The sequence below is a fragment of the Malaclemys terrapin genome, chromosome 2, assembly GCF_027887155.1.
Source record: "Malaclemys terrapin pileata isolate rMalTer1 chromosome 2, rMalTer1.hap1, whole genome shotgun sequence".
In the NCBI taxonomy this organism is placed as follows: domain Eukaryota; kingdom Metazoa; phylum Chordata; order Testudines; family Emydidae; genus Malaclemys; species Malaclemys terrapin.
In genome coordinates this window covers 17,487,933-17,776,290 of record NC_071506.1, presented here as the reverse complement: position 1 = coordinate 17,776,290, position 288,358 = coordinate 17,487,933, and the positions used below count along the sequence as shown (strand labels likewise).

At 44.3% G+C, this 288,358-nt stretch overlaps 1 protein-coding gene across 3 annotated transcripts; it reads right to left on the bottom strand.

Annotated features, from left to right (window-relative positions):
• Positions 1-109,539: 109,539 nt before the first annotated feature.
• On the bottom strand, positions 109,540-284,536 carry ADCY8 (adenylate cyclase 8). Of its 3 annotated transcripts, XM_054021076.1 has the most exons (18): positions 283,336-284,536; positions 243,578-243,727; positions 211,703-211,833; positions 206,177-206,288; positions 193,180-193,307; positions 182,568-182,726; positions 176,377-176,647; positions 167,391-167,588; positions 160,158-160,258; positions 148,592-148,793; positions 144,310-144,399; positions 142,111-142,283; positions 135,259-135,340; positions 127,830-127,988; positions 124,496-124,642; positions 114,554-114,646; positions 113,829-113,943; positions 109,540-110,081 (listed from the first exon to the last, which is right to left on the bottom strand). In XM_054021076.1, exons 1-18 carry the CDS (start codon positions 284,227-284,229, stop codon positions 109,594-109,596), a joined length of 3,693 nt encoding a protein of 1,230 aa, XP_053877051.1. In that variant the 5' UTR covers positions 284,230-284,536; the 3' UTR covers positions 109,540-109,593. The 3 variants fall into 3 exon arrangements, with proteins under 3 accessions (XP_053877051.1, XP_053877053.1, XP_053877052.1); XM_054021078.1 differs by lacking the exon at positions 167,391-167,588 and having other exon boundaries at positions 283,336-284,535; XM_054021077.1 differs by lacking the exon at positions 243,578-243,727 and having other exon boundaries at positions 283,336-284,535.
• Between the last annotated feature and the right edge of the window lie 3,822 nt (positions 284,537-288,358).

Here is a 288,358-nt window from a genome sequence, read left to right as displayed (position 1 = left end):
ACTGCCAATCACCATCTAGCCCCCATACCCTAGGGCAGACTGCAGTCTATCAGCCAGTCATCACAGGCAACAAGGGGTTTGGACTGGCTACCTTTACCCACCCTCAGGCTGCCCCTTTGCAACCCCAATACCTGTATGGGCCTAGGACCAGGCCCTGTAGCCTGGGGAGTTGCTGGCCTAGGGCTTCCCAGCCCCCAAGGCCTTTTCCTAGCCCTGTCTCATTCTAAGTTCCCAGGTTTGCTCCCTGCAGCCAGGCCTATCTCTCTCTCCTGTCAGAGGGAGACTCCTGAGTCTCTAGCTACCCTGGCCTTCTTATAAGGCCTAGTTGCTCTGTTTGGGGCGTGGCCCCAGCTGCAGCCACTTCCCCAATCAGCCAGGGTTTTACTCATTTTTACAGCCCCAGCTCTCTGCAGGGCTTTTTCAACCCCTCAGGGCAGGAACGGGTATCCACCCCTTTACAGAGCGTGCTCAGTATCCTCTGTAGCTGCCCTCTTGGCTGGAGCTCTCCCTCCTTCTCCTTCTTCTCTCCACCTGCCTTGCTAGTTGGAGCTCTCCCTTACTCCCTGGGCTGCTGCTGCTGGCTAGAGCTCCCTCCCTAGACTGCTGTTGCTGCTGCTACCACTGCTCCTGAGTCAGGGGTGGGGGGGCCTTGCTGGCCTGCCCCCCCTCCCCACCATCTTTGGAGGGAGAAGCTGAGACCCCCCCACCTTCACCATCAGCACTACCACCTGTGGGGAGGTCCTTCCTGCCTGGCTGCCAGGGTTGCCGGAGCTACTACTGCTGCTGCCGCCGGTGCTGTGCGTGTCCTGGGGAGCTGCTGGAGCCTGGAGGTGGAGGAAGAGGACTGCGCGGTCCATCTGCTGCTGGGGGAGCCCATGAGACTGTGGAGACCACTGTGGAGGGGGCTGTTTTGGACTGAGTAATTTTCGAACTGTGCTCTAGTGGTGGGGGTCTAGACTGTGTTTGTGGGGACACAGGGGGTGTGGCGTGGAGCCTGCCCCCGGTCCATCTGTGTGGGTCCCCCCCCCAAACCCCCACCACCACCGTTGCCCCCTCCACCACCAACCCCACAGCCCATTTTCCATCTGCCTCCGCTCCTGCCTCTGGGACTCTGCTGCTTTCCTGGCCTGCCACGCCCTATTGACAGCGTTTGGGCCTGCAGCGGCGGGCAGGCGGCCTGCACATTGACTTTTTGCAAGCGCTCGTGGGCGCACCTACCCCCCCCTGGACTGACCCCTTCCCCTTTTGCAACAGGCCCCCCAGCTTTGCCCTTTGCTGCCTACCCCCTTTGCCCTCTGTAGCCTTTTGCCCTTCCCCAGCTTCAGTTTGTTTGCCTGCCCCGCCCCTTTCCCTCTGTAGTTTGGTTTCGTTGTCCCACCCCAGCCCTGCGGTTAGCCCTTTGGTTCCTCTGCCCCATTCCCAGCCTCGTTGCTCCCTTGCGCCCCCCTTGCCCTGATTGACCTTTCCCCTCGTGTGCCCATGCCCCCTCCCGTGCGCTTGTGCCCCCCATCACATTTTGGTTATTCACTGCACCCCCTTCTGTTATTGTGACCTTCCCTCCCTTAGTGTAACTAGAGGAGCCGGTGTCGGTGACTGTCCCCCCTCAGCCCTTAATACTCCCGCATCTCCCTGCGTTTCGGTGCCCTCCTCCCCTGCCTGCAGCCTAGCGAGGAGGAGTGGTTGACCTGCCTTTCCTTTAGCCGCCCCCCCCCCCTTTTTTTTTTCTCCAGTGTGTTTTTCCCTCCCTCCCTGCTTAATATGGAGGGGAACAAGGCGGGCGAGCCCCCCCAAGTAGGCCCCGCCACCCCTCCCCCGCCTGTCCCCTTAGCCTCTACCTCAACTTCCGCTGCCGAGCCACCTGCCACCGCTGCGGCATTGGCAGCGGCAGGCGACGGGGTGACCTCCGCTGCTGCCACGTCCCTAGCTCCCTCCAATTATGGGGGAGCTGCCCCAGCCGGCAGGAAAGGCCAGGGCAAGAAAAAGGGAAAGAGCCCCGCTAAAAAGACTGGGCCCTCCATGGCAGGGGCTGCCTCCACTGCTGCGGCCCTGCCACCGGCCGCAACAATCCTTCCCGCTGCTCCCTCCACCAGCTCTGCGGGTGCCCCTCCCCCAGCCCCTAGGGCGTATGCCCAGGTGGCAGCGGCCACCGGTATGCCATCTCGCCCATCCACCGCCTCCGCTTCCAACTATAGTGGCCTGGGCCCCTTCCCCACCTTGACTAGGAGGCATGGCATCCGTTGCCTCCAGGTGCCCGCCTCGCCACACGTGGAGACCTACGTGCGGGCGTTGGTGAGGGTGGTGGGGCCCACGGCCATCGTGGCGGCCTCCAAAATGTATGGCAAGGTTGTCTTTTTCCTTGCCTCGGAGGCCGCCGTCCAAGAGGCGGTGGAGAAGGGCCTGGCGGTGGGGGGCGTATTCGTCCCCCTGGAGCCGCTAGAGGACCTGGGTGTCCGTGTGGTCCTTACCTCTGTTCCTCCTTACCTTCCCAATGTCGCCCTGCTGCCCGCCCTTTCCACCCTGGGGAAACCTATTTCCATCGTTCGCCCTCTCTCGCTAGGCTGCAAGGACCCCGCCCTCCGTCACGTCCTCTCGTTCCGCCGGCACGTGCAGCTCCAACTGCCGCCGGCGGCACGTGCTGGAGAGGCGCTTGAGGGGTCTTTCTTGGTCCCCTATCGGGGGACCCATTGCCGGGTGTACTATTCTACGGGGGAGGCCCGGTGCTACCTCTGCCGGGCGATAGGGCACGTCCGGAGGGACTGCCCCTTGGCCCGGCACGGAGGAGCGTCCGGGACCCCCGAGTCCCGGCAGAGTGCCAGCCCCACCATTGCTGGCGCTCCTAGTTGCCCGGCACCCGGAGCCGCCCCTCCTCCTTCTCGGACCACCACTGCTCCCACTCAGGCTCAAGGGGTATCTCCCCCACCATGCCCAGATGAGCGAGAGAGCCCCGTCTCTGCTATGTGCACTGTGGCGGGGCCTGTAGAGGAGGGTGCGGTGGGGGTATTGCCGGGCGCGAGAGAGGGCCCTCCCCAGGGGGATTCTGCCCCCCCTCCTACTGGCCCATTGTTACCTCCTCAGGTCCTCAAGCCGTCATCTCTGCCCCCCGACCCAATCCCTGTCACCCAGCCCGCAGACGATGCCATGGAGGGCTGGACCCTAGTACAGGGAAAGCGGGGCAAGCGGAAGGCTCGAGCTCCACTCCTGCCATCCGGTGCGGAGGCCCCCCGGAAAACCAGGAAGGGGGGCTCCGCTGCTGAGCCTTCCGCTTTGCCCGCGGGTGCATTACATCTACCGTTGCCGGTTGGGGAAGCTGTGGCAGCACCGGAGGATGCCGCCATCCATTCTCCGTGGTCCTTCCTCGCGGAGGCCCACGTTGCGGCCCCTCCTACCCCCTTACCACCTATACCCTCTGCGATGCTCGAGGCAAGCGTCGCTTCGGGTGTTAGCGGGGATGATCCCGGGGTGGTGGGAGGTGAGTTGCCCTCTATCTATGAGGAGATCGAGGCCCTGGGTCTGACCCCGGTCACCCAGGGGGAGGACGACCCTCTGCCAGCGGGCCTTGATCTAGCCGCTCTCACCTCAACCCCCCCTTCTGCGTCTCCTGTTCCCCTGACCGCTGCTCCTGCCTTCGAGGAACCCCTGGACTCCTTGCCCTGCCCGGCTGCGGGTGACACATCGCTGACGGCCGCCGAGCCTCTTCAGGCGACGGCCGGTGCCTCGCGGCCGGGACTCGAGATACCAGGGGTATCCCTTGTTGGTGTGGGGCAACCGAGTTCCTTCCTGAGTGGGGGCCCCATTGCAGATTGTTCACCACCTGCTGCCGTGGCTGTTCCATCTGCCGTAGAGCCTGAGCCCGGCATCCCTGGGGACCCCCTCCCTAAACCTCAGACCCCTGGGCCCGACCGAGAGGAGCTACCTTCCAGCTGTCCAGCTCCTGGGGCCCAGGATCCCGCCTCTGTCCCTCTTCCCGACCCTACTCCTGCCCCCGGCCCTACCCCTACTCCTGACCCCAGCCCTGTCCCCTCCACCTCCCACGATGCCATTGCCGCCTCTGGGGATGTGTCTTTCTCTTTCCCAGAGGGTGACCCCCAGGGAGCGGCCTTTGTGTTCCCCAGTCCCGACCCACTAGGGGCTGCTCTTCTCCCTCCACCGCCGCCCCCCATTAAGCCGGGGTCTGAGGCGGACCGTGTGGCGCCGGTCCATCGGGCACCACGTCGAGGGTCCGCCCCTTGCCTGCCCGTCTCAGTGGGCCACGGGGCCGAGCCAGGGGCCCCAACGGGGGATGATCTGCAGCCAGTGACCCCACCCCCCCATATGCTGCGAGAAGAGCTGCGGGAGTTTTTAGAAGATGTGCGTGGCTCCCGCAATAAGGTGCCACTCGCTCTCCAGCGATGGGGGGATTTCCACCAGATCCTCCGGGCCGCGAGGGCCCTCATGGGGGAGGGTAAAAGGACCGGGAAGCAGGGTGCTGCGGCTTACCAGCGGGTCCGCAGCTTCCGTGACTCCTTGCTCACCTTCGGGGTGGGTCACGGTTTGCTGCGCGGCCCAATGGGGGCCGCGAGCGTCCCTGCCAGCGAGGATCCCCCCCAGCCCTCCTCATGCCACCTATCTCTTTTGCAACATTGAACACCCGGGGCTGTAGGGTGGGTCTCCGCAGGTGCCAGGTGCTCTCCTTCCTTCGGGAAGGGGGGTACTCTGTGGTTTTCCTGCAGGAGACCCACACGGATCCGGCCGCCGAAGACAGCTGGCGGCTGGAGTGGGGAGACAGGGTCTATTTTAGCCATCTCACAGCTCGTACGGCTGGAGTGGCTACCCTGTTCTCTCCCGACCTACGGCCCGAGGTGCTGGGGGTTGCCGAGGTTGTGCCGGGCCGCCTGCTGCACCTCCGGGTCCGTATGGAGGGGCTTGTGGTCAATCTTGTCAACGTCTATGCCCCAACATCGGGCCCGGAGCGGCTGCCTTTCTATCAGCGGGCATCCGCCTTCCTCGGCTCCTTGGATCCTCGTGAGTGCCTGGTCCTGGGCGGGGACTTCAACGCTACCCTCGAGGAGCGGGACCGCTCGGGGACCGAGCAGTGCCCGGCCGCCGCGGACGTCCTCCGGGAGATTGTAGAACGTCATTCCCTGGTGGACGTCTGGCGCGACCACCACCCGGACGACGTCTCCACGTTCACCTACGTCCGGGTGGAAGCCCATCGGTCGTGCCACTCCCGGTTGGACCGCATTTACTTGTCACGTCTCCATCTCTCACGGGCCCACTCCTCCGATGTGCGGCCGGCCCCCTTTTCCGATCACCATTTAGTCACCGTGATGGCCTCTCTATGTGGGGAGAGGCCGGGGCCGGCCTATTGGCACTTTAACAATAGCTTGTTGGAGGATGTGGGCTTCGTGGCGTCCTTCCGGGAGTTCTGGCTGGTCTGGCGAGGGCAGCGGCGTGCCTTTCCCTCGGCGCGGCGATGGTGGGACCTAGGAAAGGTGCGCGCCCGGCTCTTCTGCCGTGATTACACCCGGGGCACCAGCCGACGGAGGGATGTGGCGATAGAGCAGTTGGAACGGGAGGTCTTGGAGCTAGAGAGGCGTCTGGCCGCCAGCCCTGAGGATCCATCCCTTTGCGGAGCGTGCCGGGAGAAGCGGGAGGAGCTCCGGGCCCTCGACGATCATCGGGCCCGGGGTGCTTTTGTTCGATCCCGCATCCGCCTCCTTCGGGAGATGGATCGCAGCTCCCGCTTCTTCTATGCCCTGGAGAAAAGGAGGGGGGCCAAGAAGCACGTCACCTGCCTCCTAGCGGAAGACGGCACCCCTCTTACGGATCCGGTGGAGATGTGCCAGAGGGCCAGGGCCTTCTACGCACACCTTTTCTCCCCGGATCCGACCGACCCTACCGCTTGCAGAGTGCTCTGGGACGGACTCCCAAGGGTCAGCGCGGGCGACCGGGACTGGCTGGAGTCTCCTCTCTCTCTGGCCGAGTTCTCGGAAGCCCTCCGCCGCATGCCCACCAATAAATCTCCGGGCATGGACGGGCTGACCGTGGAGTTCTACCGCGTGTTCTGGGACGTCCTCGGCCCGGACCTAGTCACCGTCTGGGCCGAGGCCTTGCGGAGCGGGGTCCTCCCTCTTTCGTGCAGGCGAGCCGTGCTCACCTTATTGCCGAAGAAGGGGGACCTCCGTGACTTACGGAATTGGCGTCCCGTCTCGCTCCTCAGCACGGACTACAAAATCATAGCCAAGGCCATCTCGCTGCGGCTGGGGTCCGTGCTGGAGGACGTGATCCACCCAGACCAGACCTACACCGTCCCGGGCCGTAGCATTTTTGATAACCTCTACCTGGTCCGGGATCTTCTGGAACTTGGGTGTAGGGATGGTCTGTCGTTCGCCCTCCTGTCCCTGGATCAGGAGAAGGCGTTCGACAGGGTGGACCACGGGTATCTCCTGGGCACTCTGCAGGCGTTAGGCTTCGGACCCCAGTTTGTGGGTTTTCTCCAGGTGCTGTACGCCTCCGCAGAGTGTCTGGTCAAGCTCAACTGGACCCTGACCGAGCCGGTCAGCTTCGGGCGGGGAGTGCGGCAGGGGTGCCCCCTCTCGGGCCAGCTGTACGCTCTGGCGATTGAGCCCTTCCTCTGTCTCCTCCGCAAGAGGTTGACGGGGTTGGTGCTTCGGGAACCGGAGCTGCGGCTGGTCCTGTCGGCGTATGCCGACGATGTGCTCCTCGTGGTCCAGGACCCGGGCGACTTGGTGCGGGTGGAGGCTTGCCAGACCGTGTACTCGGTGGCCTCCTCCACCCGGGTCAACTGGGTCAAGAGCTCTGGCCTGGTGGTAGGGGCCGGGTGGCAGGCGAGCTCCCTCCCACCCGCACTTCAGGCCATCCGGTGGAGCGCAGGTCCGCTGCTCTATCTCGGCGTTTACCTTTCTGCCACGCATCCGTCTCCGCCAGAGAACTGGCAAGGTTTACAGGGCAGGGTGACGGAGCGGCTCCGGAAATGGACAGGACTACTCCGGTGCCTCTCCCTTCGTGGGAGGGCACTGGTACTCAATCAACTAGTCCTGTCCATGCTCTGTCACCGTCTCAACACCCTGATCCCGGCCCCGGGCTTCCTGGCCGACCTCCGGAGGGTGATTCTGGAGTTCTTTTGGCCAGGACTGCACTGGGTCTCTGCAGGGGTCCTCCATCTGCCCCTGGAGGAGGGAGGGCAGGGCCTGAAGTGCCTCCACACTCAGGTCCATGTCTTCCGCCTCCAGGCCCTGCAGAGGCTCCTTTATGGTGCAGGTAGTCCGGCGTGGAGCGTATTGGCGCACGCCTTCCTGCGCCGCTTCCGAGGGCTCCGATACGACCGGCAGCTCTTTTATCTCGATCCGAGAGGTCTTCCGCGAGACCTCTCCGGGCTGCCGGTATTCTACCAGGACCACCTCCGAACCTGGAAACTGTTCTCAGCGACCAGGTCCGTGGCGGCCACCGAGGGGGCAGATCTCCTCGTGGAGCCCCTGCTACACAATCCCCAGCTTCGTGTGCAGGTGGCGGAGTCCCCCGCGGTGCGCCAGAGGTTGGTCCTGGCAGAAGTCACTAGAGTCGGAGACCTCCTGGACTACGACCGGGGAGACTGGCTGGATCCCCTGATGCTCGCTCGGCGCATGGGGCTCTCCAGGCCTTGTACTCTCCAGCGCGTACTTCAGGAGGTGAGGGCCGCTTTGCCGCCCGCTGCTCGGGTTTGCCTCGACCGGATCCTGCACGAGGGCACGCCCCGCCCACCCTCCACCCCTGGCCCTCCGGACCTTTTCATTGAGCTCCTGCCCCGTGGACCCAACCGGCCCCCCCGCCCCTTCTCCGTGAGCCGGCTGCACGACTTGCAGCCGGTTCGTTTCCTGACCGCGCCAAGGAAACATCTATACACGCTCGTGCTGCACGCTCTTCACTTCCTCACCCTCGTGTCCCGCCCCGATACAAAGTGGCGGGACCTCCTGCCACCTGTCGAGGGTGAGAAGCCCCAGTGGGCCAGCCTCTATTCCACTCTGGTCCCGAGGCCCGCCGGGGATCTCAGCTGGTGGCTCCTTCATGGGGCCGTGAGCACGGGCGTGTACTTGGCGCGGTTTACCCCTGTCCCGGACACCTGTCCTTTCTGCGGCGTGAGGGAGACCCTGGCTCACATTTATTTAGAGTGTGCCAGGTTGCAGCCCCTACACCGGCTCCTCACCGACATTGTTACGTTTTTGGTTACACTTTTCCCCTCACCTTCTCATTTATGCACTCCCTATCCGTGGCCCCACAAAGTCGCGGGACCTCCTGGTCAACTTCCTCTTGGCACTGGCTAAACAGGCCATCTATAAAACCAGGGAGAGGAGGTTGGCCGATGGAGGTGCCTGTGACTGTGGGGCCTGTTTCCGATCCTCTGTCTGTTCACGTATCTGGGCAGAGTTCCTCTGGGCGGCGTCCACTGGCTCCCTTGACACCTTTGAGGAGCAGTGGGCGCTGTCCGGGGTTCTCTGCTCGGTGTCCCCGTCTGGTTCTCTTCTTTTGACCCTTTGACCACACTCCTGTCCCTGTTTTTACATTAGTTGTCCCCCGTAATTATTTGCGTTCCAGGTCCTGTGGATCCTCCCCTTAGGCTGGGGGGAGATCCTTTAGCAGTGGGCGGGCTTACGCCCGCCCACTTCCCGGAACCCAATAGATACACCTACATTTAACCTAGTGAAATTCCACTAAGAACAAATTCTCATTTACAGTTAATGCTTGAGTAATAGAGTGCATGCCAGCTCATAAACAATATTAAGAATCATGCAGGAGGCACTAGATGAACATTGATACACTTTTCTCCCCCTCTCTTCTGTTTAAACACCTACAAATTAAATTTATCTAATCTGATTTTTTTAGTTTTTTTTTTTCTTTAAAAATTGTGTGTGACATTTATTCCTTTTAGGGTGGTTACTAAATCGATAGGCCCTGGAGACGGAAGCTTTCTATTTATTACTCTACAGAACAGATGCAGTAGCACTCAAGACTTCCTGCTAATGTGACTCAACCCTGGTGGAGGGACCACCCTCCTGGTTTCAACGGGTAGCCCTGTGTTAATGCAAATTCATTGCCCTCTCTGCCATGACTGCTGGTTATAGTGATTCTTTTTGCTGTGAGGACTCACTTGGAAAGTGGATTAGTCTATTTAGGTTGTTAAATTACACCCATCACTGTAGTGTTAGGACATCCCACAGAGCAGAAAATAAATCAGGGTGAGTCATCCTTGGTCTTTTTTCCCTCCTCACTTGTGAGGAGTAGTTTTGGATTATATTTGTTAATTGCTACGATTATTTTAAGTTCTCTATTGCTGTGTGGGGAAAATAAGGCGGAAGAGGGGAGATATACACTGGGACCAGAAGGCAGTCAGATTTGTGGTCAGTCTCATCACAGCTCCTGTGCCTTTAAGTTTCAGAGCCATGGTCCAGCCAATGAGAAAGCCCTGACTCTGGTGCAGGTGGACAGCTCCATTGTTCTTGTGGAGTGGAGCTGTTCAGGGACATGGAGATCCTAGGGGTGGAGGTGGTCTTGTAGGAATCCTGGGCACATTCCATTAAGGCAGTAAGGATAAATGCTGTGAACTTAAACGTGGCTTGATATTCAATAGGAAGCCAAATAAGTGAGCACAGCTTGATGTGTTCTCAGTGACCTGCACTGCTGAGGAGGCAGGCTGCTGTGCTCTGCATCAAATGAAGATTTTTTTAAGAGTTTGTGCTTTCCCATGAAGTTACTGAGCATTGCAGTAGGCTAGGCTAGAGGTCACAAAAGATGTCTATGGCTGGAGTTTGGGTGATGCATAAAACACAAGAAAGGTTGGGGTGTATGGGGATTCCCTAGGTGAGGGCTACGGAGGAACAGTCTTCTATGTCCACTTTCTGCACAAAATCCCAACCATGTGAGTGTGGACTAAGAACACCCCCTCCTCTGAGGCCAGTAACTGTTAACAACATTGAGTCACGATATCTCAGAGTGAACTTGAACCTGAAATGTAGGTCTCTGTCTCTCCTATTAGTAATATTGCTTATTTTAAAAGCTCACCCTGAGTAAAAATCAAATGTACTTTTTTTTTTTGGCTGGGAAGAGGGATGGGAGTCCTTTGGTTACCTGTTCAAGCCCCAAGTATTCCAACTCAATAGCTATTTTTTCTCCAAGGCACCATGTCTTTTAGGTTGAGGAGGGATGGATAGGGTTTCCTTGGAAGCCAACCTTAGCTAGAAGGTTGAAAATGTGCTAGCATAAAATTAAAGGCTTTTCAGCTCAAGGCCTAGTTCCAAGCAACTGTGAGAGAAGTACACCCTATGTATATAAATATCAACGAGACTTCTATATTGTGCCTTGATACTCAGTTATGCACCATCTATCAAAGGTGTTAAAGAGACAAAGAGAGCGAGAGGAAAAAATCCTCCAATCGAATAAAACAAAAAGTCACTGATCAAACCTGAATAACTCCTGTCACTTACGACACCCACATCAGAGGAAGAAATTAACACCACCTGACAGAAATCCCACATGTACAAAAAGCGAGTAATGTGGGAGAAGAGGCACAAAAAAGGGATGAATATTAAAGTAATCAGTCAGAGTTATCAGTCATCTCCCGCTTCTAACTATGCATGGAATGAAAAATAAAATGCTACAGAGAAATTTTTATAGGCTGAAAAGCAGCTGGGATACTCTAGAGAGATGAGTCAAAGCTTGGGAAACTGTGAACAGCACATGAAGAAGAGCTCAGCTTTATCAAACATGGATGGATAAATATCAGTAAACGGAGAAATAATGGATGAATAGATGAGTAATGGGAATAAACAGTGATTTAAAAGAAAAAGCTTGGGTAATAAGAAAATCAGTGCTTGCTAGGGAGCAACAAAAAGAGGCTGAAGCCAGAATACTGACAAATATTTCTGCTGACTGAAAGTCTGGAATTGTATTTGTCATTTTCTAAATGACTTGAGACAATTAACAACTATGTGCAAGAGGTGTATAGATTTCCTCTGCTCCTGGGTCCAGCCAAAAGTGGGAGAATTAGAAAAGGCCACTTATCTTGAAGAAAAATGAAAAGTCCAGAGAAAAGCAGAAGAAAAGAGAAGAGGTCCGTTACCAAATTATGGAGAAGTGAGAAAGCACAGCAATTGTGGACCACAAAGTAATATTTCAGATTATTGAATGTCCCTGTAACTAACCGCTATATGTTTCGGTGTCTGTCCTCCCTTGATGGTCTGGGTGTATAAATTGTATCACTTCCCTCTACAGGTTGGAATGAGGCCAACATGCTCAAGTGTGTGTGAGATCATGTTGCCCTCTAAGGGCTCTATACTACTTGCAAATGGCTAACTACTAGGGACAGGGAGCAAGTGTATTCTTACTAATAAATACTACATAGGCTACAATACTATCATCTCCGTCATGTTGTCTTCTATGGGCTGCAGCCTACAGAGGCTATAAGCCTTAATACTTTTACATAAAAGTAAATATTTCACTAGTTACTACTAGTCTCAAAGTCTGCCCTAAATCACAGACAACTCACGAGGCAGATGAGGTTTAAGGCACATCCGTTTCTATAGCTCACAGTATTCAAGCAAGTGATGCAGCTAGTATCATGTCCAACCATCTTCGGATCATGTACCCATTTTACAGTTAAGTGATCTGGAAGCAGCCTGTCAGTGTGAGATCAAGTGAGACCCAGGCCCACCTTGACCACTCAGCCACTGCTCTTCTATGAACTAGCGGTGTAATATGTTTTATGTATATATCACATATAAAAACTCTGCTCAAAGAATGTTATTTAGATTACAAAATCAATCACCTGAAAGTTAGCAAATGCTAGATTTATGGTTGCTCTTGTGCATCGAACCTGTGCACTGAATGAGGCAAGCATGGACAAAATAGTATGTGATCATGTAACTACAGACCATATCCTAATAATGCATATGTGCAAGCAGGGGAATTATGGTTGCATGGGCAATCTTAATTCCAGCATTTCCTAACTTTGGAGTGCCTGACTTTGCAACCTAAATGCACCTAGTGTTTTTGTTTGAGTGTTTGCTTGCTTGTTTGAAGGACAAAGATAAAAGCCATTATGTGTAACTGTAACAGTCTCCCTCCTATGCATCATCAACAGGGTTTATACCCTGAGCCTTCAGAATTGTAGCATAGACTACTAGTATTGAACTACAGGACTAACTATAACAGGTGGCACCAGGAGAAGGCCATTTGGATCCAGAGAGTGGCCTGGGGGACCCTGACCTGGCTTTCTTACCTATTTTGGGAAATGAGAGCACCGGCTCCATGGGGTGCCTCCAAGGGGCAGGGAAATGCGTTGCTGAGGCCATGTGCTGGGGGTTTACTAGCGGAGCTTGGCTCCTCTGTCTCTCCTTTACCCTGGGAGGCTGGGTAGCTCCTGCCCCATGTGTTGCCCCTTATGTATTTGAGTATGTGTATTTGTGGTGTGTGTCGGGGAACCTGGGACCATACTCTGGGCCCAGCTGGGTTAAGGGGACAGCCTCGCTTGGAGCACTTTCTTACCCCAGCGCGAGTTGGAGTAGCTCCTGGAACTGCTCTAACCCATGCCAGCTAGCAGCAGTACTAAAGGGATGGCCAGCTGAGAACTGCTGGGACATAGCAACACAACAACCGTGTCTTGTTATACCCTCAGCACAGCCCCTAAACCAGGACAAGGTGGGACGAGAGGAGCCTTTTCACACCATCTGAGAACTCCCCACATGGGGAGAATTCTCAGCTGGCCAGATATAGCCTGTATGTGAGCAACGCTGGGGCTGGATTCGGGGAGAGAATTGGGCACAGAGCTTTCAAACTAAGAATAGCTTCTGCAGAACCTATAAACAATGTGAATCATTTAGAATGGGGACTACCTGCTATTAAAAATTAAAACAAACAAGTAAACAGAAAAGCAATATAGTCTGCCCCTGCCCTACTATTAAAAACACTTTATGACCTGAAAAATCATACACTGGTTAATTTTGGCTACACTCCCTCTACTGAATTACTTTGCACATACTGGCATCTGTCTTGTTACTCACTGCATTAGTTGTCACCAGGGGATTCTGTCTTTATTTTCTTCAACAGCTTTTGAGTGGGTTCTTCAACTGAAGTAATATACAAACTTCCCTGCAATACTTGTCTCTTAAACCCCCAGGTGCTGATAGGGTGAACTTTAATATCTAGCAGCTTGGAAGGAACTGCCACTATTTGGCATTATCTGAGTGAAAGCCCATTAAATTACCATGAAGATAAAGAGAACTTGCAGCTTATTTCAACATAGCCAACAGAAAATGTAGGGTCCAATCCTGTAAATACTTTCACATGTGATATTTAGGCTGTGAGTTCTTTGGGAAAAGGACTCTTTTCATTTTATGCGTGGACAGTGCCAAGCACAATGGGACACCAGTGCCTGACTGGGCCGCTAGGCACTGTCGTAATACAAATAAATAATAACTAATAGAATTGAGCTCTTTGAGTCTATCACTACAATGCATATTTTCTAATCCTTTAATCATTCTCGTGGCTCTTCTCTGAACGCTCTCCAATTTATCAACATCCTTCTTGAATTGTAGGCACCAGAACTGGGCACAGTATTCCAACAGTGGTTGCACCAGTGCCAAATACAGAGGTAAAATAACTTCTCTACTCCTACTTGAGATTCCCCTGTTTATGCATTCCAGGGTTGCATTAGCTCTTTGGCCACAGCATCACATTGGAAGCTCATGTTCAGCTGATTATCCGCCATCTCCCTCAGATCTTTTTCAGAGTCACTAATTCCCAGGATAGAGTCCCACAGCTGGTAAGTATGGCCTAGCTATTCTTTGTTCCTAGAAGCATAATAAAATAAATAAATAAATATTATTAATATAATTTGAGTGACTTTACTCAGTTCAGTGTGACTATTCATATAAAGAATGTTACTTCTTGGTGTAAGTGTTCGTAGGATCGGGATCTTGGTATATTTGGTCTGGACGGCTTCAGGCCTTAGGAGTAGACAAGGGAGCCTTTTATCTCTAGCTCATGCATTCAAACCCAACCTATGGCTGGGATGACCAAAATTTGTTAATATGTGGTGGCGGGGAGGTGGCCTATGAAGACTCAACCGACTTCTATCAGGCACATCCCTGGGTGGTGGATAGGGGACCATCCTGCCAATGCAGGACAGCTGCAAATACCCAATTAGCAGTTGCAAATCATGTGGTGGCATCTCTCAGCAGGGGTGGGGTGGGGGGTAGATGGTGACGTGGCTACCTCTATAAATACCCTATGATGAAGACATCCAGATGGGACAAAGCTGCTTTAAAGTATGACTTGCTGGGGTAGGTCTGGTTCATTAGCCTCCGTAGGCAGCCTAGGAGAAGGGAAACTCCAATTTTAAACCAAGGGTGTCAGGCTTGGACAGCCAATCTGTAAAGCTCATCCGATAAAAATGCTCATGTGAACTCAGGGGTACTCAGTGGACCTTAGGGAGACCAGCTTGAACCACAGCCAGATGTACAATAATGAATTTTGGAAGAAGGCTGTAAAAGTCACTGACCTGGTATAGGGAAGTGGCAAGGAAGAAGAAGAGAGAGGTGGCCTACGTGAAACGTGCTAGGTAGTTTCAGCAGGTACAGTGTCCATCTCCCAAATCACCACCACAATTGGCACTGCTTGGCCTCATTGTGTCAGTCCCAGAGCAAAGGTCCAAGACAGAATGCACCATAGAAACTGACCTATCCCTTTCTTATAGAGATGGTCTCTCCAGATCGGTGCTGAGGCAGGTTAGTATGGCAAAGATAAGAAGCTTACTCAGTGGCTGCTCATGCTGTAAATCTTTAGAGGATCCTGCTCTTGGGCTGTTGATCTGCTACAGTTCATCTGTGCTCAATTACTTATGCAATAAAAAAAAAAAAAAAAAAGGGAAAACCAAACTCGCAGCAGGCTAATTTCACTGATCATTTTAGAATGCCAAACCCATATGGTCTTGATTATTTATATAGATGTGTGTGTGTGTATAGTTTTTTTTAATCTAAAAATAACAGTACTCAGGACAGGAAGACATATTTGTGCAGATTATTTTAAAATGTAAAAGCTGCTAATCTGTGAGATAAACTTCAGCTGTATAGCACACCGCACAGGGAACCCCTGGAGAATATGGCTGTGTGCCAGTCTCTGGGTCCTAGGGACTGGTAGCTCCCTCTTGTGGTGAGTGAACATGGAATTTGTATAATGGGGTGGATGATGTGCAGTTTGCGTACCAAAGGTAGCCCATGGAAATCTACAATGTGGTTGCCCTCTTCTTGAGCATGGAGGTGAGTCCTACACAGAGGTACTAGAACTAGGGGTGCTGGGGGTGATGCCACACCCCCTGGCTTGAAAGAGGTTCCATTATATATAGGGGGTATATAAAGGGTTATATCTATATCTATATATATATATATAGGGTTTACAGTTTGGTTTAATGGCTCTCAACACCCCCACCTTACAAATTGTTCCAGCATCCCTGGCCCCACATCTCATTCTGCTATGTTCTGCCTTGATCCTAGAGGAAGGATGCTTAGATGAAGATGGTACCGTTCATGCTAAGATCTATATTGCCCCAGGGATGAACCTCTGTGTTAAAGATGAGGCCTGTTGCAATTTGCTCCAATTTTGTATGTGTCTCTAAGAGCCCTTGCAAATCTTCATTGTGCCCCCTGACCTCAGAGGAGTCGGACACCTCCAACCTACACACAGCTACTAGAACTGTCTCTTGGATTATGTATCCATGACTGCAGTACAACATCCACCCTTAGCCTCAGGGCCCCCAGGCTGCTACAACTTCACACTGGAAATAGAAGGTGAATAATCCCATGTGCCATCTTGCTGTGATATCCTAATCCATAAAAAATCTCAGTTCACCAAGCCAAGAAACAGTCATCTTGAAAATTAAATGCTGGCTTAGGGGATGCCTGTACTGCTGCAGATCTGTGGACAATGAGAAGGAGAGTCTAAATGAATAAGTAAAACAAAGTAAGTATGGAGCTTTCCACCTAAAACCCGTGGTATGATGTGGCCCAAGGATCGTTACGCTGTCTTTAATGCAGGCATGAAGTGTACAGAGGGGAGCTTTCAAGAGGACACCATCAGATCGGTTTAGAATCTAATTTCAGCAAGTTTCAGATGAGTCAAAATGTTTATTTTTTAAACATTCCAATGAAAACATTTTTGATTTGAGTTATTCCTCTGCAATGTTTACAAGCATTGTATCATTTTGCCAGCACCTTGGAGCCCCATTGTGAAATTGACTAGTTTATTTTTATCCTCAATGTGGAGTAAAATATAAAAAGTAAACAGAGAGCATAAAAGAGGAAAGGTAAATTATGTTCTTGAAATTGTTTCCATTTTTTACGCTGTGGTGCTCTTAGGAGCACAGAAAGGAAAATTATATTTTAAAATCAATGATCATTAGCCTAACAATCTCTCCCTTGCCGCTAAAAATCGGAGAAGTACTTATGTACTTTCAAACTGCATCATGTGAAAGATGACTGCAATGTTCTCCCATAAAAGGTGAATAATACAATGGTGTGTTAATTACTCAATGATGTGTACACACATTTGAGGAGAATGGGAAATAAGCAAGATGAGCTAAAAGCCATAGTAACTGATGCAGAGTATAACCCAATGCCAATAATGAAATTTGATGGGATGAGCCCCAGAACTTGAAAGTTACCATAGAAACACTATGGAGAAGACAGGATGATACAGTGGGACTGATTGCCCCCCTCCCACAGAAATAACTATGGGACGGGGCTCTGAGAGGAAAATAGGTTCCACCGTGGATCTTTGCAGAGATTTCCTGGGTTCCCTGACCTAGGCATTTGGGTTTTTTTCCCCAGCCCTCTAGGAGATGCCTGGATCAAGCACACAGACTCTTGCTCCTTGCCAGGGCCTGCTTCTCGAATCCCTATATAAGGGTGGGATTGCCTCAGTATGGAAAGCCACATTCTTACCCTCTTCATCAGCCCTAAGGAATGAACTGCCTGGAGGACTCCATTCATACGTAGAACTCTAAAGCCGAGTCTTTGAATAATATCATACTCCCCTATGATAATGAGCTAATTTTCATTTAAAGCAACCCCAAGGCCTGCTCCTGCTCCTCCTGAAATCAACAGGAGCTGGGCCATTGAGTTAAGTGGGAGCAGTGTTGGACCCTCATTTCCTTCATACATGCTGTATCCCCAAAGGCCTTCAGAGGATTAAATAATTCACATACAGAGTTAATAAATAATAACCGATGGAGAGAGGAACTGCGGGAGTAGGCGAGGGAGGACATCATCATTTATGTATAAAGCTCCCCTTGCATCCAGACTCTCCGCCCTGGGGCTTGGCGCTGTACACATAATAAAGCCTGTGAAGCCATAATTAAACATTGCCCCATTGAAGTTCAGACAGGGAAAGTGAATGAGAAGAGTATGATGCACACAGTGATGGGAGGGGAAAGGGCTAGCAGGAGTCATTCTGAAAAGCTCCTTGGGGAGTGCGGGGCCTGTAACACACTAATTGTATGGTAGGGAGGGGGGAATTCCAGAGGGAAATGAATTCCCCATCCTCAGGCCTGACCCAGCAAAGGAACAGTCACCAGCAGATTACGGCTTAATCCAGCAGATGCTCGGCACTTGGAATATTCCTGTAGACTTCTGAGTGAACAGGGCTGGATTCATTGTTGCTCTACAGCTCCTTTGCTAGGCTGGTGCACAGGGACGACACACAAGGCAGACAGAAAGCCGCCCCGGGACAGCGCACTTGTAGGACAGCCACAGAGGGGGCTCCACCAGTTCTGCACCAGGGTCTTCAGAGCTTCCAGTGCAAAGGGGTGTTCTGTTGAGTGCATGTCAGTGCAGACAGCAGGTGGAACAAGGGGGATGGGGTAGTTGCTAGTAGAAGCCATTTGAACACAGGGGCAACTTAGAGCAGCTCCCCTCCCCCGCATGCCACCCCCCCCGCATCAACTTCTGAACAGGAGAGGCGCAAGCCATCTCCAGTCTACCTGTGTGCCAGCGCTCACATGAGAACAGGGATGGATCTGAGCTTGCAGGATCAATGGGCTAAGATGCGATAGTGGGATTCCTGACATCAGATGGCAGGGGAGTGCAGATGCAAGGAGGCCTCACACATAGCAAGCGCCAGGTAGCTGGATATTTTCAGATGAAGTTTGAAAAGAGATGGTGAGTCAATCAGCCAGACAGATAGAAAAAAAAAGAGACTCATTACTGTTCATTTCTGCATCTCTCTCCAGCATTTCATAAACTGCTGAGTGAAAATCAATGTGTGTGAATTACAACATTTTAAAAACTGTACGGAAAGAGAAAAAAATGGTATGCAGCCGATAATGGCTGAAAAGACTATTTTACGGCCACGGCCTCAGGGCTTTGGAACAAAGGAAAAGGTTTTATTTGTGGTGTTCAATAGAGCTGAATATTTTAATCACCCCAGAAAACTAAGATTTGTTGACATTTGCAAGCTTTGCAATTGCATGGCTAAGATTCTGCATCTCCCACGTTGCTTTTTGAGTGTCCAGATTTGAGAAACAGCTCCGTGTTCATGAAGTTTTAATGCAATGCAATGTACACAATGGGAACAGGAGACTCATTAGTCAGCTGTGGGCATTCCATTTCTCTTACTGTATGCACCCCTATTATTAATCTTGCATCCTTGTTCAGGGAACACTTGAAATTTTGCAAGAACAACAGGATGGAACCCAAACACAAGCCTGCCCAACCCCTTGGGTCACTAGTCTGCGACACCGCCCATGCCACAGTGTCCACACTACTATTTTTAGTGCACTAGGTCTAACACAGTGGTTCCCAAACTTGGTTCGCGGCTTGTTCAGGGTAAGCTCCTGGTGGACCGTGAGATGCTTTGTTTACCTGATTGTCCGCAGGTACGGCCGCTCGCAGCTCCCAGTGGCCGCAGTTGTTTGTATCATAAAGCTCTACATAAAAAAACCAATAATAATTAACTTTTTTTGTTCTACAAATAAAAGCACATGACTCATATTTTAATATCAGTAGTCTGACCTTTCTAATGTGATGGATGTGCCCTCTCTCCCCCGCTGCGGCAGCCCCCGAGCTGGGGCTGGGAAGGAGGGGTGTCTCCCTCTCTCCCCCACTGCGGCAGCCTCCGAGCTGTGGCTGGGAAGGAGGGGTATCTCTCCCTGGCAGCCACAGCCCTGGAACTGGGGAAAGTCGCCTCTTTCTCTGGCCACGCAGCCCTGCACGTCCCAAATTCCTCCCACCCCCTCTTCTCACTCCACTGCCCCCTCCCAGCTACCCTCTATTCCCTCCCAAGGACACCACCTCACCTTACATGTGCGTCTTCTCCAGGGTCCAGGTACCTAATTAGTGGAGCACGTCTGCACGGCTCCACTAATTAGGTGGGTGGCCATTCATTCTCTTGCGTGCGGCCGACCAGGCGCGCACCTTTGAGGGAACTATCCGTGGACCACCTGAATAAAGCTCGGTCTGCGGACCACAGTTTGAGAACTTTTGCCTTAGAGGATTCATCAGTACATTGTAGCCTTGGGATACAAGGCCTCATCTCCTTCATCTCATTTATAGACTGTGCCTCACTTGAACTGAGGTAAACATTTAGCAATTTGCCTCTCTGTATGCCATAAATGTCTGAGTTTTGTAGAGAAGCAAACACAGCACATATTCAACTCAGTCCCTGACATAGACATTTTGCAGTAAGTCCAAAATTTCAACAGTTTGATTTTCCATTTGTCTCTGTTCAATCGGCATGACCCTCTTTGAAGAGAATGTTAATATTTTGGAACCAAACCCTTAGCCTGCTGAAATGAATGGGAGTTTGGCCACTGACATCACTGGGACTAGCACGTGGCTGTTGATTCATGATACAGAACTATTTCAGTCTATCTTTGGTGCTTACATAGCCCCCCGTTATGGTAGCATCTGAGTGCCTTGCACTCTTTAATGGATTTATCCTCACAGCAAGATTCTGCTGTGCCTCTTAAAGACGTCACAGAACACGCACAACACAGTGGGAGGAGGAGCTAAAGTGTCTTCAAAGTTACTTTTGTGCCTTCCTGATCCTGGGTTGCTCCAGGGTCTGGAGTTGCCCTGCCATAACTCAGACAGCACGAGGGGCCTATGTTACAGCAGCCTCCCCAAGCTGCTTCATTGTGCGTACCGTGGCCTGCAGAATCAATGCAATGTGTCTCCCAGGGCCCTATCCTTGAAACAGCCCTGCTGCTCCCAGCCCTGCCACCCCTATGTCAGGGCTTGTGGAGGGTCTTCAGCAGGCAGCATTATGGCCCTCCTGCACAGTGCCTATGTGAGGGGCATCTTCCTCCAGGCAAACCTGTGCTCATGGAGCCTGTTTATGCCACACTGGATCTTGTACTTGGTCTAAAGGAGCCAAAGGAGGGGGGATGAGGGTCCAATCCCCATTGTTTACTTGAGAAAAAGATAGCCCTAATGGGTAACACCAGTTCCAAAGCCTTTGGGATAGTTAGGATACAAATCTAGGTCTCAGTCCTGTTTTCAGTGAAGTCAATGGCAGAGCTCTCATTTGTTTCACTGAGGCTGGCTTGAGCCCAGGGTTACAGATAGGTGCCTTGAAGCCTATCATAACATTACAAAAGGATACTGAAAATGACTAGTCCCATCTTTGGTAACTTTGGATTTGGATCCAATTCGCAATCAGTATCCTGCAGCTTGGGTTCATCTCTGATTTCAACACAAGAATTTGAAAAGCTGTTTTCACTGGGAAAACTCCAAAATACCGTGTGCTGAATGAAAAGCATGTTGCCCATGCAAAAAGCAACATTTCTTCTCTGTGAGCCTCAGTCATGTAGATTTTTGACACACATTTGCTTTCTCAGTGATAGTTCACCACTTTAATTATGTAAAAAGCATAAGTGCTTTTCATTAACTTGCAGAGTTCAGTGATCATGAATATTTTTAACATAATCTAATTCCAAGCAAATAATTACATGATTCAAACGCTTTCTAAAGAAATCAAATAATACTTTACTAGATAATTTCTTGTATATCAGGTTTTTTTTGCTAATGGTTTATCTGCTTCAGTGATATCCCAAACAATGCCACCTTGAGATGGTTTAGAGATATGACAAAGGTAACAGTAGCACTAAGGGAAGATATACAGTTATTTGGTATTGTAGCCGGATCTATAGGTTATGAATAAAAATTCCCAGTTATCACTTTGAGGGTTGACAGGTTCTTGGCCCAAGATCAGGCCCAGTGTTATTAAAATTATTATATAGTTGGAAACCCCGATGTGCACAGGTGCAACACTCACACTCTAGGAACTCTTTTATATTTACAAATAAATAATTTATTGATACATTTAGCAAAGTCACACACACTCTAACTCAGTAAGGTAGATAGAGATAATACAGAAAGTACATCTGAACATCCATACTCACATCATCCCTTGCAGAACAACCTGAAATGTTAGCTAGTATCTTCCTCATCACTGTCACCTTCCTCATCTTCACCAGTGGTCATTATTCTGGCCCCTCCCAAGGGCTACATCTCTCTATCTCCTGCCCACAGACTGGGATGCCACTTTTATAATATGTGATGCTGATGTTACCATGTCTAATGCATATTCAAGAGCATATGCTCTTCTTTATTTGTATTTACTCTCCTTACCAATGTTAATGTGTCCTTCTTCTGTAGGTTAGTGTATTTATGATTTCACCCCATTATCGTATATGTCAATTCGTTGCTGTGGCACTCTTGCGATCGGAAGTTCTATCCAAAACCTTCCAGAAGCGGTGTCAGTTCATGTTTCTGTGGTTGGCTGATGTCATTATGGACAAAATTCTCCCCTACACTCTACTTCCAGTTCCTCAAACTTATGAGTTACCTAAATTTATCTATGCCAAAGTTCATTGGCCTCAAGCCCCATGCTAACTGCTGAAGCCAATGTCTTACAGGATACAAACCTGTAGGTTCCTTGCATTACTGCTGACTATAATAAAGCAGAATATAATGCAAAGCAGTGAATAGACTAGAGGTAAGGAAACCCACTGGGCTACAGTATCATGGGTGAGGATAGTGCCAGGGACTGTAGCCTGAACCACAAGATTATCCTCCTTCCCTTTAAAGAGAGCTTTACAAGATCCTATGGCTATGGTATAGACCACAGCTGAGAGCTCCTGAGGCCGAAATGTAATTGTGAGCACCCATCGTGACCCATCACAGAGAATTCTTTCCAGGCATCTGGCTGGTGGGTCTCATCCACATCCTCACGGTCTAACTGATCTCCATATATAGGGTCGGGAAGGAATTTCCCCCAAGTCAGATCAGCAGAGACCCTGGGGCAGGGGGCAGTTCACCTTCTTCTGTAGCGTGGGACACAAATCACTTGCTGATTTGAACAAGAGTAAACGATGGCTTGTTTGTAACTTGACGTCTTTAAATCTAGAGCTGAGGACTTCAGTAACTCAGCCAGAGGTTCTGGACCTGTTGGAGGGTAAGTGAAGTTCTGTGGCCTGCGATGGGCAACAGGTCCCACTAGATGAGCATGATGATCCCTTCTGGCCTTGAAGTCTATGAGACCCAGTGCGATGGGAAGGTTCATACCCCATTCAGTTCTGTTCCACTCACAAGACAGCATTTTTTTGTGATTAGCAATGTCTTGCATTGCTCCTCCCTACTATTGTATCATGCCTTTCTGTACAGCACAAAAACCAAATTCTGGAATGCTCAGTTTATTGAAAATCTGGCAATTACTTGCAAACAAGCTTTCATAAAAATTATGTTTGCTGTGAAACCTCCATGCAGTACTCATTTTGTTTTCTAAATTCATAAATTGGTCTCTAAAGACAGCCACTGATTAATCTCCCCAGGGATGATAATTATTACTATTCAGGCTACTGGTAGCTGTACATGGTTAAGTGACAATGTTTCCATTGCGGACACCTTAAGGAGAGGTTATAACTCAGTCTATTGAATTTACATTCACCCCCAAATTAAAAATCATGATGTCAGGCAAGGCACAAGTTTTAAATAATGGTTTCTGGTTTCACAATCTTGTATGTGATCCTCTAACTAAGTGCTAAACTAAACCAGCTCCAGGCTCTATCCCAAAGTTAATGAAGCTTCACAGCAGCTTGCAGAGGTTAGTAAGCGTTATTATATTCAAATCGCTATGTAGATAAACTGAGGCACAGAGAGGTTAAATGACTTGCTCAAGTGAGATGTAGAGATGTGAGTGAAACCCAGGAGTCCCTTTCCCCTAGACCTCTGTTCTAACCTTGAGGTGCCATGTTATGTTCCATACGTTTGGGGTACTGAGGCTCATGGAATGCTCAGCAATGCAAATGGAGGTCTTTGCCTGTGATGGGGCTTAACCCCATCATGTGTAAGGAAAGGGAAATGACCTAATTAGTTATGCTGGGAGGTGATTAATTGCCTCCTGGCCGGAGGAGGCAGACCTAGACTGTATAAGGAGCGGTGGGAGTTCTGCTGACGTGACAGACCCAGAAGGGAGGAGGTAGGGAGAGTTCACTCTGCATGGGAAAGACCAGAAGGAAGTTCTGATAGTCTGGAATTGGTTATGGTCAGGAGGCAGAACTACAGGAGTAGGGGTAAGTCCTGTGGTGGGGCCCTAGAGTGAAGAGAAGACCTGGGTTAGGATCTGTGAGGGTAGACACCCATGAGGGGTGGAAAGCCAGATTAAGAGGTATTTAGAGTCCCAGCAGGGAAACACCTGGGGGGGGGGGAGGAGGAGGGGTGTCAGTATCCTGATAAGGGGGAAGAATTGAAGTTGAGCCCAGGAGAGGCAAAGGACTTATTGTATGGAGTCCAGGCCAGGAGGGGCAAAGTTCCTTCTGTTTAGAGCTGAACCTTGGAAGGGGATTGAACTGTTGTGTGACTTGGCCGGAGGGCTGAGGTATAGAAGACCCAGAGAAGAGGTTGGCAGGGACTGGTGGACATAGTGAAGAAAGCACCTACCAGAGGGGGTGTTGGAATCAAAGTCCCTGCAAAACCACATCTGGGCAGGAGTGGGTGGTCTAGGGGGAAGAATGCACACTTACATTGCCCTGTTTTAAGAGACTTGTAACGTTCTGCAAAGTGTTGTTGCAGGAAGTGGGACAAGTAAATGAAAAATGAAGATGAAGCTAGTTCTTTCACACTGGGTGGCAACAATGACAAGTGGACTGGCCATCTTTTTGAGGCTGTTTATTATTTTAGACCCTGATCTGCATCCTACAGAAACCTGGTGTTTTCTATCACTATTTATTACTGTAAGTTACTGACATGAGCGATGCTGATTCTGGAGTCTGAGGTTATAGAAAACTTCATGTGTGTCAAAACAGCACATTGTGCACCATCACAAAAGCCCTGGTCTGCTATTTTTAAGTGTGTCCTTTTAGGAACACATTCCACTTTGGCCAGGTTGACATGGTATATCTAGGTTCATTGTATCAGATTGAGAACTGGGTCTGTGTTCTGAGAAGAGATGCTGTTTATGTCCCAATGTGTTCAGTGTAGTTGGTGAAATCTCATTGATTCCACTGAACTTAGGAGAGGTTAGATTTTCATAATGGCAGGTCCCTCAGGGCCATTCGCATGTCAACCCCTTTGCTGATTTGCATCTGTCATCTAAGCATCTCAAAGTGCTTTACACAACAGGGTAAAGTTCTGCTATTCCCACTATTTTACAGATGGGAAGATCGAGGCACAGAGAGATGAGTGTTACAGGGCCCTTCTTTAATTAAAATGCATTTGTATAAGCTAGTGGTTGTATGCAGCTTTTGTAGTGTTTGCTGTATAGCCCATTAGCATGCATCACTGGCTAGACAACCTCATTCTGTGCACTTGATATTTATCTTTTCATCCTACAATTCAAGCAGTGCTCCCCAGAGTCTGAAGTTGGCCTTCAGTAATGATTGCAGACTTAATTCTTCAGGATTCATTGCAGGAAAGATTTATGTGATTGACAGATTCACAGCAGGTCATATGGACAATCACACAATTTATGACTATGAACAAGGTTCCTGCTCATTTGAATTATCCTCAAACTAATTGACTGTATTATTATTTGTTTTCAAATGGTACCTAGAAGTCCGAACTGAAATCAGGGCCCTACTGTGCTAGATGCTGTACATACACATAGTAAGAGACAATCCCTGCTGAAAAGAGCTTAGAATTTAAATACACGAGATAGTCAAAAGAAAGGAAATGTTAGTATCCTCATTTTGAGGCACAGAGAGATTAAATAACTTGGCTAAAGTCACACATAGTTTATGGCCCAGCTGGGAGTTGTATTCAGGTTTCCTCATTCCCTGTCCAATGTCATTCCCACAAGACCCATCTTTCTTCCCAAAAGATTCAATTTATTCCGCTACTCTGTCTTTTGCTTTTATTTCTTATAAGATGTTGATTTTCACTATGGATATAGTGCAATTCTTAAATAGAATGGAAGATTTGTGAACACCAGTGACGACAGAAGAATAATACAAAGGAACCTGGACAGGTTAGACTTATGAGACAAAAGTGAGAAAATGGGATTCACCTTGGAAAACCGCAAGCCATCATAATGCATTGGGTGGAAAATAATCCTGAACACAGACATTATGGTGATGGTGGACAGCAAGTTTAGGACATGTCTACACTAGAAACGCAAGTTGACCTGTTAGGTCAACTTACAACCACTGCAGTAATTACTGCATTGGTTCATGTCCACACTGCCCTTCTTTTATTGGTAGTGCATGTCCTCATCAGGACACTTTCACTGACTTAAGAGGGAAAAGGCGGAGGGCTGAGAGCCTGGATTCTCAGCTCCCTGCTGGGACCTCAGCTGCTCCCTGGGCTCTTGGCTCCCCGCTCCTCACCACTGGGAGCCTGGCTGCCCCCTGGGCTCTCAGCTCCTCTCTTCCAGCCAGGCTGCACCCTGGACTCCCCACTCCCCATGGGGAGCACGGCGGCTGCCCCAAGGCTCCTGTCTTCCTTCCAGGAGTCCAGCTGTGGGCGGGATCAGGGAGATGAGAGTCTGGGGGAGGAGGCAGCTGGGCTTTCAGTGGTGGTGAGCGCGGAGCCGAGAGACGGAGAGGCAGCTGGCCTCCCAGAGGCGGAGAGCCAGGAGCCTTTGGGCAGTACCAGAGCTCCCTGTCCAAGCTGGTAACATAAGCATCCGATTAAGAAGAGAAACAAAGAACTTCATTAGCCTCTGATGGCCTCTTCTACCAACTCAACAATACAGAAGAACTGGTTACATGGCCACAAACACTAGGGGTGGAAAAACCTTTGATTCACCCTAACCACCTTCTCTGGCCCATGCACATACAGACTTTCACTTGTGATGAAAAAAGAACCCATGAAAAAAGATGCTTTAAAAGTCTTTGCATGACACTGGCACAAATGGCTATTTTTTTCTTCCATGGTCATAACCTTTGGGCCCACTTCCCATGGGTCTCAACGGAAACTCAGTGCAAGGAATGAAGTAAAAATATAGTCCCAGGTGTGGACCCTTTTTCCACAGACCCAAAAGGACTCCTGAAATTCCTCACTGTATCATGATGAGGCTTAATTGGCACCAGAAGTGTTTGCCCAGCAATAAAAGTCAAATAATTCATCTGTAAACATTTCTTCAGTGCCCAGGGCAAGAGCCATTAAAAATACACAATGGAGGAGAAAGTGGTCAGCCTGGGTGTCATGAAATCCACGTCTGGAAATGCCTTTAATCCAACGAAGGTATCTCCTGTGGACTGTATTTTTTTGAGCACTGACCAATAGAGGATGAGTCACATAGAATGAACAACATAAGACTAAAAGCTGTCATCATGCCTATTCTGCCCCAGGACTCCAGAAAAGTGCATAGATAAACAATAAATTATTTTTCCTGAAGGGCAGGCAGAGGAGGAACAGAAACGTCAGCTATGAACTCTTTGAAGCGGGAATTATTATTCACAATACCGAGCTGTTATAAATAAACCAAAACCACATAAAAGCGGCTGAGGTTATGTAAGGATCCAAGTCTAGTCCAGCTGTGTAGAAGCTGCAGAATCTGGATCAAATGCCCTGAGCTGAAATCAGAAATGTGAATTGCCAAGTGTATCTGACACAGACCAGCAATTACGCTAAATGATAATACTGCACTTAATGGTGGAGCATAAGGAAATACAGATAAAGGCCCTAGTTCTCAAAGACTGTAAGCACTTACTTAACTCCATCTGCATTCAGCAAAGCACTTCAGCATGTGGGGCTGTCTCCAGGCACCAGCGAAGAAAGCAGGTGCTTAGGGTGGCGAATGGAGAGGGGCGGCATGTCCGGGTCTTCGGCGGCAATTCGGCGGCGGGTCCCTCAGTGCCTCTCGAAGCGAAGGACCTGCCGCTGAATTGACGCCGAAGAATGAAGCAGCGTGGTAGAGCTGCCGCCGAAGTGCCCCTGATCGCGTGGGATGGCAAAAAAGCTGGAGCCAGCCCTGTGCCCCACGGACGTTAATGGGATTTATGCATGTGCCTAAAGCTAAGCATGTGCTTAAGCGCAGCCCTGAATAGAGATACCTTCCTGAATCAGGGCTGAAATTAGTAAATTCATAGGTTTATAGATTTTTTAAGACCAGCCTAGATCATTATAATCATGTAGTCTAACCTCCTGCATAACACAGGCCAGAGAATTTCACCCAGTGATTCCTGCATCAAACCCACAACTTTTGGGGGAGCTAGAGCATACCTTTTAGAAAGACTTGCTTTAAAGACTTCAAGTGATGGAGAATCTACCGCAGCCCTAGGTAAGTTGTTCCAATGGTTAATTATACTCTGTGTGTGTGTGTGAGAAACTGCCTTATTTCAAGCTTGGAATTTGCCTTATGTGATAACATCACCATGGTCCTAAAAAACATATAGACCATATGTATCTACCTGATGTTAGAGGGTAGATTATAGCCATGTGACATCATTACTATGATCTCCCTGTGACCGGGGCTCTGTGTGCTGAGCCGGGATGCCCCCATTGGCCCAGTGTGGAGTTGATATACACCGTTGCCCAGTTGTCGGGATTTCCTGCTAATTCAGGGAGTTGCAGCCAGGTGGGCTCCAGTTCTCTGGTGGGGCCACGTAAACAAACAGTCCATAGCCCGTGAACCTCCGGGCTGGGACCAACAACCACAACTGGAGTTCTGGCCCCTGGGACAGGGCAGAACAACAAACAGTCTGTAGCCCCCGGGCAGGGCAAAACAAACAAGAAGTCTGTGGTGGGGTGGCCAAATGTACTGATTTTCTGAGCCGCAGAGGACAATCTTCAGAAATTCGAGAGCTGGGGTGCACCTGGGGCTTAGGGCTTCAGCCCCACTCCTGCTGAAGTCCTGAGCCCTGGCAGGTGTGCCCCGTGACCCCTCCCACAGGGCAAAAGCCCCGAGACTGCCCATCCCTGCCGGGCAGAAGCCCCTACCCCACCATCCCGCTGCAAGGCAGAAGTCCTGAGCTCCCTCCTCCTAGCCTGGTAGGTGGAGAATGGGAGGCTTGGGGGCCATGAGCTGCACTTTAATGGTAAAAAAGCCGCATGTAGCTTGCAAGCCACAGTTTGGTCACCCCTGGCCTATAGCCGCTAAGCCTCTGGGCTGGGACGTAGAGCAGACAGCAACCATGCCTGATCGTAGGGGAACTTGGCCCTCCCCCTCCAATGTGTTCCTACCCAGGGTCCTATGAAGCCAGGGAACTAGCCATTACGGGTTCAGGCATCGGCTTCTAGTACCTTCCCTGGGTCACTTCCTACCACAAGTTGCGTTCTGGGCATCTCCTCAGCTGGCGGCGGCTTGGTTTCCCTGCCAGTCTCCACAGTCAGCGAGTTGTCCGCAGCGTAGTCCGGGTCCTCGGGCTCTACTGCCTGGAGTGTCACCGGTGCCTTTACAGGAACCTGCTGTCCACATCCTTCCTCCTCCACAGCCAGCCTCGACTGAGCTGGGCTGCCTCCTTTGATCTGGCTCTTCCAAATGGAGCACCCACAGCAGGGGAAAGGCGGCGTGGCCTCCTGGGCCCTCAGTGATTGGTCTGTCCCCGTTGGCCCAGTGTGGGATTGGTACACCCTGTCACACTCCCCTTAGGGCATTTTTAGGGACCGAAATGTTATCAGCTTGTGTACTAAAGGCTTTATAGGCCACAAGGCCTATTAACCAGTCCCCACCCCATCTCATCTCTGCTGATATTTAAGCTGTAAGCTTCTCAGAGCAGGGGCCTTGCCTCCTCCATATGTAAAGCATCTAACACACATTGTTAATTATAATAATTAATAACAGCCTTAATTGTGCCTGTGATCCAGCATGCTGTAGCCCTAAATCAGGGTAGCATTCACAGAGAGACACAAAGCAAATACATACACTGTATTACACTGGGAGCTGCGTGGGGCCAATGGGGACGGTCAATGTAAACAAACTGTCCCATGGCCCGCTGGCGGATTACCCTGATGGGCCATAATTTGCCCACCACTGCCATAAAGACTCACATTTTCCTCAGCCCATACTCTTGCAATAAGCAAAGTATGAGCTACAGGATTGCTTCTACTGAGTTAAAATTCAACAATATGTTACAGACACCAGCTATCAAGCCTGATCAAAGAGTCTAAAGCCATTGGAAAAGAGGTTGCATATCTTGCATATGAAGTGTCTGCTGGGTTCCACAAAGGTCATGGGGGTCTAGTCTATCAGTGCCATGGGGGTCTAGTCTATCAGTGAGCATAGACAACCTCTCATTAATGCTAAGGAGGAGGAAAACATGCATGTGGCTGGAGACTATACTCCACAGTTGCATTTTGCAGGGACAACTAGTTTGCAGGTAATATCAAGTGATCTGTTCTCCTCTACATTGCACAGTGCCAAGTACCCTTGATAGCACTCAAGAAACAATAGATCATCATAGACCAGGAGCCTTGACATTCTATCTACCCTGCAAGGCAAATGCCAATTAATTAAGACTGAGCTTCTGTGGGGGAAAAAACCACCCTGGTGAGATTGTAACCCCTGCTCTGGTCCCGGTATACTGCATACACCCTATTGGACTGTCCCCTCCTTCAACAGACTGAAGAAGGGATTCCCCCACCCCCCACTCCATTTTCTTGTCTCCTTCCTCTGAAGATGGCCACGGCTGGAGATGGGACTTTCGGCAGTGTGGGCCAGGGCTCTGAGGTGGCACTGAATATTCTCTCTCAACTTGGCTGGCTGGTTCTTGCTCACATGCTCAGGTCTAACTGATTGCCAAATGTGGGGTCAGGAAAGAATTTTCCCTCAGGTCAGATTTGCAATGTCCTTGGGGTATTTTCACCTTTCCCTGAAGCAGGTGACCTGGAGTGCAGGTCACTTGCTAGGTTCATCTGAGTGTATCTCACTAAAACTTTCCCCTGCTATTGTCGTAGCCTTGGGGATTACAGTGCCTTGGTCCCTCCTATTCTCTGCCTCTAGCACATCATAGTTTAGTCTACTGAGGTCTGTAACTAATTTTGGTCATTGGGTTTAGTGTGCAGGTGCTGGTTGGTGTTGGTAGCCTCTGATATTCGGACAGTTGGACTGACTGATCTGATGGTCCCTTAAACTCTGACTCTATAGACTATAACAGGTGCAGAAGAGTCTCATTTTCTCTCTCCCTTGCGAGACAAATGGGATGAAATCTGGCCCCGCTGAAGGGAATGGGAATGTAGCCAGGATTTCACAGGACAAATGTTATGGCCGTGGGACTTTAAGAAACAAACCATTCCACAGCTGGCGCTGCTGGCTCTGTGAAACGCATCTCAGAAACAAATCTACTAAACAAATGTAGCAGGTTTGAGAGGGTCACTGCCAGCCTCAGACATGTTTTGAAAGAGACCCCTGCTTCAGTATGGGATGATGGAGCCGTACTGGAGATGGGCGAACCTCGTGGGCTTTGTTCTTTTTGCAGACTGCTGGAATGAATTTTTTAGGTCGACAAAAACAGATCAAGGTCACAGATCTTTCCTCCACTAAAGGTTGAAACAATTTCAAAACAATCAGCTGTTTTTCTAGCTGAACAGAAGCCTTTAAAACTAGTCGTAGGAGAATCTCCCTGGAACAAGGGTGCTCTGTGTACTAATACTGCATTTCTAGTTGTTTTATTAGACTTTCTCCCTTCCAGCTTCACGGCTCCTTCCCTTGCTCTGTCCACTTTCTGCTCCATTTTTTCATTGGAAATCTCCCTCCTTCCCCTCCCTGCTCCTTTTTAAATGTCTCTCCTGAGTACAGCATGGTTGCAAGAATATCAAGTTTGAGTGAAATTTTTAAAACCACCCTGTTCGAAATTAAGCACAATGAGTTTGCTCATCCCAGGCCAGTGCATGACTTTACAGATTAAGGCAGGATGTCATGATGCAGGAAAGAATAGGGTGTGGATGTTATGTGGTTGTTATATTTGGGAAGGAAGTAACTGCTCTCTGGCCTACAGAGATAATAAATAGCTGCAAAAAGAAGAACAGGAGATGCATCCACGAAAGCTTATGCTCTAATAAATTTGTTAGTCTCTAAGGTGCCACAAGTACTCCTGTTCTTCTTTTTGCGGATACAGACTAACACGGCTGCTACTCTGAAACCAATAAATAGCTGGAGAGTCCTGCATCTTGAGTCTTCATAATAGGTATAATAGGTGGGATATGCATGGTGCAACTGTATCAGTTCTCTGTAGAAATCCTGTTTATTTAAAAACTAACAAAGCTGCAAAGCAGGGAATAAAATATGTGGGTTGGAAGGGGTGAGACTGAACGAGAAAGCTGATACAAAGCCCACTGGATCAGGCCCTGAAGGAAGGGAAGGTTATTCTTTGGGATTAGAGAATAAAGATTAAACAGAGTGGCCCTATGCTGATGAGTTTGCCTGTGGATGGGCCCAGGAGAAGGCCCACTGTGTTTTACACAGCACCCAGGATGCTGCCGAATGGAACAGTGATTTGATCCTCTCATTGTTTTTTGTGCTACTTCTCCCCCGTGGTCAATTGCCCATGGAAGTTAAGACTGAGGATGAAAATAAGTCATTTTTTTTCAGATAAAATAAAACCTGGCCCAGAACCTCTTCTTGCAGCACCTTTTACCACTTGCCTATTGCTATTGAAACTGGTAATTGCTAAGTGCTAATTATTATTTACGGGGACAGATCCAAACCCTGCTTAGTAAATTGTTGGCGAGATCCATTTAGATTTAGTTGGACCCAACCCCTGGCTCTGAACACCAGAGAAGGTAGAGAGGTATTTTAGAATCTAAGCCCAGATCTGGAACTGGAAGACATGGCTGGGCACTATTTACCTAGGGCTAGACTGCAACTGTACGGTCAGCTCTACTCTGAGTAGCTGCACTGCCTCAGGAACAGACCTGAGACCAAATTGTGACTCAGAGACAACCCTTCCTCCTGAGCTCGCCACTTGTTCCAAGGGTAGTGATATCCTATCTCCTAGAACTGGAAGGGACCTTGAAAGGTCATCGAGTCCAGCCCCCTGCCTTCACTAGCAGGACCAAGTACTGATTTTGCCCCAGATCCCTAAGTGGCCCCCTCAAGGATTGAACTCACAACCGTGGGTTTAGCAGGCCAAGGCTCAAACCACTGAGCTATCCCTCAGTGATGGAGGAATCACTTCACACCTTTTTATTGAAGAGCTTCCTTCCTACATTGCATCCGGCCAGCGAGCTGGAGTGGCGGAGCTTGGGTTCCTCCAAGTCTCCCTCCCCGCACTGCTTCCCTACCTACTTACTCACAATGGCATGTATCAGGCAGGTAGACCTGCTCCCCCCTGGCTGTAGTAACAATCTAAACTGGGCTAAACAGGGAGAAAGGAACACCTTCTCTCTCCCCTGCCCCCCCCCCCGCCCTCAAAATCCCAGAGCCAAACACCTTAGGACTGCAGGTTAGAAACCCAGGGCTGAATTTTGCATCTCGGACCCACCTCTTTGTAATTTAACGGATCTGTATTTGCAGAGTGAGTTTTATTTTATTTTGCATGTGTATTTATTTCTCTTTTGCTAATAGCCTGCCTTCCCCTCCCTTATACATCATATGTGATGGCTAAATCTTAGCTCTGTTTTTTAAGAGACTAGAGCGTGAGCTGGCTTTGCAGTGCATTTGTTCCCAGATCTCTCAGGCCACCCTCTTTCACCAGCACTAACATTCATTATACAAAATATCAAGAGTTAAAGAGACCAGAATAACAGTTGTTTTCCCAAATGGCCTAAGTCCCCTTTGAAGAAAGCACCTGGTATTAGCACAGTAATACATTTAGAGCTAATGAAATATAAAATGCACTGAAACTTATTTAGCTCCATATTGCTTCAGCAGAAGGGAGATTTAATTCATCCTGCACCAGGCTACGAGCTATAAAAATAATTATGGGAGTTATAAAAATCCTCATGCTCTGCCTCTGAATGGATCAAAAATATAAAGCAAAAGATGCTGTGTGCATAAAACTGGGAGCAAGGTGATCTTAGTTCTGTCCTAGCTTCCCAGTTGATCTTTGGCAAGTCACTTAAAATCTCCACACATCAGTTTGCCAATTTGTAAGAGGGGGAATCAGGATAATAATACTTCTGTACCTCTCGTGTAGTATTGCAAAGCTCAGTTCATTGATGTATGTGAAGGGCTCTGAGATCCTTGGGGAGAAGGTGGTGATAAATATGGACTATTATTAATATTATGAAATAATAGACCAAAACATTTTCCTAGATGCATTTCAGTCGAGCTCAATGTTCAGAAGCTATGCCCATTGAAATCACTGACTGGCCAGCTGGTGTGCTGTGACTGCTAATTATTACGCTGTTATAACTGTCAGTTACCAGGCAAAATGATTAGGATAAGCTTTGATAAATGCCTGAATTCTTGGATGTTTGTCTAACCCCAGAGGTTCGGTGTGAGGTCTGACCCACTTCAATAATGAAGGTTTATTAATAAATATGGAGAGGCAATATATCAGATACACAAATCTCATCAGAGCAGTCATGCCCAATCTTTTCAGCATCAGGGATGACAGATTATTTCATAAAGGTCAAGGGGCTACAATCAAACTTGGGGGGGGGGGGGGGGGAAGAGTTTCTTTCTGTTTTCCTTCCTTTGCACTGCTCAGTGTCAAATCACACCTGCCTAGGGAGCAGCAGTGGGAGACAAAGCCCCACCCTGTAATGGGGTGAGTCAGACACTTCTGTTTAAAAATTGCCGTGCATGGTTCAGAGAGGACAGTTGTCTTTCATCTTCCAATTACAGGGTTGTTCTGAACACAGTTGCCCTTGAGGGTCACAGTTTAGAGACTACAGGGCCACATGTTAGGTGCAATAGCATATTGCTGGTTGAAATTCAGAATTCCCCTTTCTTGGAAAAATGCATTAAAATCAATGCAGCTCTTTCTGACATAAAACTGTTTTGATGAAAATTTTCTGACCAGCTCTACTTAGACCCTTAAGGAAATTTTTTGCTTGGTCATATATATTATCCCATTGCTCTCCCCATATTATACCTAAGAACCTCATCCTTCCAGAGCATGGAGTACTTAGAAGATACATTCAGCTGATACTTTACATCCAGAAGATATAGTCTACAAAAAGGGTTTGAAATGTCAGCTTTAATCTGGCACAGTGATTATTCTATCTTGGTAAAGTAACAACGAGGAAAGAGAGAGAGAGAGCAAGGAAGGAAACCATTAGAAATAATAATGGAACAAATCAGCTTTTCTTTATATAGAGAAAAATGGGCCACAGCTTGACAACGTGCTGTTTATTAAATACAGTTTTACTTTCATTCTGTTATTTGGTTGAAATGTTTCAGAGGCTCTAATGAATTGGCCAGCTGTGAATTGAACTTGTCTGGTAGGCAATGCCAAATGCTTCAGAAAGAATCATTGTCATTGGCCCAGATAAAATGCATTCCCCTTTTCACTGTGTATAGTTTTTCTCTCTTGTGGCTTTTATTTTTCTTTCCTCTGCCCATTGAAATTAGAGATGATGAGATGATGACTTAAACACCGAGTTAAACATTTTACACAATATGAATATTTTGACCTATTTCAGCAACGATGGCTTCTCCAGAACTGATCCTGGGCTTTGTACAATGTGCCCTGTCTAGAAGGTAGTTCAGGGTCATAATAATACTTAGTTCTTATAAAGCACTTTTCATATTTGGGTCTGAAAGCATTTTGCAAAGGAGGGTGTGTGTTATTAAATCCATTTTAAAGATGGGGAAACTGAGGCACAAAACAGTGAAGTGACTTGCTTAGGGTCATGCAGTAGGTTAGTGGCAGAACCAGGAACAGAACCCAGGTCTTATCAATCCTACTTCAGTGTGCTAAGGCTTACAATTAGAGGGATCCAAAATGAAACCTGGCTAGAAGGGCCACCAGGCTGTTTTCAGTGAAGCTGTCCTGATTTACAGTAGCTGAGGGTCTGGTCATTCAGTACATAGCAGCATTGCCTTTGTGCAGCATTGTGAAGGCCAGTTAAGCATGATTCCGCTCTCCTGGTTGTGTCCAGTCGTTTTGTGGTTTTTAAGGTTTATGCCTCCTGGACTAACAAAAGTATTAAATATTTTTCCACAACAGAGCAGGTAAATGATCTAGAGTTGCTCACGTGGGAAGTAAGATGGGTATGGATGTCCTAAGGTCAGGAGACCCTTGGCTGCTTCAATAAGTTGAGAACATTACTGTATTCCCTACCTATACTGCCTGTGTTTATTTTCAGGCATGTAATGCCAACGTTAGGGAATATCTTCTGCAGTAAGGTGTGTGTGCACATGTTTATCAAGCAGTATCTCCCATGTTACAAGTGAACTCAGTGATGTGCTGAGCTCCAGTGAGCTTCCAGTGGGCCGGGGTGGGTTAAGAAGTTAGTTTTGAGCTATGAAATCCTGAATGGGTTGTGTCCTGGCTTCCAGATCAGCTCTCTCCCTGTGTGAAGATATGGCACTTTGTGATCATCAAGGGCACTTGAGCTCACAGGCTTCTGTTTGAAGGGAGGGGAGCTGTGCGCAGGCTGTCATCAACGAGGGTCCCTCTGCTCTGGAAATGGCTCCCCCTAAAGACTGACAGAGCTTGGAACTGTTGGTGGAATAGGGCCTGCCTTCAAGGGAATCTCTTCTCTAAAGGCCAGATTCATAGCCCTGCTGGTATGAAGTTCCTATTGAAGTGCGCCACCTGGGTCCACGGGGACTCCCCAGCAGGCACTGAGTCAGGACAATTGGCTGAATACCGACCTCTGTGAGAGCTTTCAGAAGAGGAAGCAAGTCAGGGATGTTGCTGGGATTGGGAGAGGGAGGCGTGGCTGGGGTGTTTTTGAGCCTTAGCTATTTCCAGATGCCCTAATGTCCCATTGATCATTGGCAGCTGAGCCAAGTGTGCTCAAAGCTTCTGAAAATCAAGCCCTGAATAAATTAATATCATTTCTACCCCTTTGCAAGCCAGTTAGATCTGGGGAACAAATCGTGGATGATTTGAATTCTGCCTCCAGGAGGCAGGCTTACAGTGCAGGGTCCCCGGGGTCTACACTGGACAGAAAGCAGAATCTGGCTCATCCAGTCAGTAGCTCGGCTGAGATTAGAAGCCCAGGTGCCCGCTGACCCAGCACTTTACTCACTCCTCTTGGCCACATAGGGTTTAATGTCTCTTTTAAAACATATTTGTTATTATAGAAAATAAGAATTGCCAGACTGGATCAGACCTGAGGGCCAACTAGTTCACGATCCTGTTTCCAATATTGGCCACCATCAGATGCTCCAAAGGAAGGTCTAAGACCCCTACAGTAGACAGCTTTGGGATAATCTATCTTCCACATTACATCTCCTGATCTCTACTAGTCAGAGATTGGCTTTCTGTCTGAAGTATGAGGTTTTCTAGCCCTTCTACATTTTTTGCTAGCATTATCTATGACCCCACTAGATATTCTTGATAATCATAAAAATGTCCAATCCGTTTATGAATCTTGCTAAATTCCTAGCCACAACTTCCTCTGGCAAGGAGTTCCACAGTCTAATTATGCATCATGTGAACAAGTATTTCCTTTTATCAGTTTTGAATTTGACACCTTTACCTTCATTGAATGTCCCCATGTTCTTGTGTTATGAGACAAGGAGAACAGAAGGTCCCAGTCCAGCTTTTCTAGACCATTCATTATTTTATATACTTTTTATGATGTCTCCTCTATTTCATCTCCTTTCTAAAGTAAACAATCCCTGTCTTTTCAATCTCTCTATTCCTATGAGAGTTTGTTCATTCTCTTGATCATTTTCATCATCTTCTACCAAAGCAGCGAGTTTGGTATATGGACATGTTTTATTTCCAAAAGGACAGGGAGGATACATCAAAATACAGCTGCTGGTTAATAATTGTATCGGCTAATGGGAGAGTTCACAGAGGCATATTTGCCCTCCATGTACATATTTGTGCTGGCCTTGTCTTTTTGCTCAACTGCACTGGCTCTGAGCTGAAATTAATGATACTTTCCATGGGCTGCATGTCTGCAGCAGCCCTGAGAAAGCAGAAGTGATTTATTTAGAAAAATCCTTTCAAGAAACAGGGGAAAGAAAAAGGTGAACCAGTGGTTCAGAATGTCCTTGTCTTTTCTAAGGGGAAGAGAAAAAAACAATCTTGTATAGCAGAGACTTGGGTGGCCCGAGTCAATTCTCTATTTAATAACAACGAGTGTATGTTTGTCTCTGTGCAGTTCTTGGGAATGCAGGCTGATTGTCACCAGAGAGGCTCTAAAAATATCAGATCAGCTCTTCAGGCTAATGTCTTTTGAAAGACAGCAAGCTTCTCTGTGGGACCCAAGAGAATAAAATCAGATCATAGGAGAGCCCAGCTCAAAGCTACAGAGCGTTACCGCTCTGTATAGCTTGCTGAATGCTAGCAATTTAGACATGGAAACAAATCAAAAACATGAAGCCGTAAGTTTTCCTTCTGGTAGGTGGGTGTAGATGAAAGGAACAAACAAGATTCACAGTCCCTGTTTCCTCTTTCATTTATGCAAACTTTGATCTCACATCTCTCTTTCAAAAACTGCCCAAGTGACCTGTTTTTCTTTCCCTTTTCTTGGCTTTGGCGAGAAGCCTGCTTTTTAATGCACACTGTAGATATAAAAAATGAACTGGTGCTAAAAGGGACACACTGTCAGCTTATGCGTCCATGTTTTGGGCCCTTTGGTTTTGTATCGATTTACACTGGCTGAGGATTTGGCCCCTTGTTGTACCAATTAACATCTATCAATGAAGGCAGTTTATTCAAACACACATTTTTCTCTCGTTTTAATATAGTTTATTTCTTTGGAGCCTTTCATGTTGCTTTGCATATCATTGATGTCACTGTTTTCCCTCCAATCACCACACAGCGGCCCCTATTTATGTGCGTTTTTTGAACAACAGGATGGGAGAAAAGAGCATTTTAAATTCATGAGGGAAATGATTGTAAAACCAGAAAAATTGGAAGGGGACTGGAAATTTCTTTAAAATCATTAAAGATAAATTATTTTTAAATTGAGAGGTCCCTCTAATAACCTTTAACCGTTTACTCCAGTGCCCTGAATGAAAGGTATCAAGTTATACATATGGGTGTGACTATTTTAATCCCCAGGTTAAACCTCAGAGCATGCCCAGTGTGAACTAGAAGCCTCAGTAGACTCACACTGACCAGAATGATTGTACAATTAATCCAAGTGCTGGGCCTTTGCTCCATCCAGTGTGGCTGCTTTTATAACAACCTCCTGCATTGGTAGCCAGTGGGGTTTGAAGCTGGAACCTTCAGCACTGCTACATAGACTGCTACCCCTTGAGCTAAAGGACTAACTCTCTTTGGGTGATACCAGTCAGCTCTGTGTTCTTGGGGAACCAGGGAGCAGTATCCAGCCTGTCTGTCTCATGAAGGACACCTCCCCCCCAACCCCCATAACCAGGGCCGGCTCCAGGGTTTTTGCCGCCCCAAGCAGCGCCCCCCCCCCCCAAAAGCCGCAGTCGCGATCAGCTCTACCGCCGCTGCTTCAGTCTTTGGCGGCAATTCGGCGGCTGGTCCTTCGCTCTGAGAGGGAGTGAGGGACCCACCGCCGAATTGCTGCTGAAGAGCCGGACGTGCCGCCCCTCACTGTTGGCCGCTCCAAGTAGCTGCTTTCTGGGCTGGTGCCTGGAGCTGGCCCTGCCCATAACCTCTTCTTGAACCAAAACCGATCAGAAGAAAGACTTACAGAAAGCCATGAAAAGGTGGTGGGAGACACACCTAAACCCCTCCTGACAAGGGTGACAAGATTAAGGCAACTCTCCTAGCCTCATCTGCATCAAAGATGGGACAGGAAGGCATCTCCATTAGCATACTGAATGGAGAACAGAGATTCCAAGGCAAGAACCGCACTGAACTCTGGGACCAGAAAAGCAGGGAAGCACGGCATCACGGGGGATCTCTGCTCCAGATGTTAATGAACCTACACCTGCACACACCCAGCTCAGTAGTTATCAGACCAATTCTAGTAATGAATCCTTGATTGATATCCAAAATACTGAAGCTGTCTAATTGCATGGTGAGCTGCCTTGAAGGAACACCACCCATAGCCAGGAATAATCAGTTCCTATTGTCTAGCTTAAAGAAAACCATTGAGTTTACCCATAAACAAATCTAGTGTTCTCCCCTGAATCATTGTATTTCCCTACAAAATCCCCTACTCACACTCAAGTAAGTGTTCTGATGCCTGATCCAAACTCTGCATCAGTTCCATCGGGACTTAATCTTCTCCTGACTGATCGTGCTGGGGGCTCTGCCTGTCTCCAGTACTCAGGACCCTGAGCTACCACCATCACCTGGGAACCCCGACCGGTTCAAGCTTCATGGAGTGGTGAGACCCCACCTCTCTCTCTCTCTTCTACCTCAGGTATAACTTTTTAACCCTGACTTGTTTGATCAGTTTTGTAATCTTTAATAATGTAACTATGTAATGTCTGTTTAGGTTCTCCTTGTGTAGCTATCACTATTATTCAATACATTACTTTTATGGTTAAGCTGGTTGCTTCCCTCCCTCTCTCTCTGAACTTTACTCTTTTGTGTTTTGGCTTCCCCATTTACTCTGCAGCAACACTCCTCTTACCTAAGCTAAAGATCCCTGTAGCACCCAAACTACTGTGGAGTTTACTCATCAAGTGGGTTACTACCAGAACAATTGTAACGTGAAAGTGGGGATAGGGGCATGCTGAACCTATGACATACGAGGGTCGCAGCTTGAAAGTGCTGCTTGACCCAGTTTGCTGAGTCCAGGGGCATATAAGGAGTCAGCTTGAGACTGCTGACTGACCCGGTCCATTCAAACTTGCTCTGTTAGTGTGTGTGTGTGTGTGTTCATCTGATTCTGGGGCTGGAGGAACCTAGCCCTGGGGAACCTAGGTCCTGCAGGATAGCTCCATTGGGAGGGGACTTGCAGAAGGGAGGAGTAGAGCTCCATATGAACACACAAGTGACACAAGCAGTACAATGATAGAATTACAGACTTCCTCCCACCCCCGAAGAGTAACCCTAATAAATGAGCATAAAGTAACAGGCACATCTGGTAACATGAGGTTTGCAGCAGTAGGCTGTTTTCCTCTCCTGGACCAGCTACAAGGAGGGGATGTAACACACACTTTACCTGTGTGTTACACTTATCAAATGTTATGTCCCCCAGCTAGCAATCACACCTGTGCTCAATTATTTCCGTAGGCAGAATTCAAGGATCAGAGATGGCCTTGAAGAAACAGTGCATTCCGCATTTGGGCTTATGACTAGCTTTGCTTCAGATAGGTTATTTTCTTTTCTGTGTACTAATGAGTACCTTGTCATTGTGCAGTAGAGTAGAAAACAGGAGATTTTGTTGAAGGGAACAGCAGTGCTTGTATATTTAGTAAGAGGGCAGCCTGATATATGGTCCTAACCAAAAGTGACTAACGTATTCCATTAACGGAACAGGAGATTTTTGCACCGGTGGTTATCTAAGCACTGCAGTTCCCAGAATTGTGCTGACAGCAATGAATGGTGCTGCTACAGCACAGACAGCGATGTAAACAAAAAGGTGGCATGTTAATTTCACCTCCATTAAAAACAGGGGAAAAGCAAACCATCAGAAAGCAATGTTGGCATACATGAGGTGCCATTGCTAAGCTTCTAGGAGGGGATGACAAACAGTGCAGAGCAATGAATTAAAGGGACACTGTACCTATAAACGGTGCCTTTAATGCAAGGATTTCCAAGCACTTTACCAATATTAATTACGTCTCCCACATCTCTATGAAACAGGAAAGTATTATCACACTCACTTGACAGATGGGAAAGGCAACAAGGGTCTATGCCTCCTTGTGTCAGTTAGTTGACTCCACAGATCACTTAATCTGCTGGGAACTTGGGGTGGGGGCAAATCCCTTGGAATAGGGAATACCTTCATGGTGCTTTCCTCCACAGCGCTGCACAGCTCCTTATGATGGAGCCATGCCACCTGCGGCTTCCCTGACTGCTGCCCACCCCTGGAAACCCCCCTTCACACTCAGTCTGCTTTACCCTGCAGGTTTTGAGGGGAGAATCTGACACCGCTCAGACAGCTCCTCAACCAGTCCATGTCCCTTCCCCCATGTCCCACCCCTTCTCAACCTGCCCGGCTAGGAGGAGTGGGAAGCAGGGTTGGCATCCCCCCTGGTGTGGAATCCTCTAGCCAAGATCCACAAATGCTGCTCATGGAAACAAAAGGGAGCATTTGGCCAAGAGGGATGTCCAGAGTTACCCTAAGGCATGCATGGAGCCAGTGGCAGAGTCAGAAACGGAGCCAAAGTGTCCTGACTCCTAGTCGTCTGCTTTAGCCCCTAGATTGCAGCATTGATAGCATCCTTTAAAATACTGCAATGCAGTCCGAGATGATTCTTGCGCAGAGAAAGCCTGATCGAAAGACTAAATGAGCCAATGAGAATCTTTCCATGGACTTCAATGGGTTTGGATCAGGCCTACAGTATGTTATTCTTTGTCACATTATCACAGTGTTTTAGAGAGGTCCGGACTCAAACACTGTTCCCAGGGCCCATCAACCGGTCTGATAAAAAGCCACACATACTGGGGTTGAATTTCAAAGATGCCGAGCACTTGTACCTCCAGATGAAGTGCAGAGATTAAATTAAGGGAGGGAGAAGGTAAAGGTCAGAGCACCTCCCCATCCTCTTATCATGGTACACTGAGATCTCTCCGTCCTCTCTGGTTGGTGGTGTGATAACTCCCCCTCCTGATTCAACCTACTTTACCCACAGACGAAGACAATGGAGAACTGCAGGGATCTCTGAAAATCAGGTCAGCTATATCTCAGTGAAAGGTCTGCAGTGACTGATGCAAGCATAGATTTTAGGAAGAGACTGGTGTGTCACAATAATTTCATCAAGTCATCCATCCCCTGCAGAAACATCACAGGCACAAACAGCTATGAACATGCTTTTGAACTGCTGGCAGTAGCATTGCCCTCCCCAGGGAAACAAGAATAGGAATCTGGGGGTAAGAAGACAGGGTAAAATTCTGGACCCAGAGCCGATGCTTTGTTCACACTTAATTCATAGGAATCGGTGCAACCAGCTAAGCAAGGAGAAGACGCACAATTCAATATGAAATGCTCACAGGTAGTTTTACTGTAAGAGGTTTGTTCTGGTGTTACAACACAACAGCTGTCAAGATATAGTTTTTCTCACGCCTCTGTCATTTACACGAAATTGGGATAAAGCTAAAAAGCTGTTTGCCTGGTAGGCAGTATGAGTTCAGGTCTAGCATCACAATGCAAGCAGTATGCAGGCAGCTAGGATGAATGCAGGATCAAATCCCACTTTATCAGAGGGCCTTGCAAGAGCCTGCCTGCACTTCCTGAGTCTGGCTCCTTCCCGTGCTCAGCCACCATGTTGTGTAGGAAGCTGCCTCCTGAGATTTTTTTTTAGCAGGATGCCACAAGTAGCTGCATTACAGCTAGGTAAAGGCCAGGAGCCTAGGTCCACAAAGGAGTGCACAGTTCAGCAATGTGCTGAACCAGACTTGAACAGCTCTCTGGCTCCCCCTAGTGAAGTTGAGTGGGACTACATCTTCAAACATACCCAGTAGCGCAGAACTGGACACACGATTGAAGTTACAGATGCAGTCGTTGACTATTTTTAATAGATGGCATTCAACAGGAAAGAAAGAGAAATGTCTCATACTAACATGTTTTCCATAACCCTATCCTAATTAAATCAAAGAAAGAGCCTCTTTCACTACTGAGTAACTTTTGATTAGGGCTGTCAAGCAATTAAAAAAATAATCATGATTAATCGCACTGTTAAACAATAATAGACTACCATGTATTGAAATACTTTTTGATATTCTGTACATTTTCAAATATACTGATTTCAATTACAACACAGAATACAAAGTGTTCAATGCTGATTTTATATTTATTTTTTATTACAAATATTTGCACTGTAAAAAACAAAAGAAATAGTATTTTTCAATTCACCTAATACAAATATTGTAACGCAATCTCTTTATCATGAAAGCTCAACTTACAAGTGTAGAATTATGTACAAAAATACCTGCATTCAAAAATAAAACAATGTAAAACTTCAGAGCCTACTAGTCCACTCAGTCCTACTTCTTGTTCAGCCAATTGCTCAGACAAACAAGTTTGTTTACATTTGCAGGAGATAATGCTTCCCACTTCTTGTTTACAATATCACCTGAAAGAGAGAACAGGCATTCACGTGGCACTGTTGTAGCCGTCATTGAAAGATATTTATGTGCCAGATGCACTAAAGATTCAAATATTCCCTCATGCTTCAACCATCGTTCCAGAGGACATGTGTCGCTGCTGCTGATGGGTTCTTTTCAATAACGATCTAAAGCAGTGCAGACCAACACATGTTCATTTTCATCATCTGAGTCAGATGCCACCAGCAGAAGGTTCATTTTCTTTTTTGGTGGTTCAGGTTCTGTAGTTTCCACATTGGAGTGTTGCTCTTTTAAGACTTCTGAAAGCATGCTCCAAACGTCATTTCCTCTCAGATTTTGGAAGGCACTTCAGATTCTAATACCTTGGGTCGAGTGCTGTAGCTATCTTGAGAAATCTCACATTGGTATCTTCTTTGTGTTTTGTCAAATCTGCAGGGAAAGTGTTCTTAAAATGAACAACATGTTCATCATACAAGACTGCTATAACATGAAATATATGGCAGAATGTGGGTAAAACAGAGCAGGAGACATACAATTCTCCCCCAAGGAGTTCAGTCACAAATTTAATTAATGCATTATTTTTTTAATGAACATCATCAGCATGGAAGCCTGTCCTCTGGAATGATGGCCAAAGCATGAAGGGGCATATGAATGCTTAGCATATCTGGCAGGTAAATACCTTGCAATACCGGCTACATAAGTGCCATGCGACCACCTGTTCTCACTTTCTTATTGTAAATAAGAAGCTGGCAGCATTATCTCCCATAAATGTAAACAAACTTGTTTGTCTTAGCGATTGGCTGCATAAGAAGTAGGACTGAGTGGACTTGTAGGCTCTAAAGTTTTACATTGTTTTGTTTTTGAGTGCAGTTATGGAACAAAAATAAAAATCTACATTTGTAAGTTGCACTTACATGATAAAGAGATTGCACTATAGTACTTGTATGAGGTGAATTGAAAAATACTATTTCTTTTGTTTGACATTTTTACAGTGCAAATATTTATAATAAAAATAATATAAACTGAGCACCGTCAACTTCGTATACTGTGTTGTAATTGAAATCAATATATTTAAAAATGTAGAAAAACATCCAAAATATTTAATACATTTCAATTGGTATTCTATTGTATAACAGTGTGATTAAATTGCAATTAATCGCGATTAATTTTTTTAATCATGATTTATTTTTTTGAGTTAATCACATGAGTTAACTGTGATTAATCAACAGACCTACTTTTGACCACATCACCCAAGATCTGATCCAACTTCTGTACAGGTCAATGGAAAAAATTCCCATTGACTGAATGTCAGCTGGATTGGGCCCCAAGAGAGCAAGAAAAAAGAAAAAAGAGATTCAGAAAGAATCCTTCAAATGAAGCTACTTTAAATTAAAAAAAAAATGTTTTCAATATATTTCTTTTTTTCTTCTTTCATCCAAGATCACATGAAATTTGAGTTCGTGTAAGAGCGTGTCAAAGAGCCTCGAGATAGAGCACATCAGCCCTAATGCAGTGAAGCACTAAGCATGCACTTAAGTCTCATTGGTAAATGCTCTGCTGAATAAGGATGCACTTAAGCACATGTTTAGATGTTTTTCTGAGCTGGGACTGAGACCCTCAGCCATACCTCCAACTTCCTCAAATGTACCTCAGAACACAAGAAGACCCACATTCATGCAGTTGTTATTGTGCAGGAAGCCTTTGTCACCTTTCTATTGTGTATTCACTACAGCACTTCAGAAATTGGGCCAGTGAGTTTCAGCATGCATGCAAGTTTCTTTCCCAGCTGGAGCTCTTAACCCAGCAGTTTCCCTTCACTGGCAAATCTGCTCAAATTGAGAACCAAATGTCCAGTGCCTAGTTTACATTCATCAGGTGAACTGTTAAGCAGAGGGGGATTTATAAATGTGTCCCTGGACTCAGGAAACATCTAATTTAGCGCTGCATGAATACCACAGAATTCTCTCTTAAACCTCAAAGTCAGAACTAGCAAACGGCAGGGTCACAGAGCCATGTTTTTGAACTAAAGTCCCCAAGAAAAACCCTTCTGCTTGTTCTCTTTTGAATGCATCTGTGTTCTAAACAAATCATCTCAAAAGCTATTGTATACCACTGCTTCAAATCCAGCACCACTGTCTCCTCAAATGAAGTGATGAGAGCTGGCAGGACACTGCTATTGTGGTAGCATTTGTCTTCTATGACATCTGATGAAGGCAGACTAAATGTGTCTGATTCGGATCTTACATATGCTGGTGTAACTTCCTTGGCTTAGATAGTTACTCCAGTGTAACAGCAGAAACCAGCCCCAGGTTTCTGAATTTATGTGCAAGTGCTGGTATTTATTCACTCCAGTTATTTTGAATCTCTCTCTTTTACGTTGGTGACAAGAGTGATGTGTTTTTAAATGTAAATTTGCAAGCAATGGGCCAGATTCTGATTTCACATATACCATGTTATTTCAATGGGCTGACTCCAGATTTACACAGGTGTAACTGAGAGCAGAATTTGGCTAAAGATGTACTACGGAAATAAGAAGGAGCAAATTGTGCTGTCACTGAAATCAAGGGCAAATTTCCCATTTAGCAGAACTGGGTCCAGTATTGGCATTGGGCCAAATATGATGCAGGAAAATACACAGTTTGTCTTACATTTCTTATCTGTAATCTCTGCAAGAGGGGAAAGTGCTGATACTAAGTATAAACTTATTTAAAACAACCACAGAAAGTAGTCAAGGAAAAGGTGGTGTACTGTTTATAAGAGGGTTTGTTGCGATAGGTTTACTGTAAAAGATTTTTTAAACCCAAGGCACTGCATGGCTAAGGCAATGTGTGTAGTGGGTAGAGCAAGGTAGGATCCCTGAATTTTAGTTCTGGCTCTGTCACTGACCTAGAAGAAGCCACTTAACTGCCTTGTGCCTCAGTTTCCCTATCTGTAGCATGGGCATAATACTTACCTCACATTGATGTTGACATTGTGAGGCCTAATTAATATAAAATGCTTTGAGATCCGCCATTGAAAGGTGTTGGAGTAGCACAAAGTATTGTAACAAATTTATGGCCATCTAGAAAATTCTTGGTCGTCACTATGCTGCTAGCATTGGCCACCTAGAATACCAAAGCAAAATCAGGGATAGACCTCAGATTATCCTGCTCCAAAAGCACAAGCTTCTACCATTTGAACCAAAGGAGACAATTCTGATTCCATCTCAGAGAGGGCAGTGGTACACACACACACACACACACACACACACACTAACTACCCGGTTCATGATTTTAGCCCCAAAAGTGTTTAGCAGCAATGAAAACATAAAGTGTGTCCAGAGAAATTCAGAGTGCCTTAGCAAGACACCTGTGGAAATGACACTCTCTCTTAGGCCTGGTCTACACTACGGGTTTAGGTCGACTTTAGCAGCGTTAAACCGAATTAAGCCTGGACACGTCCACACAACGAAGCCCTTTCTTTCGATTTAAAGGGTCCTTTAAACCGGTTTCTTTACACCACCTCCGACGAGGGGATTAGCGATAAAACCGGCCTTTGCGGGTCGGAATTGGGGTAGTGTGGACGGAATTCGACGTTATTGGCCTCTGGGAGCTATCCCACAGTGCTTCATTGTGACCGCTCTGGACAGCACTCTCAACTCAGATGCACTGACCAGGTAGACAGGAAAAGACCCGCGAAGGTTTGAATTTCATTTCCTGTTTGCCCAGCGTGGAGAGCACAGGTGACCACGCAGAGCTCATCAGTACAGGTAACCGTGATGGAGTCCTCCCAGGATCGCAAAAGAGCTCCAGCATGGACCGAACGGGAGGTACGAGATCTGCTCGCCATATGGGGAGATGAAGCAGTGATAGCTGAACTCCGTAGCAGTAAAAGAAATGGAAAAGTATTAGAAAAAATCTCCAAGGCCATGAAGGACCGAGGCCATAACAGGGACACACAGCAGTGCCGCGTGAAAATTAAGGAGCTACGGCAAGCTTACCACAAAGCCAGAGAAGCAAACGGAAGGTCCGGGGCAGAGCCGCAAACTTGCCGCTACTACGCGGAGCTGCATGCGATCCTAGGGGGTGCAGCCACCACTACCCCAACCGTGTGCTATGACTCTCTCACTGGAGAAACACACAGGGAAGACGGTTCGGGGAACGAGGAAGATGACGATGGAGGTACTGTAGGTAGCTCACAGCAGCAAGGAAGCGGAGAAACCGGTTTCCCCAACAGCCAGGATATGTTTGTGACCCTGGACCTGGAACCAGTAACCCCCGAACTCACCCAAGACCCTCAGGGCACACAGGAGACCTCTGGTGAGTGTAACTTTGTAAATATTTGTAAACATTACAAAAAAAAAGCAAGCGTGTTTAATGATTACTTTGCCCTGGCAATCGCGGCCAGTACATCTACTGGAAAAGTCTGTTAACGTGTATGGGGATGGAGCGGAAATCCTCCAGGGACATCTCCAGAAAGCTCTTCTGGTTGAAATGGGGTGATTTTATTAAGGGGACATTCAGAGGCGCCCGTTCCTGCTCTTCTGACCAGAAATGTTCCCCGCTGTTAACCACGCAGTGGGGGGAGGGGTGAAGTGATCATCCCAGAGAATCGTGTGTGTGTGTGTGTGTGTGTGGGGGGGTGGTTTACTTGTGTTTGTGCCGCATGTTAACCGGGAAACCGCAGCCCCCTCCTTTTACATTGAAACCCCATTTTAAATTGACAACCCAATTCATCCTTGATATGGGAAATGCGCTGCTGTTTGCAACCTTTCCCGCATGTTAAGAAGGTTAAAAAAGCCAAAACACTGTGGCCTACGATGGCTGCCTGCAAGCCGAAATATGCGACCTTGTAATGAAAGAGTGTACCCATTGTTCTCTAAAATGTGTCTTTTTTAACCACCTCTCCCTTCTCCTCCACCAGCTGCAAATGTTTCTCCTTCGCAGAGGCTCGTGAACATTAGAAAGAGAAAACGTAGGACGAGGGACGATATGTTCACGGAGCTGCAGATGTCCTCCCACGCTGATAGAGCACAGCAGAATGCGTGGAGGCAGTCAATGTCGGAGATGAGAAAAGCCCAATATGAACGAGAGGAGAGGTGGCGGGCTGAATCGCGGGATGAACAGAGCAAGTGGCGGGCTGAAGACGATAGGTGGCGTCAGCTTGCAGACAGACGGCAAGAGGCAATGCTCCGTCTGCTGGAGCATCAAACTGATATGCTCGAGCGTATGGTTGAGTTGCAGGAAAGGCAGCAGGAGCAGAGACCGCCGCTACAGCCCCTGTGTAACCAACAGCCCTCCTCCCCAAGTTCCATAGCCTCCTCACCAAGACGCCCAAGAACACAGTGGGGGGGCCTCCGTCCACCCAGTCACTCCACCTCAGATGATCGCCCAAGCATCAGAAGGCTGGCCTTCAATAAGACTTAAAGTTTTAAAATGCAGTGTGTCCTTTTCCATCCCTCCTCCCCCACCCATCCCAGGCTACCTTGGCAATTATCCCCCTACTTCTGTGAGGAACTAATAAAGAATGAATGAATGTGAAAAAACAATGACTTTATTGCCTCTGCAAGCGGGAGGGGAGGGAGAGTGGGGTGGGGTGGGGTGGTTGGTTTACAGGGAAGTAGAGTGAACTGGGTCGGGGGGGGGGTGTTTGGAGGGTTCATCAAGGAGAAACAAACAGAAGTTTCACACAGTAGCCTGGCCAGTCACAAAACTCGTTTTCAAAGCTTCTCTGATGCGCACCGTGCCCTGCTGTGCTCCTCTAATCGCCCTGGTGTCTGGCTGCACGTAATCAGCGGCCAGGCGAGTTGCCTCAACCTCCCACCCCGCCATAAAGGTCTCCCCCTTACTCTCACAGATATTGTGGAGCGCACAGCAAGCAGCAATAACAATGGGGATATTCTTTTCGCTGAGGTCTGAGCGAGTCAGTAAGCTGCGCCAGCGCGCTTTTAAACGTCCAAATGCACATTCCACCACCATTCGGCACTTGCTCAGCCTGTAGTTGAACAGGTCCTGACTCCTGTCCAGGCTGCCTATGTACGGCTTCATGAGCCATGGCATTAAGGGGTAGGCTGGGTCCCCAAGGATCACGATAGGCATTTCAACATCACCAATGGTCACTTTCTGGTCCGGGAAGAAAGTCCCTTCCTCCAGCTTTCGAAACAGAGCAGAGTTCCTGAAGACGCGAGCATCATGTACCTTTCCCGGCCATCCCACGTTGATGTTGGTGAAACGTCCCTTGTGATCCACCAGGGCTTGCAGCAGCATTGAAAAGTACCCCTTGCGGTTTACGTAGTCGGTGGCTTGGTGCTTCGGTGACAAGATAGGGATATGGGTTCCGTCTATGGCCCCGCCACAGTTTGGGAATCCCATTTCAGCAAAACCATCCACTATTGACTGCACGTTGCCCAGAGTCACTACCCTTGCTATCACCAGGTCTTTCATTGCCCTGGCAAATTGGATCACAGCAGCCCCCACCGTAGATTTGCCCACTCCAAATTGATTCCCGACTGACCAGTAGCTGTCTGGCGTTGCAAGCTTCCACAGGGCTATCGCCACTCGCTTCTCAACTGTGAGGGCTGCTCTCATCTTGGTATCCTGGCGTTTCAGGGCAGGGGAAAGCAAGTCACAAAGTTCCATGAAAGTGCCCTTACGCATGCGAAAGTTTCGCAGCCACTGGGAATCATCCCATACCTGCAGCACGATGCGGTCCCACCAGTCTGTGCTTGTTTCCCGGGCCCAGAATCGGCGTTCCACGGCATGAACCTGCCCCAGTGACACCATGATTTCCACATTGCTGGGGCCTGTACCTTGTGAGAGGTCTATGTCCATGTCAATTTCCTCATCACTCTCGTCGCCGCGCTGCAATCGCCTCCTCGCCTGGTCCGGGTTTCGCCTTGGCATGTCCTGGCTCTGCATATACTCCAGGACAATGCGCGTGGTGTTCATAGTGCTCATAATTGCCGCGGTGATCTGAGCGGGCTCCATGATCCCAGTGCTAGCTATGGCGCCTGGTCAGAAAAAAGGCGCGAAAGTAGTATCTGATGGACCAGGAGAAGGAGGGAGGGCGGGAGGGAGGGAGGGCCGAGTGACGACATGGCGTACAGGTACAGGAACAGGGAGAAACACAAACAACTGTCACACAGAATGGTCCCCCCAAAGATTAAACTGAAAACCCTGGGCTTAGCAGGACATTGATTTCACGGAGGAAGGGGAAGCAAATGAATACAGAACAAATCTATTTTTTACATCTTAAGGTGGCAGCCGACGGTGCAGCATGAGTGATAGCCTCTCCAGTACGATGATGACGGTTACCAATCATAAAATACCATCATCTGCAAAAAAGCAAGGGGCTGCTGCTGTGTAGCAATGCAGCCCCACGTCTGCCAGCCCCACGTCCGCCAGCACCCAGCATCGCCCTCGGCCTCTTCTGGGTGCTTAGCAGACAATACTGGGCAATTGGCAGAAAATAGTATATTACGACTGGTAACCATCATCATCAAAACAGTAGCATGTCTGCCCAGGTGGCCATGATTGACAGCCATACCAGTATGACGACGATGGGTACCAGTCATAATATACCATCGCCTGCAAGGGGCTGGTGCAATGCAGCCCTACGGCTGCCAGCCCCACGACTATCACTCATGCTACACCGTCTACCGCCAAAAGGCAGTTAGCAGTTGCTGCTGTGTAGCAATGCAGTCCCACGTCTGCCGGCACCCAGAGGACATATGGTGACGGTGAGCTCAGCTGAGCTGAGCTGAGCGGGCTCCATGCTTGCCGTGGTATGTTGTCTGCACAGGTAACCCAGGTAAAAAGGCGCGAATCTATTGTCTGCGTTGCTGTGATGAGGGGGGAGGGGCCTGACGACATGTACCCAGAACCGCCCGCGACACTGTTTTGCATCATCCGGGCATTGGGATCTCAACCCAGAATTCAAAGAAAAGGCGCGAACCGCTTCTCGGCTCTCTGAGCTGTGTCGCAAACGTAGTATCTGACGGACTAGGGGAAGGAGGGTGGGCGGGCCGAGTGACGACATGGCGTACAGGCACAGGGAATTAAAATCAAGAATGGTGGCTGTGCATCAGGGAGAGACACAAACAACTGTCACACAGAATGGTCCCCACCAAAGATTAAACTGAAAACCCTGGGTTTAGCAGGCTGTTGATTTGACGGAGGGAGGGGGAAGCAAATGAATACAGAGCAAATCTATTTTTTACATCTTAAGACGACGGTGCAGCGTGACTGATAGCCCTCGGCATCTTTCTGGGTGCTTGGCAGCAAATACGGGGCTCTTTCTGGGTGCTTGGCAGCAAATACGGGGCGGTGTATGATGATGGTCTTCAGGTCTATTGCACAATCGGCTGCTCAGGAAAGACTCTGCTAACGTACGATGACCCGACTTGTAATAGGACGGCTAACAGTCGTAATACACCATTTACTGCCAAAAGGCAAGCCCCACGGCTGCCAGCACCGAGATCGCCGATGAAGGCTACCAGTCTACTGCACCGTCTACCGCCAAAAGGCAGTTAGCAGCTGCTGCTGTGTAGCAATGCAGTCCCACGTCTGCCGGCACCCAGAGGACATATGGTGACGGTGAGCTCAGCTGAGCTGAGCGGGCTCCATGTTGTCTGCACAGGTAACCCAGGTAACCCAGGTAAAAAGGCACGAATCTATTGTCTGCCGTTGCTGTGACGGGGGAGGGAGGGGCCTGACGACATGTACCCAGAACCGCCCGCGACACTGTTTTGCATCATCCGGGCATTGGGATCTCAACCCAGAATTCAAAGGGGCGGCGGAGACTGCGGGAACTGTGGGATAGCTGTGGGATAGCTACCCATAGTGCAATGCTCCGGAAGTCGACGCTAGCCTCGTACTGTGGATGCGGTCCACCGACTAGAGCACCTAGAGCATTTTATTGTGTGGACACACACAATCGGCTGTATACAACCGATTTCAATAAAACCGGCTTCTATAAATTCGAACTAATTTCGTAGTGTAGACATACCCTTAGAGAATAGGTAGGTCATTGTAAGGAAGCAGCAATAACTGCAGTCTGCCTGAAAACAAAGACTAACCTAATTGCCTTCTATGACGAGATAACTGGCTCTGTGGATGAGGGGAAAGCAGTGGACGTGTTATTTCTTGACTTTAGCAAAGCTTTTGATACGGTCTCCCACAGTATTCTTGACAGCAAGTTAAAGAAGTATGGACTGGATGAATGGACTATAAGGTGGATAGAAAGCTGGCTAGATCATTGGGCTCCATGTCTAGTTGGCAGCCAGTATCAAGCAGAGTGCCCCAAGGGTTGGTCATGGGGCCGGTTTTGTTCAATATCTTCATTAATGATCTGGAGGACGGCATGGTTTGCACCCTCAGCAAGTTTGCAGATGACACTAAACTGGGAGGAGCGGTAGATACGCTTGAGGGTAGAGATAGGATACAGATTGATCTAGACAAATTAGAGGATTGGGCCAAAAGAAATCTGATGAGGTTCAACAAGGACAAGTGCAGAGTCCTGCACTTAGGAAGGAAGAATCCCATGCACTGCTACAGACAAGGGACCAAGTGGCTAAGCAGCAATTCTGCAGAAAAGGACCTAGGGGTTAGAGTGGATGAGAAGCTAGATATGAGTCAACAAGTGTGCCCTTGTTGCCAAGAAGGCTAACGGCATTTTGGGCTGTATAAGTAGGGGCATTGCCAGCAGATCGAGGGACGTGATCATTCCCCTCTATTCAACATTGGTGAGGCCTCATCTGGAGTCCGGTTTTGGGCCCCACACTACAAGAAGGATGTGGAAAAATTGGAAAGAGTCCAGTGGAGGGCAACAAAAATGATTAGGGAGCACATGATTTATGAGGAGAAGCTGAAGGAACTGGGATTATTTAATCTGCAGAAGAGAAAAATGAGGTGGGATTTGATAGCTGCTTTCAACTACCTGAAAGGGGGTTCCAAAGAGGATGGATCTAGACTGTTCTCAGTGGTACCAGATGACAGAACAAGGAGTAACGGTCTCAAGTTGCAGTGGGGGAGGTTTAGGTTGGATATTAGGAAAAACTTTTTCACTAGGAGGGTGGTGAAGCACTGGAATGGATTACCTAGGGAGGTGGTGGAATCTTCTTCCTTAGAGGTTTTTAAGGTCAGGCTTGACAAAGCCCTGGCTGGGATGATTTAGTTGGGGATTGGTCCTGCTTTGAGCAGGGGGTTGGACTAGATGACCTTTCTGCCTTTCCCTTCACTCAGCTCTCCTCTGATGGAGCTGCAGGTAGCAGGTCTGCTCTCTTCCCTGGTCTGCCACAAAATGAGCCACTCCCCTGCCTTTTAACTCCTCCTCCAGTTGGAACATTTCCTACAGGTGTGGTAGGGCCGGGCTGGCTGAGCCCGCAGCAGTTCCTTAACCCCTGTGTGGGGTACGGATACTCCGTCGCAAAGCCTGAGGGTGAACATTTTCAAAAGCGGCCACTAATTTTGGGTCCCCCAAAACACAGACAGCACCGAAAGCAAGTGGCTACTTTGGAAAATGTGACTTGTTAGGAAGCTTTACAATGTTTGTTATTGTAGTAAGGATACATCTGTCCAATGAGGTTCACTGCAGGTTTAAGGTTAACGAGGCAGGAAACATGAGGTAAGGAAAGGAGGGGTCTAGGATCTGGGGTTTGGTATCAGGAGAGCTATTTCCATCTTGCTCTGGTTAACAGGGCCGGCTCTGGCTTTTTTGCCGCCCTAGGCAAAAAAGCCACCTGCTGCCCCCCCACCCCAGTGTAGCAGGGGAGGGCGCCGAGCCCGGCCGCGGGCCCGCAATCCCTGACCAGCCGGAGCGCCGGGAGGAGGGCGGAGAGCCTGGGCCGGGGCTCTCTGCTCTCCCTGGCAGCCAGAGAGCTGGGGGGGAGGGCGGAGAGCCTCTGGCGGCCAGAGCGCCGGGAGCAGGGCGGAGAGCCCGGGCCGGGGCTCTCAGCTCTCCCCGGCGGCCAGAACACCGGGGGGAGGGTGGAGAGCCTCTGGCAGCCAGAGCGCCGGGAGCAGGGCGGAGAGCCCAGCCAGAGCGCCGGGAGGAGGGCAGAGAGCCTGGCTGGGGCTCTCTGCTCTCCCTGGCGGCGAGCACGCCATGGCTCTCCGCTCTCCCCGACCGGCCGGAGCGCCGGGAGGAAGGCGGCGAGCCCAGCCGGGGCCCCGCCGCGCCGCCCCCCTCCAGGCACATGCTTAGTGGGCTGGTGCCTGGAGCCGGCCCTGCTGGTTAAAACACGTTTATGAAATGCTAAACAGAGGAGGATGGAAACAGCTCGTCTGATGCTCGACCACATTTAGAACCCAGCCAAAGCCTCTGAAGTGTAAATAATAATACAAATAATATTTGGCACTTATATCGTGCTTTAATGCACTTTCCTAACATCCACCCATTAATCCTCATACATAAGTATTTTACAGATGAGAACGCTCAAGCAAAGGTGTATAGGGGTTTGTAGCTAAGCTTATAAGGAGCTTTCTGGCTCGTTCAGCAGAACATTCAAACTCTGCTGTAGCAAGCACTTGAATTATACCCTAATGCAAAAAAAAAAAAAAAAGGTTTTCTGTGTGTGCACTCAGACATGCATATACTGACCTACATAAATACACATACGCACTCACACACAGAAAACAGCCTGAGACTTAGCGCCACTTTACTCTCCCAGCTGTTGCCTAGTATGTGACAGATTAGAAGGTGAGAACTGCAAATGCATGTGCTGTTTCCGTTGTGCTGCACAGAACCCAGTAGCCTCTTGTCACACTGTGAAATAACATTAAAATGGCCATCAGCAGGGGGAAAGCAAAGACTGGTAAATGCCCATGTGAAGAAAACCAGTAGGTAGTTTAAAATGGATTCATTGTCTCAGTGAAATAAATTAGAGTCTGACACATGAGTTGGGGTGGTAACAGTCTCACCTGGTTAATTGTTATTTAATATAACAGTCTTAATTTTTGTTTTAAGATATGAAACAGTAGGTCACTTTGTATTTTCTATACAGGGGCACCAGATTGGCTGGTAGATGTGCACAGCCTGAGCCCATGGCAGAAGAAGAAAGAGACTGTATTTGGGGGAGAAGGGTGTTTCTTTGAGTAGTGAGGGAATACCATCACCACATGTAAGCAGGGCCAGCTGGAGAGGGAGCAGGCATGAGGTCCTCTGCTTAGCCTGAAACTTTGACAAGCCCTGGACCTACTGAAGGGGTGAGATCAGAGTAGGGGTGAGATGCATCCTGGCCTGCGGGCACTTTTTTTATTTGTCAAAGATCTGTAACTGTCTAGTGCTGTTAAGATTAACGCGACTGTGATTAAGAAATTCCTGTGCTAAGCTTGTGTTTCCTTGCTTTCCTGTCACATGGTCCCTGAGGGGATTGAGCAAGAAGCCCAGAGTGATCACACTCTGAGGCAGCATGAGCAAGCAATTGCTGGGTGGGGTAGCTTACAAAGTCCGAGGCACCAGTTTCAGGGTCTAATGGGCTGGTCTGTGGAGTCCCAAGAAAGTACTTAGACCTGGGAGTGCAGCCTAAAAACCCAGAGCTAGAAACAGCGACTAGGCTCTTCCCAGACCCACTGGGCTTAGAAGCATGTGGAACCCAGTGCTTGGGTCCATTTGCAACAGACTGGTGTCCATATAGTGCTGTACTGGGTCAAGCTGTGACAACATGCTTAAATACCTTGCTCAATCAGAGCCTTAATGCTGACTGCTGCATGAACTGACAGCATCCCTTTAATATGATAATGCAAAAGAATCGGGCTAGACCCTGAACAGTGATGAACACCCTTTTGTGGGCATTGACAGCTTCTCCTGAACATTGTTTCAAATTAGCAGACTGTCAGCTATGCTGCAGGATCTCCTTCCTTGGATATGCTTAGCATATTGTTTTCTCTGACATGTGTTGCAATGTAACAATTAAAGTGCTAACCTCTGAGAGCAGCATCCTATTGTTTTCTATACAGTAAATTTCCTCACCCTCAGTTCTGCTGTCACTTAGCAACCGGGAAGATAACTGGTGAAATTCTAAATATTAACTTGTCAGAGAGATCAAAACAGAAAATACACACTGAAAATATTGGGGAAACAACTTCATTCATTTTTCTGATTTCAGCATCTTTGAGTGGCAGATGCATAGGAAGCTGCTAACCACAGCACAGCTCAGTGCAGTCTAAGGATCATAGAATATCAGGGTTAGAAGGGACCTCGGGAGGTCATCTAGTCTAACCCCCTGCTCAAAGCAAGACCAATCCCCAGACAGATTTGTGCCCTAGATGGCCCCCTCAAGGATTGAACTCCCAATCCTGGGTTTAGCAGGCCGATGGTCAAACCACTGAGCTATCCCTCCCCCCTACATGAGTTCTGCGCAGGTGGATCTCTACACCACATGGAGTCCATTCATAGCCACTGGGGTTCAGCACAGACTCTGGGGACTGTCTGTGCAAGGCTCATTGCAGGACTAGGTCTAATTTGCTCAGCACAGTACCAGCAACAATGCAAACTAAGGTCCTGAAACTACAATTTGATCTGCACAAGCAGACCTTTTTGCTCACATGTAGCCCCACAGAAGTCAATGGTGCTCCACCTGGGTGCAGGCATCTGCCCACATAGATCAGATTGCAGAATCAGGACCTAAAACAGAGAGGCATTGTGGACTAGTGGGTAGTGGCCCTGGACTGGGACTCAGGAAAATTGGGTTCTCATGGATTTTTAAGGCAAGAAAGGACCATTATGATAATTTAGTTTGACAACCTCTGTAATACAGGCCATAGGATTTCCAAGTAGTTTCTGCATCAAGCCTTCTGGTTGAGCTAGAACATACATTTTAGAGAGACAGCTAACCCATATTTATAGTCTTGGAGTGATGGAGAATCCACCATGACTGAAGGCAAAATATTCCAATGACTAACTACCTCCACTAAAAATGCACACCTTATTTCTAATCTGAATGTTTCTAACTTCAGACTGGGTCATATTAAGCCTTTGTCTGCTAGATTAAAGAACCCTCTCCTCTCAGAGATCTTTTTCTCATGTGGGTAGTTATAGACTATGAGCAAGTCTCCTCTTAACCTTTTATTTGTTAAGCCAAATATGTTGAGTTTCTTCAGAGTCTCGATGTAGTAATGACCTATCATCATTCCTGTAGCTCTTTTCTGAACACTTTCCAGCTTGTGGAACCCATTATTTTTTAAGTGTCAACACCACAACTGGACGTGGTATTCTAGGAACAGTCTCACTAGTGCCACACATGGTGGTAATGTCAATTTCCTGCTTCTACTTTTGCATTTGCTCTGTTAGCATCTCAGTGTGAATTCATGAGTAGTTGGTTACCCACAGTGACTCCTAAATCCTAAACCCTTTTCTGAGTCACAGCTTTCCAAAACATAGTCCCCCATCCTAAAAGTACATTTTTGGTTCCTATGACCTTGCATTTAGCTGTATTAAAATGCATGTTGTTCAAGTGAGCTGAGTTTCCCATGCAACACCATTTCACCAATTTTTGTGTCATCTAAAATCTTTATCAATAATGATGGTATATTTTCTTCCAGATCATTGATGAAGATATAAGAACAGATCCCGTGGAACCCTACTAGAAAAACTCCCATTGGATGATGATTTCCTGTTTACAGTTTCTTTTTGAGATCTACCAGTTAGCCATTTTTAAATCCCAGGGCTACCACTAACCTACTGTGTGACCTTGGGCAAATCACTTCCTTCTCTGTGCCTCTGTTTCTAATCCTACCCTTTGCCTGTCTTGTGTATTTAGACTGTAAACTCGTTGAGGCAGGGCTATCTCTCATCATGTGTACATACAGCACTTAGTATAATGGGGCCCCATTCTCAGTTGGGGCCTTTATGCATTCCCATAATATAAATAATAAGGAAGTTACTTACTTACATGTTTTACAATTATTTTCTTTTGCACTTTTTCATAGATGAAAAGTTTGGATTTTCCCATCACACTTCCCCAAATAGCACACCCATTTGCCATATTCAGCCCTCCTCAGATGTCAAACTAAGAATCTTTGGCTATATTGACAGGTGAGTGGCAAAATATAGAAATACTCCGCTCTACATATAACTCAGAATACTAAAAAAGCAACATGTTTCTTTAGCAAGTAGCCAGATTTCCTCCCTCTCCTGCAACAGCCCCATTCTCATGAATTTTTGTGCAGAACTCCCAATGACATCCACGGGTAACATGAAAGAAGAATCTGGCCCTGAGTTTGTGGAGATGTAAGAAATCTGAGTGTGTCTACTTTAGAAAGCAGGAGTTTATATGGGTAGGAAGGATGATGTATCTCGGCTGAGAGACACCTCTGTTGCTGCAATCTTGGAGGAAGGTGGGGTGCAAAGCTACCGAGTTTTGTTTTAAGAACATGTGCAAACTGACGTTTTCTGCACATTTAAGATTGCGATCCAGCTGAAAAATGGCCATTTCCTCTGGCAAGCAAATCTTTTCTGGGTAAAATTCCACTGTCCAATCCACAATCCAGGATGAAATGTGAATTTACAACAGTTTAGGGCAGGCAATGAAGCAAAATACGTCAGTCACTTGAACTGCAGGCAGAATTCAGATAGGCATTTAACTACTCTAGAATTCAGCCAGGACCCTGGTGTTAAACATCTGTGCTCATGTAAAAAGTGCCAACCGAAGCAATGGTGAAGGAGGGGGCCTGTGTTATAGGATATTAGAGGGACACATTGTTGCTGCCTATAGATCTGGCACTCCTTCCAATTGTTGCTGGAGTCTGGACACTATTTGCTGGATTTGTTCAGGGTACTGGAGTTCAGAGGAAAGGTAGAAAAGTTTGCACTGAACATCAGACTAATAATAATAAGTGTACTTGAAATTCCCAGCATTTAACAATAATCAAGTGGCCTGCTTGCTATGTAAATTGCTAATTATTATAAATGCCCTGTGGTCATTTTGGTGTTACTCTGGGTACAACAACATCTTTTGTGCTTTTCAGTTTGTGGGTTTTACAACCCCAACCTACAAGTGCTCTCTAGCAGATTTGGTGGTACTCAGATTCAGTAGTGCAATATGTGTGACTAGTTAAGATTGCAAATGCAAAAACCTTAATGCACAGATGTGGAATTCCCACAATTGGAAAGGGTTTAAGAACAGGCAAGTCAAACACCTGTAAGAGAAGGTCTAGATCCTGCCTCAGCACAAAGGGCTGAACTAGATGACCTCTTAATGAGCCTTCCAGCCCTACTTCTCTGTGATCACTCAGGTCAAAATTAATCTTTCATTTTGATGAGGTTTCATTGGTAAATAAGGTGACATCTATGAACAAAGAGAACCTTAACTAACCCAAAAGGAAACTATTCATATCAATTAGTAATAAATTATGTTAGTTGGTACACAGCTCATTTGGGAAGCAGTGGAGTCCTCTTCCACGCCTTATGCCACAGGACTCACTTGAAGAGAGGCAGAATTTAGGCCAGGCAATAGACATCTTCAAAATGTGGCTGTTGGTTATTAGTAACCCACCTCCTGTCTACACTCTAAGACAGGGCTCATACTCAGGTTCCTATGACCCTATAGGGTGGAGGGTCTGAGCCTGAGTCAAGCTGGGATCCAGGGTTCAAGGCCTATTGCTTTTCAATATAAACATAGCCCCACTGGACGTCTGCTCTGGGAGTCCATTAAAAGTATCCCACAATCCCATGGGCCAACTTTCTTTGTCCTCTGGACAGTCAAGTTTGGTGGACAATCAACTTTTCCCACACTGCACCATGAACAAAGGGATAGAGCAGCCACATTTTGGGAGGACGCTAGGAAGTCTGGGATATGGGTGGTTGGACTTAGGCCCCTATAATGCAGCATAGACAATGGAGCCCCAGGTTGGGACCCAGGGTTCAACAATTCCTAACCTGGGGTTTCAAATAAGTGTAGCCTCTCAAGCCCTAGGTTAAAAAACCCAGGCTCTGCTAACTTGAGTTTTATTAACACTGGGCTTACATTTCTGTGTAGACATATCCTTAGGAGGCCAAGGAACATGGCAAGAAAGTTTGACCACTGTCAGAGGTGTTCAAGAGGACCTGCAGCACAAATTCCCTGTCCATTGGGCTGGATGAGAGCTCAACACCAGTAGCAATGGCTATAAAGTGATAAGAACTGCTTCCATGGAAGACTGACCTGACACTATTATATAATGTCAGGTTTGGAAGGGACCTCAGGAGGTCATCTAGTCCAACCTTCTCCTCAAAGCAGGACCAATCCCCAGACAGATTTTTGCCCCAAATTGCTCCCTCAAGGATTGGACTCACAACCCTGGGTTTAGCAGGGCAATGCTCAAACCACTGAGCTATGCCTCCCACCCAAGACACTAGATTAAAGGCTCCCTCTATAGGGGAATCTGTATGATTTCTGGAAGGGGCTGAGGCTGCCCAACTGATGTCAGCGAGAGCTTGAACATTCACTGCTGAAGTCAGTACTTGTAACGCCGACAGACCCCGGTTGTGGGCAGGCGGGATCGAACCTGGGATCTCTGAAGCTTAATGGCCTTTCAGGGTCCCTTCCCGTTCTCTGAGATAGGTATATCTCCATATATTAATGCATGAGCCTCTACTACAGGGGTGGGCAAACTTTTTGGCCCGAGGGCCACATTGGGGTTGCAAAACTGGATGAAGGGTCGGGTAGGGAAGGCTGTGACTCCCCAAACAGCCTGCACAGGTTAATTACAGGATCAGGGCCAGACTCACCCACTTCCAACAGTGGCTAGCTTGTCTCACTAAATGATGGGAAGGGGCCCTTGGCAGTGGGGGCCAAAATAGGCCATATCACTGTGAAAATAAACAAAAAGACTAAAAATAGCATACTGCACCTCATGGCTCTACATAGCTAAAAAGTCAGGGGAGTTGTCAGAGCACCGTTTGAGGCCCCACACCCCTGTGAGGTAGATATTATTATTCCCATTTTGCAGACAGGGAAACACAAGGCACAGAGGATTAAGCTGACTTGGGAAAGGTCATGCAATGTATCAGTGGCAGAGCTCAGAATGAAACCCTGATCTCCTGTCTCCCAGTTCTGCACTCTAATTAATCGATCACACTTCTGTCCATGCAGGAAATATGCAAGCTCACTTGCTATCTGGGCACCTGATGAACTTCAGCTTTCAAACCATTGCATCAGAGGTGAAAAAAAGAATACAGCCCTTGTCGTGGCTGATTTTTATCCAGTAGACAAGAAAAAAGAGACTACTCACTACATATGGGACCACAAGGCAATGTGAAGTAGTCAAAGTCTGATCAAGTTACAAAGGAAAACAGGTCCACTGTCAACTTTCTTGATTACCTTCCATCAGAGACCAGTATGAGCTCTATGTGCTTGAACTGTACTGACTAGATCAGACACTTTTGGCAGTGCAAAGCGCTGTGTTGATAACTTTCCAGGAGCCCCAAGGGTGCAGCTAAATTGCACATATGTTTTCATAAATTTACATTCATTTTAGTGTCAATTTGTATTCTCCCCACGATGCAATTTGCATAAAAGAGACATATAGCAATAGATAAAGCACAGCTCATTACCCTCTGAGCTGGGCATTTTGCTTGCTTTTTCCTCTCTCTCTCTATCATCCTCTTCCTTATTCTCATAATTAAGGTTAAGATTTTGTCACGGTTATTTTTAGTAAATGTAACAGACAGGTCGCGGGCAACAAACAAAAATTCACGGAAGCCAGGACCTGTCTGTGATTTTTACTAAAAATAATGTTTTGGGTGGGGGGTATTGCCAGGGGGATGACTACAGCCAGAGCTGGGACGGGGACAGAGAACCAGAGTCCTGTTGTGGTGGGGCGGGGGGAGAAGCATCCAGCACCCACATCTGAGCGACTGACAGCTCGTGGCCCCCACCGCAGCCTGAGTGGCTCAGACCTCCAGAGTCCCCATTGCCTGCGCCCGTGGTGGCTAATGGCTCCTGGGTCCCTGCTGCTCGTGGTAGATGAGAGCTCCATGGTCTCCCCCACTGCCTGCAGTGGATGAGAGCTCCATGGTCCCCCCATGCTGCTGGGAGCTCTGGGGCCCCCCTGCTGTCCACTGTGGCTTGGGGCTCCAGGGTCCCTGCCCCGCTGCCTGTATCACCTCAGAGCTCCGGGGTTCCCCCACCATCTGTAGTGCCTTGGAACGCTGGGGGTCCCCCCCCCCCCACCGCCTGCAGCACCTCAGAGCTCCAGCGTCACCCGCTGCGCCTCAGGACTGGGAGATCCAGGGCCCCCGCCGGCTAACAGCTCTGGCCCGGCTGACCCAGGGCTGAAGCGGAAAATGTCACGGAGGTCTCTGAAAGTCACAGAATCCGTGACTTCTGTGACATAATCTTATCCTTGCTCATAATATTTTTCTCCCCTTTTCCTTCTTTGTTAGATTTCTCCCTTCCCTCAGGTTCTCTCCTCTCCCTCTGTTTTACCATCACTTTTTTCCCCTCTCCATCCTGCCTCCCCATCTCTTTCCTTTCCTTTCATTTTCTTTTCTGTCTTTCTACTCCACTCATTATCTTTCTCCCCCCTCCCCCCAAGCAGAGTGGGAACCGGGTTGTGAGTCACAATCTGGTTTCTGGGCTGCGCACAACTATGCATTGCTCTTTACTCAGGATACCCCACAGCCCCTCAGTTCTCCATCTCCGTTAGCAACCTCTGGCTGTGTCTGACTGACCCATAGCAGCTGCACAGTCGGAAGAGAGACCAGGCTCCAGTCTAGGCCCATGGCTGCTGACCTGTGCTGGGCTCTGTTTTTGTACATTCCAGCTATGCAGGAAGGAGTGGAACCCACTCCTGTTCCCCTGAGATCAGTGGCTGTGGCAGGCAAGGTGCTGGTACAAGTGGCCACCTATGAAGTGGGGGCTGGGAGGCAGCAGCTGGGGAGGGACATGGTTGGCAGGGGACTTACTGAGCAGCACTGCTTGTGAAACACAGCAGCCCCTCTTGACACCTTGGGAATTAGTGTGGCAGCCCCAGGCTGGTAAGCAGCCTCCATCGCTCAGCCCATCATTCTTCATGAAGATCAACAGTAAAGAAAATCTTATCTGGTGGCAGTCTTCCCCTTGATGCCATGCTGGGCTTGAGTCATGACAGGGGGACAGAGTACTCCTATCATGCTGTGGTAATGGAACCAGACACTCCACAGTTGTCATGGCAGCCTTGTCTCCACTTCCTCCTGCAAGCTCCCCCTAGCATGCTTTCCTGGGCCTGCTGGTATCATAGCCTCTCTATGCTGTAGTTCTGCACTGCACCCTCCATGGCTGTGGAAGTGATGGACTAGGGTTAGACCTATGGGACAGAGTACATATGTTGTCACCTGGAGGGACAGATCCTGTAACACTTACTCAGGCAAAGCTCCCATTGACTGCATGATTTGACCCAGATGATGCAACAGACAACAAAAGCCCATCCGTTTCACTACACTACACATATTTAAGCATATTAAAACATAATAGTGGCGTTCTAAAGCACTGCAAGTAAATGTCACCTGTTTATTTGTTTGACAATAAGTGATAAGAAGGATCCACATACAGAAAAGATCAATATTCCAATTGTGTAGATGGCATTTTCCAGAGTGTCCCAGATTTCTGGCAACCAGTGATCACTGGCCCTCAGAAGAATATAGAGGCTTCCTCCGTGAGCTGCTACTTTGATTTGAGCTGCAAGCACAAGGAATTTAAAAGTGCCTTTGTCTTGTTCAGTAGCCTCTTGTGATGCTCAGAGCTGGCCGAGGAATTTTAATATTTCCAGGATGTGCGTTCTTGAACTGTAACGTAATTAAAATAGACATTTCTGTGCCCTTTGCTGTGGGCTGCCCTTTGGTTGAATAGTGGCTTCATTTGTAACACCATCAGTATAGGAACCCAATGTCAGAGTTTGGAAATCTGCTCTCTCCTGATTTGATGCTGGTTTAACATTAAAGGAAGAACATCTGATGTTCACACACTAAACTTTTTCTTTAAATATTGAACATCAAGGGCTAAATTTGTAACACAATCCACTAAATCTCAGCTGCTTGACTCCCATTAAAGTTAATTGGAGTGGTGGAGCTAAACCCTAGCACACCTTATTCATATTTACCCCTAAAGGCCTTCTTCCTCGGCTGAAAAGATCTGAACACGTTGCACTCAGTAAGGCTCTAGCGGGCATTCTAACATCCCATGCCAGATAACTGACTGTGCCTTTTGCAATTTGCATATTAACTTTATGTCGTGCAGTGCATATGAAAAAAGACAATTGTGCCACGCTGCAGGCACTGGGAGGCGATTGCAGGAATTAAAAGATAGGGTTTTTTAGTTAATTAATCCAACATAACTAACAGAATATGGTAATCTAATATAATTAATATGAAAAATAACTGATCTGATACTTTGAGGATCCAATGTATTCAGATCTTTGCTACAGTGCATGTTTTATATGTATTTTATGTTTTATCTAAGATAGGGGACAGGATCTGCTCTCCTTTATGCCTGAGTAATCTATGGGATCAATTGTGACCTTGCCACAAACTGTGAGTAAAAGGCAGTGCATAGTTCTCCTGTCCCAGGAATTAGATTGCATGACTCAGGATAACAATCTGGTTCCCATCCTGCTCAGGGATTCTATAGCGGGTGCACTATAAGTCTCCATCCATGCCTAGTCAGCTATGCTAGCCTGAATACTGTGTGTGGGAGGAGACAAGACTCCACACCCACTAACCCGCATGGGAGGGAAAACAATGGCCATCCATAGGCCATTCTACATCCCACTCTGCCACTTGTGATAGGGATAGCCAGATTAGAAAAACAGAGAGACACTTTATGCCTCTTTACTCCTGTGCTTGGACACTCAAGACAAGTTGCAACATTACTCTCAGCAATTTTCAAGGGGGCAGAACTCAGTTCAAGGGAGGCTTATGAGCCAAATTCTGCTTTCAGTTACACCAGCGCAACCTAACTGATTTTAGTGGGGATGACTAGGTATAACTGAAGGCAGACTTTCACTTTACATGGCAGAGATCTTGTGTTTAGACACCTCAACAAAACTTTTCCTCTGAGTAGGAAGAATATAACTCAGCTTGCTAAAGTTACTTTAATAACAATAATTTTTGCTACAGCTCTTTGAAAAATTACTGATGACACCGGAGCCAATAAGCAAACAGATAAAATATAGATCTTCTTACTAAAATGGTCCTATGAATATTTCTAACCAATTAATTTATTATTTATATATTAAAATAGGATTGATTACTGGTCCTGGGTTCAAGTAGAGATGGGCAGACAGGTTCAGAAAAAGCGAGAAATCCCATCTGAATCACAGTCTATTTGTAAAATCAACCTTGAACTTGTAGTATTATAGGTTGTCACTAAATTATATTGGTACCAATAATACAATTTTTGTTTTATCTTACTATGTAGGAGCTGTATCTTAGAGAAATGCTTATTCTTAGCTGTGATGCAGTTCTTTGGCTATTGAACATATTACCAATGGATTCTGTTGTCATAGCCTGAATCTTTTGGCCTAAATATCTTTTCTTCTGCCTGTGGCTTATACTAATTCAAGCAAACCAAACCAAACCTTTATTAAGGTTCTGACATTTATTTATTTATTTTAACGTTCAGGAAATCCCATAAGAGTCAAATCTTTCACGTATTCTTGGCCAGTTTTGCAAATTCAATGGTTGGAGAGTTTGGTAGAGTTTCAAGTAAGCCCCCCAACTTCTGCTTACTTAGCTGAACCCAACCCAAACGATTAACCTTCAGAAATTGTCCTGCCATCTCTAGTTTCAGGTGTATTGTCCTTGTGCTGTTAATTCTTGCATTTATAGTGATTGGTTAGAGGAAACACATTTGAAGATGGATTAGAAGAATGATCAGTTACTGCTTGTGGTGGCCTAATGCAGATGTGTTATGGATTATTTTCTGACATCTTGCAGCTAATTGAACGACAGATTTATGACTTAATAGACTACAGGAGTTGTGATCTTATATTACCTGGTTAGGGTTGTCTCATCAGGATTATGTTAATATAAACCATATAAGGAAATGACTCTGATTGATCCTGAAACAGGTAGATATGCAGTGTTGGCTATCAGCCACTTTACTTCCAAATAAAATTGTTCAAAAACTACAGATGTGTTGAGGTGTGTGATGTGAAGCTCGTGTCTTCTACACACCACCTATAGTGGGTGGTATTGAATATGCACATCCTATTTGCTTTACTCATGCAAGAGGTCCCATTGACATTGATGGATACAGTTCCCAGTTCTGCCACTGGCAGGATGGGTGACCTTGAGCAAGTCACTTCTCTTCTAGGTGAGAGGACCAAAACCGCTCCCCCACGCCCCTCTTGCTCTGAGTAGGAAGTAAGTTACACCATCCCTTTAGAGTGTGCATCTTCTTTCCCCCACTGTCAGCTCCGCTGTGATGGCTGAAGGATGTGGGGAGCAGAGCCATGGATCCACCCACATAGCCTCTGGATAGAAAGCAAAACACAGACACTGGCCAGTTTAGGTAGTCTGGATTGATGGGAATATCACAGGTAACCAGGAAACTATGCAGTCTGAAAAACTCCTGTCCAGGATGGAGAGAGACAGATAGTGTCTGCCCAATAGCAGTGACAGCGGAGGAGTTTGGAGCATAGAGGGGTGCACTTTGTGCACGAAATGGAAATACAGGTGCAGTTGTCCTGAACCCTAGCCATTTTTATACCTTTCTCTGATACACTGACAAGCCCATTATAAAATATTTGTTCCCCCAGGGACGTATAGATTGTAATCAAGTCACCCCTTAACCTTCTCTTTGTTAAGCTAAATAGATTAAGCTCCGTGAGTCTATCACTATAAGGCATGTTTTCTAATCCTTTAATCATTATTATGGCACCTCTCTGAATTCTATCCAATTTATCAACATCCATCTTGAATTGTGGACACCAGAACTGAACACAATGGTTTCACCAGTGCTAAATACAGAGGTAAAATAACTTCTTTAGTCCTACTTGAGATTCCCCTGTTTATGTATCCAAGGATCACATTAGCACTTTTGGCCACAAAGTCATACCATGAGCTCATGTTCAGCTCATTATCTACTATGATCCCCAAACCTTTCTTCAGAGTCACTGATTCCAGGATAGAGTCCCTCATTGTGTGATTATGGCAACACATATTGTTTGCTTGCCTCAGTTTACTAACTGATCCAGATTGCTCTGTATCAGTGACACCCTCTTCATTATTTACCACTCTCCCAATGTTTGTGTCATCTGCATACTTTATCAGTGATGATTTTATGTGTTCTTCCAGGTCATTGATAAAAATGTTAAATAGCATAAGGCCAAGAAAAGATCCCTCTCTGACCCTATTAGAAACTCACCTGCTTGATGATGATTCCCTGTTTGCAATTACATTTTGAGACTGATCATTCAGCAGCTTTTAATCAATTTAATGTGTGCCATGTCAATTTTATATATATTTTCGTAATCAAAATGTCTTGCATCAACTCAAATGCTTTACAGCAGCGTAAATATATTACGTCAACACAATTACCTTTAGCAACCCAACTTGTAATCTCATCAAAAAAGATAAAGTTAGTTTGAGAGGATCTATTTTCTGTAAGCACATGGTGGGTGTCTTATTCTCTTCCACTTCCTGGTGCATCTGTATTTGGGATAGTCACAAGTGAGCTCTATATTTGTGACTCAGATATATAAAGATGGCACACTAAATATATATAAAATAGGTTAGATTAGATAAATAAATGGATAGATAGCTAGATTAAAAAATGCGCTACTGTAGCCTTGCTGTAGCCATGTTGGTCCCAGGATATGAGAGACAAGGTAGGTGAAATAATATTTTTTATTGGATCAACTTTTGTTGGTGGAAATGTCAGGGACTAGACCAGCTAGGAAAGGCTGCTGGCCTTATCCTTGACTAACTGTGCTGCTAGGCAGCCAATGAGCCAGCTGCACTGCCTTAGAAATCTCAGAGTGGCCACCACCCCCGACCTCCGTTTCTGGCATTTTGCTTCTACCCGTCCGTTACTGACCCTCAGCTCATTTCCTGGTGCCCATGCACACTTGACCCAGCTCTAACCGGTAGGCTGAACTCTCACCTTTACCTCTAGGCCTGACTGCTCATGGTCTGGGTGGTACAAGTTTTTGAGCTACACAGAGCTCTTCTTCAGGTTTCCTTCCACCAACAGAAGTTGGTCCAATAAAAATATTACCTCTCCCACCTTGTCTCCTTCATACTGTAGTCTGTTATTTTTTAATATTATAATATTAGACAGCATCTGTCTGAAGAACCTCAACCATTGGATAGACCACAGGTCAGAGCCACTTCTCTAGAAATACAAACCCTTCTCCCATTTTAATTAGTATTTCCCATTCCTTCCTGTTGCTCAGCCTATGTTAAATTGTTTGGCTCAGTAACTGCATTAATTGTACTCACTCTTTTATCAGATTACAGACCTTATCATTAGCCTATCCATAGTGAGTAAAATTGCTTCCAAAATTGGTCCTTCCAATTCTCCATTCTCTGCATAAAATATTATGTTCCATTGGATTTCTAAGGTGTTCACCTAAAACCAACCTTTCTTTTTCAAGGACATTTGACAAAGCAAATGGCAGATGCTTTCCTACCTGTGATGTATGGGGAGGGGTCCTGCAGTGAGGTTGAGTAAGGCATTACCTCGTCAGCAATTAACATGAGAGGGAAATGGAATCTATTCCGTCTAAAGCAGCAGCAGAGTCAATCCCAGTTGATTAGATGGGAAGGAGTATAATTGCCATTCAAGTGAGATATCTCTGCTGATTGCTGACTACACAAATGTTGGTGGTGGAGGTAACGACCTGGGGTTTAACACTTTGTGGATCTTGTGTACTTTAAGTGAGGTATAGATGTTACATTAATAATGACAACCTATGTTATTTTTTTTCATACTGTACCTATAACAATGTGTGTAATGCAATTAAAGTGTGTTGTTAAGTTGCCCTGTGTTGCCATGCAGGAGAACCGGGCTTAGTTCGCAAACACTAGCAGTAGGGGAACACTCAGCCTTTAGGAGCCAGAATGGGGAAGCAACCACTCCAGCTGATCTAGAAGGGACTGGGGGGCTCACCAGCCAGCTCTCCTTGACCAAGTCCAGATTGCTGTAGTAGGAAATCAATGGGAGTTTTCCTTAAATAAGGCCTGAGAAGAAAAATGGTTCTGTCGTTAAAACACTGGCCTAGGACTCAGGAGGCTGGGTTCACTCCCTGCTTCTGCCATAGCCATCATGTGTGACCTTGCAAGGGTCACTGAACCTCTCTATGCCTTAGATCACCAACTGTAACCGTGGGATGTAATACTCTTTCTCCCACCCTGCATCTTGTCTATTTCAAAAGTAAGCTCTCTGGGACCATCTCTTACTATAAGGGTACGTCTTCACTTACCGGAGGGTCTGGCGGCAGGCAATCGATGTTCTGGGATCGATTTATCATGTCTGGTTAAGACGCGATAAATCGATCCCAGATCGATACCGGAAGTGCTCGCCGTTGACGCTGGTACTCCAGCTCGGCAAGAGGAGTATGCGGCATCGACGGGGGAGCTACGTTATTAACGTAGCTGAATTTGCGTACCTTAGTCCGAAGTGGGGACTTAGTGGGGACCAGGCCAAAGTGTGTACAGCACCTAACACAATAGGGCCCCACTCCCAGCTTTGGCTTCCAGATGTCACTGTCATAGACACAACAGTGAACCCATCTGTAAGGTGAAGTTTCCTTTTCCAGTATATTCGTACAGGTTTTGTTCTTTACAGAGAGTTTGCTGAATAAAATGAAACTCAAATCCCCCCTTTGGGATATTTTTAAACCTGATTTTGCACCTCTTCTTATCAAGGGTGGAAAATTATGATGTGAGTGTAGGATAATGGGAGATGAACTTTTTGCAGGAGCCAGAATTCAATGTATTGCATGACGTTCTGCTGACGGACCCACATAACTGGCTCTTGTTTGACTCAGAAACAGAGTGTTAATAAAACCAAAAAGAGGTGACAATTTTAATAAAGGAAATGCATTAACGCTAACTCTGAAATTAAACAAATGCTGCAGGAGGGAAAAGGCAAAGCAGGAAGATAATACGACTATATCTTATGGACAGTTATAATATGGGGCTTGAATGTGCCATTTAAGCCCTGCCCTGCACAGAGGTCAATGCAGAACTGCCATGGCCCAAGAGGAGCAGAATGGGCATAGACACCATGCACCCACTGCCACACCCCCTTGGAGGTTGCAACCTGCTTTCCTGTCTGTGCAGACTGGTTCTGCTAGCCAGCGTGTAGGGGGGTGGATCCATGCCTCAGCATGGCCCTGCAAAGGAAGCAGGGAGGCAACAGCTGGTGCACTCTCCAGAGCTCAGGAGTTGCAATTGTGTCTGAGTCTTTCACGAGCCATGCATGGGGTTGCGGGAAGGCTCCTTATGGGGTCCTTCCCCCTCTGTGCACCTGAGTAACTGTCAGCAAGGTTTTTAGCCCATATAGAAGCAAATAGATACATATTGGGTTAACTTCTGTTCTCACTTACCCCAGTGAGAATTGGGTGTAACTCCACTGAAATCAGTGAAGCTTCACCAGTGTGAACCTGGAGTAGCACAACACTGTAGCGAATCAGGCCCACAGAATTCAAAGTGGGATTTGTTAATCTTCTTAGCGGTGTATGCATGTGGTTTCATATGAGATGTTTAGACACAATAACTACAAATGTTAAGCCTTAACCTCAATCTGTTTATAGCTATTCATCTAGGACCCAATCAAGCTGTGGAAAGAGTCATTTTTGATTTTAATGGGACTGGAATTGGGCACTTATTTAGTCCTTAAGTGAAAGATTGTTATTTACTGAGTGCTGGCAGTATGTGCAGGGCTGTAGAAACTGGGAGGAAATCATGATCCCTGCCCTGAAGTGCTTTCCACCTCAATACTGAAATGTCTTCAGGGATAGGCTCTTAATGCTGCATCTCAGTAATGTGGCTCTTCCCATCTGTTGGATTAGCAATACAAAATGCACATCGTTAAAAGAGCTGTTGTGGTTCAGATCCAGTCGAGTGCGTTCACCTGGTCAGTTTTGATTGGGGACCACCATCCTGTTCAGCGGTGTCATCATCTTTGGCTTAGCGACAGCAACAAAAGACTCTCCCAGTGTGCCATCAGTGCCTGAAGCATATGCTGCGGCATGTGATCTGCTGAGTATCTCGGTGATGACTTCGCCAGTCATTCAAGAAATATCTTGCCTTGTACTGATGGACACTTGTGTGGATTTGCTGGCAACCAGAGTTCAGCCCTGAGTACTGTGGGCACCTCTGGACACTGTAGTACCCTCTTGTGTTGTGCTATCAAGAGCCAAGGTGGCTATGACTTCCCCAATGCCATCTTCTTCAGACTCCCATCACCACTCCCCAGCACTGAGATGCACTGCATCTCCCTGGCAGGATGACTCGAGTTTGTTTTCTAAGTTGGAAGTGGGATCTTATGTGTCACAGCCACGTCATGTAAGCCATCACTTTCCTCTGAGGGGTTTTTATCCCTGGTATTCAGTGGCGTCTCCACATTGGTCAGCTAGCAGGGAGCCACAGTTGGGCTCCTGTGCCATATCAATGGCTGTACTGAAATCTGTGGGGGTTTCCTCTTGCCTCTAGATTCTCTCCACACCCTCCCCTCTCTACCTTCTCCAGTAGATGTTTCAAAAATGTGCAGCAAGAGCTGTGGGCAGCTGCTCCCAGTACCGAGCTCAGTGAATCCCCCTTTGCACCCTTTCTAGCTCAAGTGTTTTTACTGGACATTTGTAGAGCTGTGACTTGGTCTTCAGTACATATTTTTGCATCTCATTTATGACAGCTCTCAACAGTCTAGAGATGATGCCACATTTGGAGGTACAGTCCTTCAATCATTATTTAGGTAGACTCTAATCCCACCTAGTGAGTCACCTGAAGTAGAATGGGCATGTGCAATCACCTGAAGAAAAATGGTTACTAACCTGTTCTGCAACTGTCATTCTTCGAGATATGTTGCACATGTCCATTCCATGAGCTATCCTCCCTACCAGACGGATTCTAATATAGAGGGGAAGAAGGAATTGAGGGGGGCCTGGGCTGGCTCTGCCCTTTATTTCATGGCCAATTGTGCAGCACCATGAGGCAGTAGAGGGTGCATGCACCACCCTGCCAGGTAATGCTAAGGGAAACATTTCTGCTTCTAGTGCACTGGGCATGTACATATCTGAAGTGGAATGGACATGTGCAGCACATCTCGAAGAACAAAAGTTACAGAACAGGTTAGTAACTGTTTTAGCCAGCTAAAAACTTATGTGTGAATCTTTCTTCACAGCAATTTCTCAGCAGATGGCACTGTCTGGCTGAGGAATTTTAAAGGATGGTATTTTTTCCTAATGTTTTCTGTTTATTACAGCTAGCAACAAAATTAACTAGAATTGGCTGGGAGGTGCAGGAGGGAATTGTAAGCAATTCAGAAACTATTTCCTGGCCTTTTATATACCAGTTTAAACATTTTTTACTTTCTCCTTTGACCAGTGAGCAAAGAATCCATGAATCATTCTTTGTATAAACCTGTATCCCAGGGCAGTGTTTGTGTTGTTAATTATACTCTTGCCTAATTAGAGTAGGTGGCTGAATTAGGCATCTTCTCTTATGGATGGCTATAACACAGACCATTTCCTCTTCTGAAAGTGGTAGATGTGTAATTATGTAGCGTTTCTTCAGGGTATGGAATGTTTTCTCATCACAGAGCTGGAAAGTAATTCCATGCAACTTTCTACGTGGGTAGTGATTGTGTATAAATGATCTTTCTCTCATTTGACAAACTATTTCTCCCCGCTTTAGTTTCCAAAAGCATGAAATCAGGTAGTCCATAGAACAGCACCCCTGAGAAATAGCTATTATATCTGAGTTGAATTTTTAAACCAGCTAAAGCTCTATAGGCCCTAACATCCAGTGGGTCCCCATACCCACTCCTTTAACTGCCTTCAATGATATGCTCTGCCTAGAGACTGAGATACCTTGCTTCTGTGACCCAACCAACCTCCCAAATGCCACGTAATTTTCTCCAGTTGGTCATCTATAACCCTTCCCATCTGGAGAAGGAGAACAGCAGATTTGCCCCCATCAGCCTTCTACTACTGCTCAGCAGATTCACCACAGTTTAGAACCAGTGATGCTGAGCCACTCTCCACCCACCTGGGAGCAAACAGATGAGTAACAGCACTCAATCCCATGAGCCTGGACCCAAGGTCCAAGTACCCCATCTATGGATCTATGCATCTCTTACTTCCCCTGTTCAGGTACGTGCTCTGATTCAGAATCTAACCCTAGGAGAATTAGCTAACACATTACTAGACCCATGATAGCTTCTTCTGAAAAATCATGGACAGCTAGGATTGCTCTGAAAAGCTAGAGAAAAGTTTTCAAATAAGGAAAGAAGAACGATCCTGGCAATTAGCATCCCTTCCATTGAACTTCTATTGCTAATAAAATAATGAAACAGTACTGCAAGAAAGAGAAAAGCGGGTAATGGTACCATGAACAATCAGCAGCCAAATGCATTTTCTTGATTGCTTTTTGCTAGAATGATAAAGGTCTGCCACCCACAGCACCCACTGAAGTCAAATATGTCTCAGGATGTAAGTGGATGAAGGGAACACAGTCACTGTAATGGATTTGGATTTTAGGGAAGCATATTGTGCTGTCTCTCAGGAAATCTTACTCAAAAAGTTAATTCAAAATGTCTTAATGGGACCACTGGCATGTGGATTGAAAACTGGCTGGAAGTAATAAAACGGTAATATTTTGAGGGGGTTGGCTAATGGGGTACCATTAGAGTCAATCTTGTTTAATGCCCTCATTAATGGTCTGGGAGAGTGAGTAGGCAGCATGTTAATGGAATTCTCAGTGACTATTAAATTGGAAGGAAATGTGAACACCAGGCAGGAGAAAGAACTAACACAAAAGGACAAGGAGTTGTTAGCAGGCTGGGTGGGCAGAAAATAAAATGAGATTCAATTTACAGAAAAGCAAGCTAACTGATCTGGGGGGAAATAACCTGAAACACATACTGATCTACTCAATGAGTAGGGGACACTTGGGAATCATTAATGCTGAGAGAGACCTAGATGAAACTGGACAGCAAATTAGATACAACTTTGCAGTATATACAAAATAATTAGACCACTGAGCACAGAGGTTCTGGTTTCTGGTGTTACCATAATTGGGATGTTGGGTTCAGTTCTGGGCACCATGTTACTAAAAATAGATTTTCAAATTGAGGGGGTTTGGAGGAAAGAAACTAAAATGAGCAGGAGATTGCAGGAATTGATCTATGAGGAAAATTTAAAAGAGCTATACTGGCTAAGGGATGACTAAAGGGATACGTAAGAATGGCTACAAATAGCTGAAAATTGCAAGACCTTTGAACCTACCCTCTTCCTCTTCGTCTTTCTTGTTTATTTAGACTGTGAACACCTCAGGGAAGTGTATACTGCCTTTTGCTGTGTGTCTGTACAGTGTCCGGGCCCAACTGAAATTTGGGCTTTTAGGTGCTGCTGTAATACCAATAATTCATCACCATCACCATCACCATCACCATCACCATCACCACCACCATCACCATCACCATCACCACCACCACCACCATCACCATCACCACCACCACCACCACCACCATCACCACCACCACCACCACCATCATCACCACCACCACCACCATCACCATCACCACCACCACCACCATCACCATCACCATCACCACCACCACCACCATCACCATCACCACCACCACCACCACCACCATCACCACCACCACCACCACCATCACCACCACCACCACCATCACCATCACCACCACCACCACCACCACCACCACCATCACCATCACCACCACCACCACCACCACCACCACCACCACCACCACCACCATCACCACCACCATCACCATCACCACCACCACCACCACCACCATCACCACCACCACCACCATCACCACCACCACCACCACCACCACCACCATCACCATCACCACCATCACCATCACCATCACCATCACCACCACCATCACCATCACCACCACCACCACCATCACCATCACCATCACCATCACCATCACCATCACCACCACCACCACCATCACCACCACCATCACCATCACCACCACCACCACCATCACCATCACCACCACCACCATCACCATCACCATCACCATCACCACCACCATCACCATCACCATCACCATCACCACCACCACCATCACCATCACCACCACCATCACCATCACCACCACCACCACCATCACCATCACCATCACCATCACCACCATCACCATCACCACCACCATCACCATCACCATCACCACCACCATCACCACCACCACCACCATCACCATCACCATCACCACCACCATCACCATCACCATCACCACCACAAAAAAGTATCTACTTTCCTATTGGGGCATGTATTATTGACACTTCAATTCGTGAAGGAATTTTCCTCCAGGGCAGATTGGCAGAGGCCCTGGGGGGTTTTCACCTTCCTCTGCAGCGTGGGGCACGGGTCACTTGCTGGAAGATTCTCTGCACCTTGAAGTCTTTAACCCATGATTTGAGGACTTCAATGGGTCAGACACTGGTTTGATACAGGAGTGGGTGGGTGAGATTCTGTGGCCTGCGTTGTGCAGGAGATCAGACTAGATGATCATAATGGTCCCTTCTGACCTTAAAGTCTTTGATTCTATGATTATAAAATTGTAACAGCCTACTACATTCATGGACTATTAATACACTGGTGGTGTATCTCCAAATTCTCTTTCCAGATCTCAGGAGCAGACACAGAAACAGCACTATGTGGTGAGTACAAAAGATGGGGCCCAGCTGTGGCCAGCCCTGCACCCTAGTACCCAGAGGCATGCAGTGGTGTCCTCTGTTCTCTAGGGGCATTAAGATTCATACAGTTCCATCTTTTCCCCTAAGCCATATGGTCTTAGTGAATCAAAACTCTGGGGAGGAGCCAACCCAGGCAGTGAGAGAGATTTTCACCAGCAGAGCAGACACAGAAGCAGCCTCGGTAGGGACTCTTGGATACTGATATCATAAGGCTGTTTCCTATAGTTTTCCCTCTGGACATTCTCTCCCCTGCTCTGATTGGCTGTGTGCTCAACTCCACCTGCCTCTTCTCATGCAATCTCTTCACCTCAGGCTCACTTTAGCTGATCTCCATTCCCCCACCTTCCTTCCTTCCCTCTTTTCCTTCCCTTGTCCTCCGAGCCCTCCTCCTCTTTCTGTCCCCCATTCCCTTCTTTTGTTGTCTCTCCACTTAGCAATCATCTCCCAACAAAACCCCACCCTAAAAAGTTAACAAACAAATATCGCCGCTCTAGTGTGACAATTGCAAACTATCACTGTTCTCTTCAATTGTACGTTCTGTGCCTTTCCCCAATCCTGTGTGTGTCTTGATAAACAGTAAACTCTTTGAAGTAGGGTCTGGCCATCACTCTAGTCCAGTGACGCCTTGTTTTCTGTTGCCTCTTAGGCACTATTGTAATAAACATAACTAAATAAAACAAAACGAGTTTGTTGTTTTTTGTGAGCAACAAAAACGAGAGGTATTGCAAGAATGCAACTGTGAGAAGGATAATGGCTCTCCCAGCCAAAAATGATAGTACAATGCATTACATTTTGATAGTTTCTGTTGTCAAAACCTAAACCAAAGCAACCAACATAAATCAAAACAAAAAACACTCCCCTCCCCCTCGCCCAAGTCCTTTGGAGAGACGTATCTTTTTTTCATACTGATTAAGGTTATTTTAGTGTTCCAAGATGAAATAATGTGGCGAATTCACAAGGCACGAATAAAAATGGTTGTTGGTACATTTTGGCAACCAGGACCCATCTGCTGGTATCTGAATGACTAGAGATCTGAATAGGTTTGCTCATTACTAAAAAAACGTGAGGGCTTGCTTCTCCACGGTCTTGTCATTTGCTCTGTGCAGAGAGGGCTCTGTCATTTGCTCTGATGGGGCAAGTGAAGGAAAAATTCTGACACGACAACATTTGCATCCATGTTGCACAGGGGTAAGGACTACACAGTGTGCAGGGCAGTGGAGAATTGGGACCCTAGGATATTTTTCAAATTACTTTGCCCATAATAGTAAAGTGCACAGGTTGTGCCTTAAATTCGATATGAGGAAAAAATAATTAAATTAAGGGCTAGATTCTCTGTTCTTGTAAACAAGCGTAGCGCCAATGAAATCAGTGGAGCTGTGTCAGTTTACGCCAATGGGGGAGCTATGATAATTTACATCCGCTGAGAATCTGGTCCTACATCTCTTTGAATGCCCACAGTACACTTCAACACCGTAGTTAGTTTTGCTCTTCATACACAGTGTGTTTGTTAGTAAGGAAAACAACAGACCCTACCTGCATTCAGAAAAATGTTTGGAAGTGGTGGTTTATATGAAGCAATCACTGCTGTCAACAGACTATTTGCTGCTGGCATGTGCTTGGTTTTGTTGGCTAGTACCCTACTGCATTTCAGATGTGGATAAAGAGGGTCACCAAAGCTCAAAGAGACCATATAGGCTGAGAGATGTAAATGGGTTGGAAGTTTGTTATTTATGTTGCAGTAGCACATACAGTCCATAATCAGGCCTCAATGCCCCATTGTGTTAGGTGCTTCACAAATGAGTAGAACAAGGACAGTCCTGCTCCAGAAAACTCACAGACCAGAACAGACAACTTGCTATGTATGTTGAAGTACAGGCAGATTGAGGATTTAATGTTTTTTTTTGTCCCTCTGCCTCCCAGACAAGCACTCACTTGGCCAGGCTAAAATTTCCAGCATTTTCCCCCTTTGAAATACAGTGGCAGCTCATCAGCTAGTGAAGCAGTATCGCTCCAGGGAAGTCAAAGGAGCCATGCTAATCTACACAGGCAGAGGATCTGATCCACAGCATTTACCATTTTTTAAAATGTGTCTTTTGTTGTTGTTTCCTACAGAGCAGGGACTGACACTGACTCTTTCACACTGCTTCTGCCTCTTGGGTGAGCCACTTTACTGTTATCTCTGCTCACTTCCCACGCCCTCTGAAAGCCCACTCACTTCTGTCCATCTGTCCACAGGCCTTCCCACGGATTTCCTGATCCCCTTTAGCTTGTACATTGGGCAGTCAGGCCTACCTATCTCTGGGCTGAGCCCTGGGAGACTCCATTTTGAATTTTCATGAGCTCAGGATCACAATGCTCACTGGATAGCATTGAACCCCAGAGTGCATGAATATTAAAAACAGACACATGAGGAACTCAGCACAGAGGAAGCGGCTCTGATTCTATTCACTTGGAAGATAACACATGCACTAGCACCCTCTGCTGTGTAAGCACTAACACAAAAGGACACTGCTGGTGCTGTGGAAATGTCCTCTGGGCAATGCATTACTCTAACCAGCAACATCTGGTCTATTCTAATCTTGGGCTTGCTTCAGCAGAAACTGTAAATCAGGCTCAATTGTTCCCATAGTTTTTCTGGTTAGAGAAACGGCCACTGGATGATAGGGAAGTACAAGACCACCAAAATAATTTTCACATGGGACCAAAACTTGAATCTGGGCCTTCCAGGTTCATACACATCCCCCTCCCATGACCGCCACAAAAAGGAGAGCTCTAAAGTGGGTCTGAGGTAGATTATTGTGAGAGGTCATTATTAATGTATCAGAACTAGCTCTCTGAACCCTAACCTTTTTTTTTTTAAATGAACAAATGAAGTTCCATCATCGGACGGTGGTGGACTTGCCACTTCTTGCTGCAGACCCACTGTAAGCCTTGCTGACAGGCTACACAGCCAGAACCTGGGTTCTTCAGATCTGAGCCACCACTGCCCCACATGAACTGCTTCTAATAGTGTGACGCGCTACATGGGTTTTGAAAAATTCTTAACTCCGCTTCCTAAAGATTTAGGTTTTAAACATAATGTGACAGACCCAGACCAGTGGGGTACTGGAGTCTGGTAGAGGGCAAATATACTGGTCACTGGATGAGTAGTTTTCTGTTCCCTGAGTGACCAGAGCAGGGGCTGCACTAGAGTAATCAGGAACCTGCTAGAACCAGTTAAGGCAGGCAGGCTAATTAGGACACCTGGAGCCAATTAAGAAGAAGCTGCTAGAATCAATTAAGGCAGGCTAATCAGGGCACCTGGGTTTTAAAAGGAGCTCACTTCAGGTTGTGGTGCAAATGTGAGGAGCTGGGAGCAAGAGGCGCAAGGAGCTGAGAGTGAAAGTGAAAGTGTGAGTATGCTGCTGGAGGACTGAGAAGCACAAGTGTTATCAGACACCAGGAGGAAGATCCTGTGGTGAGAATAAGGAAGGTGTTTGGAGGAGGCCATGGGGAAGTAACCCAGGGAGTTGTAGCTGTCATGCAGCTGTTACAGGAGGCACTATAGACAGCTGCAGTCCACAGGGCCCTGGGCTGGAACCTGGAGTAGAAGGTGTGCCTGGGTTCCCCCCAAACCTCCCAATTGACCTGGACTGTGGGTTCTTCCAGAGGGGAAGGTCTCTGGGCTGTTTCCTAACCCACATGGTGAATGTCTGAGGCAAGAAAATCCGCCAATAAGCACAGGACCCACCAAGATAGAGGAAGGACTTTGTCACACTGGTGTCAAGAGTGGGATCTCGGGGTGCACAGTGTGGCGGAAGAAGGAGGGTGATTTAAAAAACAACAACAACAACAAAACCCCCAAAAAACAAAAAAAAAAAGGGAGAGGGTTTATTTTTTTTCACAACAATGGATGACATAGTGCGGGCACTGATACAAGCTATGGCGGCCCAGCAGGAGGCTACCCGTGTCCAGGCAGCCACCCAACAGGAGGCAGTGCGGCCGCAGCAAGAGACTAATCGCCTGCTGATGGACCAGGCTGCTCAAGACTGAGCTATGTTGCGGGAACTGGTAAGCCAGGTAAAGTCCCTTACAGAGCTGAATCGTGGCCATGATGGGACGCGGCTCATACGGGCCAGCCATTGGTTGCGGAAAATGACACGGGAGGATGATGTAGAGGCATGCCTTCTGGCCTTTGAGAGGACAGCCCTACAGGAGGCCTGACCTTGAGATCAGTGGTCTGGCATCCTTGCCCCATTCCTGTGTGGGGAGGCCCAGAAGGCCTACCATGATCTGCCTGAAGAGGCTGCGGCAGACTACACCCAGCTGAAAGCAGAGATCCTGGCCAGATCTGGAGTAACGACAGCAGTGCGGGCCCAGCAGTATCACAGTTAGAGGTACCAGGAAGACAAAACCCCACGGTCCCAATTGTATGACCTCATCCATCTCGCACGAAAGTGGTTGCAAACAGAGTTCCGGAGTCCGGAAGAGATACTAGCGGTTCTGGTCATCGACCGATACATGAGGGGACTACCACCAGACCTTCGTGCCTGGGTAAGCCAGAACGAACCCTCCACCTATGATGAGGTTGTCACCCTGGTAGAGAGGCAAAGGACAGCGAGGGAGCTGACCCGACCAGTTAAGGAAGAGGCACACCGGGTTAAACTAGCAGCACCAAGCCCTAAAGTTTGGGTGACTGGGCCACCAGGAGGGCCCAGGTGGAAAAAAGAGAGGGTGAAGGCCCATCAGAGGCCACAAAGAGTGGGAGCACTGAGGGAGAAGAGGATCGTGATGTTAGACTGCCCAAACCAAGAGACCGGGGAACGCCTAGGGCTCCATACAGATGTTATGCCTGCGGGGAGTGGGGACACATAGCTGCACAGTGTCCCAATGCTGAGGAGCCTATGCAGTGTAACCTGGGGAACTGGGCAGCTGAAAAGGAGGCCACGCAGGAGGGAGAGGCACCTGAGTCTGACCCCCACCCTAATGCTTCTGAACCAGTAGAGGCAACAGAGACTGGGCCCCTAGATCTTGAGCAGATTAGCCCCGGGAGAGGAAATTTTGGACGGGACCAGGCAGAAGACCCAAGGTATGACAACATTAGGAAGGAGGTGACTGAAATAGATGGGGTCCCCGTGGAAGGAAAAACCCAGGGACCAGGACCCTACTTCATAATGAAGAAGGATCTCTTATACCAGGTTGCACCAGTACAGGGGCAGAAGGTACAGCAGATCCTAGTACCTCAAAAACACCAGAACGCTGTATTAAGTCTTGCTCATAGTCATCTTTCTGGGGGGCATTTGTGGGTAGAGAAGACCCTGGCACGAGTCCCACGACGGTTCTTCTGGCCCGGAGTACATGAAGATGTGTGGAGGTACTGTGCATCCTGCCCGGAGTGTCAGCTGCACAGTCCCCATCCCCACTTGAGGGCATCTTTAGTACCCCTTCCCATCATAGAGGTCCCCTTCGAGCGAATAGCCATGGACCTAGTGGGACCCCTGGAGAAGACGGCTCGGGGCCACCAATATATACTTGTTGTTTTGGACTATGCTACTCGCTACCCAGAAGCCGTCCCCCTGTGGAACACGGCCTCTAAAACTATAGCCAAATAGCTGGTGGGGATCTTTGCCCGAATGGGGCTACCGAAGGAGATACTAACCGACAAGGAACCCCATTTATGTCGAAGCTAATGAAGGACCTCTGTACGCTGCTTCATATACATACCCTGAGAATTTCGGTCTACCATCCGCAGACTGATGGGTTGGTAGAAAGGTTTAACCGAACCCTCAAGGCTATGATAAGGAAGGTGGTAAGTTGGGACGGGAAGGATTGGGACACCCTACTACCCTACCTTATGTTCGCTATCCGGGAGGTACCTCAGGCCTCAAGTGGGTTTTCCCCCTTCGAGTTATTATACGGGCGTCACCCCCGTGGCATACTAGATATCGCCAAAGAGATCTGGGAAGAGGAACCCAATGAGGGGAGAAATATAATAGAGCATGTAATGCAGATGCGAGACCGGATAGCCCGGGTTACCTCTATTGTACGGGAACATTTGGAGAAGGCACAGGAGGCCCAGCGAACTCATTACAATCTCCAGACAAAAGTGCGACAGTTCCAACCAGGGGATCGGGTTATGGTGTTGGTTCCCACGGCAGAAAGCAAGCTTCTGGCCCAATGGCAGGGGCCCTATGAGGTGGTTGAACCCGTGGGGGAAGTAACCTACAAGGTGTGGCAGCCAGGACGCAGAAAACAAGAACAGATTTATCACGTTAATCTTCTGAAACCCTGGCATGCACAAGAGGCATGCACAACGGTCCAAAAAGACCTAACCCAGGAAAACAAGCCTTCCAAACAGGTGAGAGTGTCTCCTGATTTAACACCAGACCAGAAGAATGAGGTGTCTGAGATGATCTTCCGGAACCAAGATGTGTTCTTGACAAAACTGGGTCGAACAACTGAGACATATCATCACATTGTCACGAACCCTGGGGCCAGAGTAACAATGAGGCCCTATCGGGTGCCAGCGGCAAAAAGGGAGAAAATAAAAGCAGAAGTAAAAAAATGCTGGAGTTGGGGATCATCGAAGAATCCCACAGTCAGTGGTCCAGCCCAATCGTGCTGGTGCCCAAACCTGATGGCACCACAAGATTTTGCAACGACTTCCAGCGACTGAACGAAGTATCCCAGTTTGACGCGTACCCCATACCTCGCATAGATGAGCTAGTGGACCATCTGGGTAATGCCCGGTACTTGACTACCCTAGACTTGACAAAGGGGTACTGGCAGATTCCCCTTGCGGAAGACACAAAGGAAAAGACTGCGTTCTCTACACCAGAGGGTCTTTTTCAATATATTGTCCTCCCTTTTGGACTACATGGGGCCCCAGCTACCTTCCAGCACGTCATGGACAAGCTATTATGCCCGCATAACAGTTCTGCTGCTGCCTACTTGGACGATGTGGTCATTCATACCCCAGACTGGGAAACCCACCTGGAGAAGGTGGAGGCAGTCCTCGATACCTTCAGGTGAGCTGACCTTACAGCAAACCCTGCCAAGTGCACTGTAGGGTTTATGGAAGCCAAATATCTTGGCTACATTGTGGGAAAAGGTCTGGTAAAACACCAATGAACAAGTTAGAGGCCATCCAAAATTGGCCCCGACCAAGTCGCAAGAAACAAGTCCGGGCATTCCTAGGTGTGGTGGGGTATTACCGACGATTTATCCCCCACTTTGCCACAAGGGCAAGCCCCCTGAGAGACCTAGTGAAAGCCCGTGGACCTGATCTGGTGAGATGGTCTGATGCAGCAGAGGAAGCATTCACAGACCTACGGACTGCCCTCTGCAGTAACCCCGTACTGATAGCCCCTGATTTCACCAAGGAGTTTATCCTGCAGACGGATGCATTGGAAGTAGGATTGGGGGCCGTTCTATCACAGATGGTCGGGGAGGAGGAACACCCAATTCTATACCTCAGTCGGAAACTCCTTCCAAGTGGTGGAGAGAGAATGCCTCGCTGTAAAATGGGCCATGGAAAGATTGCGCTACTACCTGCTCGGGCGCAGATTTGTCCTCGCGACCGACCATGCCCCTCTTCAATGGATGCAGCGGAACAAGGAGAAGAACACAAGGGTGACCAGATGGTTCTTATCCCTCCAACCTTTCCAGTTCCGTGTGCAACACAGAGCAGGGAGCCGGCATGGCAACGCCGATGGCTTGTCACGTGTGCACTGTCTGGTGTCCCAAGCTGCCCAACCCCTTGACGTTGAGCAGGGGGGAGGGATATGTGACAGACCCAGACCAGTGGGGTACTGGAGTCTGGTAGAGGGCAAATATACTGGTCACTGGATGAGTAGTTTTCTGTTCACTGAGTGACCAGAGCAGGGGCTGCACTAGAGTAATCAGGAACCTGCTAGAACCAGTTAAGGCAGGCAGGCTAATTAGGACACCTGGAGTCAATTAAGAAGAAGCCAGGAGGAAGGTCCTGTGGTGAGAATAAGGAAGGTGTTTGGAGGAGGCCATGGGGAAGTAGCCCAGGGAGTTGTAGGTGTCATGCAGCTGTTACAGGAGGCACTATAGACTGTTGCAGTCCACAGGGCCCTGGGCTGGAACCCGGAGTAGAGGGTGTGCCTGGGTTCCCCCCAAACCTCCCAATTGATCTGGACTGTGGGTTCTTCCAGAGGGGAAGGTCTCTGGGCTGTTTCCCAACCTACATGGTGAATCTCTGAGGCAAGAAAATCCGCCAATAAGCACAGGACCCACCAAGATAGAGGAGGAACTTTGTCACAATAATGATAAAAAGGCAAGGTAACCCTCCCCCCACAAAGTACCACATCACTGAACTGACACTGTGCCCATAAAGCCCCAAAGTCCCACAAGCTTTTGTAGCACTTTGTTTTACTGAGATGATGTAAAGTCCTTCAAGCCCCACAGGTTTATTGCAGTTTATTGTATTTTCTCTGACTGTGCAAGCAGGAGGCAGCCCTGTAGCTCACCCAGTGTCGACTGCATTATTAGCTTTCTGGGCCACCCTGTATCGGGTAATAGCATTTGTTTACTTATAAACCGAGGTTACGCTGTAGCTTTCCTCAGCCGAGATCGGACCTGTTAATGGACTACAATGAAGAACCTATTACGTCTATATTGTAATACATCATTGCAATTGCTTTTTCTAATTCACCAATACAAAATTATAGTGTTTGCTTATGGTTCCACCTGGGAAACGCAGACAGGAATGAGGCTGCCCAGGGGATTGACATAATTAATCAATTAAGAGTTTTCTATTGTATCCAATATTTTAGTATCCAAGGGCCTGACCTTAACTGTATCACAGGTCAGTTAAATCTGAATAGTGCGGTTCATAGTATACTCCATGGTATTTTCTGCTCCCCTTCCCTCCTTGGGTAGGGGTGACTCTGCTTGGGGAATAATATATTATACTTTGTATTATCATCATTATATTTTGGAAATACTTTGCCAAAGGGAAGGATCTTGCAGGGAGCGCTGACAGTGGTCAAGTCTCTGTCTTTGGCTCTCATGTGTCCTATCAGCTGCATTGTCCCAGAGGAGCACAGCTGTTTTGGAGATTCATGGGTAGAAACACAGTCACTGATGATGAAATTCACCTCAGTGTACAAGACCTGTGCACCACATGAATCCCACTTACATTCTCAAAATTGATATTCTTCAAACTTGACTTGCTTTATAGGTCTCAAGGAGACTGTAATTTCAATTGGGTGACTCTCTCAAAGACAATGACATTCTATGAAGTCTCTGTTCAACTTGTTTGCCAATAATCCGGCATATATAGTCTGTATCACATATAGGAAAGGGGTTCTTAGTTTTCAGAATTTGTTTTAGTTAATGGACAATAACAATTAGTTGTTAATCCTTTGCCTTATGTATTTTTCCAAGACCTCCTCTAATTCTCTGACAGGTGTGAGATATCCTGTCTCAAGATGTGTTATTTGATACACAGGTAACTTAGGGGACCCTATTGTTATGGCTCAGGTTAGGAATAGTTCCCATGTACTTCATGGGAGTCACCTTAGTATGTCACAATGGGAATTTCATTTTGACCTGGTCCATAGAAAGTAAACTGCTTTAAAAAAATCACATAAATGATGGTCTTGTCTCATTCCAAGACACCTAGTTTTTTCTGCTGGTTTCATTCATCATTTCAGCTTTTGCCACATGGAAGCTGACACTCAAAGGGAAAACTCAATGGGTACAATCCATGTGACCCAAAACAGAAAGTCTCATGTAGCTCTACACCCATTTTTTTTCATCTCAGTAAAGATGACCAGGTTGAATGAAGCCTTTAGCTTTGTTTCACTAGGCATTTTATCAATTGTTCCACAAGATGGCAGCAAAGGAAAATTGTTGCCCAAGTCCGGGACAAAGGCACACAAGGACATGCAGCTTTCCAACTGTGATTAAGACACTGAAAATACCATTGTGATAGAACCATGAATGCTTGTGGGAAGCCACCTGGTGAGAGAGATTTATTTATTGTATGTGCTTTCCAAGCTTCCAAGTCTATGAAGAGCTAAATGAAAGTTACTTTGTATTACATTAAAGATATACCTACCATTCATGTGATACAGTGCAACAGCTAAGCTCTGACACCTGCGCTTTGAGGTCCTGATTTCAAGTGTTAATTTTTGTCCCCCCCCCCACAATACATTTAACCACAACAATAGCTTTCTAGTCCTCTATTTTTATTTGTATTGCAATAACACTTAAATGCACCAACTGAGATTTAGCCCCTTTGTGATAGGCACTGTATATGCACATACAATCACTGCCCTGAAGAATTCACAGTCAAAGTAAACAAGATAGGGAGAAGATGTGAGAGGAAATGGTGCTGCAGAGAGGTGAAGTAACTTGCCCAGGGACATACAACTTGTCAGTAACAGAGCTGGGACTAGAACCCAAAAAGCCTGATTACCAGGCTAGTGCCCTATCCACTAGACCATACTACCTCCCTGGTGGTTTACTATATCCAGCACAATGGGACCATGATCCCTGCCGGAGCTTCTGGGTGCTACCAGAATATAAATAAGGACCATATAGTGGCATATTTACTCACACTGAGTAGGACTTTATTTCATGTGAAGTTCCACTGAATTTAACGGGAGTGTTGGTGGAATGTGGCAGTACCCAATGTGAGTAAAGGTATTGTATTCTGATCCATAGTGAGGAGTCATGGTGAGTTGATGGCTTGACACAGGAAAGGAAAAGGAGCCGAGGAGCACTGGAAGGCTAAGGGGGACGTAAAGGAGGAAATGAAGATTTTTTTGCCTTTCTCTATTTATGTCTCTCTCTCGCTATAGGTCAGCCAACTGATGAAAGAAAGGTTAGATATTTCCCTATGTAGGAAAGGGAAGCCCTAACAAATTCTAAATAGATGCAGAATGTTATTATTTCCCTAGTGATAGATATGTCCCCCAGAGACTAGTAGAATGGACTCCTCTGTAGATCACTGTCAGGTAGATGTGATCAGTAAGAATCATTACAAACCCTCATGCCTCAACTCCCATTGTGGCCATCAGCCCTGAGTCCTGGTTGCTCTTGGCTAACCACTATGTAATTGCATAAAAGCTTTCTTGGTACATCCTCATGATACCAGCACACCCCTCCCTCCCATTTAGTCTTGCAGAAATCTAGTTGTCTGCCACATTAATGCCTACCAACGTGGTCTGCTGGAATAAAAGGAGTGACTCTGACTCTAAATGGCTGCAAATAATTTATTTAGGAGCCTCAAGACAACACTGACAAAGATCAATCCCATTTTGTAGAGATGAACACATTTTGTAAGATCAAAAGAAAAACACCTAATAAGTAAAGGCATAAGGCCAGGTTCAAATATGCAAAAAATCCTCTTATTGTTAAACTGGGTGTTTAAATAGTAACAGTACTCTATTCTGTACTACAGAGCTTTGATATGTACTGTTTGGATGGTGGAGTAGGAGTGTTTTTTAAGCAAACGACCACAAAGTGCCACTCTCCATTATTCTAAGCTTGTAGAATAATGAAAGAATCAATCAAGCAAATCTTGATAACAGTGACAGAAAATAGATCAAAATCCTCGTGAGTCTCCTGAGATTCTAAAAGGATTAGGATCCTCAGGCAGGAAGTCTTTTCTTTAAGGGTTTCTTTAAGAAACAGGTTAAGCAAAAACATATAGTCAATTCAACAAGCTGGGCGGTAAAACTACATGTCCAAGAGGTCTTGGCTTCCAAGTCTCTTCTAAAAGTCACTTGTGAGTGTTCTACCTAATGCCAGCATGGGTCTATTAGGTAGGAGTGTAGGGGAGGCGACATTGTCTAGTGGGTTGGACACTAGACTGGGAATCAGGAATCCTTACGTCTTCCCCTGGCTCTTCCACAGTCTTGCCCAAGATCACACAGCAGATCGCTTTAACTCAGTGTGCTTCTGTTTCCTTTCCCTCTGTGTCTGTCTTGTCTATTTAGTTTGTAAGCTCTTCACGGACTGTCTTACTACAGATATATTTTTCAAAAGTGCCTAAGTGACTAGGGCACCCATTGTGCTAGGTTCTGTACATACACATAGTAGAACCTTTTCAGAATCACCTACGTGACTTAGGAGCCTACCACCCAATATGTATGTACAGTGCCTAGTACGCTGGGGCCCCAAATTCATTTGGTGTCTCTAGGCACTACGGTAAAAAAATTAGTAGTAAATAACTATAACAACATGCAACCTCCGATCCAGTGGAGTATAACAGAGTTGCATATATGGGAGGAAAGCAGATTAATAGAACTTTACAGGGCAACTACTGTCAAGCAGATTAGGTCCTGAATTTAGGTTGTGAAAGGAAGAGTTTTATGACACGTAATGTAGAGGAAAATGTTTTCCTGATTTCCTAATATTGTAATTTCAGTGAAAATCGTTTTTAATATAAACTCTCTTCGGCAGTGCTGGAAACCAACGAAATCCACAAGGTGAAACTGTCTAGCTAAGTTTTATTTCCCACACTGAATGAGCATTCCAAATTATAGAAGCTTTTCGTGGTAAAATAATTTACAATGTAACACCATGTGTGTGTAAGCTTACACACTGCCTCAGAGTATTGCGGTGAAGATTGGTCCAGAGTTGTGAGAGTGCAGGCCTGATGTACAAGACGAAAACACACCTATCAGATAATTACAGTCCAATGAGTTTTAGTTCCTAATGAACCCAAAACCCCAAAGTGATACTCAGACAACCCCTCCCCCTGTATTGTTATATATTATTGTTCTTCATTATTTGTTATGTGTTGGCACCATGACTTGCTGCTATCAAGAACACAGATACCAACATGATCCTTGTCTCAGGCAGCTTGGAGTCTACAACCACAAACTGCAGACAAGACATACTGGTGATTCAGATGAAGAAGTTACTTTAGATGATTCTTTCTTCCTCTCCCCTCCCACCACTGACTTCCCTCACTCTCATTTTCCTCCCATTTCAATGTGATTTTATTTTTATTGTGATTTCACATCAAAACCACAAATTACCCAAGGTTTAGGTTTGAAACCATAAATTGTCCAAGGATAGTGTGATGGGAAGTCCACTCCACACAAGACTGAAAGGGATTCAGGTAGGCCAATTAACTGCCCAGGCTGCACCTGGAAGAGGAGCCAGGGAGCAGGGAATTGATTAGACTTGGAGCTAAGGTGGACAGGAGGGGGCCTGTATAAAGCTCAGGAGCTGAGAGCAGAAAGAGGCTGCAGGGAAGTAGTCTGCAGTCACTCCCTGAGAAGAGGGAGCTTGGCCTGGCAAACCCAGCGGGAGTCGGGGCGGGGGAGGGGGGGAGTCAGAAGGTAGAGCTATGAAGTTGAAAGGATTTCAGGGGAAGACCAACACAGACTGGGACCAAGCAAGTCACTGTTGCTAGAAATAGCATCCCTGGACTAGAATCTGGAATAGAAGGTGGGCCCCGGCTCCCCAACCAGCCACTGGAGGAGTGGCATGGTCAAAGCAGTGAAGGGAAGATGGCCATTTTGTATAGCAGTACTTTGATATTCCTGGGAGGAGAAACATGCATAGTGACCTGGCCAGAGGGCCAAATCACAAAGAAGCAACACCCTAAGTTGCAGAGGGTGCAAGAGGACGACAGGAAAGACACCACCAGAGGAGGGCGCAACGCCTGGTCAAAGCTAATCCCCAGGAGGAGGCACCACTAGTGGTGAGAGGAGTCCATGATAGATAACTTTAAACTGGGCCCCAATTTCACTAGAAAGGTTCATAGAATTTATGTAACCTTCTGGTAAACCTAAGCAGAACTATGGGCTTGCAACAAATCCTAAAGGCAGATGAGTTCTTTGGGGTTTTAGGTTGCATTGTAATCATTTTACACAGCCATTAATGCCACAGGGTTATTTTTGGACATCATCAGCCATGCTTGTTCATGAGAGAGAGAGAGTGCTAGGCTTGAAAGAACGGTGTTTGATGCTTATTGGTAAGATGTTTGTGCTACTCAAGAGCTACTTAAAAATGATGCATATACAGCACTGAAACTGCCGACCTGTGTGCACATTAGCAGCCTGTACTGATAAAAGGAAGACAAGTGCTACTTAAAAGTGTCACAGAAAGGCGAGAAATAGGGAAAGCCATTGGAAGCGACACTCTCGCTGTTCACTGAACAAATGAATCTCACAGCAAACACTGAGAGCATTACTAATGCTAGCAGTTTTCCTCTGAGAAGTATTAGGATGGATTTCTAAATGAATCTGAATGTCACAGTCAGCGGATGTGGCCATGTTTTAATGGCATTTTTTTAGTGCATGCCTGCATATTCCTTGACTTGTTTCAAGGAGCATGAGCATGTATTATTATCAGGGCTGTCAAGTGATTATAAAATATATCATGATTAATCGCGCAGTTAAACAAGAATAGAATCCCATTGATTTAAATATTTTTGGATGTTTTCTACATTTTCAAATATATTGATTTCAATTTCAACACATGCAAAGTGTACAGTTCTCACTTTATTTTTGATTACAAACATTTGCACTATAAAAAAACAAAAGAAATAGTATTTTTCAATTCACCTAATTCAAGTACTGTAGTGCAATGTCTTTATCATGAAAGTTGAACTTACAAATGTAGAATTATGTACAAAAATAACTGCATTCAAAAATAAAATAAAGTAAAACTTTGGTGCCTACTCAGTCCTACTTCTTGTTCAGCCAATCACTCAGACAAACAAGTTTGTTTACATTTGCAAGAGATAATGCTGTCCTCTTCTTGTTTATGTCACCTGAAAATGAGAATAGGCATTCGCATAGCATTTTGTAACCGACGTTGCAAGATTTTTATGTGTCAAATGTGCTAAAGTTTTATATGTCCCTTCATGCTTCAACCACCATTCCAGAGGACGTGTCCATGCTGATGACAGGTTCTGCTCAATAACGATCCAAAGCAATGTGGACCAACGCATGTTTGTTTTCATTATCTGAGTCAGATGCCACCAGCATAAGGCTGATTTTCTTTTTTGGTGGTTCAGGTTCTGTAGTTTCCGCATCGGAGTGTTGCTCTTTTAAGACTTCTGAAAGCATGCTCCATACCTCGTCCCTCTCAGATTTTGGACGCCACTTCAGATTCTTAAACCTTGGGTTGAGTACTGTATCTATCTTTAGAAATTTCACATTGGTACCTTCTTTGCGTTTTGTCAACTCTGCAGTGAAAATGTTCTTATATCGAACAACATGTGCTGGGTCATCATCTGAGACTGTTATAACATGAAATATATGGCAGCATACAGGTAAAACAGAGCAGGAGACATACAATTCTCCCCCAAGAAGTTCAGTCACAAATTTAATTAATGCATTATTTTTTTAATGAGAATCATCAGCATGGAAGCATAGTGGCCAAAGCGTGAAGGAGCATATGAATGTTTAGCATAACTGGCACGTAAATACCTTACAATGTTGACTACAAAATTGCTATGCGAACGTCTGTTCTCATTTTCAGGTGACATTGTAAATAAGAAGCGGGCAGCATTATTTCCTGTAAATGTAAACAAACTTGTTTGTCTTAACAATTGGCTGAACAAGAAGTGGGACTGAGTGGACTTGTAGGCTCTAAAGTTTTACATTGCTTTGTTTTTGAGTGCAGTGAGGCAACCAAAAAAAAATCTACATTTATAAGTTGCACTTACAAGAACTGTAGTGCAACCTCTTTATCATGAATGAGATGAATTGAAAAATACTATTTCTTTTATCATTTTTACAGTGCAAATATTTGTATTCAAAACTAATAATATAAAGTGAGCACAGTACATTTTGTATTCTGTGTTGTAATTGCAATCAATATATCTGAAAATGTAGAAAAACATCTAAAAATATTTAATAAATTTAAATTGGTATTCTATTGTTTAACAGTGTGATTAAAACTACGATTAATTGCAATTATTTTTTTTAATCGCGATGTTTTGAATTAATCATGTGAGTTAACTGCTATTAATTGACAGCCCTAATTATTATGCAATTAATGGCCCTCATTTTTCCTTCTCCAAGCATTCTAAATCTTTTCTCGCATTTAGATTTTTTGAAGCACAGCTGAGACCTACATGTGTTTGAATTCATCTCTAACAGGAGGAACTCTCTGCACCAGTTGTTTAGATCCAGGCCTCCATGTGTGTAAGCACAAGCTTGATGTATGAGTACGCATATAGTCTACTATGGCTTTTCTTCAGAGCCTCTCAACATAGTATCGAGCACTTTTGGGGTCTAATCCAATAGCCATTAAGTTGAGTGGCTGTTGATTATGCCCTTTGTATACATTTGTATACACAGGTACTGGATTTTAACACGTTTGCACACCTGTGATAGAGATGTCACAGGCTAAATCAATTTCATTAAACTCTGGCTCCACTCCAAAGGCACTCAGATATTATGCAGATGGATGCAATAGAAAAGCCCATGAAAGGTAATTTTGATGACCCTATTGCAGTTTGTGGAGACCAGCAGCTTTAACAGCCTCCCTGATGGCCTATGGACATCATATAATTCAAATTTTCACATTCCAGGGTGCTTGGATTTAGCTGGCAAACAAGGGTCCAGCATAAAGGTGGCCAGATATAGTCATCTTAGTGGCATTTTTAAAGTCAGAAAGAATCAGGAATGTGAAGGAAAGCTTCTTGCAAAGGTTTCACAGTGAGCAAGAGTTACTGGGTTCATGGAAATGTAAGCAGCCATGTTGGAAGCTTGAATTGGGAGGAATGGGAGAAAGCCTCACTTGAATTGGTGGAGACAGGCAGTAGAAGTCTGACCTGGGTCAGCTCTTATATTCAGACAATTGAAACAGGTCAGTCTGAGCATAAAGCTGAATGGAGAGGGACTGCAGTCCTCAGTGACAGTATGGGACACCTTTTCATGAATGATGGTGAGAAGTGGGATGCTAACAGCATTAGACACTGGTGTGATTAAAAATAGTATCTGCAATTCCACTAGCCGGGATAGAAGTTTCAAGAACTGTTATTCCCTCCTGTTTCTGATTGTAGATTGAAAAGTAGCTGAGGCCAGGAATGAGTTTGATTTCATGATACAGTATTGAATGATTATTTATTTCTACTATTCAGCAATGGGACTCAGTATTGCCAGGACAAGCTAAAGGCAATCTGGGGCCCTAAACACACTCTATATGGAGCCTGTCCTTGGTCACACCGCCAGACTATAGCCACACCTCCATGTACTGGGTCCCTACATCTTCTTGAGGTGGCAATGCCAGAGGCCACCTACACAAAAGTATTGTACTGGAGTACTCACTTTGAGCAGGCACCAGGGTTCCTTGTTTATAGGTAGCTTGGGGTGTGTCTATAGGTGAGAAGATTCAGACGCCCTCCACCCCTTGTGTGTGTGGGTCCCTTCTGACACCATCACATCAGAACTGAGATTGGCCCGTGACAGTGAACCCCCTCCTTTATTCCCTCATATAGACCCCTGGTAGGTGGCACAGGGTAATGTGTTTCAAGGTTACTAATCCAATAAGATGAATGGAGCCATTCACATCTCCCCGAGCTATTGTTTCAGACTGCAGACTCCAGCAGACATTGTGATGACACTTGTTTCATATTTTGAATGTTTTCTTCAGAACTGCTGCTATCAGAATCTGACCCTGGGTTTTGTAGATAAAATAACCCAGTCAGTCAGACTTAGAATCCCACTAGTCCCACCTCACCCCAAATCCTTCCTCCTCTTCTGCAAAGTAGAAAGATGGAAGCAGGGCAAGTCATAAATAAAAATGCATAGACAAGAAGGACTCATCGTGAGTTCTAAGGCTTGGTCTACACTACCCCCCCTAATTCGAACTAAGGTACGCAACTTCAGCTACGTGAATAACGTAGCTGAAGTCGAAGTACCTTAGTTCGAACTTACCTTGGTCCACACGCGGCAGGCAGGCTCCCCCGTCGACTCCGCGGTACTCCTCTCGCCGAGCTGGAGTACCGCAGTCGACGGCAAGCACTTCCGGGTTCGACTTATCGCGTCCAGACTAGACGCGATAAGTCGAACCCAGAACTTCGATTTCCAGCCGTCGAACTAGCTGGTAAGTGTAGCCAAGGCCTAAGAAAAGCCCCAGAAGAAGCCTGATACTAAGGGAGGAGAACCTTAGCTTTGGCCTGATCCAGCCTGAATCTTTAGCTGGCTGATGGGAAAAGTCACCTTGGCTGAGAGCAGTTGCTGAAGTTAGCCCAGGAGGTACCTCATTCCTAGTTCATTAAGAGTTTTTCTATGGGTAATAACACTCTATTGTGTATCTGTTGGCTTCCGATTTTGCCAATTAAGTTGGCCAAAAGTGGGGTGACACTGACACCCATGCAACCATATTAGGAATCTGGCAAAGAGCTATCCATTGCAGCCTTTTGGTCAGCTTGGAGGGAAACTAAAGGAGGACTCATTAGATTCAGTATAAAGGTTTTAATGTCTTAACCTGAAGGATCAGACAATGGGCACTGCAAGAGAGAAGTTAACAGATGAAGATCATGATAGATGGCAATTCCTAGCTTGCATCCTCTCCTGGCACTTCATGGAGCTTGGTGACATAAGAGAATGACATAAATTAATTAGTTTCAAAGGGGAGATTTCCCAAAGAGCCTGACAGATTTAGGAACACTGATCTGCTCCCTTCCACTTTTAAAAATTTCCCCCTAAAAGCTTAGTGCAAGAGTCTGATTTCAGGTGCCAAAGGAGCTTGGGAGCTGTAGTGAGACAAGGCCCATTATGGAATAGCCTGGTGAACTCAGAACATTTTTAATAGGCTTAAAGTTCTCTACAAGTATGTCACTTTTTTCCTGAGGCAAGAGAAGGAAGAGCAGTGTGATTTGGATGTGTGCTGAGCTGATATACAATTAATAATTCAAAGCAGCAGAAGCTTTTATTCTGCCTTGATGCTTCGCACTGTCACTTTCATCAATAAATACTCTAGCCTCTGTTGTTCGGCAGGAATGGCTAATCCAAGTGACATTCTATGCTTTATAAATATTATTTTTGTCTTGAGACAGATTTGGCTAACAGTGCAGTTCAGACTTTGCCGGGAGAGAAACAATAAGACAAATAATTCTCTAATTCCCCTAATTAGCCGCCGTGACAAGTACAGGAAACACATTTTTAATTATGGATTGCGGTTATGTAATGTTTTTCTTTTGGAAGGATCCTTTTGAGCATCTAAAAATAATCCCTCCCCTCCCCCCAACCCCAGGAGAAGATTTTCTCTCCACTCTTCTTTTACTGCTTTCGGTACTCTGCAGCAGCCATTTGTGGCCTTTGCGACACAGAGGATTGCATAAGCCATGGAAGACTTCATAGTTATTTATACCGCACCAGATGCACACACGCTTATTTGCAAATGATTGAGACATTTAATAGTAATGAGATATGGCACTTACCTATCACTTTTCATCCACTGAACTCAAAGCACTTTAATCATATGGGAATATATTAATACCCCCGTTTGGCCAAGGTCACATCTTGGGTCACTGTCAGAGAGCTGAGAGTAGAACTCAGATCTCTTGGTCTCGTGTCAAGAAAAGATGGATCTTGCTCTGAGGATCTTAAAATCTAATTAAAACAGATTACATGGAGAATTGTCACAATACACTATAGAGTGGGTGAAGGGAATGAGAAGCTGGGGGGTGCTGGAGGAAACGCAATTGGAAGAAACAATTTTAACTTCTCTTCTGATATTTAGTTGTTAAGGTCTTGATGTGTTCTTAAAATTAATCAGCCAGAACAGGGTGACAAGCTCCATGGGTGCTTTCCCTAGCAAGATGCACAGAGTGAGCACTGTTTGCTAGGGGGTCTGCACACATTACTTACATGGAAAATGTCCGCCATTTTAGCACTTAGTGATGTTGAACATTCCTTAGGCTGTATATTTTGCTTCTATAGGCAATGGTCGGTCAGCCCACAGGAGCCAACCATGGACTGTAGTGAAGAGATCAGGCTAGATTCATGGAGTTTAAGACCAGAAAGGACCACTATTTCATTTAGTCTGACCTCTGTATCACACAAGTTGTCATGGAGTGTGGGGGACTCAGGGCCCTGTACCCCTGGCTTCCTGCGATTCACCGTGACTCTCAGCCAGCCAGTAAAGCGGAAGGTTTATTGGATAACAGGAACACAGGCTACAGCAGAGCTTGTAGATACAACCAGGACCCCTCAATCAAGTCCTCTTGGGGAGTGCAGGGAGCTTAGACCCCAGCTTGGAGTTCCCTGCCTTGCACCTCCCAGCCCAAAACCTGAAGAACTCCCAAAACTCTCCAGCAGCTCTCTCTCCCCGCCCCCTGCTCCTCCTCTCCTTTGTTCCGTCTCTGGGGCAGAAGGTGTCACTTCTCCCATCCCCCTTCCTGGCTCAGGTAGCTCAATGTAACTCCCAGGCTCCATTCCCAGGTCAAATCCGCCCTGCTCCGTCACACAAGCACAGAATTTCCTCCAGTTATCCCTGCGTTGAATCCAATAATTTGTCTTTGACTGAAGCCTCTCTTCCAGAGAGGCATCCACAGTCTTGATTTGGAGACTTCAGAAGATGAAGAATCCATCACTTCCCTTGGTAATTTGTTCCAATGGTGAATCATCCTCACTGTGGAAAAAGTGGTATCTTATTTCTAATTTGAATTTGTCTGGCATTAGCTTCCAGCCATTCCTTCTTGTTATGCCTTTCTCTGCTAAAGTAAAGAGCTCTTTTGTATATGATATTTTCTTCCTGAGAAGGTATTTGGAAGGTAAATAATAAGACAGAAAATATCATAGTGCCTCTATATAAACCCACATCTTGAATACTGCATGCAGATGTGGCTGCCGCATCTCAAAAAAGCTATATTGGAATTGGAAAAGGTTCAGAAAAGGCAACAAAACTGATTAGGGGTATGGAGAGGCTGCCATATGAGGAGAGATTAATAAGACTGAGACTTTTCAGCTTGGAAAAGAGATGACTAAAGGGGGATGTGATAGAGTTCTATAAAATCATGACTGGTGTGGAGAAAGTAAATAAGGAAGTGTTATTTACTCCTTCTCATAATACAAGAACTAGGGGGTCACCAAATGAAATTAATAGGTAGCAGGTTTAAAACAAACAAAAGGAAGTTTTTTTTCACACAACGCATAGTCAACCTGTGGAACTCCTTGCCAGAGGATGTTGTGAAGGCCAGGACTATAACAGGTTCAAAAAAAGAACTTGATAAGTTCATGGAGGATAGGTCCATCAATGGCTATTAGCCAGGATGGACAGGGATGGTGTCCCTAGCCTCTGTTTGCCAGAAGCTGGGAATGGGCGACAGGGGATGGATCACTTGATGATTGCCTGTTCTGTTCATTCCCTCTGGGGTACCTGACATTGGCCACTGTCAGAAGACAGGATACTGGACTAGATGAACCTTTGGTCTGACCCAGTATCGCCGTTCTTATGTATTTATACACTGTAATGAATTAAACGAAATTCAATGAATCCCTTAATTTCCCATAAACCTTCCATCTGATTCAGTCAGGCTTGACATTGGCACTACGCACCAGCAGAACCTGTTTGAGAACCACACAGAAACTGAGCTGTCAGGCTGGTAGAGCACAGAAATGAGAGCTCCTAAGCAGTTATGTGACAATCTTAGACGATCCCTTTCCCTGTCGGAGTAGCTGACAGCCAGATGAGAGAAGCTGTAGGGTGGCAGTGTGCAGACTAGCCAGTAATACTTAGTGAAACCCACCTGGCATTTTCAAACTTGAATGCACAGAAAGGAGGGGGAGGCAGGATCAGTGAAAATGTTTAGAGGGGTAAAGTCCAGACAGTCTGGTTGAACTCCTAGCCAAGTGCATGAGGAAAGTTGGGTACTGATAAGAACTAGCTGTCTGAAGCTTAATTCAGATCAGATTGAGGTTATGCCGGTGGGTTGGGGAAAGAGAACGGAAGATGTGGGAGGCTGATACCTCAGTTATTTGCCTGCCACTCACTTCTTGTGTGCATTTGCAATCTGGGAGGTAGTGCTGGATCGCCATCTCCTGTTGGATGTGCACACTGCAGCAGTTGTCATCGTTTTTTACCAGCTTGTGCTTGTTCTGGAGATTGCATTCTTCCAGATGTGGACCTTGCTGCCAGGCTCAAGCCTTACCAAGACAGAACGGTTGCCACACGTAGCACTCCAAGAGCCAAAGAAACCCAAATTTGCTGACCTTCCAGGCACACTGCAAGGCCTGTCTGTTTGGGCAGGATGGCTGGGGCTTAAGGCAGGTGAGGGTGGGTGTGTCTGGGGGGAAGTGCAATTGGGGTTGTAAACTGTATTGTCACGTGCCTAGTGATCAGCTGGTGTGTGTCAGGATGGGAGGAAGCAGTGCTCTTGCTCTGACTGGGTTTTATTTGCATTTCCACTGTTCTTGTCTCTTTGAATTCAGACTGAAATCTGAATGAATAAATAAAAGGGAAGCCATGAAATGGCATTTTGCAGCCAGGACACAGGAGCCATTTAAAAAAAAAATTGGGCGATGGATTGGTTTGCATGGAAACTGAACTCCTCCTGTTATTCACACAGCAGGCACTGAACAGCATGGGAGAACTGCACCCACATCATCTCCCCGATGTCCCTCTGCCTTTATGGAGAGTGACTGCCAACAAACGGACCGGTTGTGTTGGTGATGGTGGCTTTCCTACTGCCTTTTCACACAGTGACCAAGCCTGCTACAACCAAGTCATTTCACTGAGGCCACTGAACAGCCATCATCCCGTAACAACTTGCAGTCAATGGGCTAGACTAGAATCAGCCACCTAGAAGTGCTCTCTGAGTCCAGCTCCCTGTGTACCATCCAGGAGAGGTATTCTCTCTCCGGAACCCGGATTAGCCTCAATAGCCTATGGCTAGCACTTTGGGGAGCTAGTATTTCTACTCAACATGGGTGAGGATGTGTGTCAAAGTATAGAAAATAGTTTTTTTTTTTTTTTAAAGAAATAGATAACTAATGAAACTGATCCTTAACTTACTGCTATGAAAATCTCAGTATCATTGCTGCTGTGTGAGAGCAGGTAGAACGATGAGAGCTTTGTTGCCAAAAGTTGTTACCCAAACCCCGGTAAGAGTCTTCATGTATTTTTTTTTACCGATATCCCACTGTCTCAAGGCAAAACTGTGCTGAATTGTGTTCCTCCCCCAAATCCAAAGGGAGCTCTGCTTAAAAGAGCTTCAGAGGTACATTAATTGTGAAGGAGCGAGGCCTTCGGCGCATCAATTTCAGCATGTTTATTAGGCGGTAAAAGGGGAAAATGGAAAAAAAAATGATTATGAAAAATGACTATATAAAGAAAAGGGCTTCGCCCATTAATGTGACATACCCCAAGTAAATATTACCACCAGTGTGGCTAATTAACACAAAGTGCCTTAACCCAAGTACAGCAAGCTTCAATGACAAGGGGATACTGACATGGAGTTTTAAAGCATTCTTTATGTGTGCTGTCTATTGCATTGTAATCTTTCCCCGCACTGTAGTGAAGCACGGAGCTTCAAAGACTGCAAATGCCCATCCATGTCACTCTGCCATTGGATGTCAACTGACAGGAATTCCCAGCCAGCTTTGCAACTACAAAGCTCTCCATGTACCAATGGAGAAGCTTAATGTGGCTTTTTTCTGCTCTAACCATTTCATTACACCTCTGCCAAAATCAAGTCTCGGGTAGGACTCTCTGCTTCTAAGGTGACAGCTTGACAGTGTCCATTATTAACTGCCATTGAAAACAGGGAGGCACTGCATATTTATGACATGGAAACTCCTTGGCACCCCATGCTGCATAGAAAAAGGAGGTAAATTCCTATGGATACCAAAGGGACAGATTAAATGAGACTGCCACTCAGAGGAAACTTTGCTGGCTGTTTTCAGATGGGCATGTGACAGTGAGGTAATCAGGAATGAGTGAGAAGCTGTTACATACACAACAGCCACCATTATTAAGTCAGCATTTATGCAGGTACCACGCTATGGTATCTGACAGCTTGTCTAAACAGTGTAAATTCCTGCATGCATTAGCGTGTGGTGCACTAAGGGCCCATGCTAGACCCTGCCAATACACACTAAAAGTTCCCTATTGTGCATTAATGTAGTCCTGTTTCAAAGAGTACTACATTAACTCACACTGGAGACCTTTTAGTACATGCCAGCAGGGTCCACATAGGCCACTTAGTGTGCAACACACTAGTGCAAAACTGGAATTTACATCCCCCTAGCATGTACTAATGCTCTGTGTAGAGAAGTCCTGAGATACCACAGTTCATTGCTATGCTGAGTATAGGGAAATGAAGGATTGTCTACATGGGAACATTCAGGGAAAATTAATCCAAATGAACTAAATGTGTGAATTTAAAGTGGATTCGTTAAACCACATTAAATGCTTGTGTGGATGTTCTCATTCAGAATTCAAATGGCCTTAATTTGTTTTAATTTAATTAACTTCCAAAGTGAATTACAGTGTGCACACAGGGATTAAGTGCGGTCTAACTAATCTACTTCAAAAATTAATTTGGATTAATTTTCCTGAGTGTCCTACTACTCTCAAATCTCACTTTGTGATAAATGTCTCTGTAGTGGTGAGTTGTATAGCATTTTCACCTCTTCTTGAACTTTGAAGGGACCTGAAATATTATTTTAATATGCCAAACACTGCAATTTTAGCCCCAAATTTGCCCTTTATTAAAGTGGGTGAATGCCCTTACATTGTAAATATATACACATGGAGGAGTGTAAGATCAATGGTCCAGGTAGTTCAATATCCTATTTGAGTCAGTGATCAAAACTGGATTCTTCAGAGGCTGGGAATAACTGACCATACTGCAATTCATTGTGTGTTGGTTTAGCAGATGCTAGTCTTATTCCTACCAATAGCTAATCTTTTTTAAAGACAATTTCTGAAGCTATATGAAGCAATGTATTGTTATGGGAGATGCATCCAAACCAAAACTCTGGATTCAAACATGCCTAAACTTTGGGTAAATTCAACTCCAGCTCTATATTGGGGCTTGAGCTCACCTCTGGTATTTACGAGGGTGCATATGCCTAGTCATTGCCTACACTGCTTGCATATTGGACTTATTGTTGTACTTATTGTAGGCTGCCATTGGGTAAGTCTTTGATCCAAAGACCATCACAAACCTAGTTAAAGCCAATGGGTGTGGCTAATCCTCCTTCAGTCTCAATGGAAGAAGCAATCAAGCCCCACTGTGTAGAAGAGACAGCTACAGACAATAGAAGCACTGGCCCGGGCACACAGCAAGTCAGAGCTAAACTATGTGGTCTGAGGGATTTCCCCGATTGCAAATACAGGGGTGAGGCTTTTGGTTTTGCAGCCTGTTTGTGTTAGAAGCCAGCAGAGCTTGGGAGTCACGGAAAGGTAGACTTGGGAGTTTCTGAGCAAGGAAACTGCCTGCTGCTGTTTGTTCCTATTGTGTCCAGGGAAACAGAACTTTTGGGACACTTTTTGTACAGAAAGATTTCACCAAAGAAATGCTTGACTCGCATCATCTATTTCTCAACCTACCAAAAACAACCCTATAAGGCCCCCAATATTGGCTAACCTCTTGGGCCAAAGATCTCATGACAATTTGCTTGCATAGCAACATCCTGTACTACTACTAAGCCTATATGTCCACAGAGAAAGACTTAAGTTTTGTACTGGAATGTAGAAATCAAGTATGTGGTCTGGATGGAGCCCTCCTTCTTTAGCAGTACCTGCATCAACAGACAAGAAACACTGACGATAGATATAAATGTTGTTACGGGTTGGATGTAAGATCACAAGCTACAATGCTGTTGACAAGTCAGAGTATATCTATAAAACAGTGCATAGGTAATAGCTAGTGTTTCACTTGTAGCCTTTAGGCCAGTGGTCCCCAACCGGTCGATCGTGATCGACTGGTTGATCCTAGAGGATCTTCCAGTCAATCACGATCTCCAGCGGCTCCCTGCCTGTCCCAGCCCCATGCTGCTCCCAGAAGCAGCCAGTGTGGCCCGACGACCCTGGGGCGGAGGGGGGCGGGGGTCTCCCTCTGTGCGCTGCTCCTGTCTGCAAGCACCACCCCCATTGGCCAGGAACAGGGAGCTATGGCCAATGGGAGCTGCGGGGGTGGGGCCGGGGCAGGAAGGGAGCCTGCCTTAACGGCAATGACACTAAGTCGCTGACTGGGAGTTGCTGGAGGTAAGTGCTGCCCGGCGGGAGGCCGCACCCTAACCCAAACCAGCCCTGAGCCCCCTCCCGGAGCCAGCACCCCAAACCAGCCCTGATCCCCATCCTCGAGCCAGCACCCCATACCCTCTCCTGCACCCTGAACCCCCTCCTGTACCCCAGCCCCAGCCCTGACCCCCTCCAAGAGCCAGCACCCCCACCCCTCCTGCACCCCAACACTCTGCCCCAACCCAGAGCCCCCTCCTGCACCCCAACCCCCTGCTCCAGGCTCAGCCCAGAGCCCCCTCCAACTGCAAACCCCTCAGCCCCAGCCCAGAGCCCGCACCCCCTCCCAAACCCCAACCTCCTACCCCAGCCCAGTGAAAGAGAGTGATGGTGGGAGAGAGCGAGTGACCGGGATGGAGTGAGTGGGGCGGGGCTTTGGGGAATGGGGGATGGGGGCCCGGGGAAGGGGCAGAGTTGATCCTGGGTTGCCCTCAAATTCAAAAAGCGATCTTGGGTGTAAAAAAGTTGGAGACCACTGCTTTAAGCTATCATATTTGCATAAGTCACAAGCAGTGTAATCGGTGGAATAAGTAGGATCCATCTAACATAGACAAGTAACCCCAGACTGGGATTTTTTACCTGTGACAGTCACAGTCACTAGCATATTATTCCATGAGACTGAACAAATTTAGCCAGCACTTTATCTGTGTGACACAAAGCTCAGACTTCATTAGCAAAGAATTCTGCTCGGGAATAAAGCTACGGTAAGGGGGATTTTGGAAGGACTAACAAAAAAAGCCAACCATGCCTATGCCAAGAAGCACCAGATTAAAAACGCTGTTATCCTCACATCTTCAGCATAGATTCCTGTTGTCTAGTTAACACCTTCCTCAGGCTGGAAATTGTCACGCCAAGGGTTGGCAGCATTGACAATGAGCAGGAGAAAACTCGTCCATCAGGGACATGTGTGTTTAGCAAGGATGAAATGCCAAGTGAACCACAGGAAACACTGATCCATCCACGTTGGTAGGAAAACTAGTGCCTAAGGAAAAAGACAGCTGTTTTTTAAAGCGCTGTTTAAACCTGCCAAGACTTGGTTCCCGAGTGCTGCAAACGCCGCATTCAATGTGAAATTAGTTTAACTATCTCAGGGCTTGTCTGCACAGTGCGGATTATGGGGGTGCGTGTAGCAGTGCACACTAAAATATTGCACTCCAAGATGTTCAGGCCTGGGCTACAGCCTGAGCTTTGGGATCCTCCCACCTTACAGGATCCTGGAATCTGGACTCCAGCCCAAGGCCAGATGTCTACACTACAATTAAACAGCCACTTAACCCAAGCCCCATGAACCCGTGTCAGCTGGCATGGCCCATTTGCGGATAGCTAATTGCAGTGTAGACGTACCCTAACTGCCCCTGCTAGCATGAACTAAAAGGAACCGAGTTCACATTAACATAGTGTAGCCCATACAGCAATTGTAGCAGTAATCATCAGAGAAAGGGGTAAGGACTTGGTAGCAGAAATGAGAGATTTATAGGCCTATACCTATAAGAATAGCTTATGCAGTTAGCTTACGGCCTTATAGCGTGAGTAGTTAGGATAAGTAAGTAGCCGAACAGTGACCTTGAGTCACAAGATGGCATAAGACTTTGTTTATTGTTTTTCAGTAAGCACAAGTGTTGCAAACTGATGGCAGGTAACTGCAAGAAGGCAGTTTGTACCACTTTAGAATATTTTGGAGGGACACAACAGCAGATGCCAGTGTTAGACTATAGATATTCAGGCCTGCCTGTAAAGGCCTATACCTTTAGGTGTATTTTTATCACTTAGCAAGTTACAGGGGTATAAAAACAAAGACTCAAAATCACAGTCGGCCTGTGTCTGGGCCTTCTCTCACTGTGACAGTCTGAGGCCTGGTTCTTAGGCTAAAGCCTTTGGCTAAGCAGCAGGGGCAGCCATAACCTGGGAAACGTACGTTCACATCCTCACATCCCAAACCGTCACACTGAAATAAGGGGGTATTGGGCTGTTAGGAAGACGATCCTGTCCCATCACCACCAGATAAGGAAACAGATCTTAAGATGGTTAAAGAAAACTTAGTCTGATAGCATCCTGTCAGGCAAGAAATCACTTATCAATGGTTGCGGTTGTGAACTTCTCATTTCTGTATGTTTTATCTTTATGGTTCCACTTTTCTATTGTTAATCTGTCTGGTTCTCTAATTGTTTCTGTCTGCTATATAATTAATTTTGCTAGGTGTAAGTTAATTAGGGTAGTGGGATATAATTAGTTAGAGAATATGTTTGGATTGGTTAGTTAAATTTCAGTAAAATGATTGGTTAAAGTATAGCTGAGAATATTACTATATAAACTGGGGTCAAATAGGAAGTGGGTGGGGAATGGAAATTGGAATTATGCTTGCTAAGTGGGGGGAGAACGGGAACAGGGAATAGGGAATGGGGAACAGGGATACAGGCAAGGCTCTGCGGCATCAGAGCCAGGAAGAGGACACTGGGTAAATGCTCTGCAGCGTCAGAGCCGGGAAGAGGACCCGGGGTAAAGGCTCTGCAGTGTCAGAGCCGGGAAGAGGGACACGGGTAAACGTTCTGTGGCATCAGAGCTGGGAAGGGGGACACGGGGTAAAGGCTCTGCGGCGTCAGAGCTGAGAAGGGGGAGATGGGGTAAAGGCTCTGTGGCGTCAGAGCTGGGAATGGTACACTGGGGAACAGACTCTATCAGCGTATAAAGATAAGCCCGACTGGTGTGAAGGGCTTTGGAATATGCTTGCTTGGAAACTAACCCCAATAAATATTGAATTGTTTGCACTTTGGACTTCTGGTCTTTTGCTGCTTGCTGTGTGTGTGACAAGAGCCAGGGAAGTGGGAGGGTGAAGGAAAGCCCTCTAACAGCCTAACTACAGGTAAGCATAGTAACCTAACCGACATATATATTAATGAGTTTAAGTTAACCAATATACTAATCTATGGGATAGGACAGCCCAATAGTAGGAGGGTGAGGAAGTTAAGCTATGGTACAAGAGAGAAGAGCTAGGCATACCTACGCATACACAACCAGTCACCTGGACATTACTCTACATTTCAAGCTACTCTATTTACTAATTCTACTGCTGTATACACGGGAACTGCGATTTGGTGTTTCCAGAAAGGCTGTTTCCTGCCGCTTTGCTTAGTGTGAATTTTTCACATTCACATCACAGATTGCTTTTAAAAGTGATTTTTAATGCTGGTGAAAGGTGCCAGATTGGCAGCTCTGGAGAAAAGACTCCTCTGCTTATCTTGTGGCAAATATGGATAGCAGCAGGGCAAGCTTCCCCTCTCCCCACTAAGATGTCTCAATCCTGGCACAGAGATCTACATCCAGAGGTAAGAAAGGTAGTTCAGTCTTAATTCTCCGTCTCGGGGGGCCTGGATCAGCATTCATGTCGTGCTCCCCGGCAGTACCCAGCCTCGGTGAGGCTAATGATCCAACCAGTGGACCAAATTCGGTGACGAATCCTGGGCATGTACCACCTGAGGCATGTCGTGCATAAGCTAAGAAGTACTTGGCCTCTTTACAGACTGTCAAAATGGCACAGGAGCCAGCAAAGAGAGCTGAAAACAGGGGCGTTAAGCCCTGGTTCCATAGGGGCAGTGTGAGTTCTTGAGAGTGTTTGCTGGTTTGTAGAGGATGGTAGGGGGCAGTGTGTTGTGACAGAAGGAGAGCCTTTGATCACGTCCTGATTGGGGGTGGGAATTCACTGATCAGGCTCCGATAAAGGCAGCCAAGCAGCCAGTCAATGGCACAGGAGCCAGCCAACCGAACTAGAAACGGGAATTCGAGTGGGAGTTTGTATGGGGAATCTGGGTGAGAGTGTCTGGTGTTCTGTTTTTGTTTTGTGTGTGTGTGTGTGTGTGTGTGTTTCTTAATAGTTACATAGGAGGGAAGACTATGAGAGCCATAGCGGCAGCAGTGGTAGTGACTAAGGAATGAAAGAAACAATGAAGATGACTGGATGTAGAAGCTGTGGGATGTACATTATCCTGGAGTAGGTATCTGAAAGATGCTCCATTTGTATGAAGTGCCGCCTGTTAAATCTGATAGAAGAGAAGACCTGAGGTTTGGAGATGCAACCAGAAACTATGGTTGAGTTTCAAAGGGGATTCGAGCAGATGATGGAAGGAAGGTGAGAGGAGGCTGAAGGGAAAACTCAAGGCTTTCAGATGCAGGCTGGTCTGGAAAACTGTGAGGCTAGACTACTGGCGGAGGAAAGTGGCCAGTGGAAGCATGTGACTAAGAATAGAGGCAGAAGAAAAGACTGGCTAGTGAAATAGAAATAGAGCTGAGGAACAGGTTTCTGAGTTGGAAACTGAAGGGGCATGGCAGGCAGTAACAGCAGATGGGAGGGTAATGAAGAAGAGAAAAGGGGAAGAGACCATTGAGATAGCCAGAGATCAGATCCCTGGCAGGATAGAGGATTACTCACAAAAGATTGCAAGTGAGAACGAATGACAAGAGGACTTGCAGCCTGAAAGAACGGGTTGGGGAAGGCTGGAGAATCGCACCGACACCAGGAAGAGGCAGGTCTATGTGACTGGGAACTCCCTACTAAGAAGATCAGACAGGCCTGTCACCAGAGCTGATCCAGAGAACTGAAGATTCTGGATAGTCTCACTGTATAATCTCCATTCAAGAATATTAAAGGAACTGGCACATGAAATTGCAAGCTCAACAGCAAGGATTTTTAATGAATCTGTAAACTTGGGGCTTAGACCCTGTTACTGGAGAATTGCTAATATAGTACCTATTTTTAAGAAAGGAGAAAAAAGCAATCCAGGAAACCACAGGCCTGTTGGTTTGATCTCAATTGTATGCTAGGTCTTGGAACAAATTTTGAAAGAGCAAGTAGTTAAGGACATAGAGGTCAATGGTAATTGGGATAAAACACAATATGGTTTTACAAAAGGTAGATCATTTCAGACCAACGTGATCTCTTTCTTTGAGAAGATAACTGATTTTTTAGACAAAGGAAATGAAGATGATCTAATCTACCTGGATTTCAGTAAAGCATTTGATACAGTTCTACATGGGAAATTATCAGTTGAATTGGAGAAGATGGGAATTAATATGAGAATTGAAAGGTGGGTAAGGAACTGACTAAAGGGGAAACTACAGTGGGTCAGATTGAAAGGTGAATTGGCAGGCTGGAAGGAGGTTACTTGTGGAGTTCCTCAGGGATTGGTCTTGGGATCTATCTTATTTAACATGTTCATTAATGACCTTGGCACAAAGAGTGGGAGTGTGTTAATAAAATTTGCGGATGACACAACGTTGGGAGGTATTGTCAATATGGAGGAGGACCGGAATATCATACAAGAAAATCTGGATGATCTTGAAAATAATAGGATGAAATTTAATAATGCAAGGTCATGCACTTAGGGACTAACAACAAGAATTCTTGCTATAAGATGGGGATTTATCAGTTGGAATCAACAATGGACTGTTATTACTATTATACAAGGGACTGGTTAGACCTCATCTAGATTAATGTGAGTGATTCTGGTCTCCCATGTCTAAGAAAGATGAATTCTAACTGGAACAAGTACAAAGATGGACTACTAGGATGATTAGAGGAATGGAGAACCTACCTTACAAGAGGAGACTTAAGGAGTGTGTCTTATTTAGCCTAACAAAACAAAGGCTCTCTATAACTACATCAGATGGAAAAATACGAGGGAGGGGGAGCAGTATTTAAGTTAAATGCCAATGTTGGCACAAGAACAAATAGCTATAAACTGGCCATAAATGAGTTTAGACTTGAAATTAGATGAAGATTTCTGACCATCAGACAAGCTATGTTCTGGAACAGCCTCCCAAGGACAGCAGTAGAGGAAAAAAAATCTAACTGGTTTCAAGACTGAGCTTGAAGGAGAGGATGTTATAATGAAACTGACTACAGTGGCATATGGCCCATCTGTGACTGCTAGTAGCAAATATCCCCAGTGATCACAGATGGGACATTAGATGGGGAGGGCTCTGAGTTACTACAGTGAATTCTTTCCCAGGTGTTTAGCTGGTGGGTCTGTCCAATATGCTCAGGGTCTAACTGATCACCCTGTTTGGGGTTGGGAATGAATTTTCCCCAAGGTTAGATTGGCAGAGACCCTGGGGTTTAAATTTTGCCTTTCTCTGCCATGTGAGGCATGGGTCACAGGCTGGTTTGAACTAGAGTAAATGGTGGATTCTCTGTAACTTGAAGTCTTTAAATCAAGGGTTGAGGACTTCACTAACTCAGCCGGAGGTTGGGTGGATGAGGTTCTGTGGCCTGCGACCTACATGAGGTCAGACTAGATGACCACCATAGTCCCTTCTGGCCTTCAAGTCTGCTAGTCTAAAAGGAGCAGCAGTTGAAGTGGTGAGTTTTGTGATGTGGACTAAACTGAGACTCACTCATTTCACACAGGCCAAAGAGCCATCAGATGGTAATGCTGTAGACCTGGTGTGAATTTGAAGTGATGCTCACAGAGATGAAGGACAATCTTGTGATTAAGGCAGTGGACTGGAAATCAGGACATCTGAGTGCAATTCCTGGCCATGCCACAGGCTTCCTATTTGACCTTGGGCAAGTCACATGACCCCTCTGTGCCTTAGTTCCCTCCCCATTTGGTCTATTAGTTCTCTTTAGATTCTAAACTCTTCCTGGCCGAGATTCTCTTTTATCAGGGGCTTGTGCGATGACTAGCACAATGGGACCCTGATCTTAGACTGGGCTTCTAGCTTACTATGGTAGTACAATGGATAACTAAAACTAAGTAATGACTAAAGGTCTCTCAGTCCATTTCTAATTCCTGAAACCGCTGGTGACTTACGTTTCGCACGAATGTTGTACCAAAAGGAAAAAAAATCATACTTATTCTAAAAAAAATTAAACCCTTTTTATTTGTATATTTATTTTATATATAAAAGAAATTAAAAAAAAGAACACAAACAAAATGTTTATTATGGCAATTCAGTTTTGTCAGAGCCCTCTGCTTGGGCCACTGCCTCTGGTCCACTGGAAGTTAGCAAAGTCCGCCGGTTATAATGTCCCTTTATGATGCCAGTGTTGTTGTTCTCATTAAGGATTTGCTTCTGTTTTTGCCTGTTAAGAGACTGTACAAGTCCTAATACAACAGCCGCTAAGGAATACTGTCCAGTCAGTTTTCTTGGTTGTAAGATTAAAGGGTTTGGTTGTACTCTTCCTAGAAGAAAATATGTTTTGATTTTTCCTTCCTGTTCGCTGATGCCTTTGACGTAAATCTCTCCTCGATAGTCGAAAGCAAATCCCTTGTCTTTCAGGATTAGATACGTTTCTTCAGGCACTTGTATTCTGCCGCTTACACCCGTGCTGTCCATTCGACTAGCTAAGTTAACCGTTTTGCCCCAGATATCATATTGGGGTTTCTTAGCACCGATAACTCCTGCTACAACAGAGCCATGGCTAATACCTACAAACAAGATCAAATCAAGAGGAAACATAATTAGACAATCAGGCAAGAATGTCTGAAATACCAAGTTTGCAATTATGCTTTAGACGTTTGCTTCAGACATATTCTTTGCTGAGTTTTAGGAAAAGGGTGGAAATAAAGAGAAATAAGGACATAAAACATTGGAACTTCTATCTGGATATTGATTGTATATGGTAGCTATCACTGTATGATGTGAATATCTGTGAACTATGCATCACCTTGCCACCAATAAACTTGGTACCGCACAAGGGCTCAGGACTAGCTCTTGTTCCAAATAGGTTTGCCATCTTATGGGAGTTTGTCCTGCAAGACAAACTTGTTACTATTACGCTATCAGGATGTGACAGCCTCATATTGTTACTTCCCATGAAAAGACATCACAACATCATGATGCAATTGCTTAAAAATGTCATAGTTTCTTAACAGCTTAGCATTATTTGGGAAAGCTAAAATTGTCCTGCAAGCACTCCTAGTAAATTTAAGACAAGGGGTAATGCCGTAAGATTAAAAGGGTCTATATGCCTATTTTAAAAGTAAATTCAGTACCGGTGAAAGGTGATAGATACACAGCTCTGGAGAGAAATTGCTGTAGAAAGAATAGTAAATATGGCAGGCAACCAGCTTGGCTTAACAGTGAAATCCTTGCTGATCTTAAACACAAAAAAGAAGCTTACAAGAAGTGGAAGATTGGACAAATGACCAGGGAGGAGTATAAAAATATTGCTCAGGCATGCAGGAGTGAAATCAGGAAGGCCAAATCACACTTGGAGTTGCAGCTAGCAGGAGATGTTAAGAGTAACAAGAAGGGTTTCTTCAGGTATGTTAGCAATAAGAAGAAAGTCAAGGAAAGTGCAGCCCCTTACTGAATGAGGGAGGCAACCTAGTGACAGAGGATGTGGAAAAAGCTAATGTACTCAGTGATTTTTTTTGCCTCTGTCTTCACAAATAAGGTCAGCTCCCAGACTGCTGCACTGGGCAGCACAGCATGAGGAGGAGGTGACCAGCCCTCTGTGGAGAAAGAAGTGGTTTGGGACTATTTAGAAAAACTGGACGAGCACAAGTCCATGGGGCTGGATGTGCTGCATTCGAGGGTGCAAAAGGAGTTGGTGGATGTGATTGCAAAGCCATTGGCCATTATCTTTGAAAACTCATAGTGATCGGGGGAGGTCCTAGAAAAAGGCTAATGTAGTGCCCATCTTTAAAAAAGGGAAGAGGGAGGGTCTGGGGAACTACAGGCCAGTCAGCCTCACCTCAGTCCCTGGAAAAATGATGGAGCAGGTCCTCAAGGAATCAATTCTGAAGCACTTAGAGGAGCGGAAAGTGATCAGGAACAGTCAGCATGGATTCACCAAGGGCAAGTCATGCTTGACTAACCTAATAGCCTTCTATGATGCGATAACTGGCCCTGTGGATGAGGGGAAAATAATGGACTTGCCAGCAAGTTAAAGAAGTATGGGCGGGATGAATGGACTATAAAGTGGATAGAAAGCTGGCTAAATCGTCAGGCTCAACGGGTAGTGATCAATGGTTCCATGTCTAGTTGGCAGCTGGTATCAAGCGGAGTGCCCCAGGGGCCAGTCCTGGGGCCGGTTTTGTTCAATAACTTCATTAATGATCTGGAGGATGGCGTGGACTGCATCCTCAGCAAGTTTGCAGATGACACTAAACTGGGAGGAGTGGTAAATACACTGGAGGGTACAGATAGGATACAGAGGGACCTAGACAAATTAGATGATTGGGCGAAAAGAAATCTGAGGTTCAACAAGGACAAGTGCAGAGTCCTGCACTTAGGAAGGAAGAATCCCATGCACTGCTACACACTAGGGACAGAATGGCTAGGCAGCAGTTCTGCAGAAAAGGACCTAGACGTTAGAGTGGACGAGAAGCTGGATATGAGTCAACAGTGTGCCCTTGTTGCCAAGAAGACTAATGGCATTTTGGGCTGTATAAGTTGGGGCATTGCCAGCAGATCGAGGGACGTGATCATTCCCCTCTATTCTGCATTGGTGAGGCCTCATCTGGAGTACTGTGTCCAGTTTTGGGTCCCACACTCCAAGAAGGACGTGGAAAAATTGGAAAGAATCCAGCGGAGGGCAACAAAAATGATTAGGGGACTGGAGCACATGAGTTATGGGGAGAGGCTGAGGGAACTGGGATTGTTTAGTCTGCAGAAGAGAAGAATGAGGGGGGATTTGACAGCTGCTTTCAACTACCTGAAAAGGGGTTCCAAAGAGGATGGATCTAGACTGTTCTCAGTGGTACCAGATGACAGAACAAGGAGTAATGGGCTCAAGTTGCAGTGGGGGAGGTGTAAGTTGGATATTAGGAAAAAAAATTTCACTAGGAGGGTGGTGAAGCATTGGAATGGGTTACCTAGGGAGGAGGTGGAATCTCCTTCCGTAGAGGTTTTTAAGTTCAGGCTTGATAAAGCCCTGGCTGGGAGGATTTAGTTGGAGATTGGTCCTGCTTTGAGCAGGGGGTTGGGTTAGATGACCTCCTGAGGTCCCTTCCAACCCCAATCTTCTATGATTCTATATACGGACAATGACAATGCAATCTTCCCCACATTGCCTGATCTGTATGGCTCAACCTTGATGTGGAAAGGCCACCTCTAAGGGACCACAGTTCTGCTGGGTATGTTTTTGGCTTATCCAGTAATGCAGTCTCCTATAATGACTGTCAGGTACAGGCATGTTACTGCTGTATCCAATACATACAGCCTATCACTTTTGTGTCCCATCCTAAGGGTTTCATCCAGGATGCCAGGTTCCCCATGGCAGCAATCCAAAACCACTGGTGATCCTACAGGTCTGGTCAGAACTAGAATTAGATTTTTGTGAAAAGCCAAAAAACAAGTTCCCATACTTAGAATAAACTCTCATTTCTATTTTCGAAGGAGAAGCAGCTGAGGCAAGGAGATTAAATGAAAAAAGACAAGATGAGTCAGCAGCAGATCCAAGATGAGCTGTAGTTGTTCCTGGATCCCAGTCTAGTGCTCAGACCATCACACAATGAGCCTCTCTGTCAGATTAATGCGAGAGTGCACAGAATGTTATCATCCATCAGTACAGTAGCTTGAACGAGAGATTATAAACATTATAAAAAGAGAACCAGAAGATTCTCCTTTAGGCTAAGTCATAGGAGCCTGTATTTTGGGAGCCGGAGGGTTGGATTTGTATCCCTGCTCATGACTGAAGTCAATGTGACCACAGAAGACAAAATAGCTGGTGGTACTGAAGTTCTGTACATCCACATGATCAATATACAATGTCCTTGCAGGTTATAATAGGCAGCAGGTAGGTAACAGGCAGCAGGTTTAAATCAAACATAAGGAAGCACTTCTTCACCTAGTGCACAAGCAACCTGTGGAACTCATTGCCAAAAGTATAACTGGGTTCAAAAAAGAAACAGATGAGTTCATGAAAATAGGTCCATCAATGGCTATTACCCAAGATGGTCAGGATGCAACCCCATGCTCTGGGTGTCCCTAAACCTCTGACTGCCAGAAACTGGGACTGGATGACAGGAGATGGATCACTGAATAATTCCCTTGTTCTCTGCATTCCCTCTTAAGCATCAGGCACTGGCCACTGTCAGAAGAAAGGATACTGGGCTAGATGGACCACTGGTCTGACCCAGTATGGCCATTCCTAGGTTCTTATGTATAAAGGGTGTGTGCTTGCAAAAAACAACTCACTTTATTTCAAATGCTTGCACTGTACTTACCGATGCGGAGTTCAAAGTTGTTGAACGAATGTTTGTTGATCTCCTGTATACTTTCATTCAAAGCTATGGAGAAGTCAGCCAGAGCACACAAATGTCCCCATTTGTCTTCACATTGCTAAGAGTGAATTAAAACAGAATACATTAGGTGTGTTTTGCATTTGCTATAAAACAACTATCTCCCCAGAGCTAAGTATGTGAAATCATAATTCATAAGAGCAGTCTCATAATACCCTATTAAATCTCAGTGAAGTGGTTCACTGTTAATGGAGAGGTAATACATTCCATTTATGGTGCACTCCTTACACATTTCAGTACAGAGATGCCTTGCTGTGAAATATTGTAGATGCTTTGCTTGAAATCAGGAATTTGATGGGTAATAATGGGAATAAGCAGGAGGTGGGACTTCAGGGGATAAAGTTAAAGCTGGGAGGGCATGAGGAAAGAGAAACACAACTTGGTTTAGGAGGAAAAGTAATGAGAATGGGAGTCAGGGGAATAAGGGGAGAAACAGCATTGAGAATGAAAGAAGAAAAGAGGAGAGAGAATTCTTCGAGAACAATTGTGATTTTCATTCGCTAGAAGTTCCAAATATCTATTTTCTTCTAGTAAATATCACCCTGTGATCATCTAAAAATGACACCAATATCGTTTACTTTGCAGGAATGGATGAAGATCATCACATTGACATCTCTGCTTGTTTTAAAAAGATTGAATTAGCCCCTTACCTGTTTTTCAGGTGATAATCCTGATACAGCCATGTATGTGCTGCCAATGGTTTTAATTTTTTCAATATCTTGAAATCTTTCTTCACCTAGTAACTAATGCAAATGAGACAAAAGGCTGTTACTTCTATAGTACCTGATGCCAAATGCTGTACAGTTAAATTGTACAAGTAAAAAGACCTAAACTTATAATTATTCTCACAATTCATTGTAAGGAAGATCTAATTTGGTAGAGCATCTTGGGTAATTTACAACGGCACACAGTTCGCTTGAACTTCTTCGTACAATGAGCTTAAAGCTTTCAATGTTTCCATGCTAGATACTCACAAAATACATTCAGTTAAACCCTGCTGTGCCCTGCAAGGCTGCTTGGCACATCATATTATGGATAGTACAATATACACTCAAGTCCAATTTAAATTCACGCAATTTCTGCAGTTCCATCACACACATGAACACAGATATACATACATGTACACACACAAATTGACCATAAACAAACTGAAAAAACAACAACCAACCAGCACCCAAAATGTTACAAAATCTCCTTAAATCCTAGAGGAAAGTTCTCTCTTATTAGGCAAAACATTAACACCCTTATACTATATATCACTATGCAAAGTTCTTCCAATTCATGCGTTTGAGGTTCCCATTGATTAAAAGCTAAAGGGATTACTTTATTCAAAGCAAGATGCATACCACAAGCTTATCACAGATGACGTCCCATCAAACTAACCACATTGTACGTAAGTCAAGAATCTGGGGTCTTGGAAACATTGTATCTTGTTTATGGAAATCACACCACCTGTCTCTAATGGAATGGTGCACTGCCACCTATGCAGGGAATGTAAACCCATATGCCCTTCCAACCATGGAAAGGCCAACACCTGACCTACTTTTATTTTCTTCTATCTGCTTGCAAAGCCATTTATGTGCCTTTCCCTGCCCAAAAGCCAGACGCTTCAATGCTCTTTTAAAGAAAGGAATCACTGCTTGTAACGCAGCCTTCATGAGCAATCTGATGGCAACAGATCAGTGTGAACAGGCGTTGGGGGAAAACAATTTTGGTAAAGAAACAGATTTCATTTTCAGCTTCCAGAGTGTTTTTGTAAACTGCAGTGAGCAACACAGTAATTTAAAAAGCATGACAAATATCTGAACCGTGCTCTTTTCAGGCGCAAAGAAGCCATTGGCTCTTAGATCATTTACAGAGAATCTCTCAAGCTATCTTATTTTTTTCTTCTATTATTTTAAATCCCCTTATATTTCAGCATTAGCCTTTTTATCAGCTGCTTCCATCCATGTTTAAAACAATGCTTTCTTTTTCATTTTCTGCTCTGTGGCATCTTACAAAGATGGAGTTCAATATTGTGGGAAAATATTCAAATTGACTCAGTTCTTCCCCCCCCTTTCTGTGTTCACTAATTTGCCCAGGCAATTTAGGGCACATTTTCTAACACTAAACCTACCTTGAGCCCAAAAACTAATTAAGAGCCTGACCCCACATTCTTCACATATTCAAGGTCAGAGGATGTCATTGAACATGCAGAAAATACAGAATTGGTCCTCAAGTGTACACATGCAATATTAGAATCATAGACTCATAGAATATCAGGGTTGGAAGGGACCTCAGGAGGTCATCTAGTCCAACCCCCACAGCACCAATCCCCAACTAAATCATCCCAGCCAGGGCTATGTCGAGCCTGACCTTAAAACCTCTCAGGAATGAGATTCCACCACCTCCCTAGGTAACCCATTCCAGTGCTTCACCACCCTCTTAGTGAAAAAGTTTTTCCTAATATCCAACCTAGACCTCCACATCTGCAACTTGTGACCATTGCTCCTTGTTCTGTCATCTGCCACCACTGAGAACAGTCTAGATCCATCCTCTTTGGAACCCCCTTTCAGGTAGTTGAAAGCAGCTATCAAATCCCCCCTCATTCTTCTCTTCTGCATGCACCTGGGCATATTATGCAAGTACAATTTAATCAGTGAAGTGTGAAAATGTGATTCTGCAGTTAAATCATAATTTATATTTGTGACAGCATAATAATGGCTATGGCAAAAGACTGATATCATAAACACAGCTTAAATCATTGCAGCATAAAGAGAAAGGAAAAATGGTCTGTGAAGTAGAAAGCCCTTATTAAAATACCAAAACAAGTAATATCAGCACAAAGACACCACTAAGGTGGTAAGCACCTCAGATTAAACTGATTAGATAGAAAATGAGATATCAGAAAAAATTGGCCTTAGATCTGCAATTTTCAGGGCAGTGACAGTGTCTATGTGTGCTTCTGTACAGCATACAAAACACTGAGGGCTTGGTCTTGGTTGTGGCTTCTGGGATACATTGAATAATTATAATAATATTCATCCTGGACTCCGAAAAGTGGTGCTATAAAAAGGCAGCACAGTGTCCATATAGTAAATGTGCCTGTCAGTGCCTCTGAGCATGTCTACAAACTAGAAAATCACGTACAACTGCATTCTCAAATGACATGTTGTCACAGTGAAAGACTTCTCATGCCAGTCCAGAAGTCAACACCTCTCGGCTTGCCCATCAGGGAGAAGCCTGGATAACTAGACAGGCCTTACAGCAGGTTCTGAAGGTCAACAGACTTTTGGAGTTTTGGGAAAAGCAAGTTCCAGTGTCACATGCCCCCAAATACATAAATTTGCAGCCAGACTATGGTCTGGCCTTATGTGACTGTACAAGGATATAAAAGGCAGTTAGACACCTGCCTCTACACCCATGTGAGTCCTCTTTGGACTGCTGCTCTAGGCACACAAGGAAAGCAGGGCTCCATGAGGCCACTGCTTCCCCCTCCTGTGTGGGGAGTTGGAGGAGAGGGGTAGGGAGTGGGCAGTCTTGAATTCATTCCCCACAATGTAGGTTATTTCTCCCTAGGACAAAGGGCGAAGGGGGGCGGGATTGTGACTCTCTGAGATAGCGTACAGCTTCCCAGAAGCACAGGAAGCACAAAATGGCTGAAATTCAGCCAGAGAAGTCTTCGGTTTGTTTTTCTCTCCTCAACATAGATCTACTACCATGAAGACAGAAGACCAGACCATAGCAGTCCTGTTCACCAAATTAGAAAGCAAACAACACTCATCTCAGTTTTTGAGCATAGACAGATTGGTTTCCTCAGGCTGACTACACCCAGAAAAGTTCTCCTGATGCACATCACTCCTCCTTATTTGCAGACTGCTATGGTGGTGAAAGAGGTGGTTTACATCACAGCCACAGCACATGACTTAAAAGTGTACATGCAGCAATTGGGTGAATCCGGAACAGGATTTTCACCACTAGCGCTCTAACCTCCCTTCCTTCATGCTTCTTTGGCCACGGAAGGCGTACCGAAGAGAATGATGCAGAAGGACATTTAGAAGACACTGTATCTGTGTGTCAAGGAAAGAAGATAATTATATTGTCCCATCAACGTATAAACCAAATGGTTCAGCACAGTATGTTCCTTTATGCAGCTCTCAAACCCAACTGGGTGGGGAAGGAATATCAGCAGAAAAGGTCCTCTGCCCAGGTAGGTGCAAATCTGAGCCCTGATTTTAAACTGAATAAAGAATGGTTTGTTATTATTCAGTGACTCCATAATTAATTTGTTTCCCTCCACGTGCCAGATCTGCAAACTGAATCTAGGCTCTGACAGGCAAACTGGATTTGTTCCGGCTCACATGCCATCACCAATGACAACTACATTCCAGTTGCAGAATCTTTAATAGGAAACAATCCATCTCACTCTCTCTCAGCTGACTGGGGCAAATGGGAATAATAAGCAGTCACAATGGATGTTGGTCACTGAAGTCAGCAGCTCTGACTCTGAATACACGCAGGGTGCAGAAACGTTGACTAAGATGTCACCATTTTTCATAATCGCCCTTCTCGCTCTTAACAGCTGCTGAGTAAAGCAATTGTTTTTCACAATCTTTATATATGTAATGCTGAAAAGCAGCATTTTTCCAACACTAACAGTGCTGCTCCCAAGCTGTGCATCCAGATTTGCTCACAGGTCTGCAAATAAGGAGTAGGGTGAAATATTGGCAAGGAAGTATCATGCACACCAAGGGTGGGTCCCCTCCACCTTGTCCTTAAGTCAATATTTGCAAGAAAATGCTACTAGCAGACTTTCAGCTAGGGTAGGGTTACCATTCGTCCGGATTTACCCGGACATGTCCTCCTTTTTGTGTTAAAAATAGCGTCCGGGGGGGGAATTTGTAAATCACTCAAAATGTCCGGGATTTCCCCCCCAGGCAGAGCGAGGTGCGGCTGGGAGGGCTGCAGGAAAGTCAGCCGCTTGCATGGGGCTCTGGCAGCCAGAGCCCTTCCCCCTGCAGCTTGCCGGGCTAGATTACGGAGCAGCTGTAGAGCTCCCCTCCCCCCCCCCCGCATTCTGAGCCGGCCGGCCTGCTGGGCCGTTTGCATCGGGCCTCGGCAGCTCCTCCTCCCCTGCAGCCCAGCGCCCCGCTCCGGCAGCACTGTGCAGGGCCAGGGACCGGGTTGTGTGTTGCGCTGGGGAGCGCAGCCACGTGTCTGGCTCCGCACAGAGCCCAACACCATGTTCTGAGTGGCAGGGTAAGGGGGACAGGGGGCAGGAGAAGGGGCAGGGAGGTTCTGGAGGGGGCAGTCAAGAGACGGGGGGGGTCGGGAGTTCGGGGGGGGGCTTTTTGGGGGGGTGGAGAAGGTTTTGGGCAGTCAGGGTACAGGTAGGGGGTAGGGTCCTGGGGAGCAGTTGGGGGGGTCTTAGGAGGGGGCAGTTAGGGGACAAGGAACAGGGAGGCTTAGGTAGGGGGTGGGGTTCTGGAGGGCAGTTAGGAGCAGGGGTCCCAGGAGGGGGCAGTCAGGGGACAAGGAACGGGGGGAGGGTTGGGAGTTCTGAGGGGGGCGGGAAGTGGGAGGGGCAGGGGCGGGGCTAGGGCGGGGCTCCTCCCGTCCTCTTTTTTGCTTGCTGAAATATGGTAACCCTAAGCTAGGGGATGTTGCACAGCTGAAAACGGGAAGCTTAATGACTTCTCTGACTTTTTGTAGTACATTTTGTTCATGCTTCTCAGCCTTTCCTTCTTTTCTGTGTATGATCATTAACTCTTTTCAGTTATTCTCTCTTATTTACTTCCTTTCAAACAGCTGAGCTGCAGACCAGAGTCTAGCTGGAGTAAGCAAACTGCATCTCCACACTAGAAGTAGGTTAGCAGCTAGCAAGGGATCACATTATTTCATTTAATATCCACACCAAAACCTATCTATTATACAGCTAAAGATGTCTGAGACTTAACATAGTTCCTCAATAGGCTCTTTATTAATCAGAGAGTAGGTGTTCGGGACTTGAATGTGAGATAACATTCATATTCTTGGTGAAAGAGACGTCTTTAGTGATCACAGCTACAGCAATATGATTATTCTGCCAAGATTGCACTCACATGCATGACAGGACTTCTTAAAATTAATTCATAGCATAAACTTTGCATTATCTTTGAGGCATAAAATTTGAAATCAGATCTACAAAGAAAAACAAAACCATTAATAAAGAAATATGGTGACAACTGGGTGCGAGCTTAGGTATAAAAACAGATATTTATACCTGTAAAGACAGCTATGCAGGAGCCTAGCAGGTAGCAAACCTTGTTAAGTAGCAATGATATTTCAAAGGTAATTATGTTACATAGGGACCTCAGATTGTGCCTCTTTATTCCTCCCGGACCACCTCTACCTCACCCCAGCAATTGCTGTGCCCCATCCAGTTCTGTGGACACATCCTCAATCTTCTCCTCTCATCCACCTCTTTATCCACGATGTCTATATTCAGCAAATGCCAGTGAGTCAAAATCCAAGATGTACCCACCACCAGTCTCCCTCTCTATCCTGGGAGAGGAAGGCGATGGTCCTGGTTTTGCCTCTTTGTGCCTCAGTTCCCCACCTGTAAAATTTGGATAACAACGCTTCTGGCACAGGGGCAATCTGAGGATAAATTCATTTAAAATTCTGAGGCGCTTAGACACTATAGTGCTGGGGGCCATATAAGAACCTAGTAAAATGTATCTCCCATACTCCATTCATGTTCTTATCACTCACACCCTCATCCTTTTCCTTTGGTGCCCTTTGGACTGCATTGGAGACAACTTTTTATTTCAGAAGGTTGAAAAAGCTACTAGGGGGGAAGCTGTTCTAGACTTGATTTTAACAAATAGGGAGGAACTCGTTGAGAATGTGAAAGTAGAAGGCAGCCTGGGTGAAAGTGATCATGAAATCATAGACTTTGCAATTCTAAGGAAGGGTAGAAGGGAGAACAGCAAAATAGAGACAATGGATTTCAGGAAGGCAGATTTTGGGAAGCTCAGAGAGCTGATAGGTAAGGTCCCATGGGAATCAAGACTGAGGGGAAAAACAACTGAGGAGAGTTGGCAGTTTTTCAAAGGGACACTATTAAGGGCCCAAAAGCAAGCTATTCCGCTGGTTAGGAAAGATAGAAAATGTGGCAAAAGACCACCTTGGCTTAACCACGAGATCTTGCACGATCTAAAAAATAAAAAGGAGTCATATAAAAAATGGAAACTAGGACAGATTACAAAGGATGAATATAGGCAAACAACACAGGAATGCAGGGGCAAGATTAGAAAGGCAAAGGCACAAAATGAGCTCAAACTAGCTACGGGAATAAAAGGAAACAAGAAGACTTTTTATCAATACATTAGAAGCAAGAGGAAGACCAAAGACAGGGTAGGCCCACTGCTTAGTGAAGAGGGAGAAACAGTAACAGGAAACTTGGAAATGGCAGAGATGCTTAATGACTTCTTTGTTTCGGTCTTCACCGAGAAGTCTGAAGGAATGCCTAACATAGTGAATGCTAATGGGAAGGGGGTAGGTTTAGCGGATAAAATAAAAAAAGAACAAGTTAAAAATCACTTAGAAAAGTTAGATGCCTGCAAGTCACCCGGGCCTGATGAAATGCATCCTAGAATACTCAAGGAGCTAATAGAGGAGGTATCTGAGCCTCTAGCTATTATCTTTGGAAAGTCATGGGAGACGGGAGAGATTCCAGAAGACTGGAAAAGGGCAAATATAGTGCCCATCTATAAAAAGGGAACTAAAAACAACCCAGGTAACTACAGACCAGTTAGTTTAACTTCTGTGCCAGGGAAGATAATGGAGCAAGTAATTAAGGAAATCATCTGCCAACACTTGGAAGGTGGTAAGGTGATAGGGAATAGCCAGCATGGATTTGTGAAGAACAAATCATGTCAAACCAATCTGATAGCTTTCTTTGATAGGATAACGAGCCTTGTGGATAAGGGTGAAGCGGTGGATGTGGTATACCTAGACTTTAGTAAGGCATTTGATACGGTCTCGCATGATATTCTTATCGATAAACTAGGCAAATACAAATTAGATGGGGCTACTATAAGGTGGGTGCATAACTGGCTGGATAATCGTACTCAGAGAGTTGTTATTAATGGTTCCCAATCCTGCTGGAAAGGCGTAACGAGTGGGGTACCGCAGGGGTCTGTTTTGGGACCGGCTCTGTTCAATATCTTCATCAACGACTTAGATATTGGCATAGAAAGTACGCTTATTAAGTTTGCGGATGATACCAAACTGGGAGGGATTGCAACTACTTTGGAGGACAGGGTCATAATTCAAAATGATCTGGACAAATTGGAGAAATGGTCTGAGTTAAACAGGATGAAGTTTAACAAAGACAAATGCAAAGTGCTCCACTTAGGAAGGAAAAATCAATTTCACACATACAGAATGGGAAAAGACTGTCTAGGAAGGAGTACGGCAGAAAGGGATCTAGGGGTTATAGTGGACCACAAGCTAAATATGAGTCAACAGTGTGATGCTGTTGCAAAAAAAGCAAACATGATTCTGGGATGCATTAACAGGTGTGTTGTGAGCAAGACACGAGAAGTCATTCTTCCGCTCTACTCTGCTCTGGTTAGACCTCAGCTGGAGTATTGTGTCCAGTTCTGGGCGCCGCATTTTAAAAAAGATGTGGAGAAACTGGAAAGGGTCCAAAGAAGAGCAACAAGAATGATTAAAGGTCTTGAGAACATGACCTATGAAGGAAGGCTGAAAGAATTGGGTTTGTTTAGTTTGGAAAAGAGAAGACTGACAGGGGACATGATAGCAGTTTTCAGGTATATAAAAGGGTGTCATAAGGAGGAGGGAGAGAACTTGTTCACCTTAGCCTCTAAGGATAGAACCAGAAACAATGGGTTTAAACTGCAGCAAGGGAGGTCTAGATTGGACATTAGGAAAAAGTTCCTAACTGTCAGGGTGGTTAAACACTGGAACAAATTGCCTAGGGAGGTTGTGGAATCTCCGTCGCTGGAGATATTTAAGAGTAGGTTAGATAAATGTCTATTAGGGATGGTCTAGGCAGTATTTGGTCCTGCCATGCGGGCAGGGGACTGGACTCGATGACCTCTCGAGGTCCCTTCCAGTCCTAGAATCTATGAATCTATGAATCTATGAAAATCCTTTCAGTAGAAAAGTATTGTGAGCCTTGATTGTATTCCCTCTCACTTTATCTCCTCCTGACACCTAGTTCAGTGTCACAGCAAGAGACAGCCATCCATTGTCCTTTGGTACTTTTCCCTGGTGGTCTCAAGATTGCCACTATTCCTACCCTTTCTGAAGATTCCTCCTTATTTGTGTCCATCCCCACCTTCTCTCCATCTGATCTCCAATCTTCTCTTTCTTAGCAAAATCCTGGAAATCCATTTTTTTTTCTGAGCGCTCTAATTTGCTTTTCCAAAAGCAATGCCCTGGATCCGCGGTGCTCAAGCTTTTCCACACTGAAACCAGGACCTCTCTCCCATCTAGCTGGGATCAAGAACTGCTGCCATTTAGCAATATGTGAAGGGCAGAGCGGTCGCAACCTACTGAAACTTGTTTGTATCCCCCAGGTTGACAGTCTCTATCCTTGGTAGTTTCCACTCTGGCTTCCAGCTGCTTCACAGTTCTTAAACTGTCCTTCTGCTCAAAGATCTTCTCAGGTCTAGCCCTTGTTCCTTTTCTCTTCTAATCCTTCCTGACCGCAGTACAGAATTTGACACCATCTATCTTGACATCCCTATTAATTGATTGGCAGAGTTAGCAATAGCCTTGGACAACTTGCTTCCTGCTCTCACTCTGCTATCCAACTGCTCCTCTCTTGCAACTGGCAATGGTTACTTCTCTGCCATTAAACCTTAGGGGTTTGTCCTAGGCTGGCTTCTCTCCTCTTGTTTATCTTATCCCCCTTGGCGCCTATTCTGAAATCAACCTTCGTTGTCCTTTCTGGGGAAACGATACCTAAATATAGCCCTTTACTTTAAGTCCTTTCCTCACAGATTATTAGCATAACTATGAAACTTAGTTCAGCTTAATATATCTAAACCTGTATCCTCCTTATCTGATCAGGCCAGCACCCTCAATCAAAACTCAACCATCTCTCCCACCCTCGTTTACCATCTTCTTTCAAGAATCTGGACATTTGATTTGACACTGTTCACTATTTTTTCTTTCATATTCCTTGAGTCCATAAATTCATTGGCTTTAAAACAATGCCATTACTTTCTATATCTGGACCACTCCTTTCCCAAAACTAGTGCAGATAACTTCATCCTCTTTAACCATCAATACCAAGGTATAGTCTATATCTATATTATCTAGATGTATTGGGACAGATTCTGATTGCAATCACACAGGTGTAAATCCAAGTCACTCAACTAATTTCAGTCTTAACTTCACCTTACCGGTGTAATTAATATCAGTGCTTGGCACTTTCAGTAGAAGAAAAGATACAACTTGAATAGCAATTACAGTAAAGACCAGACACAAATATTGCAGGGACTTAGTAAATATGATTAATCAAATGTCAGACCTGCTGATCTGGGTGTTCGTTATTTAAAGTCCACCAAGTCCCCTTCTCTATTAGCTGGTATTACCTCATCGAAGTCTGCAATGATTTCATTCAGCAAACGGAGACATTCCACTCCTTGGTTATTCATTTCAGTTTGAGAATAAAAATCAGCAAACCCGGGGATGGAAGCAAACATCACGCCAACAGCATCATAGGACTGAGAGTATAACTCCTAAGGGAAAAATAGGGAAGAAAAACAAGTTGGAGTGGAAATGTATCCCATAGGTGGCAAAGGGCTGCAGAAATTCATTGTCTGCACTTCACAACTCCTGTCTCTATCTTTTTAAGAACAGCTTGACATTTGTTTAATGAACAGCTCTGCACATGGCATTTCATAGGTATTATTGAGTTCCCTGGGAGGAGGTTGCCAAGAGGATTGCCAACACTTGTAATTTTAGCATGAGGCTCTTGCAATATTTGGTGCTTTTCTTAAAGCCCCATCAGCTTGAGTCATGTGATTATGTAAGAATTTCAGCTTTCATTTAAAAGAAACACATTTTCAGCCCTCATGGTTGTGAAGAAGCGTTGGAAATGTGTATCTGCAAGGCTCAAACACCAGAAAGCAAATAAAAAGAACCTTACATTAATTATTGTGAAAATTTCATGATTTTTGAGCCACTCTCAAATTTTTTTGAAAGCTTGGGATTGGCAATAGTGCTGTTGTCTAATGGTAAGAACTGGGTTCTTGAGTTCTGTTCTTGACTTTTCTACTGACTCACTCTTTAGTCATCAGCACATCTCTTCTCTCTGTGCAGCAATTTACCCAACAATAAAAATGGGAACAACAACCACCACCCAGGGGCGCTGTGAGTCTTAATTTTTTCAAATTTGTAAAGCACTTCAAGTTCTTTGGAACACAGCTGACTTTCTTAACCCAGCCCCTTCTCCATCTGTGATGGGGGTGCTTCTGCAGGGACAGGGGAACCATACCACAGAGGTCAAACTCCCCCTGTCACAGCTGCAGTACTCAGAGTGGAGCCTGGGGTCCTAATTATGGGAGAAGAGACAGTGTGAGAATGAATGAGTGTGTGTATATATATATATATATATATACATACACATATGTGCTATCTCCCCAAGTGCTATCTATAAAACCATTCAGCTGAGCCTTCCCTTGCTCAGTTGTTCTATTTTTGGTAGGAAGCAGCAAGATAGAAATAATAAGTCCATGAGAAAGTGCTTACAGTACACATCTGGGGAGTCATTTTTTGAGAGCAGGAGAATTAAGTTAATAGCCAGACATGAATTACAAGATTGATTGTACAGTAATCTTCCAGATGTTAATGCCAGCCAGCTCATTCATAAATCCTCCCCAGGTATAATCGCTCCAGGAAATTGCCTTGCAAAAAAGCAGAGGTGGCAGCTGAAATACAACTGCAAGTGTATTGAATGCATCAGCATTGACCTACCAGGCATCTGGTTTCAAGGCTTCTTTTGAAAAATATTTTAGCACTGAATATGAATGTGTGTGGATGTATATTATATCTCAATGGTTCAGTAGCATGTACTCTCCCAGCAGCCATAGTATATTCATGACAGAAGATGGCAGGGCCCAGAACTGGAGTTTATTTCATGCTAAAAAAAGTGATTTGCTTTTGCTCTCTTTCTGACATATGCATACACACCTTCAATTGTGCAGAATAACACTGTGTTTTCTTAGCAATTTAATTCTTGCAGAATAGGAAATTCTCCAAGAGGTTAAACGCTTAAGTGCCGGGACATGTAACCTTTGAAGATGATGTCATCTTTTCCTAGTTGATACTTTAAAGCATAACTTTTAGAAAAAACAATAGCTTGTCCTGTCAGACCTATTTTGGCTAGTTACATCTATTTTCAAAAAAGTACTGTCTGACAAGTGGGATTCTGAACCCATTTAATTGTACTGCAAATAGCTTATTGTTGGTATCTTGATTCTAGAACTATTTGTGAACCATTGGTTCATGATGCACAGTTCAAAGGTCATGTATATCTCCAATCCCAAGCCTGATTTCCATCGTACTTTAGAACAATGGTTCTCAAAGCTGGTCTGCCGCTTGTTCAGGGAAAGCCCCTTGTGGGCCGGGCCAGTTTGTTTACCTGCTGCGTCCGCAGGTTCACCCGATCGCAGCTCTCACTGGCCGCGGTTCGCCGCTGCAGGCCAATGGGGGCTGCGGGAAGCGGCACGGGCCGAGGGATGTGCTGGCCGCCCTTCCTGCAACCCTAATTGGCCTGGAGCAGCAAACCGTGGCCAGTGGGAGCCGCGATCGGCTGAAACTGCGGACGCGTCAGGTAAACAAACTGGCCCAGCCCACCAGGGGCTTTCCCTGAACAAGTGGCGGACTGGCTTTGAGAACCACTGTTTTAGAACACACTCAAGGCTTGTCTACACTTACTGGAGGATTGACACTGCGATGATCGATGCATTGATGGTTGATTTAGCGTGTCTAGTGAAGACCCGCTAAATCGACCGCTGATCACCGTCCTGTCGATGCCTGTACTCCGCCTGATTGAGAAGAGTAAGGGAGTCGACGGGAGACACTCTCCCGTCGACATCGCATATTATGGACCCCGTGGTAAGTAGATCTAAGCTATGTTGATTTCAGTTACGCTATTCATGTAACTCAAATTGCATAGCGTAGATCGACTTTTCCCTTTAGTTAGACAAGGGCTCAGCTTGGCCCCTACTAATGTTATTGTGAGAATTTGACTTATTTCTGGTCACTCTCCTTTCAGACACGCTTTCTCCCTTTTCTTTTTTTCTCAGATTTCCTTCATCCCTTGAGTAAACCCCTCTGAGATCTCCATCAAGGATCTCCAAAGCCTCCACTACCAGAAGCTGTTATTGTCTGTTTCCTCTGTCTCAGGGGCCTGTCCAGTGTAGCTCTGTATTCATTCTGATTATTATCATATGCTTATTAAGTTTGCCGAGGCCCATTAGGATACATTCTTTAATTACATGGTCTCTATTGGTTCTAAAAAAAACCACCTGTTTCATTCAGTGCACAGGATGGATAGTAAATGAGACAAACAGCGGTAAGAAGAGAAAGGATGTTCTCTTGGATTTAAGGGACTGGACTGACACCCAGGAAAGCTGGGTTCTGTTCCTGGCTCTGCCACAAACTTCTTGTGTGATGTTGAACATGACTAATTATTCATATGCATGAGCAGAGTGTATTAAGGTTGCACAGGTATTAGTTAATTCTGGCATTTCCTATCTTTTGAGGGCTTTGTAACATTAATGTTCTTTTAACATTATTTTCTGCATGGAATAAATAATGTCAGACAGAGGCAACAGCTTTAACATTCTCGCAGCATCCTAAAGGACACTATTTTTCTTTTGCCTGTTAGGAAAAAAGTATGAGAAACAAACGGATACGTACTTCATTATCTCGATCCTTCTCCAGGAAGTGACGGGCAACATGACTTGGCAGAATATTTCGTAGCATATTTTCATTGTGTTCCCTTAATTCCTTCATTTCATTGATTTCTTCTTTTGCTTGAACACGCCACAGAAAGTCCAGGCGGGCTGTGTATTCAAGCTATAGTTATGAGGAAAGGCAAACATTAAGTCTGATGAGATAAACGCAGACATGGGATTGTAATCATGGAAGCCTGTCGCTACTACCTAAATTTCTTCAGTGCTATAGACACCAGAACTATGACTCCTAAGTAATTTTCTTTCTCCTATGAACAAATACCAGCATTTTGTCATGTATAGTGAGAATTGCAAAGGAATCAAGGGCCCAATAACATTAGTCATATTGCTATCTTATATTCAGTGGTTGGAACATTTCAATAAGTTATTTCCCCCTAGAACACATCTGCATTACTTAAAGAATGATATTATGGAGGCAGAAATGAGATAAAGTAACAGAATAAATAGCTAGATTAACAACATATTCTTCCTGCTCCTAAATCAGAAAATATATTCATCTTTTTACGACTGTTTTCAACTGGAATGTACTTCACGAAAAACCAGAGCCAGGGTGAATAAGGATACTCTGCAGAGAGGTAATTTACCTCTCAAGGACAAGCACTCTTCTCTCATTGAAAAGAAGTATGAAAAGCCCAACGTGCTTCAAGAAGGACTTTCAAGTCTGAAACGGCTGAAGTGAGCTGTTTCTGCTGCTAGGGCAAATAGACATTTGCTTTTGGTTTCATATATGTTAGTGGAAGCATATCGATTGTCTTGTAGATACATAATATTTCCATTTAGTAATGAACCAATACCATTGTTAGGACTCTTTTTCTTCCTAATATGTTTTTAAAAATCCTTCTTATTGTTCTTAAATGGATCTCTTTTGCTTCTCTTATCAATTTTCTATAAGTTCTTCCTTCTGATTTATACTCACTACTATCAACTTCCATTTTCTTCCATTGGTTTTATTTAATTTATTTATTTATCTATTTTTATAGCTCTAAACCAGGTTGTTATTTTAACCAATACAGCCTTCTTCCTCGATTGTCAGATTGTGCTTTTGGGGACATCTAACGAAGTTTTCTTAAACAATTCCCAATTATTATTTACATTTTTACCAATTAAATTCTTCCTGCCAGCTGACTTGGCTCATAATTGTTTTCAGCTTTGTGAAATTGACCCTTTTAAAGCATCATATGTATATAAAACTGTTGTGGACTTTATGCTATTTGCATGTTATAAACATGATCTAGTCATAATCACTTGTATCTAAACTACTCCAAGCCCAATCCAGCACATCAGTGATTAGCCTTTATATCCAGGCCAAAATCCAATCTGGATAATTTAATTTTCGCTATTTAAAATTCCCTCTTATTTCAGCTGGAATAATTTTTCTATGCCTCCCTACCACAAAATGTCTGCTCTGTTCTACCCCAGAGTTGACTGTATGTAGGTTTGTGCGAGAGAGTGGTCTGTATATACAGGGTTATTAAATATCTAAAATGTAAGGTTATTTTTGTCTGTGAACAAATGGAATGGCCCCACTGTGGTGTTAATGGGAAAGGATTGTTCCAAGGACTGCATCACTGCCAATCAGTTTTTTTGGTGTTGCCATGTGATTACTAGAAATGTGGCTACCTTCATTAGTGAGTAAAGAAAATAGACCGTTGCATGGGAAGCCCAAAAGCCCCAAATCCTAGGAGTAGAGATACCCTCCAGCCTCTATGCATATATAATCACCATGCATGGTGGAAGCACAAGGTGCTAAGGGGTTCAACTCTCTGTTTTCTCAGTATTTCTAGTTTAGTTTATTTTAGTGTAGTAAGGACAACTCTTGAGGATGCTTCCCCTAAGAGCAAATAATCACATGCTGGACTAAAGAGATTCCAAGGACAGAGTGCTTGCAAATGTGCTTTCTCCCCTCTCACGACACTTGCAAGACCTTCCACTTCCCACTCAGTTCAGCGGAAAGACTCAATGGGAGATGGATCAGTCTCCAGAAGGGTTAGCCTGTACTCCAATGACAAGAGAGAGTTTTAACATTACATTGAATTTCAAAGCTTCCCTCAATTTTCCTTCTTCTCTCTTTCCCCTAAGATTCTTTTCCATTCCCCAAATTCTCTCCTGCTTTCACCTTTCCTCCCATGGAGCCCCTCTCCACATGCAGAGTTATTCAGATACTGAAGGGTCTGAGGATGGATGCTGGATTCTCCTCCATCTGCACTGATGAATCTCAAGCAGGTGGAGAGGAAGAGCTTCTAAAATAAATATAACTAAATTACAAGAAGCTCTTTACTGCAAGTATGTGGACTTAATCTCCCTTGGGATTAATTCAGTGGAGCGGAGTAGTGCCAATGGAGTAACAAGGTAGAGATGGTGAGAAGCTGAGATAATCATGTTTATTTTGTGGTTGAGAAATAGCTACTTAGGCAAATCAGTCCTACCAGCCAGAATGCAGAGCTCTGCAGAACTGAAATATTATTCCAGTGTTGTGGGTCATAAATGTATAGCTTTCCAGCACCCTGACTAGTGAAAATCCTTTCTTTTCAGTGTATTTCATAGCACCTTAAAGTACCACATGTTGTGTTAAAAGATAAGCATGCTGAGCTCTGGTCACATTTTGCACTCTGGCCATATTGCAGTGTACTTTAAGGGAGAATCAATTATTGGCTTGGAATTTCCTCTCTCTATATATATATATATATTTATATATGGAAGGCTCAATGTACTCAGGAAAAGCTACCTGGAAAGATAGGGTAAAATTAATCCACTGACAGTAAGGAATAAATCTGGCCTAAAGCAACCATCTCTGCACTAAAACAAGCAGAGAGAGTAATTGGCTCCAGTTTGATAAGGACTCTTATAGGCCTATCTGGGGTGGAGAAACAGGGGGCCTTGATTCAGCTGTGGCTTGTTTGGTCCCTGGCTGCAGTTATTAAAGCCTCCCTTTAGCTGCTTAGGCAGAGTGTTAGAGGTAAAGTTAGGTCTAATAGATGCTTTAGCTGCTATCCAGAGAGCTAGGGCCCCAGAAGCATTTCCCCATATGGATTTTGTCTACAAACATTTTTCTCTTGTAGGGGAACTTGTATGTGATGTTCTATTTTTGATGTGTTTTTAAGGTATGTTCTATAAATAAATAGTTCTATGTAATTTGGGCTACGTGATTTTTGAATGAAATAAATACTTCAATATAGAATAGCCACAAGACTGGGATTGCCTGAAGTGTCAGAACAGTTTTCCTATACAACATGGCATTTCAAAATATTGCTGTGAGTCAAATGCTTTTAGAATATAATTTTCAGGCTAAGAATGCTTGTTTTCACGTTAAATTAGGTTCCTGGTATGGAAATATTTGATTTATGTTGATACCCTGTATTGCTAAGGGAACTATTTTTAATTAGGGGTTTAGCATGACTGATTTTTCCAGACTTATTGGCTGCACCAGCGATGGATTCTTCAGGAAATTCTCTCACCGTGACAAGACAGCCTTGCTCTGTCTCGATTGTATCTAGAAAAAGCAACTTAAAAGCCTGCGTGTGCAAAATTAGGGATGGACTTGAAATGAAGTTTGTGAAGCTGCATAAAGAATGGCAGACAGTTAACAATTCTGAAATGGAAAACACTCACATTTGTTTTAACACAAATCTCCTGTTTAATTAATCTTCCTAGAACAACATGCCTCAGCCTATTCTACCATAGCTGAGTGAGGGATGAGAGACTGTTGGTGGGTAGCTTTAGCCAAAGGCATTATTTTCTCCTGCAGTCTAAACTTATGAACAGCATATGTCCTACAGGATGAAATTCTGCTGTATTTCCTACTCAGTGCTCATATGGAGATTTGCAGAATGCTTACCTTAAAAGTTGCTAATCTGTTTGCTTTATCCCTATCTTTAAAAAACTGGCATCTATTTCAGATGCTGCTGCAATGCAACAGGTTTCATGGTCCATAGGACGATATTGGATACAATGGTTTTGGCAGGAACAACCCTAGGCCAAGCAGCACACCATTATGGTGTCCCCTGGAAGTTGGTGTTCAGGGTGACCTCCCTGCTCGCCCTCCAGTAGAATCAGCCTGGGCACTGAGCAGGTACATTATTAAATGCACAAGTGGCTGCTTTTGTATAGGGCTAAATTCTCAGTGTTCCCAGTCCTTGTGCTTTGTGGTGCATTTCACAAATCTCCAGCAGGTGGATTCATGTTATTATCTGGAATCTCAGCTTTTATTTAAAAAATAGTAAGTTTCTAGCCTCATGGTTGCAGATAAAAGCTTGAAAACATGAACCTGAAAGGCTCCAAGAGCAGAGGCAAATCAAAAGAACCCAGAATTAACTACTTTTAAAATCTCATAATTTTTAAGCTTATCTCATGATTTTGGAATACATAGCTTGGCAATATGGCTTACTAAAATCCTGATCCTACATCCTTTTCATTTCCTGAACTTGTTTCCTACATTCATCTTCTCCCTTTGGACATATTAAATCAATCACTTCACAGCATTTCCCCCCGTCCCTAAAATATTCTGAGCCTGGTTCCTTCATCATATCACTCCGGTTTTACACCAATGCATGCTGAAATCAGTGTCTTTGCTGCAACATCATACTGGAGTAGCAGCATGAAGAATCAGACTGTCGTGATTTTTATTTAGCATATTTGAGGATTTTTTTCTTTTTGTTACACTTTAAAGGTTTTTTATTTTATATATAAATACGAGAATCTGTTTTATGTTCTTCTTTGAGGTGCTTTTAATGTTCTATTTCATCCACTTCTAAGACGTTCTTTCTACTCTACACCATTCAATACTATGTAATTTGAAAAACAAACAAAAAACCCAACACAAAAGCATTTACAATTATTTCAACCCCCTTTCTTGCAAACCCCCATTATCTCCATGTTTCCATAGTGATTTCCTTATTTTTATATATCTATTTCTGGAGAGCTGGGCTCTTTCTTTGACTTTTACATGCTTTCAATATATTGCTGAGGTGAGTGGAAGCTGAAATTAGGAGGCAGCAAGGAACACAAGGTGACACAGTGGCATATTATAAGCAGCATATTATTAAGGTTGCCTGATACTGCCCATTATAAGACTCTGTTTTCAGCTGCTTATAACTTTGCCAAACTATAGCTGTTTTGACTGAAATTTTTCATGCCAGGTGTCTGCATCAGGGTGTTTGGGGTTTTTTTGGAAAATTTCAGCCAGAATCAGTTTATCCATTTCTGAGAATGAGGCTAGGGAAAAATACATTTTGTCAATGTTAAAAAAAAATGTGGGCAACCATTTTTGAAAGTTTTAGTGCATGCTTATGTTTGGAGCAGGGTCTTGAAAATTGGCAGGGGGTGGCCTTTGTGTCAGCAGTGTGAATTAGGACAGGGACAGGTTGGACAGGATGGAGCAGAAGGGGTAAAAGCTTGGGGGAAATATGCAGAAGAGTCTGTGCCCATTAGAGAACACTCCTCCCACAGAGCCTGGAATGGAACCCAAGATTCCTAAATCCCACCATTTCTCAGTAAGAATTTATTAAACTACTGGCAAAGTGTGCTTCTCATCCCCTTCTAGAGCAAGTCCCCATAGAGGATGACAACCTACTAATGCTATCAGTTACTCCATTAGCTCAAGTGGCAGAGATCTCTGTGGTGGATCTAAAGGTTCCAGCCCTGCTGATATGCCACATGAGTGGAATTTCTGGTTTTTTTTTTAAACTGGGAAATTACATACAAACAAACTATATTGAAAGAACATTAAGGTTGCAAACTCAAGTACTTTAAAAGTTAGGAAATGCCAACATGAGCATTTCCCATGCAACCTTAATTCGGCCCTCTTGTGTACATACATTATGATACTGTATTTAATTACATGATCACATGCTACTTTTTCTATGAATAAACGTCAAGATCTCCAGAAATATGAAGCGATTTAAAAACATCTAGGACCGTGTTCTGCCCTGATTTACAATGTGCAATCCATTCGCTTGTTGCAATAAGGTGCAAGTCAGGGCCAAATTTACACCTTAGTGTAGTCAGTGAAAGTAACTCTACATTATTGTCCAAATCCTAGTCTGTGTAAGGGCTGGACTGAATCACAGGCCCTGCATTTGTGAGAGCACAAGGGCTGCTGCCAAGTGGTTTGTCCCTAGGAACAACTCCCTGGAAAGAGATTAAGAACATACAGAGCCATGCCTTCCCCATGCTCTCCTCTCTTCCCAGATGGCAGAGGGGAGTATGCTGCATCCCCTAAAGGGATGTAGCAAATTACCCCTCCCCCCACCAGCCCAACCAGGGAGCTCCAGGAGGCATTGCATCTTCCTGAAGCAGAATGACTCCAAATGCCACCCTCCCTCCCCGGGAGTGCTGTTCCTTCACATTGCTTGAATGCAGCACTGTGGCTCGATGCCACAAGTTAACCTTGCATGACTTGGGGTGTTCTAAGGGCTTGATCATTCAGTAATTACTCAGAAAAAAACTTCAGCTGATGGGGGGAGGGGTAGCTCAGTGGTTTGAGCATTCACTTGCTAAAGCCAGGGTTGTGAGTTCAATTCTTGAGGGAGGCCACTTAGAGACCAGGGTAAAAATCAGTACTTGGTACTGCTAGTGAAGGCAGGGGGCTGGACTCAATGACCTCTCAGGGTCCCTTCCAGCTCTATGAGATAGGAATATAACAAGCCAAAGGAGGTTTCTCCCCACTGGTCTAGGACTGCCAAGGGTTAGCTGTTAACATTCCTACTGTATAACCCTGAGGCATTTAGGCTTCATTAGAGACTGACACACCCTGGATTGGTTTTGCAACAACTTCAATGAGGTTTTACGTTTACAAATCCAGAAGCACAGATGGGTTCAGATCCTGGTCCCACCTTAACCATAACTCTCGATTTCAGAGGCATCCTAGGTAGGAAGTCTGGCCCAGTGGTTAGGGCACTCATCTGGGATGTGGGAGTTCTGCACTCAAGTCCCAGTTACTTGGCCTCTCTATGGCTCCCTTTCCTATCTGTAAATTGAGGCTAACAGCACTTCCCTGTCTCACAGGGGTGTGATGAGGATGAATACATCAAAGATGATGAGACACTTCAATACTATGGCTACGGGAGCCATATAAGTACCCAAGATACACAGATGATTGCACATTTGGCCTCTCTCCATTATGCAGTGCATGCATAGCATTGAATGTACGAGTGCATGCTGCTCTTACGAATCACTAAAACTGCACCGGGTTGGATGTGAGCCTTCTTTAATCAGTCTTTTCTATGGCTTATTTGACATTACATTATTAAAGGTCATATACTCAAGTGGATAAAAATATTTGCTTCAAATGGCAGCTGGTATTTTGAAAGTAATTATTGCTGCATCCTGCAATTCTAGTTTGTAAAGTGAGCAGTTACAGTAAATGTTTGCTTTACCTGTTGACCATGATAAAATACAGCTAAGAGGAACATTGCCATCAGTAGCAAGGACGCCTCCTTTGTGCCCAGGAAATCGGTTCTGGAAAGAAAAAAGCCCAAAGAAAAACATTATTATTGATCGATCAGTGTTTTATTTTAATCAGGGAGGGCTTTAATTTGGTAACCTACGTGCTTTTCTACAGTTTGTTGTGAAAAACCTTGGCATCTAAAAATATAACCAATAATAATTAATTCAACAGCACAAGACCGTAATTAAAATGTTCACTGTCTAATAACCAATGTGTTGAACGATTAAAGCGAGGCCTCCAATAGCAATCAGGAGATGCTAATCCTTCCCTTCCAACTGTGACAGAGAAGCCATGCATCAGTCACTCTCTTTGTGATGGTGATCCCAGTGGCAGCGGTACACAATGAACAGAATTGACATGATTAAATATATCCTTAAATGAGGTATGCACACTGCAGTCATCTCCCAATCCAGGCTTCAGAGCTATGGGCCAGGATGATCTGCAGCACCAAAACCCACTTGGCAATGAAGAAGGGGGTCTATCACAGAGTGTGTTATGGCTTTATGAGTCTCTAGTTTGCCCTGGTCCTGCTGGAGTTTAGAGCAGATGGCCCCAAAGGATCCATTACACAAGCTGGGGCGAGCACAGTACACTCCTGCTGCACCCCTAGAAACATCCTTTGGCTCCCAGCATGCCCTCTGTGCCAGGACCAGGGGACAGTACACAGGGTAGGAACCGGCTATGCAGGCTTTAGGCCAGCTGAGACCTCCTTTCACTGAAAAAATTCTCAGCTGGCCAGATACAATCAGCATCTTTTTGCAAAGGGTCTGGAAGAGTGGAGAGAATCTGACCCTGTGTCTGGGATTATGACCTACAATCCTAACTTCAGCCGTTACAATATTTTGCATGTGCCTAGCACCTTTCATTCAAGGACTTCAAAACATTTTACACACATCGACAAAGCCTCCCAACACCCTTTGAGGTAGATCAGTATTCTGTCCATTCAACAGCTGGGTAAGGAGAGGCAGAAATAAATTATGTGACTTGCCCTAGGTGTCTGGAAGTCACTTGCAAAGCCTGGAATAGAACCCTGTAGTTTGGACTTTGTCTTCTACTTCTAATGATTCTCCTGACCTGACCTGGTGAAATACTGCAAAAACATTGTTTACTAGATCCGGCTGAGAGAGTGATTTGAGTAGAAGACAAAGTCAGGACTACTGGGTTCTATTCCTGGCTTTGCAAGTGATTTCCAGACATCTGGGGCAAGTCAGATAATTTATTTGTACCTCTCATTTGAATTCCAAGTGGCTGTTTGGTTAGATTATGCTGAGGGCCTTTTTAATCACTATCGATGAATATTTACATAAATAGGCTTTGTTCACCCAAATATCTGGGAAATGTCACAGTTAAAAAGTGAAGAAAGGTATTTGTGTATGAATAAAAGCAGACACCATTAATAATTTCTTATTCTCCTGATGTTTTAAATCCTCCTGTCGAGCCTGGAAACAATATCGTTTGACTAAGATGAACAATCAGAAACCATGAATAAAAATAGCAGGACAGATAAAATGAACAGTTTATGAGCAACCCATAACTTATACAAACACATTTTGCTCTAATTGAGCAATTACAACTAGATTTGCAAAAATCAGCTGTGTTTGGAAATGATTTGTAAATAGAAAAGAGAGCTAAAATTATTGGATGTTTTGTTAACAGATAACTTAATCATATCTATCCACCTGCCTGTCAGTCTATTCTATGGTAATTTTAGAATTGCAACAGGTACCTAGATCACTCTTTCTCTTATGTCACAGTGTTATAAAACAATGGTTACATGGTTCAATATAATAGTTTTTTTTTTTTTAACCTCAACATACTATTCATCAGTTTGGCCCAAAACTCATATTATCAACAAACTGAAGTCATCCCATGAAAATCCATCTGATAATATTTCTTGATGAAAAACTAGTATATTTTTAGTATGTTTAGTAGGGTTACCATATTTCAACAAGCAAAAAAGAGGACGGGAGGAGCCCCGCCCTAGCCCCGCCCCTGCCCCTCCCACTTCCCGCCCCCCCAGAACCCCCAACCCTCCCCCCGTTCCTTGTCCCCTGACTGCCCCCTCCTGGGACCCCTGCCCCTAACTGCCCCCCGGGACTCCACTCCCTATCTAAGCCTCCTTGCCTCTTGTCCCCTGACTGCCCCAACCCTTATCCACACCCCCACCCCCAGACAGACCCCTGGGACTCCCACGCCCCATCCAACCACTCCCCACCCCCTGACAGCCCCCCCCAGAACTCCCAACCCATCTAAACCCCTCTGCTCCCTGTCCCCTGACTGCTCCGATCCCTCCCCTCTCCACACTCCTGCCCCCTGACAGCCCCCCCAGAACTCCCAACCCATCTAAACCCCTCTGCTCCCTGTCCCCTGACTGCTCCGATCCCTCTCCCCACTCCTGCCCCCTGACAGCTCCCCCCCAGAACTCCCAGCCCCCTACCCCCCGCTCCTTGTCCCCTGACTGCCCCCTCCTGGGACCCCTGCTCCTAACTGCCCTCCAGAACCCCACCCCCTACCTAAGACTCCCTGTTCCTTGTCCCCTAACTGCCCCCTCCTAAGACCCCCCCCAACTGCCCCCCAGGACCCTACCCCCTACCTGTACCCTGACTGCCCAAAACTTTCTCCACTCCCCTCCAAAAGCCCCCCCCCGTTTCTTGACTGCCCCCTCCAGAACCTCCCTGTCCCTTCTCCTGCCCCCCCTTACCCTGCTGCTCAGAACAGGGTGTTGGGCTCTGTGCCAGCCGGACACATGGCTGAGCTCCCCTGCACAACACAAAACCCGGTCCCTGGCCCTGCACAGGGCTGCCGGAGCGGGCTGCAGGAGGAGGAGCTGCCGGCCGGCTCAGAATGCAGGGAGGGCGGGGTGGGAGGAGGAAGCTGCTCCGGAGTCCAGCCCGGGACTTTCCTGCAGCCCTCCCAGCCGCTCGCTCTGCTGGGGGAGGGGGAAATCCCGGACATTGTGAGTGCTTTACAAATTCCCCCCGGACGCTATTTTTAGCACACAAAAGGAGGACATGTCCGGGTAAATCCGGACGAATGGTAACCCTATGTTTAGAATATACTGCCTTTTTGTAAGAGCAAGCATCTCCTTAAATATGCCTTTTAGCAACCACTGCCCTGTAACAATTGGTATCTTCTCTCTGTCATTCATGGTGCCTCAAGATTGTCAGGAAAACTGGTTTCTAATAGTAACACTCACTGTTAAGTCCCAATCAACCTGACCTCTTTTTTAAGTATCAGATGATTTATATTAATAATAGCATTTGTACATATTTTTCTACTAGATTTTTTTCCTAACAATCCAAGACTGGCTATGAACAAAGACAATTCTCTAATATATAACAATAAACCAACGGGCACACTGTACATGTCACTGTAGCTGAGGGTAATGTAAGCTGATAAATATCTTTGTAGTGCAAGTACATCTGTGCTAAATTGATTTGGATATATGACTATTTTCTCTGAAAACACAAAGATATCTGAAGAAAAATTAAAATGTGGAATTCTCTGGATTTGGCCCAGGACTAGTCAAAAATGTGCATCATCGCTGGCAATTCTATCACTTTATGAGTGCTCAAGTCGCACTTAGGCCAGATCTACACTATAAACTTACATCGATATAACTCTGTCGCTCAGGGGTGTGAAAAATCCACATCCGTGAGCGACGCAGTTATACTGACCTACCCCCCCGGAATAGACAACGCTATGTTGACAGGAGCACATCTCCCATTGGGATAGTGGCATTTTCACTGAAGCGCTACAGTGGCCCAGATGGGCCGCTGTAGTGTTTTAAGTGTACACCTACCCTCAAATACATAGGAACCCGAAGAAGCACTCCTTGCAATTAAGCTGCATTTCTTTTGGGAAGCAGTGGAATAAGCTTTCCAGTGAGATATACAATACTTCCTTCTAGCCCTGAAAGATCCAGAGATAAGGGTGAAATGATGGCTCAATGGGAATCGATGGGAATTCAGCTGTTTCATCTACACATTAATGTTGGGTATCAAAGATTACAGTAGATAAATTTTAGAGATGGTTCAAATGTGGGGATTTGGAAGTCCTATTCCTGAGAAAATTCTGTGTCAAAAAAATTAGAAATCCTGCAAAATTGGCTGCACAGAGGTGGGAGATACCTTCTCCCTCCCTGGGACACGGATCTCTGGGGCAGGCCCAGCCCTTGCGCTGTGTCAGGATTGAGTGCAGCCTCATGGCCAAGTCCGTGTCCTGGGGCAGAGGGACTGTAGGGTGATCTCCCACCACTGTGAAGCCAGTCACCTGTGCTCCTCACTGCCATACTGGAACCTTCTCATTTATTTATTGACAAATAAAATTTGCAGAATTTTAAAATATTGTGTGCAGAATTTTTAATTTTTTTGGCACAGAATTCCCTCGGGAATAGGAGGTGCACATCCCCTGTGTCTTAGAGGGCTGGCTGAGGAAGGGCCAGTGGGGAGACTGCAAATCCACCTGTTTTTGTCCCCATGGGGCAAGGACAGAGCAAGAATGGAGGCTTTGGCAGCTTTAAAGTTACAGTAGCAGTTGTGGAGTACTTTGAGGAGAGGTTTCCTTCCCCTCAGGGCCAAACTTGGGCTACATGGGCATGGTTCAAAGGAAATATTTTAGCTCTTGGTGCATATGAGCACACACATATACTACAGGCGGTTCATATGGCCAGAGAGTTGCACAGAATATTAGAGAATCACAATACCACTCATTTGAGATTTGAAATGGGAAGGATCTACACACCAAAACAGCTACAGCTTTATTTTTTTCCATTTATGAGACCTATATTAAGCCTGCCTTGTTCTATTCGTGCATCTTCTTCTATTGCTAGTTAATGAGATGTTTCCTGTAGCAAAGAGGTACTGACTTGTCTAGAAATGAGACGACTCAGGGTACATTTTTTGTGTTTCTAAGGCCCTTTTGTCCCTTCATGTTTAATGACATGCCATTATATTCCTGGCACAGGACAGAAAATAGCAACACATGGCATGAATGAAAGGTAACTGACTGATTAAATTAGCCATCAGCAGCAGGTAGCTCAGAGAAAGAAGATCATGCTTAAATGTATCACCATGACATTTGATGCTTGTAGCTTATTATCAGTATTATTTATATTATAGTAGCTCCTACAAGCCCCAAAGAAAATAACTGCACAGCAAGAGAAAGTCTCACCCTGAAGGGCTCTGTCGAGGCTCACAAGTCTGCTCCTACATGTGAGCTAATGGATATAGTCCATTTAGCTCAAGCAGCAGCGGCTTCAGGCTTTAGATCTACTCGTTCCCGAGTTCAGTCCTTGCAGATGATCTGACTTATGGGTATTATTACACATGATCTAACCACTCAAGAGGGCTATAAAGTCACACTTGTGTTTGTGTGATTAACACATTCCATCTGCCCTGGGAAGCTCATGTTGAGAATACTGTACACAGTCCACAACCTCTGCATGAGCCACCTCACATAACGACTGCCCCGGCCCTCAGGGATTGAACTCTGAATCTAAAAGCACACATGTCTACTGCCGGGGCCTAAAGGACCAGCTACATTAACTCACAGGCAATAGCATAAACCTCTATAAGTGGCCTGGCCACTAGAGTACAGCAAACACGCATACTGTGTTAATGTGGATTACCATTGCATTTTCTGAAGACCTCTAATGCCATAGTAACAAGTAAGCCTGACACACTGTGTCATCTGAAACCCTCAGTCATTGTGACATCACAGTTCTTATGCCTCTAACATTGTTAATTAGTCTTGTGGATGCCCTAAACGTTAACTCTTTGAACCTTAAAAAGTAGTCATACAAAAAATGCTGCGGCTTTTATCTAACAAGCATCCAAAGTACTGATAGCAAAGGATCACATTCACATCATACCTAAAGCAGCTTTGGTACATTTTAAAAAGGGTTCTGAAGAAAACACGAGCCACTTCAAAAAATGTTTAACATATGGTGTTGTCTGGAATCATTATAGCTAAGTTCAAACTACATTCAGCATTTCAAATCCATCCCTTCTTTCAAAACTCATTTCTAATACAACATTTTCAGCCCCGTTAAAATTAGATATCAGGCACAACCTTAACTATGGGGTTGCTACTCCACCATATTATCTGAGGGAAGTACGTTACGTACAATCTACATGCACAGACAGATTTTATATGTATATTGAAATTATGCTTAAGATTTTTGCATTTTCTCTTAATTGACACTTATTGCTAATTACTATTTATAACTCCTGGTGAATATCTGGCGTTTACTTTTTCTTTTTTATTGTATAACATATGGATCAGTTATTGACAGTTGAAACTATTTCCAATAAACTTGAGACTATCACTCCAACTTCAATGCCTTGTTGGTTTCTTAGCCAAGAATATATTGATTCTTTCATTAACGGTTGTGAAACGCTTTGAAATGTACGGTTGAAGAGCACCATATCAGAGCTCAGTGTTATTATTATTATTCATTCAGGGCCAGATTGTGATCCTCTTTTCCACACTGAGTAGCATATTACTCCAGAAGTTGTTCCTTTGACTCCGATGGGGCTATTAAAAGTGGAAGGTGCTATTCAGCATGAGTAAGGAGATCACAATCCAATCCTTAATTATTAATGATTATTCAGGAAATGAAAGCAAGGATACAGTGCACACAGGGCTGTGCTTACGCCTGGTGAGTAGCACCTTACCACACTAGGAATCCCTTTTGGAGCATGGCACTACTCATTGTGAGGAAAGGTGGCAAAACCCGGCCCATAGAAAGTATAACAACAATGTAACTGCTATCACTTACTCTCCATTGTGATGAAAGTTGTCGTATCGCAGGAAGAGGGAGGCATAAACGGTCTCAGTCAGCAGAGAATAGATTGCGATCATAATGAGAAGCACTGCCAACTTCAGAACAGAGTTGAGACGAAGAAACACTGCACAGGTTACCATTGCCAGGACACCGGTAAAGACAAAATACTGAAAACAGAGAGCATGAGTGGTCAGTTTCAACTTTATGAAGGCCTGAATTTTCAGTGTTCACTAAGGCTTGGTCTACACTAAACCCCCAAATCGAACTAAGGTACGCAACTTCAGCTACGTGAATAACGTAGCTGAAGTCGACGTACCTTAGTTCGAACTTACCGCGGTCCAGACCCGGCAGGCAGGCTCCCCCGTCGACTCCACGTACTCCTCGCGGCGAGCAGGATTACCGGAGTCGACGGGGAGCACTTCTGAGTTCGATTTATCGCGTCCAGACAAGACGTGATAAATCGAACCCAGAAGTTCGATTGCCTGCCGCCGAACCAGCGCGGTAAGTATAGACAAGCCCTAATTGTGATCAGAACTTTAGAAAATTCAGCCCCGTGTCCTATTTGGGCACCAAAAATTGAAGCATCCGTGCGATAATTTAGGCCTAAACATTTATGGGGTATATATAGTTAGTAATCGGTGCAAAATAACTACAGGTAGTTTGTATGGAGATGGCCAGAGGAGGAGTCCCTCTGTGCAGGAGAACTCTCGGCTTGCAGAAGTCTGGCAGAGATGGCTCTGCCACTTCCTGTGCTAGCTACGGCACCCTGGGAAGGGCATTTCTCGAGCACAGCGGGGAGAGGAGAGGGCATTACACCTAGTTGCCCATTTGCAAATGGTCTCTCAGGGCATAAATTAGGTTTGCCCCGGCAGTCCTTTCTTACACCAGGTCTGAGTGGTTCAGGATCATGGAGCCCCCACCTTGTAACATGCCCCCTCCATGCTGTTCGAGTGAAGAATCAAACCTGAAGGGGTGCTTTGGTGTTGCAAATCCAGCAAAATTTCACCGCCCTCTGACAATGTGATGCCCAGAGCCTCATTCACTTCTCATTTTCTAGTACTTTCAACGTCTCGTTTTTCTTCATGACTACGCTTTTGTCAAACCATCCTTGCACTTGACGTTGTACATAGAGGAAAACATGGACCTGGCCTCAAACTGCTTACATTTGAAATGGCAACGTCAACACTTACAATCTGAACATCTTAGTGCCAATAAACCTCCAAAATATCTCATTAGGAATATTATGCAATGGTGCCGAATTGGGTATTTTCGTGTAATTTCTCTTATGCCACCTCTTTGCCCTCTCTTCTCCAGTAACATGCTGCCACCTAGAAATTAGTCGCATACCAATGGCAACATTATGACACTGCTATGTGCCTCTTTTAGAGCAACATACTTGTTTTATCTACAACCAACCGGTTCAGTTCTGCTGATGTGTTTGCTCCCAATGGAAGGAAGAGTCCATATGCTTCAAAGGCACAGATTGGAAAGAAAGCTGCGGCAGTTGAGTCACTGAAGTTCTTTTTTGGTGTGTACGATTTATTAGCACACTCCATTGACCTCCTCTGACTTACATTTATTTTTGTATTTTATTGAACCCAGGAATAATCTCTAGGTGCATTTACAATTATTTAAAAGTCTATAATGCAAACAACAAAGAAACATTGACAAAAGTGAACTCAAACAGGAGTTTGAGCCAACAACAAGTGTCTCATTCTCACTGTCTAAGATCCCGGTTTAGCCAATCACTCAGGCATCTCCTTTATTCTCATTACCTTGAATGGAACATAAGGATGTGCATAAGCGCTTGGCTCAATAGGGATATGAGTGAGCAAACAGGCCTCACAGGTGTGCTGATTGCAAAACCAACTCTTCTTTGGCCTTCGCCATAGCATAGGACTTCAAAATGTTTTTTGTCATAGCCACCCTAGTCTCCTAACACTGCATATGTCTGCCAAAGTTCACCTGCCTATGGAAGTGATCTGTGAGAACAATGCAAAGGGAGGGGCATTCAGGAACCATTGTATCAATAATAGAGGACAAAAACTGGTTGTAATGTCCTACAAGAGCATCAGGTTGGTTGTAACTTTCCATCGTGTTTTCTACCAGCATGATCTACCAGTTTCTACCAGTTTTCTATCCAGTTGATAAACACTAAGATCTCAACAAGTTTAAATATAAACTCAGAAATACCTCAGGATAGGAGCAGATATCTGTAAAAGATTCAGAGGAATTGAAAGTCTGATTCTTAAAGGGTATTGGTTTGTCAAAATCACACCATAGCTGTGGATTAAAAAAAAACAAGTTAGGGATGTATTTAAACTGAAGTTACCCACTATACTGTTCCCTGATGACCAAAACCCCCCATTGAGTTAGGTGGACATAGAGCAGGGAACTCTTTGGTTTCCAGGTGTCCACATCACAAAACACTCCACCACCACAACCAGGGCCGTCTCTAACTTTTTTGCTGCTCCAGGCAAAAAGGAGCGCCGCCCCGCCGTAACACCCCCCCAGCGCCTTGCCGTGCTGCCGAACCCCCCGAAGTGCCTCGCCGGGCCGGCCAAACTCCTGCCCCCTGAGCGCCGCGCCACCCAAACCCCCGGAGCGCCTTGCCAGGCCAGCCAAACCCCTCCCCCCCCCCGAGCGCCAGGCTGGGCCGCCCAAACCCCCAGAGCGCCTCACCGGGCCGCCCAAACCCCCGCCCCTCCCCGGAGCACCGCGCCAGCCAAACCCCCGCCCCCCGAGCGCCACGCTGCCCAGCCCCCCACCCCCCTGAGCGCAGAGCCGCACCGCCGAAGCCCCCGTTCCCCCCCCCCCCCAGCACCGCGTCGCCGGCGCTGCCCGGCCAAAACAAACAAACAAACAAAAAACCCTCGAGCGCCGCCCCGCCAAACAAAAAAACAAACTAACTAACACCGTGAGTGCCCCCTGCCGCCCCAACATTGGCCACCCCTTCTAAGGTGCCGCCCCAAGCATGTGCTTGGTTGGCTGGTGCCTGGAGCCGGCCCTGACCACAACTGGCTCCCTCAGCAGAAAATCCCAAGGCTGAATGGGTAGAAAGATGTCTAGGAAGTCTGTGTGCAACTGTCTACCGGCATATAAAGCCCAAACTCATTTCACAAGATTAGATTAAGAGTAGATTAATTAAACATACCCACTTTACATGCATAGATAGATATTTTTGCACACACAAAAGTTATGCACCATTTTGACGGCATACACATTGCACTAAAAATGACAGTGTTGTCCTAGCAGATATGGGCCAAATTCCCATAGCTTCACTGGAAGTTTGGCTTGTGCATTCAAAAAACAGAATTTGATCCTAAGATTCCGGGAGTGATAAGGGGAATTTAGAGTGTTGTACTGGAAATAGATTTATCTGATACAAACTCAATAGATGTTTTAAATAGAGTATTTTAATTAACATATATAAATCAGCTAAAATCTAAACCAAATGGCTGTTTGAAATGCAATATATCATAATATAAAAACAGAAAAATTCTGTAATGATTTCATATCTTAAAAATGAAGTCAGAAGGAGTCACTTGTTACACCTGTTAATCCAGTCTGGATGTTTATTAGCAGGCTAATACTTACAGGCTAAATCCCCTCTCACTCCTGAAAACAGAGTTAAATAGTTTGTTTAATGAGGTCCGATTTCCTATAATTAAATTCTAATGACGTCTCAACTTGAAACTCTCCTATTTGTTCTTTTAATAACGGTGGTCTCAGCAATGCAGTACCATCCTCTAGGATATTTGTGCAATCCTCAGTGACAATTAATAGTTTATGTCTTATATAAGTTCATATGGCATTCGTCAGAGAATATCTGTTTGCACTATAGAGTCCATGAGAACCACTTTCGATAGCTAGTTAAAAATTTGCAGGCTTAGCGGTGGTATCTGAATATTCCACCAGGCATGCGTGAACCAATTTGGAGAAACATAAAACTCACTTGACCTTCTGATGAAAGCTTGAAGCAAAACCCAAATCTTTTTTGTTAGAAAGAATTTAATTATTTTTTTTAATTCAATGATCCATGCCCTTTTTAACTGGTGCTGTGAACTTAGCAGATGCATTTGGCTGCAAAGATGGAGTGATCTACGAGGTGAAATTCAATAGTAAGTACTAGGATCAATCAGACAGAATTCATGGGCATGCTGCAATACCCCTGTGAAATTTTGTATACCGTATATACTCATTCATTAGCTGAATATTTTTGGTAAAAAAGTGATGCATCAAAGAGCGGGGGTCGGCTTATAAATGCCACTTCCCGCAGCTCCCATTGGCTGGGAATGGTGAACCGCGGCCACAGGGAACTGAGGGGCTTCATGCCTGCAGAAACTCCAAGTAAACAAAATGTCCCAACCTGCCAGTGGCTTACCCTGATGGCTGGGAGCCAAAGTTTTGCAACCCCTGAAATAAAGGGTCAGCTTATGAAAGGGTCATACAGTTTTTGCTATTTTTACCTATCCATTTTGGGGGGTCGGCTTATAAATGAATGGGCTAATGAACGAGTATATAAGGTATGTTTTCTCAGGCCAAATATGAAGCAACAGCAATACACTAGCTAGAAATGTTTACCACAACCGTACTAACTATTGGTACAATGGTAACACAACTATCATCTATTTGCAAATTTTAGAAGCAGAAGTCATATAAGATTAAATTGCACCATTCTCCTGGTAATAATCTAAATACCACGCATGAAATCTTGGCCCTACTGAAGACAATGGGGACTTCATCTATAATGGTAAGAATCAGTGGTCACATTCTTCTTCCTGACACTGTCCTTCCTACCACTGGCTACATGATATCACAAAGAAATTGGAAGGAAGCCATCGCACACCAATAACCATCTGTCAGTCACAGTGGAATGACAACAGCAGAACACAGGACGGTCAAACCACAATGGTGACATGCGTAAGGATTTGTCTCTATGAAAAGTGAGCGTGTGGCAAGCTGGGGTGTGAATTTACCTTGCTGTAGCCAGCCACGCATTCACTGCCAAGTGGAATCAGCTGCTGCGCACTAAAAGTTTCATAGTGTGCTTTGATCTACCCTGCTATGAAACAGGAGTAGATTAAAGTGCACTAGGGAACTTTAAGTGCATGGCAACAGGGCCCGCATGGACAGTTAGCATGCTGCAGGCTGGATTTACATCCCAGGTTGCTATGCACTAACTGTTCATATACACAAGCCCTAAATTAAACTCTTGGTTATTCATAGTCAGAGGTTTGACTTCAGCACACAAGACTTTGTGATTTCACCTCATCGTGGCAATGTTTCCCCATCTATCAAAACAGGGGGAAATAATAACACGTGCCTATCATATGGTGGCTTAATTAATTATGTTTTTGGAAAGAGTTTCAGGTCTTTGTCTGGCAGGAGTTATAAAGATACACATAGTAAAATCAAGCAGGTAAAGCACTTCAAGATCCTTGGTCAAAAGGTACTTTAGAAGTGGAGAGAATGATGAACATATTATAATTCACATAGTGAGATTTCAGCTCACCCTAGGGTGATCAGATAGCAACTGCGAAAAAATGGGACAGGGCTGGGGAGTGATAGGTGCCTATATAAGAAAAAGTCCCCCAAAATGGGATTGTCCCTTTAAAAACGGGACATCTGGTCACCCTAGCTCACCCTGAGCGCAGACTTCAATGCTGGTTGGACTGGCTGACCTGATTATCTGACCCATTTATCTGAAGGTTGCTGGTGCCTCTGACGACCTTCAGATAATCTGCGCACACTTGTATTTTTCAGTTACACAGGGCCCTTTTCTATAGGGCTCGTCACCACACAATCAAAGCACTAACATTAGTATCTAAGCACAAATGCTTTACAAACATTGATTGCTTACTTTACAGATGGGTACACTGACAGAGAGATAAGCTAAGTGACTCACCAAAGGTCACACATTGAATAAATAGCCAAGTTAGGAACTGAAACTAGGACTCCTGACTTCTTGTCTCTTACTCTAACCACTGGACTACCCCACATTTGATCCATTCTTCCACTGGTAATGCAATGGTGTTTTCTTACGTTATCAGTCAATAACATTGCTTAGAAATCTAATTTGCAACAGAGTTGCAACAGATGAGAATCCTGTTACCTTTTATTTGTGATCATTATTTGGAATATTAGTTCTTAAGAAACCACATCATCACAGCAGTAGACCATAAATGGTTTGCAAAGCACGGGACATGTTGAGCAGAAAGCAGCAGACGGGATTTTAAAATAGATAATCCTCATAAGGGAGAAATAATTATGCATTTTAGAAAACCATATTTTAAACAACGGATTGAATTTCCTGAAGCGCTTCAGCTTTGTCTTTTATATTTAAATAATGGGTGGCTCATTACCACAGTAGTTAGCAAGAAGAATAATAGGAAGAATGGTATGATTTAATAATTCATAAAAAAGCTTTTCCGGTATACATGTACCACCTTCCCTTAGTCCCTCTGATGCTTACAATATTTATGATGGCTCCCAGAAAGTTAATCATAATGGATGCAAAAATGATCACATTCCTGGCCAAATAGGTCTCATTAATCCAGCAGCAAGTTTTCCGTAGCACTAGGGGTAAACATTTATAATCCTCTGCAGTGGTGATTAGAACAAGAGTGGAGTGCAGCATAATCAGAATGGAAAACTGAATGACCATTGGCATCATCCTGCAGGGGAAAAAAAAAGAAAACCCAACAAAATATTAAAACAATACCACTTAGTATTAAAAAAACAGACTAGTAAACTGCTAGTTAGCATTAGGAAATAAATACTAGTTAGATCACAACATATTTTCCCTTCTTTTTCCATCGTTTTTTTCTCTTAAAATCAGTTGTTCTAATGACTGGTACAATTAGCCCCAAGAAACATCATATATGCTGTGGACATCCCAATGAATACAAAGAATTGTTTATATTCCATATGGCTGACCATTACTTCACTTATTTTATTATCCCCGCTTGCTAAGCAACTGCTGTCAAGGCAACGTTCCACTGAAAATTACTACCGACATCTCTCTACGCACTGGGTGTTCGAGTGGTAGAAATATCCTTCTTTTCAGGCCTCAGTGCTTCTCTTTCAAGATGCTTTCAAAGCCAAACTACTCATGCTCTAGGATCCCAGCTCTATTCATGTATAAGCTAGTAGTTATACAACTAGGCTGGTTTAGCTGTAGACAGTTTAAAACAATGTTCTTTTGCATATAGAGCTATGCACCGGTGTCTTAAAAATCTAGCACTTATAGCGTGGTAGATTTTAAGGTGAGAAGGGACCATTGTAATCATCTAGTCTGACTTTCTGCATAACACAGGCCACAGCATTGACAGAAAGGTAAGACTTACCTTGTTCTCTGTATCTACATTTTAATATTATGCCCAAGACCATAGCAGTTAAACACCATATGGAATTTTAACAATCATAATAATCAATCACTTGTTTTCATAGAAGCTCTTCAAAATACAGAGTACATGAAACTGTGCTCAGTGATCCTTACATTGGATTTAGTAGAGCAAGGTTAACTAAAAAGTGCCCTCTGGCATATGCTCCATGTATTGCTCTCTAGTCTGGTCCTTAATCAAGTACTGCCACAGACACACCCCACCCCACAGCCTGTGATATAATAAATATTGTTATACTCACATGCAGAAAGACCTATAGCTCCTTTCCAGTTCAATTTTGGATACCTTCTTCTGAATTGTTTAGTTTCTCTGGCTTAGGTATGGGACTTGAAATGAATGGGACTGCTCATATGCTTACAGTTAAGCAGGTGCTAAAGTGTTTTGCTGAATCTGGGCCAAAATGCCAGGATCAAGTTCTTAGAGTCTATATGCCATATTAGTACCAATTTCTGTCTTCCTTTATCTTTTTCACTCTTTGGGCTAGATTGTTATCTCAATGAAACCTGTGTAAATCAGGCAAAACTGCATTGAAATCAGTGGAGTTAAACTGGTATTGATGGCCAAAAATCTTCATTAACACAGAACTAAGGTTGCCTGTTGCTGCCTCATGCCCTTTCACAACATGGAGTGTGGCTAAATATAAACCTCTGACATGCCAGTAATTCCATTAGGGGAAAGCCTCCTGTAGTAGAGAGGGCTTGGAGCCCTGGGCCTGGGGCAAAATCTGAGATCTGAAGCAAAGTCAGGCCATGTATTAAAGCAGATGCAAGTTCACTGTCCAGTATGTGAACTTGGCAAATTTGTTGCTAGTGTACTAGGCACTAGATATTTGTGTAATTATATTCCAGCTAATACCCCACCCCCATTCGCTCCTCTTTCCCGCTTCCTCACTGCTTCTCCCCTCTCCTCCCTCCCTGTGTGGGTCATGAGGGACTCTGCTGCCCCATGCAGGTAGGAGGTGGCCCTGGCTGAATAGGGGCTGGCCCAGGTGATGACTCGGCGCCTCCCCTCTTCCCCCCTGCAGTAACTGGGCTTTGGGTGTCTGCTCAGTAGATCTGACTGGACACCATCAGGTCCCCTTTTTGACTGGACTTTCCAGTCGAAAACCGGAAACTTGGCCACCCTAAGTGAAGGTAACATCCCAGAGAGAAACCTTAGGGCAAGAGTGAAGTAACACAGTCTGGGGGAATTTGTGTGGAGTAAGTGAAGTGGCCGAGTGTAGGTCAGGTGTAGTTACAGCGTGGTCGCTAAGCCTGTCCTAAATGTGACTTTTGCCTTATTGAAGAGAAGGTTGTGACAGTTTCCATTGCAGTGCTCATGAACCCTGTCCTGCTCTGTGCTCAGTATATGGAGGGGTACTATGGTTGCTACCATGTCACCAGGGTCAGGTTTGGGCATTGCTCAAAGAGGGCAGTGTTAAGGTTGCATAGAAGGGGGTCGTGTGGGAGGCAATAGCTTAACTTTACACTTGCTCTTTGTCAGCTGTTTAAGTGAAGCCACCCTCCACCTCTCATCTGCAGACTCCTTCACTTGGGGGCATTAATCCAAATCCAAAATTTCCCAGATTTGGGGGTGTTTGGATTTGGTGTTCAGATGTGGCCTATACAGAGAAAGTTCTGAACTGCAAACTCCGATTTGTGGTTTGGGTCTTTTGCAATTACAAAGTGGCTAAGGGGGAATTCACCCTAGACTAGGAGGTGGAGGATTTGCAGATAGGAGGCAGCCCAGTTGTGCTGATGTAAGAAAAGCATATGAGGAGGGCGCTGGAACAGGCCTGAAACCTAAAACTCTTCATGGGGCCCTGAAATAGCTTAGTGCTGGCCCTGCTTACAGGTGCCTCGAATAGTTAAAAATATTTTTACATAATAGCCCGTAAATAAATGGCGATATCTATGTAAGAAAAGTACGTACTTCTTAACTAGGGCCTTGGCATGTTGAGAATGAGAAGTGTCCTGGAAAACAGACTAAACTAAAATGCTTGCTGATATTCAAAAGGAAATGTATGCTGTGAAAAAACCTAAGGACATTAGACCAGGGTGAGCAAATAATCAACAGCAGAAATAGATGTAAATAATAAGCACGCTACACGTACCCAAAATGAAATAGAGCCAAGCAGAGAACCTTAATCATGTCTATTATTAATGTTAACTTATATTTACTATCCATTTACCTTTTATAAAAATATTTTCATTTTCAATGTAGTAATTTAGCTAGAGTTTGCTGATAAGGAGATATTATACACTAGTTACATTCAATTGAGTCTTAAATTTGCTATTTGTACAATTTCTGATGCAGTTTTAATCATTCTGAAAAATGGTATTTATGGGACAATTGTTTTACTTAGATAGGATGAAATAATGCACAGCTTACAACATTATTCATCCTTGTCTGACACCTTCTATTAACATTCATGCGATAATCTCTGAAGTGTAAACATGGTGTAAGACTTTGAACTGGCAGGCAACTATTTCAGAATAATTTACTTTAGTGCAGGTAGCAGTTGGGATTCTCAGAAAGAATAGGATTTCATAAAATAGAGGTGTTACGGACAATAAAAATAAAGATACTTCTGATGAAATGTGCCTAGACAGCTAACTATGCTTTGTTACAATTTAATAACTTTTGGTCAATAGTGATTATTTGCAGTGACCCTCAACATAAGCAAGCAAGAGGGTAGCTTTTGATATGGGAAAGTTATTTTACAAACTGTTTTGGATGATTGGATGATTTCAGGAAAAAAGTTCTGATCTAGTGAACTGAAATAAGACTAGCAACAGAGTTACTTTGCCTGACAGCCTTTCTGGTGGTTTTTATTATGGCATATTAGTAATTGTGATTATTATTATTATTACTTAGATCTGTGAATAATGGTCACTACTATTTTTATTCTCATGCTGGTGTTTCCATTCTAAACACCTATTTTCCCCTGCACTGGAATATTTTATGTGAACTTAGTGAAGGAGATAGGTACTAGCCTATTTGATAACTAGGAACTAGTGAGTGGAGTTCACAAAAGCAACAGCCAAGTGAGGGAAAAGCCGCAGAACCCAGAAATCAACAGATTGTGGGAGACAAAAACTGAGAAAACAGAGACGATGTACAAACTGTAGGGTCAAAATGAGGAATTCAGAGGTGGACACTGAGCAGAGAACCTGGATAATACCCACTGCTCCAAGCAGGAGTCCAAGGAATCAGTAGATGCTGCCCAGAGATACTCTGCCTGGATAGGCAAATGGCCCAAACACCAGGAAGAGAGAGAGAGATGCTCGAGATTGAAGACATCTATTTATCCACAGAGCACCAGCCGTGCAGCTTTTGCTACAGTGCCACACACATGTACTCATCCCTGACATGGGGGGACCACCACTGAGGATGGAAAGTAGTTCGGTCTCCAGGGTTCATTAAGTCCATTGTAAAGTGCATATCAGGTGAAAAAAAAGACCTTTTAAAACTAGATAAGAGTGTCTGACTAGGAGTTTACATAACAGAACATACAGGTCAGCTGAGCAAGTAACATGCATTTAGATGGTGGTCTAGGTAAATATTTGAATGGTTCAGCTTTGTGCAAAAAACGGCCAGTGACAGAGTCTCAGAGCCTGGGGGGGAAATCCTGGCAATAAAATATTGTTCTCAGGTTATCCAGGACCCAACTCCAGAGAACACTACATTAATCCCAGGCTACACCCACACTCACATGCATTATGCAGCAGTGAGATCCTTTCTGTCCAAGGGAAACTGACTGAGATCCCCTTTGGAGCTCCACCATTCCAGTCCTATATCAGCCTGAAAATGAGTAATATGTCATCTGTAGGGAAACACATGGTGTCTCTGGGGTGTACTCTATCGATTCCCCAGGGACCTAGCATGCTCCAACTCCTAATGAAGTCAATTGGAGTCTTTCCTTTAACTTTAATGGGAGTATGATCAGGCATCAAGATACCAGACCGAACATAAGGTTATGCCTACACAGCAAAAAAGACCCATGACACTGAGTCTCAGAGTCCGGGTCAACTGATTCAGACTCGTGGGGCTTGAGCTGCCAGGCTAAAAAAATCTGATTCATTCTGAGACTGAAGTTAGCCTTTTTCATGGCTGCATCACATTGGTGGCTCATAGTCATCCTGTGATCAACCAATACATCCAATTCTTTCTCCCCCATTGTTGATTCCAACTGATAAATTCCAAGCTTATAGCAAGAATTCTTATTGTTAGACCCTAAGTGCATGACCTTGCACTTCGCACTATTAACTTTCATCTCATTTCTATTACTTCAGTTTTCAAGGTCATCCATATCTTCTTGTATGATATTCCAGTCTACCTCTGTATTGGCATTTATTAACAGGCTCCCACTTTTTGTGTCATGGTCATTAATGAAAACGTTGAAAAAGATTGGTCCCAAGACCAATCCTTGAGGAACTTCACTCATAACCTCCCTCTGGACTGACAGTTCACTCTGTTTTATCCATTCCATCACTTCTAATTTCTTTATAGTCTATCTTGTCATTAATATACAATGCTACTCCACCACCTTTCCCTTTATTTCTGTCTTTTCTGAACAGCATATGCCCTTCAATATCTGTATACCAGTCATGACTACTAGTCCACCACGTTTTGGTTATCCCTATAATATCCGGTTTCACTTCCTGCACCAGTAGTTCTAGTTCCTACTTTTGTTACTCCAGCTCCTTGAATTGGTGCACAGACATCTTAGGTTTTTTTTCTGTTTGGCTTTGCGTAGATTCCTCACTAGATTAGGTACAGTCATTTTACTGCTAGTATCATCTACCTGACTGTTACTGTCAGTGGTACTGGTACTACCTTTCCACTTGTTGTCCATTCTCCTGCTCTCTTGTTCCTTTCTTTCTTACTGTATCCTCTTTTACTTGAATTTCCTCCCACTCAATTTTAGAATCAGGCATGGAGGTTACATGAGCATCTCCCAATCATCTTCCCAGAATTCCTAGTTTAAAGCTCTTTTAATTAGTTTTGCCATCCAAGAAGTCTATTACCCTTTCTACTCAGGTGGAGTCCATCTCAGTCCTCTGTCCAGGAATGCCTCCCAGTGGTCAAACCTCCCGAAAACCTCCTTATAGCACCACTGCTTGAGCCATATGTTGATCATCATAATCTTGGCTCACCTTCACTCTCCTCCTCTAGGACCCTTAGAATCCCTCTGAAGATCACCGGAGTCTCCATTTTTTTAAGTGTCTTCCCCAACCTGGCGTAGTCTTCCTTGATGTGTTCCAGTGAGAATCGAACAGTATCATTTGCTTTCACATGAAGGACAGTCAGTCGATTCCTTCCCACTCCCATGAGAATCCTCTTTGGCCTTAGGCCCACATCCTGTGTCTTAGCTCCTGGCAGACAGCACCCCCGTCTGTTCACCGGATCAGCTCTGGTAACAGACCTGTCTGTTCTTAGCAAGGAGTCCCCAGTCACGTAGAAAGTATCTCTTCCTGTTGTTGATGTGATTCTCTGGCCTTCCCCCTTCTGTTATTTTCTGGCTGCAAGTTTTCTTGTCTTTTGTTCTCACTTTCAATCTTCTGTGCATCATCCTCTAGCCTCCTGGGGCTCCAAACTCTGCATTATCTGTATTATCTCTTTCCTTCTTCTTGTAGGACTAACTGCTCTTCTCTTCTTTCTTGCCCTCCTACCTTCCTTTACTGCCTGCTGCACCCCTTCATTTTCCAACTCAGCAAACCTGTTCCTCAGGTCCCTCTATTCCTCACTTTCTTCATCCAGAAGTTGTCAGGGTCTTAATGTGCATTAGGGCCAGTGTCCTAGCAATCCAATGAGCAGAGCTGGCCCTGATAGAAGCTGTCTCATTGACTGTCCCACCTGACTGGTTGAAGGAGTCAGCAGGCTGATATTTAAGCTCAATAACAGCAGCAGTCCAGTGGCTGCTCAATGCATTCCTCGCCTGCAACTGTGCTTGGTCCTGTACCTGCCTCCACTATCTCTAGTCTTGCTTCCACTCCTGATCCAGCCTGTCCCTGCTCCTGCTCCAACCCTCAGCTCCTTCCTGACCTCTAACTCCCAGCTCAGACACTCAATTCCACCTTCTTACTGCAACTCCAGTTAACCCTTTGGTTTCGGATTTGGTTTCTGACCCCCAGCTAAAACTTCTGCTACACCTTCCAACTCTGATTCCAGTTAACCCTTCAGATTAGGCTTTTGTCTCTGACTCCCAGCTATGATACTTGACTGCATCCTCCCCATCTGGATTCAGCTCCAACTGGTAGGGTCTTGCTCCAACCACTGGACAAAACAGCCCATGACTCAGTTGCTGACAGAAGTCTACCCTCACAGTACTCTTGTCCAATTTGCATCTGCAAGTCTTGAGTTTTCTCCTCAGCCTCCTTTCTCCTTCTTCCATCATTCACTCAAATCCCCTTCTAAATTCAACCAGAATTTCTAGCTGTATCTCCAAACCTCGGGTCTTCTCTTCCATCAGATCTATCAGGCAGCACTTCATAGAAATGAAACACCTTTCAGGTATCCTCTCCAGAATATTCATCCCGCAGCTTCCACATCTGGTCATCTTCTCTACCTCTTCCATTCATTGGGTCTTTGTATCTCTCATAACCTTCCCTCTTTAACTCCTGTCAAAAAGGAAAAAAGCCACCCACACCACACCCACGTTCCCTCAAACTTCCCTGTTTTCAGCTCAGTTTGCTGGCTTCTGTGATGCTGGCTGGTGAGTTAGCTGCCTTTATAGGCCTGATGCCAGGAAGCCTTGCCCCTTAATCAAGGTTCAGCTGTAATGAAAGATTCAGCTTCTTTCACAACACACTGCCCCCTACTAGACTTTGCAAACTGAAAAACAAATGGAAAACAAGCCAGCAAACAAAAAAACACTCTCAAGAACTCACTGCCCCCAAGGTTTGTTGAGATCTCCAAGCTAAAGCGGAGGAGCTGGCCTAAATCACAAGCACAGTTCCAGAAAGTGGACTGAGGGAACTCCTGTCCAAAAGAGGGAGTTATTATCCACCTAAACCACAACCCCAACTCCAGAAAGAGAACGGGGGTTGGGGACTCCTGCTTTCAGGAGGGAAACCATAAGGATGTTCTGGAGTTTTGCCCAGTGGAATCGCTGAGAGCAGGGGCTCTCAGTAACAGACCAGGGAGAAGCCATACAGGAAATCCTCTGGAGAAGAGGACCGTAGGTTGTGAACCAGAGGAATGGTCAGTAGGAGGAGCATGGTAGGAAGCAGGACAGGGAAACTGTAAAGGGTTGGGAGAAATTGGCACCAACCACCTTATACAGAGTTCCTGGCTTGGAACCCAGAGGTTGGAAGTCTGGGTTCCCCTACTAACCCAACAGGAGAGTTCATTAAGGCCTTGAGCCAACAGGTCACATTCAAAGAGGCTAGGGACTATACTCCCTCATCTAGGGCAACTGGCCTCCTGAGATATTGGACTCTTCAGCACCTTGAAAGGAGAAAGGACTACCAATGACTCAGCCAAAGGGCTGAGGTCATGATGAAGGACCAATAAGCGGGCGAGATAGCAAGGGGTCCAGCAGAGGAGGGAAACTGAGGCAGGCTTGCTCTGTCATCCAGTTTTGCCACAAGGGGGTGCCGAAGGTGATTGCCAATGCTTCCGTACACACCAGATATGAGAATGGAACAAAGACTTTCCTTCTCTGTCATGAGTGCATACAGCATATCTGAGAGTGTTAGTAAAGATGCTGAGTAAAGTATTTCTCATTATCATTTAAATAATGCTTCCCTTCACTTATTTCCAATAATTCACCAGAGCTCCAGCTTAGCAATACCTTTACGCAGTTACTCAACTTTAAGCATGCCTGCAATCCTATTCCATATTCAACACACCACTTAAGCATGTGTCTAAATCCCGCTGAAGTCAAAAACATGAAGTGTTTTGCTGAACACGATGAGATTACTTACATGCTTAAAGTTCAGCATGGGCTGAAATGCTGTGCTAGAAATACAACGCCCAGATCTGTTTCCTCACCTAAATATTTTCCTCTCTCTTGTTCTAACAGACCTACTTGTTATTGCAGGGTTGTACATGATTATTTAGCAAATAGTACTATTATTTTGTATGCTTTGTAAAGAATGAGATTTTGTTTTCAAAACAAAATATACGGACTTTACAAATAAGAAAAAGTGGTATAAGTAAACATCCATCTTCATTAACTTTGAGAGGGATCTTTCAACTCCTGAGAGCAGAAACTTGCCCTGTAGCACAGTACTGAGTAAGAAGAGAAACCAGAGGGAAAGCAAAAAAGCTGCAGGGAAGAAGACTATGTCATATATGGCACTGGATTGGGTTGTGAGTATTAGCAGAAAGGAATCCATGCAACTAGACAGCATATCATATTTTGTTACTGTGGCAGAAGTGATTAAGGAGCAAAAATCTCCTATGAAAAGTAGGCTCCATAAACAAGCTCTGTCAATCCTATTGCATACAAGCAACCAGGAGAAAATCAAGCAGTCTAGACATGGTAGATTAATGTATTGGAAGAAGAAGGACTTTAAAAAACACAGATTTTGCAATACCATTGGCAGCAATGCAGTACATCAGAAGCACCAACAAGCTAAATATCAGAGCTGGGAAATGCCCTGTTACATTCACGGGTGCCCTGGGACTCAGTGCGTAGAACATCTCATGTTCCCAATATCCACCTCGCTTTACGATACTCAGAGTAGATTATTTCTAAAGAACTGAAGATAAGAAACTGGAGATTATAAACTGGTCAAAATGAGCGAAAGGGGGGACATTTTGCAAACCATTGGTGGTTGGGTTTGTGATTCCTGTAAAATAAAAAAATAAGGGGTGTTTTTGATCCATTAGAATTCTAAATTTTGTGGGAGTTTAGGCAAATTACTATACACATATTTATAATGTGCCCATCCCATAATATAAAGGCACGCTTAAGATCATGTATTTTTAAAATTTTTCACTGATAAATGAATTAAAAAGCACTTGTCCTAGGCTACAGGTACTTTTAATACTTATTAAAAGCACAAATCAGTTTAAGTCCTTAGCGCTTGTAAGGTTGCTATGGTTTCAAAGTTATCCTACAGGTGGTCAAGTTCATTTGTGTGGCTAGCAGCTGTCTGAGAATTACGTGCTTTGTGCATCCGGTTCTGTAGTAGCAGCACCATTCACCTCATAGGAGACTGAGCTGTGTGACTTTTGGGGAAGTTAAAATCCTAGGGTTTTTGTATTGTAGAGCAGTAGATGCTCAACCTGGCTGTGGCATGTAGATAGATAAATGGGGACAATGCTTAGAAAAATGCTGCATTCAATGGCAGGAGATGCTGGACAAAAATGAGAGTCTGACACATTTGGTTATGTTACATGAAGTTCCATCATGCAATACAGATGGCCTAGTCATTCAAGTTACTGATCATCCGCAACTCCTATTGACTTCAGCGGGAGTTAAGAGCATTCAGTGCTCCATGAAGCCCAGAAAAATCAGAACGGGAAAAGACCTACTAGGTCATTTACTCCATCATTCTTAACAGTATAAGATGGTTCCTGACAGGATAATTATACATCACATCATACCATTTATAAAGTATAATTACGCAACTTACTAAGACATACTTATGTGCTGTGATGGAATGCTGAAACAAAAGCACTTTTTAACCAGTTACTAACCTACCAATAATTATTTACTAATAAGAAATTGTACCCATTCAGCAAGAGCATTTTTAGATTATCTGTAGAAACATGAGGCCATATTATGCTAATTTTTTAAAGTCAAACTCCCCATTCATTTCAATGGTACGTTCCACTTAAAACTGATAGAATGATACAGACACAGCAGGCCTTGTGGATTTCAATTCTCTCCCTGTCATAGTGAGAAGACAGGAGTGGTGCTAGGTCTCGAAGACAGCACGTTTTAAAATTATGTTACAAGAAAAAAAAAAACATACATTAATATTTCCAAACTTTTCTTAGGAACTTTAGAATCAAGTTGCTTGATTTATGTTACATAAATGAAGGAAATTCTAGAAATAGTATCATCCTGGGTAAGGCCAGTGTTTTCCGTGAAATTGCTGCTATTACCATGTTTTCTTCTGAAATGACACTTCATTTCCAGACTTACTCTGAACTTCCAGAATCGCTGTTCAGAGGGTGGGCGGGGCACACAGGGTCACATCCCTCGCCCCTGATTTCTGCCCGGTGACACCAGACTCACCCTGAGGGCACAGGGCAGAGGCTGGCTATTGAGACTCGCTGATATCTTCTCCTCGTCTCACAGAGGCCTGAGCTCAGCAAAACTGTGGCGGAGTTTCCCCTGGGCGGGCAGAGGACTTGGTAGGGGGGTGCCGGGCTCCCTTGCCATGCTGCAGAGTGGATGGCACACGTATCTGCTCTCAAAAGCATCCACCTTGCTTCTACCCTGCTCACCTCCCCTGCATAGCTGGCTCTAGCCCTCAGTGCCCCACATTTTTGTGCTGTAAAGGATTATATATTGCTCATGTTTGTCGATACATGTATTTTTGTATTAATATCCTGCATTTCCAAAATTTCTGAAAATATACAGCTTTGAAAATCCAAACTTATTCTGTTTTCATTGTCGGAAAACACTGGCCCTAATCCTGTGCTTTCCCCGTAATGCCTTTTAGAATTGTAATGAGGTCTCTTTGTATTTACCTTGTAGAAGGAAGTAAACTTTGGATTGCGGTGATAAATACAAGGACAATGAATGCACACACCAAGTTTGATTTGAACACTTCATCCCTCATTTGAGAATACTGGAATAAAAAATAAAGAAGAATGAATTAACGTTCGGCTCACGTGTCAGTTTTGTAAAGAGTGACATTCGTTGACGTTTCTGGGAAATTAAAAAGAGGATCGGGTACATTAATCAGCATATTGTGGTGTTGTTTTTAAAAAAGAAAGAAAATCATCATGTCATGAATGAGCCAATAAATCCCTCTCACAATGGGAGCAAACCCCAACCCTTTTGCTTTATAATAAAAAGTGTTTTTACATGGTTGCCTTTTTGTCTAAATTCCGTGCATTAAAAAGCAAAAGATAGGGAGAGGACACAGGCACCAGGGGGATGAATATGATGCAAAATACCTAGGTGTAGCTAGAAAAAACATAGTACTGATAGGGCAGTCCAAGCAGTAAATTCAGATCTAGATCTCTAATTGGGGGAGGGATAGCTCAGTGGTTTGAGCATTGGCCTGCTAAACCCAGGGTTGTGAGTTCAGTTCTTGAGGGGGCCACTTGGGGATCTGGGGCAAAAAATCAGTACTTGGTTCTGCTAGTGAAGGCAGGGGGCTGGACTCGATGACCTTTCAAGGTCCCTTCCAGTTCTAGGAGATGGGATATCTCCATTATTATTATACCACACAATTCGGCAGTGTTTGGATACAAAGTTTTAATTGGGGACTCTTATTAAAAAGAAATGGAAGACGTGCACCAAAGTCAACAGGGGCTGCACACCTAGATAAAGTTACACATGTGCGTAAGTCTTTGCAGGATCAAGGTCATTCTGTTTTCCTTTTAAAATACTCAACTTTCAGCAGCAGTGAGCCCCGCCCCTCCGCTCACTGCCCTGCTTATTCTGACTTCTCCAAAACATGGCAAGAGACCACTTTGTGATGGGAAGGGATCACAGAGTGTAATGTAAAGGTCAGTCTATATGTTTATATCTAGGGCCCTACCAAATTCATGTCCAGGTTGGTCAATTTCACGGTCATGGGATTTTAAAAATCGTAAATGTCATGATTTCAGCTATTTAAATCTGAAATTCCACAGTGTTGTAATTGTAGGGATCCTGACCCAAAAAGAAGTTGTGTGTGTGTGTGGGGGGGGTCACAAGGTGATTGTGGAACTGCTATCCTTACTTCTGCGCTGCTGCTGGTGGTGGTGCTGCCTTCAGAGCTGGGCAGCTGGACAGCGGTGGCTGCTGGCTGGGATCCCAGCTCCGAAGGCAGAGCCGTAGCCAGCAGCAGTACAGAAGTAAGGAGGGCCCGGTATGATATTGCCTTTGCTTCTGCGCTGGTGCCTGCAGAGCTGAGCCCTCAGTCAACAGCCGCTGCTCTCCAGCCACCCAGCTCTGAAGGCAGCAGCGCAGAAGTAAGGGTAGCAGGGTATGGTATTGCCACCCTTACTTCTGTGCTGCTGCTGGTGGGATGCTGCCTTCAGAGCTGGGTGCCTGGCCAATAGCTGCTGCTCTCCGGTTGCCCAGCTCTGAAAGCAGCGCAGAAGTAAAGGTGGCAATACCATGACCCCCCTAAAATAACCTTGCAACCCCCTCTGCAACTCCCTTTTGGGTCAGGACCTCCAATTTGAGAAACGCCGGTCTCCCCCATGAAATCTGTTTAGTATAGGGTAAAAGCACACAAAAGACCAGATTTCATGGGAGGGGGAGAACAGATTTCACGGTCTGTGATGCGTTTTTCATGGCCGTGAATTTGGTAGGGCTCTATTCTTTAAATCTGTAATTTCCCCTTCACATGGCTCCCCCACTTCACCAAACCCATACATATCCTACTCTTAGAAGAATAAATTGTGCATGAAATTTGTGAATGGTGCTGGGTGATAATATGGACAACCATTAATGCTACTTTTGTAATGTATGTGTCACTTGGGGTAGCATTACGCCTTTTCCCAGGAGCCTAACAGAATATGGCCTGAACTCTGTATTACATTTATCCTGTTCTCCTTTCAAATAGTGATAGTCAATATTCCAAATAACACACAGGTAACATAGAAACTTCTGAACATGAGCATTCACTCTGCCTCTGCAGAAAGTGGGGATATTATTTTGCCAACAGCCCAACTTTTATACTGAAGACGCCTTGAGTTGCAAAGATGCCACATACTACCTGAGTCACTGCCACATACATTCGTTAGAGTTGTCTCCACATACTACCTGAGTCACTGAGCTATCAGCAGCAATGACATAATGGCAGTACTACAGAAAACTGGCAGGTTAAATTCAGCTGCTCTTTGTAAACACAAAACGTGTCTCCTCTCAAATATAAAGCCCCATTTTCTTTCTAGTAACATGTGAAATACCTCCTGATTCAGGTAAAACTATCCTGATTCAGGTAAAACTCCTGATTCAGGTAAAACTATCACTGGAGAAAGAAAGGGGTTTGCCTGCCTCAGCTGTATAGGACTGGGCCTATGCACTGCACAAAATTACCAAGGAAAGGTAATTTCGACTTTTTACAATTTATTATGAAATGAAAATGATTGGTTAGGGAAATTATAGAGAATTACTTTACTGCAGCACAAATACAGCATTTCCTGCTGTGTTTAAATTGATGTTGGAAGGATAAAGGCGTATGTGGCATAATTGTGTCTCGAGAAGGACCTGTTAACATTTCTAGGGCAGCACTGAGACCAATGGAAAAACATGGCACTTCAGTAGCAATTTCCATTTTCCGAGTGTTTCAAAGTCATTCGGGGCTGGACTGAGCCTCGAGGCTCATCCGTCTCCAGGAGGAATGCCAGGAAGTCACTGTGACTCAGAGAGGCACAATTCTTCCCCGGCTCCCATCCGGCACTGTGCGTACGTAGCATAACCTCCCCCCCACCCCGCCCAAACAGCTCTGCTCATTCCCCACCCCTTTCTGCCCACTTGCTCGCAACATCCAATCCCTTTCCTTCTGCATGCCTAGAGCGGTGGTCCGGGCAGGGACTGTGCAGCCACAAATGGCAGTGGGCACTCCACCATTCACGGCTGCAGAGAACCAGGGCATGAGCTGGCCTTAATTAATATTAGTGATGAGGATGTTTATTATCATTAGCTTGTAGAGGCCACAATGGAGTATCAGGCGCCACTGTGCGAGGCATTGTACAAGCATGTAATGGAAGGACAGTCCCTGCCATTAAGAGCTCACAGCCTTCTGAGACGTTTTTGTAATTAGAACAGCCCGGCTTACACATTTTCCATGGGAACACTTTAAGATTCAAGTGTTACACTTCAGGGGGAGGGATAGCTCAGTGGTTTGAGCATTGGCCTGCTAAACCCAGCGTTGTGCGTTCAGTCCTTGAGGGGGCCACTTAGGGATCTGGGGCAAAATCAGTACTTGGTCCTGCTAGTGAAGGCAGGGGTTTGGACTTGATGACTTTTCAGGGTCCCTTCCAGTTCTAGGAGATAGGATATCTCCACCCTAGGAACAACTTCCTCCTACATTCCCTTCCCAATGCAATGTAGTTCTCTGTAGGAATAACCCTTATGAAGAGAGGAATAACTCTGAGGCTAGGAATTCCCTTAGGGATACCTACATCTTTAGCAATGAGACTTTCTTGAGCACAATCTTCTCCCTGCTGAAAATTTCTCTGCAACACTCCCCTGATATATCTGCATGGGATTCATGGTAGTGGGAAGTTTCCAACTGACAAACAAGAAGTGCAGAGAAACACCTATTTAGAGGAGAATCATCCCAAGTAATAGCTGAGAACCTTTGTGAGCCATTAGAAGGCTGTCAGCATCTTCCACAGTCTGATGCTAAAACTTCAAGGATTCTCTTCTGCTTTTGCCCATTTGCCACTACCCTGCTTGTGAAAATAGCTTCTAGAGAAACTGGGAGTGAATTATAATGAAAGTCCAGTGAGATATCAAGCGCTAATAGGTGACATATGCATTAGCAATGACTGGTCCATTTGGTGAAATAATTTAAAAAACACACTATCTGGGATCTTGCACGAATCCCTCCTAACAGCAATGAATCCTGGTGGAGTTCACTGTGCATTTTATCTTTCCTTTCATGGTGATATCCTATTTTCTGACATAACTATGCTTGCCATCTCTGTGGAATCTATGTTCATGCAATAGCAGAGGAGAATAACAGAGGAACGGGGAATCTGCCACTGGAAGTAATCATAAAGGCCTAAACTGTTATAAATAGATAGGAATTATGCTACGTCACAACAAATTGTGCCACTTACACAAAGCAGGTGGATTCCTGAAATTGATGCTTTGCCTTTTGTGTCCTTTTTAACAAATCAAAGCTCCAAATTAATCCCTGCTGTGATTCCACTGACTGCAGTGATTTTATAATGGATGAGCGGAGATGCAATGTAAGTTCAATGCTCCATTTAAGACCCACTCAAACTACTGAAAATAAGCCTTCAATGGGACATAAGTGGTGCACAGTCCTATTGCCTATACAGTCGGAGTAATTTTTATATTTACTTGCTTGTCAATTGATCTGAATATAAGCCATTGACTCTCTGTCCAGAATGAACATGGCTAGCAAGTACGATGTTTTATTATTGACCCTGGGGTTAATGCTAGTGAATCTATTGTACACGTTTAATATATGTACTCTCCAGGGAGAAATGCATTGACAACAAAAGAGAGGGTTTATTAGGGAGAAGTCAGTGCTGTGTAAAAGCACGAGGCTGAATGTGAGGACACACAAGGTTTCAGAAAAAAGAAATTGGAAACATTTTGGAAAATATTTTATTTCTGAGCCGCTGCTGGCTTGTGGCAGCCACCGCACTGAACTGAAGGCAACAGGGAGCAAACTAAATCAATCAGGCATGGGGGAGCTGCAGAGTGAGAGAGGAAAGCCAATAAACTTGTGCCAGTTCATTTACTCAGAAGCACTGCGGAGAGCAACTAGAGGAGCTGATGTAGAAGGTCGTGGCAGACAGCAGAGAAGTGTTAAGACCTGGGGGGAAAGTCTGATTCTGGAGTGAAAGGCAAGGACTGGGGAGAATGAGAGCTTAGAGAGAAAATATTTTGAAATAGTCTTGTCGGACTCAAATTTTAACCTGATAAAACAAGAGGAAAACAATTAGTGTTAAATTATAGTATATCGACAATCTAGAAAATAATTAGGGGCTGCCTTTCTAGAAATGGTAGCTATTCTCTCCAGATATTATCTTGCATAATATCACTAACATCACCAGTGGTGCTAATTCTGCAATCATTGCACAGGGAAAATGGGGAGGAACAAACATTTCCTGCATGTCACTATAAGATAGTTCCACTATATTAGTAATCAAATGTACATGATGATTTGGCTTTCATGAACCTACTGGCCCCATGCATACTTACTAGATTTATTATTTTGAGTAGCACAATTGGTGTGCATGGCACTTTGCACACATGGACGACAAAGCAGTCCCAGGCCCTCAAGAACTCACTGTCTAGCTTGTGATGGCATGGTTAGATTGCATCTTAGCAAGATGAATAGCTATGAGACCTCGGTTTTCCTCAGATTATTAGCTCTGAACAAACCAGATCAGATAAAATACTATCTCTGAATCTACTTCTACCCAATACTTGAAAAAAGCTGATTCAGAAAGTTGAAACTATAGCCAGTTCACTTTTAAAAGAAGTTCTTCATTTTTTCATATTCTATGCCTGCATGGGACTCGAAATGCTGATATACAATGGTTATCATTAAAAAGTCATAATTTACCTACAGTTATGGCACTGTGCTCTCTGAGGTATCATACTGAGAGCAACAGGTGTTGCAGCCACTAACAGATGCTGACTTTTTAACAGACACCTTTCTGTCATTTAGATATCATTTAACACCTTGTTAATATTTGAAATCTGACCTATGAGATGTGACGGGTGGGTTTTTTCTTGCCCTGCTTAAACTGAATTTAAATTAGACCCCAAATTTTCCATCTGGAATTTTCCTGTCATTGCTAATTGTGGAGTCTGAGTTGGCAGGCAGGTTTAACAAAACAATGCTCCTAACATAGGACTTGATTCTGGAAAATCCCCATTTACTTTGGGCAAGATTGAGGCTTTGCTCGTATTGAGTAGTAGCTTCTTGAATAGTCCTCTTTTCTTCAGTGGGATATTTTGCAAAGTAATGTACAATTCAATGACAGGAAGGGTTTCAGGAGGAGACGTTCCTACTTAATGAGAGCCAGGTCTGTCAGCAGAGTATTGCCTGAGTCAGGAATGTGGGAGCAGACTCAAATTGCTAGTAGATGTCTATGGGACAGACCCCTAGCTGGTGTTAATTGTTATAATTCTATGGAAGTCAATGGAGCTATGTCAATTTACACCAGTTGAGGATCTGCCTACATGAGTTGAGCAAACGACCCTTGAGCTGTTGCTCAACAGATGTTAAAGCACTGATGGACAACAAGACTCTTCAGACGTGCAATTTCCATGCTGTTTCTCTCCCTCCCCCTTCTCCAATTAGGCATATACCTGACCATAAGACTGTCTCTGCTGACACTGAGCACTTCGTTATCCTCTGGGTTGATGAAGTCAGTTGAAATCAATGAAAAGAGCCAACACGATTAGCTTGCAAGAAACACTGGACGAGCTCGCTTTTCCATTTCCACCCCCCCTTTCAAACTGCAATCTATATGTGCTTTTGAATGCAGACAAGAGACAAGATTCAGGTGGGATCATACTGCAGCTCAGAAGCAACCATGAGACATGAGAAAACAATACTGATCCTTCAAAAGTAGAACATTTCTTTAATTTGGGGCCTAAAACAAAGATTTGACAGAGTGGTTTTGAATCAAAATAAAAAATAGCAATTGACTGGGATTTAGGGTGGGATTGTATCACCAAAAAGAGGGAACAGATCTCTTTATTATCTCTCGCTTTTTTTTTTTTTTAAGGAGAAGCATCATTTTATTGACGTGCTTGCTCCCAGTTTGTGCCAAAGCAGCCTGATTCTTAAAAGTAAGACTCATCATCAAATTAAAAAGCTGGCAAACATCTTTCACTTTTCTTCAAAAGCAGCTCTTGCTCACTAGTAGGGACTTGCCAGCTTTGGAACTGACTCATCAAGGAGTATAATGACCTTTGGTTCAATCATGTCTTCTAAAAACAAAACAAAACAAAGCTAGAACCTAGAGCTGTTGTCTCTAATTCAGTGGACATTTAAAACAATTTGAATTGGAAAAAAGCAGCTATCAAGACCCAGCTACCTTATGCTCCAGGCTGGAGTCTTTAAACATCAGTGAGAAAGGCTTGATATGCTCTCTTCTCAATTTATCGCCACTCCGTAAGTCGATGGTGTGCTCTATTCGCTTGTTAATTTCCTCGGGCCCAGACTGGACATGCAAAGCTTGTGCAAGATGGTTTGGAAGCAGATTTATTGAATTTCTTGTTAGGGCAGCCAGAGTCTAGGGGAAAGCACATGCAAACAGAATAAACCTGCTGGTCCCCTTGGGTTAAAAATGCAATGTTTTAGATCATGTTGCATTGCAAACTGTAACAGCATTCCATGCAATTCATTCAATGAAACCTACGGAAGTTTAAAATAACGTCTGTTCCACTAAACACATACAGTATAGTAAGTGGCTGCTTTTGTGTCATGTTTTGTAGGGGCTTTTATGTTTGTGGTTCCACTGAACTATATCATTCTTATAATGTTTCCAGATTTTGTTGCTGAATTATTTGTGAAATTCTTAGAGGATGGTGGAAGGAACCCACACCAACGTCTCAAAACAGGGGACTGAATTCAGTGGTCTGTCTTAGCAAATTAGAACAGAATTCACAGAAAATAAGTAAAGGAGAAAAGACAGTGAAGTTACTGGATGTGTATAGTCAGGGAACAGATAGTTTGGAGGGGAGGAGAAAGAAGGAGAAACTTCCCTGTCTGCCTCACCATGTGCCTGTTTATATACTTTCAAACAGACAGTGAGCTCTCTCTCTACATTGGCATGTTCTGACCAGCATATGTAGAACACAGTTATGCCATATTGGTTAACATAATTCATATACAGCACTTTTCATGGTAGTAACTGCAGTAGATTTTTTTTGTAGATCATTTTAATTGTACTTTTCCATCACCGATGACGCAAGTGATCTCTGTGAAGTTTCGAAAAGGACAGATGGTGGAGATACTAAGACTAGTGTTTAACTTTGAGAACAGATGTAGAATTTAATTCCATGAAGTGAGTAACTCAACCCAGTGTAGCAATTCATTATGTGAACCACAAGACAGCAGATTGAATGGGAAAACTTAAACATTATTGTCTGCTATATTCCCAATGTTTAAAGAAATGCTAATGAGTAGAAGGGATATAAACTCTCAAACGTTAGGGTACAAGACAACCTCTAATTATTAGGGGTTAGGAAGAAATTTTCCTTGTGGGCAGGTTAATTCACAGCTGCCTGTTGCAGGGCTCCTCTTATGTATCTGGTACTGCCCACTGCAGCCGACAGGATACTAGTCTAGATGGACCAGTGGTTTGAACCTATAAGGAAATTTTTATTGATTAGGAGACTCCATGTAGATAATGGAATATGGAGTCTTTCCCTGGTTCAAATTCAGAGCATGGACAGAAACTATCTTAAGCTGCTACCTTCTGATGAATGCTGAGTGGCACATAAGAACATGCGAGTGGTTTTAGCCTAACTACCAATGGATAAATATCCACCATTACAAAATACAGCTGTAAGTGGCAGCCATTTTTGAAGTCACGGTCGAGAGGCCAAGGATCAAATAATCCTGAATAGTAAATTGCTCTCTTACACTGCACAATTAGAAGAGAAACTTTAGAACACAGAAAGCCAAAAGAGCTTAACACACGATGGCTGAAATCCCTTCCCATATTGAAGTCGATGGGGGTTTTGCTGTTGACTTCAATAGGGCTGGATTTCACCCTTTGAGTGTTTTGACAAGCCTTTTTACTTAGCCACAAAAAAGGCAGTACCACCAAATTTTTGAAAGGGAAATCAACTAAACATTACCATAAAAACTTTCACACATACCTAAGTCCCCATCTTATTCTTTGTATGCAGGAGTTAATATGTATGCATTAAGGACAGATTCCAGTGACTTCATTAGGAGTCTTTCTAGAGTCACAGAGTTTCATGCCAGAAGGTACCACCAGAACGTCTAATCTGACCTCTGGTAAATCACATGCCAATAAACTCCAACTAGCCACCCCCACACCACCCCTATCAACCAGAATTAGATCAAAGTATTATAGCCCTCTGGAGCTTAAACTATTGCATGCCACAGGCAGAGGACAGGAAGGACCGAGGTGCACAAATGTCTGAGGCCCCAGCAGTGACAAGGAGTTTTTCAGTGATATATACCCAGATAATTTTGGCAAGTGACTCGTACCCCATGCTGCAGAGGAAGGGAAAAACCACAACCAGCGTCCCTGTAATTTGGTGTGGGGGAATAACTTCCCATCCCCACATATGGCCATCAATTTGATCCAGAGCATGTGAGCAAGAACCAGCCAGCCAAGCACCCGAGAGAGAGAATTCTCAGCACCACCTCAAATCACTGGCTCCCTCCGCCCAGTGTTCCATCTTCAGGCATGGCCTGATACTTCAGAGGAAGGAGAAAATAAAGAAGGGCCCTTCCTGACCCCACAGGTGATTGGGAGAAGCCCTGAATCATGAGATTTGAGATTTTAGAAACATAAGAAAATGTGATTGCAATGTGTTGTGGATCACACCTAATAACATCCTTTCCTTGGAGGTATATTAGTCGTTCTCCAGACTTGAAAGAGTTAATTTAAACTTGGGATCTGTGGTGAAGCTATTATGGATATTCTGATATAGGGATGGAGGCTTGAAGCAGTGCATGGTTCTATATCAGAACAGGATCACTTCAGAGGCTGAAGCGTTTGATCTCTTCAGAACTATGTCTTATCATTATGGCTCTGCTGGAAGAAGAGGGAGACAAGTGCCTGATTTAGCAGGGTAACTCTTGATTACTTGGGGGAAATGATCTCACCGCACCTAACCTCACTTCAGCAGGTGACTAATTTTGCTCAATTTGAAGTGAAAAATCATGCTGCTTTGTTGCTGCATATATTAACTAATTGGTTTAGAACTACTGGTGCCTAAATATGCGACCTAATCACAACAGGGACCACAATGCAATTTGCAGTGGGACAAAGAGGGAACTGGATTGAAACAATCCGTATTTCTCCGGGAAAAATAAGGGCAAGTCCCAGCTGAACACGATGTAATCTGTCCATCTCTCACATACATACAAAGACACTGAAGCAAACAGCTTTTCCCTAATGGGCAATAAGAATCAAGTAATAAAAGGTTATCTGTGTGTCATTGACCAAGGTATGTGCTCTCATCCACTTCTGCCAGAACATCCCATGCTTTGTTTCGCATTTGCTAGGGGAGTCAATGTGGAATACTTGCTTCCCCCACCAAGCCTATGATGCTGTCTGGTCAGCAGCTATATGGAACAAATACTGGTGATCCATATAACTATTGAGGGCCAGATACCGCCACCCTTATTCATCCAGAGTAGTTCTTATTCCTCAAGTAATCCCATTGAAACCAACAGGATTATTTGCAGAGTAAAGTACTATTGAATATTAGTGAGGGTGGCAGAATCAGGGCTTAATGATTTGTTTTTCAATATTAGTGAGTGACATTGAAAGACAAGACATAGTGCTTTCAGTCACATCCCCACTGGCAGAGAAAGCATTGTATGTATAGTGGTCAACACAGAACAGTTCCACGTTTGCCAACAGATGCCATCCTGTAGAGTTATCACATTTATTTATTGTTCTAAGTCTAGGGAAAAACTAGTGTCCATAATATGAGTGTGGTTAACAGTTGGCAAATGTATTTTTTTTTAAGACAACGGTTCTGTCTGTCTGTCAGATGCACAAATATGCGTGCATGCAATGGTGTGCTCTAACGGTTTTATTGACCTGAGTTTGGGGATAGCCATCAGACTCAGGAGTTAGGCCAACCTCCCAAATGAACAGCACTGAAACCTTTATATCATGCAATGACGTATTCTATAAGATGATGATGATGATCAGCATTTATACTACAGTAGCACCCTAAGACTCCATTAGAATCAGGGAACCAGTGTATGAGGCTCTGCTCAAACACAGATGCAAATGTGTTACAAAAGAAACAACAACTTTAGAAATGTTTCAGAGAGATTTGAAATACTGCATGGGAACGATATTTCACTTCCCTCTTCCTGTAAACCCACGCTCCTTTAATATCACGAGTCCAGCTGTACTAGGGTGACCAGACAGCAAGTGTGAAAAATCGGGACAGGGGTGGGGGGTAATAGGAGCCTATATAAGAAAAAGACCCCAAAATCGGGACTGTCCCTATAAAATCATGACATCTGGTCACCTTAAGTTGTACTGAAGAGGAAAGTAATAATGAATACATTTTTAGAAAACTCTAAGAATGAGTTAAATGAGATCATCCATGCGGATATCACTAGCCCTTCCAGAGTGAGAGGCAAGTGCTGTATATCCCATGAGAAAACAGGGCAATATCCCCTTTCTAATGGCACAAAACTCCCAGGTGTAGCCTTGCAGGATCACAGTATATCTAACCTTACCCCTGCAGTAGTCCGGGGTGAAATCCTAGCACTGTTAAAGTCATGGGAGTTTTGCCATTGATTTCAATGGAACCAGGATTTCATCCCATGGGGCAAATCAGCTGGAGTACATTATCATGACGATTTACATCAGCTGAGGATCTCTCCCTGGTGCCCATCCTGTACCTCAGACCAGTGTAATATTAAGGGAAAGGAGGAAACATTTCTCCAGTAGGTTGATTGGTTTAAAATAGGGGCTGTTTGATGTTGTCAAGAGATTTGGAATTATAAGTATGTCCCCAGGGAGGGTGTGTGTGTGTGTGTGTGTGTGTGTGGGGGGGGGGGATATATTAGTAAGCAGAGAACTAGTGAGGCAGACCAAAAGGCATGAATAATGCAGTTCAGCACATGGCTTTCCAATTTTTCTCATGCCTATTATCGCCACCCAAGTGAACTTATTATAATTTGTATTTCACACAAAACTTTTCCAGTTTGACAGTACAATGCATTTCCCAGTGTTGTTTAATGCTTCAGCTGCGAATCCTTATCTCGTTGAAATCAACAGCAACATTTCCATTTACTTCATTGTGATTAGGTTTTGGGCCTTAGCATGTTAACCCCTTGCAATCATATTACTTCAAATGTTTGGGTTATTTGATCAAGATCAAGAGGCTTGTAGTTTGATATAAAAGAGTTGCATGAGACAGGCCCATTACTTGCCAGTGACGCCTCTGGCATTTTTGCATAGACAGGGAATGCAGGTTTATGCCCAAATAATGTTGGAAGAAGTAATAGAATAATTCACACTAACCAAGGATTCCTTATTTTTTTTTTTTTGTAACTGTAAAAATACAAGAAAAAACACTGAGTGAGTTTCAGGGGGTAGGTTTAAATCCTTTTGATTCAACGTATTCCAGCAGAACCATAATGCAGTACTAAATCTAATTACACTATTAGCTATATCCAATTAGCTTTGGAATTGGGATTGGTTTTGTTGTGTAAACAAAAAAGATCCTGAGTCAACTTAGTTATTTGGAATATAAAACTTGGCTAAGTGGAACCTTAGACAACTGCATAGCCCCATGTGGTGCCAACAGAGTTTTGTTTTGCCTTCTCATTTATTAGCCAGAAGAAATGACACACTGGAAGACCTTAAGGGTTATGTTTTCACTATGATGCAATGCAAATGTAGGCAGGCTACTCATATTATCATTAGCTAAAAAAGATGGTGCATTCAAATTCCCATTCACTGAGCTGAACGTTTCCTTTTAGAACATGGGTTAATTGCTTGAGTCTTGTAGTGTATGACAAGACTCAGGTTCAAGTTCCACCATTAGATGAGCTCAAGTTCCACCATTAGATGAGTTCAAGTTCCACCATTAGATGAGGCAGAATCTGGACTTTAGAGTGAAAAGACCAAAAAGCGTGAGAGGGCAAAACCAGACATAAAATAAGATAAATTGAAAGCAGAGGGTGCAGAAATATATTAAAGTACAGGAAGCCGAGAGGTAAAATTTTAAAAAGTCAGTTTTCAAAATAAAAATACACACATTTTTGAAAAAATAGGAAGTAATGATTTTTTCCTATGGTCCATTTTGCCCATGTCATTATATATTCCTAGTCCAAGGGCCAGATTTACAAAGATATTGAAGCAGCTAAAGACGCTCTATGTCTAAGTCCTACAGAACTGCATAAGCATGAAACAGAATTTTATAGAAATTATTCTAAAAATAATAAAATTGAATAGAGAGCAATATCCTTTCTGTAAGTTTCTTTTTTACAGTTGAGTTGTATGGCAGGGATATGATTTTTTGTTAAACACAACTGGATGGTTTAAAATAACAAAAGACAGGTTTCCATTGTCTATTCAATCCTGTAAGACTAGTTCATAGGGGCTCTTGGCATCAAAATAAGAGGTTGGCACTAGGAATTGAATCTAGGTCTCCTGCACTTTATGACCCCTGCCCTTTTATGTTTGACTCCTGGTCTTTACAACAGTTGTTCATACCTCTCTAAAATCAATGGTATTCTTTATACATTGTTTATTAGATGCCTGCATTGGTAACAGTCACCAAAACAATCACTAGAATATGTGCATACCCCACAAATCTGTCAGACTAGCATTTTTGTAATTGCATCCCATTTCTGTCAAATTTCTTCAGAGTAACATCAGGGGCCATATTCTGCCCTTGGTTACAACTTCTGTAAAGCACAGACAGAGAATCCAATCCCACCAACTATCCATATACCACAGGGGCTGGAGAATCTCTCTGCGCTTTACAGAAGGGCCCAGCCATGCTAATACCTCCATTCCACTAGCTACACAGTCCAGGATATTGGACATGGACTGAATTTCATTATGGCCACACACAACCTCAGCGTAATGCACAATCAAACCTAAGTCACAAGCCTGGTAACTTTAGCTTTTCTACATGTGTGTGATGTATAGACTGCTTACTTGGCCTCTAAATCAAATCTCATACCTCCACTCCACTCTCATAGGTCACCAGTCCAAAATAAATTAGGGGACAGAATATGAAATGTGATGAATTGGGGCTTGGAGGAGAGAAATCAGAAGAGACTCTAATCTGTCAGATTCTCACAGACTTGGCAAGACCTAGAATTAAGCCACAGGTTCCAGATGAGTTGAGTTACCCAAATCTTGTTGTAACTGATAATTTTTTAGTGAGGACATTTGAAAGGAACTGGCAAATACCGAAGCAGACCCAGTGCTTCGCTGTCGAACAGCTGCTTCTTGCATCTCCAACCTCCTCTGCTACAAATGATCTTTCTGCTGATAATTAACACTATTAAATGCTTAATCTGTCCAAGGCTGACCAGTCCTTGGAGAAAGATACAAATTACTAACATAATTCAAAGATGCCATTTGATTTCTAAGATTATATTAGCTTCAGACCACTATTAATGAACAATAATGCACACTATATTGATTTTACAATTGAAAATTACATAATTGAGTCATGCATGCAGTGACTGGCTAATTAGAGCTTCTACCCAGGTAATTAATTGTTATATAGTAAAAATGATTTATGCTTTTAATACTGGGATAAATAATAGTCAATCAAAATAGGGAGAAGCCATCTTCTGTTGATTTAGATTTGTTATGTTGCCATAAGGTGCAAATCCCTTTGAAGATACGTGCATTTATACACATTTCAGTAATTTTCATAGACTTTTTACTGGCTTGTTAGATGGAAGGAAGTCAACAATGGTATAAAACAATAGCTCTTTTTCTTCATTGTTAGCAACATGGTAAGGTACAGCTGAGAATATGGACAATGGGAGAATAGCCTAATCTGCAATTATTATTTGTTTGGCCTATAGAAATTGGAAAGGGAAAGAACAAGAAAAGGAGAATGTTGAGAGAAAAGTTAATCTTAGCAACATGCATGCACTCTTTCATTCCCAATGGAATGAAAATACAGATATAAGCTGACAAAATGATGTGAGAGCTGAAAGGAGTCGTACATGCAGATAAGCAAATACACAGATACCCATATAAAACGGATGTTTTATAATACAGCGAACTGTACCATGCACCATTTTAGTCTGAAAGGACATAGACTCTTCACAAAGAATTGATCACTTGTGAGGGTTTATCACTCTAGGCAAGAGACTGTTGACGAAGCATGATCTTCACGCAACAAAGCTTTAAGTTCTACAGACGTTTCAGACAACTAGAACTAAGTACATGCAGCAAAAGAAAGGAAATATCATGTCATTATAGATCTCTCACATACAAATGGAAGGCAACTCAAACTGATCTTGTTTCACTATGACTCATCAATCTTTCAAATGCAGTAGAAAGAGTGGTGTCTTAGGGCATTTTAACCTTTTCATCTTGAATTCTTTTTAAGCAGACAGGCATCATAACTGATGTTATGACTGTGACAAATGATTGGATCCCAGAATGCGTACAACTAACATGAAATGCTTTTGAAAAGGATCTGATTGAGAGCAATCTAGAGAGACATTTCTTTCATGTTATTGCTCCATACTTCTGCTTAGCTAGTCAAGACTCCAGTAATCCCCTGTTGGGGAACCATAATTATGTCCAGGACTCTTTTTTTAAGCTAATAAAGGAAGAAAGTGAAGAATAGTGATACTGTTATCACAGGGTGCGTATTAGTCCACAGCTCTTGACTTTGGCTCATGTATCGCCCTGTGCTATGTTTGCACATCCCACACAACATACACCTTCTTGTCTCGGCTTTGACAATGAATACAGCAGTGCACTGAAACTATACTGTGTTGGCTAAATAGAAGTCACACATGGTGACTTGCCCATCTCGTGTCATTTAATGACATTGGTTTTACATTTAATTAACTGCTTTGAGGTTTGGTTCAATTAAAACTCAGCTGCGTAGTATTTAATTTTAGATGGACCCAAAAAAACAACCCTTGCCCCTCCCTGCCATGAAACCCTGGCATTTCCCCGATTCTGATACATAGGTTAATTCTGTCCTGAGGCGATTTGTTTAATCATCTGCAGTTGTAGTACATGTTAGAGAAAAGGTTAAAGATGAATTTGTTTCCTCTGAGGCTTCCATTATTGAGACGCATTCAAGCATGCTTTCATAGTCGATGACATTAAGGAAAGTTTGACTTACGTTCTGTTTTCCCACTATGTTATCAAATGGGAGTTCAGGGCTCCATGATCCTTCTGTAAATGTTGCCCCACTGTTTCTCCTGTCTGAGATGCTGACAGATTCTTTCACAATGTCTTCAGGCAAAGTCAACAGACTCTCCTCGGGCTGTTTTATTAAATAGGTCTCAATGTTATGTTTCCTTAAGAATTCATTTCGTTCTTTACCGTGTCCTTCTTCAACTTTATAATCCCCATTCAGGCAGTCCAGAGTGGCTTTGGAGATGTGGATCCTCCTGCATGTATGACACAAGTGGTACTAGATGCTGATTGTGTATTTTGACAGGAAGGACTATCGAGAGCTTTATGTCATTATTTAACATTATAGATAAATGCTCTTTTTGGTACTACATATGATTTTACAATAATTCAGCCTTATAAACTGTTACATTTTAGAGGTGCTGTGGAATCACTCACGATCCCCAAATTTCTTTATAAACACAGACTCCAGTACTGCAGTGGAAGCCCAAGGTCAAACTCTGGCACCAGCATGGAGCCCCACTCACGTCAGTGGGATTCCACGCAGGTGTAGGGATCGGCCCATGTTATTATTATTAATTATTTGGATTGAGGTAGCGCTTCGGAGCCCCAGCCATGCACCTGGACCCCATTGTGCTAGGTACTATACAAACAGAACAGAACAGAAAGAGCCTCAAAAAGCTTACAACCTAAGTATAGGGCAAGGAACAACAAATGGGTGCAGACAGATTGAGGAGGGAGCACAAGAAAACAATGAGACACTATTGGTGAGCATGATATGCAGTGATATCAGAGCATGATATCAGAGCATCACCAGGCTAACCTGGATCAGATTGCAGGATGGGGGCTTTAATACCAGAGCCTGATGCCATTATGATGAGTAGTACCTTACTCCAGGAGCAGTCCCATTGATTCCCATCAGACTACCCCCAGAGTGAGGTACTGTTCAGTGTGAGCTACGGCAGGGGTTTTCAAACCGCGGGGCGTGACACAGTACTGAGTCGCAGAACGTAAGGCACTGGGTCGCAGCGGCTCTGGTCAGCACTGCTGATCGGGCTGTTAAAAGTCCCCTTGGTGGTGCTGCCTGGCTATGGCTGGCTAGTCCCTACCTGTTCTGACACCGCGCTGTGCCCTGGAAGCGGCCAGCAGTAGGTCCGGCTCCTAGGCAAGGAGGTCACGGGGCTCCGTGTCCTGCCCCCGCCCCAAGCACCTGACTCCCCGAAACCTTTTCACTGCTTCTGAGAGATGCAGGAAATACGTTTTTGTATGGTAGTTTAAATGAGTTACTTGAAGTTCTGCATTAATACACCTAGTAAGGAATCTATTTGTCAAAAGACATTTCCTGAATCTTTTTTTTGGTCTGTATTGTGTCAGACATACTTGCTGATGGGTATTTTGAAATAAATTACCAAAATAATTGAAACTGGCGTGATTCTATTGTGTTATTTTGACAAATAGAATGCTGTGTGCAGAATTTTTAATTTTTTGGAACAGAATTCCCCCAGGAGTAACATATGTAGGAGATACACAGAGCTAGATTTTCCAGTGGGGTAAACTGGCATTGATTTCAATGGCTCTGTACTGGTTTACACAAGGGCAAGCTCTGGCCCATAATATTTTCCATCCCACCTCTTTGCAACCCTAGTTTTGTGGCCTATTTGATGCCATTGCAGATTTATACTATGTAAAATCCTAGTGATAGACTTAGGAATTTGTGTAGTAAAAAGGGTATGGGTTTAACCCTTTGTGTTAGTGACTACCTCCTGCACGTTGCTGATTACACTTAAATCCTCTGAAGTGCCTGGAAGTGAAGGAATCCAGAAAAACACAGAATGAGGAGCTATATATAATATGAAACATAATTTCACAATAAAAAACTCAAGAAATTTGAAATATTTATATCTCAATCCATTGAAAACCTAGGGCCGGATCTTCAGCTGATATAAATCAATGTCGCTGAATGGAAGTCAATGCATCTATGCCAATTTACCTCAGAAGAGGATCTGACCCATTATTTTTTCCAAAATGTCCACCGAGATTAATGGTCTCTAACAATAAAAAGACTGTAAAAATTGTTTCCCAAAGGTAAGCAGCATTTGGCCTGGATTTGAAAAAACAAATAGTCTGCTACCTGAGAAACAGACTTTGTTTCCAAGCTTATAAATCCAAAAAGGCTAAATTAATTTAAATAAGGGACTAAATACAAAGAAGAATAGAAAACAATACATTAGTTGCTAGGGTGACTATCTTTGTGCTAAGTTTTAGTCTAATATAATTTCGGAAGATTGCATTATAAACTCCTGAAATATGGGGTTTATAATGGAAACGATAACAGCGCTAAGTGGAGCTGTGATTCTGGCTATTGATTTAATATACGTACCGGGACAAAATATTAATAAACCAGCTGGTAGAGTCAAGAATGGGTTCTGCTTCCACCTTACAAGCATTTGACTTTTCTTCATTCATTTAAAATGTATGTTGAAGAGGCCTGATTCTGGGCTCACTTGAAATGTGTAAATCAGCAACACTTGCACTGAAGTCAACAGATCGAACCCATTTTAGAAAAGGCAAGACCAGAATCAGGCCCAAGACTTTTGAACCTATTCATAAATAAGGGATCCTGAAAAACCAGTTATCATCTATGTTTTATGCAAGAACAAACAGGTTAATTCCAAGATGCACAGTGACACAGATCATGTATTAGAAATAACAGCCCTGCCTTTAATACACAGAAAAGTGGCTCTAAAAATAATATTCTGGGATTCCATATGTATTCTCTATCAGTGGGTTCTGGATCAAATTTGCTCATTTTAGAGCATATCCACACAAACACTTTCTGCATGCCGAGCTTCAGAATAAATCTCCAGAGTGCCACGCACTAACTGCCCGTGTGTACTGTGCTTATGCACGCTAAGAGGTCTCTGGTGCATATTGCAGTACTGTGGTTTGAAACAGCCATAGGTCGAAGTGCACTAGGGAACTTTTAGTGAGCAGCAGCATGGTCCCACACGGACACTTAGTGTGTGGGACGCTGAAGCGCTGTAATTAACACCCCAGCTTGCTGCGCAGCAAGTGCTTGTGTAGACATCCCCTAAGAAACACAGAAATGATTGATCTTTCATTGCAGCAAACTGCATCTGAGATCTGAAAGTAAAGTTGTATTCTTTGTGCTCCGAGTCTCTAGGTGTGAAATTCACCCCCTTGCGAGCTAAGGGACAGGTTTCAATGTATGCACCACTGAAGTCCCACTAAGCCCCTCTATTGAGGGCCTAGGTGGGATTTATATGGTTAGGGCACTACCAAATTCACAGTTGATTTTGGTCAATTTCACGGTTATAGGATGTTAAAAACCATAAATTTCATGATTTCAGCTATTTAAATCTGAAATTTCACAGTGTTGTAATTGTAGGGGTCCTGACCCAAAAGAGTTATGGGGGGGGGGAATCGCAAGGTTATTGTAGGGGGGTTGCGGTACGGCTACCCTTACTTCTGTGCTGTTGCTGGCAGCGGCGATGCCTTCAGATCTGGGTGGCTGGAGAGCGGCAGCTGCTGGCCGAGATCCCAGCTCTGAAGGGCAGCGGCACAGAAGGAAGGATGGCATGGTATGGTATTGCCACCCTTACTTCTGCGCTGCTGCTTTCAGAGCGGGGTGCCTGGACAAAAGTCACCACCCTCCGACTGCCCAGCTGTGAAGGTAGTGCAGAAGTAAGGGTAGCAATACCGCGACCCACCTAAAATAACTTTGTGACCCACCCCCACCCCCGGAACCTTCTTTTGGGTCAGGAACCCCAGTTTGAGAAACACTGGTCTCCCTCATGAAATCTGTATGGTATAGGGTAAAAAACAGATTTCATGGGGGGAAACCAGATTTCACGGTCTGTGATGTGTTTTTCATGGCCGTGAATTCGGTAGGCCCTATGTATAGTGCATAGGCTTTGTGTTGTGCACTTTCAGCAAAGGGGTGAAATTCAACCCACTACAATACAGATTTGGGAAGCAGAACTTGGCTTGATCATTTTGCTAATGATGACAAGGCTGAGTGTGACACAGCTTGTTCCTCCATATTTGTATTGGTTCTGTGGGGGTAACACTAATGAATATGTGTTTTGTCACTCCAGTGTGCACGTGTGACTCAGGCACAAAGAGATCATATATGTTGGGAAAGGAGGAGTCATTTTTCTGAGCATAACCGCTCTTTACAAAACAATACTTAGAAACCAATTACAGGCAATACCAACAGATTGGTAAAATGACTCATTTCCCACTGACTTTAAAGACAATTATTCTGCAGTCAGTATGGGGGCAGGGGTACTGTATCTGCAATATCTCTATTACAGCCTGGAAACATGGCTTTTCCATGTATTGCTTAAGGCAGATCTAGGTTGAAGGGTGTTCTAAGGCATTCAAAGACCGGACCAGCCTAGCACAACTCTCACTGCAAGAACTGGCAGGCACACTAAACTTCATCTGTTCCAGAACGTCCCCAGATGTTGCTTCTCTGCTCCAAGGTCCTGACCCTACATCATTAAAATAAATAGGACTTTTGCCAGACACTCCAATGGGAACAGGACCGGAGCTTAAACAGGGATTTCTGTGGCCAGCATGGCACAATTGCTTGACCCTAACAGATCTCCAAAATGCTAAGTAGTCTGGCTGCAAAGGGTACTGAGAGTGGTTGACTAAGTAGGAATTGTGCATCTCAAAACATGTTGAGATGCAGGTCATATGAGGCAGAAATAACTTTTCAGCCCTGGGGTGAAGCAGACACCTCGGATGAAGAAACACTAAGCAGATGGATGGCAATAAGTAGATCCCTACATATACAATTGCTCCTGTAAAGGTCACAAAGCACAGATTAGCAGCTCAGAGCATCAAGTTAGTTGTGAACAATCCCTGCAGGGTACGTTTTCCAACACTCCATGAAATTAGGTTGGCAGCTTATGAAAGATGCCACAATGCTCCCACATCTTGTGTAAAATCATGGGAAACTGCACCCATGTTCCTCACACCAGCATTTGGAGGAAAGGAGTGAAGGACTGCATGCTAGTCAGAAGAGAGAATATTGAACCAAAGGTATCTGCATAAATCCAGTGTTAGATATGGTGTCACAGGGTGAGCTGGCCCTTTAACAGGTTTGGGCCTCACCCTCACTTGTGGCAGGTTTAACTCATCTCCTCAGGTAACGGGAATTAGTATAATGAGCATGAGAAGGGGGAACTCAGAGCCAGGTCTGCTAGAAAATATAATAGACCATTCAGAGGAGAGTCTAAAAGGGGCAGGAGGGGTGTTCCACACAAAGACACTCCCCATAGGGACCCAAGCAGAGGCCTGAGATGTGCAAACCTGCAAAGATCAGGAATCAGCTAGGAAGGCTGGAGTGAGGGGAGTAAGCTTGTGATGAGGGCCGGGACCAAGAATCCTGCCCCCAAGGACTATGATCTAGCTAGGAAGGCTGGATGTAAGATCTGTGTTGTTTTGTATTTTACATTAATAAACCAGACTCTTAAAAGGAAAGAATGATTGAGAAAACAGCTGCAGTGTGATTAACAGGGAAAGGAAGGAAACTGAGGGAGCAGCAGGGCCTGAAGCCAGACTGGGTAAGCTTTGCTTCATTCAGGAATAGCTATTGGCTGAATACTATCACTGACCATTTGCAGAGGGCAACATTCCCTTTCCCACAGCCAGATCCACAACAACCAGGTTTGAAGGGCAGGCAAGACGGCAATGGAAATGAGATCCGTTGACCTTCCCAAAAGATCTGATCTGCATGCTGGGGGTCAGTTGGGGCAGTCAATGGCTATCTAACAGGAGGAGTTGGAATATGGGTATTTTGGAGGGAGGGATAGCTCAGTGGTTTGAGCATTGGCCTGCTAAACCCAGGGTTATAAGTTCAATCCTTGAGGAGGACTCTGGGGCAAAATCAGTACTTGGTCCTGCTAGTGAAGGCAGGGGACTGGACTGGACTCAACTTTCAAGGTCTCTTCCAGTTCTAGGAGATAGGATATCTCCATTATATTTGTGACAATCTTCTGACCAGCCTTTGCTAAGTGCCATTTTACAAATAGCACCAGAAGGATGCTTTAAACATTGCATCAAACCTATTTAAATACTGGAAAGAGAAAATTTGTCAAAGGCAAACAAAAATTATACAGCTGATGGGATCATTCTCCATCTTACCCAGGAATGCCGCCTGACTCGAGTTTGTTTGCAATATCCACATCCCACGACCAGACATCAAACTGCCACTTCCGTAGGCCCAGCACCCCACACAGCACTGATCCAGAATGTATTCCGATCCTCATGTCAATGTCATGCTTTGTTCTTGACCTAACATACCTGTTTTTGTTAAAGGGTTAAATACACAAAGAAATACAAGATCAGCTCATGCAATCAACTCCATAGAAGGCTGTAACTATGATCCATGTGGAAAAGTCACATCTTCACTGCATCGTAACAGCTGTCCTGCAGGCCTTGCCAGATAACAGGGCAGCTGCAGAACTAACATCATTCAGAGGTTTTACGTGTTTAAAAAACGTAGTCTATAAAATGCAATACCAATTTGGCATATAGGGATACTTGATAGCCATGCACAATTAAGAGATAACATTCTGGGTGGCAGAGTATGTGCAGTCATAAAATGGTTCTGAAAGCTGGATTATCATAGCGGTGCTTAACTGCATGCATGGTTTGATGCACACATATTATTCCTATTTTGCAGAAATATAAAGAGAGAGAGAGAGAGAGAGAGAGATGTTTAAATGGAAGCAACTGTAGGGTCCACTGAGTCTTTTCCCAGAAAAGCGTAACTGAATATTTAACACACCAACAGAAACTATTACAGTTAAGATATACAATGTTCTCATTCTACCCTCCTCCTACTCTGAGTAACTCATTACTTTCCAAAATATCCCTTTTCGGGCTGACATTTTCTAGGGTTGGTCTTTGCCCAAAGGTGAAATATTTGTTAGAGGGTTTGGACAAAAATGCTCCTTAGAATATGAAGGGATTGAAAAAATATATACTTTTCCCATTATAACAAAAATTCTTGGGATCCTTTTTGAGCGGCTCTGCAGTCAAAACGGCTGGGGTTGCATAGCTAAAATCTGGCATGGAAATAAGCCTTATTAAAAGAAGTATCTTGGGCCATGTCTACACTATGGGGACTATAGCAGCACAGCCATGGTGTCTTAGCTTTACCGGCATAAACGTATAGTGTAGATGCAGCCTACAGTGGGCTTGTTTGTCCATCGCTGTTGGAACACCACCTACCTGAGCAACAGTAGCTATGTTGATGGAAGCATTCTTCCATTGACCTAGTTGTGTCTCCATTGGGAATTAGGACAGCATGGATTTTTCACACCGCGGAGTGCCATAGCTACGTCAACTTAAATTTTAAGCATAGACCAAGCCTTGGGGTGTGCTTGTAAAAATTGGTGAGGATTTGCCCAATTGAAAATTGTACCCTGCACACTCACAGAGTACATTTTGCACAAGGCTTTTCATGAAGCTCATAAAATATGCAGTTAATGGAGGTTGCATTATGTATTCACGCATGACTATCTTAGCTATGTAGCAAAGATGCCAACGCCCCGGCAGATCTTGTGAAATGTGAGAGGGCTAGGGAGCACTACTTTGCTATTTGTATGGTTTGCAGAAAGAAACACTCCTCTGATATGTTTTAAATGTGCCAGGCCTGAGGGAAGAGCAAAGTGCCTTCCCCAATTTCCCAACATGCCAGGTTCACAAGGAGAGGTGCTTACTTCGGTAGATCCCTAAGGGGCATGGGACATGACATGTCCAGGTTGCCCATAATACAGATAGTTCCAGATTTAGGAACCTGCATGCACCATTGCCATTTTTTTCCCAGTCCAAGAGATATTGTGCACACAAAGCCAATGTTAAGAGACTGTTACAGTTGTCTGGAAAACAGGAAATGCCAGAGATAAGCTGCATAAACAACCCTCAGCTCTGTCCTGTTGTGTGTATGCATCATGGTAAAGTCCACTTTACAAAAATCGCCCTGAGTTGACATTACTAGGCAACTTTGTTAACACTCTCAGAAAGGAAATTATGTGCTTGATAATCAGCTGGTTTAAATCAATGTAGCTCTACTGAAGTAAATGGAGCTCCACTAGATGAAGACCTGAGCCAAAAGATAGATTTACAATGATCTTACACTAAATTAGTACCTTCCTTTCAGACTGATTCCAATGCAGTGTATGTAGAGACACTAAACTAACTTTGCACCCCAGAGGTGGTCCTTCCAAGTGAGAGTTGAGGCACTTTGGCTGGGCACTGTGGAGCAGCTCACAATAAGTTACCTGTGCTATACCTACTGGGAGGACAAAGAGAGTAATGTCTTCAGAGCTGTCAATCTGACACTATTAATGAACTCTAAATTTGCCTTAAAAAAAACCCACTACTGTTTGCACTAACTAACATCCTTCCTGGCAGTCTTGGAATAAATAAAGTGCACGGCAGGCTGAAATTTGCTATTTCTTCATACAAGTCCCAGTCCTGCTACCACTGAAGTCAATGGCAATGGTGCACGATCATACCTTAGGACAGACAAAGAATAAACTGAGCTATTTCACGATTCCTGAGCTGCACATCATAGGCTCAAATCTGACCTAGTCAGATCATGTCTAGGGACAAAAGGATAAATCGCTCGTTTCCATTCAATCCTTGGCCTTTGATTGCTGTCAACAAGGACATCAATGTAGTGTGTGAAATTGAGTTTCAAAAAGGAAGAGAAATTATATAAAAATGAGAGGATTCACAGAAAAAGCAATTCACCTTTATTGTCCTCTCCTGCACATTTTCTGAGAAAAACGATGACTATAATATGTTCCTATGCAGTTGTTATCCTGCTAGCCCAGCACTTACTCGTCAGATCCAGACACCAGGAGGTCTCAGTGACCTTGGCAAGAGGGGTAGACTGAGATTTACACATTGAAAAGCTATTTTTTGGCACATTTCCTCCAATGTATTGAACAAAAACATGTTTCTCTATAAACAAGAAGCACCTCTGGCTTTCTTACTCCACCAGCGTTTTGTTCAAACCCGCCTATTGTGGCAAATGACTTGCCAGTGGCTCTTGGACTATTGTCTCTTGGGATTCTGAATTTTCCTCTGCACAATTTTGTCATTTTTTACATTTTATTTTTAGGATTTTCACCTTTTTGAATCCAGTGCCAAAACTGGCATCTGAAAGAAAAACTTATTCTTCTCCAGCAGTTATTGACTGGGAATTAAGAGCAAATTTCAGCATGGCATGTCCAGAGTTAGGGCCTGGCCCTTGATCTTTCAATCTACAGTATCTATCAAAGGTATGGGACTCCTTTTCAGCCCTCCTCTTCAGTCAACATCAGAGAGAGGAAAGAGAAAGAACCTTTCTAACTTGAGAAGTGCCCATTGGGCACTGAAACGGGGCCCTGGCTGAAAGGAGAGTATATGGTGTGAACGAAGCCTATGAACACGTCTTGGAGTTACTGGAGAGGAAAGAGAATACCTGCATTTGAGAAGTGACTGTTTTTGTGTGGTTAGAGATTTGTTGACCAGCCAGACCTAAGCCTTGGAAAAGATAATGGATAGGCATTACATAATGGATAGAGCTGCTTGGAAAAATTCCAATGAAACAATTTTTCATTGGAATTTCCCGAGATGTCAAAATAAAAAAATTCTGCAGAGACAGTTTGATTTTGGCAAAACTCCCACTGACTTCAATGGGACCTTGAGGTTTTCTTCCTGGTCAGCATTCTCTGATTAGTAATTAGGTTCCGTAGCTGTTAATAAAAGGCTTTTCTGTGTGCATGAAGAATTTGAGCTGAAAGTCAGAAATTTGCCTACTTGCTGATTTAAGAATGCATTTATATATTATCATACTTTCCTATTGCTACCTGAATACCAGATGCTTTGGAACTTTGGCCAATGCAGTTTAGTTTGTAAGCTCTCCCAGGCAAAGAAAACCTTGGGTGTAAAAGCATATAATGTACTATTGGTGCTAGATAAAAAATAAAGCCATGATTTGTGTAAGCCTAACATTGTGAACATTATATATCTAATGGGATAGTAACTGCTTTTAATTTAAAGCTAAATAAGGTCTAATTACAAACAAACAATGAAACAAACAAACAACTTTTCTGATCTGACTGGTTGATTTGTGGAAATTTCTCAAAAGAACTTAAGTGCTTTTTTCATATTGATATGAAACAGAAGTGGGCAAATGAATTGGGCATGTAGTCTATACAGGGTGATTCTGGGAACTGTGTTTTATTTGGGAAGGAAACTACTATTATTTGTATTTTAAAAGTTAGATAGCAAGATGCACTAAATTACTGAATGGCTTGCAAAATGTGGCTAAGATCCAAACACTCATAGGATAGAATACTTTGTAGATGGCCCTAACACAAGGTCAAGTAGCTGTCTAATGCAAAATTACACTCTGGGCCCTATATAATTTAGAGCAGCTTCAGGGATGGATTTACTCTGGAATTACACTGTTAGAGCTGATATGAGTAACATCACTATCTGTAGAGGTTCTTATACCATGCTCATCACTGAATGCCTATGAGCTGATATTGTAGTAATACACACTACAATAAAGTCATGGAATACATTGCGGTTTATGTGTCAGTATTCTCTAACAAAAACATTATACATTTGTATGCAATTCCACAAATTCAAGCATAAACCATTAGAAGTCTGTGCCTTTCCATTTTCTAATTACACTATAACACTACATCAAATAATTACATTGCCATGGCATATTTCCAATTTTGTTCCTATTATTTTTTCATAATATGTCTTAAGATGGTGGGTATCGGGGGAGGGAGGACATTTAAGAATTAAATTAGGGTAGTATTAACTATAAAACAAAAAACAGGAGCTATGTCAATTTATACCACCTGAGGACCTGGCCCTAGAGTTCTAAGCAAATAGTTGTGTGTATCTTTTGTTTTGTTCTGATGTCCACATTTCCCATTCCCTATCTTCACGGCAACTATGCTCATTTTTATACCAACTGAGGATCTAGCCCTATATGATTAGCAAAGCCAACTAGAAAAGGCATCTAATTTCGGATCATTTGTGCTATGTCAGGGAGTTCAAAAACAACTTTTGAACATTTTAGTGCCAAGGCACTTTCTTTACCGTATGTAAATCACTCTCTGAATTCATATATAACAGAATAAGGGGTAGGTGGGTCAGGTTTCTCAACAGACCAAGAGAACAGGTCAAAAAGCAGTTGTTTCTTGGGAAACAGCAGGAAATTTGGCAGGTCTGCTACTGAGATCATGCATAGTAGCTGCTTTTCTTGAATTAATGTTATGACTATTAGAGACTACGCATAGATAGACTGGTTTATAATGAAGACAAGCTGTTATACTGTTTCCAGAGTTGAGTTTCAGTTGTGTGGTGAGACTACTTTGGTCATAATAAATATTCTTTCAGCTGGCACTTTAGTGGGCAGGTATCCCAGACACTATGCCATCCAAGACTCCTTGACCTGCAAAATAAGTGTGTTGGTAAAGTTTGTTTGGATTTCCACTACTGTGCAGGGAGACCCCGGTCCCTCTGATGGCAGAACTGACACAGCCTCCCAACCTCCCTTCTCCTAGTGAACTAAGCCTCAGGAACAAAGAAATTCCAGGGAGGAGTTAGCCCCAGGTCCAGAGAAATTCAAGCCAGCTGAGCAATCACAGAAGCTGGTTCAACACGGACTGTTGGCCACCTATGTTATCATAGATTTATAGAGTTTAAGGCCAGAAGAGACCATCTAGTGTGTACCATCCTGAATATCACAGGCCATTACATTTCACCCACTTAGCCCTGTATTGAGGCCAATAGCTTGTGTTTGGCCAAAGCGTATCTCCCAGAAAGTCATCTGGTCTTTATTTGAGGGTGTCAAGAGATGAAGAATCCACCACTTCCCTGGGGAGTTTGTTCCAATAGTTAATCAACCTCCCTGTTAAATATTTGTGCCTTATTTCTAATTTGAATTTTTCTGGCTTCAGCTTCCAGCTACTGGTTCTTGTTATGTCTTTCTCTTCTCTCACTGCAAGGCATTTTTTCCTAGCCCTCAAATCAACATCCTTTGAAAAATGAGGACTGCAGAAGTGGATGCAGTATTCCTGTGTTGCTCTCACCATCCTCAGGCCGTTCCTTCAATTTTCACTCTGGATATTCTCTGCCTTGTGCTGATTGGCTGTTTGCTCTACTTCCCCTCCAGATGCCACTCTTAAGGTTTCCTCAGCTCAGCCTCACTCCCTTTGCCTTCCATGCTCCCACTCCAGCCTTCCGCCCTTATCTCCCAGACCTATCCCCAGCACCTTCCTCCCTTCATCTTTTCAGTTATCCAATCCTCTCCTAACTTAACCCCACCCATATCATTAACCCCCCATCACAAAATAAATCCACCAACCCTTGCCCCCTGTAGCACAGAACATGATATTTGGAAGCCTCCACACTGTTCACTCTGCTTATGTGTGCCATCCCTTTCTCCTATCCTAGATTCTATTCTTGCTAGGTCCTCGGCAGCACTGTCTTCTTCTTCTGTTAAATTCAAGTATATCCATAGAGCTGCATGGGAAGTGGTCAAAGCTTAGAACTGCACAAGCAGCATTGCCCAGCAGTCCGATTCTGGTTATTGGAACTTCCATGTAAATATTTTCCACCCTTCAAGAAAGGCTTGAATTGAGCTAACTGGCCTAACTGTGTCTCTGATCTAATCTCCTGTGGAGTCCTCCAAATATTTTGTGCCTAGAAGATATTTCTTTTGTGAAGCCTTCAGGAAAAGAAAAGACATCCCATAACCACCAAAATGTAACCACTGGCAGGATTTCGTTCAGACCCGTCATGCCAATAATAAGCTCTGCAGGGGTCAGTTCAAAAGCCTTCAATACACACAAGTTTTTCCATTCTAGCCGTGAGAGTGATTTCAGTTTGGAATGACAGATTTTTGTAGGTAATGCCAGGCTGTCTCTCAAACATGTAAAAGGCAGAGTTTGCTTGGATGATGATGATAGCTCCCAGAAGGCCCCAGGGATATTGAAGTCCCACTGTGCACTGTACAAGCACACAGGACCGGCTCCAGGGTTTTTGCCGCCCCAAGCGGCGGAAAAAAAAAAAAGCCACGATCGCAATCGCGATTGGTGGCACTCCAGCGGCAGCTCCACTGAGCGCTTTCTTCTTCGGCGGGAATTCGGCGGCAGGTACTTCCCTTCGAGAGGGATCCGCCGCCGAATTGCCATGGAACAGCCCGACGTGCCGCCCCTTCCCCTGGGCCGCCCCAAGCACCTGCTTGCTGGGCTGGTGCCTGGAGCCGGCCCTGCAAGCACATAGTAAGATCCCCCTGCCCCAAAGTCTTTGTAATCTAGATAGACAAGACAGAAAAAAGGGTGGGAGAAAGAAAGAATGATCATTTCCCCCACTTACAGGTGGGGAACTGAGATACAGAGATTAAAGCTGGGATCTTTAAAGGAGCCTGTGAGAGTCTGGCCAGTTAATTTGGACTGGGATGGTCAAAAGTGCCTAAGGAACTTAGGCTCACAACTCCAACTGAATTTAACTATTACTAAACTTATTAACAGGTTTCAGAGTAACAGCCGTGTTAGTCTGTATCCGCAAAAAGAAGAACAGGAGTACTTGTGGCACCTTAGAGACTAACAAATTTATTAGAGCATAAGCTTTCATGGACTACAGCCCACTTCTGGGCTGTAGTCCATGAAAGCTTATGCTCTAATAAATTTGTTAGTCTCTAAGGTGCCACAAGTACTCCTGTTCTTCTTTAAACTTATTAAAACTATGATAAACTATATATTACCATAGTGACTAGAGACCAGCTGCTGGAGCAGTAAATAATGAAGAGAACAAGTCACTGTTACAGAGTGATCTGGATCACTTGGTAAACTGGTGCAAGCAAACAATATGCGTTTTAATATGGTTAAATGGAAATGCATCCAACTAGGAACGAAGAATGTAGGCCACACTTACAGGACGCATGACTCGATCCTGGGAAGCAGAAACTCTGAAAAAGATTTGAGGGTTCTGGGAATAATCAGCTGAAAATGAGCTCCCAGTGTGATGCTGTGGCCTAAAGAGCTAATGCGATCTTGGGATGCCTAAACAGAGGAATCTCGGGTAAGAGCAGAAAGGATATTTTACCTCTGTATTTGGCACTGGTGAGACTGTTGCTGGAATACTGTGTCTAGTTCTGGTGCCTACAATTCAAGAAGGGGCTGTTGATAAATTGCAGAGGGGTCACACAAGAACGATAAGAATGATTGAAGGATTAGAAAACATGCTTTATAGGATAGACTCAAGGAGCTCAATCTTTTTAGCTTAACAAAAAGAAGGTTACGGGGTAACTTGATTACAGTCTATAAATATCTAGATGTGTAACAAATATTTAATATGGGCTTTTCAATCTACCAGAGAAAGGTACAACATGATCCTGGGGCTGGAAGTTGAAGATAGACAAATTCAGACTAGAAATAAGACATAATTTTGAACAGGGAGAATAATTAACAATTGGAACAATTTACCAAAGGTTGTGGTGGATTCTTCATCACTGAAGATTTTTCATCAAGCTTGGATGTTTTTCTAAAAGTTATGCTCTAGAAATTATTTTGGGGATGTTCTATGGCCTGTTACAAAGGAGGTCAGACTAGATGATCACAATGGTCTCTTTTGGCTTTGGACTCCGTGAAAAAGCCTAATCAGTAATGAGGCCCCAATGTGCTAAATGCTGCACAAATATATAAGGAGACATGGGTCTCTGCCCCCAAGGAATTTACAATCATAGAGGAAAAGTGACCTATGAAGGACTTGGCAGAGGGTGTGCTGTCAAGTTTGTACAAATGACTTTATCTATATAAGAGAGACAAGGTGGGTGAGGTAACCTCTTTTATTGGACAAGCTTTTGATCCACACAGAGCTCTTCTTCAGGTCTGGGAAAGGAACTCCCAGCGTCACAGCAAAATGCAAGGTGGAACAGATTGTTTAGCATAAGTAGGTAGCACATATTGTAAGGGAGCTTTCAAGGTACAGTGGCCTGTTAACACCTCTGCAGTCTTAGGACAAAAAGAGGGGGTTAGCGGGTTACTACGCTGCATATATTTATATATACAACTGAAATACTTAATATTACTCATAGGGCTTGTCTTCACTACTGGAAGTCGACCTGTTATGCTACTCCAGCTACATGAATAACATAGTTGGAGTCGACGTACCTTAGGTCGACTTACTCCTGTGTCTTCACAGCGCTGCGTCGATGGGAGATGCTCTCCCGCTGACTTCCCTTACTCTTCTCGGGGAGCTGGACTACCAGAGTCAACTGGACAACGCTCTGCTGTCGATTTAGCGGGTCTTAGACCCGCTAAATCAACACCTGCTCTATCGATTGCAGCAGCGTCGATCTCCTCAGTAGTGAAGACAAGCCCATAGATAGCTTTTTTCCACCTATAATTTCCGTGATTTGTGCTTTATACTTTGGTTGTGGGACCCGAAGCAAAATACCCACCACACTCTGCAATATTTGGTCTGTTAGTTTTGTCGGCTCCCTTCCTACAGATAAGTAACAGCAAGGTCCATTATTTAGTTGCATTTTTATTAATTATCTTCAAGCTCCATTTAAATTCAGGACACAGTAATATAGTGCAGTCCACCGTAACTCTCTAATTCCGTGGGACACATCAGGGATTAGGAAGGTCGGCAGGTGGAAAGGTGGGAAAAACCAGGAAATGGAACACACAAGAGGCTGGATAGGAAAACAGCAGTAATACAAGGAGGAGTTTTGGTGCGGGACTCACTGGTTTGATAAGGAAGGCCACAACAGGAGGAGCAATAGGAGAAGGATGCCCTGGACCAAAAAGTGGGTGGTTTTGAGGCGATGGGTGAAAAAGGCTGAGAATGCTTCTTTTGTAGCACTGGAAATTGGGCACTAGCGGGGCAAAATACTTGACTATAAATGGGCTGCTGAAGCCTGATAGATTCAGTGCACATATTGGATCAAAATATGCAGAACTGGCACTAGGCATAAGCAGACTAAGCAATTGCTTTGGGCCATGAGCAGCTCATGGGGCCCCCTATTAATTATTAGTATGTGTTGTGTGTGGGGGGGGGTGCTCCCTGCTTAGGGCTCCCAATGGGCTTGGATCACCTCTAAATACTGTACGAGATCAGAAACAAAGCTATCTACATACCGGAGGTTCAAGCTTTAACTAAAACTTTCATAGCTCCTGTGGAGTTAAGGGGCAACCTTAACATAATAAGCAATGCCTATTTAGCTGACGAATCTTATACCACTTATACATTTCTCTCTGACCTATTATTCAGATAAAGCCATTGCCCCTGCTGTCTATTTACTGATCTTTGATTGTCAAAGGGATTATAGAAAATGAGCCAGCCTTGTTTTATCCTAAGCAATCTCATCTTAAAAACATTGAACATGAATAACTGCTAAATTCCAATCTGTGGAAAGACAATGGCCATTGTCTCCTCCTCCACCTTCTTACTATCATCATAGATATTATGTTATAGGTTCTAAATCATAGTATTTTACTTAAATGTATTCAGGTTCTATGAATGTGGACCTGGTGAGGCTTCACAGATAAAAAAAATTTCTGTCTTGCGCCAGTAAGTCGACAATCCATCTCTGAAGCCAATGCGCCATCAAGACAATATTTGAAGATTTACTCTGTCTAGCAATAAAAATGCTTACATAACAGACCACGGGACAGTAGCAACAACACCAAAAGAGGACAGAGAAAAGGACAAAGAAAAGAATTACCTGATAGTTTTGATCATGCTGAGTCCCATTTCAACACAACAGTGGGCATGGTCTTGGCGAGGTTCCGGGAGCCCAGAAACACAGTAGTAACAGTCCCCCAGGATCTTAATTCTAAGGCAATGATGTTCCTAAATTAAATGTATCAAAACAGAAAGATTTTTAGTAATGGGTTTGTATTTGCAACACAAGCATGGAGGTGGCGGTGAAAAAACATTGGAAGGAAATGTAAAAGGTTTTCACTATACTCAGTGTGTGTATGTGTGTAACTAATACTATCTTGGTTTGTTCTGATTTTGAAAATTAGTACTTCCATTATATATAAATTACTTATTTTTTGTGGGTGTCTGAAGTTCTTATTGCAGGTGTGTGAAGTTCTTAGTAGGGTTGGGTAAGAAGCTAGGCAAAGGTCCCAGAAGCTGCACAGTGGGTTAATTAGAGTCTCACATTTAGGAAACCACAGAAATATATAGGGATTGATCCACACCATAGCGTGCCCTTCCACTGACTTCACTGGGCATGGATCAGGCCCACAGAGAGGAACAACACATTCCCTGTCTGGGAAGTTATTGAACATTGGGGACGGGGAATAAACAATGTAGTAGGAAGGAATTCCCAGGGTTTTCCTCCTCTACCTCTGTCCCTTACAAACAAATCTGACAATATATCCAGCAATGAAATGTTGTTCATTACATATAATTATATTAAGAAAACAGTTTCTTAGTTTCTCATGAAGCAATTACTGAATGAATGCTACAGGCAATGTTTTGGAGCACCTCCACCCCTCTGTGACAGAGTGCTAGGTATGAAAGCCTGAGTCAGCATTCTGTTCACAGCCACTCCAATCAGGGAAAGCAGATTGGAGTTTACTAAGCAGAAGTATGCCTAATATGTGGGTGGGGCAGGGCAGAAAGGCTGATTAAGCCATTAGCCAGAGCCCACAAATAGGCACAGGAAGTAAGTAAAAAGGGGGAAGCAGACAGTAAGAGGGAGAGAGAGATTGCTCTCCTCTGCTTGTTAACAGCATTATGTATGTTGTGAAGATGGTGGGACTCCTTTATAAATAAACTGTATAAGGTGTTGGACCAGCACAAGGGTCTCTGCATAGTCTGACGACCGAGAGAGAAGCAGGACCAAGGAGGACCTGTTATACCCTCCCTTCAAGATTTTTGTTAAAGTGAAAAAACAAACTTAAATAGTTAGATTTAAAGAGTTATTTATTTTGGTTTGGATTTCTTTTTTTTCTGTTATCTCTTCGTTCAGGTCCGCAAGGCAAGAAAATACAGAACAGCAAGACCTTTTGAATCTTATCCCCCGGAGCATTTTCCACTTCTTTTAAAAAAAAGGTTTTTGCTTCCAATACAATTGCAGACATTCCCAGAGCTTGATCCAATACCCATTGAAGTCAGCAGACTCCCATTGATTTCAATGGGCTTTGGATGAGGCCTATATTCCAAAATAAAATAAAAAAACAGATGTCATTGGTCACAGATACAGTACATATTTATTTGCATACCATCCAACTAGAAATGTTCTTCAATTTCAAGGGAAAATATAGTATTTCATCATATATAAAGATATTACTGGACTCTATAGTAATGACGGAAGCACCATATTATCCTGTTTTTACATCATTACTTTGGCATATCCTTTTCCAGTGAAACAGCACTCAGAAACAACCAAGTATTCACGGGTTCCACTCTCCACTGTAGTTGATGAAATAAAATTCATTTTTACCAAATCCCCAACCCACCAAAGCACTTACAATTGTGTTCAATTGTAAGCACATGCTTACGTGCTTTGCTGGATTGTGGTCTATGGTTGAGAGTCAATGTACTGTAATTGGAATTACAGGGTTCAGAGGTACAAATGTGGATATTCTAGAGCTGGACGAGACTTTTCATGATGAAAAGTAGTTTAAAGAATAAGTGCACTTTAACACCAGATGAGCGTATGTTTGTATGGTAGCAGGAAAGCCTGGCAGTAAAGAAGCAGACATACAAGGGAAGCAGTGTAGAGATTTCTTAAGCTCCTGCATTAACTATAAAATTTGGTCTCCTTTATCTATAATATCTATCCCTTTTCTCCTTGATGTCCCAAGCACCCTCCCAGGTAAGCTGTACTTCAATCAAAAGAAATGGAGTGAGAGCACAAAGGTGCACTAATAACACAGGGGACTGCAGGTGTCATACAACAGCAACTGCCAGTGCCTGCCATGCCTCTAGAATTGGTTATTGGCAAACTAACGGGGACTCTATGCTACCATTTACATTATTACAGAATCAGAGTGGAGTCTTGCAAAACAGCCTTGGAATATTCTTTTCAAATACTTAAGTGGTGAAAGTGACCTAATTACAGTATCACTTGGGACCAAAGCTCCCAGTGAAGTCAACGGAACCTTTGAGTATGCAGGTTTCAGAGTAGAAGCCGTGTTAGTCTGTATCCGCAAAAAGAACAGGAGTACTTGTGGCACCTTAGAGACTAACAAATTTGTTAGTCTCTAAGGTGCCACAAGTACTCCTGTTCTTTTTGAGTATGCAGGGAAGGTGAAATCCACCCCTGAGTGTAGAGGTCAGAATAAGCTTATGCACCACATAAGTGTTACTGAAGCCCTCAGTGGGACTTGAGTGGTACATAGGCCTTGGGCTGGCCCTCTGTACAGGGGTGGATTTCAGAATGAATACAGGATCAGGCCCTTGCAGTGCAATGCATTGCTTTCAGAGTGTAACAAGGGATGTTAAAATGAAGTAAAGCTTCTAAAACTGTAAACATTATATCTGCTCCTGTCCTCCCCTTACACACACACATGCACACTATTGAACTACTAGTAATTCCAGATAGGGCTAAAGGGATATCTTTTCTGACTGGATTGGGACATCATCATTCCTAACACAGAGGTACTAAAGGTTAAATTCTGCTCAGAGATGTGACTCCAAGTCAAACAATTTTATGTCAGTAGGAGTTGATTAGTGATACCAGAACTCTTATCTTAAAGAGTTTCTGTAGCACCTTCCTTCTATGTGGTTCTAGGCACTTTATAATTACTAAAGGACAGATCCTGATACCCATATCCGTAATAGTCCCGTTGATTTCAGATAGATAAATTATGACATACTATAATAAGAATTGTGTAATATTATACTGATAGGAGGCCACTGGATTAAGGTAATGGATTCTTGAACAGATTCTTTCCCACCGGGGACAATTACAAAATTGATCAGTTGATGATTCGCCATTCTAACAAAAAATGGTCAACTTCCGGGTAGCGAAAGAGTCTCTGAAAGAGTAATGCTTATTATGTACAGCTTGCTATCCTTTAGGGAAAAATCCTTCCAGTGATAAGCGTGTATGTGACCCTAATATGCCTGGTTATTCTTGAAATATCAGCCTGTTCCCTATAACACTTATTTGCCATTAACCAAATATCTAATCTGAGCTCCATTAAAATCTCATGCAAAACTGGAACAATCTCAGTGGTTTGGATCTTGGTGCCTCATTAAAAACAGTGGGTGAAATCCTGGCTTACTTGATGTCAATGGCAAAACTTCCATAGATTCTAATGGGTCTAGAATTTCACCTTGCATGTTGACCATCTGTTTAAAAAAAAAAAAAAAAAAAAAACCAAATTGTTGCCAAAAAGAAAAGTAATGTAGACAAATGATAAGAAATACACATCCTTACCTGTCACATGCTAATGAGGGTTTGTTGCATGTAAGTGTGAATATATGTGTGAGACCGAGGACATATTTTCAGCGAGACGCTGGCTAGATAGATGTAGCCCCCTGCAGAATTACCACTTCTACTGTTTTACTGAAGCAAGCACCCGCTCTTTTTAAATCTCTCTTAGAAACGTATTTCTTCTGTGATGGCCACGAGTCAAGAATATTCAAGACCTTACCTGCCTTGTTTTTGTTTTATAAAACAAACCCTGAACTGAATCATTGTGATGGGCTCACTGTCAACGCGTGCGTGAGCTGAGTAACAGTGTCTCTGTGCTGCCCTCACCAATTCCTCCTGCCGTTTATTTCCTCCACTCATTGTCACATCTAAAATTTAGATTGGGGAGCGACCATGGGTCGGGTTTATTGGTTTATGGCTGTTCTGTGCCACTGGAGCAGTGCAAATTTGGACCCAACTTACTGATGCCTTTTGCCCAGCACGTCTCTCGGTCAAAGAAAACAACAACAAGGAATAACCTGCCCTGCCTTTAGTATTCAAGCCTATGGCTGTATACTAGCCTGATTACAATAGATGATTAAAAAGCTGCAAGCTTATGTAAAGTGAAATCCAACATCATGCAGAAAAAAATTACTCAACTGCAAAATGATCAAAATGCTTTAAAAAAAGAAAGATGAACTGGTTAGAGCTATATTTCAAACCAGCAGTTGCTATTCTGCTCTTTCATGGTGTCTCATTCATCCTCTTCTGTTCCTTATGTTCTCTTCCTATTCCACTTCCCTCCCAGAACCCCAGAAATTCTCCTTTTGCTTGTGAATGACAGGCAACACTGCTCAAAAAATACGCATTAGTATCACTCACCCCCCTGTGATGAGCATTATTTTCTGTTGGTTCCAATTAGTCTCAAACTGTCTCACAGATACTGGAAAACTTCCTTTCCCTCTAAATCACAGCTTCTCATCTGATTTGAATGACAGTGTTTAGGGGCCTGATCCTGCCATCCTCACGCAAGCAAGACTTCAACTGAAGTCAAAAGCAGTTTTGCCTGAGTAAATTGAGCAGAATCATGCCCTAGATGATCAGTTCTTTCAGAGATCCTTAGCAGTTAATAGGGAGTTTTTTCCCCAATCCAAAGCACCTTAACCCAGAGCAAAAGGGAATTTGCAGTCCTACCGTGAACATATGAGCTGATTATGACAGAGCAGCATGTGAATGATTTATGCTTTGGCTTATTAAAAACACCAGCAGTGACTGGAAAGAAAGCAAAGCAAATTGGCATAAAATAAAGCTGAAGAAATGAGTTGCTCAAATATCAAACCGCTGAAACACACAAACAGAAACTTCATTAACATTTCTTGTCTCCTCAGGCAGAAATTCTAAGGAAAAAAAATAAATAAAAAGACTGATCACATTTTGTAAAATAAACCCAGTTTATCAGCGTTCCAGCTGCAGTGAATTAATCATTCCACCCACTTTTCAAAGGAGCCCAAAATGTTCACTATCAACTAACCAAACATTCAGTTTTCACAATTATTTCAAGCTAGACTCCATATTCCATAAGTGAGGAATTGGGTGAGGTTGGAGTGCAGAACACAAAAAGTCCCTCAAAATGTTTGCTAGAGCAAAGGTTTCCAAACTCTTTTATAGCAGATTAATAGATCATAAGGTCAGAAGGGACTATTATGATCATCTTGGGTAACAGTTTCAGAAGCATGTAAGTGACTTAGGAACTGAAATCTCATTTTCAAAAGTTGCTTTATGAGCCTATGTCCCATTGAAAGTCAATGACAGTTAGGTTCCTAAGTGACTCTTGAAAATGAAATTTGGGGGATTTTGAAAATTTTGGCCCTCATCGAGTTTGTTTTTCTGCTAAGGCTTATAGAACTAATCATGTGCATAAAGTGAAGCATGTGCCTAAAGGTTTGCTAGATTGGGGCGTTATATGGATAAAATAGTTCCCTTGCTGACCTAATAGGCTTTTTATAGTCTCTAATGCTATAACTATATGAAATGAAAATGGTTCTAGAGAGCTTTTGTAGTGGATAATTAAGTATTGGACACCGTCGGAAAACCCCCCCTCCAGAATGACCTTTAAGAATGCATGACTTCAAAGAAAAGTTATAGAAACTAAAGGTTTTCTAAAATTGTCATTATATATCTACAGAACGGTGAATGAAATGCTTAGTTAAATGTCACTGACATGTACATTAGCAGTCCAATTAATTCTCCCTCTTGGTACAACATACCATTAATCTAACATGTTACTGTATGATGTTGAATTGTACTCCCTTATTTACATGTATATATGACGTTTAAATAGTCCCTTTCAACCAGAGATTCCAGAATACTCTACACCAACTACATATACAAGGATTCACACAGAACAAAATGCAGCCACCACTGGCTGGAACACAGAAACTGATTAGTAGGGCACTGACATAAGATAGGTTAGATGAGGAAGTGAAGCAGAATACTGTATCCGGGTGAAACTACACAAGGAATTTTAAGAAGATTGTCATTACCCAAAATGGAATTTGACCAGGACTCCAACAACCTTTTGCAAAAAGTGTCATGGGACCTTTAATAACCACAAGTGCCCAGGACCTCTATTTTACACTGCATATGAAATATATTACCTCCAGTAGCATCACACTGGATCAAAGGGAAGAATGCCACTTACTAACTCATTAAGGTCACACCCTATAGCTGAGGTTTCCATGGAGAACTCCCATCCAAGTAAGGAGCAGATTCCACCCGATTAGCACAGGAGAGCTGATGAGATCTCAAACGGACGAGACGAAGGCCATAAAACTTGCTCTTCTCCTTTAGGAGATCTGCTCCTACATAAAACCTATGCATGGTGATCTTTCATGATAATACTTTAATGTTTCTGATCAATGAGAACATATTTAGTTCTTATTAGGGATGGGTCCAAATTCAAACCCAGCATCTGAACACATGGGAATCTGTGTGAGTGTGACTGTGTGTGTGTGTGTGAGAGAGAGAGAGAGAGAGAGAGAGAGAGAGAAATCTGGATTCAGATCTGAATTTTGTGGTTTGAGCTCATCTTTCATTCTTAATGAAAGTGAACTCGATAGCCAGCTGGTGTAATAGAAGCCGTCAAAACTACAACTAGTTACACCAATTGAGGATCTAGTCATTTCTCTTTAGTTTTTTATATCTAAAACTGCATCTACACACAGACTACAGGGGCAGAGACATATGGCAAGCAATTTAATCTTTTAGGTCAGATAATAGCTTTTCTGAGATGGGGAGAGAAAAATAAATAGCAAATATAGCTATTGCTTCATCGAAGCTGGAACTTTCTTAGCCGTACACATCCTCAAAATGCAATCAATCATTTTTTTCCCTCCTCAGAATTTCTGCCTGAGGAAAAAAGAAATATTAATGAAGCTTCTGTACCAGTGGATTGATATTTGAAGAACGCATTTCTTCAGCTGTGTTTTAAGCCAATTTGTTTTGCTTTCTTTCCAGTTGCCACTTGGGTCTTTATTAATCATAAATCTTTTGCAAATGTTGGAGAAAGAGTAGGAGAGAGAGAAGTAGCTATATATAACGTGCTATTATATTTTTCTTCTAAACAAATGGTGGGCTGATACCTGCTATTAATTCAGTACAGCTTGTAGTGACAACAAAGACAATATGGAATTTGTTAATAATAGTAATAGTCATATACATCCACATAGTCCAGAATCATTGGCATAACTCAGGCCTAAGCCTTTCAAAAATGTCAAACAGCAGATGCTGCTTCTGTGTTCCATATAGAGGAATCAGACTAAAAGACACAGCTAGTTAGCTAAACTAACCAGAAACTTGCTAAATTGTGAAGTAACTTCCTTTTTCATATTATCAGCTTTATACCTATAAGTCCATAAAAGTGATTCAGCAGATCAAGTTGCTATTTGACACAGTATTATAAATGTATACTATTATTGAGTAAATATGAATTTATAAGGTGTCAATTAAAATTAAAGAAATGATATAAAAATGTAAAGTTATCTAAAGCTTTCTGTAACAGACCTCTTCATTTGTGGAAGAGTCATTGTCAAGCCAATCTGAGCACAGAGTGTATTGCAAATTGTTTGAACAATGCTGTCTATTTTACATAGAGGTGTGATCAATAAAGCACATCTTAAATGGACTAAGAACTGGCTAATTAACAGATCTCAAAATAGTTGTCAATGGTAAATCATCATTAAATGGGGGTGGTTTTGGTGGGGTTCTGCAGAGATCAGTTCCAGGCCCAATGTTATCCAATACTTTAAGCAATGAGCTGGAAGTAAATATAAATTCACTGCTGATAAAATTTATGGATGACACACAGATTGGCAGAGTGGTGTACAATGCTGTGGAGAGGGCAGTCATACAGATCTGGATCTCTTGATAGGCAGGACACATTCAAATAAAATGCATGTTGATATAGCCAAATGCAAGGTCATACATCTAGGAATAAAGAATGCAGTGATTTTGAAAAGGATCTAGCAATCATACTGAGCAAACAACTGAACATGAACCCGCTGTGCAATGCTGCGGCAAAAATGACAAATGCAACCTTGGATGTATAAACAGAGGAGTAGTGAATAGGAGTAGGGAAATGATTTTATTTCTGTTTATGGCACAGGTAGGACCAATACTGGAGTACTGCATATAGTTCTGGTGTGCCCATTGTAAAAAGGATGATGAAAAATTGCAGAGTGCAGTGACGAGCCATCAAAATGATTCAAGGACCGGATTCTTACAATGAGAGACTTAAACAGCTCATTGTGTTTAGTTTATCAAGAAGAAGACTGAGAAGTGACTTGACTACAGTGTATAAGTATCTTCACAGGAAGAAAAGAGTGGGTACTAAAGGACTCGTTAATGAAGAAAGAAATAACAAGAACCAATGGCTAGATGTTAAAGCCAGACAAATTCAAATTAGAAATAAGGCATAACAGTGAGGGTGATTAACTATTGGAACAAACTACCATGGGAAGTGGTGAATTCTCCATCTTGAAGTTTTCAAATCAAGACTAGATGCCTTGCTGGAAGTTATGCTTCAGTCAAACACAAGTTGTTGGGCTCAATATAGGAGTGACTGGATGAAATTATATGGCCTGAGTTATACAGGAGGTCAGACTAGGTGATCTAACAATCCCTTCTAGCCTTAAAATCTATTACATTTAAATTCATTCTTCAGTCTATACCATAGCTAAGAAACACAGGTCCAAAGAGGAGTGAGAAACCTCATGGAGGTAACAGGCTAGTTACATACTTAATCAATGTTAACTATCCTCACAAACTCCAAAGAGGTCAGTAGAATTATACTGATATAACTGACAACAAAATTTGCCCTGGTATATTTTCCAGAATCTGTTTTTTTTTGTTTAAATTTTGTAATAAATATGCATCCACCTCACTACAACACTTTTCTATGGCATGTGGGAACAGGAATTCATGAATGACAGAGATGTGGTTATACCATATTTAGGGCCAGGATTTTCAAAAGTGCCCCAGTGACTTAGGGGCATATCTCATTGAAAGTCAAAGGGACTTGTGCTCTTCATCACTTAGCTGTTTTTGGACCATCCTACACCAAAAGCCCATGGAAGTCAATGGGAGTCTTTGGTATACCCTTAATCTACAATGAGATTATGATTGGCAGATATATGGCTCAGTCTGAACCCACACTGAGTAAAGTCGATTATCAAATAGACATGAAGTCAATGCAGTACTGGTTTGGAGTTGAATGGGCAGAACTTCATGCTATAGAGTGGGGAGACAACAGCCCTTCTCCTGACAATGCTGATGCAAATGAACCTGTAATTCAGTACTGGGCAACTCCCTATCAAGAAAATTGACAGTGTGAGAGAGTTCAGAGAACAAGCAACAAAAATAATACTGGAGTTCTTGAGTTGACTTAGACTGAAGGAGCTAATTACCTTCAGAGGTGGCTCCTCGAGAACATAATCATCTATGGATATCTGAAGGACGTTAGCACCATGGAGAGAGCAATTATTAAGGCTCGTCTGAAGAAGTATAACTAGGAGTCGATTCCTGACACTAAAGGTTAGATTGAGCTGATTATTTGCATTACTGTAGCACCTAGGAGTCCTAGTCATGGACCATGACCCCATTGTGCTAGGCACTGTACAAACCCTCAACTCAAAGATGACCCCTGCCCCAAAGAATCTTTTAGGCTCAGCTCTCTGTGAAGGGGAAGCATGCTGCCCTAGGAAGGAATTCTGGCTGTCCTCTGATCTGGAAAATAAACTTTGTTTTCAGAGTGCAGCCCACCTCCTCCCTCTTGTCCAGCTCTTCCTATCCTTCGCTGTCCTCTCTCTGCCCACTTAGCTACAGAAGGCAGGACAGACTGGGCACACAGTCCTTGCTCTTCTCCTCTGCTCCTGTAGCGCCAATCAGAGTAGGTCTATGCAGCTGTGCAGGTCTCTTTGGAAATCATGATGTCCATTTTGGTGCCTAGATGTGGACCCAGAAGCTGAAACTTTAGGCACCTAATTTTGAAAATCTCAGACAATGACTCTACTCCCTGTTCTGTTATTGCATCCTGTGTGACATTGGGCAAGTCGTTTAACCTCTCCGGGCTTACTTATCCTCCAATTTGCACCAGTGGCTTCAATGGAGCTACTTTTGATTGACCTCAGGTGAGATGAGAAGCAGTTATGCTCTGTGCCTCAGCTTCTCAATCTGTAAAATTGGGATTAAACCATTTCCCTACTTGACAGTGGTCATGTGAGGATAAATTCATTAATGTTTGTCAGACACAATCGCGATGGAGGCCAGACCCCTGGATACAAAGGCATTGTGGATTAAATATGGTTTAAGAAGAAATTAAAAAGAAGAAATCTATGCACATGAGGATGGAGACTGTTCCTGGCATATTGGGCAAATATGAAATGTAAAAGAAATGCATTTAATACATTTGTGAAAAAATGTTATGTTTTTAAATGCCTTTATATTACATCAAATTTAATTAATTTGAGTGTTACACTTTTCCCCACCTGACAATTTACTTTCACTAAGTGATAAAGAAGCAATTGTGAGTGTTTAACCGGCATCAAAGACAAAACCAATTTAGCTCCTTTCACTTAGCTTGCTTTGGCAGTACAAATCAGCACCGCACAGCCAGAGAGTGGGCATTTTTTGTTTGTCTGCAAAACAAATATTGTAAGTAGATCTTAATGCACTTGCAATATGCTATTGCCCTGGTAATGGGCCAAAGCATTAATATACACTTGAGAAAGTACATTTCCTTTCCAGAGGGCAAAGGTTGGCTCAGAAATTACACTCAGTAATTGAGTAATAGAGTCTTACTTTTCTTGACCTTGATGTGCAAGCAAAGAGCCCATGCTGAGGATTGCATCAGTGTTAGGAGATGCACACCTGTCCCCTGAATAAGCACAACGCACAGGAAACTAACGAGGGACCTTATTAAAAGTCTTTGAGACCGACCATAATGTTAGTAATGCCGCTGTACCAGAAGCCCGTTGAAAAGCAGAAAATAGGGGAACCCTCCCAACAGAGTTTGTAATGGGCGAGATTCTGCCACTCAGCACCTTTCTCTGCAAGAATTCCCATTGGTGAGCTAGGAGGGCAGGCCCTAGTCTGCTCATGTTGAGTAGCACTGTGACGTTGCACTCTATAGGATTTTATAAAAATACACTAACGAGTGTGAATATAATGTCACTGGAATATACTTCATGCAAAAGGTCTCTTGTAAGGTACCATTACAAAGCTTATAATCTACTGAGTGTGGTCATCCTATTTGTATAGATGTATAAATGTATCTGAAACTAGAAATATGAAATATAACTCTGAGGGCCCTATTGTAATTATGCAAAGTGTGGGCCATTAGTGGTGGTTTGGAATCTTGATGGCGCCGATCAACCAGGACAATTGTCTGTAGATGGCTCTGTTTTACTTGTAAGTCTTCCTGTGTACGTGTGTGCTGGCAAGTGGGTAATGAAGTCTTACAGTGACATGTGGTCATGTCACCTGAACTGGAATCCATCTTTAACCTGGTGTTTTTCCATTGAGAAGGGGAGGAGGGGACCCAGAGGGACAAAGGATTCCCGCCTTATGCAAAAAATATATAAGTGGGTGGAACAGAACAAAGGTGAGCAGCCATCATGAGGAATCCCCTAGCTACCTCCTGAGCTGGAACAAGGGCTGTACCAGGGGAAAGGATTGTACCCAGACTAGGAAGGCATCGAGTCGGTGAAAGAAACGCATTGAAACATCTCTGAGGGTGAGATTTTTATCTGTATTCAGTTTTATTACTGTATTAGGCTTAGATTGGTGTGTTTTATTTTATTTTACTTGGTAATTCACTTTGTTCTGTCTGTTACTACTTGGAACCACTTAAATCCTACTTTCTGTATTTAATAAAATCATTTTTTACTTATAAATTGATCCAGAGTATGTATTAATACCTGAGGGGGAGGGCAAACGTCTGTCCATATCTCTCTATCAGTGTCATAAAGGGTGAACAATTTATGAGTTTACCCTGTATAGGCTTTATACAGGGTAAAATGGATTTATTTGGGGTTTGGACCCCATTGCAAGTTGGGCATCTGAGTGTTAAAGACAGGAACACTTCTGTAAGCTGCTTTCAGTTAAGTCTGCAGCTTTGGGGCACATAGTTCAGACCCTGGGTCTGTATTGGAGCAGACTGGCGTGTCTGGCTCAACAAGACAAGTGCTGGAGTCCCAAGCTGGCAGGGAAAGCAGGGGCAGAAGTAGTCTTGGCATATCAGTTGGCAGTTCCCAAGGGGGTTTCTGTGATCCAACCCGTCACAAGCACCTAATTCCACAAGTCACGCCATTGTCTCCAATGGGATTATATGTGGAGTTAGGTATTATCTAACATGAACAAGGGAATCAAAATGTGACCTGAAGTAACAGTACTTGGTGAATATGATGGCTGGGCAAAGAAAGGCCAGTGACAATAATAAATCTTTGAACCTTTGCCCAACTCTTAGAATCAAACTCTAAATAAATCTTTGAGTTTTTTAAAATGTTCAGATCAGTCGATTTCCCTTCCAGTTTTCATCTTGGAACTGAAGGAGATGACTCGCTAGACATCTTGTAAGAAAGCCTGCTCTCATGAGATTCTCAGCCTAGTTTTGCAAACACATGAGGTTCAGATGAGCATGTGAACTTTTGGATGCTTATCTGAACTGAAACCTAACTGCAGACCTTTGGAGCTTCACCCATCCCTAGTGGCTCTGTCCAATCTCAGTGGGTGAGGAATTGTAGATGCAACATCACGCCCCTTTGAAAATGAACTGCATTTAACTCACGTGTGCTAGTCGATCAAATCTGGCAAAGAGTTCATTCAGCATTCGGACCAGCTCTTGTGCTGACAAGGTTGTGGAGAGGTTGGTGAAACCTTTAACATCTGCAAAAAGAATGCTAAACAAAGAAAGGGAAAGGATATTAATATTTCAGTCCATTTCCGCCAGTAATTGGCATGATAAATACAAACAGTAATCCAGTGTATAGTAATTAGTATGGACTCAGCATATGTGAAAAAGCAAGAGGCAAATAGCCAATGTCTGGCCAGGGTGTAATTTAAGGAGAGTGGGAAATTCATTAGCTCAGACACAGGGAAGGTACATTTTAAAGTTATTCTGTCTTTGCTATGGCCCTTACTCACTGGACTATTTGCAGTACAAAGAACTAGTATTAAAAGTACTAAGATATGAGCACAAAAGTACTAAAAAACTGCTTCATAAAAGAATGCTATAGTAATTTTCCTACTTTGTGTTTCTATAGGCCCTTTCATCAGAGGATCTCATATCACTTATAAAGCACTAACTAAACCTTTATATTTAGCATAATTATTCCATTTTATGAGTGAGGAGTCAGAGACACAAGGGGGTTAAAGCCCAGATCCTCAAAGATAGTTAGGTGTCTAACGCCCATTGAAATCAATGGGAATTAGGCACCTAAATACCGTCGAGCACTGGGGCCTAACTGACGTGTCCAAGGTTATGCAGCAAGTTAGCGTGGCAGAGCTGGGAATGGAGGGTACAGAGAATGATCTAATGGATAGAGCACTACACTGGGACTTGGGAGACCTGGGGCCAACTCCTGGGTCAGCCACAGACTTCCTGTGTGGCCCATAGAGGTGCTGTGAGGATAAAATCCATTAATGACCGTGAGGTGCTCAGATGCTATGGTGATGAGGGCCATATAAATTGATAGACAGAAACCCAGAAGTCTGACTTCCAGTCTTCAGCCACTAGTTGACTCTGTTCCTCACTATATAGACTGGAACTTGTCTGCGTACACTGCCTTTCTTTCTGGGGACGCAGTGACAGCTTGACACACTTCATTCTTTGAGGCAGGGCTTCAGGTCTAGCTCAGTGCTAGACTCACCTGGGGGAACATAGGTTACTTTATGACTCTCCAATGCTGGGGCTGTCAGCCCTGCTCTAATATGTGCTCAGCAGCCAACAGCCCGAAGAGCCATTTCAGCAACCAGATAAGGACAGAGCAAAAAGGGATGGACCCCTGTCCTCTATTCCTACAACAACCACCTTAAATTTAAGTGTGCGGGGAGGGAAAAGGCTTTAACAGTGCTTAAGCACATACAGACACACTTGCCCAAATAGTCTGTTGTATCTAAGGCTATGTCTACACTACAACCTATGTCGGCATAACTTATGTCACTCAGGGGTTTGAAAAAACCACCCCCGGATCAACATAAGTTACAGCAACATAAGTGCTCCTGTGCACGGTGCTTCTCCTGCTGACATAGCTTCTGCCACTCACAGAGGTGGTTTTATTATGCCAACAGCTTTCTCCCATCGGCATAGAGCGTCTTCACCAGATTCGCTGTAGCGGCGCAGCTCCATCAGTACAGCTGTGCCGCCGCAGCGTTGTACGTATAAATATGGCCTTAGATGCAGAATAAGAATTTCCCTCCAATTTCTGATCTAAGTATGCCAAAGCATAGAATTTGGAAGACGGAAACAAAAGACAAGGAAAGCAAGGATTTGTTTGGAGAAGAAAGTAAAATTCAACATGGAGTGTTTCAACTTGGCCCAGGACGGCAAATAATTTGAAGCAGACTTCATTAAAACTTCATAGTAAAATAACAATCCATGGTGCAGCTTGAGATTTAGCAAAAAGTAACCCAGCTGAAGAGTTTCAGAATGTTTGTTGAATAACTAAATGCTACATCCTGACTGATGCAAAAATCAGATTATGATCAGGAAGAAGGTAAAATGTGGCTAAGGATAATTCACTGCTTCCCTAGATGCCAAAGCTACTAAAGAAATTGGATGAAGGTTACTAAGAGGCTGGAAATCTAAAGAAGGACTTTTCCTAGTAGGTTCTACTAGGGCTCACATAAAAAAAATGAGGGGGGAGGGGTGGAACATAAGTAATCAAACAGGAATGAATATTAGAAATTGACCTAAAATATATTGAAATATTTAAAAATCTAACATTTTTGTTCCTGATCATCATGATATTGTTACGACATATTTCAGGGATAAACCCATAGGGATCTAATTTCAGAGATACTGAGCACCTGAACATCTCCCTGACTTCAATGGTTGTTGGAGCTCCGCATGGGGCGGCACTCTGTTGGATGGGTTGCAGGAAAAGAGGAACATACTTGCACACGTGGTAGCTATGTCTAGGAAATAAATGGTTTTGGCAGGAAATTATTAAAGAGATTCATCTTATGACAGAATGCCAGCGTCCTAGAGATCCCCTGACCTGCTTACTTAATGCTCCAGTAAAGGATACACATTTTCAACAGAATAACAAATTAATTTCTTTTTATAGTTAGCAGCTAGATTTTGTATTGCACATTATTGGAAAAACATGAGCCCTTCTCCTGTGGAATTGTGGGGTAGTAAAATATGGGCTGTCCTTGTAATGGAAAAGCTTTCACACCAAGTATGTATGCAAGAGAAGTGCCCAAAAGAGAATAAGTATTTAGAGAATTGGTCCCTCTTTCAAATGTACTCAAAAGAGGAGGGCTCCCAAGTAGGGTGACTACCCATCCTGAATTGGGTGGGATGGTCCTGAAATGCAGAGGTCAAGTCCCAATCCTGCGCTGAATGACTCTGGGACAGCATTTGTCCCGGATTTCCTGCAGCACTGCTCCGTGCCTGCCCAAGGCTAAGGTTCTCTTCCCAGTGGGGGTGAGGGGAGCTGAGTTGGGCCTTAGCCCCCAATCGTGTGAGGCTCCGCCCCCTTCTCCTCCTCTCTCCCCCGATGCCCCACCCCCTGGCCAGGCCAGAAGCCGGAGCCGGGCAGTAGTAACAGCTGCCCAGGGAGCCCAGGCTGCTGTGGGGAGCCCTGGATCCTCCCCCTGCCCTGGGTGGCACACCCCAGGGGGCAGGGACATGGGCCGGGGGCTCCTCTCAGGCATCCCAGCCCACTGTCCAGGGCAGATGAAGTGGCCCAGGCTCCTTTGGCAGCTCTTATCACTGTCCGGCTCCAGCTTCAGGGGCGGGGGCTTGGGAGGAAGAGGAGGCGTAGGGGGCAGGGACTTGGGGGAAGAGGAGGCAGCAGGGGCGGGCCACAGAGGGGGTGGGGTTCACGCATATGTCCTGCTTTTGCCTTTTGAAAAAGTGGTCACTCTATTCCCCAGCTGGCAAGCCAGAATCTTTAGCCTGGTTCTTTGAATATTTACAGATACTGAATTAGTGATGTATGATGTACTATAATAATGTTTTATTGCAACTTTGCCTTAATAAAAAGTTTTCTTAAAAAAAAAAAATCAGGACCAAGGACAGCATTGAATAGTTGAGGTCTCTGTTAGCTCAGGCAGAAAGAGACTAATGTCTACAGTTTTAAAGCACCCAGGGTTTGCTGTAAAGCAATAACCATTTTCAAGTTTCAAGGGAGATAGGTGAAATATTTTCATTCTTCATCTCAAAACCTACAACCCTTTACTATCAGTGTTTAAAAGGCGGAGGTAGCATTACCTAAGTAACAACAATCTGCTTCCTATTTGAATTGTTCTACACAAACAGTTACTGTAACAGAGGATGAGAAAGGGCAAAAAAAAAAATTTTTATTTAGTGCTGTGTAAACCTTTTGTAAAGGTTCCGGGTACCTTCAGCCACATCCAATACAATAATATGTGTGGCTTGCTGCCAAGGCCACAGGAGTGGCAGAAAGTCAATTGACACTTTGTAAAAGTTGAACCGGCCCTTCCAAAGTTATATAGGGGCTTCATTTAAAATGAACTGGTCAGCACCGCTGACTGGGACGTTAAAAGTCCCATTGGCGGTGCTGCCCAGATAATGCAGGCTAGTGCCTATCTTTTCCGACACCACCCTGTGCCATGGAAGCGGCCAGCAGCGGGTCCGGCTTCTAGGCAGGGGGGCCATGGGGCTCCACATGCTGCCCCCACCCTGAGCACTGGCTCCGCACAATGGATTTTTTCCGGCCAATGGGAGCTCGGGGGGGGGGGGGGGGGGAAGGGGCATGGAGCCAGACCTGCTGCTGGCCATTTCTGGGGCACAGCACAGTCTGCGGTGCATCCCGGCTGCGCCGCTGACCGGGAACCACTGGAGGTAAGTCCGCCCCCCAATCCTGCGCCCCAAAATCCTGCCTCAGCCCTGAGCCCCCCCAAACCTGGAATCCCATCCTGCACCCCCAAACTCCTCATCCCCAGCCTCACCCCAGAGCCTGGACCCCCGCACCCAGAACCCCACCTCCCAGACCTGGAGCCCCTCCTGCAACCCAAACCCCTCATCCCCAGCCCAGAGCCCTGACCCCCTCCTACACACCAACCCTCTGCCCCAGCCCTGAGTCTCCCCAAACCCAGAAACCCTTCCTGCACCCCAAACCCCTCATCCCTGGCCCCACCCCAGAGCCTGCACCCCCAGTCCAGAGCCCTGACCCCCTCCCACACCCCAACCCCCTTATCCCCAGCTCCGTTGGGTAGCGGGCATCAACAATTTTTACTGCACCTTGAAACAGCAGTGGGTCAGTGAGTACTGCGGAACTTTTAGTGCATGGTAGCAGACTCCACATGGATAGTTATTGTGAGGCACTAGTGTGCTATAGATTTACTTCCTGACCATATAGGCAAGCCCAAAGAGGGGAAGAGATTCTGTACACCTTGGGAGTGAAAGCTAACTATTGTGGTGCAAGTGAACAGCAGTTGTTATTTACTGACTCCCAGTGCTGGCAAGTGCATGCAAGGACTATTCCCACACCAACCCTGAGCTGTAGTTTTGTGTCCACTGGATGGAGCAACTTAGAAAAGAGAGAAATAGGAGGAGGAGAAAATGGTCATGAAGAAGCTTGATTGTATGAACACTGCAGAGAAGGGCCACTAATATGAGTTCAGGGCAACCACTTGGTAATCCTACACTTTTGACAGGGCCCCACAGTTTCTCAGCTGATTTGTTAGCTTGCAGGGAACAAGATGTTCTCCTTGAGTAGAGGGAACATACCGAGGAAAGTTCATGCTGAACTTCCCACCCATTTCTTGGCAAAGCTTGCAGACCTCCACCTTGTGAGGCTGTCCCTGAATGGGATCAAATAAAGCTCTGGCACAGTTTAGTAATGAACAAATAAACATTTCCATGTGTTGCTCCCATGTGCTAAAAAACGGCAGTGTTCAATTTGAACAGCTGTTGCAAAGGCATCCAACCAGTCTGATAAATTAGAGAAGCCTCTGAAATACTTATCTGTTCAGGAAAAACAAAACTTCCTGGTATTTCAAATACCTGATTATTGAAATTGATCGAGGGGCAGAAAAAAAAATGCAAAACAAAACCCAATCCCCTTCTCCCCCTGAAACTGATATCCAGTTGTTAAAATAAAAGATAGGCACCTTCACTCACCTGACATTCTCATAGCGGTGAATATAGATCTTATGGAACTGGTGCTGCAAGTGCTCATCTTCCACATTGGTCATGTCGTTAATCATCTCTAGTACAACAAATCGAGGTAATACGGAGAGCACCAGCCGTTCCTGAACAAAAGCAAAAAAATACAGGATGGGCCCTTTAGACTGGGTCAGCGTTAATCCTTCACAGCAAAATGACAGAGCTCTGTATTAGGAGCTTCTACTGCACGTTTAAACTTAAACTGTTTAAACATTTGAACAGTTTTGCTGGATCAGATCCTCAGTCTTGACCTCTTTTTAGAAACTCCAAATGGGGTGTATAACACTCATAGGCACATCATTAGTTAATGTAACTACAGAGCAATATCTATTAACAAGTGCACAGTGAGGCCTGAATCCTGTTCATCTAGAAGTCAATGGGATAACTCACATGAGTAAGGAGAGCAGGATTTGGTCCCAAATGTGACCTGACAGCAGAAGTTAAAGACACAGTATAATATAATAAAATGCCTACTTGTGCCATAATCTAAGGCTTGGTCTACACTACCCCCCCTAATTCGAACTAAGGTACGCAACTTCAGCTACGTGAATAACGTAGCTGAAGTCGAAGTACCTTAGTTCGAACTTACCTTGGTCCACACGCGGCAGGCAGGCTCCCCCGTCGACTCCGCGGTACTCCTCTCGCCGAGCTGGAGTACCGCAGTCGACGGCGAGCACTTCCGGGTTCGACTTATCGCGTCCAGACTAGACGCGATAAGTCGAACCCAGAACTTCGATTTCCAGCCGTCGAACTAGCTGGTAAGTGTAGCCAAGGCCTAAGGGGCAGATCCTCAATTGCTATATCAGCATAGCTCCATTGACTTCAGCAGACCCATGCCAATTTACACTAGCTGAGAATGTTTAGCTGGCAACACCAGCCTAAATTGTGTTACTGATTTGGATATCTGCAAAAGTCTTATGTGCCATCAGCCAGCCTTTGACTCTAGAGTGATCTTCATTAACCTCAATAAGAGATGCTGAAGAAGCTGGATACCAGCTATGAATTGATATGTATTTACAATACTCTTCTTACCCAAAGGGCCAGACTACGGTGGGTGCTTGTTCGTGTTTGAGAGGGGGAGGGGAAAACACAAATTGGCTGCTGGCCTTTGTGTCACTTCTATTGCACTAGTCCTGCTAATAGTGGCAGGGAAACATGAGACCATAAGTGACAGCTGTTGGCTGAAGGAACAAGGCTGACTGGAGCAGTGTAGTCCCCCACCACCTCCAACATTGCTCTGTACCTAATAGGCACAATCTGGCTGTAAATGTTTTGTGGGTGGGGGAGTCTAAAGTAGATATAAGAGAGAGAGAAAATAACTTATTAACAATAAAGACATAGGGTAAAATTTTCAAATGAATCTCACTGATTTAGGAGCCCAAGACCCATGTTTCAAGAGCATCCTAGGCCAAGAGTTTCAAAAGTGACTAGTGATTTCAGATGCATTAATTTTGGGGTGCCCAATTTGAGATACATTAAAAGAGCTGGGTTTTCAGAGAGTGTTGAGCCCAGCCTTTGAAAATTAGTCTCCATTAAGATGCCTCAAGTTGAGCTCACATAGCTAATCGCTTTTGAAAACCTTTAAATTTTGGGGCAAGGGCGGGGCAGAGGTATTTGGTTTGTGTGATTAGAAAGTTGGCAACCCTAGCCCCAAATCACTTTAGCACTTTTGAAAATTTTACCCATAATCTCAGAAAGTAAGCCTAACCGTGTAATCAACAATGTCCAATGCTAACTAGTCCACTAACTAACTGCTCTCGGTAAAAAACAACTCAACACACTCAGCATTTAATATTAATAATTTTTAGACTGATCTAATTGACTAGGAACACACAGGAGTAGATTTATCTTCACTATTAGTTTATATAAAATAAAGCAGTTCTAACTGCCCAGCCTCCTGTCACAAATATAAAATTCAATTCAATGTGTCCATTATTTGGGCTACAGACCCTATCCAGATATATCCATTGGAAACAAATCTAGTGGTTTATCACAGAATCACAGAAGATGAGGGTTGGAAGAGACCTCAGGAGGTCATCTAGTCCAACCCCCTACTCAAAGAAGGACCAAAACCAACTAAATCATCCCAGCCAGGGCTTTGTCAAGACAGGCCTTAAAAACCTCTAAGGATGGAGATTCCACAACCTCCCTAGGTAACCCATTCCAGTGCCTCACCACCCTCCTAGTGAAATAGTGTTTCCTAATATCCAATCTATACCTCCTCCACTGCAACTTGAGACTATTGTTCCTTGTTCTGTCATCTGCCACCACTGAGAACAGCCAGCTCCATCCTCTTTGGAACCCCCCTTCAGGTAGTTGAAGGCTGCTATCAAATCCACCCTCACTCTTCTCTTCTGCAGACTAAACAAACCCAGTTCCCTCAGCCTCTCCTCATAAGTCATGTGCCCCAGCCCCCTGATCATTTTCAATGCCCTCCACTGGACTCTCTCCAATTTGTCCACATCCTTTCTGTAGTAGGGGGCCCAAACCTGGATGCAATGCTCCAGATGTGGCCTCACCAGTGCCAAATAGAGGGGAATAATCACTTCCCTCGATCTGCTGGCAATGCTCCTACTAATGCAGCCCAATATGCCATTAGCCTTCTTGGCAAGAAGGGGACACTGCTGACTCATATCCAATTTCTCATCCACTGTAATCCCCAGGTCCTTTTCTGGAGAACTGCTGCTTAGCCAATCGATCCCCAGCCTGTAGCCGTGCATGGGATTCTTCCATCGTAAGTACAGGACTCTGCACTTGTCCTTGTTGAACCTCATCAGATTTATTTTGGCCCAATCCTCCAATTTGTCTAGGTCACTCTGGACCCTATCCCTACCCTCCAGTGTATCTACCTCTCCCCCCCGCTTAGTGTCAGCCGTGAACTTGCTGAGGGTGCAATCTATCCCATCATCCAGATTATTGTCTTCCCACTGTCAAGACTCCAGTTTAACCAGCTTTTGATCGAAAGGCTCACAAACAAATGTCACACTGTCTGGAGTGGCTCACAACTGTGAGTGCAAACCTCAGGGCAGACTGTCAAGAAGCAGGGCAAAACCCCTAAACTGGTTGTATGTTCTATAAGTATATTTCACGAACCCACCTAGTGTGAATTCCTAAAGCATTATAACAGTCTAACCATGGAGTCCCAGACAGTCCCCTTGGGCATTCCAGTCTATCTTGCCTCCTAGAGAAGCTGGACTTTGTGATAGATGATTGCTTTACACAAAAAATTATAACAATATTCATCAATATTCAACAATATTCATAATATTCATATTCATTTGGCAGCCTCCAAAACTGTGGAATGTTTTTTTTTGGGTCATAAACGGCTGCCTTCAACTCCTCTGTAACCACCCATAACAATTGCATCTGGGCCGTCAGCTCGTCAGTTTTTCATAATTACCTTCAGGCCTGACCCCATTATTCATTTTCTCATAAAATTACACATTTTATGCACATGGATGATATTGTCAAACATTTTAAGACTTCTATAGTTCAATTGATAGGATTCGGGGCAATCTTAAACCTTTTGAATACATTTCCTTTAAATTTCTTATACACCATAGGTTTCAGAGTGGTAGCTGTGTTAGTCTGTATCAGCAAAAAGAACGAGGAGTACTTGTGTCACCTTAGAGACTAACAAATTTATTTGGGCATAAGCTTTCGTGGGCTAAATCTCACTTCAGTGGGTTTTAGCCCATGAAAACTTATGCCCAAATAAATTTGTTAGTCCCTAAGGTGACACAAGTACTCCTCGTTCTTTTTACACACCATAGCATCAGCCTCCTCCATATCATTAAAAACTTCTCTTGCCTTCCCAGTTAATCTTGTCAAGAGGATAGGCATTCACTTATCCTCTGGGATCTTGTGGATCCCACATAGTCTTTCAAAGGTGGATAGGAACTCTTCTATACAGCCAGTCTCATTATAAATTGGGCAGGTTTCTCCCACTCCCTTGTGTTGTGTGGAGGCGGGGAGTATACTTGCTGACTGAGGAAGCTCCTTTTGCTGCTCCAGTACTCTGAGCTGCAATGTGTGAGCTCTCTCCTCAGCTTCTAGTTGTTCCATGCACAGGGACGGCTCCAGCTTAACAAGCAGGTGCTTGGGGCGGCCAAGGGAGAGGGGCGGCACCTGCGGCAATTCGGGGGCGGCAGGTCCCTCACTCCCTCTAGGAGTGAAGGACCTGCCGCTGAACTGCCGCCGCCAATCGCGGCTTTTTTTTTTTTGCTTTGGGCGGCAGAAATACTGGAGCCGGCCCTGTCCATGCATCTTTGGTGGGCTTTCTCCTCAATTTCAGGCTTGGCTGTGACTGCTGCTATATGTTCCATGTATCTGTGGTGGGTTCTGTCCTCAGCCTCTTGGATTTGTTTGGTCTCCTTGATCCACAGTTCCACCATTAGTCGCTAGCGCTCACGTTCTTCCTGGCCTGCCCTGTTCAGCAGTTGAGCCAGTTCCACTGCAGCAGACTCTAAGGCATCTGGAGTAGCAGGGTGCTTGGATGCCTGGTCAGAACTTCTGAGGAAAGCTCTTGGCTCCCCATCTGGGGCTTTCTTTTTATGGGATATTCTCCTCACTTTACATAACTTTGCAGGGTCTTGTGCCTCAGAATAATCACTTGCTCCTCTTTGTGGGTTTGCCGGGAGCAATCAATGAAGCCCTTGTTCTTTGACGTTTTACAATGGCCCATTTGGATTCAACAGGCCTTCCTGAGGGGCTGGAGATAACCCCTCCTTGTGGGTGCAAACCAGTATTACATTTTTGGTGATGTTTCCTTCCTGACTGGATTCACAGTTTCAGAGCACAGTTTTACAGTTACAGAACAAACACGTAAGCACTGCCTTATAGCATGGGTTACAGATATTATTAGTGAGATTAATGCATGTCACCACTTACAAGCATTTCAAAGTCCAAAAACTAAACACATTATTACAAGTCTAATACCTATTTTAGTATTACTAACATACAGGCAAGTCAGAGTAGTTTCCAGCTATGCATTTGATAGTGTTCACTTGAAGCCTAGGGACCTTGGCGTGAGCTGGCACCTGGTCTACAAGCATCACAGCAGCATATTAGGACAAGATGAAGAGAAACATGCCGATTCTTTAAGCTGCTTATCACCAAATTTCAGCTGATGATGATGTTGGATGATATGAGACAAGGCCAGGGAATGCCATATACGAACCTGAGATCAGACAAACCCAGAGATGATAATGAGAGGAAGGATGTGCATGAAATATGCCCACCCATGCTACAACTGCTGAGTAAATAGACAAAGGGGATCATGCATATCTGTATGGATTTTTAAGCAGCTTAGTAATAAATAAATAAATGTCTGACTAAGTAGTCAGTAATTGTCCAGGGCCACATCATGCCTCTAAGATCTGTATGCAGAGGGAATTCCAAAAATGTATCTCCCCTTTCTCACATGGTAGGGAGGGAGCAGCCACTTCTACAGATTGGTTCTCCTTACCCTGGACATTATGGGAAGATTTTTTAATGGGTTAGCATGGGGACTGATCACACTGGGGAGCGGTGGTGAATAACCACATTGAGTGAACATCCTCCCACCAGCTCCCCTGGAAAGCAGCCTCTCTGGTGGAGTATCATAGTGCAATTGTAAGCCCGGCTCCGACAGGAGAGCCAGGGGGATACATTCTCCTGTTAGAATTGATGTCCTAGGACAGGTATGTGAGAGGAGTATTGGCCCAGGGCTTTTAAGGTCTCCCACCACCACAGTGCCTTGTGACTGTGTATTTATAGGTTTCTTTTTGACTTTGTAGTTGTCTCTCCTTTAGACGTGACTGCTCACTGGTGTGCGAGTCTGTGGCTCTAGCAGGAAGGAAGGATGGGAACAGTGGTTAGGGTGCTAGCCTGGAATTCAGAAGCGCTACATTCAATTCCCTGCTCTGACACAGAGCTCCTGTGTGAGCTTGGGTAAATCAGCTAACCGTTAAGCGCCTCTGTTTTCCATTTGTAATACTGGGATAATAGATACTTCCCTAATTCATAGATGTATTGTGAGGCTAAACACATTAAAGATTATGAGGTAATGGGGGCCGTATCAGTACCTTAGATATCAGCATGTGTAGCTGGAACAACAATAGTGTTTGGAAGAAAATATATCCCATTATTACTTTTTGTAAAATGACAACTGTCCAGCATTCTCCTTCCAGGAAGACTGACTTATTAGTCAAACAATTCCCAGCTGCACTGAAAGCATATTGTGAACAAACAACCTTCAATTCAAACATCTTCAGTTCCACAGGTAAGCTGTACATTTAGCTGCAGAAACTAGAACACATATTATCAATACTTTATTTTGCTCCTGCTGGAAATAATGTGAATAATGTTCCACTTAAAGATAGTTGGTCTCTTCTTATCTCCCTGCATAAAATTCTAATGCAGATCATCACTGTCCGGTGCCTCTTCTTCTCCAATCTGTCCCCTACTGAGTCTGCACCAAGAATTCATTGTTAAACCAGGATGACCTTCAGAATCTCTGAGAGCCCAGAGAAACTCAGAGGGAGAAGAAGCCACTCTACAGATGTTAATATCTGTCAGTGACTTGACAGACATTTTTACTGGACACCCCACCTGTTGCCTTAGTGGATGGACTCTGCAAACTGTGACCTTCATAGAGGTGGGAGTCCACATTTCCACAACTCTGTGCTGTTTATTTTTCCACCCTTCCCATTCAGAAATCCCAGTATCCTCACTTCCTATTTCGGTGACCAAACCTGCAAAAATATGCAATCAGTTTGAATTGCAGGTTCCAGAATGCACCTATGTAGTGATAGTTCTAATGCAACCCCACCATTGTTAACACAATGTTTCAGGGCTTCTCTGGACAGCAAATTTGGGGTCATTAGTTGATCAAAAGCCAAAATTTTCAAGGAAACAAAAACACTCTTGGTACTTCATGTCCTTAAAATACACTCTACAGAATATTTTCTCAGTGTCTCTTATTCTCTGAATATTATAACACATTGCTCATCATGACTATATAATAAAACCCCTTTTTAACTAAATCATATCAGTCTTTCAGGCATCCAGATGATTAAAAAGTCTGACAAGTCCTCTGAAGACACTTGCCTTATATTCAAGGCTCTTTCGATTATAAAATTATGTATTTTATTTCCTACTTTCTCCTTGTAGAAAGAAAATAGTACTTTGAATTCAAAGAAAAAAGAAAAGAAATCAAACAGAAGAACGGTTTATTATTAAACTACTAACTAATGCTGTGATAAGAGCAAATAAGAAAAGGCCATTTCTTCATAGACACAGAGACAAAGAAATAGAATATTCTTTCTTTCATGACAGGAAATATTTGTAAACCCCATTGGTATTCATTTGAGGAAGGTATCAAACAGTGGCTCCCGAACATTTTTTTTTTTAAATAAAGGACGGTTCACTTGACACACATTCAGCAAACCAAGAAAAATGTGCCTAACATATTTGATACTTCGACCTTCATCCTACTTATTAAGATACATTCACTGGTCTTAGCTGCACAGAAAATCTGGCAATGACCCATAAAAAGAGAGATGATAATTTGAATGCCACCACTGTAGTCCTTTACTATAAATACCCCAGCACTTGCAGGGATATTGTCCAGATGCCAGCATGAATCCCATATGCAGTTCACACAGTATGCTGTATTGTATGTCATGCTACAGCCAAGCATTTTAAAATGGTAACATAATTATTGCATATATAAATTATGCAAAACAGTCAGTGATCGATTCCCCTGCATATAAAATCCACCAGCTAATAATGTTTGTGGGCACCATCCTCAGCAGAGGCAAAGTTGGCTCTAAACCACTCTTATGCCACCCATGACCATGATCTGGTGGAGGTGCTGAACCAGTCCCATTCTGCACATCAGAGCAGCCGCAGGGCTGCTCAAATTCATACTATTTAGGGATCACTCCGTTGACCAGGGGTTGGTGGAGTGTATAGCATGCCATGTACTTCCCTTCTCTCCCCTGAAACGTAATCTCTCACCTCCATCTAACCCTGATATGCCGTCTAGTCTATACAGCTTTATTACTTTGCACCGATGCATCAGTGCAAAGATATCTCGGCAGGTCTAAGGATATAATTTTCTGTGCATACTCTCCTTTATTTAAGGATCTCTCCATGCTTTTCAAACACCGCTATGAACTAGATATTATTATTCCCATTTTACAAATGGGGAAACTGAGGCACAGAATGATTCTATGACTCCCCCAAGGTCACATGCAGATCAAGTGACAGATCAAGGAATAGAACGCAGAGTCCGGAGTCTTTCTGCAGTCTCCTATGCTTTGCTACTGGAACCACTCTCTTATTGTAAAAATCTGTTCACTCTGTCTGTCTGTCTGTCTGTCTCTCTTCCCCTCCACTACCTTCCCCTATTCACAATTCTAGTCAGTTTCATAGTGGATGGCACTTTTGGGGAGTGAGCAATGTATGCCAAATATCTTTTTGGGATGCTCATGCCTGAGAGAGAAACCTAATGGGGAAGTGTCCTGAAGGCTGAAGCAGAAGGAAAGGGGACAGGTTCACCAGATCACCTTGTTGCATCGCCTGTTGCTAGCTGAGCAACTGACTAATAGGAGAGTAATAGTAATGATAAGAAGTTTGGAAAGATACAGGGCCTAATCATTCGAGAGAAAAGAAGTAATCACTATCTACAACTACCCAAAGGGATGTTATAAAGGAGACAGGTCTCTTTTATCCTCAGTCCTTTATCCTTTAGTCAGTGAGGAAGGAACAAGAAGCAATGGACTTAAATTGGAGCAGGAAAATTTTAAGTTAACTAAAAGAAAAGCCTTCCCTGGAAGAACAGTTAGACAAGGGAACAATATGTCCAGGCCAGCTGAAATCACAATCAAAGATCAGACTTTATACCCATCTATTACCGAACTATTAGGGACATTTTAGGAAGCATGAATTAAATCCTACCACGAGAATGGGAAATTAACTACATGAGTTATTGCAAGTCCATTTTGAGCCATATGATGCTAAGATTATTTTTATGCCAATGTCCACGCACTGTATTATGCATCTGCAATAAACTACACCAATCCCAATATCGTCCCGATGGCTGAATTGTAACTTTGGTGAATGGGCATTTCTCCCACTGAAAGTCAGACCTGCACACTCCAGCACAGAATTTGACCATTTGTATTCACAACCAAGTTTAACATCTCCCTGCTGAGTAATTAATACCCTTTAAAAATGTTTCATAAAGCCCTAATTAGCAAAAAGATCAGATCCTAATCTTGTGAGTAAAAATTCATTTGTAGAGATGAATAAAGGAACAAACACCAACAAATATATTAATGGCATGGGCTCTGAGGGAGGATGCCAAGAGGAAGCTAAGCCCCACTGGGTTCCCCTGTGGAATGAGTAAGGGATTCAACCCAGAGAGAACGCTGTCTGGACCAGCCCCCTCCAGGCAGCGCAGCTCCAACACAGTCATGCTGCCAGAGCTTCTCCTGGCTGGCTGCTAGGACTTCCTTCCCTTTCTCACCCTCTTCTTCATGGGCAGTTCGATGGCAGGGTCAGCACAGATCAAGGAAAAATTAGAAGGAACCTTTAGTCCCAGTCAGAAGATTTCCCCCCTCCTTATTGCCAGTTCGTATCAGAATTTCCCTTTCTGCCTTTCCGTTCACACCCACCTGCCCAATATCTGTGAACTCAAGACCATAGATTAGAGGTGAGACTCTAGTCTGTAGGGAAACCACTTCACACTTTCAGTTTTTAAGACTCTTTTTGCCTCGACCAAATTTGCTTAAAAGTGGTAGTTAATGAATATCACAATGTAGGCTTACTTATCTAAAGCCTCTTGGTCAATAGAATAAGTAACCTTAACCTTTCCAAAGTACATTTGCCCATTTTACATTTTAGAAACAAGAAAAATTAATCATTTTATGAAAGAAAAAGTAATTATTTTCACAATAGCTTTAATTTTCAAAAAACCTTTATGGAAAAAGGGAGTAATCAACTCTCATTACAGTTAGGGACTCTGAACTGAAATTCTCACACTCTTACTTCATCTAAAATGGATGGGCTCTTTGTAGCACATCTTTACCATGCACTATGAAGACAATAGTAGGTGATTAATGGGATACAGAAGGAAAAGCGATATCTTATATGATCTGGTTTGTGAGTTTACAAGGTTGTCAATTAGTTTTTCTTACGTGCTGCTGCAATATGAGATTACAAGACATATCAACTCGCCTTTGTTTTGGATTCAGCTAGTTACCATTCCAGTTATTCAGTACTTGGCTGCATATGCCAGTTAGAAATTTGGTATACTCCTAGAGAAACACAGGGCAGTGTTGGAGCCTCTAGTTACATTTTTTTTGTCTGGGTACTTGATTTGAGAATCTTTTGAAATATGGCAATTTGTGGCCTTTTTCAAAGCAACCGGGGTTTATAGGAGTTTATGCGCAGTAGCCTTAATACTGTGTATAGTTAATTGAAAGGTGCCATCGAAAATTTTATTGTTTCAAGGTGAGAAGACACAGTTTCTCCCACCATTTTTTCCTCTTGTAGGGGGAATATGTTATTTGACAGTTTCCTAGGTAATGGAGTAGAGAATGGCATGAAGTAGTAAACACAGGACATACTGGAGGAGAGTATGGCGCATGGCTGCCTTTTCTTTAAGAGCACTGTTTGATCTCATTGGCTCCTCCTTCTTTGACGGACGCTAAAAAGGAATGGCTGATAAGTGCAAAGGGCTAGCATAATATTATGAAACCCTGACAGGTCTTGGTGATTAACATTATATCCTAAGTGTTGCTGTAATTCAAAGAAGGTACCTTTCAGTTTGATCATTTGGTAATGCACCAATATAGCTTGCAAAGTTTATTTATCAGGGTGTCCTCTTTGGAGCTGGAGCTCCCTGTAAGGCAGAAGGCTCCCTCTGGGGATTGAAGCTTATTCATAGAATCATAGATTCTAGGACTGGAAGGGACCTCAAGAGGTCATCAAGTCCAGTCCCCTGTCCTCATGGCAGGACCAAATACGGTCTAGACCATCCCAGATAGACATTTATCTAACCTACTCTTAAATATCTCCAGAGATGGAGATTCCACAACCTCCCTAGGCAGTTTATTTCAGTGTTTAACCACCCTGACAGTTAGGAACTTTTTCCTAGTGTCCAACCTAAACCTCCCTCGCTGCAGTTTAAGCCCATTGCTTCTTGTTCTATCCTTAGAGGCTAAGGTGAACAAGTTTTCTCCCTCCTCCTTATGACACCCTTTTAGATACCGGAAAACTGCTATCATGTCCCCTCTCAGTCTTCTCTTTTCCAAACTAAACAAATCCAATTCTTTAAGCCTTCCTTCATAGGTCATGTTCTCTAGACCTTTAATCATTCTTGTTGCTCTTCTCTGGATGCTCTCCAATTTCTCCACATCTTTCTTGAAATGCGGTGCCCAGAACTGGACACAATTCTCCAGTTGAGACCTAAACAGCGCAGAGTAGAGTGGAAGAATGACTTCTCGTGTCTTGCTCACAACACACCTGTTAACGCATCCCAGAATCATCTTTGCTTTTTTTGCAACAGCATCACACGGTTGACTCATATTTAGCTTGTGGTCCACTATAACCCCTAGATCCCTTTCTGCCGTATTCCTTCCTAGAAGGTCTCTTCCCATTCCGTATGTATTTAACTGATTGTTCCTTCCTAAGTGGAGCACTTTGCATTTGTCTTTGTTAAACTTCACCCTGTTCACCTCAGACCATTTCTCCAATTTGTCCAGATCATTTTGAATTATGACCCTGTCCTCCAAAGCAGTTGCAATCCCTCCCAGTTTGGTATCATCTGCAAATTTAATAAGCGTACTTTCTATGCCAATATCTAAGTCATTGATTAAGGTATTGAACAGAGACAGTCCCAAAACAGAGCCCTGCAGAACCCCACTTGTTATATCTTTCCAGCAGGATTGGGAACCATTAATAACAACTCTCTGAGTACGGTTATCCAGCCAGTTATGCACCCACCTTATAGTAGCCCCATCTAAGTTGTATTTGTCTAGTTTATCGATAAGAATATCATGCAAGACTGTATCAAATGCCTTACTAAAGTTTAGGTATACCACATCCACCGCTTCTCCCTTATCCACAAGCTTGTGTTTTTATATCTGAAAAGTGATACTTTGATCTGTAAACAATGACTTTGTCATGTAGCATGCTGGTAAACAAAATGCACTGACCATTGTTGTGGAAGGACATTTTTGTTGAGGTAACTGTAAATACTGATGTGTTCTGTTTTTACTCACACAGTCCAGCCACTAGAGGGTGACACAGAGACATACCGTGTAAAGCACAGGCTACACAATAATATACATCTCTATGCTGCCTTGTTGGGGTGAAAGTTGATGTTTATTTTAGATACTGTCCAAAATTGTTATACTCCATGGGAGACAGTGTATTGCAAGGGAATTTTTACATAATTTTAAAGTAATGTGCATGTGTTTCTACCCTCCCTCATAATACATTCTGGTGTGATAATTTGTTGGATGATTTTAGAGGACAAAAACAACTAGGAAAAAGAAGTACTTATGTGACAACACAGGCAATTCCTCAATTTAAATACTATACAGTTTTCTGACATATCACCCATTGGGGACTATAGCCTTGCCTTAATAAAATTTAAAGTATACAACAAAAAATAGAATCCCGCTCAAAAAAACAGATCTATTAAGGCTTCAAAAATCTGCAGCACTTAAAATTCCTCTTCTTGTACAGATAATTAGGATAAACAAATGTTTCTCATCCTGCTTTTCATTTTATTTGGACGTGAGTGGAGTTCCCTGTTACAAAGTCAATCCATATTCCAGACTAAAAGATCATAATGGTCCCTTCTTGCTTTAACATCTATGAATCTATATCTCATACCACTCCTTGACCTTTCTAGGATTGCTTTGATCCTGTTGCTGTTGAATGCTCACATAATTATTCTACATTGTTTGTATTCTTCATTCATTTAGATTTTAGATCCCCCCCATTTTGTTATTTTCTTCCTGTTTAAAAAATGACCAAGCATCTTGGATAATAAGTATGTTCCTTAAATAATATCAGTTATTGCAGCAAATAACAAGAAAAGTGGCAGAAATAAAGATTGGATGTCATTTCTTTTGCAGCCTAATATCATAGAATCATAGAATATAGACATGGAAAAGACCCCATAAGTTATATCCTACCATCTCCCTGCCAAAGCAGCAATATTCCCTATTGTTTATTTATATGTGTTTTGTCCAATCTTAAATGTCACAAGCAACAAGTCTTCCAACATTTCCCATGAGAGGCTTTTCCAAGGGCTAACAGAGTTCACTATCAGAAAATTTTCATAGATTTTATAGAGTTTAAGTCTGGAAGTGACATTTATATCATCTAGTCTGACCTCCTGTATATCATAGACCACTACATTTCACCCAATTATCTCTATGTGGAGGCTGAGCATGTGAGCAAAACTCACCAGCCAAGCATCTAGGATTCCTGCACCACTTCCAAGTACTGATCCTCCATATCCGGTGTCCTATCTCATAAATCCATAGATCTTAAGGCCAAAAGGGACCATTAGAGATTAACTAGTCCAGGGATCAGCAACCTTTGGCATGTGGCCTCTCAGGGAAATCTGCTGGCGGGCCGGGACGGTTTGTTTACCTGCAGCGTTCGCAGGTTCGGCCGATCGCAGCTCCCACGGGCTGTGGGTCACCGTTCCCGGCCAATGGGGACTGTGGGAAGTGGCGCGGGCAGAGGGATGCGCTGGCTGCCGCTTCCTGCAGCTCCCATTGGCCGGGAACGGCAAGTGGGAGCTGTGATTGGCCGAACCTGCGGATGCTGCAGGTAAACAAACTGTCCCAGCCCGCAAGCGGATTTCCCTCATGGGCCGCGTGCCAAAGGTTGCCGATCCCTGAACTAGTCTCATAATAAACCTGCTTAGACATTGTAATCAAGTCACATCTCAAACCAAACTTCTTTCTGATATGCTAAATTGATTGCACTCTTTAACTTTCTCACTGTTGGGCATTTTCTCCAGCGTTTGAATAATTTTTGTGGCTCTTTTCTGTACCCTCTCCAGTCTCCAGCTGTCCTATTTTAAATGTACTGTCTTAATTTCATCCTATTATTTCACTTTCACTGATAGCATGCAAGATCCTATGGTGTTAATGACAAATGTTTGCCAATCCTTCTGCCATCTCTGCTATTTGACTAATTCTACTGACATTGAATGCTTCTTGATATTCGGCCCAGGACATATAATTTCTAGATTGCTGGTCCGACTCCTGAGGGCATGTGGACATTACCTCAACTCTCTCTGCCCCCAACATTCTTAGCTGATGAAGCAGCGGCAAGGTTTCAAAACAGTCTACAATGAAATATTAACAGCACTACGTGCCAAGTTATTCTAAGCAACACCAATACTAGTATTTTACTATTTAGCTTTCATTGTTTTATAGTAACTACCATTGGGTCAAACCAACACCCCAAGCAGCCTTCGGCCAATATTTTCAAAAGTGACAAGTGATTTTGGCTGCCCCATATCTTAAGTACACACTTTACACACCTTCTTTTGTGGCTGCAGATGCTGTTCAATATCACCTAGAGAAGAAAATCATTCCTGTCCAACTGGCAAAAAAGGCATTATTTTACTGCTTTGGAAACAAAATGTAGCAAATGAGACTGCTGTAACTATCACAGCATTACTCTTCTATCTGTCCTGAGGAAAATTTTTGCCTATGTCTTGTTGGGTCAAGACATTGATATCTTCAGGAGCAAGAGAAGACCACAACAAGCTGGCTTCACTCCCAGCCATGCCACAATGTGCCACCTTATTGAGAAGACATGAGAATTCAAATGCCACATTCACACTGCATTCATGGATATGAACGCTGTGTTTGACTCTCTTGAAAGGGAATCACTTTGGCTGATCTTGAAACTTGCACATCTCCCTGACAAGCTCTGTAGAATGTTCCATCTCCTATATAATGACTCCCCAAACAGCGTTTTTGTAAGAACTGCTCTCTTTCAAATTACCCTGGGTGTTCAACCAGGTTGCCTTGCCAGTCCAAATTTTTTTAATGCTTTTATAGACTACATGTTTGATCAGACACTAAGGCTTTGTCTGCACTACGGGGGTAAGTCAACCTAACTTACACAACTCCAGCTATGTCAATAACATACCCCAATAACATATAGTCAATGAAGCTGAGGTCGACTTGCTGCGGTGTCTACACCATGCTGGGTCGATGGGAGCCACTCTCCCGTTGACTTACCTTATGCTTCTTTTTCTGGTGGAATACCAGAGTTGATGGGAGAGTAATCTGAAGTTGATTTAGTGGGTCTTCACTCGACCCGCTAAACTGACCCCAGTGCATTGATCACCGCAGCATCGATATGACCTAAGAAAATGCATTTTAGACATACACCTCGATGAAAAGAACCTGGTCAATGTTTATTTTGTTGATGACATAGTGCTAGTTGTTGAATCAAGCTAGCTGCAGCACTTAAAACCTGGAAAGCTCAGCAACAAAAGTTGACCTGAAAATTAATGGGGTAAAACCAAAGTTCTTCCAGCTGGCATTTTTTAACGTTTCAGGCTGTAGGCTCTTGGTGGATGACCATCCAGTCGAGATTTTCAGTCATTTCCCCTACTTTAGCCCTGTTGTCAATAGCCTGGGTGGCACTGAGAAAGAACTTGAAGTCTGCCCTGCAAAAATGTCATCAGTAATATGGTGAGTCATCAAAAATGTCTTTTGCAAACCAAACACACTGATAAGTAAAGAAGTGATGCTGAGAATATATAATGCTTTGGTGGTCAGTATTCTGACCGAGGGGATTGAAACATGGCCCCTCACTATCAAGACTGAAAAGAAGATGGATTTCATCCAGACGAAATATCTCTGGAGGACTGAAAACATCAAATGGTATGAATTAAAGTCGAATGAAGAGATCTATTTTCTCAGTAACAGGGCCTGCTCTCTCAAAGAGTCACCCAGTACTCTCTAACGTGGTATAGTCATCTGCTCTAAATGCCTACCAACATCCCTGTGAGAATCATCTTCAACTTTAATCCAATGAAAGCAGGATGGAAAAAACTCAGAAGACCTAAAACACAATGGCTAGATGGCATCAACAAACATCTGCCCCTCACAGGCATCCTACCCTGTAGAGCACCAGATTTGGTTCAGGATAAAACCTCATGGAGGTGCATAATATGTTTGGTGGCCTCTACACTGTCCAAATGACAGCATGAGCACTAACCAAACTTTGATACATTTTAAAGGGACCTGATTTTCAGAAAGTATTGATTACCCATCTGTGATGGGGTGAGCTCCTCATATTAGTCCTGCAAGAGCTGAGTAAACATGGCAGCTTTAGGCTGGAGGCAGCTAATCAGCTTACCTGTGCAGGAACAATCAGGACCTATAAAGCCAGGAGGAGGACTACAGACTGGGCTGCTTGGAAAGACTGCAGGAACACAGGCAACAGTCACTCCCTGGGAAGAGGGAGGAGTGTTTTGGGGCTTCAGGGAGATAGTCTGCAGTTACTCCCTGCGAGGAGGGTTCTTGGAGCTGTACAACCAGAGAGAGAAGGGGAACCAGCAAGTAGGAAGCAGTCCAGGGAAGGAGCAGTGAGGGCAGAGAGAGGAAGCCCAGAACTGCTGAGCTGAGTTCCCTGGATAGGAACCCAGAGAAAAGGGCAGGTCTGGGTAAACCTACCAGCCACCCAAGGCATGGCATAGAATTAAGGAAGTGAATGGGGGGACTGCCTAGGACTACTGATGGACTGTACCCCAGAAGGGGGGAACGTTGAGTGACCTAGCCGGAGGGGTAAGTCATGAAGGAGATGCTGAGGGTTTTGGAGCAAGAAAGGAGCTGCAGACCAGAAGAAGAGACAGAGTGATGGCATGCAAACCATGGAAGGGGGCATCTAGCTTGAGAGTTAATCCACAAAGCAACCAGGAGGAGGTGCCAGACCAATGGTGGATAGAGCATCACGCAACACCATCCTTTGAAAATCAGGCCCCTTTAAGGTGTTTCGAGGTGGGTACCTAAAAATTGAGGCAGCCAAAAACACTAGCCCCATTTGAAAATCTTGGCCTAAAGCTTTATGATATCTTGAATTATTCTAATGGTGATATAGGTATTGACTTGCCTTTGACTAGCCTGGTATGGGTCTCCAGAAAACTTTTACTGTTCACAGTTAGCAAGGGCCAGGTAATCTAAGCAGTACCCCTACTTCACAGATTCTCTATGAATTGTGATGTTTTTCAGGATGCATAGTCAGTCATCTTCACCCTTCTGGAAGGGTCTTCATGCAGTCAACTTAGGTGTAGTTAGAGTTCTCAAAAGATACTAGAATGATGACTGTGAGCCTGGGATCCTCTATTTAACCATAGGCAGTAGAAATGCAGACTGCCTGGCCAAAGTGTCTCATCCCCGTCGGGCTGTGAGAATATTTCCATCTCCGCGCCCTTTCCATCCTTGGCCTCTCTACTGAGATTAGTCATTCTCAGCTGTGATAGTCATTTATTTAATTATTATTCTTTTTAATTAGATACCAGTGTATTTGGCAGAGAACTGAGATGACCAAAGTCAAAGGCCACCAAACACCCATCAGACAGTAATCAGTCCGGCTCACTACTGACCTGTGCTAAGTTTGAACAAGTATTCGAGAGGTGACAAAACATAAAGATTATAATAAACAATTCTGAAACTATTTAAAGTGTGAGTATTATGTCTTCTTGCTCACCCACAGAACTCAGATAGGGAAAGCTTCCATACGCTGAAGCCCTAACCAGTCTGTTGATTTTACCAATTGCAGTTCACTTGCACTGGTTGTACACTCATATCGCTCCACTGGCCTCCGTGGGGTTACTCCTTATTTACAATGGGCATGGGAGGTGACTAAGGCCTTTTAACTATTGATTGCAGCCCTTGTCTTAAGTCTCTGTTTGAAGGGAGGAGCTATGGGTGCTGCTTGGAGGATGGACTAGACATCATCAGAAAGGGCCAATGGTGCAGCCGAGCAAAGCCAAGAGAAACAGGATCTGAAATCTTATGGCAAAAGTATTCCCTTGGCTACTGCAAGTGGAAGCGTCAGACATTTCTGGGGTAGAGGACAGGAAGACGGGAACATCAGCTCTGTGACATGTTCCTTGGTTTCTAGAGAAGCTTCAATACATGTGAACGTCAAGGTTTTGGTTTCATGGGTCAGGAGGGAGCAGGGCTAGGGCGAGGGGGAAGAGGGTCACCCCCTGTGGCACAAGTGTACAAGGCTTGCAAAGCACAATATAACACTGGCCCAGTCTGCCCTTTAAGTTGTTGGCCTATCCATTGAGTGATTCTCCTTAAGCCTCAAAGTGGAAACTTGAATGCAGCAGCCACAAAGGACATTATGAGATCATGGCTCCTAAGGGAAATGTGCCACTGTAAGAGAAAGCCCTGGGGAACTGTGCAGAGGTATTAGGCTGGCCTACCTGGGTGTCTGAAGTTCTATGGATTTGGAGGGCTGCCCATTCCAACTAGAGCTGGGTGACATTTTTCACACTAAACTTTGTCAGCAAAAAATGCAGATTTGGCAACACAAGGAACATTTTGTGAATTGTGTCAATTTCACTGAATTGTTTCAGTCATTTAAAAATAATGTTTTTAAATTAAACATTTAATGTTGACGTTTTCGAAGAAAAACATTTTGATTTTTCAATTCAACGTGACTTTTTGTATCAAAATTTTCTTTAATTTTATTTTAAAAGCAATCAGAAACATTTATAAATGCTTAAAATTGAAATAAATGTTTCATTTGACTAAAACAATTTTTTCAACTTTTTGATTTGCCAAAAAGTTCAAAAAAAATCATTTTTGGTTTGATCAGAAGCTACTTCCCCCTTCTCCTGATTTTTCAGAATTGCTAGTAACTCAAAAAGTCTTATTCACCCAGCTCTAACCATATTGGGGGCTAAAGTTCTCCTCCACAATGGAATGGGCTCCACCTAAACCAAAACAAAACCAGATTGCTGGCATGTAAAATTAAAAAAGATTGTAGAGGAGTTTTTTTAAACTGTGGGCTGGGGGAAAGTCAACATTTGCATAGGAGCACACGGTTCAGACAGAGACACTCCTTAAGGGTTTGGGGTCTGGGGCACATGATTAGGGGTCTGGAGCACATGACTTATGAGGAGAGGCTGAGGGAACTGGGATTGTTTAGTCTCCAGAAGAGAAGAATGAGGGGGGATTTGATAGCAGCCTTCAACTACCTGAAGGGGGGTTCCAAAGAGGATGGAGCTCGGCTGTTCTCAGTGGTGGCAGACGACAGAACAAGGAGCAATGGTCTCAAGTTGCAGTGGGGGAGGTCCAGGTTGGATATCAGGAAAAACTATTTCACTAGGAGGGTGGTGAAACACTGGAATGCGTTACCTAGGGAGGTGGTGGAGTCTCCTTCCTTGGAGGTTTTTAAGGCCCGGCTTGACAAAGCCCTGGCTGGGATAATTTAGCTGGGAATTGGTCCTGCTTTGAGCAGGGGGTTGGACTAGATGACCTCTTGAGGTCCCTTCCAACTCTAATATTCTATGATTCTATGATTCTATGAAGGGAGGATCTATTAATGAGGATTCTCTATGTCCTAGTAAGGAGGAGAGGGTGGAAGATGATCAAATACAGGTAGGATCTGATGAGAAACAGTCAAATGAAAAAGAGTCCCATTCAATTACATCACATAATGCAGACAGTTCAAAGTGACACATTTTATAAGTGCTTATATACAAATGCTAGAAGTCTACATACTAAGATGGATGAACTTGAGTGCCTGGTGTTAAATGAGGATATCGATATACTAGGCATCACAGAAACTTGGTGGAATGATGATCATCAATGGGATATATTAATACTGGGGTACAAAATATACAGGAATGATAGAATAGGTCGTGCTGGTGGGGGAATGGCACTACAACGGGATCTCACAAAACTGGGTGACTGGGCACAAGAATGGCAGATGAAATTCAATGTTGTTAAATGCAAAGTAGTGCACACTGGAAAACATAAATGCCAACTACACATACATTGGGTCTAAATTAATTGTTACCACTCAAAAAAGAGATCTTGGAGTCATTTTGGATAGCTCTCTGAAAACATCTGCTTATTATGCAGCGACAGTCAAAAAAGCTAACAAAATGTTAGGAACCATTAAGAAAGGAATAGATAACAAGACAGTAAATATCATAATGTTAGTATATAAATCCACAGTACTCCCACACCTTGAGTACTTGAGCTGTTCTGATCATCCCACCTCAAAAAACATATATTAGAATTGGAATAGGTACAGAGAAGGGCAACAAAATGATTAAGGGTATGGAATAGCTTCCATATGATGAAAGATTAAAAAGGCTGGGACTGTTCAGCTTGGAAAAGAGATGAGTAAGGGGGGATATGATAGAGGTCTATAAGCTCATGAATAGTGAGGAGAAAGTGAATAAGGAAGTGTTATTTATCCCTTCACATAACACAAGAACCAAGGGTCATGCAATGAAATTAATAGGCAGCAGGTTTAAAACAAAAAGGAAGTACTTCTTCACACAACACACAGTCCACCTGTGGAACTTATTGCCAGAAGATTTTGTGAAGATCAAACTCTAACAGGGTTCACAAAAGAATTAGATATGTTTCTGGAGGATAAGTCCATCAATGGCTATTAGCCAAGATGATCAGAGATGCAACCCCATGCTCTGTGTGTCCCTAAGTGTCTGTTTGCCAAAAGCTGGGAGAGGACAACATGGGATGGATCACTCAGTGATTGCCTTTTCTGTTCATTCCCTGTGAAGTATCTGACATTGGTCACTGTTGGAAGACAGGATACTGGGCTAGATGGACCATTATTCTGACCCAGTATGGCCATTCTTATGTTCTTGTATTCTAATAATTGTAAGAAAACTCTGGCAGCTTAAGCTTAAGAAGTTTCCTGAAATTCCTTCATAGAGAAATAATTGGTCTTTTATTTCTATTTAACAATAAACAAACCCGGATCAAAGGCTTACTACAAAGAAACTTTATAAGGGGGTTAACATCCACCCTTTAAAACAAGTCCCAAATAACTGTGATTGGAATTTTTATTTATGATACTTTCTAGACCATTTCTGCAATGAAATATGAAGTCTCTGTGAATATTTTATAACCAATCTGAACTTTATTCTCATACCAGTTTAGAGGGATTTTTATATTCTTAGTATCCATATTAAAAAAAGATGACTTTGGAACACATAACCTTCTTAAAATATCCTTTCCAATCCCAACCCAATCTGCTCTTATTTTAAAAGTTGTAAATACTGACTGTTGATTAAAAACTAGAGCTGTAAGAGCTTGATAAAACCTGCATGACATGTAAGCTTCTTTAAAAACAAAAATTCAGAGCTCATCAGCCTACAGAGAGCTTTATTCAAGCAAATGGAAAAAAATTGAGACTGAGATTGCTGAGGGGGAGCAAGAAAAAATACTCCTGAAACTGGAGATGTTAGGGAAATAAATGGAAAGCAGAAAGAAGGAACTTGCTTCTTAATCATGGCGTCAGCTTTCCATCGAATCCTCAATCCCTTTTCCTGCCCAGACTAAGCAAAACAAGGTAGACATTCAGCTCTCCAGATGGATAGGCAATGCACCACTACTATGTGTAACTAGCACACTGTTTAGTTTCTATATTGGTAAACTGCTAACAATCCAACAGGAGAAGAGAGATTTGGGGGGAGATTACAGATGGTTGTTCCATTGAGACAACAGATGGTGGGAGAGCGTGTGGGGGACAAATTGTTAGCACTAATCCTTTGATATTTCTAACCCTCCTCTAGCCCTGGACAAGGTTTCTTTACCAGCACAGTATCAGCAGGTAGATAAGAAGTAGATTTGGACAGCCTAGCAAAATTCCACTCACCCTGAGCAAGTAGTGTTTTGGGTGGGTGAGTGAAAGAGACATAGAGGAAACAAAGGTGTGAAGTAGGAGAAGTAAAATGGAATCTTTTCAACTGAACTTTACTTGAAATTGTAGAATTCATAGGAATTTGCCCTCGCTTCCCTGAAAAGGGAGTTCCTTTCCACAACCTGGCAGATCCCCAGGGATTGCCATACTAGTTGTAACCCCTGGCACACTTCCCCCCCAGCTCCCATTGGAGCCACATGACCAGGCACTCTCATGGTCACAGCTGCCCCTGGTACCCTAACAGCCTCCCCAGAACAGATAGAAGACCAGCAGGCTGCTAAGTAATCTGCATGGTGTAGTCAACAGAGCCTCTAGAGCATTAGGCCTGGGCAAGACCTGAGGCCTGAACCAGAGACTGTGAACCAATGTCAGGCAATGTATTAAAGCAAATGCCTCTAAGTTCAATGTCCAGTACATGAACTTGGCAGAGGTACTGCTAACATTGCCAAAATACATTGAATATGTAAACACATTCCAGCAGGCTAGCACAAGTACACCCCAGCCTAGCACAAGATAGGATGGTCTGACAGAAGTGATGAATAGGGACGTCTTGTCTGAAACATCAGGAGAAAGGTACAAGGGGAGGTAACAAACATGTCACGAAACACGTAAGTTGTTTGTCTCAGTCTACAAATGTTGGGGTACCTTGCCTCAACTCTTTATCTGGCCTAGGGGGCAGTGGAAAGTCCCACCACTGACTGGGCTGGTCCATTGTCTCGGGCATACATATATTAGTATCTCTATAGAAGCTACGGGGTGCTATTACCATACTTTATCAGCAATAAACCTGGCTGAGCACCTTCACCGCTGAACGGAGGCGGTGGTCTTTCAGAGCAGTTCTATCAAGGTCTGCTGAACCAGTTACCTGCGCAGAGCTGGGACAGCATGCAGAGAGGACACACACTCATGCCACAGTTGACAACACATGGGATCAGAGTAGGGCAGTGTGTATTTCCCAGTTGCACCTTGACCAACTGCTTCTTCCTTTGACCCATCCAGTCTCCATCCCCTCCTCCATCACGTGCTCAATGAGACCTGCCTCCATGTGGTCCAGAGCAGTGGAGTAGAAGGTCTGTGGCGGTGACTGAAGCACTCCCTTTTGCTTGTGCGGACTACATCCATACACAGAAGACCCCCGCCCCCTGTGGGTACACCTCGGGACAATAATGCAAGCATAGAAAAGGTCTGTTTTCTAAAAGTCTGGCTGATGCAATGGAGGAAGATTGTCTACCTAGAAAACAAAGACGCTAACGACACTGGGTCTGTCTCCCTGCTGTCTTACTCCCTTTTTCCACTGGGATAGCTCCATTGGAACTGGCAGAACACAGTGGTGAATTATGACCCAAAGTGTTTTTTCTTTCCTTTTCTTCTTCAGGTTTCTAGACCTGATGAATTTTTCTGACTGAGTCCAAGCCAAATATCATCAGTCCCTGCACAGCAGTAATTGTGTAGCCCCGTGGGGGGCTCTTTTGGCACTGGGTAGGGAGTTTACATTTTATAAATCATTCAGAACCTGCTGCAGTGAGGAGAGTAACAAATACTTACCATGAGCGTAAACATACATATCCAAGAGACACATTGTGAGTTAAGCTGGTCATCTCAAGCAAGTGCCCATAGAGTTCTTACGCCACGAGACACCATCATGCATTCTGCATGCATCACACATTTCAGAGAAAAATATATTACAGAGGCTTTTTAAATGTTTTATTGGCACACTTCTTCATGAGCCTGATCCAAAGCCCATTAATGTCAATGGGATTCTTTCCAGTGACTCTGTTGGATTTTGAATCAGGTCCCATATCTCTCCAGCTTTACTTAATAAAATGAGTCTAACTATGTAGCTCTTGGGTGGAGAAGAAAACTTTAACTAACACACTGTAGTGACCTGCAAAGGTTAACTAAAATAGCTTTTCTACATATAATAACGTTGTAATGTTGAGGTTTTATTTTGAGAGCTGTGCCTTATTTGGAAGAAGGAAGTCTCCCCTTCTACTGTGTCTATTTCCAGACTTGAGTCATGAGAGTTTGCACTAGTGCACATCTGAATTTTACCCACTCTTCACAATGGCAGCTTTCAGAAAAGCAAATTTTTTTGGAAGGGAAGGGTACAATTCTCTGGGAGATTTGTTTATTTTTAAATGGAGCTATTTAAAGATGGATTTATCTGACAAGTTTCCAGTGGAGATCAATTACTGGATAAAGAGCAGGTCAGGAGGATAAAAGATTATCATTAATGCAATAATTATATGGACATTACTCCAGTATGTATGTGTGTGTTTATTATATGGTTCATTTGCAAGTTAGGAACAGTGGATAAATAAAGAACAAATTTCATTTTCATCTCAGTGACGCTTTCTACTCTGTCCTGGTAGCAAGTATACAAAACCTTAGCACTAAGGCAAACTTCATATCTGTGTTATGATTATTTTTGAAAATTGTGTAGTATATATTCTAGTATATATCCCACATTTCATTTTCATTGCCTTGCCATAATGAAAGCAGAATTACCTATTCTGTCTTTGAGGTAACACCAAGTAAGAAAGAAAAAAAAACACTCTATGTTGGTCTTTAAATATTCTGTTGACAAGATAAGTGGAGCACTGGTCGTAAATCTTTTTGTAATGCTCAAAGTAACATACTGGGCCAGATGCTCATCTTGTATAAATCAGTGAAGTCACTGGAGCTATGATGGTTTACACCCACTGAGAATCTGGCTGACAAGATATGCTTTGTTTATACAAAGGCATCATGGGGGGTGGAGTTTTAACATTAGCATTTTTGTTGTCTGAAACATCCATAGTTTTCAGGCCCAGGTGGGTGAGTGTGTTTCACCATTCCATGGATGAATTAACATACTGGCCAGTATCATCAACCTGCTACATACGGTTGCCTTCACAACTGTGGTGCAAGTAAGCCAATACGGTCAGGTTCGCTGTACCATTAAGACATTTATTGCCCATATGCCATACCGGAAAGCCACATTCTGTATCCGCTGAACACCGTCGGGATCTCCCGGAAACCGCAGCAGCAAAAGGAGCAGAACGTGGGGCTGCCAGGTGGCCCCATGCCGGCAGCTCCTCTGGCACGGCTGTACCTGCCCCCAGCCCCGCCCCCAGCCCTTCTATGCAGCTGCGTCTCCTGTCTGGGGTCTGTACAGCCCTGCCGGAGGACAGGGCTGGAGGCGGGACTGGGGGCAGAACAGCCGCGCCGGAGGAGCTGCTGGCGTCTGCTCCTTTCACCGCTGTGGTTCCCGGGAGAGCCCTGCAGGTCAGAAATCCGTATCCACTGAAATTGGTACCAGGCACAGCGGGAGGACAGAGCTCCCACCCAGCTAATGTGGGATGGGGAGGAGATGGGGAGAGCACAGGAGTCCTGGGCTGGGAGTGGGGAGGAGTCATGCGGGGCGGGCACATGGGGGGGCACGTGGGGAGGTCACATACCCCCCTTTAGCTGGTGTCTCCCTTTGTGTCCCTCCTACAAGTCACCTATGCGTACCGGTAAGAGTTAAAATCCACTTGCACCACTGCTTCACCACAAGTTGTCTCAGCTATGTTACCTCTACTAGCTCATCTTTTGTTTTTTTCCACAAATATTCCTATTCGGGAGTCTTCACTAGTGATGTTTCACTTTCTCAGTCCGGCTTTCAAAGGTTTTAGATCTTAATCAAAACCAGGTTGCAAACACAGATTTGATTTCTACATGAAAATGGGAAAAGTATGGCCACAGCCTCTTCTTTGGATTTCACTGTCACATGTTGACCAGGTTTCTTGTGGTTTATCAAACAGAAAGAAACAATGCCAAAGAAGCGTGCTACTGACTCATCATAATATCACTCACAACTAATGGTGGCAAAAATTCTCCCTACTTAACTCTACTGCCATCCACATATCTGGTATAGGATAAGGGCCAGATTTTTAAAGATATTTTGGTACCTAAAGATGTAGACAGGTCTCCAATCAGATTTTCAAAAGCACCTAGATGCCCAATTCCCAATGAGAGTAAGACACCTAGGCCCTTTTGAAAATTCCACTAGGCACCTATCTGCATCTTTAGGCATCTAAGTACATTTACAAATCTGGCCTTTAGTGACTTAGGAACTTTTGTGAAAGAGACTTAGGTTCCTAAGTCACTTAGATGCTATTGAAAGGAGCATAAACTCTGGCAAGTCATAATTAGGCAGGCCAAAAAAGAACTTGAAAATCAACTAACAAAAGACACAAAAACTAACAACAACAAAAAAAGTACATCAGAAGCAGGAAGCCTGCCAAACAATTTGTTGGGCCACTGGACAATAAAGGTGCTAAAGGAGCACTCAATGAAGACAAGGGCATTGTGGAGAAGCTAGATGAATTCTTTGAATCGGACTTCATGGCTGATTATGTGAGTGAGATTTACACACCTACATTCTTTTTAGGTAACAAATCTGAGGAACTCTCACAGATTGAGGTATCAGTACAGGAGGTTTTTTTAACAAACTGATAAATTAAACAGTAACAAGTCACCAGGACTGTTGGCACTCACCCTAGAGTTCTGAAGGGACTCAACTATGAAATTGCAGCACTCTTAACTGTGGTATGTAAACTATTGCTTAAATCAGCCTCTGTACCAGATGACAGGAGGATAACTAATGCAATGCCAATTTTTTAAAAGTCTCCAGAGGCGATCCTGGCAATTACAGGCTGGTAAGCCTAACTTCAGTAGCAGGAAAATTGGTTGAAACTATATTAAAGAATAGAATTGTCAGACACATAGATGAACATGATTTGTTTGGGAAGCATCAACATGGATTTTGTAAAGGGAAATCATGACACACCAATCTATCAGAATTCTTTGAGGGGGTCAACAAGCATGGGGATCACCCGATGGAATTAATAGGCAGCAGGGTTAAAACAAACAAAAGGAAGTATTTTTTCACACAACACACAGTCAACCTGTGGAACTTTGTTGCCACAAGATGCTGTGAAGTCCAAAAGTATAATCGGGTTAAAAAAAGAGAACTAGTTAAGTTCATGGAGGATAGGTCTGTCAATGGCTAGTAGTTAAGATGGTCAGGGATGCAACTCAATGCATGGGTGTCCCTAAGCCACTGACTGCCAGATGCTGTGACTGGACAATAGGGGATGCATCACTCAATAATTGCCCTCTTCTGTTCATATCCTATGACGCACCTGGCATTAGCCACTATCGGAAGATAGGGTACTGGACTAGATGGACCATTGGTCAACCAAGTATGGCCATTTTTATGTTCTTATTGCAAATTTTACCTGAAGTCTCAGTAAAAGTCAATGGGATTTAGGCTCCTAAATGCTTAAGTCCCTTTTGAAAATATGGACACAAATCTGACATCAGAAATCATAATACTCAAAAACCAGTGGGAGAACACTTTAACCTGTCTGGTTATTCAATGACAGACCTGCGGGTGGCTATCTTACAACAGAAAAACTTCAAAAACAGACTCCAACGAGAGACTGCAGAGCTGGAATTGATATGCAAACTAGATACAATCAATTTAGGATTGAATAAGGACTGGGAATGGCTGAGCCATTACAAACATTGACTCTATCTCCCCTTGTAAGTATTCTCACACTTCTTATCAAACTGTCTGTACTGGGCTAGCTTGATTATCACTTCAAAAGTTTTTTTTTCACTTACTTAATTGGCCTCTCAGAGTTGGTAAGACAACTCCCACCTGTTCATGCTCTCTGTATGTGTGTATATATATCTCCTCAATATATGTTCCATTCTATGCATCCGAAGAAGTGGGCTGTAGCCCATGAAAGCTTATGCTCTAATAAATTTGTTAGTCTCTAACTCCTGTTCTTTTTAAGAATTGCATAATATGCAGCAGATGCTACCACATTTAACTATCCAATTTCAGCACAGAGCTGCATGGAAAAAATGGAATCACCTCCAAAAAAACAGTGGGGAGGGGGGAAAGCATCATTTTGATAGTTTCACTTTGAATTCACACCGCATTCCATAAAAACAAGCTATGACTAGCAAAGTCAAAAGAAATAAGCAAAACTGTTTTTGCTGGGAAAAATGGCATGATTTCTGTGTGGAATTTATCTAGACGCACATACTACCAAGTCCTGCATTCCTCCATTAAAATACAAGTGCAACATTTGTATTCTAATAGATCTGCAGGTGCTTGTTAGAGGATCAATGCAAAATCCGCCAAACACCACCAAAACATTTAACGGCTTTATGCAGTCTATACCATGCTGGCCAATGCTGTCTCATCGTTTCCTTGTACTCTCCCATCTGTCTGTCTGTATCCATCTGTGGTCTCTTGTCTTAAACTTAGATTGTCAGCTCTCTGGGGCATGCACCTGTCTTCTTGTTCTGTAATTGTACAGCACCTAGCATAATGAGGTCCTGGTCTATGACCAGGTCTCCAAGGCATTACAGTAATATAAACAACAAATAATCACAAGTGTTTGTAGGATCAGCCCCTTAATGTCTGTGTGGTAAATATGCACTATAATCCCCATTTGCAGATGGGGAAAACAAAGAGAAAGATAGATGACGTGCCCAAGGCCATGCAGCAAGTCAATATCAGAATCAAGATTAGAACTCAAAATTTACAAGCAGTCAGTCCCTTGTTCAAACCTCTAGATCATGCTGCTTTTTGTGAACAACAGAACACCAGCTTTTCTACTGCATTCCTATGCAGCTGGCCCCAGCATCATCCCCTGCATTTTGCCCGTAGGAAGGAGAAGGGGAGAGACACAGCCAGAGTGTACTGTACTCTGGCAATCTCCAGCTGCTCTAAGGTTCCTTGGGGACCATTGCCATCTGGAGTAGTATCCAGCAGCCCCTAGGCTGCTCTAACTTACTTGGGACCAGTGCAGATGAACCCATGGAATCAAGGAGCTATCGTGGGATCCCTGTGTGCCCCAATCCACAGTGTTGTCCAGCTGACAGCACAGAAGAGAATCTGATCCACAATGTACTGTGTATCTACTGAGCATGACCTCTATGTTTAATAATGACATTTTTATTCTGAATCAGGGTGGCTTTATGTTTCTCAAAGAACAGTTTACCCCATGGTATAGGGAGTAGGAGGACAGAGATTTTTTAAATGAGGGAGGGAATTTGGTGGCAAAGAATTGAACAGAAGGGAGCAGAATTTCAACTAAAAATATCTCCCTTTTAATCATCCCATTCACTCTGATGAAAGGGAACCCTGGGGTTACAGGAAACCAGAAGAGTTAAGCATGGCTAACATACAACAAAGATATGCATATCTTTAACCAGTTTACGTGAATGGGGAGAAATAAAACCAAATGCAGTATAAGCGGGGCTTACGGCCCTAGTAAATCAAGAGTTTTCTATGCTAATGAGGGACTCATTAGATAATTCTGATGACAGCTAAAGTAGAGAACATACTGATATGGTAAATTATGGCAGTTATTTTTTGTTACATATTTAGTGCAGTCCTTTGCTTCACCTCTGTACACATCCCCACCTTAAAATGACCATAAATTCTCAGAAATCAAAGAAATAAGCATGTATCTAGAGGGCAGGGCTGAGCAAAAGGCAGAATTTCCATCACACAGGAAATTCCAGTATTTCAACATTTGTGTTTATCCCAGATTGAGACAGACAGCTGAAATATCAAAATTTTTCATGGAACAAAATATTCCAAAAGATTTTATTCAGAAATATTGAAATATTTTGTTTTGACAATTTCAGTCAAAACACAATATTTTGACATTCTTGAAATCAGAATGTTTCAGTCTGGTTTTTAAACTGACCCGGCATATTTTGTTTTGAGAAACTTCAACATTAAATTGCATTTCCCAGTTGCGGAGCAGTGCCTCCTGAGAGTTATTGATCACCACTCACCTCCATGGGCCAGGCTCCCTGGACAAACTACATCTCCCATCATGCACCAGCAGTCATGTGACTCCAATGAAGCAGTACTAAGCTTGGTCAGACTTGAATCTGAGTTGCATTATGAGCAATGTAGTCCTGCAGGGAGTCAAAGCCATGGGAGAGAATAGGGACCCGAACTACAGTTCCCTTGAGGCAATATGCCATGATGGGAAATGCAGTTTGATATTAACTGATTTGAAACATTTTGGGTCAGTTCAACTAAACAAAATATTCCGATCTGTGTCTAACTGACCTCAAATTAATTGTTTGATTTTCCCAATTGAAAAATCAAAAAATTTTAGGAGAATTTTGATTTAGCAGAAATTGCCTTGTGCATTGAAAAATCATTCTGATGGAAAATTCCCAACCAGATATGCTACAATGCACTATGGAAGACAGAGGTCAGGCAGGATTACCATATTTTAAGTTTCCCAAAAGAGTACAGAGCTGGAGTACGGTGACCACCCATCCCGAAGTGGGTGGGACAGTCCTGCAATGCAGAGTTCAAGTCCCGGTCTTGGGCTGAATGACTCTGGGACAGTATTTGTCCTGGATGCCCCACGGTGCTGCTCCACACCTGCCCAAGGCTCAGAGGTAGTGCCAGGCTCTTCCCGGCTTAGGCCTTAGCCCCTCCACTCACCACAAGGCCCCGCCCCTGCCTCTTTCTCTCCCCTCTCCCCCACCCCTTGGCCAGGCCAGAAGCTGGAGCTAGGCAGTAGTTCTAGTCACCCAGGGAGCCTGGGCCACTGTCGGGAGCCCCAGCCCCTCCACCTATCCTGGGCAGTGCACTGGGTGGTGGGGACAGGATCCAGGGGCTGCTCTCGGGCACCTGGCCCCCCGCCCAGAGCAGGTGGAGGGTCCAGGTCACCCCACAGCAGCCCAGACTCCCTGGGCAGCTCTTACCATGGCCCGCCTCCGGCTTCCAGCCTGGCCAGGCAACGGGGCCTCAGGGGAAGAGGAGGATCAGTGAGTAGGGCCACGGAGTGGGGTGGGGATCCTGCATGTATCCCGCTTTTGCCATTTGAAAAGATGGTCTCCTTATGCTGAGGGGGTAGATGGGGAAAGGGAGCTGTAGCGGATACCTGCGGCAGGGTTACTCACTGGAGGTGGGGGGCAGTATCGTTCCCTGTCACAGTGGCAGGGTGACTGGTGCAAGCCCAGGATGCAGCAACAGCCATCAGTCAGTCCCTCCCTATGGTACCCTGCCCCATCCACAGAGCTGGGAGCCGCGCCTGGATGAGCAGGATCCCACAGTAGTGGATGCAGGGGCATGGACCAATCAGCTGTGGATGCAGGGGAGGGACCAATCGGGAAGCAGACCAATCAGGGCATCTTTCTGAGCTGCAATGTCTTCTCTGCAAAAATTCCAGACATTTCCTGTTATTTGAAACATCTGCCCAACAGAGGACGGAGCCTCAAAAAAGAAGCAATGTCTGGGAAAACCCAGATGTACGGTAATGTACTGCAGAGATGAATGTCAAGAACATTGCACAACTTCTGGATCTCTTAGTGTAAGTTTGGCAAAAAGGGAAGGAAATATGAAGGAGAAAACCATTTACATACATAATAAAATCATTAGGCTAATTTCATTAGTGAATTAAATATCAACATCATTTATATGTTGAATGCATATTGGTCCTAAAACTAGTTTAAATGGCAATGGAGAGTAATGGCATTGATTTAGCATTTGGTGGGTGCAAAGCGAGTTGAACTGATACCCCCAGGAGGCAAAGTGAGGGGTGGAGCAGGAGAAGGGTGTCAGACAGAGTAGACTCCTCTGCACAAATGAGGCAAGGAAGAGATTTCATGATGAAAGCCTTTGAGATGTCATGTCAGAAAAATACAGCAAACGATAGAGCATGATCCTCACTTAACCAGTATAAATCCATTCACATCAAGAGGTTACAAGCGTGTAAGTAAGAGGAGGCTCTGGTCCTAGCAACGTATCAGCTCCAATTTATACGACAGTAGCAGCATTTCTCTGGATACCTGTCTCTGGTTTTCCGTCTCTAGCCTCAGTCTTGCTTCTACACATCTTCTGGTCTCTAAGAAGGCTTGGCGCTGAGCTCTGTCTGATAGGTAGCTAATGAAGATTCCCGCTGTATTCATACACATAAATAACACTGCCTGAGCCGCTATCTGAAATAGACAAGAAAACAGGACTTTGATTAGACGACTGAGACAAAAATATCCATTTAAAAAGGAAAAAGACTGCTTAAAAGTCATGTAGTCTGTACAACTAAACAGTTAAGAAAGTTAGTAGAAAAAAGTCTCTTGGATCTTAATTAAAGGTGTCAAACATATGAAACACACTCTGCCTGCAGGAAGAAATATGCACTATTTTGGGGGGCATTAAACTCTGGTTGAACCACGAATGATGCTTCCAAGAGCTGACTCACAAGGCGCTAGTCAAGCATGGTTACAAACACAATTAAGAATTTATTTTTCCATAACCCTGTCTGTAAAGGCAGCTTTGTGATACACTTCATGGCTTGGTGTGAGAAGTGAGCTACATAAAAAAGAACCACAAAAGGGCACATAATTATCCATTTAATTATGAATTATTGTTGTTACTGTATTAGTATTATTGACACTCGAAACAACCTCATTATCAGCTGATGACAACAAACTGGCACGCATATTTCTGAATAACAAAAAACCCCAAACACAAACCCAAAGTATAAACAAATACTTGCAACATGGCTGTGGTATAAACAGAGGTCTCACTTCATCCCTCCCACATAAAAAGGCTAAGAAAACATTCTCCTCTCCTATAACTGTGAACTACACTCTTTGTGCTAGTGGAAGAAGGGGGCATCCCGGCTGCTTCCTCTTCTCCCCTCCAGGCATGCCCCAAGCTAAAATAAACTTTATGGAGTAGTGCCTCAGCTACTGTGAATTTGTCTTTAACTGAGCTATGCTGATTTACACTAGCTGGGGATTTTGCCCTGTGAGCACAATTTACAAAGTCACTGTGCTTCTGCTTGTTGTCTCACTTTCCCCCAGACCTTCACAAACTAAACCCATGGATCTGGTCCTATTCAATAGTTTTGTTAATGTCTTGGATAATGGAGACCAGAGTGTGCTTATAAAATTTGAGGATGACACCAAGCTGGGAGGGATTCAGAGCACCTTGAAGGACAGGATTAGAATTTGAAACGACCTTGAAAAAATGGAGATTTGGTCTGAAATCAACAAGATGAAATTCAATAAAGAAAAGTGAAAAATACTTCACTTAAGGCTAGTCTACACTGGCAACGCTAAAGTGCCCAGCTCTCTAAAAAACCACCTCCACGAGGGACGTAGCTACGAGTGCAGCTCCCGGCGCTGGTGCACTGTCTGCACTGCGCTTTCCAGCGCTGAAACTTGCTGCGCTCAGGGGTGTGTTTTTTCACACCCCTGAGCGCGAAAGTTGCAGCGCTGTAAATTGCCAGTGTAAACAAGCCCTTAGGAAGGAAAAATCAAATGCACAACTACAAAATGTGGAATAATAGGGTAGGCAGTGGTACCGCTGAAAAGGATCTGGGGGGCATAGTGGGTAACAAATTGAATATGAATCAACCATGTGTTGTAGTTGAGAACGCCTATTATCTCTCTGGGGTATATTAACAGGAGTATTGTAGGTAAGAACAGCAGGTAATTGTAACATTCTCCTCAGCACTGGTGAGACCAGAGGTGGAATACTATGTCCAGTTTTAGAAGCCACATTAAGGAAGATGTGGACAAATTGGAGAGAGTCCAGAGGAGAGCAACAAAAATGATAAAAAGTTTGGAAAACATGATCCATGAGGCATGGTTAAAAAAACTGGGCATGTTTAGTCTTGAAAAAAAGAAGACTGTGTGTGGAGGGGAAGGGGGAATGGACCTGATAATAGTCTTCAGATATGTTAAGGGCTTTTATAAAGAGGATGGTGACCAGTTGTTCTCCGTGTCCACTGGATGCTGGACAAGAAGTAATGAGCTTAATCTGCAGCAAGGGAGATTTAGGTTAGATATTAGGAAAAACTTTCTAACTATAAAGATAGTTAAGCAATGCATTATGCTTCCAAGGGAGGTTGTAGAGGTTTTTAAGAACAAGTTAGACAAACACTTGTCAGGGATGGTCTAGGTTTACTTGGTCCTTCCTCAGCATAGGGGGCGGGCCTAGTTACCTCTTGAGGTCTCATCCAGCTCTACATTTCTATGATTTTATAATCCCCTGATGGTAACCTAGGCAGGCCTACGTTTTTCAGTCACCCGTAACAGGTGCCTGTGTTTTCATCTAGTTTACCCAAATAACTTCTCCCTTTTCTTGAGAGAGTGTCCCTCTTTAAACTGCTACAGTCCTTTAATCCTCTTGTTCCCATATATATTCCCATCTTGGCATTATCTCTTAATATCCCTTAATTGGTTGTGGAGAAGTGTTCATCCTGACCCATTCCTTTACCTTCCTCTTTGTTTTTCCTTATAGCCCCCCATTGAACTAAACCGATGGATCCATACTGCAGAGATATGTTTGTAGAAGATTTCAGTTTAGAGATGCTTCCTCATAAGGGCCAGTATTATGATCATAGGATTTTGGAGACCTGCCCTGGAGGCGAGAGTTGGGAACACCGCATGGCTGGGTGCAGCAGCTCACTACATAAGCTCTCCAGTTTGTTTTATTCAAGTTTTGTTTCTTTCTCATTCACTGGTTTGCTATTTAATGAACCCAAAGATGGTTACATGGTGTCAGAAGTGCTGAATGAGAAGGAAACTGCAGTCATTTTGAAGTTAACGCCTATGTTTGCAACTAAAAACAGAGACAAAGGCAAGCACCAGAGAAGCATGTGGGGTACCAGGCACGGAGGCTTTTGCATGTATTTGGTGAGCACAGTAGTAGCTTGACTGGCTTAAGAAAGAGAGGAAAAAAGACAAAAATGGATGTGTTGCAACCTCTTTCTTGTCTGCAATTGTCAGGCAATGTTGCAGAGAACTGGAAAAAATTCAAACAGAGATTTGAGTTATATGTAACTGCCATAGGGGCAGATGAGAAAAATGATAAAGTGAAATCATCTATCTTTTTGCATGTTGCTGGAGAGAAAGCATTGGATATTTATAACAATTTTAAGTTTGAAGAAGGTGGAAGCATGAAGTTAAATAAAATACTGAGTGACTAAATTTGAGGAACATTGCATGCCAAAAAGGAATGAAACCTTTGAGAACCATTTTTTACATGCATGCAAACAACTGATAACACCATTGATCAATATGTCACAGAATTAAGGAAACTCAGTAAAACCTGTGACTTTAGTGAGCTGACAGAGTCTCTGGTCAGAAATAGAAACATTTGTGGCATTAAAGACAATGTGTTAAGAGAGCAACTGCTCCATGAAGGAGACTTAACTTTAGAAAAAGCTCTCCAAATATGTGAAAGCACAAGTCAAAGAACTAAATGTTCTAAGTACAAAAGAATATAGCCAGAATAGGTCAAATCAAAGAGTGGAACCGCTCACTATGAAAACCACTCTGAGGGGGAAGACTGAGTGCAGATGGATCACAGCATGGCCCCAAACTGTGTTGCCTTTGGGAAACTCTGTCATAACTGTGTGTGCGGGGGTGGGGGGGAGGAAATCATTTTGCAAAATGCTGTAGCTACCAAATGCAGAAAAGTCAAGTGCATCCCGCTCCACAAAGGTCTCAGGAGAAGGTCAGCACTGACTTCTTTACCTGGCAATCAAAGTATTATTTAATAGTCACAGATTATAATTCTCTGTATCCATAAATTTGCATACTGCACAGTACTAATAGTAAGTCAGTGATAGCTAGGACGACCAGACAGCAAGTGTGAAAAATCGGGACAGGGGTCGGGGGTAATAGGAGCCTTTATAAGAAAAAGACCCCAAAATCGGGACTGTCCCTATAAAATGGGGACATCTGGTCACCCTAGTGATAGCTGGCATGAAGGGAATCTTCTCTAGATGTGGAATTCCAAATGAAGTTTTTAGTGATAATGTGCCACAATTTTTCCAGTGCAGATTTTAGGCAATTTGCCATAGACTGGGATTTTCATCACAAAACATCAAATCCAAATTACCCCCAATCAGAAGGTTTTGTGGAAAAGTCTATATGGACAGTAAAGAATCTTATGAAAAAGGCTTTTGAAAATGGGGGTGATTTGTATAAAACATTACAGGTTTACTAAAGTACACCCCTGGAGAATGGCTTTTCTCCAGCTCAGCTGTTAATGGGAAGAAGGATCAGATCTAATTTACCAATTACTGATAACTTGCTGAAACAATGAAATCATATGGAAGATGAAAGAAAATCTGAAGTGGAAGCAGAAATATTATTTTGACAAAGGGTCTGAGGTCTCCCATCTCTTAACCCAGGTGATAGACTGTGCCTTAGGAATCACACCTCTAATACATGGGGCCAAAGAGTACAATTAAAGAACAGCTGCATCCAAGGTTTTATATAATCTGGACGGACCAGGGAGACACATTTCGACATAATCAAAGGGATTTACGAGTAATCCCAGAAAGTTCCAACACTTTGACAGTAGATGTGGACTCTGGCATTTCCCATCTGACTGATCCTTTATTGTCAGTGCACAAAAGAGAAACTGTCAATGAACAACAGAACAACTCACACTCTAATGAAAGGCTGATACTGAGAAAATCAGTGTGGGAGATTAAACATCCTAAAAGACTCACAGACTTGCTAACCCACCTGGAGAAGGGGTAATTGAGGAAAGTGAGTGGTAAAGACCATGCTAGAGTGATATGCTAGTAACCTCTCCTCTCAAGGTTTATGGAAATATACTACATGGGTTGAGAATTTAATGCATGTGTTATAAGAGAGTTGTTAGCTGTTTGTATAAGATTGTAATCTGGAGATACTCCCTCATAAGGGACAGTATTATCAACATAGGAATTTGGAGATGTGCCCTGGAGGCGGGGGTTGGGAACACCACATGGCTGGGTGCAACAGCTCACTACAGAAGGTCTCCAGTTTGTTTTATTAAAGTTTTATTCCTGTCTCATTCACTGGTTTGTTATCTAATGAACCCCAAGATCATTACACAGTGAAATTCCCAATAACCGAGGGTAATCATAAATTAATACAGACCAGTTCCAATTCTGTTACAATCCCTCCCTCTCCCGACTTGCACCCTCTTGGGGAACCAGTTGTTGTAGGAGTTCTCTCTGTCAGGGCAATTCTCAGCTGCAAGATTCTGATCCTCTAGCACCATTCAGGTGATACAAAGGAGCAGGAACCAGTGAAAATAAATTTGTCCTCAGTGCAGTGTGCAGGGAGCTCTGCCACTCCCATTAGTGTTACCCAAACAGATTCCTACATGCCACACTGAAACATGCCCTCTTAATGTTACTTTAACATTATGTATATTAATGAGGTAATGTATTGTTAATGATAACAAATGGATAGATTTAAATAGAATAGAGGGTATCGAGCATCATAGGAGAGATTTGGATTTTGCAGAGGGCTTCCTCCTGGATCTGCCACTGCTTTCACTTTTGCTTTAAACTCTGACTGAATGCTTTATGTATGCTACAATAGAATTTAAATCCTCAAATGCTTGTATAATGTGTTCGTTTTCTTTTCCAAGTTTGTCTAGTTCCAGAGCAGATATCTCTCTCTCGTAACTGGACTCTCTCTCTAGCGTATGCAGGGAAATGTACAGTCAAACAAAGTAGATTGTTGGAAACTTTGCAATAAAGGGTATATTATTTTCCTTTTTTTGAGATGACAGTATTTCTGAAGAGCCATAAACTCCTGAAACCATTGATCTCTTAAACCCACTGAAGCCAATGCAACTACTCAAGAAGGAAGGCTACCAAAATCTGGTTCTAACTTTCCTAACATTGTGATGCTGGGATACTACATCTCAGAGCTGCAGAGAACAGTGCATGAGGCACACAAACTATAACCCTTATGAGGCACCACATTCAGCAATTCAGAATCAAAACTATTTTGGTTTTCAAATGAAATATTTGACTTTCAGGTGTTTGGTTTTTCAGTGAAAAAACTGAAAATATCCAGAGAGCAGACATTTCCCACACATTTCATTTAATCAAAAACCCAATTTTCCAACAAAACACAGTTTCGACGGAAAATTTTTGACCAGCTCTAATACTGATCCCTCAGTACATCAAGCATCAAGTTTATTTAGAAACCTGGCATTCAACCCCATTCCTCCCCAACATACATATTCCAAAAAAGGTTAGGCAATTTACGTTACACAGACAAGCATCTTACAGATTTTCAGAGTACAGTTAGTCCAGTTTTTAGTAGATCAACTGTATGTTCTGATAGGGCCAGTTCTGGCCACTTATTCACTGGTACTTTAGTTCATAACTAGTTCCACCAACTTCAGCGGAATTGCTCACAGAATATGGGCAGTAGACTGGCCTTCAATTAGGTACAATGACTGCACGGTCTAATTTTGGACAAAGGGCACTAAAGAAAACATTACAGGTCAAAGAATGACTTATTTAGTTGGAGCCACTTTCTGCCATCCTTACACAGAGTAGCCTGACTGAAACCAACAGAACCACTTGCAGAGTAAGGTACTTCTCAATGTAAGAATCTGGTCTTGTAAATAAGACTTGAGTCTTTTGCTGTTAGCGCCTCTACCACCCACACAACATGGCTGGTACCAAAAGGCCTATGAGATTTCCACTGAATAGCCTGGCCATATGCCAAAACCAATTTGTGATTTTATAAGCAGTGGATCATACCATGTCCTTTCTACTGTATTGGAGACAATAGATGCCAACACAGTAGGAATGAGAGGGTTAAAAAAAAGAAAACCTTTTCAGATCAGTTATGAGTCTCTTAACCCTTCTTGTGTCTCCCACAGCCTTTGGATAAACAGATGCAGCTGGGCTATAAAGTGACATAAAAAGCCACGTACAGTGCTGGTAGACGTCAAATTATGTTATGGGGAGATCTGCATATTAGATATTCTATAACTGCAAACAAGAAAGTATCCATCAACGCAATGGTTGGGGAGATATCATTATTGCAAAATCAGAGCTACTTCCACTGTGTGGGAGTCTCATAACAAGGGTGGATGAATAAAGAAGGTTACGCTAAAGTATCCACAGGTAACTAGAACTGCTGTTATAATTTTTACTCCCCATATCTCTACTTCCTATAAATCTAACAGCCCTCTATCACTCAGGAGATAATTAAGAGCTTGATTCACAAAGAAATCTCTTGTCAAATCAAATTAAATTTACATTTATAAAATGTCCTTCACGCAGGCACCTCGGGGGCACTTTACAAAGTCAATATAAAAACAAAGGCAATGCAATGTGAGCAAGCCAAGTCAAACACACAAGGTAAGTTTAGCTGTGAAAGTGGACAATGGTTCAATTCAATTCATTTTTGTCTGGTGCCTGTCATGCAGAGTATCTCAAAGTGCTTTGTTAAAAGAAATGAAACCCGATAACATTTGGAATATTTTTGGAAGCAGCAGATCTCAGCCCAAGAGCAATTCAAACACAGTTGGAGGAAGTGTTAATCAAAGAAGGAACTACAGTAAATAAAGAGAACGGAAAAAGGGAATATTCATTAATAGGTCAGTGGGGTATGCCAGTCGGTTTGTGGGTTAGAGCTGAATTAATCACAACCACAGGCAAAAGATAGAGGAGGGGCTGATCTGAAGAGAGAGAGAGAGAGAGAGAGAGAGAGAGAGAGAGAGAGAGTGAATCAATGGTTCAGAAAGAAGAAGAAACTTCAAAACGGCACAGGTGGGAAAGTAGTTCCTAGCTACTGAAAACAGAGTTGATCCAGGAGTCACCACACTGACTTTTGTATATATCTGCAAATAAAAGCACTTGGTTCAATTTGACTTCATTTGCAGGGTAGTGTAATCCATTATTTGGACAACTGGCAGGTCGGAACAGAAAAGTTTGTGAATCCTGAAAGTTTTAGCATGACTAATGTTGCATCCAAAATTTCCAACCAGAACATGTATTGTTTGCTTTTTTGCTATTCATTATTCTCTTGTTTGAAAAGACTCAGTCATCCAAGCAGGGAGGATAAGCAATAAATGAATAGCCCATAATCAAAGACAACACTCTCCAAGGAGCTCATCATCTGAAAATTATTGATCCAAAGTTTCTGGTGAATATTTATGAATGCATTATGAAGATTATGAGAATCAGTTGGTTAGTGATTAGCTAATCAACAAGAGGGGAGTAGATAGGTGACAAACATTCTTCTTAATGAATAGTTCAACCAACTCTAGTTGAGAGTCACTTGGAGGACACAGGGAGGAGACGGAGAAGGGAGAGAGAGAATAGATCCAAGATTAGAGAGAGAAAGTTGACAAAGTCCGTGAAGAATTTTGAAAACCAGAGGAGAATTGAAGCTCTCCATCTACACTGCAATCAGAGGTGTGACTGCACCTCAGGCAGGCAAATCCATGTTCGATTTAATCTAGCTAAGGAAGCTTAAAACAGCAGTAACGAGGCAGTGACAGAGACCCCAGTGCAGGCTAGCCACATGAGTACATACCCAGGATTCCACAGCCTGCGCTGAAGCCTGTGCAGCTGTATCTTCACTGTAATTTTTAACTGCGTTAGCTAAATTAAAGCTAGCACAGATATGCCTACCCCATCTGAAATCACACCTTCTACTGCAATGCAGGTATACCTCAACAAAAGTATTTTATCCCGTATCGTAGCCAAAAACTCTAAAGTGCTCTGCAAAAGCACATGAGCCCAAAGCTCTAGCATACATGATGAAACTGATGATAAAAGTCACTTAGAAGCAGAACTGAGACAGCAAACTGGTGCTGTGAGTAGAAGAAGAGGAACATTAACAAACAGAAGAAAATAGCAATTCAACAGCCAAACTGCTTCTGGAAGCCAAATAAAACCAACTGCAAAATAAACTACCACAGAACATTCTTAAAGGAGGAGAAAAATGCAAGGAGACAGAAGGTCCAACATGTTCCCAAAAGCAATTCCACATGTAATAACTTTATTCTTTTCCTACTCCATATTTTAAGTTTGGGTTGGTTCCAACAGCGCATTACAGAAGTTTTTGACTGAGGATAGGTAAGCAGTGGAAATGAAAGCTGTTGTGTTTCTTTAAGAATGTTTTCAGTATGTGCCATATAAAGCAGTGGTTGCTATGGTAATTATTATTGGTTAATTAGGTTTGATGAAGCATTCTGAATCATCATTAGTTATTAAATTAAAAATAGCTGTTTGCCACAAGGTTGTTTTCTTTAATAAAATAGTCTCATTTACCCCCTCCCGTTGCAGCTCATCTGGGGTTTGGTTACTTCAGTGTAAGGAGAAATATTATTCAACATGTTCATTTAATATCACTTATAATAACTCAGACTAATTAATTAATGATGGGGGTTGTGATGTGCTGGACTGATAGCTATGGAGGCTGAACTCCTCTGCTTTGGATAGAACAGGAACTATTGGCTATGCAAGCGTCCCATCCCCATCTGATCAATGGGTTTTGAAAGGGACGCATCAGCACTTAAGAGGCCAAAATTATTCTTCATGCTCGTTCGGTTTTGGTTTCTCAGCGGACGCTGCCAAGTACTAACATCTGTGGCATTTACTTTTTAACGTATGGACCTGTCTCCACCAGGAACTGAATGGAGACCACCAACTTGTTTTGCAAAGGCCACTAAGCCGCTGACATAACTTTCAGTTAATACAGACTGACTCAGGCTTGATTTACAAACTTGACATAGGAGGAAAGGCTCCATAGACTATTATTAATCCCCTGCAGCATCCAGGCCTTTTTATTTATGCACTCCCTATCCGTCGCCCCACGAAGTCACGGGACCTCCTGGTCAACCTCCTCCTGGCCCTGGTAAAAACGACCGTCTATAAAACCAGGGAGAAGAGGTTGGCCGATGGAGTCTTCTGTGACTGTGGGGCCTATTTCCGATCCTCCATCTGTTCACGTATCTGGGCAGAGTTCCTCTGGGCGGCATCCACTGATTCCCTTGACGCCTTCGAGGAGCAGTGGGCGCTGTCTGGGGTTCTCTGCTCGGTGTCCCCGTCTGGTTCACTTCGTTTGACTCTTTGACCGCACTCCTGTCCCTGTTCTTTCATTAGTTGTCCCCTGTAATTTTTTGGTCTCCAGGTCCTGTGGATCCCCCCCCCCCCCTTAGGCTAGGGGGCGATCCTTTAGCAGTGCGCGGGCAAAGCCCGCCCACTTCCTGGATCCCAATAGGATCATCCAGGCCACAGTTATACTACATGTTCTATTGGCACTCATGTAAGGGATGACTGTTATATTACACCCGTAATTGTTCTAGATGCCTCAACGAGTTTGCAAAGTAAACGATGGACTTCAGAGATGAGTGAGGATATAACATACCTGAGAGGGGCAGGTGGGAGAAAAAAGGACCCTGGTTACAGATATAAGACTTAGACTGTAAGCTCTTTGGGGCAGGAACAGTCTTTTTGTTGTGTGTTTGTACAGAGTCAAGCATGATGGGGTCCTGTTCCATGACCAGAGCTCTTAGGCACTAAGAAATACAAATCAATAATAAGAAGAAGATTGGGAGGGTTGCTTCTGAGTCAGCTCAGTTTAGGCAAACACATGTCCTCATGGTTCCAATGAGATCCTTTGTTGGATTGTTAAGTGTAAGCACCATCATTTTTTGCAGGTATTACCTCTTGGAAATGTAATTTCTGGAAATGACAATTTAGTGCAAAAATTTTCAGAAGAGCTCAGGGCCAGATTTTCAGGAGCTCAGCCCCTGTTGTGCCCCTAATGGCCAGATTTTTCTAAAGGAGATCAGCACCCAGTCAGCCCTTATTTAGATGTGTATGTGGGACCTGAGTTCTTATGGAAATTCTGACCTCAGTGCTGCTAGTCAACAGGTAAGTTGTGGGTTCCCAGAAATACAAGTGTTCGTAGTGTGTATATAAGTATCAGCAGGGTAGCCGTGTTAGTCTGTATCCACAAAATCAATGAGGAGTCTGGTTGTGGCACCTTGAAGACTAGCTCCATGCATCTGAAGAAGTGGGTTTTTTTACCCACGAAAGCTTATGCCCGAATAAATCTGTTAGTCTTTAAGGTGCCACCGGACTCCTCGTTGTTTTAGTGTGTATATAAGTACTTCAGCTCCTTTCATACACAGGAACACAGCCTAACCTTGACTGTCCATTACAGCCATAGGTTCCAAAGGGGATTGTGCCTGCCTGTCCATATGCAGAATTTGCACCATACCCTGATTATCTACATTGAGAACAGGTGGTCTCTGACATTTTTTCCTTCTTTGTGCTATTGCAAAGGCAAACAAAAGCAACTCAAGGGCATGTCATTTTAATTTTTGTTGACAATTTAGAAAATAAAGCATATTTCCCCCCAGAACAATGATACATATATATGAAGTCAATTGTCATGTTTTTAGATCAAAAACAAAATTCAGAAATGTGCTTTGAATATTCACAGCAAGAGGCGTAATAGTCTGTTATGAAAACATGGCTATTTCCCTCTTGCGCTCTTCCATCGAATCCATCAGAAATGCAGAAAATTAAATGTTAGAGCAAATTGTTCATAGGTAACTCGAAACATGCAATTTAGCAGAGCAGCTGTCCACTTAAGGCTGGGCATTTGCAATACATTGCCCATACATTAGGTCTGGAAGGCAAATCATGTCCTATCAGCCACAAAGTGACAGCAAGTGACACAACCTGAGTGATGCACTGAGGCAGGCAAGCTAAAATGTAACCCTGATAGTGCCACTGAGCATCCCTAAATGCCAAGCCATTTTCAGCAAATCACCGCTAACTCATTTTGAGCTAGTCTAGTATTTAGGCATATCCCTAGCAAAAGTACATATTTCTGGAGTTTTGACAGGTCTGTCTTTTCATAAAAAATGCTAAAGTGACCAGACATCAAGGACTGTCTGGGACGCTGGAAAGCTCATGGCTATTCCCTGCACCCCCAGATAAATGAGGAAAGATGTATGAATACTTCCTTGGAACAGGGTTGACTGCCCCTCCCCCAAGCTCCCCTTCAAGACAAGGGTGACTCTCCAGGGCCCCCAACCCATCTTCCTTTTCCTCAGGGGTCCTTCTGCAAACCCCACACAATCTTTCTCATGCAATCTCAGCCCTACTGGAGGGTTGGTTTCTTTATTTACAAAGTTTCAAAGCAAACACAAATCAAATCTTCCACCAAGCCTTAAGCTGGGCACAGCCCATCCTCCACGAGGAACTGTCTCAGCTGGGTCCCGATCCCAGTCCTCGTCCCCATTCCCTGCCCACTCTTCCTTCAGGGACTACTGCAGGGGACCTTCTCTCTGGGCAGCTACTCTGCCCTCACTGACCTCCCTCTGACCCTTTATAGCCCAGGTGCGGTCCCACCTGTAATGCTCCTTTTTTTCAGAAATTGCTTTCGATGGCTGCGTGACCTCTCAGTCTATCTAAACCTCTGTCTATCCACCCATCCAGGCATATATATATATATATATATATATATATATATATATATATATACATACAGCACTTATCACTACCGAGTGCAATCTGATGGCTATATCTTTTGTTCATTGTACGGGATGACACGTTATCACCATCTGTTCACACATTTTTACATGGTTACAGGCATGCAAAACTCCCTATTTAAGGTGGGCAGTCTATTTTTCATCTGAATATTAATCCCCTTTCCATTCTGTCCCCCCTCAAACTTCTTCTAGGCCAGCGCATTTTGACAGAGCTAAAAAGGGAAAATTCGCATCCCTATTTCCCCCCCATATATCCTTATTGATAGCTTTGAAACCCTAGCACATTTAGTAGCTTTTCTGCTTAGTTTAAAACATGACTAGTTAAATTTGTCAATGCCACTGACATGGGACCTGATCCTGTGTCAGCCTGCACTGAGTGGCAGAAAAAGTGATGGTTCTTCACATACCACAATCTCTTGCCCAATGGCTGAAGTAACTGTAAATAAGTACCTGAGGCAGCCAAAAGCAAACAGGATAGGGTGGGAGGCTGACACCTGCTCAGATATAAGGCTCTTTTCCCTCAATACCCACATTACTGCACCTGAAACAGCTGTGCCGGTTTCTCTTCAGCACCCAATCATCCCACTCCCAACTTTCAGATGTACAAGGCTCAGTCTGTCCCAAGAAGGGATACGTCACCTATCTTTTATTCATAAGCTGACCTGATGTAGTAGCTGCACAATTACTGTGCAAGACAAAGGCCAACGTGATTCCATTTAATAGAAGCCACCTTCCTTTTAAAGGCACATGGAAAATTAATTATTTTTAATAGAAGTTACAGCATTTAACCAAAGCTCTAGGCTAAGTGTCTCTGAAATAGGGAAGCACCTTCATATAATCATAGATGTTAGCGACAGGAAATTATTCTCCCTGATTTATACATATTATGCACACTCTGGGCCAAATGTTCAAAAGTGGTCGCCAATTTTGGTTGACTCAATATTTGGGTGCTCAGCTTTAGCCCCCTAGGGTTGATTTTACTGAGCACTTGCAACCCTAACTTAAGAAAATGGGTGCTCTGAATGCCCAGCACCTCTGAATCAGGCTGCCGTTGAAGCACCCAAAATTAGAGGTCACTTCTGAACATTTTCCCAAACAGTTTCCACTGCTTTGTCCATTTTAATGTTAAATAACTAAAGCAATGGGGCTTCGAGCACTTCCTTTAAAATACTATTCCACTATTATCAGGACTCCTGGAAAAAATTTACACCAAAACGGGTTATCAAATGAAAATTGGGTTTTTGACTAAACAAAATTCTTCACAAAAACTGCCTGGGAACATTTTTTTGACTTTTCATTCATAAAACCCCAAAAAAGCAAGCAAGCAAGCAAACAAACAAACAAACAAACAAAACCTGAAACCAAAATATTTTACCTGAAAATTGGAAAATTTCTATTTGGAAATGCTACCACTCTACTTCCTGGGTGCTGTAGTTCAGGTCCCTCATGTCCCAATGCTCCTCTTTGGGCCATGTGCCCAGCAAGACTGCATTTCCTATGCTATACCATGGCCAGGGACTACCATGATACTCCAAGATAGCTCAGCAGGAAACCCACGGTTGTGAGTTTAATCCTTGAGGGGGCCATTTAGGGATCTGGGGCAAAATCGGTACTTGGACCTGCTAGTGAAGGCAGGGGACTGGACTCGATGACCTTTCAAGGTCCCTTCCATCTCTATGAGATAGGTATATATCCATATGAAAACCATCATGGGAGGTGTAGATTGGCCAGGAAGCCTGGTTTATAAAGGAGAAGAGAAGCATGAGACACCACAAGTACAACTTCCAAGAGCCACCATCAGCATTTCCAAATAATTTTGGTGGATTTGGACAAAAATTTTCCATTTGTGAACTTTTGTTGAAAAGTAAAAAGAAAAAAACATTTCCCAACCAGCAATAACTTATCTTTGACACTACGCGTATATACCACACTTTTAGGCGATTTCTCTTGATGTTCAACCTAAATTTTCTTTTTCTTAAATGCATCCCATTGTTCCTAGTTATGCCCCACTTATACCAACCTAGAGAATCCTTCTCCCTCCTAGATTCATAGATTCCAGAGCCAGAAGTGACCATTGTGATCATCTAGTCTGACCTCCTGTATAACACTGGTCATAGAGCTTCCCCAAAATAATTCCTAGAGCAGATCTTCTAAAAATAAAATAAAAAAAAAAAATCCAATCTTGATTTAAAAAGTGTTAGTAATGGAGAATTCACCACAACACTTCGTAAATTGTTCCAATGGTTAATTACTTTCACTGTAAAAATGTATGCCTTATTTCCAGTGTGAATTTGTCTAGCTTTAACTTCCAGCCATAGGACTGTGTAGTGCCTTTCTCTCCTAGACTGAGTAACCCACTATCAAATATTTATTCCTCATGTAGGTACATATAGACTGTAATCAAGCCACCCCTTAGCCTTCTCTTTGTTAAGCTAAATAGGTTGAGTTCCTTGAGTCTATCACTATAAGGCATGGTTTCTAATCCTTCAGTCATTCTTGTGGCTTTTCTTTGAACCCACTCCAACTTATCAACATCCTTCTTGAATTGTAGTCAGAACTGGACAGAAAATTCCAGCAGTGGTTGCACCAGTGCCAAATACAGAGGTAATATAACCTCTCTACTCGTACCTGAAATTCCCCTCTTTATGCATCCAAGGATTGCATTAGCCTTTTTGATGACAGTGTTGCACTGGGAGTTCATGTTCAGTTGATTATCCACCAAATTTTCTTCAGAGTCACCGGTTCCCAGGCTAGAGTCCCCCATCCTGTAAGTGTGGCCTGCAATCATTGTTCCCAGATGTATATGTTTACATTTAGCCATATTAAAATACATATTGCTTGTTTGCACCCAGCTTCCCAAGTGACCCATATTGCTCTGTATCAGTGACCTGTCATTATTTACTAGTCCCCCAATTTTTGTGTCATCTGGAGACTTTATCAGTGTTGATTTTATGTTTTCTTCCAGCTCATTAATAAAAATGTTAAACAGCATAGGGGGAAAAACGGATCTTTGTGGGATCCTGTTAGAAACACAACTGTTGGATGATCAATTCCCATTTAGAATTACATTTTGAGAGGTATCAGTTAACCAGCTTTTAATCCATTTAGTGAGTGCCATGTTAATTTTATATTGTTCTATACCATTTTAATCGAAATGTTATGTGGTACCAAGTCAAGTCCCATATCAGCTGCTCCATTGTCTTGTCCGGGATTGATTTCAGACTGACAGGCCTATTACTCAGGTCATTCTCTTTACCCCTTTTAAATATTGGAACAACATTAGCTTTCATCCATATTCTGGAACTTCTAAAGTGTTTCATTGAAAACTGAACACTAACTGTCCATCGAGCTCCTTAGCCAGCTCTTTTAAAAGTCTTGGATGCATGTTATTCAGACCTGCTGATTTAAAAATGTCTAACTTTAGTAGATGCTGTTTAACATCCTCCTGAGTTACTAGTGGAATGCAAAGAGTGTTATAATATGATATGACTACATCATCTGTTTTTCTCAAAATAAAGAACAGATATACTTATTGAACACTTCTGACTTTTCTGCATAATTGTTGATAATTCTACCACTTCCATCTAGTAATGGGCTAATACCTTTGTTAGGATTTTTTGTTGTTGTTCCTAAAAAACTTAAAAATTTCTTTTTTATTGTCCTTAACTATGCTGGCCATACATTTCTCCTTGGATTCCTTTGCTTCCCTTATCCATTTTGTACAGCTTCTGATTTATTTTCATTACTATCAACTTCCCCTTTCTTCCAATTGTTATATATTATTTTTATAGCTGCCTTCAGTTCCCCTCCAAACCAGATTGTTTTTTGGACAATATGGCCTTCTTCTCGATGGTGGGATTATGGCTTTCTGGGCATCTAGAAAAGTGTTTTTAATCAATTCCCAATTATCAGTCACATTCTTGGCAGTTAAGTTTCTTCAAATACATGTAGATAGTTATTTACAACCACTATCAAACACTGACTGCTATGCCACTTCAGCTTCAGTATTAGCTAAAACAAAAACAGAATTAGCTGACCTATATTTCAACAGTCTGACAATTTTTTTTTGTTTTTTACTGCTCGGATGACAGTTCTAATTGGGAGGAGGATGTCAAAAGTGGGTGAGGGATAATTATGTTTGTGTGACTGACAGCAATCAATCTTTTCTTACACTATTTGTTGCTGTTCTTTGTTCATCAAAAATATGTGTGTCCCGACAATTACCTGCAGTACACACTGCACTTCCCTCCCTACTGCAACTGCCAAGTCTCATGACCTATCTCATGACCTGTTCCTCTGAAATATCAAGTAGTGGCCATTGCTAGAGGCAGGAAGCTGGACTTGTCTAACCAGATCTGCAATAGAATGGAAAAGGAAAGCAACAGCAAAGCAATAGTGAGCTAGCATTTGCCTTAGGTCCGTCATACTTTTCAAGAAATCAAAAGGCTGCTATGAAGGGCATTCCATCCCAGGTGAGAGTCTCCAGACATAATGAATGTGCCATCTGTGAAACTTTGATACTGTAACGCAGTTACTTACATTGCCTGCTTTGCCATAGCATTTGAGTGCTCTAAAACCTTTAATGTATTTCACTTCACAACACTCCTGTGTGGTAAGGAGGTGCTACTATCCCATCTTTACAGGCAGGGAACTAGAACAGACTAAGTGACTGGACTCAGGTCACACTTGAAGTCTGGGCAGAAATGAGAACTCAGCTCAGGTTTACTGAATCTCAACACTTAACCACAAGATCTTTTCTCCTAATGGCCTGCTTCTGATTTCCTTTACACCAATATTAACTCAGGAGTAACTCAGATGAAGTCAGTGTAAAAATACAATGTAAAAGTATGTGTACAAGCTGGATCAAACACTTTTAGAGACTTAAGACTCTGCTGGTCACTTTTTGTCCACAGTCCTTTTTAAAGAGTAGTATGATCTGAAAAGGGAACCTGCTAAAATGTCTCTTTCTCCTTCACCACATATGAGTCCACTGTGTGCCCTTGAATCAGACCCGCTTACTTGAGAGACAAAAACAAGTGTTTTGCACTGTTAATGCCGTACGGCCAGCATAGCTGCAGAAGAGCGCGCAGGATTCTCTTCTTCTTTGCTCATCAGCTTCAAACTTGTCTGTTGAATTGTGATTATAGAACTGTGGTGTTTTGAAAACAGCGTTAAAGTTACAAGTGACCACTTTAAGCCTGAAGGGGTTTCCTGGTGCTGATTGCAGGCTACGAGACTCTGTGAGAAAGTGTGCAAGCTGGATATTCAGCCGACTGACTGCATAAGAGCCAGCCTGGAGCTGTGCCTCTCTGCCTTAGATAGCAGCCTGCTCTCTCGTGCTCTCTCTCTCTCTGCATTTGATTGTTGTGTATTAGAGTTCTGGATTCTTAGAAATAAGTAGAGTTCCACTGCAACCTTTCAGGAAGAGTATTCATCTTTTGTTATAACTCTGTGTGTATATGCCATGAACCTAACAAGGACCTCTGCCAGTGATGCTATAAAGCACAAAAAGAACACAGCTTGGGTTTCATATCCCCGGAACAGTTTGCATTGTCCGCAGTTAGATAAATCATCTTTTGACTTGTAAAAGTGAGACACTGTGATATGGAAATTATTGAAGAAGACAGCAAAATAAGGAACTCCATGATATCATTAGAGTCATTTTGCGCAGTACAATTGTGCTTCAAAGTGTGTTTCTACTCTGAAATGAAACTGTGAAAGTGGCACCTTCTTATTCAACAGATTGGCTCCCTGCATGTATTCAAAGTCACATTTGCTAGTTTTAATCTCAAAAATAAGTTTTTATTGCATTTTTACTCCTGTTCACCCTGCAGAGCCAATGCAGCTGAGAAAAGCGAGCTCAATTCTACTCCTTTCTTGTGCATCATTGATAGAATGTTTAACTACTTCCAATGGCAGGAATAATTTTCCCACTCAATTACACCGGTTACTGATGGAAGCATCTGAAGAAAATCAGGTTGCATAGGTGTCAATAAGGATATAATTTGACCTGAAAAATCCATATATAATATTGGTAAAAATCCAAAAGTTTGACTTTCAGATTCCAGGTTGAATTTGCATGGCTGGCCGCCCAGAAATCTAGTGATCTCTTCATCACACTGTAAAACTTTTAGTACATACAGCTTACCTGCACATAAAATGGAATATATTTACTCAGACCTCCTGGTAGCAAAATGGCAACTCTGTTCTGTTTCTCAGCGCCCACTGCTCCTGCCATTTTAAGACATTACATTTTTCTTTTTGCAATGGCTCTGAAAGTCACAATTAACATAACTAAAGAAATATTTAAAAAAAAAAGAAAAAAAATCCCCCACCTTTTTTCTGTGAACTAGTCAGTTCCATTTGGAAATCACTGAAAAATTGTATTCCAACAATGTCATTTTTAGAGTCTGTTTTCATAGCAGATCAATACCCCTGGGGCTTCTCTACATAGCAAGTTACTGTGCTGGCCATGCAGTAATATCCCGTGTGCTATGTCCCGGAGAGTGGCTTGGCATACTAAGCTTTCAAGTAGTGGTAGGTCAAGCTGCACTCCAGAACTTTCACAGCACTGTAGCAGTGTCCAAATGGGACGTGGCCACACGGCAAGCTGATCCGCTGTAGATTCACACCGTGACATCCCAGGCCGTAACTTGCCATATAGACAACCCCTAAATAAAAATACTGACTGAGATTCTCAGCTGATCTGCAGCTGCTTTGCACCATAGCAGTCTGTAAACATGGAAGATCCAGGCCCCTAAATATTGTCCCTATCTACGAGAATAATTGAATGGCATAAAATTGATGTAGCCCTCTGATGTACACATCCCCTTCCTAGTCTTGAGTATATAGACAGTCAGACCATGGAAAAGGAAGCATGGCTGGGGCATCTCTATGCCACACCAACACCCAGCTGCTGGAATGACCCTTAGGGGACATAAATTAGAGAAGCTCTGTGGCTGGGGACCAGCCTGGTCCGAAAACTCTAGAATTGTTGCACTCCCACCCATCCAGAGCTGGGCTGAGCACAGCTCAAACACAGCAAAAGATCTGGACCACTGCTTGCCAGGGTCACCTCAGGAGTTTTATTTACAGTGGTCAAATGTTCTCTTTAAAATCCTGTTTGGTTTTGATTCTTATTATTTTTTTCTTTCTTTCTTTTTTTTATACGTCACAATTAACAACCCACACGACAGGGAATGGGAAAGGAACACAGAGGCGAGTGGAAATATACTAGACACGACCCACAAGAGACTACAGCGCAGCAGCTGGATTAAAACTTTATCTCAGAGTTAGACAAAGATAAATGTTTTCCTTTGTGAAACCTGTGGGAGTTATATTGCTATTCGCCACGGTGGATGTTTCGATGTGATGAGCCATGAAAAGTTAGCCCAATACGAAAGTACAAATTGTGCTGTGGGAAAAAGTTGACTCAGTTCTTTGCCAGACAGAATATGTCAGAGACAAATAACACAGGCTTAGATTTCTTCTACTGCTTTTTTTTTTTTTGGAAGAGAAAAAACACTGAGCAAGGCCTGATTCTGATCTCACACTGTGGTTAGCCAGAAGTAATTCCACTGAAGTTTATGGAGTTACTCTGGTATAAAACAAGTACGGGACCACAAGCACACCCAGATAACTACTGTGGACTAAATCCTGCTTGCTTTGCTCAAAGCATAGGTTCATTTCTTCCAGTGGGAGTACTCATGTGAGCAAGGTACACAGGAATTGGATCCTTCCTAACAAATTAAAAGAATATGGAGGTTAAACTTGGGAGATGCTGAGCATCTGCAGTTCCCACTGACATCAGTGAACATAAGAACGGCCATGCTAGGTCAAACCAATGGTCCATCTAACCCAGTATCTTCTCTTCCGACAGTGGCCAATGCCAAGTACTTCAGAGAGAATGAACAGAACAGAGCAATTATCGAGTGATCCATCCCCTGTGACCCAAGTTGTTAATGTCGGGCATTGTCGGGCAGCTGCAGGAGGACAGTTATCTTTAAAAAAGGGAAGAAGGAGGATCCGGGGAACTACAGGCCAGTCAAAATTGGAAAGAATCCAGCGGAGGGCAACAAAAATGATTAGGGGTCTGGAGCACATGACTTATGAGGAGAGGCTGAGGGAACTGGGATTGTTTAGTCTGCAGAAGAGAAGAATGAGGGCGGATTTGATAGCTGCTTTCAACTACCTGAAAGGGGGTTCTAAAGAGGATGGATCTAGACTGTTCTCAGTGGTACCTGATGACAGAACAAGGAGTAATGGTCTCAAGTTGCAGTTGGGGAAGTTTAGGTTGGATATTAGGAAAAACCTTTTCACTAGGAGGGTGGTGAAGCACTGGAATGGGTTACCTAGGAAGATGGTGGAATCTCCTTCCTTAGAGGTTTTTAAGATCAGGCTTGACAAAGCACTGGCTGGGATGATTTAGTTGGGAATTGGTCCTGCTTTGAGCAGGGGGTTGGACTAGATGACTTCCTGAGGTCCCTTCCAACCCTGATATTCTATGATTCTATGATCTGTGGTCACATACAAAGCAATGTACATTAATGAGATTATGAAAGTTAGAATAGGGCTATGAAATTAGAGGTGAGAGAATTTTGCAGCTTTGTGTGGCATTGGAACTGGGTGGATTTTTATTAACTCAGCACAAGAAAGAAGTGAAGTGAGTTTGTGATAAAATTAAAAAAAATGTGACTGTGTAAAAATGGCCTCTGCTTGTTTGGCATACTTGATCCCTGCAGTTTCTTTGCATTTTACAGTACATGCTGACTTTACTGAACAGAACACGTTTCACTACTTTTAGCAATCTATCATTAGTGGTATGGAAGAACCATCTGGATCTTACCCTCTTTTTGCATCACCAACAATACTGTGGGCTAATTTCTCATTAAAGGTTGATCCAGGCTATCTTCAAACTTCACCTCTTGCATCTGAAGAAGTGAGGTTCTTACCCACGAAAGCTTATGCTCCCAATACTTCTGTTAGTCTCAAAGGTGCCACAGGACCCTCTGTTGCTTTTTACAGATTCAGACTAACACGGCTACCCCTCTGATACTTCAAACTTCATGTTACTTTGTGGAGTAAACCAAGCAGATTTGAACTAAACTGGATACCTCCGCCAAGCAAATTCTGGAGGCACAAACACTGTGCCTTCCTTGAGGTATGAGAGTTGAGAACACTTTTTGCCACAAATAGAATTCTGGGTCCATATCCTACATATGCGGTGACGATTAGCAGGGTCCATTGCAAAAGAATCCACTGCTGATGGAGATAGCCAGTGCCTCCCTTAGAGAAGGCACATTGCTGACTTCTGTAAAGGAAGCTGATGATAGAATTCAGCTCAATTTACTGCACAAAGTACCATGAAGTTTATAATTGCAGCATCTTTATTACTGGTTGCATAAAAAATACAGCTTCATTTCCAGATTCCAGCTTGAGTTTGTAGCAAGGGTAATTAGAAAAAACAGTGTGTTTATTAATTAATGTATTTATTCTCAATCTTTATATTGCACCTATCAGTTCTCTCTAGGTACACACAAACTTTAGGAAAACAGCCGATATTATTTTGATGTGTAAAGATAATTAATCTGATCGGAAAAGCAAGTTACAGAGAAAGAATAAACTCCACAATATCATTTTTGCTGAGTCCTTTTTCCAAATGCAATTGTATTTTAAGGCCTTAAACAGCACGTCTGAAAAGTGCCTAGATGCAAAGCCTGCAGACATATCACCATTGCTATGGTAATCAATACACGCCTATGCCCCAACACACCTTTCAAGATCCATGGGTCCTACACATGCCTATTACAACGTGTAGTGTACCTCATCCAGTGCACCCCAATAACAAGTATGTGGGTGAAACCAGACAATCACTGTGCTCTCACTTAGAAAAATGACAAAAGACAAAAGCACCACTTTCAACAAAATGATCAATCCATATCTGACCTCTCAGTCCTCATCCTCAATGGAAACATGCACACCACCTTCAAAGGATGATCCTGGGAGCTTAAATCCACAATGTTGCTTGGCCCTAAAAATCATGGTCTTAATAAAGACACTTGATTTATGTAGGGTTGCCAACTTTCTAATCGCACAAAACCAAACACCCCTGACCCGCCCCTTCCCGAGGCCCTGCACCCATCCCACCCCTTCTCCAAGGCCCTGTCCTCCGCTCGCTCCATCTCCCCTCCCTCCGTTACTCACTCTTCTCCACCCTCACTCACTTTCACTGGGCTGGGGCAGGGGGTTGGAATGTGTGGGGGGTATGGGCTCTGGGCTGGAGGTGGGGGCCAGAAATGAGGAATTCAGGGTGCGGGAGAGGGCTCTGGCAGGGGGTGTGGGCTCTGGGCCGGGGCAGGAGGTTGGGATTCGGGGGTTAGGGTCCCGGCAATGCTTACCGCAGCTCCCAGAAAGCATCCGCCATGTCCTTGCGGCCCCTAAGCGCATGGGCGGCCAGAGAGGCTCCGCACCCTGCCCTCATGCCTGCAGGTGCTGCCCCCCGTAGGTCCCATTGGTCATGGTTCCCGGCCAATGGGAGCTGCGAAGCCGGTGCTGGGAGTGGGGGCAGCGCGTGGAGCCTCTCTGGCTGCCCATGAGCCTAGGGGCTGCAGGGACCTAGCGGCCACTTCTGGGACCCATGTGGAGCCAGGGCAGGCAGAGAGGCTGCCTTAGTCCCGGGCCTCCGCTGTGCCGCCGACTGGACTTTTAACGGCTGGTCGGCAGTGCCGACCGGAGCTGCCGGGATCCCTTTTCGACCGGGCGTTCCAGTTAAAAACCGGATGCCGGGCAACCCTAGATTTATGGCTTATTACAAGAATCTGTAACCCACTATCCCCTCCGTTTTGTGGTATGACTTGTAGTTCTTAATGGGCCACTTCACCTTTAATGATCCCTTACAATACGTGTTAATTACTTATGCCAAACTATCTGTTCCACCTTGTATTTAATTGTGAAACTCTGGGTATGTCTAGATTGCAATTAAATTGTTGGCCTGTGTCAGCTGACTTGGGTTTTGGGGGGGTAGACGGGAGGGGTTCAGGCTGAGGGGCTGTAAAATTGTGCTGTAGATGTTTGGGCTCAGGCTGGAGCCTGAGTTCTAGGACCCCACGAGGAAGCCAAGTCCCAGAGCCCAGAGCAAGGCCCTAGAGCGAACGCTTGTCTCTCTCACCAACAGAAGCCGATCCAATAAAAGATATTACCTCACACACCTTGTCTATGTAAACCTAACACTTTCTTATTCAGCAGATCTATGTTTTGTATTTTCAGGGTCGAATATTCTGAGCTTAGTGACAAAATGTTTTTACTGCTTTTTACTTCTGTAAAAAAACTCAGTAAACAGTAAAAGGGTTCTATTCCTTCTTGTGCATCACCAGCAGAATTATTTAATAAGTGCCATTTATTTACACATGTACAAATCCACTGAAGGCAACAAGGTTATGCAGATGGTTGAGAAGGAAAGGACCCAGCTTCACTTCCAGATCTCAGACTGAATTTGTAGGGCTGGCAGTTACTTTGCCATTTGGGAAGACACCAATCCACTAAACGTGCATAATTTTAAATACATGAGCAATCCCATTGATCTGGACCATGAGGTGGAAATCGTCTATGAAGTTACTTTTCAGAGAACTCCACTTTAAAATGTCTTAGGTTGCCATCACAGCCTCACTTAAATATACAATTTGGGAGTAATATTAGGCTGCTACTTAAGGTATTTTTTATAGGGCACTAGCCAAAAAATATGGCTGAAGTTTGAAAATGTACATATAAATATTGCTTAACGACGGAGGGACAAGTACCTTTCTGGCAGAAAAGAAAGTTGTAAGCTATTGAAGAAAATCAATTCTGAGCATGCTCAATGGGCATGTTAAGATTTTTAGAAGATGACTGAAGCCCCATTCACTTTGTATCATCACACAGGGAGTGATAACATTGCACATGCTCTTTTCTAGCTTGACAAGCACCAGGGCTGCCACTCTAAGTTGGTTACAGGGATGCTTTATAGGAAGGAGATTGTAACCATTTCATTTTAACAAATACAGTAAATCCCTACCCACATTACCAACCCAAAAGCTGTATTTACATTGGCAATAACATGAAAAATATCACAGCTTCTTCAAAGTTGCGTCACTCCATATTTTTTTTGCGTTTAGCTTTTTTCTTCAAATTTCAAGATTTCATTTAAAATAAAACTATAGTTCCAATCCTGATCCCTTTGAAGTCAATGGGAGTTTTGCCATTGACTTTCAATGGTAGAAGGCTTGAGTCCTTAACAAGAACAAGACAAATAGAAAATACTACATATGGGCAATGCAGCCCAGTTACCATTGCTGTGGGAACCGTTAAGATTTGCATTTTTAATTTTAACTATGCCACCTTGCTCTAGCTACACAGTGCTGTTGGAAAGGGAAGGAAAGTAACTGATATAAGCAATGGTGCTTTAAACAGACGCAAACAGTTTCTCACAAATCTCTGAATTGTGTGCTTGAAAGTGCCATGCCATCTTTGATAGGAACGATTGATTTTTATTTGATTTAAGATCTTATTTTCTGAAGGGGAGGGGCTTTTTCATAGAGTTAATCAATAAATAGAGAAAGAAAGAAGAGATTAAAAACATTATGAATCGAATTTCAGACGATTCATCCTAGGAAATGTAAACTTTGCACTCCAAAGGCCGAATCCTCATTTACACTAATGAGCGCTGGCTATGTAAAGAGGCATTAAAGTGGCCATACAAGTAGTTTACTCCCATTGTATGGCCTCCTGCAGTGCCCTGGGGGTGTAAACTGGCTGTGGTATAAAAGAGTACCAGGTCCCTAAAAGAGAAAATCCATCACTATGGCCTTGGCTACACTTGCAGCTGTACAGCGCTGTGAGTTAAACCTGACTTCGTGCAGCTGAGTAGGGAAAGAGCTGCAGTCTGTCCACACTGACAGCTGCCCAGCACACTGTCGTGGCCACATTTGCAGCATTTGCTGCACCATTGGGAGCAGTGCATTATGGGCAGCTATCCCACAGAGCACCTCTTCCCATTCTGGCGCCGTGGGTTGTGGGAAGGGGGCGTGGGTGCGGGGCATTCTGGGTCCTGTCCCAACGCCCCATGATGCATCGCTTCGCATCCCAGAAATCCCTTTGTTTCCGTCCACCTTTGGCACCATCTTTCAACGGTTTCTGTGCAGCGTGATCTGTCTGCGGGAAATGGAGCCCGAACTGCTGAGGCGTATGCTGACGAATCTCACCAGCACGTCACGTTTGGCTGTCGAACTATTCCTTAAGATCCAAAGTGACAGTGAGAGTGAGGAGTCCGATGATACTATCGAGCCACGTAACGCGTACGAGACGAAATTGCTTGTGGCATTCACAGTCATTCTCAGCACCGCGGAACTCTGCTTTTGGGCTCGGGAAACAAGCACCGAGTGGTGGGATCACATCGTCATGGAAGTCTGGGATGATGAGCAGTGGCTGCAGAACTTTCGGATGAGAAAAGCCACTTCCATGGACTGTGTGAGGAGCTCGTCCCCACCCTGCAGTGCAAGGACACGAGATTGAGAGATGCCCTGCCAGTGGAGAAGCGGGTGGCTATTGCAATCTGGAAGCTGGCAACTCCAGACAGCTACCAGTCGGTCGCAAACCAATTTGGAGTGGGAAAGTCGACCGTTGGAACAAGGCCATTAATCGCATCCTACTCAGAAGAACCGTGACTCTGGGTAATGTGCAGGACATAGTGGATGGCTTTGCACAAATGGGGTTCACTAACTGTGGAGGGGCGATAGATGGGACGCACATTCCTATTCTGGCACCAGCCCACCTAGGATCCGAGTACGTTAATCGGAAGGGGTATTTCTCTATGGTTCTCCAGGCACTTGTGGATCACCGTGGGCGTTTCATTGACATTAACACAGGCTGGCCCGGAAAGGTGCATGACGCACGCATCTTTCGGAACACTTGGCTGTTCAGGAAGATGCAGGCCGGGACTTTTTTCCCAGAGCGGACGATCACAGTAGGGGAAGTTGAAATGCCCATTGTGATCCTTGGAGATCCCGCTTACCCATTAATGCCGTGGCTCATGAAACCCTATACAGGGAGCCTTGACAGCAGCAAGGAATGGTTCAACTACAGGCTGAGCCGGTGCCGAATGACTGTGGAGTGTGCCTTTGGCCGTCTAAAGGCCCGCTGGCGATCTCTGTATGGGAAGCTGGACTTGGCCAAAAACAGCATCCCCGCGGTTATATCCGCGTGCTGTGCCCTCCATAATATTTGTGAAGGGAAGGGTGAAAGCTTCACTCAGGCATGGACCTCCGAGGTTCAACACCTGGAGGCTGAATTTGCACAGCCAGAGAGCAGAGCTATTACAGGGGCCCAGCGCCGGGCTGCAAGGATTAGGAATGCCTTGAGGGAGCAATTTGAGGCTGAAAACCAGCAGTGATATCTGGTGCCCTGCACGGGAGTGAAGTGCAGTAGTTCCAATCTTTAGGAATCAGTGCTTGCTAAGCAGACAAGCAGACTTGCAGTGCCTATTTCCTGGGCTAAGGAGTCTTTTACTTTATGCAATAATAAAGAATGTTTTCAAAGCCAAAAAATCCATTTATTGAAAAGAAAAAAAAATTATTTATTGAAAGGAAACAAGGGGGTGGAGTGGGGAACGGTACAATCACAGATTCGCGTATGTGCTGTCTGGTGTGCTGTGTAGTGAGTGCTGCACTTCAGGACAGCTATACTGCATGGTGATGGGGGTTGAGTGCAGAGGGTAAGGGGCGTGGTTTTCAGGGCTGGGTGGTGAAGATACTGGTGTTGGAGGCAGTGGGTGGCGTGAAGAACACGGAAGTTGGGGAAAGTGGGTTGGACGTGACAGTGGGGCACAATGGAAAGAGTTTTGGGACAAGGACTGTGGGGGAGGGTGACGTTTGCGTTTGTGGTACTGCTCCTCTTTCTGCATGGCTACCAGCTCCTGGATGCTTATGAGCCGATTTGTGCTTTGCTGCCGGTGCTCCGTGCTTTGCCGCCGGTGCGCTGCGTTTTCCTGGCGGATCCTGCTTTCTCTCTCCCTCCAGTTCTGTGCCTTCTCATTCTCTTTAATAGATTGCCGCATCACTTCTTGCAGCATGTCTTCTTTGCTTTTTCGCGGTCTCTTCCTGAGTCTTTGCAGTCTCTGAGCAGGCGATAAGAGGAACGGCTGAGGTCTCAAGGTTGATGCTGCTGTAGAAGCAAAATGCAACATTTAACAGAGGCAGCATTGTTTATACCAGACAGAGTAATGATTCCCCCCGCACTTAAGAAGTAGAAAACACACAGGGTCTACACAATTGCATCATTTTCCTGTCCGAAACAGAGCACACATATCCCACGGGAGCCTCAAAATGGTGAGTAAGGGGGACTGATTGTTTCAGGGCTGCACTGTCCTCTGGGTTTCTGTGCCTTGGGGAGAGCCAACAGCTTCAGGGGGCACCTACACTGAACACTGTCCCAACATTTTCCACAGGAGTTCGTCCTGGACTATATCTCGCTGCTGAGGGTGACCTGGGAAGCAAGGGAGGGTCTTCGACTGCAATGTGGCTTCCTCCCTGGCCCATATGCAGCTTGCCTGTGTGCAGCAATGGTCCCCCCGCCCCTCGCGGCACAGTGGCGCGGACGTGTTAGCCTGGCTGGGACAAGGACCATGGTGGCTCTCCCGATAAACCTGCACAAGCGCATTGCACATGTTCTGGATGAGACATTCGAGGAGATTACCGAGGCCGATTACCGCGATGTGATAAACCACATCAGTGCACTATTCCACATCTAGGCATGCATGCCTAACCCTCCTCTCCCAAAGAGCCCGCACTGAAAAAATTCCTTCCCGAAAATAAAAACGCTTACCGGGAACCTGCTCTTCTGTTTGTCCTCCACCAAATATCGATCGCTGCGACTGGCTACCTTCCTCCTGGCTTGAGAAGAGCTCCTGGCTGCATTGCTCCAGGGATTCTGGGGTGTCTCCATCCGACCCACCACCCTCACTCCCGTTTTCCTCCTCCTCCTCCTCCCCCTTCCCACCGGCTCTGAAGTGTCCATGGTGGTGCTCGGAGTGGAGGTGGAGTTAACCCCAAGTATTGCATCCAGCTCTTTGTAGAATCGGCAGGTCGTGGGGGGAGCACCCGAGCGGCTGTTTGTGTCGCGGGCTTTGCGCTAGGCACTCCGCAGCTCCTTCACTTTAATCCTGCACTGCAGGGCGTCCCGGTCATGGCCCCTTTCCATCATGTCCTTTGATACCTTCCCGAAGGTATCGTGATTCCTACGGCTGGAGTGCAGCTGGGACTGGACAGCTTCCTCCCCCCAAATACTGATAAGGTCCAGCAACTCGCCATTGCTCCATGCTGGGGCTCGCTTGGCGCGTGGAGGCATGGTCACCTGGAAAGATTCGCTGATAGCACTCCACACCACGCCGGGCTGAGCAAACAGGAAGGGGATTTTTAAAATTCCCGGGGAATGTAAAGGGTGGGTCACATGGTTGGTTACCTGAGGCCAGGGCAGTAGAGTTTGAACTGATGACCAGAGTGGCTAGAACAGGCATTGTGGGATACTGCCGAATACTTCTGGAGGCCAGTCACAGCGCATTGGGCGGCCACACTGGTGCCGCAGCGCTGCAGCGGCTGCGCAATACTCGCTATTCCTCTCGGGGAGGTGGAGTACATGCAGTGCTGCAACCACGGAGATACAGCGCTGCAAATGCCTTGCCAGTGTGGACGGGGAGTGAGTTACAGCGCTGGGGCGGCTTTACAGTGCTGTAACTCGCAAGTGTAGCCAAGGCCTATATAATCAGATCTGCTTTATAAAGAACAAGGTTGTATTTAAACATTTTTTCTGAAATCACCCTCACTGCATTCTTATCTTAATGACTGTTGACACTAAACAGAGAGTAGTTCTTCCTGGTCTTTGTTGTGGAAGGGTGATATGTTTGAATGAAAGGTAACAATGAGGTGCAGAGAATGAGAATAACTTTGTGTAGTCAACAAGGTAATAATAAGAGTTTGGCACTTACATAATACCTTTGGCATGAAGTTCTCAAAGCACTTTGCAAAAACATTAATTATTTACCCTTACAGCACCCTGGAAGATGCATTTATATGTATGTTTGTAAATGGAGATATGGAGAGATAAAGAGACTTGTCAAGGTCACACACACAGCATGACAGTGGCAAATTCAGGAGTGGAACCCAGAAATCTTGATTCCCAGTCCCTGCTTGGAGTGTGCACGAGATACCAATACCTCCCATACAAGACCACAAATGTCTATCATAATAAATTAGACTTGATACATATTGGAATGACCTCCCCCGCCCCAGCGCCACATCGCCCTGCCGAAACAACTCCCCCGAGCGCCGCGCCGCCCTGCCGAAACAACTCCCCCGAGTGCCGCGCCGCCGTCCCAAAACACCCCCCTGAGCGCCGCGCCATCCTGCCGAAACAAGTCCCGTGAGCGCCGCGCTGCCCTGCCGAAACACCCCCCCCGAGCACCGCGCCGCCCTGCCAAAACACCACCCCTGAGCGCCGCACCGCCCTGCCGAAACAACCCCTCCGAGCGCCGCGCCGCCCTGCCAAAACACCCCGAGCGCTGCACTGCCCTGCCGAAACACACCCCCTCTGAGCGCCGCGCCGGCCTGCCAAAACAAGCCCCCCGAGCTCCGCGCCGCCCTGCCGAAACAACCCCCCCGAGCGCTGCACTGCCCTCCCGAAACACCCCCCAAGCGCCGCGCTGCCCTGCCGAAACACCCCCCGAGCGCCGCGCCGCCCTGCTGAAACACCCCCCGAGTGCCGCGCTGCTGAAACAACCCCCCCAAGTACCGTGCCGCCCTGCCGAAACACCCCGAGCACTGCGCCACCCTGCCCCGCCAAAACAACCCCCCTGAGCGCTGCGCCGCCCTGCCAAAACACCCTCCCCCCCCCGAGCACCGCACCGCCGAAACAAAAACAAAACAAAAAAACATCGAGCGCCGCCTGGGCGAACCAAAAAAAAAAATAATAATAATACCCCGAGCGCCGCCCTGCCGAAACAAAACAAACAAACAAACAAAAAACTCCAAGCGCCCCCCCGCCACCTCAAGATTGGCCGCCCCTCACAAGGTGCCACCCCAAGCACGTGCTTGGTTGGCTGGTGCCTGGAGCTGGCCTTGCTTCAGAGCTGGGCAGCTGGAGAGTGGCAACTTTTGGCCAGGCGCCCAGCTCTGAAGGTGGCACCCAGGGGTGGCTCCAGGCACCAGCACACCAAGTGCGTGCCTGGGACGGCAAGCTGCAGGGGGTGGCCTGCCAGTCACCATGAGGGCGGCAGTCAGGCTGCCTTCAGCGGCATGTCTGCGGGAGGTCCGCCAGTCCCGCGGCTTTGGTGGCAATTCGGCGGCGGGTACACCGAAGGCGCAGGACCGGCGGACCTCCCTCAGGCATGCCGCCGAATCCGTGTTACCAGCGGACCTCCCGCAGGCATGCCGCCGAAAGCCTCCTGACTGCCGTGCTTGGGGCGGCAAAATACATAGAGCCGCCCCTGCTCTGAAGACAGCGCAGAAGTAAAGGTGGCAATTCTATGACTGCCCTAAAATAACCTTGCCACCCCCTGCAACTCCCTTTTGGGTCAAGACCCCCAGTTTGAGAAATGCTGGTCTCCCCCGTGAAATCTGTATAGTATAGGGTAAAAACACACAAAGGACCAGATTTCATGGGGGGAGACCAGATTTCATGGTCCATGATGCATTTTTGATGGCCATAAATTTGGTAGGGCCCTATACATAAGACAAAGACAATCACATACGATATAGATCTTCTTCATTTGTTTGAGTAACAGAGATGGGAAAACAAATAGTTGTTTCTTTAATTAATCTCTTTGTTGCACATTTAAGGTAGACAGTATTTTATAAATAATTTTCCACGCTATGTCTCTTATTCATGGAAAGACTTACCAAATGATTATTAATTATTTGTGCGTGGTTGTGCCTCCAGGCCCCAGTCATGGATCAACACAGAACAAAGAGATAGTGCCTGCCCTGAAGAACTGACCACCTAAGTAAATCAGCAGAGATTGGAGAAAAGAGGAATAATAATGTGTCGGTGATGCAAATCTTTTCTAACAATATGAACTAGGATATCTCTGTAAATACTCTCTAAGGTGCCACAAGGACTCCTAGTTGTTTTTGTGTAAATACTGCAGTTCTCTCTCTCTCTCTCTCTCTCTCTCTCCGCCCTTGTTTAGAAAAATCAGAAATATTCTTGGTGAAATCCTGGCCCAATTAGAGGCTCCCATTGATTTAGTAAATTGGGATTGTACCCTCTAACTCCAAGAGGACTATGCATTTAGAAACAATGTAGGGTGTCTAAGGAAAAGAACATACTTTGGCATATGAAGTTGTAAAACAATGGGAAAAAATCAGGTAAAAAATCAAAAATTGCAGTAGATACAATGATCAAATCATGAAACTCACGTTCACTTTGCATTCAGATTCATAATTCGAAACTGGTAGAAAATATTAATTAAATTAATACTAAGAGCACCAGGATGAGAAGACAAACAAATAAAGCCCCAAATCCTCTGGATTATGTGCAAGGGATGCAGTTTTTTTGCAGTAGCTGATAAAATGGCTGTTGCTGCACTTAAATGCTTCAGTGGTTTCTCAGAATGCCTCACTGCAGTAGTGGTTAATTAAACTACTCAGCAGCCCTCCTCTCAATTATTAAAAACAATCAGTCTGGAAGCACCTAGAGAATAATAGTGTTATAAGGAATAGCCAGCATAGATTTGTCAAGAACAAAAGGACTGCAGTAACTCAGACAGTGGTTATGGGCTGGGTGAATGAGGGTCTGCAAAGATTATGATGGTCCTTCTGGCCTTAAAGTCTGAGTCTTTCCTGCTAGGCTAACTGTGTGAAACCCTGCAGCAGGAGAAGCTGGCAAATGAAATGCCAATGAAATTCAAGGACTTCTTAAAATAGTTGCTTATAAACAAAACTTGCATGATGCAAAGTTATTGTGAAAGCAGGTGACAGTATGGTTCTGTAATTTGCATTGTGCAACATGGTATTGGCTTCTTTGTTTGCTCTCTTGTAGTTTAGGCAGCAGCACAGCAGCAGCATCAGATACAGATTCAGGTGTTTATAAAGATAAGATTGACATAATTTATTCCAAATGACTGAAATCAGAGCAAACCAATACATGGCAGAATGAGCAGGTTTCCAAGCATAAATCAGTGCTTTAACCTGGAATGTACTTGTAACGTTTTGTAGAAATGCTGAGTAATCGTGCTGGTTTTCCTCGGTAAAAATCAATCCTAGACTCCGATCCAAAGCTCACTGAAGTCAATGGGAGTCTTTCCATTAACCTCAATGGGCTTTAATTAGGTCCCTATGCAAACTGCTGAGTGCCTTCCATTCATTCAGCACCTAGCAAGACCCCTTTGGGCATGGCTCCAAGTTATGCTGAATGCCAGCACATCAATGGGTATTGGGAGTGTTAGCATCTCTCTGGTTCAGGTCCTACACGCCAGACTGATCACGTTTACTCCTGGCTTACAGCAGTGTAACTGAGATTGGAATCGATCTGTAAATGTTCAAGTATACATTGTACAAATAAATTATATATTTTGCATATGTGCCCCTGGCACTGGGCTAGATTGTAATATTACAGTCTGCCCTGAGTAGGTAGCTATACTGAACCAGGAGCAGACCAAATAACTCAGAGAACCATGCTCTCCTGGTCTGGAAACAAGTTACTTCACCCCATTCCATACAACAGCTTACCCCAATGTGTGCCTTGCCAACTACTCTTGTAGCAATGGGTGAAGAGCCCAAACTCCTCCCACCCCAGGGCCTCCTCTCCTCCCACTTGCTTACAGGGGGAAGTATCAGTTGAATAGCTGCAGCTATTCCTCCTTCCAGGCCATGGCCCGATTCACAGGCTGGCAGGCAAGAATACAGGAGTGAGTATGGGGATGCTACCCTCCTTTAATCTCTTGCATATCTGAAAAAGGTCCGTGCCAACCCAATCCATTCATGATCAATAACTACCTTGGTGCACTATGCTAGCAGGCAAGTGGTTTTTGTTGGAAGTTGCTATTTTGGCCAAACCAGCACATCCCCATGTTTTGATCATGGGGGAAAAATCATCATCCAAGCGATTTTGACAATATTCTATCAAAATGATCATACTAACCTCCACTGAAGGCAAGTGCACTAGTCTGCTGTTGTCTGAAACTCAGTGATAAAACTCAGTGATAAAAACAGGATTCATCCATGTTCCTGCTTGGATTACTCCATTTCTGATGAACTCTCAAAATGCAATTAATCATCAAATTGTAAATATGACTAATGCATTTGTCCTATGTAGCACATTATTGCAGCTGCTCCAGAGAAAAGTATATCCAGTTCTAATCTAATTATGCTTTGACCCACTGATACCCGTTGGGATATAAAAAGAAACAAGTTCATAATCCAATCTAAAAAAATACAATCAGTTTATAAGTCACCCCAGGTAAAAAATGGCAGTAAAACTTGACAGTAAATTGTGCTATGAAGGAGGCTTTAGGGCTAAAGAGTGAAACAGTTTAATCGTTTTTCGACTTGCAAATTCAAATTGGTCTTTAAAACTATTTTAGACTAAAATATTTTAAAGGATACTGCCAAGGTATTTGGCAAAATTCCCACACTGATATCAACAATAAATTATTGGAAATAATGAAGGTAAAATGTGTTTACAAAATCTTTTAGCCCTGTTACACATGTATACTAGTTTGGTATTGTAAGGTTGCCATTTGTTATCTTTTTTTTATAACTCTGAAACATGTCTGGAAAAAAACCAACCCATATAAATCTAAAGAACTGCATAGCCTCTGCAAAGAGATTTATTAAGAGAAGGATCAAATTTCAGGTGTAACTAATCTTAGTAGTGTTCCTTAACTCTTTTTAAAAGCCCTGTTTAATGTACATAATTTAGACTTGATCCTCCAAGTCATCAGTTTGAGTAGCTATTTCTCACATGGGTAGGCTCATTGTCTTAGGTGAGCAATGGTTGCAGGTGTGGAGCATAAAAATCCAGTTTATATATATGGCTTACATGATTATCTTGCAGCCTGTCAGAATTCGTATCTATGGCATCATCTGCCTGTATTGTATATTAATATAAAATGCAGTGAATTGTTTATTCTCTATATTCCTGATGCAGATAATTTACTCTTTATATTTTGTAATCCAATAGAGGAAAATACAATCATAAATACAATACAAACAGACACTCTCTGGGAATTCATTTATAGGAATGTCTGCAGCAAACTTCACCGAAGCTGACCGAATAAAATAAAAAGCATATAAAAATGAGAGTTATGTTTTTAGTGAGGTAAGGACTTTGAGGCTGATCTTGCAATCCTTACTCAGGGAAAATTCGTAGGGAAGTCAACAAAAGCTTTGCCTTCACCAGGTACTACGGGATCAGACCCTCTTTGTGGGCTTTCAACATTGCCTGTACAGTTCTCAGCACTCCCAACTGGAAGTCAATGGAAGATGAGAATTCTCAGAATCTTCCAAGAGGTGCTGGGCATCTTGAAGAACTGGGCCTGAGTAGATCTAATTTTGTTTTCTTCATATCATTTCTCATTGCACTTCTCTCTCTTTTCCTCCCCTCCTCTCCTTTCCCCCTGGAAGTGCTATAAATAAATCATAGATTAAATAATATTTTGGAAAAGCAGTGGAGGAAAATTCACATAACCTCTTGAAAATGACTACTGGAGAAAATGGTGAACTGTGGGCAATATTTATATGCATTAAAATGTGTGCCTTCAATAACAAAAACCACAGCTACCCCAAAAGGCAAGCTCTGTGCGTCTGAAGTTCAATATTACTGAAGACTTTCAGCTGCATCTGAGTATATGCTTCTCAATAACAAATTTAATTAATTAGGATAAAGAGAAAACAGGACACATGCTATTTGACTTCCCTCTTATACCACTATAACTTCATTATTTTGATGGAGTTACTCCTGATTTACACCAGTATGAGTAAGAAAAGAATCAGACCCATTATCCACATGGATACTACTGGATAAGCTAATGAACTAGCTACGCTATAGACCATGCTATTGTATTCAGTACTCTATGCAATATTTTCCCTGCATGAAATCCCCATTGAAGTCAATGGAAAAACTTCTAATTCCACAAAAACTCAGAATTTCACCTTCTGTCTTTTCCATCGTTCCTGGCATATTTTAATTCATGTAGCTGGTCTAATGTAGGTACCTACACACCTTCCTGTCTATCCAGATGGCTAAATTATTACAGCTTCCATAACATTATTAGAGAAACAACATGGGTGAGGTAATATCTTTTATTTTTATTTTATCTTTTATTGTCTCAACTGCCTTGTCTCGCTAATATCCTGGGACCAACACAGCTGCAACAACACTACATGTAATATTATTAGATAGTCACGGGTCAGAGAATCTGATGTTTACAACCTGGGTAAAATAAACCATATGATAAAAGAGACAGTTTTATCTGGAAGATCAGGATAGCTGAATTCTCCTACAGACTTAATGTACGACCTTGGGCAAGTCATTTAAACTATCTGCACCTATCTGTAAAATAATATTGACAGTGTTATGGGGCTTAAATCATGAATAATTTTAAAATGCTTTGAAAGCCTCAGAGGGAAATGGCTATAACAGTGCAAAGCGACCCTTTGGGCTGTATCTTCCCATGTGAGTGTACAGAGCCTTGTATATTGTGGACATGATAAGAATAACAATACGAGTTATTCTAAACTACATGATAGGGCAGCCATCATGTCACCACGACTTTATAATGTGCTGCCCCTATGCAATGAATATTGTTTAATGGTTTCCTGTTCCTTCACTTTACCATGCAAGAAATCAATACAGTGTACAAGGTAGATAATGTGATTTGAATTACAATTCATTGTCTTAGTGCAGTACCTGATTGCGTCTTAGTGCAGTACTAGAAAACTTATTCTAAACTATGCCTTATCATGTAGACAACAGGTCCAATTCTGTGGGGGTACTGAGCACATCCAACTCTCATTTACTTCACAGGAGCTGAGGGCGTTCAGTGCCTTGCAGGAGTTTCTAAGCACCTGGCGGGATCGTGCCCACCATTTGGACTGGCAGAGTGAAAGCCTATGGAATATCAAATTAAGCTGGGAGATGAGAGAAGCTGCTATTGGAAGTAACAAGAAACCACAAGAGGGAGCCAAATGAAAATGTTCTACATCCAAAAATAAAAAGGCAAAGGATGTTCAGCACCAAAAGCCAGAGGAGAGCGCCCAGTGTCAATAGAGGTCACACGCCTGCCAGCTGCTGGCTTTACTTACTGTTCTATTCCTCCTCCACTTGAATACAAGATCAGAAAATAAAATAGTCTGAACTATGTATTCTCTGAAACATTTTTTTTGATGGGGGGGGGGAGGGAGAGCTATAATATTCGTATATATCTCTATATTCCCTTAAATCAGGAGAATGCTTAGTGGGGGGACAAAGGGGGTGGAAAGAAAAAGAGAAGAAAGAAGAAAAAAAAGTGAAATGTCAAATAAATGTTAATATCCTTTCCACTGGCAGGGAGGTGGAGGATCAGGTCAAATCAAATATTCTAGTGGAGAAAAAAGTGCTGAAGCAATTTATAATTTGATAGTTTAAATAACTGGGTCTGTTAAGGTGTAAAACAGCACCCACGTAAGGAATAGTGTGGAGAATATTACCCGGTTCTATATCTTTAGTTCATAAAGACAATCATATAGCAAGTAGTTTATCATTTTGCACGGTTCAATAGCATTTCATTCATATAACTGGCTAGGTATTGTGCTATCAAATAGAAGGGATAATTGGTATCTCTCCCAAGTCTATGTTATGAATGTTATAGTATGAAATGTCTATGTTATGAATGACTCCCCTTCCCCCCAAAAAGATCAATTAGCTGCACTGAAATGCATGAAGCAGATTATACAGTATTACTCACAACAAAAAAAGATCATGGAAGTATATTTCTGTAAGTGTAACTGGATCGGGAATTTTTGAAAACGTGCCATAGACTATTATTTTGATTGTTATAAATACTCCTTTTTGTAATATGTTTAATTTTATGCAGCAAAGACTTTACAGTACAGCACAACTAGTTCATATTCTAACAGCTAATGCCAAGTAAGACACTCCTGTATCTAAATCATAAAGAGCCTTGACATTAACAAGCAAAGGCAGCCAATCAGACCAGCGGTTACAGTAAATGAGTGCAATCAGAAATAAAGCAAGGCTCCTAAAGGTGCACACAGTGACCATCAGGTCAAGGATAAATAAATGAAATGGAGTAGCTGTAGTACTAAAGGACATAAGCAGAATCAACTGGCTGCCATGAGACCGGTTTGAGGCATCTGATTGCCAGGAGACCCATCTAGTCAAAACTCCTAGTGTAAGAATGTGCACACCTTCTACTTGCATGTCTCTTACAGTCATGTGGCAACAACAGCAGAAGACACAAATGAGGCTAGATACTTTCTCCAAATAAGAAAAATGACACTATTTTTGTGCTTTCCTCTGGCTGAAAACTCCCCCCTTGCCTCCCCTTTCCACTTTAGTCAGTCACGTTTACATGATAATCTGATCTGAAATACTGGGAGCACGGAACCATGACATTCTAGAAAGGGGAAAAGGAGCATCTAAATGACTGAGTTCTGCATTGCTGCCCAGTGAGTGGGAGAAAAAAGCTTAGCAAAATGTCAGATTTCTCAGTTTCACAGGGATGTTGCAATTTTTAGTACATTAGTGTTTGTAAAGTGATTTTGAAATTGTAGGACAAAGAGGGCTATGGGAGTGCTAAGTAATATTAGTCCTTAATTTACTCTCTCTATCCTTCCTTCCTGCCCCTACGCAGTTAACATTTTCAGAACCGAGCCCCCGTTCGTGCCCGAGCTTGTCCCACAAGGGGTCTGTCAGCCAGAAAACAGCACACACAACCTCCACCAGGCAATAAACTCCCTGTCCTAAGTGAGTCCTTCAAAGTGCCCAGTGCACTTCTGTTTGACCCAGGGAGACCCACCTCTACCAGCAAACCAATGTTGGGTGGTTTGACTGTTTGGATGGCTGCCTAAGAACTGGATCCAAAGCCCTTTGAATTCAGTGGGAGTCTTTCCATTATTTCAATGGGCTTCCGCTCTGAGCCTCAGATGTTTCATTGCACATGAGGAGAGGTTAACTTTACAGCTTGGAAAAGCAGCTGCTAAGGGGGGATATGATAGAGTTCTATAAAATCATGAATGGTGGAGAGAAAGTAAATAAGGAAGTGTTATTTACTCCTTCACATAGCACAAGAACTAGGGGTCACCCAATGAAATTAATAGGCAGCAGGTTTAAAACAAAGAAAAGGAAGCCCTTCTTCATGCAACACACAGTCAACCTGTGGAACTCATTGCCAGGGGATGTTGTGAAGGCCAAAACTATAACAGGATACAAAAAAGAATTAGATAAGTTCATGGAGGATAGGTCCGTCAACGGCTGTTAGCCAAGAGTCTCTGTGCGTCTCTAGCCTCTGACTGACAAAAGCTGGGACTGTACAACACGGAATGGATCACTCAATAACGGCCCTGTTCTGTTCATTCCCTCTGAAACACCTGACCCTGACCACTGTCAGAGGACAGGATACTGGGCTAGATGGACGATTGGTCTGACCCAATATGGCCATTCTTATGTTCTTATAGAAAAGAAAGTAATTAATAACATTGCACACTTTTCTACAACACTTTCCACGCCAGCATCTCAAAGTGCTCCACACACCCAACACCCCTGGGAGGTAGGGTATAATTTTGAGAGTGAGGAAACCAAAAGGCACAAACAAGTGAAGTGATTTGCTATAGATCAGAGCACAGCTGGGAAGAGGCATCAGCATGACTGCCTCCCAGTCCCTGTGCTTTAACTACTGGCTCAGCGCTTGAACCGAGGAGGGGAGAAGTGACAGGGTGCCCCAACTCCCCCCCCTCTCTCCCCAAAAAAGTGTTTCAAGGGGCAGCAGTGAGATATGTGGGGGGAGGGGCGGAATTCAGCAAACCCACTTCTACATCCCCCTTGCCCTAATTCAGGCGCTTAAACCAGACCATGCTCCCTCTCCTAGGGGGCTTTCCTACTTCAACCAATGTCTCTTATCTTTGTCCTTCTCCTCCCAGTGACACACATTTCAATGACTAAAGAAAGCAAGGGCTATTATACCCCCCCAGCAAATCCTGGGGCAGAAGTGCAGGCTGGCTGCCACGTTATGAAGAGGTACCTGGTTGAGGGAAATCACTGCCAGCCTAGGGATGACCAGTTGCATGACGAGCTGCAGGAGGGAGGTCACCAGCCCAGCCAGGATGGCCCAGGTGAGGGGCAGTGGAAGCATGCTGTAGGTGGCAAAGAGGGTGAAGAGCACGTAGCCGATCCCGTCGCCCAGAAGGCCACAGCCCAGGCCAGCGGCCAAGATCTGTGTGGCCATGGCCACCCAAGTCACCACCCCGCTGTACTGCAGGTAGGTGTAGGAGGTCGTGTCCTTCCTGACCACCACTAAGGCACAGATCACCACCTCGATGCCGGTGAAGAAGCCCAGCAGGATGCCCTTGATGGGGTCCATGGGGGCCGAGGCCAGGGTCAGGTGGAGCAGCAGCAAAGTCAGCTTGGTCAGCACGTCCAAGATGTTCATGACCACCTGGGACTTGCGCCGCTGGCCCAGGAAGTAGCGCTGGTAGAGGCGCTCCAGGTCCCGGGACTTGAAGGCGTTGCGCAGCGTGGGGAAGATGACCCCGCGGTAGGTGTAGCCCCAGCTGAGGAAGAAGTCGGAGTTGCTGGGGGCGCAGTCGAGGTGCAGGAAGCCCAGGTCCCCGCTGCTGCTGGTGCGCTCCGGGAAGACTTTGGTGCCCCCGTTGTTGTGGCGCTCGGACGGGCGCCGCGGGGGGTAGGGGTGGTGGTTGGGGCAGCAGGAGTCCTGCGAGCCCAGGGCTTTGCCCCCGCTGCTGCTCCCGCCGCTGCTGCTGCTCTGCTCCTGAATGAAGCGCTGCTCGGTGATGTGGCGCACCGCGGTCTGCCACAGCAGGCGCTGGGGTCTGGCGCGGCCGCCGCAGGGGGGGGTCCTGTTGATGGTGTACAGCTCCTCGCTGTCGCTCAGGCACCGCACCTCGGAGAGCTCCATGGCGGCTGGGGGGCAGAGGCGGGGGAGGAGCGGGAGGGGGTGTTGGGGTGGGCGAGTGTCACATCGAGAGGCGGGCGGTTAGCGGAGGGTGGCAGGGCCGGGTCGCCCCATGCCTGGCGCGCCGGCCGCTTCTGGCAGAGCCGGGTTGGTCCCCTGCTGCATGCCGCGAGTCCGGGCTGGTTTATTGCACAGGGCTGGGCGGGGGAGGGAAGCGGGCTGGTTGGCTCTGCCGCCGGTTGGTTTTTAGCAGGTGCAGCCACGCCGCTGTGATGTCTGGCTTGGCACCGCGCAGCGCAGGGAGGAGGAGGAGGAGAGGCCCATGGACCGGCAAAGTGCTCCCCCCCTCCCGCCCCCAGGCTCAGCGAGGCAACGTCCCAGGGACGGAGCAGCCTTGGTCCCATCCAGGGACCAGCTGCTGGGGCACGGAGCGGTGCAACATGCACCCCCAGAGTCTGCAGCCCCGGCGGTCCGACCGGGCAGCTCAGCCCCCCCCCCGGGGGGCAGCTGTTACTCTCCCCGGGATTCGGGGCGCGGGGGACTCATTGACCCGCTGTCATCCCGAAGGCGCCGCTCCGCAGAAGCCATCCGGGCACGAGCGAGAGGAGAACCAAACAACCCAGCAAGGTCTTTGCCGAGGTCACTCGTGAAACCTAGAAGTGGGGGCCAGGCAGCCCCGGGGCACGGGACGGGCAGGGCAATGCGCGGTGCCGCATCCCTGGCTGGGCGGCAGCAGCGGCATCCTCCCGGGCGGGCTGGCAGAGAGCGGTTGCGAAAGGCAACTCCAGCCCAGCGGGACTTGGTTCTTTTTCTCCTGCGAGCGGCGACTTGCAGCAGCACATGTCCGGCTGGGGGGGCCGCTCTGGGTTACGGGGCTCCCTCCCCAGTGGAGAGACTAGGACCGGGAGCCATCGCGGGGCATTGAACAAAGCCAACCAAACTCTCAGAGCCCCGCGAGGAGCACCTCGGAGCGCGGGTTGTTTCCTCGGGACTTCCAGGCGAGCCTCCGAGCCTCCATTGGCCCCGCCACTTCCCGCGGGGCCGGGGACAGAGGCGTGACCGGGCGCCTTCAGTTCCAGCTGCCCTCAGTGGTGACTGGGGCAGCCGCGGTCCAGGTGTGGCACCCGGCCGGGAGAGAGCAGGGCGGGAGTTTTCTCGCTCTGAAAAGTGTTGGCGGCCGCGTGGACGAGGCTGAAAAACTCATGAGCTCTCGGTGCCCCTGGGCTTAATCCAGATCCCGTCCTTGCCGGCGGAGGTTAGCACGAGCCCTGCAGCGAGCGCGGCTCCCCTGGGCAGGCGGCAGGGTGAGCAGGGAGTGGAGTGATTCTCGCTGGCCGGCATTAGCAGCAGCGGCGCGGAGAGCATTAGCGCCCAGGATAGACAGGATTAGCGGAGTAAAGACCTGCTGCGGTGGCCGGGGCTGCCGCTGCTGCTCCAGCTGCTCCTGGAAGAGGCAGGCAGAGCCCTGCACGGTCAGCTGATGCCCAGTGACGTCAGGCCCTAGTCTATTGCGCTCCCCTTCTGTCCAGTGAAAGCAGAACCATCCCCAGTGTAGAGGCTGCAAGTCAGGACCTGCCCTGGATTGGCTCGGCTCGGCTCGGTTTAGAGGCGCCGTGGAAGCCAGCCACTGACTCTCTTTGGCACTGAAGGGACTGAACTGAAGTGTTAAGTGCTGACAATGGAGGGGGGAAAAGATCAAGAGAACCAGCCCCATCCTCCCCCCTTCCTCCCCCCAAGAGCCTGCAGTGTAAAGAACAGGCACAGAGAAATCAGCATGCACCGGGAAAGCCAGAGGTGGGTAGGACTTAGTGACTTCTGCTTCCCCTCCTCATTCTTAAACTCACTTCTGGTGGACATCATATAGAATAAATAGGTTTTAGGAAGGATGTCAATGACTAGTTATTATTTGTATTACAACAGCCATCCAGAGTATCCACACACTCTGCACAGACTCAAGTTTGAGCCCAAATACCCCTTATCCTCACACACACATCTTGCTGACTCAGGTCAGCAGCCCCCTGGACCTGGGTCCTAGGATCCATCAAGGACTTGCCCTTTTGCAGTGTGGATGCAGGTCAAGCCACAAACACAAGTCAGAAGATCTGCATAGTGCAGTATAGACACGTTAGCATGACTGGAAGACCCAGGTCCAGCAATTGTAAACCCAGGTTAACAATGCAGTGTGGACAAGCAGACACTGAGTGCACAAGTCTGGCTCCCACAGACCTGGGTTTACAATGCAGTGTCGACATGCCCCCAACCAAGTCTGAGCCCCATTCTGCTAGGCACTATACAGACTTAGAGCAACGAAAATCCTCACAAAAAGCTTGGATGAGCAGTGGGCCTGGTGAACTAGAATGGAAGATCATTACACTCTTAGGGGGATAGGATAGGCAAACACACTGATATGCTGAGGGAGAGTAACAAATGGGACATCAAGGATTAATACATAATAATAAATAATAATAGAAATAATATCTGTACTCATATTGAGCAGCACTTCACTCCAAGAATCATCCCAATAAAACCACTGAGACTCCTTGAGGATGAACTGCTATTCAATATAAGAAGCGGTATCTTAACTATGGACTCATAATTATTATGATTAATAATAACAATCCCCCAAATCATAGTAGAAAAGGGATCTCAGGTCTAGTCTACTCAACTCAGTATAAAAATCACATTTTAACAAAGGAAACAGGGACAAACATTATAATATGATTTAACCAGTCATTTTCAGTTCAAAAACTGCATAATATGAAGGTAATATAAGAAGCTGTAAATTCTCTAATGTTATTTTATTAATATATTAATTCTCTAATTGTAATCTTAATATATTATAATGTTGGTTGCATTTTGTGGGTCAGATCCTGTTGTTACCTGAGGTTTTGCTGAACCCAAAGGTCCTCGTAACTTTACTCTTTGAAAGGCAGTGGTAGGAAATAAATCAATGATGGACACGGCTGTCTCGCTGATAGGTAGTTGATGCAAACAGGCAAACAAAAGTGCTTTCACTGAAAGTTTCTACTGTATTTACTCTCCAGCATAATCTAAAAGGGAGGACACGTGACCTGCCCACGTGTGTCCTCTGCCCTGTGCCCCCCCCACCCACCCTGTGCCCAGCCTGGGACCGCTGTGCTCTCCCTTCCCCTATGTTACTGCTGGGTGGTAGCTCTGTCCTTCTTTTGCTGCGCCTCCCCCTGGATGTTCAGCCACTCTCACTCGCAGCCAGGCCCGGGTGGGGAACAGGACAGAGCCGCTTCTCATGCAACTGAAGCTGGCCACTCCGGGTCACTGACTCTGTGCAGCGCAGCAGCTGCCTAAGAGACCCTGGCTGGGAAGGCAGCAGCAGCGGTGGACCACCCCACACCCAGGCCCGGCTTCCAGGGACAGGGGTTGAAACGTGCTGGGGGAGAGGAGACTCTAGCTCACTTGTCCCCTGTCTGCAGCAGCCGGGCATGGATGGGGGGTGACCCACCACCACCATCCCAGCTAGGGTCTCTGTGGCAGCTGCCGCGCTGCACAGAGCAGCAACCCTGAGTGGCTGGCGTGAGAAGTGGCGGGTCCTGCCCCTTCCGCTCCCACCTGGGCCCGGCTACCAGAGACAGAGGCTGAGCAAGCCAGGGGGCAGGCGCAGCAGGAGGACAGAGCCCCTCTCCCTTTCCCCCCGGCAGGCCAAGCAGAAATTGGGGGGGGGCGGGAAGGACACTTGATCCTGCTTTCCCCCCACTTGTCACCTATGCTCAAGACCCTGGGTAAATATGAATCTGGTAATTTGGGGTGCTATATTACCCTGCTGCGGAGAGGCAAGAGTCATCTATGGTCTTGAGGCGGTCTCGAGCGGATGATTGTACACGTCCAGTGGCCAGCCTTCTGTCTGCAGGGGGACTTGAGAGGTGTCCAAATGTTGAAGTGTCCACCATGCTCAGATTTCTTCCTCTTTTTATATCCAATTTGTTAGTATTACAGAGCTTGTTCATAAAAATAACTGCTGAGCAGAAGCTAAGTTAAGTGTGGAGTTTTCCAGCCTGTAGTTTTCCGTCAGTTAACCAGCTGTACTTCACATGGCAATAGTTAACAATTGCCAGACTTTCCATCTTGCAAAACCACAGGCTTCGGCAAAAAGCTCAAG

Coding starts and splice junctions, on each gene's coding strand:
- ADCY8 (XM_054021076.1), bottom strand. CDS start 284,229: ATGGAGCTCTCCGAGGTGCGGTGCCTGAGCGACAGCGAGGAGCTGTAC. Junction 243,728..283,335: donor CAGTGATTTCCCTCAACCAG/GTACCTCTTCAT, acceptor TGTCTATTTCAG/ATAGCGGCTCAGGCAGTGTT. Junction 182,727..193,179: donor AGCATGATCAAAACTATCAG/GTAATTCTTTTC, acceptor TAACAAAAACAG/GTATGTTAGGTCAAGAACAA.